The following is a 281,512-nucleotide window of genomic DNA, read 5'->3' on the forward strand; positions in this document are numbered from 1 at the left end:
CTGACCTTGAATCTATTTCGTAAAGAAACAGAATGCATTCATGAACTCTATACAATCTTCGGAAACACAAATGTCCAGATCCACTCTGAAGAATGCACGCGTTTATATGAGCTTTAACAATTCATCACGGAGGTAGAGATGAAATAGATGTAACATGCCGACCCTCGTGACAGAGGCACAGAGAGAGGAACGGGTTGGATCACAACTGGGTAAGCAGCTCTAGATACACGACAAATCCTGTGACCTCATCATTCCTGCAGTTTAGATTGGGTGGGGCTTTAGATTTTGAGCAATGCTCAGCCTTGGTTTTCATGCCATCATAGTCCCAGGTGGTTGTTTCAGGGTGCCGTGGAAATTATTCAGAACAGCATTTGATCAAACCATTTGAACCTGCAATCAGATGTGTCCCAGCTGTAATCTGTGCCTCCCTGGTCCCTGTGTGATAAGTGTGCATGAGAAGCAAATAGCCCGTCTTTGCAGCTTCAGTTGACTCCAAATGACCTCTGACCTCTGTGTGGTTCTTGCCCTGGTAACTGAGCATCGCTCGGGGGCTCACGTTTCTTCTACAGGCCCCACCTCCACATGCCTGACATATCCTTGGAGCGGCAACTGCACCAAGCAGGCCCTGCCAGTACCATCAGATCACGCCCTGAGCTGGGGCCGCTGAATTGAAACTGTATTTTACAGGAGGGACATGTTCTGATTCAAGCTGTCAGCAGACAAGGGCAGCAGTGTACAAGAACACAAATACACCAGGCTCACAGTCCCAAGAGCAGGACCAGGTGCTGACAAATTGCTGTTTATTTCAGTACACAAAGCATTCCTGTGAGTCAATTTAAAATAAAGTGTATGAATTGAATAGAAAAAAAAAAAAAAAAAGATTTTACTTCTTGCGTTCAAGTACAGAATTTCTCCAAAACTAAAACAAGCCAAACAATAACACTGCAATACAAGACTGTATGATTGATGTGACAGGACCGGCTGTTTTTATTAGCTGTGTTGCTGCTTGCTTTATAGCCGGAGCCAAGGCAATTTTGTAGATCGCAAAATTATGAGGAGGATTGTTTTTTTTTAATCATCTCCTTTACAGGGCCAGGTACAAACTATCCCCAAAACAGGATGAGCAGTTTGTGTCAGCTTCTCTGTGAAAACAATTCTAGAGATTGCGGGTGTCTTTATCTGTGTTCTCCCTGACACACAATCAGTGTTCAAAGCTATTAAGAGCTCCTGAGATCCAAATGCTGGCTCGCTTTCATCCCTGTGTCTCTATACTGGAGGGCCAGCTGACGCAGCTTTTGATAGAATTAAAAAAGTCCTTGCAGTAATACTAAGAGATTGATATGGCAGGAAGAGTAGATCTGTTTTTATTTAGCCAGTTCACAGTGTTGCTTTTCAGCAGCAGGTTCTGACCTTTAAGAGATGTTTTCATGTAGGTTAACATCAATCAGCCTTTACATTTTACACAATATGTCCCCAGCAGCCTTTCCCCCTGAAGTGGCAGCATTGCTTCCCGATGAAGGATTTTCTGCATGCTGGAAATGGCACCAGATGCTGACAGATTGTAAGGGATTGCAGTCGCTTCATCAGCCCAGTACATTTATTCAACAGAAAGAGACAGGCCTTTGAAGTGAATGTCAAAGTGCACCAATCAGCTTTCAGCTCCATTTCCTTACTGACACACACTTGACAGTTAACTGTGTTGCTGTGGCCAGTGGGAGTCTCATCAAGAGATATTGATCTTCTTAACTTGCAGCTTTATCACTTACTAGCTTCTCAATGGATTGATCGATTGTATTGGGCTTCAAGATTATTGGTAATCATTTGATTAGTTTACTTGCATACAGTATGTGTGAAATGTCAATTTCTGAATAAGTAACATTTCTAATCAGTGCAACTTGTAATATTATAAAAACTATTTTCAATGTACTGTATTTATACATTTGTTGTGTGCAATTTCAAATGCCACCTCATTTATGCAGCTAGAGTAACTAAATAATAAAACATTTAAATAGCAAGGGGCCACACTAATCTAGGGCTTTACACAATGTTTTGTGAAATGAAATCTTGTAATGTTAAATGATAAATAACAGGAACTGCACTGAAATACCTTAGTGGCCCTACATTAACTTTCTGTGTTGTTTAATGCCAGTTTTTCTATAGCGTACATCTAATGATACAAAGACAGAGACAGTACCAGGGGAGAGTTGAAGAATAAGAAGTAATCAAGCTGTTATTGAACAAATAAACACTGTTTAAAGAAGAATTGCTACACCTGTATTTCAGTATTTTTTGTAGGTTCTTTCCAGAGAATCTTAAAATAGAACACGCTCTTATCACGTTGAAAGAGAAAAGGCGCAGAGGAGACAGGTAATGGAAAGTGATTACTTACCAGTTATACTGCAGTTTGAAATTATTTCATATCACTTCCATCGTGAGCACAAAACAAGATGATCAGCTCAGATAATTTATCAGCTCAGAGTGAGCCTGACCTGGGAAATAATGGGAGGGTTGGTGATTTTTTAAACTTCAATTTTGATGGTAATTGTGCAGTTTTACCATGCAGCTTTAACATGACCAGCTGGTTGTTACATTAATACGTTCTTTATTTAAAATATATTTTTCTGCCAAGCTGATAGAAATTCCAGGGTCGTCCGCTACAGACACTGTGAGTCATTTGGCTATTGACTTTAAAGCAGAGCGACTCATACAGAAGCTAACAATTCAGGGGGAGAGAATAAGACAAGAGTGAGCTTTTCACAAGATACACTCCAGACACGTTCAGAAGCCTTCTGCTCTAATCCACCGACGGGCTGCGATGCACTGGGCTATCAGATCATGGTTCTCTGCTTTGCCTTTGGTAAAAGATAAACTCGCGCATTAAACCACATTACAGAAACATCTGATCCCAATTCAGTTGACTATTTAACACAGGAGAGAAGCGCTAATCACATACTGTTGCAGTACTGAGGAGTCAGTGTTTCTATACTGCAGATGTCACACTGAGGGTTTAGTAAACTGGAAGTAACAAACTGCTCTATAATATACACATGTAAACGTTTATTACTGCTTTTAAATGCATAGAACAATTACATCTAAAAAATAGGAGGAAGGGCTGGAAGAAATGGCTATTCACATCCAAATTCTTTAGAGATAAGCTTCGGACTCAGTACAGAGACAGTCTGTGTTTGTGAAGAGTCTGTAACCAAGGAAACAAACAACATCAAAAAAGAATTACACGCATATGCATATATCATTCTGTAGCTTGTTTATGTATTCATTAAATCTGAATGCCTGACGGATGCAATAAGGTTCTGGAATCTCAATCAGACTGACATGGAGTTCTCATTACCAGCGGGCCTCAATACGAAGATCAGGCCCAACTGCGTGAGCAGCATTCTGAAGAGAAACAGATTTTCCACCGAAGAGACTTTGTCGTGGCAGTGCAGGGGCATTTCAATTACTATGGCAGCAGCTGCAAATCCAAGAACATCTTTATACAAACATCGAGACAGTTGTACTCGCGTGTGTAAAAAGATCTGAGATCAGTCCTCTAAAACACTGCAGGAAGTGCTATTAAAAATAAAATGTGCTTTGTCTTTTGGGTTCTGTGCCACATCATGGATCGTTACTGCTGTGTTTCCTGTTTGACAATGAGAGCAATAATCCTTACACTATCACCAGTGCACTAGAGCAGACATTTTGAAAAGAGCTTTGAAACAGATTTGAAAGTTATAAGTGAAAAAAGTTGTCAGGATGTTAACAATGAAAAGATAAATGACAGGTACATTATTTAAACAGTTATAGCAACATGTGGGGACGGGTAATGCTGTATTTTTCAGAACCCCGCTATTTACTCTTTAAACTTATATGTCTTTCTTTACTGTTCTATGCAGTTTGCAATCATTCTAAGTGGTGTTGCTCCAGTTTCCTAGAGCATCCCCGTTATCCTCTGTAGTGTCTTCATCTTGCTTTGAAATGGCTTGTTAGTCTATGTGTGTGTGTTTCCAGTGCTTCAGACTGCTGCCACTACTGTTAAGCTAGTTGTTGTCTTAATGCACCTCAGAGTACTGATCATTCCTGCCACAGGGTGTGCTTTTATCTAGTTTTGCCTCTCTGGGGGTTGTTTCCTTGTGCTTATTACTAGATTACTGCGTATACTGGAGACAGGGAGACAGTATCCATGGAAACCCAACCTGAGCACCACCTGATGGCCTTTTACATCCTAATTGCCTCATTCTCAGTTCCCAGAGTAGGGCCAGAGCACTCTGTATATTATAAAATAAGCCATTCCATAATAATGGCTATAAATATGACTTACAGCAGGGTGGCTGACGGGTCTTAATTAGCGAGCAGTGGCGGGCAGGATTCCATAGCCAAAGACCTTTAAACTATTGTGATGACCAGTATAACACTGAACATGACAATTTAATCTGATAAGTTTCAATTTTCATTTGTCTATGCAGATGTTAAACTAGAATAGATTGTGGAACGATGGCTGTCACCCCAGATGCAACCTCTCTTCATTGTTCTGACAAAAAGCCATACAAGGGTACCCCATCAAAACCAAACCGCTCGCACTGAATGCAATTCTGAGAATCAGAGCCGCAGAGCACGTGACCTGCTGGCTTTCGCTCTTGAAATGAATTGCTTGGTGCATTCTGCAGAGATCTGTAAAAAGCTTCGCATTTCATGGATTGTGCTTGTAGATAAGATGGCAGCTGTACTGTTGGTTTAACAATCCCTTTGCGTTCCCGTAACACTGTGCTGCACTGGTGCTGGACACTGACATATTGTACAGGGGGCGGCTCCAATGGGGTTTTCAGCATCACAACACGTTTAACACGTGATTTCTTCAATTGCCTTCATTCAAACCATCATCTTGTACTCTATGCATGGAATGGTGTCTTAGTTTGAATGATTGTTTCATTTTTTTTTTTTTTGATGTGTTGGTTACACAGTATGAAATTCATAGACCTAAAATATATGTATCTGCAATTCGTCGCCACACAATATTCGAAGTTAGCTGTAAATAACTTGGGTGTGCTGCATACCCCTTTTTATTAACATATTATAGAAATATATACATATGTACATTTGAGCATTAAAACATAGTATTCTTAATCAGAGAGACTTTCAAAACACCTCTAAGCAAAATGCTCCCTGCAAATCACTGAGCAGGGAACAAAAATGACCAAAATAAATAAGCGGGTCTGGTGAGGTTGTTTCACAGCCTCTCGAAGCCTGCTTGTGCACTTGATTCATTTTCCTTGGCTTACAGTAAGTAACATATAGGAGTCTTTCTTATCAGTCCCTTCCCGAAGAAAGCCATTAGAAAAATGATGCCATCTCAAAGTGCCTATTCAGCTTGCAGAAAAGGGAAAGTCAGCTGAAATGGGGATGCTTCAAAAGAGCCATACTGTGGGGCTTAACAAGCCTTAAGTGGCTGAAGAGCCATCAACTTGACAGCCCTGCTCTGGAGGTTAGGACAACCCCACCATGCATTTTAAAAGCTTTGTGACAGTGGAGAAAGGTAATAACCTATTCCCTGCGGCTGGCTTGCCATGCATTACCATGTAATCTCATCTCAATAGACTTCACCTAAAGAAGCATTTAGTTTTGTGATCTACTGCATCAGGACAGGGTCACCTGTAGCTAGAGGCATGGTCTACTTCAACCTATACAGATTACATAGCTTTGCATTTCTGTGTCTGAGCTTTCCAAAGGTCCCTACTGTGCTCTTTAAAGGAGTCGTTTGAGGCTTTTCAAGAGGATGGATCCCTGACACCTTGGGTGATGTGCGTGCTGCTGGCTCTTATAGATAACATTCTTATCCTACCAGTGACGCCAGAGCCAGCAGCCTTTGACGTGCGCAGCATGAAGTTTATGCTGCTTGCCTTATAATGGAGCAGGAGAAAGCCAGTAAGTGATGCCTTGCACTTTGATGACCCCGATACCTCTGGAGAGATGTGTGTGTGTGTGTGTGTGTGAGGTGATGATAGCTGCTTCTTACATATGAACCCTACAGGTAACTGTTACTATTTTCGGATAATTTGCCTTCGCGCTGTGCTGTATGTTCGAGGTTCCCTTTCTGTGCAGTAATAAGGATTCATCCGAACTATCTATTTAATTTAGCTCTTCATAGAACTCATACTCCCAATATGTGCTTCAAAGGAAGTAAAGATGTTTCTTAAGTCTTAGCAACAAGCAAGAGAGCTCCCCATTGAGAACACAGTCCTGCCCATCAAACATTGCCCTCTCTTAGGCAGACTGCCAAATGCATGCTATTGTGTCAGATTTGAGGTTTGGACTAATATCCACTGAGTGCTGTTTTTATGAAGCTCTAAACTGAAGTGGCACCATGCAGCCCACCCTGACAACATTGTTTATCAATTCACAGTGGATACATTTCAGGTGTTAAGAGCTTTTGGGCTTGTTTCCAAATCATGATTTCTGTTAATAGCGCCAGACAGAGCAGACGGAGAGTGAGGCTACAGGTGGAAGTGAATGCCATTGGGAGCCTTTTTGTAGTGAAGCTGCAGGTGGAAGTGAATGCCATTGGGAGCCTTTTTGTAGTGAAGCTGCAGGTGGAAGTGAATGCCATTGGGAGCCTTTTTGTAGTGAAGCTGCAGGTGCAAGTGAATGCCATTGGGAGCCTTTTTGTAGTGAAGCTGCAGGTGGAAGTGAATGCCATTGGGAGCCTTTTTGTAGTGAAGCTGCAGGTGCAAGTGAATGCCATTGGGAGCCTTTTTGTAGTGAAGCTGCAGGTGGAAGTGAATGCCATTGGGAGCCTTTTTGTAGTGAAGCTGCAGGTGGAAGTGAATGCCATTGGGAGCCTTTTTGTAGTGAAGCTGCAGGTGGAAGTGAATGCCATTGGGAGCCTTTTTGTAGTGAAGCTGCAGGTGCAAGTGAATGCCATTGGGAGCCTTTTTGTAGTGAAGCTGCAGGTGGAAGTGAATGCCATTGGGAGCCTTTTTGTAGTGAAGCTGCAGGTGGAAGTGAATGCCATTGGGAGCCTTTTTGTAGTGAAGCTGCAGGTGGAAGTGAATGCCATTGGGAGCCTTTTTGTAGTGAAGCTGCAGGTGGAAGTGAATGCCATTGGGAGCCTTTTTGTAGTGAAGCTGCAGGTGCAAGTGAATGCCATTGGGAGCCTTTTTGTAGTGAAGCTGCAGGTGGAAGTGAATGCCATTGGGAGCCTTTTTGTAGTGAAGCTGCAGGTGGAAGTGAATGCCATTGGGAGCCTTTTTGTAGTGAAGCTGCAGGTGGAAGTGAATGCCATTGGGAGCCTTTTTGTAGTGAAGCTGCAGGTGGAAGTGAATTCCATTGGGAGCCTTTTTGTAGTGAAGCTGCAGGTGGAAGTGAATGCCATTGGGAGCCTTTTTGTAGTGAAGCTGCAGGTGGAAGTGAATTCCATTGGGAGCCTTTTTGTAGTGAAGCTGCAGGTGGAAGTGAATGCCATTGGGAGCCTTTTTGTAGTGAAGCTGGTTCCTTAGCTTTTCAACCGGCTAATCAGACCTCCCTCGGTGTTGACATTTCAGAGGAGTCTGTTATTAATCAAGCCATTACCCTTATTAACCATGTCGCTCTATAGCATATAAACAATGTCATTAGTTTAGAGGTTCCTATCAGTCTTGTATCGCCTCAGTTGATGAGAGGCGCCTCATATTTTACATGTTCTGAGACAGCCTGCACACACACTAGAGTGAGCAATCAGTCTCTCTGCTGAAGAAGTGAATTGCATGCTGGCATTGACAGCATCAGGTGACCACACTTCACAGCAGGAAGCAGACAGTAATCAAATGAAACTGGTGGTGAAAAGAACGGCAGGTTTAAAAGACAAGCCTTTAACTAGCCTATTAACTAGCCTGCAGTGCCTGCTGTGGACTGACACTTTCATGCCTTTAACCTCCAACTCCTGACAGTTCAGTTCACAGTATCTGTGTGGTTTCCATCATGACAGGTGATGTAGGCAAGTCCAGTCCTGGAGTGTGAGTCCATTTCAGGTTTTATAGATATAGTAAATCATTAAAGGCTTTTGGACCTGGTCAGGGGTTTAACTGGTTCAATTCAATTATTAAGGATGTGATTGGAATGAAAACCGGGTTTGCTAACAAGCCTCATCAGATGGGTTTAATTACTAGGGTCTGACAATGAGCATGCACAATGAAATGCAATCTTAAAGGGGTGTTCAAGCCTGTAACTCCACATGCCTCTGCCTGAAAGCTTTTAGAAATTCACAATCGGAGCCCTTGTGCAGTGCTTGTCTTCACACAGCACAGGTAGTTACAGCAATTAGTGCCAGAGTAGGGATTATTCCATTGTGTGCCTCTCAGCAGGAAGTTATTGTTCTCGAAGAAGCAATCCACTGCAGCACAAGTAATTAGGATCCCCTTTATAGCTGCTGGTTTATGATGATTGTCACCCTGTCACTTTGCTGCACTCTATTAAACTCTTTTTTTTATACTAAGTTAACTTTGTCTTTAAAGAAGCAGGCACTGCTACCCACATTTACAGGTGTAGACAGTCAATAACAAATGTGCACAGAACAGCCATACAAGTGATGCTACTATCATGTACGGTAAATGTATTTTTCTTTATGAAGTTATTAATTGCAAGCTTTACAGGGTCAGCAGGTTTCAATAACAAAACAAAGAAGATATTTGCAATGATCCAGTTTGCTCGGACGTGTCATGTTGAACCTGCCCAGAGCACATGACTTCAGATGTAACACAAACAGTATATGCATTCGTCAGGGGAATAAGTGAGATAAGACCAAATTAGTAGTTTTATTGGAAATTATTTTTTCAGAGAGGTCTATATTAGTGTCAGCGCCAATCGCTATCTCAGTTTTAAATGCAGGTATTAGCCAGGCTTTATTCAGCTGCTTCAGAGTGAATCAATGGGATATATCAGCATCCTTAATGAGCATAGTGGCAAGACTCCAGAATCCATTCAAGTACAGCTGCTCTGTATTTCAATATGAATCCATTATTGTTAATGTCAATACAATACAGATGATCTGGAGTAAAGAGCATTGTGAACCTAGCTCTTAACCTGTCAGAGTTGAGATCGTAAATGCACAGAAGCCTTGCAGATTCAGGAAAGGGTATAGCTGCCAGCCTGTATACCTTCATCAATCGCTACCATTCCCCCTCTTAATCTTCACTCCTGTCCAATTAAAACAGCTCTGTAAGTCGCTCAGCATGCAGTTACAGGTGATCTTCTGAAGCATTCCTGAAGTGAACTGCGAGGTGTGAAATAAGCATACATCGCCCTGCTCATTCTGCCCTTTACCGGAGCTTCAGGTAAATGAGCCTCCACTTTACTTTATCCTGTTGGAGAAGCCAGAGGGAAAATATAATTTCAACATGCTTCTTAGTGTTCTGACAGTGAGGTTTCAATTAATAATAAAGACAGCGGGCTGTGGATCAGGGTTTAGATAGCTTCAATCGAATCAGATACTATTACCCTGGCACTGTACTTTGTGCTCTGCTGTGTAGTATAGGAGTCTTCACTGCCTCAGTCAAGTGACACCTTAGGTTCTTAAAACACATCAGGGTTGTGTCCAAGGAGCTGAGCGTACTGTTTGTGAAAAAAGGAGCTCCCCTTGAGTCCTGTTTTTTTTTTTGCTTTAGTTTAAGATAGATAGATGTAGCGTCTAGGTTTGGATGCCCTTCTGTTTTACCTAACAAGGACATGAATATGCCATCGTGCTTGTAATGAAAGCATGGGATTACTTGCTAATGTCTAAATACTTCAGCTGGAAGACTGAGCTATAATACACAGCTGTCTTTTTAACAAGATGAGAGAACTCACACAGGTCAGGCTCCTCTGTGCTGGGTCTTTCAAATGCAACAGTATTCCTGTTCTTTAGACAAGTCTGCATTCCTTTTGCAGAACTGAATAATTCTGTTCTCTCTCTCCCTCACTCTCGCTCAAGAATTTGAGCAAATCAGGCTGACAGCAAATGAAGAATCCACCAGCAGAAAAAAATGCATGACAACTGAATTACAAAAATAGATACAAGGATAACACTTGATATGAAGTGTCTCTGTTTGCTGTGTATTTACAGAGTAGTTACATAGTAAATACATGTGTGCTTACACATAATTACAATGTTATTATGCATAGTTACAATGGACTTAACATGCAAGGTATTTCAAATTATAATAAAAATGTTTATTAAAAAATGCAAAAGACATTACTTTTTGCATCTCTAACATGAAAACCCAACAAAAAATAAAAAAAGTGCAGCATATTAAAAAAAATTCCTCTATCAGAATCACAACCTATTTAAAGGCGCTGTTGTCTGTATGTTTTATTATTTCAATAATAATATATAAGCATTCATATCCCCTATGCCACAGTCCCAGATCTGTTCAGTTCTACCAAGCTACACACTGAGTAACTGCCTGCCTGCAAAAGAATAATTATAGGATAACAACTAACAGTCTGCATCTTAAAGAGTTCATTCAAGCATGTCACAAAAGTGGAAGAACCTAACCATTCAAATCTGCAGCTGAATACCAGGCTGGTTAATTAGAACCCCCCCACACATCATTCTGCCTTGTTCAAACAATTCAGACATCTTCGGCTTTTCTGTTCCAGGGAACCCTACTTAGCAGAGGTATTGCCTGTCTCAGCTGTGCACTGACAGCTATATAGTTTCAAAACCACAGGCATGATAAGTGGTTGCTGGTTTTTCTATATTTGATTCTGAATCGTGTTCAGAGACAGCAGTGAAGTAAGAACAGATGATGACAGGCATGACCAGCCTTGTTCAAGGCTTTCAGGAGCTTAGTTTTTTTTTTTTTGCATCAGTTTCACGTTTAAAATGAGAGGAAATGAAAATGCATTTTTAAGGGAATCTCGCCCAGTTCTCTTTTTCAATTCACACTCATTTGAATTTTCTGACCCTGGCATCTCTGTGACGAGGATAGATTTCATGAGTGCTGCTTCTAACGTTTTTATTGCAACGCAAGAGAGGATGGTTCTGAGAGAGCAACACAAATAATCGATGAGGGAGGAAAGACATCAACACAGAGGTCTGATGAACTATTTATCTGAAAGGAGAATAACAACAACCTGCTCTTTTTACAAAACTAAAACCAAACAGCAGAGGAAGTCTCCAGTGTTTTTTTCTTTCTCATGGTGTTCCATTGCCACAGAGTTGATTAAAGCTGGGAGATTGAGCAGACCTGCAATTGAAAGTATGGGAGGAACAAAGACTAGGAGACCCTGAGGATCTCAGTAACCATACTTGTGAATCAACTAGAGTCTTTAGTGTTTGAGTCTGAGGGTGAGGATTAGCTCTAATTCATGTCAACAATAGCCACTTGAAACTTTCCTTGTCTATCATAGAATCTGGGGTTTTAGTGAAAAAAAAGATAATCTCCCCTTTGCTGCAAAGGGTTGTTAAAAGGCAATTTTCTTAAACAAAGAGGCTTCTTGAAAACCCAAACAGATACATGTCCCTTATCTTGCAGGAAGGCTTGCAAATTGAATTTTCTTTGAGCAGCTTTATGGTCTGTAAGAGAGCTGTAATCTCCTCAATGCAATCTTCCTGCAGCCAATCAGTGTGACATATTACCTCCACCCAGCCCCCCCACCCACCCAACGAAACAAACACACACACACACACACACACACACACACACACACACACACACACACACACCACACACACACACAGTCATTGCTGTACTATGTTACTTTACACTGTGCCTGGATCTCAACTGAATGTGAAAAACAATGAGAGAGAAGAGACAATCATTTTTACAAATCAGTGTGCTTGTTTAGGTAATTTGATCTCAGTCCGACTAAGGCTCCTCATCTCCAGCTGTTTCCTCAATGATTTCTGATGACAGTTTATATTGTTTATTTTTAACAAAATTTAAGATGCAACTTATTTTTTTTTTCAGTTCTTGTTGGTTGTTGCAAAGATCATTTTTACTTTAGACTCTGGTGTCAATATGTAATACCCATTTGAAAGTGTTATAATAAATGTTCTGCGGGTATAGCATGCTGAGGCAGACAAATGTTTCAGGGAAGAATAGCATTGGCAGAAGCAGTTTTTTGCTTCTTTTTGTAACGAATCCCAGAGGGAGAGTATACGAGAGACTTGTAAGTGTGATTTTTCTGCAGTCAAAATGGCTTGATCTTATTTCACTGAGAGATTACAGACCTGTAATAAACCACAAGGACTGGGATTGCTTTTCCTTTTAAATTAGCAAAATCACATTTCAAAACACACACACAGCACCATTTTATTTGATCAATAATAAGGTACACTTTGGGCGACATCAAATCGGCCCATACAGGTATACATTCACAAACATATTACAAAACTGTACCAGTACACTTTCGACATTATTTCAGTGTGCAAATACATTGACAAGCAAATAACAAACAGAATGAGCTTTGAACATTCCTCTATCAAAACCCAGCAACGCACTGAGCACGTAAACATTATTGAAGAGTCATATCGAAACTTCACGGAGCAAAACCTGTCATATTACCATGAGCTTTAAACAGAAAACAACAGAAACGCCACAGCCCCTAAACCACACAACGAGGGATTTCAATCCTTACATATTTAGCATCTGTGACATTTTACTCTATCCACTTAAACAGTTTGTTTAATTATTAGGAAAATTGTATTTTTCCATTTGTTTGAAATGATATCTGGAAAAAAAAGTTACATTTTTTATTTTTTATTTTTATGTAGCAAACCTTTACAAAAACGTACAGCGTTATCACCAGGAATGTCAGCATTGTACAACTCAATATTTCACAGTACCATTAAAAAGAGTAAAACCAGCTTACAGTTATGTGTGTAGGTAGAATCACTTGCTGTCAAAGGTGACCATGTCAACCTGTTACAGCACACAATGACACTGTAGTAGGGACCATCAGACAATAACAGATATATACATGTGTTATAAAGGTTGTTATAAACACTGTTACACAGTTAATATTAATAAAAATAACAGGGTACAGCAATACATAGTCATAAAAACATGTAACTAAAGCTTCCCACTGGTGTTGTGTCACAAGTGTTATTTACAGTATAATCGTAAATCTCGAAAAACTACTCACTTCTAAATCTTTTGTAGTCATTTTTGTATTACTTTAGTATAAATACATGTTAATCTGGATTCATATGTTGTTTTTTTCTGACTTTATGTGAACGACAAGACACACATTTGCCCGTTTTCCCATTGGAAATAGTGATATTTTGAAATATCACTGTCCTGGTCACAAAAGCAAAGTTTGTGGGGAATAATAGCCATGTTCTATACTTTTGAGGCATAAGCAATTAGGAAATAACACTTACTACCCAGGAACAAAAAAAAAAAAATTGTTACATGGTGTAATTGACTACTGTGACAATTAGGTGACCTGAGCCAAAGACAACTAACAGGGAGTTACCCTCGCACAAGGTATTTTAAAGCAAACACATGTGGTGTATGAAGGCATTTTTCAATGTGTTTTTAGATTATATTTTGGACTGGATCACTTTGGCTGCTTGAAATTCATGCCGCCATGATAAGTGACTTTCCTAAGGTCTTGTTGGCATTTACAAGGACTCTACCTGTGGGATAATAACCACTCTAATCAGAACCCGATTGGCTGAGACAGTCAGTATATATTGGATTTGGCTGAATGCTACAGCATGTCTGTCCATTGAAGTTTCACAGGTTGTGACTACACCTTATGTTGTGTAATGCTTAAAGAATAAATAGAATAACTAAGTTTGAAATATGGAATCTGGTCTCTAAGGTCCATTTGATTTACAAATCAAATAAAGAGATGCCAGTGGAACAATTCCCAGGTGCACCTGTAGAAGACTGATTGTTGATATTGTGCATGTGATTGGTGGAATTTGAAAATGATTTTATGTTTCTTTTACAGTGAGCATTCAAATCTAATTGCACAGAAAGATACTGTAACAGAAAACAGTCTTGCTGCCTGCAGAGTTTCAATGATGATGCTGTGCCTCTGTCACATATTACTTCAAACGTTGTTTTAACATGAATCACATTAACCCTTTTCCTCCACAGCACACAAGAACAACAACAAGATGCCTGACATCAACATTTTAGAAGGTTGATTTGGTCCAGGGTTCATCAGTGACAGCTCAGCCTCCTAGAGCTCACTGGACAACTGGGTGAGACGGGCCATCATTGTGTTCTAAAAGCTCTCCTGCTAGCTGTTGGGTGGAGCATTGTGGAGTTTTAGAGATGCCTTGGAGACATCTGTAAGCATGTTGGACAGCCCGATGTTCTCGTACTCCTCCTGCTCAGCCTTGCACCAGCACTGACGCAGCATGGTGTTGAGGTCCTTCTGGAAGTTCTTGTTGAGAAAGCCATAGAAGATGGGGTTGATGCAGGTGGACAGCATGGCTGCCAGGTGGCAGAGCGTGAAGACCAGGTTGTGGTGGCAGTTGAGGAGGACCTCGTGGTTCCAGTCGAAGATGATGTTAAAGATGTTGAGGGGGAGCCAGCAGACAGCGAAGGCCACCACAATAGAGACGAGCATCATGTTGATGCGCTTGCTCTCGCTCACCCTGGTCTCGTTCTCGCGCAGGCGGTCCACCATCCCACCCCGCCGACGCAGGCACACGAAGATCTTCAGGTAGCACACAAAGATAAAGCACAGAGGGGCGAAGTACTGGACCACCAGCAGGCAGGTGGTGAAGCCCAGGCGGTCCCCCTCGGAGGGCCAGTCGTCCATGCAGGCGTATTTATTCCTGTAGAAGCTGGAGTGGGCGGTGAGGTTCTTGAAGGGTTCATCAGTCAGGTGGTGGAAGATCAGGAAGGGAATGGACAGGACGGCAGAGGCTATCCAGATCAGAATGATCCCCCAGTAGGCGTGGGAGATGTTGGGCTTCCACCCCCTGGGGTTGACGATCAGCTGGTACCGCTCAATGGCGATCAGGACCAGGGAGAAGATGGACACGGAGACGGACATGCACTGGACGAAGGAGCTCACCTTGCACATGGGCTCCCCGAACACCCAGTGGTCCATCAGTGTGTAGACCACAGTGAAGGGGATGCACATTATGCAGATGAACACGTCCGACAAGGAGAGGTTAGCGATCAAGATGTTGGTTACGTTGTGTGTCTCCTTCTGCCTTTGGATGATGATGACTAGGCACAGGTTCCCAAAGAGGCCCACGATAGTCACTACACTGTAGGCCATCACCAGCACCAACAGGATGTACAGAGAAGGCTGGCAGTCATAGTCAGAGAAGTGGGGCCTCCAGCTGCTGCTATTGAAGCTGTCTATTGCCGTCCAATTGAGGAGACTCTCGTTGGTGTCGTGTGTGATGTCACCCATTTTAAAGAGTCATATAACAGGATTGTCAGCCACCAGCGTTCTGAGCAGATAGCAGAACCTAATCCTTCAACAATGCAGTCTGGACATCCTTGTTATTTCATGATATCAGAATGAATTACCTGCCTTATCTCTCTGATAAACTGACATCCTCTTATTCCTGTGTGGCGCCTCAGAAAGCAGGCGGTCTTTCCCTTCCCTCGAGGTCAGGTTACCTGCAACAGAACATTATCAATAAAACAAAGCAAGCAAAAATGACTGGCATTTCTTAAACCATGTTTTTCAAATCTCAATTACTGCTTTCAACGGGGGGGTCGGGGGGGAATAAAAAAAAAATGACCTTGTTCTTTCAGTGTATTGTTCCCAAGCATTTCAAGGATATATAGATATCAATTCTGCAATGTTCAGTTCAGCTTCACATAACAGGCTGTGAGGGCTCCGTCTGTTCTGCTCGAAGACTGAAGGCTCAATAAAATGAACATGATGTCATGAATCTCATTGAACTGCAGCCTCGGTGTGTGATGACAGGGAGCAAGCATTAAGGAAAACTGAACAACATCACATTTAAATCAGGTGTGGTGCCGTTTCATTCTGGGACTGAGTATAACTGCATGACTATATGAGATGTTTAGCAGTATCAGTGCATGGTTCAGGGTATATTTATTGACACGGTTTGGCTGTGAGTGGTTATCTGTGCTCTGATTGTCTGAAACGACCCTTGTGTAAAACAAAATGAAAGGTGGTGACACCTTGAGGAAAACATGCCCTCCAGATTCGACAAAAAGCTAGCGACAAAGACAACGTGTCTGAATAAAGTATGCATTTCACAAAAGAGCCCCTTCATTGCAAACGGGGAATGTGGGCCCCCTAGAGTTAAGAAATGTAACTGCACATAGCTGTGTTGCCGCCTAATTAAATCAAAGCATTAAGCCTCGTTACAGAAGGACAACCTTTCCTTGAAGATGGCCAGCGCTGCAGGTCAATGAACAGGTGATATTTAGTAGCTCATTTCAAATTCTTTTTTTTTTACATTTTTTTTTTAATCTAATTAGATTGAAGTACCTCGACAAGCTCTAGTGTTACAATTTGCAGCTCTCATTGTGTATATACACTTCCCCAAGAACTGAAGGCTTTGCCCGGCAGTATAATTATATCCATTTATCATTTGTCTTCATGCATCAAACCTCTGGAGTGCAGAGTCCTGCTGAAAATTCTAGCAGTTCAGAATTTTGCTAGCCTTGGACCAGGCTGTAGAATCTTTCAAGGTTTCACATTTCTATGGTGGCTTCTCTTATAAAAGTCTACCGCAGTAAATATGGTAATTTTGTCCGGTAATTCTGTCCAGTAATTTTTCAGTTTCTCCATTGCTTTTACTAAGCATTTAGCATGGGTTACCATACCTCTGTGGGCTTTACAATGCCTACCCAAGCATTCTACAATGATTTATCACATTTTTATGACAGTAAACTTTTATAAGGATTAACCCAGTCCTCAAAGAATCAAAAACCATCAATCAGCTGGCATTGTGGGAAGATAGAATCCGGACTGTCGGCAGACGGACACTGGGTTACTTTCTCACATATATGTCATCTGTTAACAAAAAGAGAGGCCACCCATCTCCATCAGTCTCCACCTGTCTCCACTAATCTCCCAGCTACCAAAATAGATCTCAAAATAGACCTGAGCTGTTAGTAACCCCAGCCACAGAGAAAGACAGAGATAAGGTGCAGGTATTGGAAGAGACTCCAGACACAGAAAGACAGAGATAATGTGCAGGTATTGGAAGAGACTCCAGACACAGAGAAAGACAGAGATGATGTGCAGGTACTGGAAGAGACTCCAGACACAGAGGAAGACAGAGATGAGATGCAGGTATTGGAAGAGACTCCAGACACAGAAAGACAGAGATAATGTGCAGGTATTGGAAGAGACTCCAGACACAGAGAAAGACAGAGATGATGTGCAGGTACTGGAAGAGACTCCAGACACAGAGAAAGACAGAGATGATGTGCAGATATTGGAAGAGACAGGCAACTGACAGTGACTGGAGGGAAACACAGTATAAAATCAGATGCATCTACAGTCCTAAGCACTACCAAATACAATGGACACAGAGATAACTGGAATGAAAACGAACTTAGCAGTTTATTAAGTATTTGAGATTCCTCCTGGCTTGATGTAAGGTGCACTGATGTAAAGGTCTAATATTTTCCAGATTTTGTATTTTTTTTTTTTTTTTTTTTGGAAAACTGCATGATACTTTTTCCCCATATTAAAACTCCTTCTTAACATCTGAATTAAAAAGGCACATTACACTGTGAAAGCGATCTTACCTTTCTTTTTATAATACCAGACACGAGGGAGCTGTAGTTTACTCTTTGCAAACTGTTGATCTTTCTGGTGTGTTGTCAGTTCCTCAGGTGGAGTCCTGTGCACAGAAGAGGAGAGAGAGGGAGAGGTTAGGACAGCTGATCTTCCTGGTATGCTGTCTGTTCCTCAGGTGGAGTCCTGTGCACAGAAGAGGAGAGAAAGGGAGGGAGAGGGCTGGGTGGTCTGATTGACAGCAAATGAACATGCTTTCCTGGCTGCTCAGAGCCTGTGGATGATAAAGATGCAGTTTGCAACAAGCAGGCAGCGGTGATGGGATCTGCACCAATGAAGAGGCAGCAGGGCGGGGCCACATAGCTCCGCCCTGAAGGGTAGATGGTAAGGAAGGGATGAACGAGTGATAGACAGACAGCAGGCAGTCTGAATCACAAAAACACTGACAATGCAAGAGAAAGGGAAGGACACAAAGAAAAGAATTCATTGTTAACTGCAGAACATCTTAACCCTTTAACTATCTGTACATGTTTACCTTTTAGTGACATTCTTTTTTAAATAATAAAAAACATTAAAATCGACATTTCTTTGTATAGGAATACTCAAAGAAACTTATACAATTCAATACGTAGCAGTTCACAATAACAGAAACAGATACAATTATTATTATTATTATTATTATTATTATTATTATTATTATTATTATTATTATTATTATTTATTTTTATCTCAACGCAAACATTACGGGAAAATGCTTCTGATCTTAACAGACAACTGGAAATTCCAGAACAAATATTGGGAAATGTACGCGTTTTATTGGGTACCCCGACCCTAGACAATTTTCCCATTGTAAAGGCATAGTAAAGTGTAAAAAAGCAGAGCGAAAGCAAGGCAAAGCACAGGTAAGCATTGTAAAACCCAGACAGGCGTGGTAGAGCATATTACATAGGAAATACATGGCAAAGCATGCTGAACTACTATAAATGCATATTATAACCACGGGGAAATTCATGGGAGAGCTGCAGAAAAATGCAAAATATGGTGGTAATCTTTCATAAGGTATGCACTGCTGCATTTTCCGATGACAGACCCAGACAGACAAGCATAGTACATAGACACACCAACAATACCTACACGTGCAGCGTGTAGTCCTAAATCTGGAAGTACCGGCACGCTACTGGGTGACAGAGCAAGCGAAAATTGTCACCCTGGACTACATATCATAGATCAGCCTAGTATGACAAACTGCCGTCGCTGCCGTCGCTCATTAGGGAGTCTTAACTGTTGTACGTTACGTAATGCAGAATATGTACGTTATTGAATAAAGACTTTGAGAAGGTATATTGTAACGGTTAAATCATTCAGTCATTCTATTGTGGTTTAACCTTTTGCACATGTATTAAGTCGCTTCTCTTATTATTTGCACTGCTGTTCTAGGAAAACAAACAAACAAACAAAAAAAACATATTACCAAAAAATAGACCGCAATATGCTAGCACTGCCACTAGAGGTTGCTGTAGCTCGTTACAAACATTAAAATATATATAATGCATATATATATATATGGATTACAAATGTTTAATGAATACAATTTACACATTCTTCATCTGACAGTGAGACTTGTGAACGCAGAATAGGACGACAGCTTGTATCCTGGCATTGAGACTCACAGCTCTGCGTTGCATGTTAATGAATACTGCTTCTTCCATGGCCTTGGGCACGTTAGGTATTAATAACTTCACCTCTCTGCTATCAGTTCCAATCAGTTTCTGGGCAACAGAAAAGTACACATTTGTGGACATTATCTTCACTGTAAACAAAATAGTTATAGTTAATCATCTAGAGATTCAATTTAATTTAGTGTTTCTCTGCATTGCCACAACCTGTCCCAGGTGTAGATAGGGTTGCCACCTGGTCCCATAGTTCCGGAACACTGTGAGACAGAACACAGAGGACACAACCGGAAATCAAGGACAGAGGGGAGGATTCACTTCTGCACACATCATCACCCTCATACTCTTAGTAGCGGCTGGAGAGAGTAGTTACCTTGACTGAAACATCTGTACATGGAACTACCACTACACCAGGTGGTGAAAGTGTGAATGACACACTTGCTCACAGATCCTGAATCAATTATTACAGAATGTGTGCTTAAGGTGATCCTTTGGTTAAAAGCTGGCATCAATATACTGACCCTCACCATTTAAATTGCACATAGCAATTGTGCGGAATAAAGCTATTTTCATTTTTAGTTTCAAGAGAATTGCAACAGTGCAGCTGTAATTACATGGATTAGAGAGACTGCTACAAGGTGGTGTGAAACCTCTTTATTTAGCTGCAGAAAATAGTTTTTACATACGCCACTGTTTATGCAGCTGAATGACTTTAATGAATTATTTTGCAAGCTGCAATCAGTGTAATCTTGGTATTATCAGTTCACTGCTCTCTGTCAAGGGCACGCTGTCTGTAGAGCGGATTTCACTATTTACAGCACAGCTAAACACACATTCAGCAGTCAGTGACCCCAGTGAAACGCACTTTCACAGCGCGAATAAGAACAACACACTTCTACACACACCCCTTATTGGCATGGATTAAATATTTGTACACTTTAGTAGTAATAGCACCAATAAAAACAGTTTATAACAGGCTAACAACCCACAATCATTCTGTCCACAGCATCTATTTTTATGCTTGTATTATATTATGGCTTATATAGAGGTTCCATTCAGCTTTATTTGACAAACAGTAGAATTATCTAGTTCAGTGTTGGCCACATATATAGCCAAAATAATAGCTGGTGTTATAGGTTCCCATCGGCCGAGTGCTACATTTCTTTGATAGCTACAGTTATGACTAGAATGTAAGCCATTAGCTCGACAATGTATCCAGTTGTTCAGGTCAGAAGCAGACTGTTCATGATATACAGTTCTGCTTCTAACCCATCCTTGTTTTAAAAAGCCACATGTTTCCCCAAGACCTTTTCTTCCAGATACCGTACTATCAATAACATGCTTGCCTTTGCACTTACAGAGAGACACAATGCATGAGAACAAAATGCTGTGCTCTGGAGTCTGCACTGCTTCTTCCCCGGGATTCATTAGAGCTGGAGATCCTTGAGAAATAATAATGAAGCTGGTCTCCATTCAGAACCATTTCAAATATAATGCCATTTCCACCTGATACATCTCTCTCCTATGAAGGCATTTCAGACGGCTAGATCAATATAAAAGTATCCGTGGCTTGAATGAACCGTAAATGGTGAGTAAGTGTCATCTGCAGTTGACAAGCATGCATTCTCCTCCTGTCACATGGCAGTATTGCTTTTGAAAGGGAAACCGTTAATGGTCGGTTTATCACATTACACAAGATACAAAGAAGCCCATCAGCTGTTTCCCGTACTGTGATGCTTATCGTGTGTTTAGAGCATTTTTGCACCCCTATGAACCTGGCTGCCCTGCTGACTCTTGCTTCTCTATTGGCAGTCTTGTGGCAGCTGTCCCTGACTGCATGTCCCTCTGCAGCAGACTGTAATGGCTACTATGCATGAGTCAGATTGCTGAAGGGGGCTCACATTCCACTGGGGCAAAACATCAGTGGATCATCTTGTGCTGGATTAGCAGCCCCTATCAGCTGACATGCCAGTGTTTTACAAAATGTTTGTCATAACATACACACAAGGAGGTTAACAACATGATATGTTATAGGGATCTCTCCAGCTCGCTACAGTCTTCTGAACCACGAAGCAGAGGGGAGCAAATCCAGGTTAGCTCTTACCAGCTGAAGCTCGCATGCACATTCTGTGAAAGGCTACTGCATAGATCAGAAGCATTCCTTTTCATTAAAAACCCACATAAAGATACCTGCTTTTGACAGGGCTTACAACTCTGTAATTTAAGAAGTTATATAAATGTCTGTTCAGTGCAAGGGGCGCTGTTGATATCTCAAGTTTTGATTTCCATTTCCCACAAAGTGAGGAAGGGATTTTTTTTTTTTTTTGAAGCCGGCTCAGCTAGTTCATGAGTTTGACCCGTTTCGAAGTGTGAGCAGGTGTTAACCTTGCTGCTGCTTTCAATGCAAAGAGGACCCTGGGGTTATCCACAAGGCAAAGAAGACTTCATTTCAACTGTTCATCCCAACAGCCAGAGGGTGGAGTAGTATCTGCTGATCTACTGAACTAACACATTCTTGCACAATCTTATATCCACTTGCCGTGCCACACACCCACACCCACACCCACACACATAAGCCCCATATAAAGTTCACTGCAAAAGCAATAACATAAAGTTCACTGCACCACTTATTCCTACACGGATAAAGAAGTTACACACACGCACACACAAAAAAATGTGATGTTGGAGTCTCTTTGCTGACCTGGACTGGAAGGCTCAAGGCTACCTGCTAACCTGTGTTCTTCATTTCCAGTGCTCAAGCATTGCAATCCAGGTTTATGTTATATAACCCAGTACAGAATCAGCAGGATCTATGAAATAATTTAGAAATACCTGGACCGAAATCATCTGTGTGTGCATGCTGAATAATAATAATAATAATAATAATAATAATAATAATAATAATAATAATAATAATAATAATAATGCATCCTATATGTGGTGCATTCATTTTTTTTATTTTTTTTTATTTTCATGTGATAATAATTTGCATGTAATGAGTCACAGGGTCAGTCTGAGCTGCCCCACTTGTTTTCAAAGATTGCCCTTCGATTGTAAACAAGCCTGATCATTGGTACCTGTGAGGGAGGAGGGGTGGGCACAGGTGTGACTATAAAGAGCCTGGATGATCCTCGTTCACCACTCTTCTAGTATCGAAGCCTTCAGAGAAGACAGTTGCACAGCATTGCCATAATGAAAGCTACCATGTGTCTTGTTTTGTCGGTCGTCCTCTTTCTCTGCTTCACCAGTGAGTAATGATTCAGTTTGTATTATTATTATTATTATTACTGTTTTGCAGCTGTGCTGTGTTAAAGCTGCGATACAGGACAATGCCTTGTAGAGGGTTGTGCATGGAGTGTGTCTGGAGCTGCTGCAGAGTTTGTGTTGTTGTCTGATTGTGGTGTTGCTCTGTCTTTCAGCTCTGGGGAGCGGAAGTGCTATTTCTGAAGGAGGTGAAATGGTAAGGATTGGATTTGAATTTATTAAATTACTTTGTCTCGTGTAATTTGAATTCTGGCTGTCTATCTAACTCTGCGTTAACTTCTATTTTCTAAGCCTGATTGCAAGATTTACAACCTGCCTCGCTGCCCACGGAACTTGGACCCAGTCTGTGGCACTGATGGCATTGAGTATGCCAACGAATGTAGTATGTGCCTGGCAATCTTGTAAGTATTCCTGGCTGGACTGTAACTGTGTTTCCACTGCACCGGAACCTGGTCTGGACACAGTCCTTGAACAGGCTGTTCCAGCACAGGGCATGATGAAGTCTGCTGTTCAAGGAGCAGTTTGACTTTCTAGCTAGTGATGCAAGACTTTACTGTGATGCAGAAACAGAGCTTTTTAAATCTGTCACTGATGTCGTTTTTTATTTATAATGCATTGATACTGCCTGAGAGGTGCCTGTTGAAGATCAATGGCACACAGAGGTAACCAAAAGCTGACACAAATGAGACTTCAGTTGTGTGGGAGCTGAAATGTCATGGTTGCTCTTGGTTAGAGTACTTTGCACATTGTTTATTTACAATGTCTTTTCGCTTTTTTTAGGAAGGGAAAACAAAATATCCGAATCGCCTCTCGTGGCTCGTGTAATCCGTGGGTTTGAGCATTGGGCTGCAGCTGCAACAAACCAAAAATGAAGACACACCAATAACCGCTGTCCTGTGATTGCCCCCCCCCCCATTTTGTAATGTTATATTAAAAAGGTGTGTCGAATATTTCATATGGACAAGTGCCTTATTCAAATAAATTACCAAAAGTATTGATTTGCAGTGTCTCATTTGGGTGGGTGTATTGTTACAAATTGTTGATTTTTGACGGGCTTTAACATGTGTCTAAAGTACTACTATGCAAATATTCAGCATATTATTGAATATATTATATATATATCATTAATATGAACGATAGTGTGAAACCGATGCGTGAGGCATGCTAATGGTATTAGCTTACCAAAAAGAAGTCTGCTGATTTAAAGGAGGTTGGCATTCCTTGTGAGAAACCTCTGGCCAAGAACTTTCAGTTTAACGAGGCATTGGTACTGCACTCTTCGAATAAACACATCCGTACCCTGCTACATTCTCACTGACCCCTCGCACAGCACTGTTGCCTACACTTACCCTCAGCCTCTTTCTTCAGCATCCTGTGCAGGGGGCATTGACCAGCATTTAAGAATAGCTTTATAAAGGGCACGGTTCTAACGATGTCAGGGGAGAAGGCATCTACACACTTCGCAAGAATGATTCTGTGGTTCAAAGAAGTGAAACAACTCGTCCGTAGCAAAATCTGATCGTTTAAATCCATCATGTTCGTGAATAGTGTTACCAACACGGATTTCTTCCGTTGATTGCTCTGTAATACAGTGATGGAAATAAGACTCCTACTGCACAGCAGTTTCACCCATTCTAGGTTTTACTACGTGCTTGATTAGCCACAGTGTGTAAATAATAAGCTCAGGCCTGTCTTGTTAAACTCACAGTAAAACCAGGAATGGATCAAACTGCCATGCAGTGAGAGTCTTATTTCTATCCCTATAATCTATCTATCTATCTATCAGTTCCTATGATAAGTAGTTAAGAATGAAATTGTTTCCAGTCGGCTATCTCTTCTTTGCCGATAGAAAACATGGGAGGTGTTCTGAACCTTTTAATACAAAGAGTTTCAAGTGTTTTAATGAGCCATGAGATTTTTAATGGGGGCTCTGCTTTGTGCCTGTATATCTTTTGTTTAAAACTCCCCCAGGGAACCCCCTAGTGAGCGAGTTCCTTCAACAGGGGTCCTGTGTGAATTCCCTCGCCATGGCTGAAACATTTCATGTCCTTTGGGGGTTCCCGCGTAGACCCAATGTTAACTGCGGGACAATGCGACGTCATTGAGTTTTTGAACCCAGAGGGATCATTGAGCTGTATACTGGTGTGGGCTTAAAGGTTCTCCAAAGCTGTTTCCCGCGGTCCCTCCCCCTCCCTCTTCCCTCACCCCTCACACGCAAAAGCCCCATAAATTTCACTGCACTACTTATTCCAACACTGATAAAGAAATTGCACACACACACAAAAGTTCTGCCTGTTTATAAATGCGTTTTTTGTGTGTGTTTTTTTTTTTTTTTTTAAGTTATTTTTTGGTGATGTTGGAGTCTCTTTGCTGACCTGGACTGGAAGGCTCAAGGCTACCTGCTAACCTGTGTTCTTCATTTCCAGTGCTCAAGCATTGCAATCCAGGTTTATGTTATATAACCCAGTACAGAATCAGCAGGATCTATGAAATAATTTAGAAATACCTGGACCGAAATCATCTGTGTGTGCATGCTGAATAATAATAATAATAATAATAATAATAATAATAATAATAATTGTATTCTATACGCAGTTCATTCATTTTTGCACGTCAGTACTTAAATATATGACGTCCTTGGCTACAACTTTCAACAGCAACTCAGGATATTGCAACACATTCGTAGAATAATACTGTGTTTGTAACGAGTCACAGGGGCGGGTTACTCCCGTGTGTGTTTTCAAAGACAGATTACCGCGGGCCTGATCATTGGTACCCATAAGAGAGGAGGGACGGGCAGGGGTGCGAATATAAACAACCCAGATGATCCAAGTTCAACATTCTTCTTGTACTGAAGCGTTTAGAGAAGACAGACGGGTAACGACTCAGTAGCACAGCACTGCCAGAATGAAAGCGGCCGCGTTTCTTGTGGTTTTGTCCGTCATGCTCTTTCTCTGCTTCACCAGTGAGTAGTTTAGTTTGTAGCGTTGCTGTTAGTTGCAGTATTGTATAGTGGATGTATGCGTGGGGGGCAGACACATGGCAAATTACATTTAATAGAGAAAAGTGTAAAGTACTGCACGCAGGAAATAAAAATGTACATTATAAATATCATATGGGAGATACTGAAATTGGAGAAGGAATCTATGAAAAAGACCTAGGAGTTTTTGTTGACTCAGAAATGTCTTCATCTAGACAATGTGGGGAAGCTATAAAAAAGGCTAACAAGATGCTCGGATACATTGTGAAAAGTGTTGAATTTAAATGAAGGGAAGTAATATTAAAACTGTACAATGCACTAGTAAGCCCTCATCTTGAATATTGTGTTCAGTTCTGGTCACCTCGCTATAAAAAAGATATTGCTGCCCTAGAAAGAGTGCAAAGAAGAGCGACCAGAATTATTCCAGGCTTAAAAGGCATGTCATATGCAGACAGGCTAAAAGATTTGAATCTGTTCAGTCTTGAGCAAAGAAGGCTACGCAGTGACCTAATTCAAGCGTTCAAAATTCTAAAAGGTATTGACAGTGTCGACCCAAGGGACTTTTTCGACCTGAAAAAAGAAACAAGGGCCAGGGGTCACAAATGGAGATTAGACAAAGGGGCATTCAGAACAGAAAATAGGAGGCACTTTTTTACACAGAGAATCGTGAGGTTCTGGAATCAACTCCCCAGTAATGTTGTTGAAGCTGACACCCTGGGGTCCTTCAAGAAGCTGCTTGATGAGATTCTGGGATCAATAAGCTACTAACAACCAAACGAGCAAGATGGGCTGAATGGCCTCCTCTCGTTTGTAAACTTTCTTATGTTCTTATGTTCTTATGAGTGCCCGAATGTCTGTGGAATGGATGTCCCTGTTTATTTCACAATATCAAGGGTCTAATAGTAGAGTGCCGTGTGTGTTAGTTATATATGCCTATCGTACACAATATATTTTGGTTTGTCCATGTCCGTGAACACTGTAATTCATTGCTAAACAAACTGAGTTATGATTTGTCTTCGCTTTTCTAAGCCAAAGGCTTATGAACGTGCAAAGAGACCTGCACATCTGTTGGATTCTTTACTTGTAACACAAAATGCTCTCTGTTTTCACTTTGCACAGCATACTGTCTACATAGTGTCGCGTTTTAACTTTATTAAATGTGTAGGTTCTGCTGCAGGTACACAAGTTCTAATTTTTGGTGCTTTAGCCCAAGTCTTCTACTCTAAGAATTCAGTTGATACCTGTTAATAAAAATGAGTCACTACATTAATTCCATAGAAAAACCCTGTAAATTAAAATCAGTGTTACTATTAACACGATTCTCAGTTGTGATTGAAATACATGAAAGGCTTTAACAGGTGTCTTTTGAATTGTTGAAGGAGAGTAGAAAATGAAAAGCTCTAGTTATAATTTAATTGGTGAACTTTGTGCAGCATGCATGATAGTCCTGGCAAGACAGCAAGTCTCCACTGGTAAACATAAAATGATCTTCACTCAACTGAGTTCCTAACCTAAAAGCCTTTTGTACAGACTGAAATACACTGTATGTAAAATTATGCAGGTTCAGCTAGTTAAAATAACATTGGAATTGCAATTAATTACACATTAACAATTGCAATGTGTGTTGAGCCCCGGTCTGCTGTACCAGGGAATGGCGAGGGTAGTGCGTTGCGTGTCTGGAGCTGCAAGGGTTGTGCGGCGCGTGTCTGGAGCTGCAAGGGTTGTGCATGTAGTGTCTGGAGCTGCTGCAGAGTTTGTGTTGTTGTCTGATTTGTGGTGTTGCTCTTTCTTTCAGCTCTGGTGAGTGGGGGCCCTATTTCTAAAAGGGGTGACCTGGTAAGGATTGGATTTCAATTTTGTGTTTGTTTGTTTTCTGCTTGTTTAACCCCCGGTTAACTGTAACGTCTGTTTCCCCAGCCTGCTTGCCAGAACTATCTCCTGCCTGGCTGCACCCGGGAATTTAACCCCGTCTGTACCACTAAGGGTGTCACGTATAGCAATGAGTGCATGCTGTGCCTGGCAATCTTGTAAGTATTCCTGTCTGTACTGTAGCTGTGTTTCCACTGCACCGGGTCCTGGTCTGGATACAGTCCTTGAGCAGGCTGTTCCAGCACAGGGCATGATGAAGTCTGCTGTTCAAGGAGCAGTTTGACTTTCTAGCTAGTGATGCAAGACTTTACTGTGATGCAGAAACAGAGCTTTTTAAATCTGTCACTGATGTCGTTTTTTATTTATAATGCATTGATACTGCCTGAGAGGTGCCTGTTGAAGATCAATGGCACACAGAGGTAACCAAAAGCTGACATGAATGAGACTGCCATAATCTTGGTTAGTGTACTTTGCACACTTTATTGACTTTTTTTTTTACTATAAAAGGGATGGAGAAGAGAAAGAAGAAATCAGAATCTGGAAACGTACACAGTGTTGAGTGTCGGGTTGCAGCTGCAACAAATACAAGAATAAAACGCATCTGTGACCACTGGTGTCCCGCCCCCTCCCCCTCTTAATGGCATATTGAAATTGTGTATCTTTTGAATGTATTTAATGTGGACAAGTGTAATTAAATAAAATAAGCAGAAGTGTTGATTTTAAATATTTGCAGTGTCTCTGTGGGGGCCTGTGGTGCAGTTCTGTATGGGGAATGCCGTTTCTTGATTGACTGGCTTGGAAAGTAAATGGTATTCATGCTATCGGCCGCTAAGTATTGGCACAGGTTTAAAATATATGTGTATATGTATGATAGCAGATGAGACGTTAATTTTCATGTGCATGCTGTCATCCAAGAGCTTGCGTAAAGTGTATTCAATCTCTAGCAATGCTCTCAATAACAAGTGGTTTACTTTGCTGTTACATTATTTTTTTAACTATAAATTAGGTGACATTGTACTGGAATGGCTGTGAAGTGAGCATGCCTGTACATTTGCAAATTGAAGCAGGTGCTGTTGAAAGAACAGCCAGGGTTACAATTGCATCTGGCAAACTCATGTTGCAGAGGACCTGGAGCAGGACTGACTAGGGCAGACTGCCCTCTAGTGGATATTATTGGTATCACACCCTGACAGCACCACATTCTCCGTTTATACAAGCAGCAGCTGGAACGATGGAATACTGGTGGAAAAGTGAATAGTCAAGATCGAATATGGTGAACCAAAGCCCATTACAGTACCCTGAAACACAAACAGGAAATAAAGCTGCTGAAATTAACTACATGCACCTGGGGAATCTTAGCACACTCCTCGTTTGTAAATCAAATATCAAAACATGCAGGTGTCTCTCTGTCAATCTGTGTCTCACACTAACATCTTTATATGTCTCTTGAGATCACAAGACATTGTGCTGCAGACTGTAAACCAGCTATTTTAATATACTTTCACAGCTATACCTTATGTGCTTACCGAATTACATCTTGATCTTGTGCAATTTTCATCAAAGTATTCATCGGCATGTCTTCCTCTGTAGTGTTCTGTGTCCATGCTGTTGATGTGCGACCGGGTCATCCACTCTCATGCCACGCTGATAACTGTAATATGGAATGTGCAATGGCAGCAGGCTTGTATGTTAATGCAGTGATTGGTCAGTAAGGAGAAGGTGCTTGAAGCGGTTGTTTGTTTCCTGGGAGAGTTAGAATTCGCAGTCAGAGGAATAATCTGTATTTCTAAAGAAATGTTGTTGAAAACTCTGCCCACAGTGAACAACAGGAATGCTAGTATGCTAGAGAATGTCTGTAAGGTGTGTTCCTTTAAATGTTCATCTCAACCCCCCTCAGAAAACATGTCAAAAATCACCTGCACTTCAATGTCAGACAAAAATAAATGAACTGCAGTATGCGGTACTTGTATCTATGAATGTGTTTGTGATGTAATTTACTACATATACTCTGTCAATACAAAACACATCCCTCATATTAGATCACATACAACAGCAGAGTAAGAACAGAAGCTGCATGAAGCTGAATGAACAATACTGTAGCTCGACTGGTAGATACACACCCATAGAAACTGGGACAATACAAACAGCAATTAACAATAACAGCAATGTCTTTATTTAAAATGGGACCTTAATCCCATAAAAGCATTTCAATAATAAAACTCTTCTTTTTAAAATTATTATTGTGATTAATATTCAGCAAGAGAAAATGAAAGAGTAAAAGGTTACATTTTGTATTGACTTTAAACACACTGGCAGAAGCATTTCCCAAATCTAATGAGCAATAGCCAGACATCCCAATATCATTTTTGTCTCTCTCTCTCTCTCTCTCTCTCCTCTCTCTGGCAGGATTGCTTCTCTCTCTCTCTCTCTCTCTCTCTCTCTTCCTCTATATAATATATATATATATATATATATATATATATATATATATATATTATATATATATATATATATATATATATATTGTAACCAAACCACTCAAAATCTTTCATTCTCACTCTTTTATATTGTTAGGTTTACATTATCATTTTTATCCTATATACCATATTTATCTAGTGGCAGGATTGCTTCAGTTTGCTCTGTTCCAGACAGGAATAGATGTCTGCCTTGGTGCAATATCTTTGGCACAAACAGAAAACCAAGAGCTCTGCCTTGCTGCCTGGCACACAGGGGTAAGCTCTAGACAGGCAAAGCAAAATTCAACCTTGTATTGATTGCATATTATATTCTTGCAGCCTGTCAGTTTGTGTTCTACAACACTGCCACAGGTTGGACAAGCTCGCATGGAAGGGCAGTTCTTAATGTTGGTTCCGGGTAAGCTAATCAGAGGGCAGTTCTTAATGTTGGTTCCGGGTAAGCTAATCAGAGGGCAGTTCTTAATGTTGGTTCCGGGTAAGCTAATCAGAGGGCAGTTCTTAATGTTGGTTCCGGGTAAGCTAATCAGAGGGCAGTTCTTAATGTTGGTTCCGGGTAAGCTAATCAGAGGGCAGTTCTTAATGTTGGTTCCGGGTAAGCTAATCAGAGGGCAGTTCTTAATGTTGGTTCCGGGTAAGCTAATCAGAGGGCAGTTCTCCAGTGCTTGAAGTTGCTCATTGGCACATCGGTCAGAGCGCGGGCCAAGTCCTTTCCACTCGTTCATGCACTGCCAGCAGAACTCGTATGCTTTTGCTTTCTTAGCTGTGCAGATGGTGCAGTGAACATTCAAATTACCAAGGTCCCTCCGCTCCACATACGTCTTGCACCCTGGGCACTGGACATGAAAAGATTATAAAAGAGAATACAAGTAAAATATATAAACACGAGATGAAATTTGATCAAGCTGCAGTTTAAGGATCCGTAAAAAAAAAAAAAAACACTTATAAACATGTTATTGAAGATGTTAAAGATGAGAGACAAGAAAAAAAAAACTGCTTTACAACAATATGACTAAATACCCAGGGGGAAGTTTCATGTTGATTATACTGAAGGTGTTGATATTGTCACTTATAACACTGTTGCAGGGTATTTATAACAACAATATTTTTTAATGTTTACAATACATTTACAAATGTAATATTATGTATCCTTTGTAGAGATTTATGATGTGTTAGCTGCTACTGTACATCTTACAATATTGTACACCTTGTCTATAAATTATCATCCATAAAGGTCCATATGGCAAGTATGTACAACTGTCTATTTACTGATATGTAAGATGAGGCTCAGATCCCTAGAGACACACAGCCACATTCCCTGTGCTTAAAGAAAATCTAAAACCTTTTATTTCCAGATATTTATAAAAGCTGAAAACAAAAGCAGAATAGAGAGTTGTTTTCGCCTGTCTTGGAAAAATCGAAATTTCTGTCTGCATGTTTAAGACGATAAAAATTACCGTTTTAAATTCGCAGTATTTTGCAGCGGCTAAACTGGCAACCTTTTCCTCAAAATTCTGCTGCTCTTCATCAGTTAGCACTGCCAGCCTCCGGACCTCTTGATAAGGCCACAGTTTTTCACAACTCTTTGTGCTGCCATCCTTTAATGCAGGGCACATGCATGTGTACTGTCCCTGCAGTTCCGCAAGAAACTTTACAGTTAGGGTATGCTTCACTTAAGAATGCTAAATATAAGCCATTACACAGGTGACAATAAATCACTGTTTCGCTTCTGCATTTCACTTTATTATCAAAGACTTTACTCCAGGGTGCAATGTGCACATTTCCACAGTTGTTATGTAATTGAAATGATCATGGTTATCTACAGCAGGATAGTTAATATGCCCCAAACAGCTTTCAGAAACTTTAAACATGCAAATTCAATAAGCAAACCCCCAAAAGACAGCCATGTTGGTTAGGATGCCATGCAAATCATTCTTTTCCATTTTCAAGTCAATACAGCAAATAATCCCAGAGGAGCAGCAAAACCCAATGCATCAGACACCGATCAGGTGACAAATAATCCCAGAGGAGCAGCAAAACCCAATGCATCAGACACCGATCAGGTGACAAATAATCCCAGAGGAGCAGCAAAACCCAATGCATCAGACACCGATCAGGTGACAAATAATCCCAGAGGAGCAGCAAAACCCAATGCACCAGACACCGATCAGGTGACAAATAATCCCAGAGGAGCAGCAAAACCCAATGCATCAGACACCGATCAGGTGACAAATAATCCCAGAGGAGCAGCAAAACCCAATGCATCAGACACCGATCAGGTGACAAATAATCCCAGAGGAGCAGCAAAACCCAATGCATCAGACACCGATCAGGTGACAAATAATCCCAGAGGAGCAGCAAAACCCAATGCATCAGACACCGATCAGGTGACAAATAATCCCAGAGGAGCAGCAAAACCCAATGCTTCAGACACCGATCAGGTGACAAATAATCCCAGAGGAGCAGCAAAACCCAATGCATCAGACACCGATCAGGTGACAAATAATCCCAGAGGAGCAGCAAAACCCAATGCATCAGACACCGATCAGGTGACAAATAATCCCAGAGGAGCAGCAAAACCCAATGCATCAGACACCGATCAGGTGACAAATAATCCCAGAGAAGCAGCAAAACCCAATGCATCAGACACCGATCAGGTGACAAATAATCCCAGAGGAACAGCAAAACCCAATGCTTCAGATAGTAATCAGGTGGATGCTGCTACACCTTGGTTATTTCAGAACACCTGGAAATACACTGTACTATAGGAGACAGAAACCTTACCTGGTCCAGCAAACTTCTGCACCAAAGAGTCAATGAAATTGGATCTACAGCATGACCACAGGACATCTCTGCCCTTAATGTGTCTGGATCATCATCACCAGCTACAAACAAACAACATATAAAACATTCATAAATATTGTAACGACCCGTGCCCTCGGAAGATAAAGCCGAAGACGGGGACCCTTTTCCAGGTGCAACAAATAAACCAATTTATTGTTTAAGTTACCTGTTAGGGCCGAGACCACGCCTCAGAAACACTCAATTACTTAATTGCTGTACCGTCTAAAATTAAGAGATTTTGATTGGTGAAATATTGTACCGGTTGTTCAAGCACAAAAAACGAACAAAGAAAAACGCTCCAGTTTCCCGACATTGCAACCGCATAAATACATTTCTTTACGTCAAAATGTAAGACATGCAAGTACAATATAGAATACATGTAATACTTACGTTATCGAATAATAATAATAATAATAATAATAATAATAATAATAATAATAATAATAATAATAATAATAATACAGTAAATAGTTACTTACATCATCCTTCCTCTTTACGAACTTGGGGGCAGTGTCTGGTGGATCATAAGGCTTGTTTGCTTCTGTTGACATCTTGCGCTGCTGGTTCAGCTCGTTTGAGCTGGGCTCCTTACAGACTCTAGTTTTCAGTAAGATGAAAACGCAAAACAAGTCTATGCAAAGGTTGGGGGATTTTTTCTGTATCTGGTAAGGAAAGGGATTCTGTTGAACTAAAGTGAAACTCTTCCGTAAGAGCCTACATCTAACTGGCTAACACATCTGTTATCGCTTTATTTTTTTGCTGTCGTATCTTCGGTTTCTATTCTGCTGATGTTTTATAAACTTTAGGGGACAGTGATCCAGTCCAATATACAGCTGATTCCATCTCAAAGTTCAGTTGCAGACAGCCACCACAATAGAGAAGACCTGTCAGATCTATATGATTGGGATAGAAGTTAAAAAAATGACGGTTGATGTCGGGAAGTCGGAGGATGCGCTCAATAATATGACGGTACTGGTGTTTAAGAAGCTGCTTCTCCAAAAACTTCCAGGTTCACGTATGTACACGTATTGCATCTCTTCCAGTGATGTCTTTGCTCTTTGTCGGTGCAGCATGGAGTGTTATTAGAGTGACTGAGCTTGTGTTTTTATAACACTGAGCTCACATTGCTGTTAAACCTTACAGCATATACAATCATATAAACCATTGTAGTTTATTTCAAAATCTAGACACCGCTATGTAAATGCATGGATTACAATGTTGTGTGTTGTGGATTTTACAGTCCTCTCGTGAAGAATCAAGAATAAGCATTCATATGTTTTAATGTAATGTGCAGGTTAATTCAATTGTGACAGCAGCTGAATCAATATAGGAAGGGAAATTTACAGCTGTGTCTTCGACTGCAGCTAGCAGTGAAAATGAACATTAAGTTCATATCTTCATATCGGATGTTTGCTTTTTTTCATAGAAAGTGCCGAGGACTTACGGCTATTATCTGGCAGCAAGCAACTAGAAGATGCCGACAAGTTTTCTGCTCACGAGATCAAGGACAAATCTACCGTTCTCATGGTCCTGAGCTTGCCAGGTGGGCTGGTGAAGCGAATCGTGGGAAGAACATTGAAGATGAAGGTCCAATGAAGAGTTCCTGTTTCAGATTCGACATTTATCACTTATTTTAATCATTGAAACAGCGAGTTAAATATGTGAAATACACTGCTGTGAGAAAGAAAACACACTTTCAGTTCTTTTATTTGATATTGTACAACTCATTAATAGAATACAATAAAAGTTAATGATCATCCTTAAATGTTGTTAATTGTTTTCTTTCTACTTTTCTTTGTAAATAGATAGATTACAGTGTATACAAATATATAACTAGGTTCTCAAACATGGTACAGGGAACACTGGCCTTGTTAACTCAGTACATTAAAAGCATTTGTTTTAATTTAGCAAAATACACTTTGTATAGTGTAGTACCTTTATTTTAGCACAGTATAACTCTTAACACGAGGATACACACACACACGCATGCACGCAGGCACACAAACACATACCCCCCCCAGTGTTGTTTTCAGTCTGCTCTTGAAACACTAGAAAATGCAGCAAATTAGAACTTTTCAATATTGTTTTGACCTTGGTCAAAGCTGTCTTTTAGGTTATTTGTCAAAAATAATTGCCACCCTTTACATGTTAATATCAAACTGGAAATATCTGCAGCTGACTATCATTACTTCCTGCTTTCATTCTGCTGATATTCATTTCAATTGAATCTTTAGGATAAAAGCCCTTGACATTAGCCTCTCATTTAAGAAGAACAGACAATTTCCTGTAACAGGTGACAAGTTTGTGTTGGTGCAGTCACATACAAAAACTTATTATGGGTGGTGACTTTCTACAAATGCCAAAAATGTTTCCTCCCAAATGAAAACAATTCTGCCCCAGTAGAAACTTTATTTAGTGGCTTGTCTGTGTTGAGATCAGCCTGTTTGTCCTCCTCAAAATATGTCAATGTTTGACATGGTTTACAACCATGTGTTCTCCAGTTTACAATAAATGCTGTACCAGGTCACACCCAAATGCTTATCAGATACAGACTGATCACGAACATTCACAGACAGACAGATACACAGCCTCCCTTTTCTGAGATTATAATACTTTTTATGACTTGTGCTAAAGTTGGTTCTTGCAGGCTCCCCCCCCCTTCCATTCACTGTTTAAAAGTGGACCTTCAAGTTCCTCAATGATTGCTGAATAGATCTGGATTGGCAGATGTCCCGTTCAATTGAGATTTCTGCAAGGCCATTTAGTTGTTCAAGGCTCATATCTGATCGAAGCTAAGTCTTGATTAGTTTCAGTTTTGAGAAGCTGCTGTGCTCAGCTGTAGCTACACTAACCGGCAAAGTTGTAAGTTGTAGTTGATCTGTTATCAGTAGAAAACAGAACAAAAATGGAAAAGCTGCTGATGTTTCTAACAATGTGGTAACAGATTATGTGCACACATGCAGCTTGATTTTTAAAAGGGGCAAAATAAGAGAGAGGCCTGGATCTAAAAATGATTTAAAACCTGATTTGGTCACTGAAGAATTAGCTTTCCAATAATTTATATAAATCACATTGTGTATCCACTTTTAAAAAACATTGAAAAAAAGTGATTAGGTTTCATTAATCAGGCTTTAAAAATCACCAGCGACACACATACCTGATTATTACAAACAATTCATTCAGCACACAAAAAACTCAAAGTGTATTATTCTGCAGGTTGCATGAAAAGATAACTCATCAGTGGTGATCCTAACACACTTACAAACTTAAATACAATAATGAAGGTTTTAGAGACATTGATAAAAGTCATTCAAAATGATCTAGACAAGACTCAGAACTGGGCAGACAGCTGGCAAATGACATTTAATAGAGAAAAGTGCAAGGTACTGCACGCAGGAAATAAAAATGTGCATTATAAATATCATATGGGAGATACTGAAATTGAAGAAGAAATCTACGAAAAAGACCTAGGAGTTTTTGCTGACTCAGAAATGTCTTCATCTAGACAGTGTGGGGAAGCTATAAAAAAGGCCAACAAGATGCTCGGATACATTATGAAAAGTGTTGAATTTAAATCAAGGGAAGTAATGTTAAAACTGTACCATGCATTAGTAAGACCTCATCTAGAATATTGTATTCCGTTCTGGTCACCTCGCTACTAAAAGGATATTGCTGCTCTAGAAAGAGTGCAAAGAAGAGCGACCAGAATTATTCTGGGTTTAAAAGGCATGTCATATGCAGACAGGCTAAAAGAATTGAATCTGTTCAGTCTTGAACAAAGAAGACTACGCGGCGACCTGATTCAAGCATTCAAAATTCTAAAAGGTATTGACAGTGTCGACCCAAGGGACTTTTTCAACCTGAAAAAAGAAACAAGGACCAGGGGTCACAAATGGAGATTAGACATTCAGGGTCATTCAGAACAGGGGCATTCAGAACAGAAAATAGGAGGCACTTTTTTACATAGAGAATCGTGAGGGTCTGGAATCAACTCCCCAGTAATGTTATTGAAGCTGACACCCTGGGATCCTTCAAGAAGCTGCTTGATGAGATTCTGGGATCAATAAGCTACTAACAACCAAACGAGCAAGATGGGCTGAATGGCCTCCTCTCGTTTGTAAACTTTCTTATATTCTTATGATAAGCAGTATGGGCTCCTTAATGTTAATTTAGAACTAATGCAAATCACGTTCTGTGAAACCAGTGTATGATTTAATATAAAATAATACTGTTGTTTTTTTTTTTTTGTTTGTTTTTTTTTTTTTTTGCATATTTCAAAACCTATGGTGTGGTGCATGTCAATATATAAAACTAAAATGTAAATCATATTTTTGAATTAATAGTTGTAACACATTACATGGTATCGTACAGTATCACAAGTACGATTCAAGTATAACCCATTGACAAACAGTCTTGCTGTTCACTTCCTTGGTTATTTATGATGTCTGTTTCATGTAAGTTACTCCTAGCCATTTACTTGATCAGCTATAACCAGTTAATACACAAAGGAGAAAAAAGAACGCCCAGACTGAATTAGATGCTACTGTTGCTTTCCTTTCTTTTTCACACCCCACCCATCATTGTGTATTACAGATTCTCGACTCAGTGCTCTCATGGTCATGCGCGAATATGGGTAATGGGATTCCAGTGGGCGGTAGAAATAGCCCTACTTTGCTTAGAGACCTTGATCCCCCGTGCTGTGTGCATTGCTCCAGGACCAAGTAACGAGACGTCTTTTAAAAAAAGGTTTTTATGTGACGTGATGTTAGTTTGCAAAATTGCGAAAAAGCACTGTACTCGTTTCATTGGTAAACGTTGCATATAATTACCCAAAGCGAAAGGAATAGGGAGTCATTTTGAAATGACTTTTTGTAAAACGAAAGCAAAAATAAACCGAACAAATCAAAACCAGTTTCCACTTTTTAGACTTTTACGTTTGTGATGTTTTAATTTTACCTTAGTAATAGTGACGTGACTATAATAATAATAATAATAATAATAATAATAATAATAATAATAATAATAATAATAATAATAATAAATAATAATAATAATAATAATAAACGTTACTGGACTGTTCTTTTTTTTTTTTTAATCGTATTGAATCGCAGGACTCTCTGGTTTTCTTCCCTTCCTGGCTCTGGGAAACATTATGAGTAAATTGAAAAAGTTCGCATCGATTCCAGGGAACAGCAAAATGGATACAGGTAACGTGCAATCTATCGCTATAACCCTCCTACTGCAGTACAAAGCCTGCCCAAGACTCTACGTTACGTTATACGCTAAATGGTACACTGTAATTCAAAATGCACCACGTTTTGCACAGGGTATAAAAAGGGATATACCATATCGGAAAATGTTTTGGGCTGAGTAGTAGTAAAATAAACACATATTCTGGGGTCTCAGCTAAGTGCTTTCAAGAGAAAGACAAGACCCGACCCAGAATTGTATTTTACACAGCAGCTCAAATGTTTTCTTCAGTGTGAAGGACAGTGTTTCCCAAAGGTCCTGTCTTCTTATTAAATGATCACGACACCACCCATGAGCTCTTTGGAACAAGTTTTCTGTTTTCTTTATGGCAGGTTATTGCGGGTTAATAAACCAAGGTGCTACCTGTTACCTGAACACAGTGCTGCAGACTTTCTTCATGACCCCCGAGTTCAGAGACGCTGTACACAAGTACAGGTAGGCAGACGCAGTGCTACTACAGTGACCTTTACAGTGCAGATCATTCACACCAAGGTAGTGAAACTCAGGAGGTGGAGATTACAAATGATGTGCAACCAGAATCTAGAATTACCCTCATGTGCCATAAGGGGGCACTGTTAGGGATGCCTTCAAGCGTTATTGCATTTAAGTATTATATTTGGTAGCTAGCAAATTAGTTCCATTTACATGACCTTTTGTGCACACATTTGCTGTACAGGTGCAATTCCAGCTGCTATTTTGACAGAAATACATATTATAACAAACTTGTGTTTTCATTTTAAAAATATCTACAACCAACCAGCACCATCATGCTTTCCAGCCAATGGACCTGCTTTGACCCCAAACACTCTGCCCTGGTGAAATGACCTACAGCAGGAAGTGAAACATTAAACCAGGTTTCATGTTTTAAAATATCGTTTCACTAAATACTTTTAATTCTCATTTTCATGTTCTACAGAGAGCCTGATAAAGACAAGGAGAAAAATCTTTTGTTCCACCTAAAGAAGATGTTTCAGAATCTAGAGGATAAAAAATGTAAAGTTGAAACAACTGGGGTGACAAGAAGCCTGGGGATGATGGATAGCGATGGTAGGTAGCTAAGAGCACATTTGAAAGCTAACAGTGATGTATATTGTGTATTGTTATAATTGTGTGCCACTTTGTTTTCTTTTGAAAGTTTGGGTACAACAAGATGTAGCAGAATTTTTCAGAAAAATCCTTAACGAAGTCAGCAATGAGTCTCCAGTCTCTGAGGTAAATGCACATTTTAATATAATAGCTCCTTTTACAGGCTTGTGTGCAGAAAGTGTGGCTGTGCATTAAGTTATATGAGCAGCACGTGACAGAGTAGTACAGTATGCAGGGGAACTTGGGGCTGAATACTGAAGGATCTTCAGTCTTCCTTGAAAACAAGTGTTGCACTTGTTAGCACTTAGGGGCCAATGAATTATACAGTGCAACAAATTATACACCTTGCCTGTTTCATCAGTAGCAAATTGTACAACACTCCACAACAAGTGTTTTATTAAGGGTTAAACGCCCATACCGATGCAATGTTTCTCATGGTCTACAATCTCTTAAGCACATTCCACATGTATTCTTTCTTCTTTTTAAGAATTACCAGAGTACTGTAATCAATTCCACAAAGTGTCTGAAGTGTGAAACGGAAGCCTCAGATAACAATAGATATCTGGATATTTCATTGCCTCTGAACACCTCTGATCATTCTACATGCATCACGTACAGTCTGGTAAGTGCTCAATTATAGCTTCCCAAAGCCATTTCTTCTCTAAATGCTTGGTCTATGATTAAGGGCTAACTTGTCAAAACCAATGCATGAGTAAGTTGCCAGTGCAAAAAAAAAATTCTGTCTTAGTTGATAGTGGTTAAGTAAATAAGTAGAATGTTAAAACTAATTATTTTGAGTCTAATTATGTCGAAATGTTTAAACTAATGCCTCTTTTTGAGAAAATGGTTAAAATAAAGCAGAAACCATGCTGATTGATCATGCAAGATTGATTCCAGTACGAGCTTGTGACATGTATGTCATTTTATATTACAAGCATATTTGTTGCAAAAACTAAATCTGATGCAAAAAAAGAGAATAATTTGACTTTAATACCATGTCCTTGGTAAACCTTGTTTAATCTGAATATTACCTTTCACTCCCTGGGCAGTCCTTACTCAATTCATATTCATTGCTGTCACTCCCTGGGCAGTCCTTACTCAATTCATATTCATTGCTGTCACTCCCTGGGCAGTCCTTACTCAATTCATATTCATTGCTGTCACTCCCTGGGCAGTCCTTACTCAATTCATATTCATTGCTGTCACTCCCTGGGCAGTCCTTACTCAATTCATATTCATTGCTGTCACTCCCTGGGCAGTCCTTACTCAATTCGTATTCATTGCTGTCACTCCCTGGGCAGTCCTTACTCAATTCATATTCATTGCTGTCACTCCCTGGGCAGTCCTTACTCAATTCGTATTCATTGCTGTCACTCCCTGGGCAGTCCTTACTCAATTCATATTCATTGCTGTCACTCCCTGGGCAGTCCTTACTCAATTCATATTCATTGCTGTCACTCCCTGGGCAGTCCTTACTCAATTCATATTCATTGCTGTCACTCCCTGGGCAGTCCTTACTCAATTCATATTCATTGCTGTCACTCCCTGGGCAGTCCTTACTCAATTCATATTCATTGCTGTCACTCCCTGGGCAGTCCTTACTCAATTCATATTCATTGCTGTCTTTGCAGGAGAATGGTCTCCGAGACTTTTTGAAAAGCGAGCTTTTGGAAGGAGATAATCAGAGCTATTGTGACAAATGTAAGATGAAAACGGACACTGAAACTGTAAGTCTGGTATTTTATTGGAGGTGGGAGTCAGAAAGATGCTTTACTCAACGTTCTTTTAAATTAGGTGCTGGAACTTTAAAAAACAAACAAACAAACAAACAAAAAAATTATAGACTGTGCTAATAGCTTTCTATAAAGATATTTGTTGAGACACTGCAAAACACTGGTACATTAATTACACACAGTTACACTGTAGAAACCATTCACTAAATATTTGCTACATGTGCTTAGCACACTTTGCTGTGATTGTGAGGATTGGTTGCCAACATTATGTCATTCTGTTGAAGATATGAAAGTATGGGCATTCTAGTACGCTGAGCCTATAAACCTATAATATCCATAAACACACACCTATATGAAGAGTCATGTATCTTCATATCATTATAATCACACAGCTATGTGAAGAGTCATGTATCTTCATATCATTATAATCACACAGCTATGTGAAGAGTCATGTATCTTCATATCCCTATACAGGTGCACCTACAGTGTGTGAAGAGTCATGTATCTTCATGTCATTATACAGGTGCACCTACAGTGTGTGAAGAGTCGTGTATCTTCATATCCCTATACAGGTGCACCTACAGTGTGTGAAGAGTCGTGTATCTTCTTCATTGTTGTGATCAACTTTTTTTTTTCAGAGATACTATTTTCAGAGCTTGCCACGAATATTGACACTGCACCTGAAGAGGTTTCAGTTTGACTATTATCACATGAGATTCATGAAGATCCAGGGTCCTGTGGAGATTCCACTGGAATTACAATTTCAGAAGGTTTTCTTTATCAATTATTTACCTACATGATACAAAACACCCAGAAAGCTGAATCCCTGTATTTAAATAAGAATAAACCTCAATTGTTGTTGTTTCCTTTACTCAGGCACCAACTGCAAATACTGAATGGTGTTTCAGCGCTACAATACAACAGGTATGATCTGTACACACACCTTCTCATTGCACCACTACAGTACCACAGGTATGATCTGTACACACACCTTCTCATTGCACCACTACAGTACCACAGGTATGATCTGTACACACACCTTCTCATTGCACCACTACAGTACCACAGGTATGATCTGTACACACACCTTCTCATTGCACCACTACAGTACCACAGGTATGATCTGTACACACACCTTCTCATTGCACCACTACAGTACCACAGGTATGATCTGTACACACACCTTCTCATTGCACCACTACAGTACCACAGGTATGATCTCAACAACAAATTTAGAAATTTAATATGATCTCGACAACATGATTACTGTCTCAACAACATGATTACTATCTAATACAACATGATTACTATCTCAACAACATGATTACTATCTCAACAACACGATTACTATCTCAACAACACGATTACTATCTCAGACAGCATGATTACTATCTCAAACAGCATGATTACTATATCATACAGCATGCAGAAGTCTGCAGAAGGTTGTGGAGCCTAACAAAATAAGTTTAATTGAAATGTCATATAAATTGACTGGTTTATTTTACTATTGCCACATTGTTCCAGCTCTTATATGTTCTAAAAGTAAGCAGAATAGTTGTGTGTAGTTTTTTTTCTTTCCTTTACAGAGTACACCTCAAGAAAAGTTGTATGAATCCAATAAAATAAAGAAAGAAATGGCACCAGCTGACATCCAGAAAGTAAGACGATGAAAGATTAATGTTATTCTTGCCCAGTGTTCCAGTAATTGTATAATACAATGTAGCACTGTAGTGGCCCATCATTCATATCCTCCTTCCCTTATGGGCTTTGATTACGTGACTTTCCAACTGCATTGATCAGGCTTACATTTCAAATATCTATAGGAGCATCGAGAACTGGAGAGCAGCTCCTCAACTCAGGTGAAAGCACCTGAACACAGACTTGTAAAAAAAACATGTAGTTTTGAAGGCCCTAGATCGCAAAGATTGTAAAAACGGGCAGAAAGGAATGTAAAAGCCGCTTACTTCTCCATGCCCTTCAAAACATATCTGTAAAGAACAGCCGACCAAACAGCATCTTTTTCTTTCCATAGTACATGTTAAAGATGAAGCGGTCACAACAAGTAGGTCACAACAACAGCGTGACTCCCCTAAAGAAACATGGCAAGAAATCTTGTAGTACAGCTATCGATATCAGGAAGAAAGTAAGGACATCAAATATCTATTCCTAGCTATGTATTCCTTCTTTCCCAAAATGTCGTTTGATTATGTGACCTTTCAACTCTTACATGTAGTATTCAGTACAAGATAAAATACATGGTATCCATACCCTTCGAAACATATCCTGAAAGAGTAGTTGACTTGACTTTCTTTTTCTTTACGCAGTTGTCATTGAAACTGAAGATGCAGTCACGACAAAAGCTTAATAAACACAAAGAAAAGATGCAAGAAATTGCAATAGCTACCAGTAAAAGTCAGGTAGTGAGAACATACAAGATGTATATTATTTATGTCCAGTGTAATAGGAATTTTACAGCACTTGGTACTGTAGAGGTTGTGGACTATGTTGCTGGAGGTCATCATTCATGTCCTTCCCCATGTCAATTGATTTATTTCCAGCTCCTTACAGAGAGTACATGTGGTATACAGTACAGGGCTGGCATGAATGTGCTTGATTGAGGATGATTGTGGCCACAATGTATTCACTATGAAAAGCTGTAAAGCAGTTTGCTTACGGCCACAAGTCGGATTCTTTACTGTTTTTCTCTTTCAGGATTGTCTCAGATATGAGCTGTTTGCAATATGCGACCATTCAGGAGGGTACAGAGGTGGGCATTACACTGCTCGAATCAAATCATTTGAGAATGGCAAGTGGTACACTTTCAACGATTCATTTGTTGATGAGGCAAGTGTTTTTGATTTTACATTATTTCTTGAATAATTATTTTATCAGTGTGAATTACAATGCACCTATAAATTACAAGTAGCTGCAGAGTAAAATGCTCCTCAGAGAGCATATCTCAAGAATAAGTATATTTTTTACTGTATTAGATATTCACAAGTAGTTTGGTGTCTATAAATGAGCAATGTGCACAATACCAATGTATTGATTCCAATATTCAAAGGTTACACACACATAGCTTAAACATTAATCGTTAGACACAACACTGCAGCACCTAGTTCTAAACAGAAATCAGTGTTCTGTGAGAAAGCTCAGGTATGGTGATGGTCTGTCATCAGGAGGGGATTCAGGTAGCTATTCTCACTCGCACTAATGAGTGCTTATCTTATACATCTTGCCTAAATGTGTGTGTGTGTGTGTGTGTGTGTGTGTGTGTGTGAAGCTGAACTGTGTGAACTCTGCTGACACTCACTGTTTAAACGCGGTGTGAGTCACAATGTTGTTTCAGACACAGCACATACATCTCTTCTACACAAGGTCCAATGTACCCCACTTTATCAGTTCCTTGTTCCTCTGTATCCTGGTTTGGTTGAGTTGGGAAACATCCTCCCACCTTGCAGCTGAGCTTGGGCACAGTATTCTTGTTTGAACTCTCAATATGTGTTAACCCTTCTGCGGCAGGCTGGCGAGTGGATAGAGGCCCAGAGACAGACTGCAGTTCAAAAAAATAACTATTTTATTATAAATAAACACAAAAGTGAAAGGGCACAAGGGCCAAAACAAAGCAATTTAAACACAAAGAAAGACAAAAAGCAAAACTTACAAAAATAACAATTTCCAGGCTGGGCAATGCCTTCACTGGATTCAAACTTTCCAAACAACCCAAAAAAAACCAACCTGCTTCCTCAGCTCCCTCTCTCCAAATGAGAAGCAGAGGCCTCCTTTTATATCAGGTGGCTGGGCGCTGATTGATCGTTGATCAACCTAATCAACTAATCAACCCCAGCCACCTGAACATAATAAACCCAGGCAGGTAGGGGAAGTTAACCCCATCCCTGCCAATTTAAAGGGCAGAGCTTTGCTCTGCCACACCTTCGTTGACCCTACATCTTGGGTATAGTACGTCTTCAGCACATCTGAGCAACCAGAACTCAAACTGCACAAGATCGTGTCTCACAAACAATAAGAAATGCCATCAATGCCACCTAGATACCCAATGGAGTAAAAGCATTACAGAAATAGAGTTACTGAGTGCTGTGGGACTTTAATCATTCCGACACTAATTGTATGTGTTTCAGTACCTCATGGAACAAGCCACAGGCTTTAGACAAAGTGTGACGGAAGGAAAGGTGCCCTGTATAAGGTAATGACGAGAATACTGTTTCTAAATTTACATTACTGTCCCCAAGAATTAGCCATGTCGTAAACATACCAGTACACCTGTAAATGTGTTAAGGGTGTTGTCTTGTGTACAAACAAGGTAATACAATTCTCGACATACTGTAGAATTGTACAACTTGTGCTTACTAGATGGACTGACCAATGCTAGATGATGCCAGTCTAACCTGCTGTTTAATGGTTATTCTGGACTGACCAGTGCTAGATGATTCAAGTCTAACCTGCTGTTTAATGGTTATTCTGGACTGACCAGTGCTAGATGATTCAAGTCTAACCTGCTGTTTAATGGTTATTCTGCAGCTCCTCAACAGCCTCCCTGCTTATGTACAGAATGAGTGAAACCAGTAAACCAGGTACTGTATAGAAATCCAACAAAACATTATTGTATAAAAGAATAACTGTTGTGTGTTTGATGGAACTATTTAAATAAGAGAGAAAGATGTCAACAAGGAGGCTCACATTAACTTTCATTACAAGACTGGCTTGTTTGGCAACAGTGTCATGTATGATTATCACACGCATGCCGCATTTATTTTGCATGTTCACGAAGCATTAATACTTGAATGCCATACCTGTCACGACATGCATCTAGACTGAATTAACTTGAACTGGGTTCATATAATGCATCAATGTTGTTGGCTGAAAACTTTGTAAACAGTGGCAAATACAATTATGTTCAATGTTGTATTTAATGTGTATTTTTGTGAAGCATTAAAATTTGAATGCCATACCTACTCATTGACAAAACTGTACATTGTGTTAATGAATTTAGTCGATGAATGGGAACCAGAGGGATCCAAGCAGCACAGAAACCCTGAATGGGAACCAGAGGGATCCAAGCAGTACAGAAACCCTGAATGGAAACCAGAGGGATCCAAGCAGCAGAGAAACCCTGAATGGGAACCAGAGGGTCCCAAGCAGCACAGAAACCCTGAATGGAAACCAGAGGGATCCAAGCAGCAGAGAAACCCTGAATGGGAACCAGAGGGACTCAAGCAGCACAGAAACCCTGAATGGAAACCAGAGGGATCCAAACAGCACAGAGACCCTGAATGGAAACCAGAGGGATCCAAGCAGCACAGAAACCCTGAATGGGAACCAGAGGGATCCAAGCAGCACAGAAACCCTGAATGGAAACCAGAGGGATCCAAACAGCACAGAAACCCTGAATGGGAACCAGAGGGATCCAAGCAGCACAGAAACCCTGAATGGAAACCAGAGGGATCCAAGCAGCACAGAAACCCTGAATGGAAACCAGAGGGATCCAAGCAGTACAGAAACCCTGAATGGAAATCAGAGGGATCCAAGCAGCACAGAAACCCTGAATGGAAACCAGAGGGACCCAAGCAGCACAGAAACCCTGATTGGAAACCAGAGGGATCCAAGCAGCACAGAAACCCTGATTGGAAACCAGAGGGATCCAAGCAGTACAGAAACCCTGAATGGAAATCAGAGGGATCCAAGCAGCACAGAAACCCTGAATGGAAACCAGAGGGATCCAAGCAGCAGAGAAACCCTGAATGGGAACCAGAGGGATCCAAACAGCACAGAAACCCTGAATGGAAACCAGAGGGACCCAAGCAGCACAGAAACCCTGAATGGAAACCAGAGGGACCCAAGCAGCACAGAAACCCTGAATGGAAACCAGAGGGACCCAAGCAGCACAGAAACCCTGAATGGAAACCAGAGGGACCCAAGCAGCACAGAAACCCTGAATGGAAACCAGAGGGATCCAAGCAGTACAGAAACCCTGAATGGAAAACAGAGGGATCCAAACAGCACAGAAACCCTGAATGGAAACCAGAGGGACCCAAGCAGCACAGAAACCCTGAATGGGAACCAGAGGGATCCAAGCAGCAGAGAAACCCTGAATGGAAACCAGAGGGATCCAAACAGCACAGAAACCCTGAATGGAAACCAGAGGGATCCAAGCAGCAGAGAAACCCTGAATGGGAACCAGAGGGACCCAAGTAGCACAGAAACCCTGAATGGGAACCAGAGGGATCCAAGCAGCACAGAAACCCTGAATGGAAACCAGAGGGATCCAAGCAGCACAGAAACCCTGAATGGAAATCAGAGGGATCCAAGCAGCACAGAAGCCCTGAATGGAAATCAGAGGGATCCAAGCAGCACAGAAGCCCTGAATGGAAACCAGAGGGATCCAAGCAGCACAGAAACCCTGAATGGAAACCAGAGGGACCCAAGCAGCACAGAAACCCTGAATGGAAACCAGAGGGATCCAAGCAGCACATAACCCAGAGGGATCCAAGCAGCACAGAAACCCTGAATGGGAACCAGAGGGATCCAAGCAGCACAGAAACCCTGAAGAAGGCTTTCCAGATGAGGTACTGTTCAACTAGCTGGCAGTTTTTATAGGCCCGGATATCCTGCTGATGGAGTGGAGACTGAATTCATGCTGTGCATTGAAGTCCTCTGTAACAGTTGCATTATGTTAACACTTCTGTTTAATAAACAGCTGACTGGTTTATTGACTCGGCTGGTGTAAGTTACATCTCGTTTTATGTCTGTAGTCTTTATGACAGTTCTACATATCAGTACACCCGTAGGTGACTGCGCACTGAAATCTTTTTTCTCTTACAAATTGAAACAAAAACTATTTACACATTAATTTAAAAGCGTGGAGAATCACCCCCTTGTGTGTTTATGGATGGCTTAGCATTTATTGCTCACCGTTTTCTGTGAGAAGAAGCTTCCATCTTCAGCTGTGCTGTGATTGGCTAAATGATAGAGAAACATTCTGACTGCCATCATTAATCTTCAGCCATTAAATTTCCCTCCAATGATTGTGTAAGTTATAAGAGTTTGCTTTTATGTAGCTTTAAATTCAGCTTCATATTATAGCTGGAGCAAATAATAATAATACAATCTACACTCTAAATCCCACAGTACATTTGAGGTTCATAAGAGGTCAGGGTTATCCATGCAAGCATTCCTCCAATTCGGTCCTTGCCCAGTTGCCAATGTTGTCTTGACAGCGAGAAGAGGCTGCTGCTGGTCTTCAGTCCTCATCATGGGTAATTGGGCAGCAGAGTTCTGGCAACGATCGCTGCAGGGCTGGCTGGTGGACTTACTGGGGGATGCAGCTGCATGTTATGGCTGGCCCAGCAGCCAGAAAAACCATCTACATGTAAATAATTGCCGCCAGAGACTGTGGAACTGTTTGCCACTGTTTGTTCTCTTTCTGTAAATAGTTACATTGTGCTTGTTGTCCCTCGTTTTGTATGCGTCTGAGTGTCATGTGAAAGTTTGGTGGCTGTTGGTGCTGTGTAGTGAGTGGACTGCGCCCCCTCAACCCACTGTGTCAAGCCTTTTCTCTCTCCTGTGTTGCCTTATAAAGAGTAAAATTTCATGAGAAACTGTTCCTTGGCTTCTTATTAACCTGACAGGATCAGAGGTGGGATGTCCCGGCCATTCTGGGGAAGAAAACGGCCCTTGCTCTGGGCGACAAAGGAGGGGAGGCGGTTCTGTGACTGCGGGAGGCCCTCTACAAAGTACCAGTCTTGGCCTTACCCTGTGGGGATCAGGACAGAGAGAAGGTGGTGGCATACTATCATCGAGCTCACAGCAAGGCCAAGAGGAACTACTGCTGGCTGTAGTCACAGGTGTTATTGAAAGATATTGGTATCAGCAAATAGTTATTTTCCTCGTCTTTAAGAAATAGGCACAGGAGTTTAATGAGTGAGTGGTATACGAAAGATCACTAAGGGTTGAGTTTATTTGCAATAAAAGGAACAAATATCACATCAAGATCTTCTGCATTGCTTGTCAATGGTTGTAATTTGGGATACTACTGCAGGGGTAAAATGACAATAAATACCCCACACCCAGTACTGTCCTAAATGTGAGTATCATTCCACTGGCTTGGAAAATAGTAACTGATAAAAATACTACTTTTTCTGAGAAACCACAACCAAGCAGAACTTTTAAATTTCAGCCTGCCAAGGGTAATACTATTGCATTACTGACTGTACAATTATAGACATTTTATATATTATACATCTTTACCATACTTTCTTTAAGGCTTAAGAACATGTGATGAATGTATTCACTGTGTAACTTTTTCAACATGTTATATTTTCTGTATTCCTTTTTCTGTAAAAACATAATTTATTATATTTTTTAAAAGTTACATAAAACTCACCTGCCCACTCACACACATACTTGAGAAAATCCTCAATGTTACAATTGAAAATGTTTTTATTTTTATTTTATTGATTTTTAATTTTTTTATACAAAAACAGACGAACTAGGTGACATTGATGTATACTGTACTGGAAAGCAGTAATGCGTGTGCGGTGAGCATGCATGTACATATTCAAATAGAAGCAGATGCCGCTGACATGACAGCCAGGGTTTAGCCACAGACGTGCCCTTCTCCAGTGCGAGTCAGGGCTGGGAGAGGTGGGGCTGGAGCTGCCTGAGCCTCCCCTACAGTCAGCAACACAGAGCACTGGCGCTTCACCAGAGGAGAACACCTCGAGGTCTAGCTGCTGTATCACCAAGGAAAAATCACACACTAAGCAAGGGGGTAAATCTTCACAACAACGTTATGATTTGAAACCAGTACTGTGACATTGTTACTTGGTATAAACAGAGGTCAGTGAAGTTCACAGGGGCAGTCAGAGCCAGCACATGAAATGATCAGAGCAGTAGATTAATAGCACCCTGATGATAAACCAGCAAGACGTGTAACTGGTTTGAAAACCATCAACGACGCAATGACGAGAAGATGAGACTGACATGCCCACCTCTGGCTTACCTTGGCATTTCCAATTCAAAGCAAAAAGATGAAAAATGGGGCAAAAGCCAACAGAGGCAATGTTTCCACAAGTGCACAACACCACAGCAGACCCTTCCCATTCCATACACGATGCGGGCGTGTTTGTCTTTCATATTGCAATGGCCAGTGATGTCACAATAGCAGCTTCATGAGCTTCGGATTGTGAGCTCCCCACATCTGCTGTGGCTCGTACTGGCATTGTGTGACACGTTCCCACAGCATGGAGACCTCAAAGACGAAGGACTTCCACAACATTTCATGAATTGAAGAAACCCTACAACCTCTTTACCATTACAAAATCCCACGGGTGCTCAAATACAATGCAGTGCCAACAAGGGGAGAGTGTAGAAGCAGTGCACTACGCTGTCTCTTCTAGAGAAGTAGTGAATGGAACATAGAAGTTATTTTTCTTATTCCACTTCAATGCCAAAAAAGCATTTTATATATATATATTATCTTGGAACATTTTCTGCAAAGCTTGGGTTGTCTAGCTTTGCATATTGAAAAAAAAAAAAAAAAAAAAACATTTTTATTAATTTTTTTATTTATTTACTTTTTTAAAGATTTTATTTCAATTGCTAGTATGACACCCTGAAAACTCTAACAGTGTCCTGTAGAATTAGTTTGGTCGTTTTTAGACCCTTGGTAGCCTGTCCTGTTGTGTGCTGTGCTCTTCTGCCCTGCTGTCATAGAAAAAGCGCCAGCAAGTCCTCAAGCCCTGTTTTTTACAGGGCAGGGCAGTACTGCATTGTGTCTTTTCAGGAAGTTTCTTCATCAGGAAAGTCATGTAAAGCGATTTCACAGTTACATTTCAATTAGCCAAACAATTCTGTTTTACCCCCTGGTCCTATTTAGAGGTGTTACTGTACAGACCTTTCTCAGTTTATCTGAATGTGTTTATTTTTCCAGCTAGGTAGTAGTAGTGTCCTGAGAGAGTGGGGTTTTTTTTAAGCATGGTTGACTCTTTGAATAGCAGTGGAAATAAGCATGCTAATAAACACCCAGTAAGCTCACTGAAAATCCAATTATACAAAAACATGTATTTACAAACATACCCAAGTAGAAAAGAAAGGAAATGAGCAGATAGATACCAATCTTTTCTATAAGCCTTGTACCAGCTGTGGAAATCTTGCTGCACTGGTGGACGGCCCTCAAAGCAGCCATATCGTGGACAAACATGTGCCTGTTTGTCAAGCTGGGTAAGGCTGACCTCTAGTGCACATTCTTGGGATTACACTCTGGGAGTATGATCGCATTCTCGCCATTCAAACAATTCCAGCTGCCAGCTGCCAGCTGACGGTGAAATTCAGTGAATACTGAACAGACTACTTTTGACATCTAATGCATTTCAGCTACAACTGACTTATAGCATTACAATGCACAGAATATTTGTTTTAGTCTGTGTGTGTGTGTGTGTGTGTGTGTGTGTATATATATATATATATATATATATATATATATATATATATATATATATATATATATAATATGAATCAGTTGGACGTGACAGCTTGTCATATCTATTGTCAATAGTGCAAAAGCTTCCCCTGATAAGGCACCAAGAAGTTCTAATCTGTCTCACACACCAGTACGGACATACAGGTTCTGGCTCCACCACTTTACAGGGACTGTCATGTCATCTGCAGCGCTTTCAGTTTGACCGCTTCGCTCTCACAATCCTTGGTGCAAGCTATTCCAGCAAGTGTGTGTTTATTTAAACTGGGGAAAAAAAAGGTCTAGCAATCGATGCCGAGTTGCAGAAATCAAATAAATAATCCCTGCACTGGGAAGGAGGGGGTCAACATGGAGCCTGAGGGACTTTATTACACACATCTGCAACTTTACTGTTGTCACCGTCATTCAAGAAAGGAACACGATCAGACACAAGCTCATTAGAACCCTCTAGTGGAACACTTCTTTTACACACCAATAAAAAGATTGCTTCAACAGGGACCCACTAAAAACTGTAAACGTCGCTGTGCCAGCTTAACCTTGCAAAGGGAGAACGGGATGGCGAGCAGCTCTCAGTTACTTTACTGCTTCGTTTAAAGGGTCTACTTGTAACAATATCGTCTTGTTTCACAGACCCCAATTAGCACTAATATTGCACTATTTTACCTAAATTAACAATAGCAACTCAAAGACTAGTGCAATGAAAGCCTGTGAAAGCAGCTGCATAAGTGTGGTGGACACGTTCCACCAGATAACCACTGATTCAGATGAAGTTCTACCTCATTTATCCAGACTGGAATAAAAACGTAACTGTGACATGAAGACAGAGGGTCAGCAACAGTGGACTAGTGCTGCTCCAGGTATAGATAATAAACCGGACCCCTACCTCTGGGGTGGTATAATACAGATTTGTTACATTAAACAGGATTAAAAACTGCAGTACAAAAGCTGATTGTCTCATTGACAGGTTTCACTCCTTCAATTAGAAACAATGCTGTTTTTTTTCTGATAAAAAGATGAGCCATTTAGATTTACATGCTGCAAACTGCATACTGTACACTTCCAACTGCATTGCATTAAACTGCTCCTTTAATTAACCCCTTTAGAAAATGGATGTTCTCCACAAACACGCTCAGTAGCTGAACAGTATAATTGCAATTCTCTTGATTTGCACTGAGAAGTGGTTACACTGATTCAAACACATTCCCCTGTGCTTCCCATTACCTATGGAAGTGTAGTGTGTTACAATACCAGTATACAGCATGAAAAGTGTGTTCTCTTATAGATGAGGCCTGTATATATATATATATATATATATATATATATATATACACACACACACACACACACACACACACACACACACACACACACACACACACACACACACACACACACACTCGTCATGGGAATGCAGAACAGAGGTTCAGTTCCATCCTGCATCACAGTCAAGGCACTGGGGATCCATTTTCACTCCTACAGTACAGCAGGATGAGGCTGTGTGACTCCCATTCCTCCCGGGACAGAGCGAAAGCGAAAGAAGGGCAACGGGAAGCCGATGACGAGGCTGAGCTCCCGGGGAAATTTCTAAAATTCACGGCCTGTAAATCTTAATGACGTCTTTGATTGGCCGCCGGCAGATGGGGCAGCAGGCGTTGATCTGCTTCTTCAGTTTGAGGCCGCAGGCGTTGCAGAGGCACATGTGCCCGCAGGTGTAGATGACTGTGTCCACCTCCTGGTCGAAGCACACGGTGCATTCTCCGTTCTTGCTTCTGGGGGGCAGCTCTGGGGGGGAGAAAGCTGGGGAGAGTGGGGGGCTCAGGGGGGAGCTTGGCGCCGTCACTGGAACACAAGAAGATACACGAGGTTACCCTCCACTCAGTTACGTGTGCGCACATGAACATTTTATTTTTTTAGAAGGAGACTACCCCAGTAAAAAAGAACATTTTACACCCTCACATAAAAAAAATACCCTGATTACATGATTCAGTACTGAGATTGATGATACAGTAATGAGATTGATGAGCTGCCATAGCTAATACAGTCAATATTGTTTTTATCTACTGGTTTAATGGTGAGTGAAGGGACGCTCGAAGTCCAGAGATGAGGTCTGACGTACCCAGGGATGATTCGGAGGTTGAGAACGAGCGGGTGACGCTGAAGGCCAGGTCTGAGTCGCTGTCATTGGGGGTCCCTCCAGGGGAGCCTGACGGGGATCCGTTTGAGGAGCTGGACTGCATGGACCCTGCAGAGCGGAGAGAGGAGGAGTCAGGGGCAGGGTCAGAACACCATCTCACAGTGCAGACTAGACCTCTACTGCACAGACAGGAGACATTGTAACAGCTAAAATGGTTACTGTCTCATCCAGCGCTAAACACAATTCAGAAGTTAGTGTAAAGATCTCAATACAGGTTGGTTACTGATGTTCTAGAAAGGGAGCATGTGATCAATAGAGAATATATTAGGTGGGTATAGAGGATTCTCAAACTCTGCAGAGGGAAAGGAAGAACCTTCTTATAACCAGACTGTGGTGGATCTACTAAACCAAGTGTACTTCCAAGACTGTTTCACATGGGGGCTATTGAAAGAGATAGTGAGGATCTCCTGAGATAGGGTGAAGATCTGGGGGTTTGGAAGGGAGAACCTGGAAGGGAAGGGCTGAGGTACATACCCAGAATCCGCAGGCGGTTGACGGCTCCGTGGAGACTGAAGAAGGCCCAGAGAACCTGGGAACTGTCGACACAGAGCAACCTGCCCCGGGAGACCCCGTTCACCCCATGATGGACCTCTCCACTGGGCAGCAATGAGAAACTGAGCACATCCCCGGGGCTGGGCACAGGGAAGCCTTTGTACACCACCCAGTACTCCTTGCGGTCCAGCAGGAACTCTGGGTCTGTTGGCAGCTCACTCGTCCGCAGGGTCCCGGGGTTGCAGGATGTCACCCCGAACAAGAACGCCCCAAAATAGGGCAGCCCCAAGTGGCCCACTTCTACAAACAGGGTCTCCCCGATGTGTAGGGGCCGGTCGGTGAACAGTAGAGTCCGGCTGCTGTCCAACCAGTGGATGCATGCGGCTGTACGATCGGCAGACAGGCTGACGTCCGAGCCCCGCACTGGGTGGAAGTGCAGGTCAGTGTCCAACACAGGTGGCAGGCCCCGCAGGCCCCGGGATGAGGAGGAGGAGGAGGAGGAGCAGCAGGGGGGGAGCTGGTGGCAGTTACCCAGCTGCAGGGTGGCGATCTTGGCAGCGGCAGCTTGGTTTGTCTCAAGCTGGTTGTTACTGTAGTTGGCCGAGTCGTGGTTGCTCTGGGGGAGGTAGGCGCTGAGTCTGGCTGCGCTGAGCCGGCTGGAACCCACGCTCTCCGCAAACATGCTCTCTGGGGAGGGCAAGAGGAACATGGGGTATCTGTTTAACATACTGTATCATCACTTACTGTAGCTAGCTCTGACTGAACTCATACACTAGATCCTTTTTTTTCCACCTCTTATAATATTGTATGAACCTGTCGAGTTCATTGTGATTTCATTTTTCTTTAAGTAAAAATGTTAACCCTTGTTGCTGAGCTGTTCTGGGGTTTCAACACTTCCGTGTTAGGTTTTGCAGGCTGGCTGCAGGGTTACAAAATGTTCTGAATGACCGAAGTCCCCACCAGTGCTTTCCGTGGGGTGCTGAAATTCCACAGCAGCGCAGGAACAGTTACGGACAAGCAGCAGGCATTACCAAACATGGCCAGGGCTTCTGACAGACAGAGGATAAACAGAAATCCAGGAACCCAGCATAGGGCCCCCAACTCTAAAGATAACGCTGTATGGCGCAGCACTGAGAGCCTAGTGGGACGTACAGGCTGGTCCCTTCAGCACTAACAAGATAGCAACCAAGGCACCTCTCTTAGCTTCTCCAGAGCGCTAATCACACTTCACTTGTGTTTCTATTCATGGCTCCCCATCCAAGTGAGACTGAAAGAATCTACCCTTAAAACCCCCCTCACTCACCCAGCAGCGTGACCTCCTGCGTGATCCCGTAGATGTCTATGATCGCCCACAGGGGTCCCCCGACACTGACTCCGCAGTGGAAGAGGAGAGGGTCCCCCTCGTTTATGCTGTAGAAGATGCGACCATGCCTGTCAGCCCAGAAGGCCAGCACAGTGTCCCTCACGGCCAGCCTCTCCGGCAGAGCCTTGGCCCAGAATCCGGGCCGGGTCACCAGGTCGGGACAGGCATACTTGGGGATGTCAGCGGGGTTCAGCTCTCCGGGGTCCATGCTGGTGAATCCGAAACGCAGCGCCCCGCTCCAGCCATTGTGCACCCCAGAGAGCCGTAGCCGCACCTTCTCATACAGCCACACGGGCCGCTGGCTGAAGGCGATCCCGTTGCAGAAGCTGTTCTTGCGTGTGGCCCTGCGCAGCTGAGAGTCCAGCCGGATGTTCTTGCCCTTGGTCTGGGGGTGGAAGCGAGGGGGCTCCAGGCTGAGCCCAGCGTGGGGTGCAGATGTTCTGGGCAGAGTGTAGTAGTGTCTGCTGGGCACCGAGCGGCTCTGAGGGTTCACTACTGAAAAGAAAAGGGCAGGCTTTGGGCAAGATATTACTGAGAGAATCTGCAGTGCAGTGCAATAGTTATTATTACAGTGTTAAGTGACAGATTTACTATGCTTTTACACCAATGTAAAAGTGTGACAGTAACTTCAAGACCCATTCACAGCAGTGTGTTGTTGTGTTAGGCCCAGCAGCCAGTGCAGGGAATGCTTGCAGCAGTATTCTCTTCCCCAGAGGCCCTGCCTGTTCTCCTGCTGGTCCTTGGATTGAAGATGTTTATACAAGGCCATCCTCCGAACAGCACATTCACAAGCCAGTTGCGTAAGCAGCGCACATTCCTATAAATTTACAATAGCATTTCACAAGTAAAGGAACTGTACATGCCGGCGGGCATCGCAGGCACAAAGATCCTTCAGTGGAACATCTGTTCTCCTAAAACCTCCAAGGATACAAACAGAAACCCTGGGGAGGTGTGGAGGGTGTGGGGCTCCCACTTCCTGACCCGACTGCTCTGCCAAAATTCTATATATATAAAAAGTATGAGTTCAACAAACAGTTTTAGTTAGATGCAGACTCCCCCAAATTAGCTCTGGTACTGTAGACAAGAGGGGGAGGGAGAGGGGTAGTGGAGGGGGAGGGGGGAGGGTATGGGTGAGGTATTGTATTAATTGTTTGTTTATAGATCTTGCACTGATCCTGATTACATTAAGGTTAACAATGTTTTTCACATGCTTGCTTCTGTGAGCGGATTATTTCAGCATGCTTTGGTTTTTTGTTCTAATAAATATTAAACATCCAGAGGGAATTTTTTTTTTTTTACTGTGATTCTCATAAAAAGAGCACAACAGGCTTGATTAGCAAGAATAACACAGACACTGCACTACAAAAAACACCAAGACCACCGTCCTTTTATACATAACGATTTCATTGAGAGTTTAAACCGCAAACCACCATTTACACAAAAGGAAGCGATCCCTGCCGGGGATGCTCTCCAGATGTATCCGAATAGGAACCTTCCTTCCAAACTCTCAAAGATAAACCATGGTCTTGGCTCAGGTGTGCATGCTACTGTGGGAACTTCCCAGAAAGATCTCCCCCCTCCAGAAGAAAAACAAAGCGATAGAGGCTGGCACGAGATGACAAGATGTACAAGAGGATCTTTAGAAGAATCTTCCGGACTCAAGCCATGGACCTTGCTGACGAGAAACAAACAGGACGTTTACATTGGGGAAAGCAGTTTGTTCAAAAGGGAAGCCACTTTTCCTTTTGCAAAAACACAAAGCACACCTCATTGTTTTCATGACAATGCAAAACCTGCAACGTATCTATTGTTGTTACAACATGGATGCAGGCAGTGGCAGCAGTGTACAACTACAAATAAAAGCATGAATACAATATTTAAACAAATAGGGAGGCGCTATGAGAAAAGCATCTGCTTTGTTAAGATTAAAATCTCTCTCTTAAGAGCAGGGGTGACGAGCTCCCTTTATCTCTACTAACTACAAGCCATGTGTTTTATATCACAAAGGCTGTAATTGGGGTTTGAGAGAGAATTTATCTGACAAATAAAGAGTCAGAGAGATGTACCAACTAGCTTCCAGAGATTGGAACAAAGCCAGGCATGAAAATACACTGTGATGAGATGAGGAACCGAAGCCACAAGAGAGAATAAATCTGCCCAACCTGCTGTAAAGTTTATTAAGCCCTGTGAGTAATAAATCACTGTTTATGAAGCATGGAATGAGAGTCACTGGCCTTCAACTGCACTGCACATTGGGAGGTCTCGGACTCGACTTGGTGGACGCTGGTCAAACTAAAAGACGCAGTACGGGGGGGATTTGCAGAATTAAAAGCAAAAATTACAACCATACAGCGGCCAATCAAACCCTACCTGTATTGACTCTTTGCAATACCACTTTAAGATTTGAATGGCTACACGCCTTCACCGTATCTAGTCTATAGCCAACAGATACATGTACTAAAGCAACAGTAATCTCCGTTGTTTGTATTTAAGGTGTTATTGGGAACAGAAGCTTGCCAACCAGTCAGCTCATATACTGCATGTATGTATATGATGCAGAAGGAATGAGAAGTTCCATGAATTCTGCAAAGAGAATTTTAAGGAGTCAGAATTGTATTAATATTCCTTAAACATAATAAGATACAGTGCTGCACTGCATTTCATTCTTTACTTAACAGTCTTTGAAAGAGGTCAATGAGATCCTTCATATGCACAGAGAGAACAGGACCTCTGTTTACGCTCTCCCTTAAAGAGGCTGGAGCTCAGGGGGAGGAGTCACTAGCACCAGATTCTTCACAGGGGTCCCACACCCACAAACAAACCTTTTTGGACAGGTGATCTAGATGCAGAGAGGTACATTCTACTGGTCTGTCGAACTGTTGGTGTTGCTGGATCTGACCAGGCTTCAAGGAGGCGAGGCTGCAGTTGCCTTGTTGCTGGATCTGACCAGGCTTCAAGGAAGTGATGCTGCAGTTGCCTTGTTGCTGGATCTGACCAGGCTTCAAGGAGATGAGGCTGCAGTTGCCCTCTGATGTTGAACCAGGCTGTTCTGTCCTCTCTTGCATGCATGGATTTACCTGCCTGCATAAACTGTGCAAAGGTTTAAATCTCAGTATCTCTCTCGCTCGCTTTCTCTCTCTCCTCTCTCTCTCTCTCTCTCTCTCTCTCTCTCTCTCTCTCTCTCTCTCTCTCTCTCTCTCTCTCTCTCTCTCTCTCTCTCTCTCTCTCTATATATATATATATATATATATCCAAGCAATATATATATAAGATATATATCATATATACCAATAGGTTAGAAGTGGCTTCAATATCTTTCATTTCTTACTGTATTTTATTTTTTGTTCGGTTGAATCCACTTCACAAGGCAGATTGTCTAAATTTCAAAGATAATGCGTACATCTCTCTCAGGTCAGACACCCATGGGTTCCCGTGCCGCTATCCACAAACTCTGCACCACCCTTGCTTATTTTAATATCACCTCTTGATTTATAATAAGGCTATACCCAGAAAAGCACAGTTATCCTGCTCTGAGAAACTATCGATAGACTTCCTTTCCCACAGAGACTGGGTCCCCCTGCTCCAGCACACTCTCAGTGCTGTGAGAGCTCCTGTTCCCACACTGGCTGGGCCCCCTGCTCCAGCACACTCTCAGTGCTCTGAGAGCTCCCGTTCCCACAGAGGCTGGGTCCCCTGCTCCAGCACACTCTCAGTGCTGTGAGAGCTCCCGTTCCCACAAAGGCTGGGGCCCCCTGCTCCAGCACACCCTCAGTGCTGTGAGAGCTCCTGTTCCCACACTGGCGAAGGCCCCCTGCTCCAGCACACTCTCAGTGCTGTGAGAGCTCCCGTTCCCACAGAGGCTGGGTCCCCTGCTCCAGCACACTCTCAGTGCTGTGAGAGCTCCCGTTCCCACAGAGGCTGGGTCCCCTGCTCCAGCACACTCTCAGTGCTCTGAGAGCTCCCGTTCCCACAGAGACTGGGTCTCCCTGCTCCAGCACACTCTCAGTGCTGTGAGAGCTCCCGTTCCCACAGAGGCTGGGTCCCCTGCTCCAGCACACTCTCAGTGCTCTGAGAGCTCCCGTTCCCACAGAGGCTGGGTCCCCTGCTCCAGCACACTCTCAGTGCTCTGAGAGCTCCCGTTCCCACAAAGGCTGGGTCCCCTGCTCCAGCACACTCTCAGTGCTCTGAGAGCTCCCGTTCCCACAGAGGCTGGGTCCCCTGCTCCAGCACACTCTCAGTGCTCTGAGAGCTCCCGTTCCCACAGAGGCTGGGTCCCCTGCTCCAGCACACTCTCAGTGCTCTGAGAGCTCCTGTTCCCACACTGGCTGGGCCCCCTGCTCCAGCACACTCTCAGTGCTGTGAGAGCTCCCGTTCCCACAGAGGCTGGGTCCCCTGCTCCAGCACACTCTCAGTGCTGTGAGAGCTCCCGTTCCCACAGAGGCTGGGTCCCCTGCTCCAGCACACTCTCAGTGCTCTGAGAGCTCCCGTTCCCACAGAGACTGGGTCTCCCTGCTCCAGCACACTCTCAGTGCTGTGAGAGCTCCTGTTCCCACACTGGCAAAGGCCCCCTGCTCCAGCACACTCTCAGTGCTCTGAGAGCTCCCGTTCCCACAGAGGCTGGGTCCCCTGCTCCAGCACACTCTCAGTGCTGTGAGAGCTCCCGTTCCCACAGAGGCTGGGTCCCCTGCTCCAGCACACTCTCAGTGCTCTGAGAGCTCCCGTTCCCACAGAGACTGGGTCTCCCTGCTCCAGCACACTCTCAGTGCTGTGAGAGCTCCTGTTCCCACACTGGCTGAAGGCCCCCTGCTCCAGCACACTCTCAGTGCTCTGAGAGCTCCCGTTCCCACAGAGGCTGGGTCCCCTGCTCCAGCACACTCTCAGTGCTCTGAGAGCTCCCGTTCCCACAGAGGCTGGGTCCCCTGCTCCAGCACACTCTCAGTGCTCTGAGAGCTCCCGTTCCCACAGAGGCTGGGTCCCCTGCTCCAGCACACTCTCAGTGCTCTGAGAGCTCCCGTTCCCACAGAGGCTGGGTCCCCTGCTCCAGCACACTCTCAGTGCTCTGAGAGCTCCCGTTCCCACAGAGGCTGGGTCCCCTGCTCCAGCACACTCTCAGTGCTCTGAGAGCTCCCGTTCCCACAGAGGCTGGGTCCCCTGCTCCAGCACACTCTCAGTGCTCTGAGAGCTCCCGTTCCCACAGAGGCTGGGTCCCCTGCTCCAGCACACTCTCAGTGCTCTGAGAGCTCCCGTTCCCACAGAGGCTGGGTCCCCTGCTCCAGCACACTCTCAGTGCTCTGAGAGCTCCCGTTCCCACAGAGGCTGGGTCCCCTGCTCCAGCACACTCTGCTGTTCTCTAGTGCAGATCCTTGGAGAGTGTTTCAGCTTACAGTAAACTAGGCAGGACTAAGCTCCAGGAAGTGCAGTGAGTGCCCTCAGCCAGCTCTTTAACAGACCCTGCCCAGAGGATTATTTTATTTTGAGCTACTTGAGAAACAAATTCTGTAATAAGAACCGTTACGAACACGCTCGTCTTTATCACTGAATACAAGCTGTGTTTGTTCGAATTTCTGTCTCAGCACTATCTACCACAGACGTGCCAGTCACTCGGCTCTAACTACTAGACCACACTGCCTCCCAGTCACTCAACTCTAACCACTAGACCACACTGCCTCCCAGTCACTCAACTCTAATCACCAGATTAACCACAAATCCAGTCTTCTTTACCAACTAGCCCATATTGATGCATTCCCTCCATCTTTAGGCCACACTGGTGCCTTGTCCTGAGCTCTTACAACTAAGCCAGGCAGTATGGTAACACAAAGCAATGCGACACCTGGAAGAATCACTTCTTTATCAAGGACTATTAAAGCTATAAAAGATACTATTATTGTATCAGCTGTACTCACACAAAAGGCATCTGATACAGTAAAACTCATCTGAGCTCAAATACATTCTGGAAAACAGTGCACCGTTATTAATATGTGGTTTACCACCAGCTCTTAAAAGAAAACAACCAAAGTATTATGGAATTTATTGTGCTGAAGAGGAATCATTACTGCAGTCACTTTTTCCAGTAACGTCACTGTCTGAGGCCAAACACACAATTGCTCTGCAGCCTTAAAAATGTCATTCAAACCTGAGGCTGCAATAAGCGCGCTTAGCATTTGCAAAGAAAACCTTGTTATCTTTTAGCAGAGGGCCCTCACAGCATGCTAAGAGTCCACCATGCTCCCAGCTTGGAATCGGATGCCCACAGATGAATTCCTTGGAAAGGCTGAAACGGATTTAATAAGATGAAGCCCTGAAACCATTTATAGGGAAGCCTATTCTATAATCATTAGAGGCTGTGGTGAGAGGTTTTTTCATGTCTGATAGAGAACAGATGTCCATAATAACACCAGCTCCATCAAAAAGCAAGGCTATAAAAAACTATTAGTGGTGTTTTATTCAAATCAGATGTGCGCTTTATTACAAAATGTGGGATTTCTTTATTGTCCATGGGAAATCTGAACCCAGATCCAGGAATGTAGGAACCGCTGTTTGGATGCAGGGCATCTTTGTTGATGTTGTTTGTGAGAAGCTGTTTATCCAACACAAGACCTTCTGCACTGCACAGCAGCCCAGCACTTTCTCTAACCACTGAGCTACTCAAACCCACTGCCTTCCACACAGCAGCCCAGTGCTGTAAAAACTGAGCTACTCAAACCCACTGCCTTCCACACAGCAGCCCAGTGCTGTAAAAACTGAGCTACTCAAACCCATTGCCTTCCACACAGCAGCCCAGTGCTGTAAAAACTGAGCTACTCAAACCCATTGTCTTCCACACAGCAGCCCAGCGCTGTAAAAACTGAACTACTCAAACCCACTGCCTTCACACTGCAGCCCAGCACTTTCTCTAACCACTGAGCTACTCAAACCCACTGCCTTCCATATTCCATTTCAATATGTGTGTTTTTAAATTTTATATATATAAAAAATTTAAAAACACACATATTGTGTATATGATTAGTGGTTTCTAGTCACAGAATAAATAAGCAATAGTATAATGTGACAAAGACAAAAAGTATAAAGACAGCAATGAAATCAAATAGAAATCATTCAACGTTTTTTTTTAAATCTCTGCTGTACTGTACATGGTTTATTAAAACCTTCGTAGGGAAGCATTTTTGGAGACCTGTGTTAAGGGTTAAATGGAACGCAATATCTAAATGTTCTGCTAACTTCATATGTATTGACTCCTGATCAGTAATATCACCCCACTTCGCCATTGCAAATCCTCGATTAGTGTCCTGAACGGAAAGGAAAGCATCTGCTGAGGACATGTACATCATAACAAGCCAAACAGAGGAGCAGAATAGGGTGGAGCAGTGCATGTCTAGGTATTTATATATCACAGTGATGCAATTACATGCTAAACGAGAAGCCCCTCTGGATTGAAAAGCTCTGTTCCTAGAGTTTTCTGGCAGTAACGTGAAAGGGGTCTCCTCAGAGACTGTAGTCAGGTTTTCCACCTCCTTCAGTTAAGCAGGGAGCAATGCCAGCCCGTTCCACCCACGTCTTTCTATATCAGGTCTGTCAGCGCTAAACGATGACCAAACAGAGCTCAAAAACAGAGTGCTAGAAAGCAACACACAGGGTCAGCACTTGATTGCAGAAGTGTCTATGTAATAGTGCTTGAGTATTTCACAGTACAATGCATGGACAGGTATAGCGCAACTCTAGTTACTCTGCCAGTATTTGCATTAGTTTCCTGCAGGTATACAATATCAATTTTAACATCTAAAAAGCTGTCATAAACAGAAAGATTAAATTGACTGGCATCAAGGTAGACAAAATACATCTTACATTTAAATAGCTGAGAACTATGACGCCCAGGCGCAGTGAAAAACTCTTCAATCACACACAAGGGAATAGTCAGGAGACAAGAATCTGTTCATCTGTTGACACAACCATGGTAACACCATATACAATGTTGCTTGTGGTCTTTTTGCACAACAAATCACAGACAGCTTACTTTGTTGCAAATACAGAAATGCTTTTTTATGTTTACATGTCAGGGGGTGCTAAAAAGTATTTTTCGCAGTGCTTATGTTATAAAAGTACACTGCGTGAAAAAAATAAATAAATCTCTCCACCAGTAAACTGGTAAATTATACAAGCTTTTCCCAGGGCATGTTGTTGACATTCGATAGAGCTGCGGCACCATCCTAATGCATGCAGCCTGTAAACATCTAACAGAATGAAATATACATTTACAGAATAGAAGGTCGTCACTCATCTATGTTCCTTTCTAAGCTCCTTATAACATAGTGAATATGTAAAGACCAGGCCAATTCAGGAACCATGCACAGGAACCTGATCTAATAAACACACGGGTGAGCCAATGCAATGCAGTGATGAACCAATCAGCCACTGCAGACAGTCCCTGATACAACAACACCAGTGCCAGGGTGTAGACCCAATTAAACAATACTCTCGTACACAGTGGTATACAAACACCAGGTTAACGGAAGCATGACTTTGTATTGCTTCTCTGTAACAGATGCTATACGGGTTGACATTCTTCATAAAGGACAGTGAGGATGGGGAAGCATAAATATTACACAGCAATATCTGTTGTGGAGGGGCCTCTTCAGTTTTGTCTGCGTTGCCATGGCTCCCCAGATACATGTGTTGTGTTTTATTTATGTGCGCTTCTTCTTGGACACTAAGAGGAACGCTCAGCCATCTCTCCCGGATTCAGAATGCCCCACCCCCCGGGCCTGACAGCAGTCAAGCACAACCACAGGAGCAACCACCTCCCTGAACCCCAATCTGTGCGCGTGCTTCAGCAGAGACAAAAACCGGACATGCTGATCTGTTTCAGCCTGTGGGAGTACGGTCAGAGCAGAATATTGCTGCTGCAGTACAGTGTGCCTTGACAGCAGGACAGAGGGACTTTACGACTAGGAGCAGCACAGCACTCCTAGAGTCTGAGCAATACATGACACTTTAGCCTGCAGAGTGTGGGCCAGATTTACTACTCACCCATCAAGCCTGGACCTTTTTTTTTTTTAGTGAAGAGAATTCCAAACTGCTAAACTATCTAGAAACATGCAGAAGGTTCCTGTGGGAACCTCCAGGGATATTTATTATCTTTTGCTTTTAAAAGAAATAACAGGTGTTGACTGTGCATGGTGATAAATGTTCTGTGAACCTAAGCCTGAGTGTCTGTTTCCACAGCAGCTGCTTCGAGTGGCCAAGTTACAATCACGCTTTAATATGATGAGTATTAACAAGGAGCAACACTTTATCACATCTACAGAGACCAATGTAAAGCTTCAGTTCCTGTGAACTTTATAGCCCTGGAACGGAAATAAGCAGTCTGATCCATTCCTGGTTTTACTAAGAGTTTAATAAGGCACTTGTTACCTTTACACACCGTGGCTAATCAAGCTTGTTGTAAAACCTGGAATGGGGAAAACTGCTATGGAATAGGACTCTCATTTCCATCCATATAGTTGAACATGCTTATAAAAAATATATTCCTTTAACCAGTTGTTATTATGAAAAGCTGTCTAATATTATTCATAACGTCGTTTATAACATGTCTACAGATTAATTATTGATTGGTTATAACTGACCCCAGTTTTTTTGTAGATGCTTTGTGCGTTTCTTTTTTCTGCTTTTATTTTGTTGTACACACACAAAGAGACACCTTTAGAATTGATTTCTCTGAGCACAAGTGGGTGGGCCAAGGATGAGCAATGCCTAACCTGAACTGTTTTGCCCTTCTATTCTGGGAAATACGGACATAAAACGATTCATAGAACACCGCTGTACAGCTCCATTGTTCTGAATACATAATGCACAGCATTGGAGACCACTGTTACAATAGCTTTGAAAACATGTAGATTCTTTGTGCATGCCTCCTATTTTCAGACACACTGATGTATCATTGCTTTTTCCCTAAAAGAAAACTAAATGCAAACAAGAAACGGATGGTTTAATGCTTGATGAGGCCACCTAGTCGGGTATTATTTAGCATGTAGGTCTGGTAGAAATAGATACTTTCCTGTCAGTTCCACTACAGTCTGACAACACAGCCCCAGCCACAGCGAAATTCCTGCAGTAAACAACATTGTGTCATTGCACATCGAGGGTGCTGGTCCGCGATTCATTTAGAGCATTGTGCAATGCCCATATTTTCACAAGGTTGTTTTAAAACTGCGCATTTCTGAATCTCAAAGATAAAACGTGTTTTGCATTCACCTGACCACGCTTCTGCATACACGCCACGCTGAGTGACGTGCCTGCACAGTACAGTAGAGTAATTCACGTTGTTGGACACAGCGGGGATGGAAGCAGTCGGACGGCAGCTGGAACAGTGGCTACGGGCTATCAGTGATGGCAGGACAGTTGTCAAGCCGAAGTTCCAGTTCATTGAAACAGGTCATTGCGGTGAGCGAGTGTTTCCAGCTTGCAGTGCGTGACTTTTAGCAGAGCTTTCACTAGAAACAAAGAAATAAAATAATAAAAAATAACACGTTTAAACCGCAATAGCTCGCAGCGAAACACGTGGGCTGGCTGCTACTCAGTACTGTGTCAGTGCAAATGCAACATTTTGAAATTCCGTTTGACTTCATTTAGTTTCTTAACTCATAATCTTAGCCACTAACGTTAACTTTTATAGGACAAAAACATTTAACATAACGCATCCGGTCATGTTTTTAATATTATTATTTTTTTGATGGTGATGATGATGATGATGATGATGATGATGATGATGATGATGATGATGATGATAATAATAATAATAATAATAATAATAATAATAATAATAATAATAATAATAATAATACATGTGTAGGCCTATTACTTTTGTAATAGTATTACTCAGTTTGTAATTGCAAGCCATGGAATGACAATGTAGTTATATTCTGCGTAGTTAAATGATCCGGATTATTTACCTGTATGCACATGATTTCGCATCTTTTGTATTGATTTATTGAATGGAGTGGAAAGCTCAACCCACGCGTTGTCTTTCACAAGAGATCGACTGCCCTGCGCAGCCCCTGCTATTTCCAACAAATGTCAAACTGACGACAGGCAGGCAGCCGGGGGTCCGAACAAGCAACGGGTCACACACACACACACACACACACACACACACACACACACACACACACATCGCACCGGCCAGCTAAGCCTAGCATCGCTACCTACTAATCCTGTGAGGGACAACTTTCCATTCAGCGAGAAACTGCAGTATCTTTTGTGAAGGTACAAACGAAACAAGTAAAATGTAGGCTGCTGAAAACTAGAAACTAGTAGTAATAATGATAGCCGACTATGGTAGCATAATTACTACAATAATAATAATAATAATAATAATAATAATAATAATAATAATAATAATAATAATAATAATAATAATAACATTATTATGATCAAATTGCTTAGTTATTTGTTTTTTTGATTTTTGTTTATTTTTAAACCGCAAGGCTTGGACTCGAAATTCAGCAGTGATTTCTGACGGTCGAAATTCAGTAGTGATTTCTGACGGTCGAAATTCAGCAGTGATTTCTGGAGTTTTCCTTTGGTCAATGAAGCAATCGGGTTAAATCGGTGATCGTGGTAGGTCTGGAATCTATCTACTCGACAGCTCCCCAAGGAGTTAAAAGCGTACCAGACTGGTCATCACTAGTATAATACCAACTGCCAACTGGCAACAGAGAATAGCAATGTTACCGGGGTAACCAGTCTATACTTATTAGTAGAATGTGACGTATATATATATATATATATATATATATATATATATATATATATATATATATATATATATATATATATATATATACACACCCTCCACACAAAGTAAGCACACACACACACACACACACACACACACACACACACACACACACACACACACAAGTATTTATCTTTTTCATCAGGGTAATCAATGGTGTACCACGCGAGACCTGTTGTGCATTAGTGATCCATTATGTCTTCCCTCCACATTCTTCTGAAATCACCAAGAAATGTGGAAATGTCACGAAAAGTAGCTGTCAATATCCAGATCAAAATGAAAACAATGAAATTAAATACATGGGTTTCATTACAAAAATAACATCTCCGCCACCTCAAATGAAAGCTCCTGTTTAGCCGTCTAGCTTGCATCTGATTATATCAGTTATCTCGGCTTTGCCAGTAATATCTGCTAATCAATATCAGTTTAAGATTGGGGTTAGGGTTTCTTGGTTTCAAGGTAATAACATAACAATTATAGGTTAGGGTAGGCTACTAAAATACAATAATACCGTTAACACGGGTTGTATAAACAGTAAAGAATCGTGCAAAATGTACTGCTGTGTATTTCCTATTACGTGTGTTTGCACAGCAGTAGTGTAACTAACGCATACACCCTCGCTATTTACACGCAGCAGGGGTGTAAATAGGCACAACCAACTTTAAATGTAATGACAAAAAAGAAAAAGAAAAAGAGGCGGCATAGCCAATACAAGGATTGGGATATTACATGAACGCTTATTACATAAGTAAACGAGTTAACCAGGGGAACTGAATGCACAATAAACCAGTTAACTGATAGATCACCTACAAGCAAGCCTAGCCCTGGTTATTATGAGTTTCTATCTCCCTTAAGAACCGTCTCCTCAGCTCACTCCCGTATTAAACCGTCATTTATACCGTACGAATGAACTCAATCTGCTTGTCACCCCTGCCTGTACCCGCTCGATAGCCTTGTACTCCTCACACGGGACAGAAACCCTTCTGAGAAAGCATGCAAAGATTAGGCAGAAAGTGTGAGGTACGCCTGAACACATGTTAATATTGCAAACCCTGTCCCCACTTTATATATATATATATATATATATATATATATATATATATATATATATATATATATATATATATATATATATAATCTGAAACGACAACGACAGCCACACAACATAAAGCAGGAATAAAAAGCCCATACCTAACAGAGGTTTGTGTGCTGTATTCCCCATTATATTCTTTGCTCAGATGAGAACAAGTGGATTCCAATTAGAAAGCCCTGTCTTGCTTTCATTTATTTAGTCGCTCCAGAGTTCTGAGGAGGATGCATTACTGTAGCCTATACACAGTGATTTGTATATTGGTTTCCAATGCGACCTGGTTTATTAGCGCGCAGGTCTGAACCTCCGCACTCGCTTACTGCTCATCTCGTCTACTGTAAGCGGCTCGCTGTCAGAGAGCTTCACTTATTGCTCCCCCCTCCCCCCTCCTCCCTCTCTCTCTCTCTCTCTCTCTCTCTCTCTCTCTCTCTCTCTCTCTCTCTCTCTCTCTCTCTCTCTCTCTCTCTCTCTTTAAAGCTACAGCGCCAGTTGCACACTGGTCAGCATGGATTGCAACTGGTTAACTTGAGTTGAGATGGGCTTCTCGAGCTCCATATACTGTATACTACCCTACCTCAAGACCACGTCTACACATGTTCACAGTACGGTATGCTTTTTTGTTTGTCTGTTGCAAACACAACTGGAGCGACATGCAGTAGTTATTACTGTACATTTATGTGTGTCATTAATTCCTCAGTCACGTCAAACTGAAACTTGCCATTGACAGTCACTGATACACGCCTCAGGACTGACAATGTTATTGCAACAATAATAACAGAACACTTTTATTCACAATCACAAATAACTGACTCAGCACACTGTATATTTCATAACTCTGACCAGATAACAGTAATGGAGGGATATTTTGCTTTCAGATTCTTCTGCATTAATATGATGACTCATACTCCCACAGACACTGTCACATTGTTTAAGAAGAGCGACCACAATTATCCATGGTTTAAAAGGCATGGCATATGCAGGCAGGCTAAAAGAATCTGAATCTGTTCAGTCTTGAACAAAGAAGACGATGCGGCGACCTGATTCAAGCATTCGGAATTTTAAAAGGTATTGACCCAAGGGACTTGTGGGCTGGATAGCCTCCTCTCGTTTGTAAACTTTGTTACGTTCTTATGTTCTTATACTTATACTGTCACCCCCCTCCCCCGCCGCCCCCCACACACTTCAGACCTTCCGTGCTGTATTGTGAAGTTGCTCCAATGCGGGTGCACTGAAAAGGTTAGTATGAATGCGGTTTTTTTTGGCGACCCCTTGTGGACACCAACAGCAATCGCGCTAAAGTTTTCAATTTGCATTTCACCATTTCAAGCGCTTTCAAATTAGGATATTGTGGGTTGACAAGAAGTCCTTTAGGGTCAAATTAGCTACCTGTCTGTACAAAGAGGAGGGGAATCTTCTGCATTCAACATGAGAGAACAAACCCCAATGGGGATCTGTTAGCCACGCAGACTCTTGTTCAGTTGTAGATGACACATCTTTCCAGTCCAGGCTAGCAGTCTGTGCATCGGTCATCCTGCATGAAAATCAACTGGTGTGAAAGTGCATTGAAGTGGCACAGAACACTGGAATACTGAGCGTGTTCTTCTTTCATTTAAACCCCCAGTATATCCCTGTTGATGTGCAAACACACTCAGTCAGACGGACCAGTCCCTAGACAGATCAGTCCCTTCTAAATTCTGGCTTTATTTTGTCAGCGTCCTGTGTATCTGAGCTTTAGTAGCTTGCGTGGGACTGAGTATTTACCAGACAGTTTTCAGTGTTTTTCCCCACGTGAAGGTATGCAGTAAAACTGAATTTGGTGCTCTTCTGTTTCAAAGCAGACTGAAGGTCGATTTTTAACAGATTATGTATTTCATACGTCGTTATCAAAAGCTGGAACAAGAAATACATTCCCCTGTCAAGCAAGAGAAATGAGGTCTGGTTTACGCCAAATGCAATTTGCACAATTATATATATATATATATATATATATATATATATATATATATATACTATATATATATATAATATATAGATATATATATCTATATATATATAATATATATATATATAATTTGTGAATGAAAAAAAACACAAAAAAAAACCTTAGGCATACATTTGAATCTATGACCCTTATGAAATGTTTTGCAACATCAACAGTTTGATTTTTACTTTCATGGTACAAATTGCATTTTGGTGTAAAGACCTTGGTAAATCAGACATTAGTTTGAAGACCCCTTATAAAAGGTTTCCTCTGTATTTGATCATAGTATGTTTTAGCATTGCTTTTACCATTGTTATACTTTGCATTTACCTCAGTTTAACATGGTTTGCCAAATTTATTGATATGCTTTACCATACCTTGCTATTATTTACCATGCTTACCTATGCTTTACCATGTTTTATTACACTTTGCTATGCTTTAAATATGGGACAGTTCTATAAGGGCTATAATGAAAAGCCTTTCTTTGCAGCAAGTATTAGCTGGGGCAGAAGCCCTTTGGAACACAGAGTAACCCAATGGCAAGCTGGCACAAAAGGCTGAACTCTTAAACTGAGTGTAATTTTAATGCATGTTAGTGTTAATCTGAACATAAGTGATCAGCGCTTTGGGAAGACTTGTGCTGAAAGGTGCTGTTTAAGCGCAATGCTCCTGCTGTTTGTAGGACCCTGCAGCTTTAAATTCAGACAGATGACTGTGGAGCAGCGTCTGCAGCTTTGCAACTGTATGGCACAGTGTGGAGTGGATTACAAGACAGCGGTAATCATCTAAAGTTTGTCTTGGCCACTACGTGTGCGAGTGGCGAGGCTGCTAGCGTACAACCCAAAACCAGCAAGGGAGGGATGAATGGCGGCAATCAGCTCCCGGCCGCAGCAGATGTTACTTGTTCACAACACAGTGTCTGTTCCTCATATAGGAATCTGATTCCTAAGATGGTAGTTGTTATGAGAATGGAAAATAGGCCAGATTGATCTTTGGGGACACATTTCAGCAGGGCACATCTCTGACATGGTAGACAGACTTTTTTTTTTTTGCCAAACTTTACTTCTTTTTGTCCTATAAATGCTGCATACGAGACACATCAGGCACCCATTCTCCTCTTACATATTCCAGACTCCAAAAAGTTCTTCCCCCTGTCAACATTTTTGCACACAGCACTTCTGCAATCTGTGATTAACCATGGTTTTTACAATGCTTTACCATCATCACTGATTTACTGTTCTTGCCTGTGCACTGCCATGCTTTCACTAATATTTTACAAATCTTTAATGGGGATAAAAAAAATCCAAGAAAACTTACTTGTATGTACATTGCAATACCCAGCACAATACAAAAAACAGACCTCCAAGTTACTCAGCTCTAACCACTATTCCACACTGCCTCCCAGCCCCTCAGCTCTAACCACTATTCCACACTGCCTCCCAGCCCCTCTGCTCTAACCACTATTCCACACTGCCTCCCAGCCCCTCAGCTCTAACCACTATTCCACACTGCCTCCCAGCCCCCCAGCTCTAACCACTATTCTACACTGCCTCCCAGCCCCTCAGCTGTAAGCACTATTCCACACTGCCTCCCAGCCCCCCAGCTCTAAGTACTATTCCACACTGCCTCCCAGCCCCTCAGCTCTAACCACTATTCCACACTGCCTCCCAGCCCCTCAGCTCTAACCACTATTCCACACTGCCTCCCAGCCCCTCAGTTCTAAGCACTTTTCCACACTGCCCCCCAAGCCCCTCAGCTCTAACCACTATTCCACACTGCCTCCCAGTCCCAGCCTGTTTAATACTGAGCCCACCTAACGAAATCAAGGCCTTGATGTGTGCAGAGCACTGGGCGTACTGGGACTCAGACTCAGCTCGGAAATCCTCCCCTCCCCGCAGCCTTGACCACAGGGATCCTCTCAATCTGTTTCCTGCCTGTCCGAGCAAACTTGGCAATGGATATGGTAACTGCTGCGGGGCTGGGAGGCAGTGTGGAATAGTGGTTAGAGCTGAGGGGCTGGGAGGCAGTGTGGAATAGTGGTTAGAGCTGGGGGGCTGGGAGGCAGTGTGGAATAGTGGTTAGAGCTGAGGGGCTGGGAGGCAGTGTGGAATAGTGGTTAGAGCTGAGGGGCTGGGAGGCAGTGTGGAATAGTGGTTAGAGCTGAGGGGCTGGGAGGCAGTGTGGAATAGTGGTTAGAGCTGGGGGGCTGGGAGGCAGTGTGGAATAGTGGTTAGAGCTGAGGGGCTGGGAGGCAGTGTGGAATAGTGGTTAGAGCTGAGGGGCTGGGAGGCAGTGTGGAATAGTGGTTAGAGCTGAGGGGCTGGGAGGCAGTGTGGAATAGTGGTTAGAGCTGAGAGGCTGGGAGTCTGGGTGTGGTGGAATAGTGGTTAGAGCTGAGGGGCTGGGAGGCAGTGTGGAATAGTGGTTAGAGCTGAGAGGCTGGGAGGCAGTGTGGAATAGTGGTTAGAGCTGAGGGGCTGGGAGGCAGTGTGGAATAGTGGTTAGAGCTGAGGGGCTGGGAGGCAGTGTGGAATAGTGGTTAGAGCTGAGGGGCTGGGAGGCAGTGTGGAATAGTGGTTAGAGCTGAGAGGCTGGGAGGCAGTGTGGAATAGTGGTTAGAGCTGAGAGGCTGGGAGGCAGTGTAGAATAGTGGTTAGAGCTGAGAGGCTGGGAGGCTGCGTGGTTACACACAGTACATTATGTTATGTTATAAATGTATGTTATAAACTCACTGCAGCACAAGCTGAACAACAACAAGGAAAGGAGGCTGCACAAGTATTTGACATGATATACAGTACTGAGAAAATGTGAATTCAGGAAGTTGTAGCATATCCTGAACATGAGTCATAGCCACAGCTGCAACACTTAAACATCTAGACTTTGCTTTATTTTTGCAAACTACAATTGAATTTCTACATTAAAGGATATCTTGATAAGAGGTGCACAATGTTTTCAGATTCACTAAGAAATGTCAAAGAGCCTCTTAACATTTTAGGCAGATGATGTCTCTTGAAAAGATGTCTTTTTTGTTAATGAAATCAGTTGTAGTGTTTCTGTGCAACTCTAGTAACTACTTACTACTAAGGTGTATAATGTGTAGAGTCAAACTGTTTGGTAACACGGTTTTATTTTCTTTTTTGTGAAAAGTGATGCAATGCCTAGTGACCGAACCCTATCCTCTAGAGATTTCTCATCCACCAACACCCAGAGCAATATCGAGGATCAGCTCCCTAACTAAACCACAGCTGCTTGTGTGGGGACAGTCACAATGTCATTTGTACCTTGTGCACATGCTGGCCCCAAGCTCCATATCAGAGGTGAGTGGAGTGGATTGAGCTTGGATCCCTGGCTCCGCCTGTCTGGGACGGAGGGTCCTTTGTGGAGAGTGGCATTCTCACTCAGAGGGGCTACCCTGTGTTAATATCTTCAAAGAAATCATTTTTGAAAAGCCTTGAAGACCTCAGGGAGAAGGAATGTGCTGAGGGAAAGTGAGGGTGTCTGTAATAGCCTGCCCCACACGGCTCCCCTTCTGATAATGGTATCTCTGTTCGGGATGTCAGTGGCTGAGAAACAGGAAGACAGCAGGCATCATTCCAGGAACTGAAGCTAAGTGGTACACTGCAGAGTTGCTGACACCTTTCGGCTGCTGATATGGGCCGCTCTTCAGGAACATGCTGCCGTCGCGATGGGGCACCTCAAGCTTCTTAACGAGACACACAGTAGAAAACTGCACTCTGTTCGTTTAGCTCCACCACCACCCTGCCTGTGCTATTGAGGATTAAAAAAAAAATGTATTTAACACCTTCAGATTTGGCACCCAACTCAGAACGTCCCAAAAAGGTGATTTTTGCCTGGGTTTATCCTACAACCAGGGTGTGGAAAATGGACTAATGCCGTTAGTGCTATATAATCCCATTACAGGGTTAAAGGTGTCGTTCACATGACACCCAACGCCGGCTCTCTGAGAGTATCAAAATACTCTATTATACAAAGTTGGCTCCCTGAGACGTCTACGGCCAGCATAGAAAAAAAACAACAACTTTGAAATGAAAACAATGCTTATTAGTCAGCCATGAATCTCTGAATAACTTCATTCAGTAACCGAATAGCCTGTGGCCTTGCCTCTGAGTAAGCTCTTCTATACAGAAGAAGTAACTTGTCTGTGATAGTGTGTTTGAAAACGATCTCGAAATGCTCCGATAATGAAATGCATGTTAAGTGTGACCCCCCTGCCCTCCTTGATAAACTCCATTCAACAGCATAAAGAACGGCACCATTATTTATTATTTCTAACTGCTTCATTGTTATCATATTACTGCGTACTAATTCATGATACTTTTTCTTTTTTTTACTTGAGATACTTTGTTGTTTGGAACTGAAACATGCATTGGATTCTGTGGTGTAATCAGTGGCAGTTCTTAATACCACAGCCTCTCTTTTTCTGCAAAAGCATAGAACACAATAATATGATCCTCTATTTAAACCAAATGTGGAGAGAATGAGAGAACTGTGGACTGCAGATTTTTAAACATCCCACCTAGACATTAGGGAGTAATTCAGTGACGAAATATGTACGATTGGTCCTCTGCAGGTGGCTTTGTGGCAAGATGGAAATATTAGCAATGCAAAAACAAAAGAAAAAAAGAAAGATGCATTACAATCTCTACATTAAAACGGACAAAACAATGCTCTGTGATGCAATTCTTGGTTGCTGACTCAATTAAGCTCATTTGTAATTGTCAAGAAAGCATTATGTGGAAGTGTTAGTTGTGGATATAAAGCAGCAGTTTGTATGCTGATGAACATGCAGGAAACCACTGTGGTTCTGTGTACTGTGGTTCTGTTGTCTGTGTACTGTGTTCTGTGTACTGTGGTTCTGTGTACTGTGGTTCTGTTGTCTGTGTACTGTGTTCTGTGGTTCTGTGTTCTGTGGTCAATGCACTGTGATTCTGGAGCCAGTGTGGCACCACTGATTCTGCATTAAAAGATCCACAGAAACAAGTCACCATTGGGGAAATCCAGGCCGTTGTATTGTACAGCAATGATGCTTCATCTGTTAGACCCTCAGCTGTAAGTGTGAAGGGCTGTGCTGTCTTCTGTTTACGTATTATAGTGTCTTTTGGTTTTTTTAACAAATACTTTAATACATTGTTAGATCTTTCGACAAAGATTTTAATCCAGAAAGTTCCATCATTCAGCTTCGAAGCAGGTGTTGTGATGTGGCTGTTCATCCTGCTGTGTTCATGTGTTTTACAGCACTGGCTGTACACAATGTGTTTTTAACAGTCCCAGATGGGTGGTGACTCAGTGCGCTGCTGAGTTATGTATCCATGTAGAATGAGCTCTCAAAACCTGGACAGGCTCTTATAAACAACCGTGCTATCTCAAAATTTGTACAGCGCTCCAAACCTTCCATTTTTTTGGCTGTGGAAATATTATTCCTTAGCGACGCTGCCAAAAAGAGCTGACACTAGACTGGCTGTTTTGTGTTTAACCAAGCCTTCTCCCCCTGTGACAGCCCCAAAACGAATGAGTCTTAAAAAGGGAATCTTCACAATGAAGACCTTCACATTCTCATCAGTCACAGAGGAATACTTTTCACTTTCCCGGCCCGTGTAAGAATGACGCATCTTTACGTTCTCTCGTTGGAGACCGCTATCGTTTCAACTGAGGCTCCACCACCTGGACCCATCCCGTCTTCCTTTTAAAGACAAGACGATTTGAAAAAAAAAGTGTTACTTTGCAGCTGACGATGCTTTCAGCGTGAGCTCATCTAACCCTAAAATTCACAATAAATTCAGATGAAGACTGGCTGGGATTTAAAATGAATGGTGTTTTGAAGCCCCCTTTTTTTAAAAAATACAGAGAAAGATGATTTCCTTTAAGAGGTCAGAGTGTCGATATTAGTTTTTTGCTGTTTTTTTCCAAATTGGTTTTCAATGTTAAAGCCCACTGATATTTTTTAATTAAAGTTTGTCCCTAGCCGTGAATATATTTTCTGCCTGGCTTCCCAACTGTATTTTGTACAAACTGATACAAGTATCAGCACACCCCTAGCGTCCAGCATTAACAAAATTCAAACCAGAATTCAATTGCTATAGACAGCTCCTTGAAATGATTGACTTCATCTAGTTTGGTATAGGAGCATTTATATTTAATTAATTCAAAAACTCAATCGTAAAACCAAAAATAAACCTGCTGGTGAAGGCGCTTCCAAAACGTTTGTCTACTTTACAGTTTTACCCCTTGTTTGAGCTACTTTTTTTATTATTATTCACGTAATTAGCTATTTACTCTCGGCTCTCTTTCTACAATAAATATGCCTGAGCTTGGTTTTGTAGCTTGACTCTTGTTGTACATGTGAAATGGCTTTGCTTTGATATTAAACAGGATTGTCTGGTTTGGACAGATCCCTTGTGTGATGTTGGCAGGACTAGTCTGATCCCCTGTGCGCACTGGAGCTGCACCGGGCCCCCTGAGAGCCACACTACGACTTGATGTCTGATTTTCTTTTATCTCCAATCAATCCATTCATAACGTGCTGATTTCAAAACAAAACAATCTGTCTCCCTCATGTTTCCAATTGAGTAGCAATCAATGGCAATTAACTGCTGACTGGAAGGTTATTTTCCTCGCTGACATTTTTACTGAGGCTGTAAACTGACTTTTCATTGTCTATCATTTACTATCAATGCATAAAGACTGTGTAGCAGATTTTTTTTTTTTTACATGAAAGGGAGAACAGTTATCTGGTCAGTTAAAATGCTAATCAATGAGATGGCCAAATGGATCATATCAAATGTGGTTATACATAGAGAGAAACGCAAGTTAGAAATGGATGAAAACAGGGGCTGGGATTGGATTCTAACCACAAAGAACACAGGGGCCCAGGCTCGGGTGTGAGTACGGTTTAAGAACCAGACAGCGAGGGGAGGCCTATAAGAAGAGGACGAGGGTCACCTATTTCAGGGATTCAATTGAGTTGTGAAGCTTACGGCCGCTGTACACCAAACATAGGCAAGAGATTGATCCAGAAGAAACCGTAAATCAAGCTGAAGCACAAACTGAAATGGGGAGTAAAACAGTTTTTGCAACACCTTAATCTGCAGAGCAGTCTGCCTTGTATGGCCTGGATGTTAGCTTCAAGTGCCATGATAAATCAGGACGCGAGAGGGACCGGAATAAAGCCGAGAGATGGGATTGGAGCCCGTCAGGGTCATGGGAGGTTCGAAGAATGCATGGGTATTAAAAAAAAAAAAAAGTTACTGCGCTTGTTAAAAATATAATTGGTAGTTAACCGAAAATGTAGAGATCTGCTTTGGGTTTGCCCTTATGTGGATCAGGGTTGGCCACTGATTCCCCCGCTGGAGGTAGGAATGTGTGTTCATGTTAACTAGCTTAATTAGCTACAAATTTAACATTTAGAAATGTTCACCAGGCTGCTAGCATATACAATGTCTACAAATTAACTTAACATGCATTCTGGGCTATAATTAGGCATCCATTTGTGTTACGGACCGCCCATCACCTCTGTGATGTCATCATTTCCAGGCCTGCTGATTGGAAGGTTTGTCTTAGCATGTGTGGCTGCACAGGCTCCTGCTGTAACGGGTGATCAGTGGGTTGCAAAGCAATCACTTTTTTAATATGTCCAAAATCAGGTGAAGGAATTGTTGCATGTGCATTTGTGTGATTATAAGCACAAGGTTTATTTAATGTGTAGTTTATTTACTATTATATAAGAGTCATTCTATGCAGATATATATATATATTATATATATATATATATATATATATATATATATATTATATATATATATATTACACATTACATAAAAATGTCATTCCAGGATAATTATATGCATATATATATAAATATAGATATCTATATTAAAATCAAATTGTCATATAGTCACTTGTCAAAACATATCTGTTATTGTTTATTTTTAATGTAAGGTGCCTCTCTGATAGTATAGTTTGTAAACATGTAAATGGCTATATTAAAAAGATATTGTAATTTTTTAGACAGTATGGCAGTGAAACAGTTTTTTTTTTCCCTAGACAATAAATTGGAATACGAAAGAATGATAGAAAACAGCTGCGCACCCACTGTAAAGCCAGAAATCCAGTATTGGTGTCAAGTACAGAGGTCCTGGCCCTGAGAGTTTTGTCCATGTTTACAGAAGCTCACAAGCTCAAAGGTGAAAGCTGGCAGAATAGGAAACAGAAAGAAAGGGATCAATTCAAGAACCCCCCCACCTATCTGAGGGTGTGTCCGTCATGCTGGAAATAGCGCTGTCCCAAGAGTACCCTAGCCCCTCCCCTGTCTCGTGAGGGGTTGAAGTGGGCTTGGGGAGGCACAGGATTGCTAATTTTAGCACAAAACAAAACGGTTTTGTTTCAGTGGTTTCAATGCTGTTTGTGCTTACAGGAAGCAAAGGCAGTAAAGACCTTGGGTGAGAACTAATCATACCGGCAGCATTCCGATGGCTGTCTCATGCTTCAGGAAACATGTATGAGGGATTGACTGATAATTCAATTACTTTAGTGTGTCTTAGAAAAACATTGGGCTAGGCAATTCAGAAAGTGTAAGCATGTGAAAGTAAGATAAAAAAAAAAAAAAAAATATATATATATATATATATATATATATATATATATATATATATATATATATATAGAGAGAGAGAGAGAGAGAGAGAGAGAGAGAGAGAGAGAGAGAGAGAGAGAGAGAGAGAGAGAGAGAGAGAGAGAGAGAGAGATGGGCTTCAGTGAGTTGCAGGAAAAGAATTTCATCTAGGGTTTCTGTGAAGTCACAAGTTCCGAGATCAAAGGTCGAGTTTACAAACTGTCACAGAAACCCGAGATGGAATTGTTTTCCTGTAACAGACCCATCTATTCTTTTTTTTGTAATACATGGATATCCCTGTGATGCTAATATTAAAGAAGACGAGGTTCAGCAGTACAGTTTGTTTTTTAAACATCGCGTTTCGGGGCTGTACACACGTTCTATGTTGTTATCCGTTTCTCCAGTTTCTCTGAGATACGAATGTACCAGCTTTACATCATGTTTAACTTATTCTCATTTTGTTGATCATTAATGAACATTTCTGTACTGTGGGTGTTGTCGACTGATTGAAAATGAGACATTTTGTGTTTGAATTGAAAGTGATTGTCTCGAGGAGTCGAATGGGTCAAAGTTCAAGTATATTTTGCTCTAGAGGAATTATCACTTTGTGACATCACTACTGTGGTATTATGCCTTTTTTGTTTTTAATATGCCTCAGGATGCAAATTTAGCCTTCATCCATATATATATACACACACACACACGCACGCACGCACGCACGCACACACACACACACACACACACACACACACACACACACACACACACACACACACACACACACACACACTCACAGTTCCAATTCCCTACCTTATTTAGGAATGTGCTGTTTCATTTAGGAAGTTATTCAGTGAATACAGTGCAGGGGTGCCCAGTGTAACAGCCTCAGCGATACTCAGCATGCACACGTTCTCCTTTTAGTCTGGTTGATATCATGGTAGGTGGGCTGATTTCCAAAGGTTTTTTTTTTTTTTTTTTTTTTTTTACACAAAAGTGTAAATGACTCAATTTTTCAAAAAAGGAAATAAACAGCCTGACTCATAATAAACTGTCCTGTTTCTGGAGAAATGAAAAAATAGCAATTTCCTATTGGAAAGCCGAACAAGGCGTTCTACTTTAGGGTATTCCTACAGGCCGTACCCCCTTCAGTTCTTGTTGTTGGGTTTAGTTTTTCTTCTAGAAATAATATAGTTTTTGATCTTCTGATACTGTCTGTGCACACACAGCATAGGCCACTGGCTCGGGTTTGAGTTGCTGCCGTGTTCTTTTCAATAGGGTTTCACACATCAGCACCAAACACCTAGTATAGACGAAGACTTGCAGTGCAAACCTAGGCATACCAGAAAAAGACATTGTAGCTCATCAAAGACTTTCTGGTAATGGCATAATGAACGCATTCACGCATGAATGAACACCTCTCACAATCCTCTGGTGGGAGAGTAAGGAGGTATGAATGCATTACTTATCCACGCGATTAACATCATTTGTAACAAAGAAGTGTGGGATGAATATGGGTCATTAAATCCACATAAACAAACAGGGCTAAATTCAAAATGAATTAATTCAAACTCAGAGATATTCTACTAGTTTCTTTTAGTATTTCAACATACCTGTTTTAATGTACCTGTTAAACCTAGAGAGGAATTGCCATTCCTTTTAATTTAACCTGCAGTACCATTCGAAACTCTATCTGAACAGCCTCTATGTACTACTGTTGACAAGTGATAATGCAATCCCTAGTTGCTCAGAGACAGGTTCAGGCTTGTCAACGAGAATGGCAGCTAAGCTAGTTATGGTGAAATCCAGCACTGCACAAGAAGCTGGGTTAAAAACAAAAGAACCGTCTTGGTCTAGTGCAACAGGACGAAAGCTGGGCATCGCAAGCGAGCCTCTTAACCACAATGCGAAAGAGCCGGGCTCATCTGCATTTCATGGTTTTAGAGCTTTTAACCTCCTCTCATCTCAGCGACTGGATCCTTAATGGCAGCGCATCACACAACACTGTCTGTTGTATTTGCAGTAGACTGAAATGTTGACATATAAAAGTGTCTTGTTCAATAAACTCAGAAGGGTCCTGAGAGCACTGTAGATGAAGCGTTTCTACACTGGAAAGCTCAGGATTACACACTGTAAGATTAACAACAAACCTAAGCCCCACAGGGAACATCAAGACTTGAATATGATTGCAACCAGATTTGATTAAAGAATGTTTCTTGAGGTTTTGTGCTATAGAAATATGATTTGGTTTATTTTTCTTTCCCTGGGATCCCTATTTTTGTATTTGCTCTGGCTTCCTGTGTTTCTGCAAGCAGTCTGTATGCAGGGCGTGGGATAGGAGTGACTCTGAGAAACTTATTACAGGAACCCCAGTGTCAATCCATCAACACTGTATTTACACAGCTCCCAACAAGGGATTACCTCAACACCCCTTCATACTGGACCGTGTAACAAGCCCCTATTCTCAGAAGAGACGACAAGTCCTATGGGACTCTTTTAATCATCACATTTTATTGGAGATCAATTTTTTATTCATTGAAAAAGGTCTCGTATTCATTAGTTTTTTTTTTCTTGTTTAAATATGTTTAAAGCGAGAGCTAGGCTGCAGGGTGGATGGTTGTGCTTTTTGAGTAGCTCAGTGGTTAGAGTGCTGGCTTTGAGAGTGGAAGGCAGTGGGTTTGAATAGCTCACTGGTTAGAGTGCGGACTGCAGTGTGGGAGGCAGTGGGTTTGAGTGGCTCAGTGCTTAGAGTGCTGGGCTGCAGTGTGGATAGTAGTGGCTTTGAGTAGCTCACTGCATGGTCGACGTAAGCCTCTGACAACAGAAGGTCACAGAAACAGGCAACTGGAACAGGGAAAGCATTTCAGATTCAGACCAGCTAGCCAAGAGATTCAGAGATAAGCTGCAAGAACTAAGTAATATAAAACTAATCCTGGCAAATTGTCTAAATCCGTGACCACTGGGGAAAATGTTAAATACAGAGTGCTGTAAGAAAACAGTTTGGCTAATTTGTAAACACTGCAGACTGCAGAGAAGCAAAGGGTCAGAGCGGGAATCAATTGCTCCAGAGTCATTCAGAGCAGTGCAATGTAGAACCTCCAGTACATGCTCATTACCTTCCATTATCATTAGCATTGGAAGCACCGCAAGCTAAAAGACAGCGGCACAACTCATTCTCTCAAATTAGCACACCCAGAATCTTGCTTCATGTCACAATTTAACACACAGCGCTGGAATAACTTCACAGTCAGCCAACAGGCTTCATTTTTTGTTGACAGAAAGCAGAATACAGCAAGAATTTTAAAGCAAACATCCCGAACAGAATAACACCATACAGCACGGCTTCATTAACACAGTTTATGTTTTGCTGTGGAGAAGTGTCCATAGATTAAAAGTCACACATAAATACTGTCCACTTGAATAATGGTTTAAATTAGGATAGTGGATCTGTTTGAATAAGTTGGCCCGTGAATGCACTATTAAGAAAATAAATACTATAAATTACTTTTTTCTCTTTCCTGTACTTTACTGCTGATCTATAAAAGATGATAAAGATGTTAAAAGATCCATAACAGTTGTAGGGCAGTGGTGGTCAGATTAATTGCAGTAAAATGAACACTGATACCAGTATGAACAGTACATCACAGCCCATACGTATGGGGAGTGAGATGATTGGCTCTCTGAATACGCTGGTCGAATGAATCTGATGGGTGTTGCATCTGGAATCTGCTAAATCGTGCAAATCGACTGCACTGATGAATGGAGGCATGCTTGGACAGCATGGGCACTTCCCATCTCCCGCCACCTTCACTGATGGAGGCATGCTTGGAGAGCATGGGCACTTCCCATCTCCCGCCACCTTCACTGATGGAGGCATGCTTGGAGAGCATGGGCACTTCCCATCTCCCGCCATCTTCATTGATGGAGGCATGCTTGGAGAGCATGGGCACTTCCCATCTCCCGCCATCTTCATTGATGGAGGCATGCTTGGACAGCATGGGCACTTCCCATCTCCCACCATCTTCATTGATGGAAGCATGCTTGGAGAGCATGGGCACTTCCCATCTCCCGCCATCTTCATTGATGGAGGCATGCTTGGAGAGCATGGGCACTTCCCATCTCCCGCCACCTTCACTGATGGAGGCATGCTTGGACAGCATGGGCACTTCCCATCTCCCGCCATCTTCATTGATGGAGGCATGCTTGGAGAGCATGGGCACTTCCCATCTCCCGCCATCTTCATTAATGGAGGCATGCTTGGAGAGCATGGGCAGTTCCCATCTCCCGCCACCTTCACTGATGGAGACATGCTTGGAGAGCATGGGCACTTCCCATCTCTCGCCATCTTCACTGATGGAGGCATGCTTGGAGAGCACGGGCACTTCCCATCTCCCGCCATCTTCATTGATGGAGGCATACTTGGTAAAAAAAATAACAACTGATCTACTGTCAGCATCATATGTAGGATAAAACCAGACCAATTTCATGTCTGCCCCCGGCATGCTCTTAAACATACCTTCAGACAGCTCCTACAGCACATCTATTATTGAAGTTCAGCATAGGAAAGTGCAATAAAGTCTAGTGAAAGAAGTGTTAAGCATTGTAAAGAATAATAAGCCAGGGTAAACTTTTATAAGAGATAACCTGCAATACAATAAAATATCGCTTGCCTTGTGAAATGCCAGTCGCTTGAACACTGGAGTGACTGAAAGGGTTTCAGCCGATGGCATTTTTTTGGGTAACTCCACGTGACCTTCCCTGCAGTGGAGAGACACCATCCAACCCGTTTGAAGCAGTCAGGCTCTGGAGTCATGCTGCTGCCTCAGTGCACTGGCACATGGCGAAAAAATGTGCAGAAAAATTATACATCTTACATATAAGAACTCTTACAACCGCCGATGATCTGTGAAAGGAAAAGTCTGTCACATGAACCCTGCCTCCTCTTTATGAGTCACTGCCACCCCCTTCATCCGCAGTTTACCATCTCCATAATCTGGTACTTCCAGAAAGGGCATCACTACCTTTACAAAGAAACGCAGGTAGACAGACATTTCAGCATGTGTGAGTCACTTCATCGCACTGTGGTCATGGTAACGGTACCAGCCAAAACACTGAAGTTTTACATTTCAAATGTATGATCGACATTATAAACGTTCAGAGCACAGGAAGCAAAACCAGATTTGTCGTGCACTTGCTTTGTACCGAATGCATTTTACAAGAAATAAACTTGATACTTCAACACATGTTTAAATAGTCAACAGCTATTTCTAAAACTCTATGGCAGAAACGCAGCTACAACTAAACTGCGGCTCCAATTCTGTGTTGGAAAGTCAAATCTCTGCTAATGAAATGCCTGGTTAAGTAGGACACTGTAAATGTCACTGGCTTCTCCTCTCTCTCCTGCGCTGAACACACAGAATAATTGCCATTCTGGTCTCCTCATTAATGCTTATTGTTTTTCCAAACGTATGACATTTGCAGCAATAAACATTTTTTTATTTTATTTTATTTAACATATTGCAATGATTTGCAGGGAAATTTGATGTTTTAACCCTTAATGACTGGCCCATATGTACTGCTACACATCACTTAACATCAATTAATATGGTGACAATGAGATTCTTGCCTGCAAAAAATATTGTTGCATCCCACCTGGTCAATGTTAAATAAATACCACAAGTAAATCCAGTGTAAACAGACTGTAAATCAGACCATTATTTCATGCAGTGTGGACAGTGCCAGGCTGATACAGACGGTTATAATGAAATAAAGTTGTGGATTTTAAAGTTTTCTGCCAATCCACTTTCTCTTCAAAATTAAATTGCCCCTACATTTGCTTTTAATTGGAGTCATTTTAAAGGAAGTCTGTCGAAAATGTGTTGGGCAGATTTTTCAGATTACCACAACCCCAAAAAACCCATACATCCCTTAATGAAGGCTAAAACAAACTAAATGATTCAGCTGTTGCTATGGTATAATAATTAAAAACTTATTTAATCTTCCCCATGAATAAAACATGAAAGTAGCGTAAGGATTTTGTGACGCTGATCCCCGACAGGATTGGATTTTTCAAGAAACACAGAGTTTGCATGGTAAATGTACCATGCATATAGTACATCTTTTCTAACAGTATCTGTTTATCTGTTATAATCTACACAAACTGACAATGGGATTTCATAAACTCCCCAGTGGCCAATCACATTATTTGCCTTTGTCAACCAACTTCCTTTTGGCCGTATCCCCCAATCGTGAACAAGCTGCCCTCCTATCCTGCTGCAGCTTGTGTGCTGTCCAGAAAGACCTATCTCTCAATATGCCGGATGTTATTTCACACTCTCAACTCGAGGATTTCTAATTAAATCAGCAGAGCTTCCCCCTGCCCGCGGGTCACTGTGCGCTACCTGATCAAGAAAGGTGATCCCCAGCCTGTGCTGGCGAGGGCCTGACCCTGCTTTGAATACTCTTCTTCCTGCTGCCTGATCGCTGTCTGCCCTCCTGCTCAGTGTAACAGGGTGAAGGCTGGGTATGAACCCTCGACCTCACTGCTGCCTGTTCGCTGTCTGCCCTCCTGCTCAGTGTAACAGGGTGGAGGCTGGGTGTGAACCCTCGACCTCACTGCTGCCTGATCGCTGCCTGTTTTCCTGCTTGTTTTGCTTTTTTTGTTCAAAACAATTTTTTGCAGACAAACTGCACTTTTTTGTGTTTTCAGGGCAATTTCACAGACTAATATTAAACAGGAAATTGATACATACTTCCATCTTGGGCGTGTCAAATGACAGAAAGTAGCTTGACAAAATAAGAACTAAATTCTTAAATTCATCCAAAGACATATTAATAAAATAATAAGGCGATTTCCGTCATACCAATGGCATTTCCAGTGACCCATCCTAGCCAAGGCAAATACATTGTGTGCCCACATTTCACAAGAGCACAATAGAAATGATGCATCATTCATTGCATGTGCTGCAGCCAGGCATCCCGTGTTGAGCAGTGCATTATCGTTTCATTAAAGATGCATTGTCACTCTAGATGCCAGAAACATGCGTCAGCATGCAGCAAAGCAAATCCTTGGGAAGTTGCTCAAATCAAAATGTATAGATGCTTCCATAGCTGTAAAGCAGGTTGTTAGATAGAATGAGCAGAAACAGCCTTCATGCTGCAGGAAGTAATGCTGGTGTCTCAGTAGGGAGAACCTGAGCTAATACTTCAGATGAACGCACATGCTAATGAAGACACTTCAGCAGGGCTCTTTGATTACTAAAAAAAAAAAAAAAGATCTCATTCACCCCCCAACCCCCTTGAATAGGAACAGGAGGACATTCCCGAGAACAAAGTAAACTGCGTCACGGTGCCGCTAGGAAATGTCTTGCACAGTAAATGACTCAGCGACACTTTACAGTGTTTGTGAAAGCAGGGCTTCAGTTATCACTAGTGGTTAAGTGTTTTTTTTTTTTTTTTGTCATGTGGACCAATGTGAAATCACAGCAGGTCAGATACCACCTGAATGTAACCCCCTTAGTCCCCTGTCCAGATTCAAGTCCCAGTCAGAAGGCAATCAGTATCCAAGAATTCCCAGTGCATCTCCCAGGTTCTCGAAAGCCACAGTAAGATTGCAGTGCCCTGTTGTTGGTCCTTCATTACCATTTAAGGTAGAGCATGACTTCTGATTGCTATTAAGGGTTTAAAAGAAGAGTCTTGATAACTGCAGACCACCTTAAATGTGCAGCAATGCTGTCTGTACAGCTCTGCAAGCTGATAGTGCCGGACATTCCTGAGCCTGCCTTGTAGCTGTCAGCTACCGGTATCAATGCTAATTAATGATGCTCTTAAACCACCTCTGTACCCTATGCTTCCTATGTATTATCACCTTGCCATTGACAGGACAGTGCTGTTAACTGCAGGCGTCATCTGGAAGCAGAAAGAGTCACACGATATATCAGCTATATTCAGTCTTAGATAAAGGTCAAGGTTGCCAGTACATTTTGGTCAGCCAAGGTGTTTATATCCAGTGAAAATATGATTTCAAATTGGGTAAAAAGAACTAGGGGTTAAAATAACAGGCCTAGCTGCACAAAAATACCCAGCATTTGAAAGCTCCTTCTAAATGGTTACCACAATATTTTTTGCAAGGTTTCCCCCATGTTTTTCCCATTGGAATACTATGCATTTCCCATTGTTTACCCTGGCTTGCTATGCCTATTATATACTTTACCATACTTTGCTATTCTTTACACTGCTTACCTATGCTTTAGCATGCTTTCACTATGCTTTATTACACTTCCGGGCGGGAGGGTTATCATCTGACAATCTGTATTGTGTGTTTAAGTTGTTGCTGCTTTGCTGGGAATGCAGGTTGACAAGTGTAAAAGCCTCCACTCCTCTGCCCAGGGCTGGTTAAGCACAGCTGGACTGTCACGCCTCTCTTTACTTGCTTGTTTCTGCTGAAAACTCCCAAGCAGTTGTAAAAGGTTATGAATAATATCCTCAAGCTTCCTCATAGCTCTGGAATCAAAACAGAAAAAAAAAAACAAAAACAAAAAAACACAACAGATATCACCTACAGAGAGAGAGAGCGCTGATTTGAGCACTTTCACATCATCATGTGGGTGGTTAGGAGAAGCAGGTTCAAATGTACAGAAATAAAAATCTGTCAAAGTGCGTGTGAAGAGGTGGCCGTGTGTTCGTCACCCCTTTTATTACATTCTTCCATGCACACACACACACACAGGAGTCACCGACTCATCATGAAAACAACAGAAACAGAGAGAAAGCTGTAGTCATGCTCGGCCTTGATTGTGACAGCGTGGAAAGGTGGTCCTGGGGGCAAGACCTTTTGTTGTCGTGAGTGATCTCCCAGTTTCAATTTGTGAATCAACTGCATGGGCCAACAGAGGAACTGAGTTTACAACTCAAGCTTCCTGTCTTCCTGTGGTTGGAGGGTACCATCCTGGGGTTGGAGCCAACCCCTGTCACCACGACAACGCTGGCAGTGACATTTCTCAGGTCACACAGGCAGGGTATGGGTCTGACAATGTATCTATTGGGTGGGACGCTAATGGCATTTTCAGTTTTCATTTATTGGCTCAAAATGATTCCAACCCCAACCCCCCCTCCCCACACACAGACTGTCTCCTTTTAGTATAATGCCTGACCACTCCTCTTTCTTTCCCATGATAGAACTGAGAAATGTAAAATGCCAGATGGGGAATTTAGTGATTTAAAGAATGCTGTTATTTAGATCAGACAACGTTGTTTTAGATCCATTGAATAAAACGGCATGACTTGCAAGGAAATTTGCAGAACAAACAAATGTTTTGGCTTTGGGTTTCTCATACGTTTTACCCCAGCAGCACAAACGACTGGCTGGATCAAGCCTGTTACTGCAAAGCAGACCTACAAGAGAGCCTGTTCTACTCTGAGCAGATGTGGCACATCAGCGCTGCTTCCCCCAGCTGGCCCATTGTTTGCTCGATTCCTCCTCATCACAAACGGAAGCCAAGAGAAACAGGCAACGAGACCCAGTGCTTCAGGAAACTTGGTTTTGATTGAAAAAACACGGCTTCTTGTTTTCCTTGTTTTTTTTTCTTCCTTGGATGAGTTCCTTTGGCTTCCACAGTGGGTTTCAGAGATCAGTTCATTAACTAGCTGGCTGTTCTGTGATTATCCTACAACAAAGGCTTCAGACTGTTAGGGGTTCTGGAAGCAGACCATGGGCATGCATGGGGATGAAGTGGATCTGCTTCAACTACAATCAGGACTGAACTGCAGGAGTAGCAGTACAGCATCTCTGAGTTGAGTACAAGAGTCCGTCACTGAGTGGGAGACACCCAGGGGGTGGCGTTTCAGGTGCAGCGACAGGAGCACACCTACTGCATCACCTGTTTGAAGTGTGTCCTGCCATGGCCTGTTCTCTAGTCTTCTCTACATTCACAAACAATAAAATCCATCTAGAAAATCTATCTGTAACATATATTTAGACAAACTCAAAGAAAGAAACTAGTAAAATTCTTTGATAGAGGTTTCCATCTGGAAGAATTTGTCACAAACCAGAAGAGTACTGTAAAAGAGCTCAGTACACAGGGACATTCTGTTGCTCCTAGTAATTCCATTTGCTTCTGATTAAACTCCACAAAGCAATACAGACCCCAGGGAGGCAGGTGAAATGGAAAGGCCGCTTGTACCTGACGAATCAGTTGCTTCTGCCACTTTGTTAGATATATTTTCATTGTGAGTTTACAGCCTCTGTACGCTATACGACAGTAGTGTGAAATGAATTGCCAAGCATACATGTAAAGGAAATTCAGCTTCTCTTATTGTGAAATGAACACGCTTCTTAATGGGATAGTTTAGGTTCATGTAATACCAGCAGGCAAAAATACACCTTAAAGGAAATCACCCTGAAAACCAGGGTACTTGCAACTCCCCCCACAGGATCTAATGCATATGAACTTGTACAGTTAAAGCTTACATCCTGTACTTTCTTTTTTTTTGTTAAAGGACTGTCCAAAATAAACAGCTTGTTAATTTAGCAAACCACTTGAAGAGCGCAGTAAACTGCACACCCTCCAGATGGCCTCTGAGTCCGAGTGTGGTTTATTTATGGGCTTCCAGTTTCCAGATAATCGCAGGATGCTGGGATGGCCTGCATTTCTGCTCTTAGCGTGACTCTCAATAGAAGGCTTGTACTAGCGGGCGGAGGTTGAGTTTATTCGCTGTTTCCTCGAAATAGTCAGATCACCAAGTAATGTTTATGTAAACTCTTTTTGTTGTTGTTGTTGTTTTTAATAATAAATACAATGGGAAACTTATCATAATGCAGCTCTGTAAGAACAGAGTACAGTTAAACTGAAATCTGACTGCTGCTACGCACTCTGCAAGCCAGCACTCTCACCACTGAGCTACTCAATCACACTACCTTCCACGCTGCAGCCCAGTTCTCTAACCACTGAGCTCCTCAAACCCACTGCGTTCCACACTGCAGCCCTGCACTCTCACCACTGAGCTCCTCAAACCCACTGCCTTCCACACTGCAGCCCAGCACTCTAACCACTGAGCTCCTCAAACCCACTGCCTTCCACACTGCAGCCCAGCACTCTAACCACTGAGCTCCTCAAACCCACTGCCTTCCACACTGCAGCCCAGCACTCTCACCACTGAGCTCCTCAAACCCACTGCCTTCCACACTGCAGCCCAGCGCTTCTCACCACTGAGCACTCTAACCACTGAGCTCCTCAAACCCACTGCCTTCCACACTGCAGCCCAGCACTCTCACCACTGAGCTACTCAAACCCACTGCTTTCCACACTGCAGCCCAGCACTCTAACCACTGAGCTACTCAATCACACTGCCTTCCACACTGCAGCCCAGCACTCTAACCACTGAGCTACTCAAACCCACTGCCTTCCACACTGCAGCCCAGCACTCTAACCACTGAGCTACTCAAACCCACTGCCTTCCACACTGCAGCCCAGCACTCTAACCACTGAGCTACTCAAACACACTGCCTTCCACACTGCAGCCCAGCACTCTAACCACTGAGCTACTCAAACCCACTGCCTTCCACACTGCAGCCCAGCACTCTAACCACTGAGCTCCTCAAACCCACTGCCTTCCACACTGCAGCCCAGCACTCTCACCACTGAGCTCCTCAAACCCACTGCCTTCCACACTGCAGCCCAGCACTCTAACCCTGAGCACTCAAACACCTGTCTGATGCCCACCGCTCCAACCACTTGAGCGCCTCAAACCCACTGCCTTCCACACTGCAGAGACCGCACTCTCACCACTGACTACTCCAATTCCAACTGAGCTTCCACACTGCGCAGCCCAGCCTCTGCCCAGCACTCTAACCACTGAGCTACTCAAACCCACTGCCTTCCACACTGCAGCCCAGCACTCTCACCACTGAGCTACTCAAACCCACTGCCTTCCACACTGCAGCCCAGCACTCTCACCACTGAGCTACTCAAACCCACTGCCTTCCACACTGCAGCCCAGCACTCTCACCACTGAGCTACTCAAACACACTGCCTTCCACACTGCAGCCCAGCACTCTAACCACTGAGCTACTCAAACCCACTGCCTTCCACACTGCAGCCCAGCACTCTCACCACTGAGCTACTCAAACACACTGCCTTCCACACTGCAGCCCAGCACTCTCACCACTGAGCTACTCAAACACACTGCCTTCCACACTGCAGCCCAGCACTCTAACCACTGAGCTACTCAAACCCACTGCCTTCCACACTGCAGCCCAGCACTCTAACCACTGAGCTACTCAAACCCACTGCCTTCCACACTTCTCAAACCCACTGCCTTCCACACTGCAGCCCAGCACTCTCTAACCACTGAGCTACTCAAACCCACTGCCTTCCACACTGCAGCCCAGCACTCTCTAACCACTGAGCTCCTCAAACCCACTGCCTTCCGCACTGCAGCCCAGCACTCTCACCACTGAGCTACTCAAACCCACTGCCTTCCACACTGCAGCCCAGCACTCTCACCACTGAGCTACTCAAACCCACTGCCTTCCACACTGCAGCCCAGCACTCTAACCACTGAGCTACTCAAACACACTGCCTTCCACACTGCAGCCCAGCACTCTAACCACTGAGCTACTCAAACACACTGCCTTCCACACTGCAGCCCAGCACTCTAACCACTGAGCCACACTGCAGCCCAGCACTCTCACCACTGAGCTACTCAAACCCACTGCCTTCCGCACTGCAGCCCAGCACTCTCACCACTGAGCTACTCAAACACACTGCCTTCCACACTGCAGCCCAGCACTCTCACCACTGAGCTCCTCAAACACACTGCCTTCCACACTGCAGCCCAGCACTCACTGAGCTACTCAAACCCACTGACTCTCACCACTGAGCTACTCAAACCCACTGCCTTCCACACTGCAGCCCAGCACTCTAACCACTGAGCTCCTCAAACCCACCACACTGCCCTTCCGCACTGAGCACTGCCTTCCCACTGCAGCCCAGCACTCTCACCACTGAGCTCCTCAAACCCATTGCCTTCCAGCACTGCAGCCCAAACCCATTGCCTTCTGCACTGCAGCCCAGCACCTTCTCTCACCACTGAGCTCCTCAAACCCACTGCCTTCCGCACTGCAGCCTCTTGTTTGAAGACAGCAGCCAAACTGAATATTTGTGGTAAATATTAAAAACAAAGCTGCCTTGAAGCAAATTCAGCTTCATCCTCGCCACAGAATTCAAATTTACGATTCTGTCTGGAAAATCGGTCCCCAAGCTCCACATTTCTGGGGTTTGCAAACCCTTCCTTGTGGCTGCCGAATCTGAACACTAAATTACTCATTTAAGTTTTTATCAAAATATTTGGAATAAACAGAATCCTAAATCTCACTGGACTAGGACGATGGGGCTCTGGGCCTGGGATGAAAACCAAAATGAATATTTATGGGTTTTTTTTTAAAAAAAAATCCAGTTCTTCTTTCTTTCTTTCTTTTTTTCTTTCTTTCTTTCTTTCTTTCTTTCTTTCTTTCTTTCTTTCTTTCTTTCTTTCTTTCTGTCATTTTAAATGTGTGTTTTACAACCTCCCCTCCCTGGGTTTCTCCCTGTTTATTAACATTTAAAAAAGTCACATTGAAATACAGCATTGTTAATAGTCCCTGGGGTGACAATACAGTTCTAGTCACACTGACCTGCAGCTGCACTGTAAAGTGCAGTTCTTCAACGTGGGCCAGGGCAGCCTAGTGGTTGCAGACGGGTACAGCAGGTAAACTAGACTAAGTGCATATATCTATAGATAGATAGATAGCTAGATAGACAGATATATGTAACATCTCATCTTATGATGCAGCAAGAGCAGGTGAAAGCCCACACTATCAGCTCATTATATTGTTGCTACTGAGGTATTATTACCTGAACTGTGACACTGAACACCAAGGGGCACCCTGGGGTCCTTCACAAAGCTTCCTCTCCCTGGGAGTAATGTAAGGACCCTGCCAGTTAGCTGGGAGAGGAATGGCAAGGTTGAGCTATTAACAAACCCGACTGCCTGACTGAATGACTGACTTACTGCAAAGAGAGGCGGAGGCGTACAGAGCAGCACTGCAGACTGACAGACACTTTACTGTTTCATCTGGTCGTTGGAAGGGTTTATTAGGAGAAGCTGTGGAGCACTATCTACAGGTGTAGGAGTCTCAGGGAGCACTGTATCACTGTCACTGAGGCACTATAACCCTGCCCTGGGATTCCCTGCACCTGGAACCCCTACCTAATACAATGACTGTGTTACAGGTGGCTGTGTCCCTTCCACAGCACGACACAGCGTTTCAGTAGCAACGTGCCTCAAAAAAATATATCTTCAGAATTATTTAAACCAAAGTATAAGCCTGGGTCGAGGGAAACTAAAATCCAAAATCCTGTAGTGTGAAAATCACCAAGCAGGGTTAAAGATGAGTGTGCTATCCACTCGCTGACAGGAGCTGGTGAGCAGACCACAGCCTTCGAAGCGAGATGGAAATGTTTTTTGCTATTATTAGCAGCTGCCACATAACTGGTCTGAAGTGATGAGGTTCAGGATAGGAGTCAGAGCACCGCTCTCCTCAAGTGCAGTAAGAAATTGCACAGTCTTGAAGTGGCCGGCAAGATGCAGAATTATCACCCCGCTCCGGGAGGCATGCCTGCCCACACCGTGACCCTCGGAGCCACTCAAGTTACCTGCCACCGTTACACTGGAATCATACAGCAAGCATTAAGAGGGCATTTTATATTCACAATGCTTTAATCCTAATCATAAAACCTTCACTGTTTAAATTGCAATCACAAGAATTGTCACCTTATCAGCAATAAGATAACAAACTCTCTCTCTCTCTCTCTCTCTCTCTCTCTCTCTCTCTCTCTCTCTCTCTCTCAGGAAGCTATGAGCAACTTCTATAAGCTCTGTTTGAAATTAGAAAGCACGGCAGAAAAATTTAAAAAAGGGGGATTTCCTTTTAATTCTTACAATGGAATTACAGGAAATACCCCCACCTGTGGTATTTTCATCATGGGCTCACTCTTCAATACCCTTCCGAACTGTGTCCAAAAATATTTCTACAAGTTTTGCACTTAAACCCACCGCAGATACATAATTACATTAAATGTCAGTGCAAAGGTGATAAAGGTGGCATTGCTTAATTACCTCTAAAGGTAGCACTGCTAATTCTTTTTTTTTTTATCTACAGCAATTCTTCCTGTGTAACTAAGTCACAACAGGCAGAATTTTAGAATAGGAAAGCAATTGATTTTAAACTAACAATCCTGCCCTGGCTCTGATCTAGCATGACCATTTTAAATCACCTCTTTGTTGACACAGGACGCTACTGTACTTTGTAAATGAAGTGACAGGAAGGTGATAGTAGCTAATTTGCGCTGAAAAAAGGGAGACAATATATGAACATTTGCAAACAAGAGGAGGCCATTCAGTCTATCAATGCTCGTTCAGTTTCTAGCTAGCTGACGGACCTCAAAACTTTGTCAAGTCAGGTCTTAAAGGACCCCAATGATTCAGCATCAGCAACATGGCTAGGTAACCAGTTCCATACTTCTGACCCTGTCTGTGTAAAGAAGTTTCTCCTGCCCTCTGTCCCAAGTCGTATCTCCACGTCATTTCCCAAATAAGAATGTAAGAATGGAGCCCTGGTTTGTAGTCACGTTCTCAAGTGCCTCCTAACATTCAGATGCTAAAATACAAACCCCTTGGACATTAGCGCAATGTGAAAGTGAATAGCTGAGTACCTCCCATGAAGAAAGAAATCCCAATCGAACCGTCCCAGACAGCAGTGTGTGACGACTGGACTCAGCGCTCAATCAAACATCATTCCCAGGTCTAGCAGGTTAACCCAGCTCCTGCATTCCTGTTACCTGCTCTTGGGGTGTTCCCCGACACCGGTAGACAGTCCCAGTCCCACACAGCATCCCCGCGGATCAGCCTGTCATCCATCCCTGTGCTTGAGAATGGGGTTAGATAGGTCTAGGTGGGGTAAAAGTTCTCTCTTGTACCTCTCTGGAGCTCTGCTCTGTCTTGTCAATGCTGACCGGGCTCCCACTGTCTGTCTGCGTGAGGATAGCCTGCTAGGTGGTTATGTGATCACAGCAATGTTCTTATCACCGCGGGCAGGTAATTATAGGAGGAGCTCCTATTCCTGCAGGAGGGAGCGGAGAGCCTGTTTCCATGGAAGAGCAGCTGGGATGTGTGCAGCACCCAGACCGGCTTGGGTTTCCAAATGCCCTCCCGAGATGCGACCAGATCTGTCGTCATCTTCTAACTTCCAGCTCTTGCAGTCAATGTATTTTACATGTGTACTGTATTCACCTGTGTGCTTTGTTGCTGATACTGAATCAGTGAGGTCCTTTAAGACCCAATGAGTTACATGGATCGATGGGCGAATGGCCACATCCGGTTTGCACAATTTAAATACAAAAAAAATGAACCAAATCTAGAGCTGAAGCAACATGATGTCTAGAATCTGCCTGTTGCAACAGTGTGCTTTGCAAAGAACTGTCCTAATTAATGTGCCTTTCATAGGCACAAATCAATCGCTTTGTGAGAGCCAGCTAATGCCACGAAGTACTAGTATAGAGAAATCAGTACTGGGGATGTGAGAGCCAGCTAATGCCACGCAGTACTAGTATAGAGAACTCAGTACTGGGGATGTGAGAGCCAGCTAATGCCACGCAGTACTAGTATAGAGAACTCAGTACTGGGGATGTGAGAGCTATCAAATTCAGTACAGGATATGAGAGAGGACCCAGTGATCAGTGAAGCAGAACAAAAGAAACAATAGCACATTCTTCTCCAGAGAAGCAGATTAAACTGCTAATAATGTTCAGTGCAGCACATTCTGGATGGACTAAAGAGCTATGAGTGAGTTGAATAGCAATTAGAAGACAATTAGCCAGATCGTGATGTCACAATCATTTCTCTTTCACTGCAACACCTGCTGGATCCTGGATTATCCCCTGGCCCACATCTTCCACAGTCTCGATGGTTAATTATACCCCAGAGCTCACTGAAGCTGTAGTGAGGGGGTGGAAGATTAGCTGACAAGCTTTAGGGGGATCTCACCCTTTAAAAACACATCTGCAAAAATGAAACTATGATAAAGCAGGCATGTTTTGGCCACTGTTGAACTATTTACATATTAAGATGTGCTTAGTTGGGGGCTCTGTTACAGTGAGGAACAGTAAAGAGGGGTACAGATTGAGTGAGAGTTGCGGGCTCTGTTACAGTTATCTTAGTGAGGGATAGAGGGTTAGGATTAGGGTTATCTTACAGTGAGAGATACAGGGTTAGGGTTATCTTTCAGTGAGGTATAAAGGGTTAAGGTTAGGGTTATCTTACAGTGATATATAGAGGGTTAGGGTTAGGGTTATCTTATCTTACAGTGATAAATAGAGGGTTAGGGTTAGGGTTAGGGTTATCTTACAGTGATATATAGAGGGTTAGAGTTAGGGTTAGGGTTATCTTACAGTGATATATAGAGGGTTAGGGTTATGTTACAGTGATATATAGAGGGTTAGGGTTAGGGTTAGAGTTAGGGTTAGAGTTATCTTACAGTGATATATAGAGGGTTAGGGTTAGAGTTATCTGACAGTGATATATAGAGGTTAGGGTGATTTTACAGTGAGGTATAGAGGGGTACACACAGTGCTCTTAAACAATGACCTGTATCTGCAGACAGTCTTGCTTTTTCCTGTTTGGAGTCTGTCAAGGTAAACATGTGCCCTAGACATGGCACAGGCAAGTTTAAATCACTGCCAGCTGTGAAGTGCCCACTTTCCAGAGCTGTTATCAACCTGGCATGATAACGGCGTACATCGAGGAATCAGCATCTCCGCGGGATGAGTGTTTCAATGCTGTGCTCCATTCCAACAGCTCTAAAAGGGTTGCTATCAGCAGTGTTGTAAATGACACATGTATTTCATAGGAACAGTTTACACGAGTTATAAACACATACAACATCTGTACTTAAATCAATGTTGTAAAAGAAACACTTTCCCTTTAATTCTGATGCAGGGACCCTCCCCTCGAAATTAAGATGTCAGTAGGAACTGTTTAAGTCTATGCTACCCTTAAGTGTATAATATATAACATAAAATTTATAATAAACAATATAATATATAATATATATTTTAGCCCAGGTGCACAGAATTTCAGCGTTTAAGAGTTCAAATGGACTGTCTGGACTCCACATTGTGAACCCTCTCCTGAAAATCTCACCTGCCCATCAGGAATCTGGAAGAGCCCCTGTGCAAATAGCACACCCACAGTGAAAGCCGTCACTCAGCAGAACGCTGGCCTGCCCGTCCACTACTGGGTACCAGCTCCACAGGAAGCCGTGGGAACGCATTGAAGGGGAATTCTTCAGCTCCCAGTGAGTTACAAGCCGTTACTGATCCAAACCAGAGCCACTGCACAGTCCATGTTGCACTGCCCAGCGACTTTACAACCAATCGGTGGAGCTTGGGCACTGTCTACAGGGGCTTTTTTTGCAATGTAACTAGACCAGTGCTCAATAGTGCTGCTGGCACATGCCATGGATGAGGACAAGGCTGTTGGCATACGGAAGTGCGCCACCTTTCACAGTCGCATATGGTCAAGTCCCTTGATGTTTTGTGATTTGAACTGGTCAGCAGTGCAAATACTCTTTTAAAAAGGTGTTCTCCCCCCCAGAGCTTTCTGCTCCCACTCCTCCTCCACGCATGCATCTATATTAATGACCCAGATCACATGCGCTCACAGATTACTCAGAAAGCTCAGTGACTGCTGAGTTTCAAAGCAATCTATTGATGTTCCGAGCTACCTTGTGCTTGCAGTAGAGACTGATATCTGCCCTAGGCTGAACACAGAGTTCTGACTGACACCTGCCCCCAGCTGAACACAGAGCTCCGCTGTGCGGCTGCCATTCGCTCCATCAACAGCCTTGTCTCTTGTTAATGTCACAGGAGCCCCCAGGCCACTGTGAGCAGCTTGCTTTATACACACAGTGCACACGGCCAGGCCTGCCAGCGCTCTGCAGGGCCACTCCCGAACACATGGCAGGTCACAGGACCTTATCAACTAGGGCTCCAAACAGCCTACTCTGTCTGTCTGTGTCGGTCTGCCTGTCTGGGTCTGTTTCTCTGGTCTGGCCAGTATAGGTTATTGATGGATAGATCCCGCTTGCTAACTCACTACCTGTGGTCAGTGTTTGGGTTTATTGAAAGGTCTATAGCAGTGGTGTCCAATCACGGTCCTGGAAGGCCATTCCACTCCAGGTTTAACAGGCTCAATTCTATAATGAACTATTTCAGGGTCTGGATGGAGAATTCATTTGCTTGATTAAACAGTTTAGAAAATGGTTGTATCAAAGACCAGGAGTAGAGGGGTCAACTTTGGCCACCTCTGGTCTATAGCAAGCAAGGAGTTTATCATGTTAAGTGTGATAGACAGACAACGATCAGAGCATAGGGGTCAACATTTCGAAAGAGGTAAAGGCAGCCGATCTTAAACTCAAACCTTCTCTAGGGCGCACCTCGGTCCTCATATCAGTGATGAGGAATGCGTGCAGGCAGCTCTTGGAAACTGAGGTTGCAAGGAAGACTTGCAAAAACAGGAAACAAGATTGTATAAGATAAGGCAGAGTGGGGATCCCCTGAGCAGTAGGGAGATTCCTCACTGAAGAGTTGAGAGAGAGGGCACACTCTTGGAAAAGCTGCTGCACAGGGATATTAGTTTACCCTCCGGTGCTGAAGCCCATGATTTAAGACTATCCTACTCAAAGAGACAGGCCATTTGTGAGCAGCAGGGTTCATCTGCTAGTGATGGCCTGACACTGGCGATGCTGAGATTACAATAAGAGGGGCAGCAAACCTCTGTACTGGCAGGGAGAGTTTTACCGGCTCTCTGGCTGGCGGGTTCAGTTTAAATGGCCACAAGCACAGACTGCGCTCACTGAATACCAAGTGTACTGGTAACACAAGACAAAGCCAGGAATGAATAATAGAACCTGGTTTAAATGTTTAACGGCAGCGAGCAGCTGGGCAGCATGTCAGGACAATGCCATCAGAACAAGCCTCATAAAACATTTACTGCACCTGCATGCACCGCTACATCACTGAAGAAAGAGGTAACCCCCGTGTGTCAGGCAGCTACAGTCGAACAGGGCTTCCCTGCACACTGTGGGTCTAACCAAGACATCCAGGGGTGAACTATTAGAGAGTCTTCTAGCTGTTTGTGAAAGACAACTGCACACTGAACCTTCATTTCTGGTTCTTCTTTAAATAAATGCTCAGTTTATTTGAAGACCTTCCACAGTGTACCTAATTACAACAACTGGGCCTGAAGGAAGAATGCATGGCCTTCCTCTTACAATGCTGGAATGATTGAAGACAGGTCACATGTCGTTTGTGTGAAGAAGACTGTTTAGTGGACCCTATATGCATCATTTAGCTAGGGTCAGAGGCAGACTCTCATCACCCCGACAACCATGACAACAAAGCAACAGAGGTTCTCTGGGGTCAGGGCTATGAATAGCAGGGGGAAGATTATAGGACAATTAATGGGATGACAGTGGGGCTAGAAATATGACAGGGCGAGGACAGGGCTAGGACAGGGCTCACTGAGTGAGAGAGACAGATTCATTGGATATATTCATAGATTGAGAGATTAATAGCAGGTGCATACATTCACATAGATAGATATAGATAGATGCACTGATATGCAGATTCAGATAGATAGATAGAGAAGTGTCCCTATATCTATCTATAGCTATAACTCTAGACAGATATAGGCATCCCAGACTGTTCTATAGATAGATAGATAGATAGACAGATAGAGAGATAGAAATAGATATATAAACCCATACAGATATATGCATAGATTCAATATTTAAATACATGTTAATTAAGAGTAAAAAAAAACATCTAAGACAGCAGTAAATACAGAACAGCAAGATGTGGGTTTATAGCGTCATGTGTTGACCTTACAATTATTACAATGCCTTAGTGGAAAACAGGGTCTCAAGCCCCATAAAATCCATGTTGTAATATCCTTTATGCTAGACTGTAAGATTATGATTTGTCCCTGGAATCAAACCAGCTGCTCGGATTTCTGGATCTATTTTGAGTTTTGAATTTCATTCCCGTTTTGTTTTTAGAAAAGCTTGTTGAACTGTGATGTCGTTACCAGCTTCATCAAGGCTTTAAGAGATTCTAAAACTGTGTGACTGGAAACTGTGGAGAAATGCAACCCACAATGAACAACAAGAAACTCTTAGATTAGTATTACATTAATATAATCATTTGAGGAAATTCAAATGAAGAAAGTTTGGGCATGGCAATTTTGTCAATAAACACTAAAAAGATAAAAATATAAATTTAAAAATAGTAAAACTCGAGCATCATACAGTATTTCCCATATGACATGCATAATTCAAAGCATGTCTCTCTGATAGCAAATCCAGCAACAGCCGGTAGAGGCCACCTCTCTTTATAAACGATGATGTCATTACACTCTACTCATGTCATCACACGCCTTTCAGAACCCTGAGCTGAGCATTCTGGAACAACCGAGTGCAGAGGAAATCAGGTTAAAAATATAATAAGAAAATACAACAAAAAATGTACAATATTGTTTAAAAATCTATTTTAAACAAATCTCATTTAGAAATTCCTTATCTTTTGCTCAGCCGCTGTCCCCCCCGTCCCCCGTCCCCTTTAATAAACTTCCGAGATCCCAAGATAAGAATCTTAAGGCCATGGAATTCAGCTAACTGTTGACGCAAGTAGATGGATGAAAGTGGAATTTTCAGACTTTAAACTACTTTATTGCTTCAACATTATTATAATGCTGTTGCTGGACTCTTTGAAGAGTGGAACATGTCTGGAAAGAGTCCCCTACAACCAGCTGCTTAAAGAGTTATAGATATACTGAAACTACTTTAGAAGGAATTGACTGCTAGTTGAAACATGTGTTGAATATCATATTTCTGCATGTCCTACAGAGAGCTTTATGGATGCTTGAAAAGTTGGCAGAAAAGGTTGCCTGGGTTTCATGTGCTTAAGACGTGCGCTCTCTTATTTTACAGAAAGGATTCTGTCTTGACAGTGGGTCCGAGCAGCACTTGCTTTGCCTGTTGTATAATATGCAGAAAAGCTAGCAGACCAATGTCCAGCTAAAGCAGGGTAACCTGGGGGTCAGCACCCCCTTGTAAAATCGCTGCCTGAATAATAACAAGCAGCTGCTGGGCGACACTGCCTCCCTCACCAGGGTTTTCTCAAAAATAGACTGGGTGTAAACAGAATTCCAGAGATAAAAGAGAAAGAGAGCAGTGAAGAGCCTGCAGAATCAGAGCTCTGCCATCTGCTGGACATCCATAGCACTTCAGGCTAATTCACTAATCTATAGGCTAGTAGAGTAGGTAAAACTCATGTCAGGTGTGCAGACGTTTCTGGGCTTGTGCCTTCACCATGACCAGCACTGAATATTTCCTCTGTCCTCTCTCCTTTGATTTTTTTGGATAATATTAAAATTGTACCTTTTTTTAACAATAGTTTATAGTGAGTGAAATGACAATTGGACTTTGTTTGTTTGTTTTAATCGTTTTTGATCATTAAAAGAAGTTTGATTGGGAAACAAAGTTAGGAAAACCTTTGCAAGACTGGCCTCAGATTCAGAGGCCAGATTCCCAAATGAAAAGCAACAGTAGTCTGAAATCAGGTGGCAATGGTGTAACGTCAGAAGGAATCGAATTGAAGTACAGTCCCTCATAGTAGGAGCGCTTTGTTTAAAGCTTGTTATCTATTCAGACAAGCTGTTCTGTTACTCCCCATCCTTTAACCCAGTCCTTTAACCCCACTGCAAGCTTAACCCATTGAACACAGCTGCTCTGAATCTGACATGGTTTAATGCGTTGCTCATACACACAGCTGCCTCTTACTTACCAAGTCATTTGGTGGCAGTGGTGGGATAATAGTTCCTTCTCCGCTGCCTATCTATTCTGAGAAAGAGATTTGTACATTTTTTCCTTCTATCCTTGTCTAACTGCATTCCTTACCTCCCATGACTCCCAGCCATCTCTGCCCTTTACTTCCTTTAATCACTAATGCATCCCTGGGAAAATATGCTCACAGATGAGAGTTCACAGAGTAGGATTCTGCCAAACTCTCTCTCTTCCCATAAATGAAGGCAAAGGGGTCTCAGTTCAATTAGCAACAAATTCCCAGGCTCAACTAGGGGCAGTCTTCTCAGGGTCAAGCTCTCTGACTCCACTATTTTGGGAATATTTCACAGACAACAACACTGACCTATTTTTGTAAAAAAAATCTCATAACAGAATAGCATTGTATGCTATAAATATTTACATTTTGGCCTCAAAGTGTGAAGCACAAATTTCTAACTCCATAGCTAAATCTGAATCTGGAGTAAAAGGAAGTGTTTTGCTCTTGCGTTCGGTGCAAGTATACGGTTTTGAGTCCCTGACAAGGGCAGTGCCAGTAACATACGCTGTGACTGGACATTGATGCTCTCTGAATGTGCATGTCAACTTCATCCCTGAATTTTATACAAAAAAAAAAAAACTTTCAAAAACATGTCTTACCCTTTCAGCTAGAACTATTTCAGGCAAAGCCTTGACTGTAAAGGCAACTTCAAAGATGTATTTCGAACTTCCTTGTCTCACCCCCTGCTATGCCTCAGTAGACTCTTTGAGTTCTGGCTCCTGCGCATCACAGCTACTCATCCGCTCTACACAAAGTGCTGTACTGTCTACTTTGTGTTTAACTGCACTGATAAGACTTGGCCAGCACTGCTATACAAATGCATCATGCTTTTTTAAAAATGGTTTCTTTAAGTGCTTGTTGTAAACTATTATCAATATAACACAGCAAACACTTAGATACTGCCCCCCATTCATTTACATTACTTTTTAGCTTTTATAAGCTACAGAAACAGTAGCATGGAAAGCCTCCTGAATCTCCCTGGGTCAGGAAGGAAAAGGCTACTGATCAACTGATCACACTAAATCAGCAACTGTGGGCTCAATTCATGCAACACCTGCATGGTAACAGGCAAGCCCATTGAAAACCCTTCTCATCATGCTGCGGTCCACTGTATCACCAACCAGCACAGCCACTCGAGCCAGGATTTAAAACAGTACCCATCTCTGGAGACACCTGCACCCTGACTGCCTCCATTCTTCAGCAGCACAGACGGGCTGGAAGAAAAAAGCCGTTCAGCTGGAAGCGACCGCTCAGTGTCTTGTTGCTAAGCAGTGGATGCACTGTGCTGGATAATTGCTGCTTAAGCAGCTGAAGACTTCATAACATCACCCGCTAGACTAAACTAACATGAAACAGACAGACGTGTAAATCTACTGCAAACTGCGGTGAATGACTGCAGCACAGCCTGGGAGTCTCATCTGTGCATCAGGCAGCACTCTCTCCCCAGAGCACCGCCGGTTCATATGATCTAATAAAAAGTCTAATAAAAACTGCATCATACAGCACGGCTTACAATGCATTCAGTTACTCGAATGTGCGTATTGTTCCTGATGAAACACTGTATTATATTTCATTGTATTGCAATTCTGGCAATCTGCTGTACTGTCAGATCAGCAATAAGATCATGAGGCATTTCTGCAGACTGATGGAGCAATGAGAGATCGGCGTGACAGTTTTCTGGAGACAGTAAAGGCACTTCTTGCGTGGTCCGAATGTGTGTTTATGCACATTTGTATTTCACTACTCAAACAAAGGGATTAATACAGAATTGAGACAGATTGTTTTACACTGAGTTTAGAAACAACATTTGAGAACGGAACATGCCGTGGTCTGTAGTAAGCAGTAAATATGTGAGGATCCGTTTGATAAGGTCAGATCACAAAAGGGTGAAACGTGTTGTTATGACAAATCCACCACATTGTCTTGTTTTTACTCACTTTGAAGGTGAAAAACACCAGGGGCTAGTTCAAGCTGCCAGCAGCCTTATTATATACACTAGTATTACCCTGCTTCTAAATAGATGGTACCCCATAGGGTTTAATAAGCAAATTCAAATGCATCTCAACGCACAGAGCAAACTCAATTCAATCAGCTTGGCTCAAAGCTGGCTTCTCCTGTCAATTCATTATCCACAGGGCTTGATTGGGTGAAGGATACACACAGAACAGACACAGGGCATCATCCTAATTAGAGGCAATTAGCTGCAATGTAGAAAATGGATTATTCCACCTCCCTGGAGATGTGCCAGTGAGATAGGCTGAGACCTGGTAAACTCATTCATAGTAAAGCCCTCTTTGTGAGCAGCCTGCTATCGAGTGCTGAAGGACGGACCACTCTGTCTCTGCTTGTTACTGGTTTAGTGGATATAACGGTTCACTGAAATATGCACGTTGTACCTGATTTGATGTGCATAGCTTGCTTGAATTCAAATGTCATCTCCGTGCTAAGAAATACTATTTTATATTTTTGTGCACAGGTATTTTTTTTTTTGGTAGAAATGCAGGTTTAGTTTTGAAAAGTAGACCCCAGTGGCACAGTGAAGTGGTTAAGTGTGACTAAGCCTCACAACACTCAGAGCACTTTACTTGCAGCATTATCTAACGAGCGTTTGAAATCTGGCAGATGCTCTACCTGCTGGATACATGACAGTCTGATCCAGCTGAGGGATTCCAGGGGTCTGGGAAAATGGGATATGCTGAGATACTGATTATGACAGAAGCTTAGAGTACTGGGCTGCGGGGTGGAAAGCACTGGGTTTGAGTAGCTCAGTGGTGAGAGTGCTGGGCTGCTGTGTGGAAAGCATGGGGTTTGAGTAGCTCAGTGGTGAGAGTGCTGGGCTGCAGTGTGGAAAGCACTGGGTTTGAGTAGCTCAGTGGTGAGAGTGCTGGGCTGCAGTGTGGAAAGCACTGGGTTTGAGTAGCTCAGTGGTGAGAGTGCTGGGCTTCAGTGTGGAAGGCAGTGTGTTTGAGTAGCTCAGTGGTGAGAGTGCTGGGCTGCAGTGTGGAAAGCACTGGGTTTGAGTAGCTCAGTGGTGAGAGTGCTGGGCTGCAGGGTGGAAAGCACTGGGTTTGAGTAGTTCAGTGATTAGAGTACTGGGCTACAGTGTGGAAAGCACTGGGTTTGAGTAGCTCAGTGGTGAGAGTGCTGGGCTGCAGTGTGGAAGGCACTGGGTTTGAGTAGCTCAGTGGTTAGAGTGCTGGGCTGCAGTGTGGAAGTCAGTAGGTTTGAGTAGCTCAGTGCTGTGATGCGGTGTAGAAGATAGAGGGTTTGAGTAGCAGAGTGCTGGGCTGCAGGGTGGGAGGCAGTGGGTTTGAGTAGCTCAGTGGTTAGAGTGCTGGGCTGCAGTGTAGAAGGTAGAGGGTTTGAGTAGCAGAGTGCTGGGCTGCAGGGTGGGAGGCAGTGGGTTTGAGTAGCTCAGTGGTTAGAGTGCTGGGCTGCAGTGTAGAAGGTAGAGGGTTTGAGTAGCAGAGTGCAGGGCTGCAGGTTGGGAGGCAGTGGGTTTTTGTAGCTCAGTTGATTGCAGGGTTAACATTTTACTGGTTGAAACAGTGCAAAAGACACAACAACCTTTTATAACTGGATATGAATCTCCAATCAGTACTTGACTGTTATGGATAGGGTTGTATTACATAACAGATTGCATAGTTAATTAGGCTAATTGTATTACAGAGCTCTTTAAATGATGATTATACAATACATGCAGTCGGTATTCATGCTTCACTTCCCCGTACACGTTGTTCAGAATCGCTCCAGGACCAGTTCCCTAAGCAGAACAGCCGCCCGTGTGCTGGCAGGAAGGGAAACACAGCCTGCTACATTAACAAGGTTTCAAACTCACCTGCGTCACTGCCAATGACCGCCAGACTCTGAGCACCTTTGAATCGGTAAGACGTCTTGGGACAGGGCGGGCTGCTGAACGGGCTGGATTCGCCGTTTCCCATTTTTAATTTTTCGTTTTGAAAAACAAACAAAAAAAAATCAAAATAAAAAAAAAACAAACTTGCAACATAAACGACAAGAAACCCGAGTCGTATAAAACACTGAACGACAACAAGCGATCCAGCGTAGTTGTGTCTGCTTTTTGTTCTGTGCGGATTCAACGCCCAAATGTTATGATTTAAAAAAAGGACAAATATGTAACAGAAACTCCCGCCTGGGTTTTGTTTAAAAGATAAAAACAACAACACGTGGATATATTTGTATCTGCCGTGTCCAATAGCGGCCAGCGGGGAACCTGAGCACCCCCGCTGAGGGAGAGGTTTGGCACCGTTGCTTTAAAGCGTGCCAGCTTGCTATGTATTCATACAGAAGCATTACAAATCGTGTGTGCACACAAACAAGCATAGCGTGTTTTAAAACCTTCCCATTTATTATTATTATTATTATTATTATTATTATTATTATTATTATTATTATTTGTTTTACTAAGCGTGTAATATATACCATGTGGCATAATACTGTACCAGTATGTTGCACTTTGACACAGACAATATGACATGCTTAGGAATATAAAAAACAGTATTTCCTTGTACAGTACTTATTGTATCAGCCTGCTTGATAGTTATTGTCTGGAAACCGAAGCACGCACACCAGCTTCTTGAAGAGCTAACGGTAAAAACGATTTTTGTAAAAAGTTTAGCAACCGTTAACAATCAACACGAACACCAGCGCACAAGGGCAGCTTGCCCAAGCGGGCTTGCAGCAGCTGGAAGAATTGGGCTCTTCAAATCTGGAAGCTAATTCTGGGACTTATTTAGCTGCTGACATCAACGTGGCTTTATTTAGGAATTAACTGCCCAAGTTGTAAGAGCTTTTAACAAAGATTGTTTTCCTGCTTTTTAAATATATTATATTTTTGTATTTTGTCGTTTTAAAGTATAGTGTAATAGCCCCCCCCCCCAATGAGGTGAAGGATTTGAAAAGGGGTATAGGGCGTGGATTCACTATTATACTGTGCGTATTTAACGCGGCATCATTACAAGCGTGTGTTCCCTAGACTTCCACAGTGGTTACTGTGAGAGAACTCCGCTCAGTGTCTCAGATAGCGCTCAGTGCCCCCTCTGGTTGAAGCGTGTAATATCTGCCAGACCTTAAATCAAGGTTTCAGACTGGTGTGTGCTGTAAGTACGATACAAGTCATGTCATTTTCACAGCTTGCACTAGAGGGGGCCACAGCAATGTGCAGAGATCAGGTATTAATTACCTTGTTAACTGTCTCTACCCGCTGTTCACCAAATATCCAGGAGTGGGCGCTCTCGTACTTCTCCTGCCTGCACTGAGTGGCTTCAGCGGAAGGCTGTGCAGTTGCAGCATAGTGAAATGTAGATCATGCCATTGGCATCATAATGAGAAACATCACAGCGTGAGTGAGCTCAGATTGCTTCACAACACGTCCCAAGATTGTTGCGACTGTTGAACAGAAGCAGAGGGTGCAGAGATGCGTGGGATTCTGGTCATTGAGGACAGGCTAACCACACAGCCGCTACAGGACTCTGATAATTTGACACACATTTCTCAGTACTGTAATTAGATGGTGTTCAGGTACATTCTGTTTGGTAGTTATTGGCATAGGCATCGCTAATTCTTACTAATATAAAGACACAAGGTAAAAAGCTTGCTGAAGGCATTGTATCAGTGTTCATTTGGGATTCAGGAGCAGTGGTTTGTAGATAGCTACATATATAGATAGATAGCTAAGATGCCACTATAGCAGGGGTGGAAATAAGACTCTTATTGCATAGCAGTCTAACCCATTCCAGGTTCTACTACAAGCTTGATAAGCCACTTGTAGTCTCTTCAGTGTGAAGTGTAGGTCTGAGCTTGTGGATCGTGCAGAGGAACATGCTAAAGGCTTTATTATTTCGACAATATTATGTTTTCTTTTCTTTTTTTTTTTTTTTTTTTTTGGTTTTACCTTTAGGGAACTCTGAGCAAGTCACAAATAATGAAGTGTACTAGATTGTGTCCCGTCTGCCCTGTTTCTGTCCCAGCTCTCAGACCCTTCTCACCTGGTTCCTCGTTCCCCGGTGGTCAGTGACCCTGCTAGGCTGCCTCAGCTCATTCTGTGTTGGTCACGCGCCCTGTTCACCATGGCTGCTGCTCTGTGTTTTGTTCTAGTCGTTGCGAGGCTCTTGCATGAGTAACGTTGGCTTCTTCCTGCGTCAGAGGAGCCAGAGTTTGTTCCCAGTGAGGAATTAGAAACACGCCGCTCTCAGCCCGAGGCACATCCAAACGGCTGGGGCCTCAGATCCACAGTTTATTTATAAATCCCGAAACCCCAGAGCTCTATTAAAAGCACTGCCTCGATCTGTACTTGTGAATAGGGTTACTCTTAGATCTACACTACAAAGTTCCTTAAATTGAATTTGCTGGCTGTCTGATCCCCAGTAATGACTTATCTGTCCAGTATTGAATTTGATGGATCACATTTGTGTTTATCTGAAGTCTTAAGAGGGCTATGCATGCTATTAGCTATTGCTGTTCTTCTGTTAATATTGGTGTTTTAAAAATGATGATGTGCTTTTCAACATACTGTGAATGTACGTCGTCCGGCCAAAAAATGATTGTTTCTGAATAGTCGCACACTCCTCTCGCACAGCTAATATAAACCCTGTGGATGATGTAGCGACCACATAAATGTACCTTGCAGACAAACGAATATTCTAATGCTACACCTTTTCTGTAATAGGTAGGATTTAAAAAAAAAAAAAAAAAAACGTGGTAAACTTTTAACAATATATATATTTAAAATAACACACTGTTGCTCTTCTGTAGTCACATTTCTACTCCTTGAAGTAACGTTTCACTCTTTCTTTATGCACATAGAAACTACAGGAGTGGACAGGTCCTGGGAAATCTCCCATAACTTTATATAAACTTTCCTAAATATTTTGAGGGAGCAGCTATATTCAGCAGCACAGACAAGCTTTTAAGTGCAATGTCTGGAAGCAATTTGCATCACACTTAATCCCTGCTGTTCTTTGCCCAAGGCAAATTCCATTTTCCATACCAAATAAAGAAAGGATGTGCTAGGAAAGAAGTAGAGTGCTGCTCCTCCAACGCAGTGCAAATACACCTCATTGCATTTTCATGCCTGGCCCTGGCACATCACGATTCCTGTCAAAGCAGCGGCTTGATTACTCATTTTCATTTAAGAGTTGTATCAAAGGCAGTGTCGGTACCCATGTGTTATACAGTGTGTACTTTGATCCAATGTCCCTTTTGTTGGTTTCTTTATAATATATCCAAATTGACCAAAAAACATTTTGTGCTTTCAAAACTTTCAAACTCTAACACCTACTCACCGACATTAAAAGTGGGGGTGCTAGTCAGTCACGTTCAAGCAGACATGTACAGACGTGTATGTGTACAGAATGTGCGTGTTGGGCAGGAGGTATGTGCTGCTGTATGTTCTAGGCTTGCGTGCTGAAGTGTGTCTGGTTTGATCGCGGCCACTTCAGGGTGAAATCAGTCAAGGTCTTGTTTGAGAGTCCTGGCCAAGCCAGACGCATTTCCTTAACGTTGCACAGATGGAACTCTCAAACAATGAAGAGCCTGAATTCTTCTAGAGTGTAGTAACAATCAGATATAAATCTGTGCTGAGGAGCTTCCAAGACCTTGTTTAATCTCTCCGTTGTGACATCATCACGTTTCCAAGCCCTTTCACAGTGGCATGTTCAACCACCACAGAATCTTGCAGATTATTGTGAGTCAACAGCAAGCTCGCTGAAGTTCAGTCAAGTTCATTGAATGCGTAACTTGTAAACCTTTAATTACTATATAAAGTCACTTTGGTTTTAATCCAGGTTACGCCCTAACGTTTCTTAATTGGGTTAATTGCACACGAGCGTTTTCGGCTCAACCAGCTGGTAAAAGCATTACAGCACAAACCTTTTCCTTAGCAGTGATATTCTATACAGTACTACAGCAAAACTACACTCGCTATATAAATGAGGTAGGGTGGTCAGGTGACCTGATATCAGTTCAGTACATTCAGTGGGTCCTATTCACAAAGCATTTAACCCAGTGCTAACTGCATGCGTGAGCTCTAGGCACACATGCTGGTTTATATGTTTTGATGGATTGATGTTTTGGATTTTTGTTTTTATGATGGTCTGCGACCAATGCAAATTGTGAATGTATTGATTTAAAAATGCGTCTGGGTTTTCTTGATAAAGGGGTTCCCCCGAAACACTGAGTGCAGCTATGCTTTGAATTTGCTTTTAATAGATCCAGGCTCAGAATCGTTTGCTGTGTCAGTCAAACACTCTCCTGGTTTTGTAGCAGTTTATGCTTTGGGGTAAAAAGCAAACAAACATAAAATACTAGCAAGAAACAGTCAGGTGCCTGTAGATGCCATGAAATGAACCTCATGGTTTATAAATTTGAAGCTTTGGAACATCAATCTTTTTAGCAAAAAAAATAAAAGCTAGGATTGGGAGAAATGCTTTTTGACTTCGAAATGTATTAAACTGCTCCTGATAATGTGTGTGATTTCTATAGAATTCAATAGAATATGTTTTATCTGAAACATCCTGGGTTTATCTTGATGGCATGTGTTTCCCCAGAGGAATTTGGAGAAGTGTCTGCTGTGTTTTGATTCGTCTTTACAACAAGAGCTTTTCATTCATTTTTAATCGCCTGTGTGCACGTCAGGCTCGGGTTTCTGCAGCCCACTAATCCCACCTGAGCACGAGACAGGTTATTCATCTCAAGAGCTTGGCGTGGAGAAAAAGAAAGAAAGAAAGAAAGAACGCTCATTGCATGCATCCTCACCAGCAAGCAGGCACAAACATCCATACAGTTCATTCCTGTCTGTCACGCGGTTCTTGTGTTTGTTCTGCCCACATACATTACATGATGTTTCTATGGTTACTTTGTGGGGTAGCGCAGCAGAGCTGTATAAACATCTTTATAATGTGTGCATGTGAACTGACAGCATTTTTTTCTAATTACCAGTACATTTGTACAGTACAGTAATTACAACAGTCCAATACAATATCTTACAATTTCATTCAGAACTAAAAAACACAGAGAGAAAATTCAATGGCAAACGTTTCCCCTGTTCATTGAAGATGTTTAAGTGAAAATGTGTCATTGAATTGACTAAGTTTCTTTAGTATCTTACCATCTGAGCTGCAGTTCAAGGTAAAGCAAACTGCCTGTCCTCTGACTGTTATGTATCATACACTATATAGCAACGTGGCAGCAAAGCAGCACACAAAATACCGACACTTCAAGGCATGAAATCCAATTGATTTAGAAGAAGAAAAAAGTTCATGGCATTGGGGTTCTCGTTACACTGCTGGAGGCATTAGCTTCACGATGCTGACTGAGAGTTTAAGAGTGGTACCTTGCAGGATTATGGATGACGCATTTAGGGATCTCCCACTGAGGAGAAGGCAAACATAGATTAACTTGCAGATTATACAAACACTAAGGGGCCCACAGCAACCCCAAATACAACAGAGCGACAGCTGGCAAAGAGGGGACTCCCCCAGAGCCACACTGCCACATGTACAGCATACTGCAGACTGTGTGAAACAAGGATTCCTCTGTACATCTCTCTCTCTCTCTCTCTCTCTCTCTCTCTCTCTCTCTCTCTCTCTCTCTCTCTCTCTCTCTCTCTCTCTCTCTCTCTCTCTCTCTCTCCACACATCCAGTAGAAATAGTATGTGGAAATGTTTGCCATTGAATTTACTAAGTTTCTTTTATTAATTCTGAATTTCGAACAGGTCAAAGAGAGTTATTAAAAATGTATACATCAGTGTTGAAGCATGACTGTCTTCCGAGCTGCTCTGAGTTGCAGTTCCCTTGCCCAAACTACACACAACTTATTAACTTCTGTTACAACATGCTCTGGGTCAAAGTGCTTCTGAACTGCCCCTCCTGCCTTCCAGTAACTTGGATTGACTGTCTCCTCTCTACTAGCTACACAATATCATAAACTCGAGGTGACTGACGCACGGCTAGTCTGGTCAGAGGTGGCGGCTGCTCTGATTTTGGCTCCATTCCCCCGCTGAGTTGCTGCTCCTGATTAGGCTGGCATTAGCACAGGATAAGGTGCTGAGAGGGGCTGACGTGGCGGGCATGCATGGGGAGGAGGAACCCTTCAGTTAGAACCTGTGCCAATCCCTGGGCACACTGCAGATAACTTGATTGTAACAAAGAGAAAAGGAGTGTGTTTGTGTGAGCCTGTGGTTCTGTATAATAAACGTTTCCACTGTATTTTTGCACTGTAATTTTTTTCAGTTTTTCCCATGCTTTTCCTAAGGTTATACTATGCATTTACCATAGCGTGCTGGTGTTTGCCATGTTTACAGTGTCTGCCTATGCTTTATTACACTTTTGCTATGCTTTTACTATGGGACACTTTTATAAGGGTTAGTATATGAGGTATTGAGTGTTTCTACCAAAGCAGAAGAATACAAGCGTTTATAGAGTTCTACAGTAACATTTTTCTGCCATGATTTTGTCATCACAATCAAACCGACTTACTAGTTCTACAGCCTGAGTTTGCAGCTCTGGTTAAAATCTTACTTCAGCTGCTAAAACTGTACTGTCATTGCAAATGGGACTGTTTGTATACGATTCTGTTTTAAAGGACATCACAGAGAAATAAATAATAGTATTTAATAAACAATTCATAAACAAAATACATTTTGCTAAAAATGCTGAATGAAAACCATGTAATTGTATTACATATGCGCTGTCTGGAACTGGAACAGTGACTTTTGCCACTCTTGAACTTTCATGACTTTGTCCATGGCATGAAATCGATGGAAAACAAAACTCTGGGCTGTAACCTTGCACAGTAGGATATAAATGGTGCAATGTCTCTTTTTTGAGTGTGCTGTCCTCACGCAGAGTGTGCCGGGATGCTGTCCTCACGCAGAGTGTGCCGGGATGTTATGCTCACACAGAATGTGCTGGGATGTTATCCTCACACAGTGTGCGTGCCTGTGTTTGTTAGGCTCCCTGGGTTGGCTTCCTCTTTGACTGGGAAAGGGACAGATAAAGCTGCAGAGCATTGTGTTCCAGGAGGAAGGCAGGTTGGTTAGTGGTGGCTGGAAACCACGCCTGGAGCCAGTCTCTCTAAACTTCCTGTCTGAAGAAACATTGAAACTGCAGCAGGAAGCCTTCAGGCTGCTACCACAAAGCCTGGAGGGAAGCAAGCACTGCATCGCTACGGCAACAGGGGGTTTTCACAAGACCATCAAGATTATGTCACCTAGCAACTTGTAACCAGGGCTTTACATGCCTGTTGAGCTAACCATATCTCTGAACTTGAATTTTCCTTTTTCCCCCCGAGAGAGCAAAATATAAGCTGGCTGTAGGATCAGCTATCACAGGACAACGACATGATTTTGAGTTTTATGATCAGATGAAATTCTTTTCCACCCCAACAGTTTACTAAGAAAGGAAAACATGGGTAACAATGTCAGTATAGGGTTAGCTGATAACTGATGGACTTTGCATGGCACCAAAAAAACAAACTTTAAGTTTTATCAGTTGTTTAAATTGTGTGCTGCTGTGAACGCTGAGTCTGCAACCTTCAAACAAACATAGCTGATTTAGTGGCTCACTAGCTTACTTAAATTCAGTGTATTTCACAATCTTCTGATCTTCTGATTGGGCTGTTCTGTAACTCTCTCTGGATGGCCAGCTTATTAGTGGTCTGCTGTATTCTGGTCAGTGTGAGAGAATTAGGGAGACCGATGCTGCACTATTCTCCCTCACAAACATGCTCTCTGTCCATTCAAGGACTTCTCTGTTACAGCCTTTTCACAAGGGATAATGAGGAGAATAGATGTGAAACGCTCGCAGGATCTTTTGCATTTGAATGCCGGGTGAAAGCCTCTTCAGCGGTCCTGCTTTTCTCAAGCGGCTGGCAGCTGTCCCTGTTGTCTCCACTCTCCGTTCATTGTCATTTGCAAGATAATTAGCCCTTTAATGTCTGCTGCAGCAGATACACATCTACACATATACAGGACTCAATATCAACTGCAAACCCGTCTCTCATCTTATGCTTCTTTTTTCAATTTTTCAATAACCTCACCTTGAATCTTAGCAACCAAGAACAAGCACTTACACCTCTGTATTGCATATAATACAGGTCTGTGACACTAGCAGCAACTGAAGTTAGCACATCGAAGTTAGCAAGTAGATTGCCAGCATGAGATTACCTGTAATGAAGAGTACAGCACCTGAACAGGGGTCTCCAGTTTCCAGTGAGCTATAGGAGCCTCTATCTGGGATTATTCACTTCTATTCTTTTCAATCACATTTAAAAACAAGTTCTGAGTAAAGCGCGCTATTTAAAAGCAAACTGTATTGTATTGTATTCTTTATTGATTAACCATGGCTGTGTTGGTGGTTTCAATAACTGGGAACATATTTTGTAACAATCACTTTTACATCAATATCTTCTCTATAGCACAATGACAGTTCCATTTATAGCCTGTTGCCATGTCATGTGTTTTTCACGTTCTCATCAGCACATTTCCAATAGAAGAACCTTGGGATCATGTGACTCGGGCTCTATCTTTATCTTCTAGTTTGTGCAACAGGTGCAAGTTTGGAGAGGAAGTGTCTCAGACATGGTAAGACATGGTATGTCTCTATCTCTTAAAGTCTTCAATGAAATGATAGCTTGTAAGGAGGAGAGGACACCTCTGGGCTAGGCAATGCTCAGGCAGGTGTGAGGCAGGCTGGCAACTGGAACTCGTTTAAAGGTCTCTGTTCATGAAGCTTGTGTAACAGGAGAGCCAGCAACAGAAACAAGTGCTTACAAAAACAAGCTGAAGTAACCATGACACAATAAATCAATAACAGAAGAATGAAGGAACACATTGTACACTATATATATATATATATATATATATATATATATATACTGTACTTACTCTATAGGCTTTAATCCCCTGTTGAAGTCTTGCGTAAGCATTGTACACCATTCTGTGTTACTCTTACAATTCCCATAGTTACTCTTCCCATAGTAAAAGCAGAGCAAAGTGTAGTAAAGCCCAGTAAAAGTTACACAAAGCATAAAAACAATAAAGTCATTTGCTAATCTCTGCACTGTAAATTCAGTCATTAAAACATTAACAGTTGTCTGTCTCCTAAACCTGCTGTTTGAAGCCAGCCACACAGCTTTCTGTTTGCAGGAGCACCCCTTTGTTTCAGAAATGCCAGCATTCTACAGGGATTTAAATACAATTGAAAATGGAAGTCACTCAAGTCAAAGTGCTTGAAGAAGTATTCTCACCAATGCCAAATTCATGATTTATACAAAGCTGCAAGACATTGCTGAAGGGATCTATCAGTTTAATACAGTATCTCTCTGAGAAATCACATGAAACCTTCATTCAAAAAAAGCCATTTAGTGTAGAAAAAAAACTAATCATATATCGTTCTGTCTGAAGTAATAGGAGAATACGTTGTATAAGTGAACAGATTTGTCTGGGCATGTATAATTTGCATGAATTCAGGCGGAGTGATTTGAAAGGGGCTTTGAAAGCTAATCATTTCAGTTTTGTGGAACTCCTGTGTCGATATGACTCGTTCACACTGGAAATAACCACTGCTCTCAACCCTTGTGTATAGATATCTCTTGTCTGTTTACAATGGGCCAGAGAATGAAGGACAGCCATTGTGTTCCACTGTCCCCTAGGATTCCCTCACAGCTCTGTTGATTCATCTTTCTCACTTATGATTGGCTGTTCAGAGTTATGGATGGTGAGGGCTGAATAAATACAAAACACTGTTCACACATCCTTGTTTCTGTTCACAAGCCCTTCAGCGGCAAACACACTTATCTACAGCCTGTCCAACAACGGTGATTGTGACTGCGATGGCGTTTGTGATTGGTGGATCTGTATAGCAGTAATTACATACCAACTGCATACCCATGACTGCAAGAGAAACCTGACCAATGACAGCTAAGTTCAGACCATGGGCCTCATTGCACCTGTTACCTGAGCCAGATTTCTAATTAGGTCTTCTATGGCCCTTTGTTTAAAAAGATCAATACAGCCCTTATAAAAAGTAACATGGCATAACCATGGGAAAAGCATCGGACAATTGCAACATTTTACAAGGGAGCTCAGCAGATTAGTTTTGCATTTTTCACTTTGAAGATGGAGCAACAACAGACTTTATTCTTAACCAGTAATGTGTTCTATAAAAGGGAAGTTATAATCCAGCCGCGTTTGTTTAAGGGACAGAACAACGCTTCTAATTTAAGAAGTTATTCACAAACATTTTTAAAACACTGTTTATTTCTTGTTTTCATAAAAAAGGTGTCAATTTAACATATCAAAACAACATGTATACAAAATAAACGCACACACACATTTATTTATATATATATATATATATATATATATATTATATATATAGTATATATTATATATATATAATATATATATATATATATATATATATATATATATTACTTTGGTTCATAAATATATAATAAAATAATCACAGATACAACAAACAGCCCGTTCAGAACCCCCCCATTGTAGTGCTCTTGGGGGGGTCGTTCAGAGAGCTGTAACACAGTACCGGGTAACTGAGGTATTTTCATTTTTCCTGCAGACAAAAATATTGGAAAGGTGAGAGTTGCTTTGAAGGCAACTCGTTGTATTACATTGTATTTTATTTATTTTTTAAATGCGACAGTCTCAACAGGGCTTGCTGGCCCCGTGATCAGAGCATTCAGAGAGAGGCGTGTGGTGAGAGCTTTAACATGCATCCTTCAGTTCAGGGTAGGATCAGGAGCTGCAGGTTACTGTCACGTGAACCACTTGAAGTGAATGATTCACAAGCAGACACAGTCCCTTTAAATAACGATACAAAGCACATCGGAAATGCGGGATGACCACTGGGAAAGAGACAGCAGTATGCATTATATTTTAACCCAGATTTGCCTACATACAGGTCACTTGGAATTACAATTAACGGGTTAAAACCTGGTTTGCGACAAGAAAATTACCTGATAATAATAATAAAAAAAAACACAATTGGGTTTAAAAACAGAGAGATTCTGATACTACGATCTCAGCCAAGGGGACTGCTTGTGCTAGCTTAACAAAAGAGCAGCGATTGTCATTCAGATACTGGGACTTATCCGAGTTCTGGATTCACAGCTGGCTTCCTCTAAAAGACTAAAGTTCCTTGGAGTCGCTTACATCAGTCCTCTTAGGCGCCTTTCCAAGATGCCTGATTGTTTCTCTCTATAGGGTGGATAGACACAATACTGTCATTTCAGGTTACTGCACTTCTTTGGTAGGAAATTGGGGAGGGGGGATGGGGGGGGTGTCAGTCTTTTTTTTCTGCCCTTTGAAACAGTTTTAGTGCTTTACGAAACAGAACAGAGGACGGGGTGTGTGAATTCAGAGAGCCTTCTTAACCCACAGCTTAGGCACAGAATCGACAACTCTTGGCTCTCAACCCCCTGTCCCTTTCTGCATTTGTCTTAGCGGAACCACTTTAGGTCTTTTGCTCCAACCATATTCAAACCTGTCTCCCTAGACGAGTGATCCACTGGAGGCGGGGGGTGGGCAGGGTTCTCAAACCACAGACTCACAGGAGAAGGTCTGCTAGATCCAACACTGGACTCTCTTCCAGTGCCACGCGATCGCATCTCCCAGCTGGAAGTCTTTATAAGTCAGTCTGGTTCAGCAGCTGGGGGAAGTGGCGATGGGGCTGTGCAGGAAAGAGAGCGGGCTGGAGGCTCGGTGGACCGGGAAGTTGAACACTGTGCCCGTCTTCCCTCTAGCAGGACTGCTCACCTCGGCAGAGCAGGAGGAGGGTGCCAGGATCTGGGACTCGAACTGCAGCAGCTGGCCCATGAAGCTGAAGTTGGGGGAGATGATGCTGCGTCGCTGCTTGACGAACTCAAAGGCCTCGTCCAGCTTCACCCGCCTGGTCCTCATGAGGTACGCCAGGCAGATGGTAGCAGAGCGGGAGATGCCAGCCTGGCAGTGCACAAAGACACGACCTCCTTGGTTCTTCACAGAGTCTGACAGAGAAAGAGAAGGAGAATACTGGCTTAGCACAGGACCACGTGGGGGTGGGGGGGGGGGGGGTGACATTGGGAACACCGCACTCAAAGAGGCACGTCCAAGATTAGTCTTAGTTTCAAGAAACATACATTGTTTGGCCAGTCAAACATTTATCAGCACACATTGTTTTAGGAGAAAATAGTGCCATGTGTGTTCTTTTCAGATTGGTAAATGAGAACTCTTTAAAAGAAAAGGACGACTGATTAAGAAACAGGAAGAGGAGTTAAACAGTGAAAACAAATGATGGGGCGCATTCCCTTGAGGATAGCTTGAACAAAGCCTGCCCATCACGAGCCCAGGAGACTTCACAAAAGAGACAACCTGCCTCCTGCTGAGAGGCTCCATCTGCAAGGAAGGCCAGCAGAGGGCGAGAGAAAGGGCCTTTTGTTCCACACTAACAATGGGGGCCCTGAGCTTTCAAACACCAGCACATCCGCCCAGCCACACTGCTCAGAGGCTGTCAGGGTCAAGGCCCTGTGGTTAACATAAGAGGGCTTGCCCCCGATTCGGGGGGGGGGGGGGGGGGGGGGGGGGGGGGGGGGGGGGGGGGGGGGGGGTGACACCAGCCTACATGATCACTCTGGAGGCAGGCTGGCAGATTTGGAGGGAAAGATACTTTTTTGTTCAAATAAAGCACCCCAGGGGACGAGAGTTTGTTGCATTCAGCAACGACAACTTGAAAAAAAAAAGAGATGGGCTTTGCAATTGCAACATTTAAGTTAGGAACATATAAGATTTAAAAAGCGGCCATTGACAGTGAATGCAATAGACACGGTTGTAGGCACAAAGTGACAATCAGTTTGATTTTTTAACGTATCTTTGTTTTTTGCCTTTCCCTTTCTCACACATATTAAAAAAATAAACAGGACTCGCTTTGGCAGGCTGTATCAGACTAGATTTGACTCAACTTTTTTTTAACGTTCACGTCAATTCAAAACAGAAAAAGCAGAAGTCTCTGAGTGCCTGTTTTGAGGAAGCGAGAGTGCATAGTGGAGAGCGGATAGTGGCTATGCTCACCGATAAACTCGATGGCTTCGTTGAACCAGGAGCTGATGTCTGCCTTGTGGTTGTCCTCCACTGGGATGCTCTTGTACTGGTAATGGCTCTCGAAGTGGTTGGGGCAGTTGGCGGAGACGTTGATGAGGGAGGTGATCCCCAGAGCGTCCAGCATGTCCTTTCTGGAGGCGTGGTAGGCGCTGCCCAGATAAAGGAAGGGCAGGATTTCCACGGGGCCACCCTGTGCAGCAATGAACACAAAGAATAAAGATTCGGTCTGGGAGAACTGGAACTAGTGTACTGATAACTTGACATGAGCTGACCAGGTCTCCCTTGAAAAAGAGATTTCAATCTCAATAGGACTTTCCTGGTTAAATAAAATACAAACAATAAAACACACACACACACACACACACACACACACACACACACACACATATTTGATTGTAATCCCAAAGGTGTTTTTGGAAGCCACAAAAAATAACTTAGCTCTTTGGTGTAAAATGAACTCACAACCCAACCATGACAAAAAACAAAACAAAAAAAGAGGAAGAGAGTGTCAGAGGAAAAGCCCTATGAGGTCATTTTACTAAGAGTTTGTTTTTAGAGTTTACTTGATCAAATGTATTCTCCCTTCTTTATTCTAGGAGCGCCGACCCACCTGATCGTAGAGCGGTGTGCCGCAGGGCGTGCAGCCGGAGTCGGCGCTGCCGGGCTGGGAGCTGGCGCTTAGCGGCAGGCACAGATCTTGCGGAGGGGAAGGCTTGGTACATAGCTCGGGAAACTCAGAGGAAAACATCTCAAATCCACCTGAAATTACATAGAACAGAAATAAATAAATACAAAAACGACACTCGGAAGTTAGTAACAGTAAGTAACTTTATAACAGTAATCGAAACACAGCCCGCTTAGGACTACAAAACTGTTTAATTGTCTATAAGTAAAACAGCACTTATTCTGACGCTTCATGTGTGTTGTTCTATTATTGTTGTATTCGGGTTTCTGCCATTCCAGAATGTTTTAATACAGCACATGTATTACATATTATGCTTAAAATAATATCAGGGCTTCCCCTCTTACCTCTGAGCAAAAACACCCTCGTCCCGCAGGGGTCTCGGCACAGGGCACAGACAGCCAGCGCCAGGGTGCTCTCCTTCTTCACCTGATCAAAATCCAAACTTCTATCGTCCAGGAACACCACCGCCTGGTACTCTCCTGCCATGAGCCGGCTGCGGGTCTCTTCGTTGGTAACAATGTGCTCCAACCCGAGCCCCCCTCTGGCTCTCCGCCGCACGATGGTGCTGAAACGCACATTAGCAGAGCCCGGGATGTGAGCGGTATTGAAGGCGAAGAATGACCGACAGTCCAGCACCAGGCAGCCCAGCCCGTCCCCCTCCAGCAGGCTTCGGAAAGAGTTGCAGTCGATGCTGGGCACTTCCATTATAACCATACTAGTATACTTTCCAAACGACAAAAAAAAAAAAAAAAAAAAAAAGCGCAAAGCGAGTAGTTTAAATTTCTTTGTTCGACCTTTAAAAAGCAGGTCAGAAGTATTGCTGTTTTAAGAATTTAAATAAATGTAAATAAATAAATAAATACTTTTTAAAAATGTCCTTTTCCTTTGAATAGCAGTCTACAATATACGGCTGCCTATAATAAGATATTTTTTCTTGTTCTTCTGTTGTAGTAAATCCGTTTTCTGCTTTATGCTCGTTGTATCCTGCCTGACTCTCGTTCTGCTCTTTTATAGCAAGCACAGTGTGGTTTCATGTGAATGAGAAGGCTGGTGACGCCTCCTGACTGTTCTGTCCCAATTTTCATTCACGTCATCATGTAACAAGACGGGCCAGATATCTGAGCACTGAATAAACTGATGTCAGCTGCCAGCTATGGGAGCATTTCCAAGTTTACAAACGGCGTTGTCTAAGTGTCTGTGGAGATCTGTAGATGTATTTAAACCTGTTGGTAAAACACACGAGAGGCAGAATGGCACTGTATAATTTTATGAGCAAGGTTACTGGGAGACAGTGTGGCTTAGTGGTTAGAGCTGAGGGACTGGGAGGCAGAATGACCCATTTGTATGAGATGAGGGGGCTATGAAGGAGTAAAGGCTTGAGGTGTGGAACGAGGGGATGTCATTTAGACTATATGGAGAGAGTAATTCATATTAAAAGTGAAACAAGTTGTGATCTACAAGAAAAAAAAGGTGATAAATGTTATCATCTTGAAACTATGATGCTATCGGCAGTAAATGAGCAAAACAAATGATGTGTTTACAGTTACCAATAAAACTAGTCATAAAACAAACAGAAAAAGGATCTTTAAATGTATGAGTTAAAGATTTGTGTAGGGGTTCAGTCTCTGTATAGGAGTTAAAGATTTGTGTAGGGGTTCAGTCTGTATAGGAGTTAAAGATTTGTGTAGGGGTTCAGTCTCTGTATAGGAGTTAAAGATTTGTGTAGGGGTTCAGTCTCTATAGGAGTTAAAGATTTGTGTAGGGGTTCAGTCTCTGTATAGGAGTTAAAGATTTGTGTAGGGGTTCAGTCTCTGTATAGGAGTTAAAGATTTGTGTAGGGGTTCAGTCTCTGTATAGGAGTTAAAGATTTGTGTAGGGGTTCAGTCTCTATAGGAGTTAAAGATTTGTGTAGGGGTTCAGTCTCTATACAGGCTCTCTGTTCAGTAAGCCTGGTCTTATTCAATCAATGAACAGACCTCAAACTCCAGCACCGCACACTTCTGTATTTCATGCAGTCATTGCTGTTTATGCGGTGGCCACTCAATACAACATGTTAAAAATACTGTAAAACCGACAGCTGGTCTAACAGGTGTTTCAGCACAGGGACAAGGATTCCTGGGGACATTGTCAGAGACAGGTGGTCTTTTTATACAAATGGTCTTATATACAGGTTTGTCTGAATCACAGTTTATTGTAATGTTTTAAAAAAATGTGCACACATGCTGTAAATCAGGAGCTTCAACAGCAACCTTGGCAGGTTTGAACAAATTCAATGATGTTATTGTTTGTTTTTGTGTCCTTTTTTATATATATATACATATATATCAAGCAACTGTTAATGCCGGCAATAAAAGTTTATGCTTTGTTTTGAACAGCGAGTTATACAGCGCGTTCACTTCCGGGCAAATAGCAAAGCAATAAAAAAATAGTCATAAATCGAAATCATTAGGACTGGTAAATTTCCACAGAGGGAGGGAAGTCGAGGCAGGTGGCAGTGACCAGGTTAGAAATATCCGTACATGGTTTGTTTACTGTACCAGGAGTCAGGCCTCTGTTCAGGACCTGTTCATCAGGATTTCAGGCAGCTGCTTACGCCATGTTAACAGTATGACAACAGGTCGTTTTGTACCATTTCAATTTTTCAGTCTGTCCTGTAGACTCCTGGCCTACTCCTCATGGTACCAACCAGAGGGACACTAATGAAAAACAGCTCCTTACAGTGCAGCACCCCCCTGCAGGTTGAAAAGAAAACGATTTATGAGTTCACCAGAAAAACAAAGCCCTCCACACTTATCACTTTTAGAAAGAAACACACGCATACATGGATCACTGTGGAAGCCTACATCAGTAAAGGCTGTGGAATTTTTCCAATGCTGCAATGGAAAAATACAACTGTGTTCAGATTGCTCCCAGTGGTTATTATATTGAGCAGGTTGCAGGGGGGGGGGGAGTTTACTGTGTACAGTTTTCAATTTCTATATGTTAATTCTTCTTGTATCAATGCAGACTACACAGGTTGACAGTGTCTGTGCTGCTTAATTTCTAAACAGAATCAAGTAACACTAGGCCACTCTTACGTTTATTTTGAAGCCTTTATTTAGTGCATCTAAATCTGTTTCCTTGTAAACAAACGTATCGATCTGTGTTGTGTTTCCTACTCAAAGGTCACTCCCCTGACGGCTTGTTTATAGTTTGTTGACATGATGTCAACAGCAAGCTCATAATGTTGGCCAATCCGTCAACTGTGTATGTCAGCCTCTTAATAAATACATCACAACAATCATTTCGACATACGCTGGAAAATGAAGAAGTCTTTTGTACTTATTTATTTAATGAGTCACCCGCATGTGCTAAAAAAAATAGATGCTAATAAAACTGTCCAGAGTGTTATGAATCAGGCCTGGGGTATGCACAAGGCAAGTGACAAAGTATGCCACAGTGTAGTTTCATTTTCCATTTTTTTTTTTTACCAGGACTGAAATTTTAGACTAATCAGTCTTAAAAAGTTTACAACGCTCATTTCTCTCTGTAATTGTGTACGTTGCTCTGCTATTCCTGTTCACTGTGTTTTATAATGGTTACCATGGTTTTCACTCTGCTTTACCAGTACATCATTTACGTGGAGAAAAAAAAAAAGCTTTTGAGAAAAACTTGTTTATTTGCAGGGGTGGAAATAAGGCTCCCATTGCATAGCAGTTTTACCCATTCCTGTGTTTTCCTAGGAGTTTAATAAGACACGCCTGAGCTTGTTACCTATACACTGTGGCTAATCAACCTCGTATTAAAAGCTGGAATGGGTGACATTTCTATGTAATAGGAGCCCTGTTGCCTTCCCTGCATTTGTCATAGAAACCCTGCATTTGTCAGCTAAAGGTGTCTTTTAGCATTTCTAAAAAGGAAGCACACCCCCTCATACAGGTTGTTACACACTATAGAGCTGATCATTGCTTTGTCAAAGTGCACAGTGAATACTATGGGGCTAAAGCATGATTTATGACAGTACAATTAGTCAGGTACTTCACACCTAACTGCAGCAGAAACTGAGAGCTAACTGTCACTAAATCATTGCGACCAAACTGTGTGCCTTGCTTAATATCCCACAATCACATTGCATGCTACACCAATCTCCATGGTAACTGTTTACAGCACTCTTCCACAGCTGCATTCGCTGTGCTTCCCTAGTTCTCTAAAAGCAGTTTCAGAACTTTGAACCACAGCAGCCTGAAAGATCGTTACCTTCATCAAAACAAAAACAAACTCTGGAATAGAAGGGGATCTCCTTGTACCGTTTTCTGTTACACTGGTATTTCTACAGGAAACATCTATTTAGCATATACTATGACAGCATATTATCGCCTCTGCTAATCTCGATTTAAATACTACAACGGATCGATCAAATTACCCTTACTGATTAAAACTGACCTGATAAACAGAGGACTAGGGGGTCCAGGGCAGGTTTAAACTGGCTGTGTTTCTCTGGTATTGTCAGCCTCTAAAGGTGCGAAGTGAAGGTGAGGGGCTGGGGGTCAGACCTGTTTAACATGGAGAGCGTTGCTGGTGTGCTGGTAGCCCCAGGGGTCCTCAGGGGGGGAGCTCCAATGCAAGAGTGTGAGTAATACCCTTTACTTGAGTATCTAACAATTTTTCTTATTTTAATAGATTTCCGACCTACATATAAAAGTGGATCAGTATAGATATCTGTATTATACAGTGTACACTACAATAACATAAATGAGCAGCATCGATTATGGTCCACAGAGAGAATGTAGGCCAACGTGCCAGCAGTGGATTTCTGTGCTGTGAATAACAAGGCCCATGACAGTTTCACCGTTTCAGAAACGAGGGAAGAAAAAGAGGGTGTGTATTTGTACCCAACCGAAAAAAACAAACAAACCATGGGCCTGGAGAAAAGACAGTCATTTCCAACAAGAAGAATGAGTCACGGAGCTGAGTAACAACAGAAACGAAGAGGAGGAGCGAATACACGTTATGGTTAAAGATTACAGGCAGATCTTCAGATAGAATGAATCACATCCAGAAAAACACCAAAGAGAGGCAAAAGCATCAAAAGAAGCAGGGAAATCCTAAATACAACTCGACAGCTACTGCAAAGGTTTGAGCCCTTTGTTTTGCATTGCTCTGAATTATTTTTAATGCAATTAAAAACCAGTCTGTATGCAGTGGTCAGAGACCACAAGGGTATCCCTGGCCATTGCTCAAGTCTTATTGCTAATATAATGTCCTCAAGCCATGTGAGTTGTTCTTATTTTGATTTATTTTTGAGGCAATGACAAAGATTGCTGTGGCCCTAAGATTCAGTCACTCAAAAAGCTTTACAACAGCAGTCAATTAGACAGCCGTTTCGATGGGCGCATAAAAGGGTTTTTTTTAGTATTACTCAGTATCGTATGATTGAGTGTTTACAGTTATGGTTGGAGAACTAACAGATTTCAACAATAGTTATATAAACAGTTAAAATAGAATCTAAAAACACATTTAAAATTGTGATCATTAAAGGGTTAAAAGACTTTTTTTGCTTTGCTGATCGCACACCTTATAACATCCAGCTATGTTATTCACACTGAAACAATGTTATGGGTTGTGTCTTGCCTTGGATTGGTTTGTTTAGTTTGATCCTTCCTTCTGGCTTGCTATATGATCCTGGGATAAGCTATGAGTCATATAGACAAGTATGTCAGAACAGTTGAGAATACTCACAAAAATGACTGCAATCCGACAGCATCAGAGAACTTTGATGAGGGTATTATTTTCGAGATCTTTACAGAATATTCCAAAACATTATCTGGAAAATTCTAGGATACGTAAAATACACACAACCTATAGTAGTTCTAAATAAGTGTTCTAGAATAGCACTAGATTACCACTAAAACCGACATTGCCTTAATCAAAACTAGTCCAAGATCAGTGTTAATGTAGATCTGTGAAAGCAGTATAGTTAGGATATGGATCAAAGCATTGTGTATAAAGACCTTGAGAAAGATTCACATTTTTCCCAGTGCTTCTTATTCTACTTTGGAGTGCTTGATATTATGGGTGAAGCAGAAATTACAGGCATGTTCTGTGTGTGACAAAAGTAAATAATAATACAAACTATTAAAAAACATGAAATGTGTTTGCTTTGTTTACTATTACTATAGCAATATATACACACACACACACACACACACACACACAACTCGGTGGAAGGTAGATTGCTTTGCAAGGACCAGAGTTTAGTTTTATATGTAATTATTAACTGACATCTACAATAAACCAAACACATACTGTCATTTGGTAGGGCGAAGGGTAATGTCTCCTGATATGTTTTCTACACTCATCCTGCTCTGAACTCTGTATTTCAACTCCTGGGAAATACCTGAGCTGGGGTATGAAGGGTGGTGCTGCCCCACCCTGGAATCTGAGCTAACACCACAGTGGAAATCCCAGGCAGCTCCCTCAGGGCTATCCCTGCCACAGTGTGTACTGTACACACTGCCTGCAGATTTTCACTGTTTGCGATGGTCTGTGATGCAGACATGTGCGTAGTGCAAGAGGTTTGTGGTTTTAACCTATTTCTAAATAATTACACAAACCTGCACTTAACCTCCACCACAGCTGGCTCAGACAGACTCTGAAAGCTTTTATCCTAAGAGAGTACGTTTGAATGGCTTTAGTTGACTGTTCTTGGTTTATTTTCTCCAAAGAAAAGATTTTAAAGACAATTGCAGTAAATCTAAGAACAAATGTAAGTAAATGAAAAGGAAAATATTTAAATAGCATCAGTGATATTCACAGTTGTTTTATCACAGCCTGATTTTAAGCTGGGTGGCTGAAGATCCCAGGTTCAAATATAGAAATCAATGAGTCAGTCGAGGCAGAGAAGTCATAAATTATGGAAAGCTCTGTAATGCTGGGTAGTTGGAGTGTGACTTTTCTACAGCTTCCTCAAACTGTAAAGGAAGTGAAAGCCCTGTGCCTCCTGGAGGAGTCCTCTCTGAAGACTCAAGGAGCTGGAACTGTTATTCAGTTGTGAAGATAAGAGAAAGATATTAAAAACCGAGCCAGGGGGATGCCCGATGTATTTCAGTATCGGTTTGAGTAGCACGCCTTCTATCCTTCAGAGCCGCAGTACTGTACAGAACCCCAAGGAGGGGTGTGTGGGAAAACGATCTCATAGCATGGACGAAAAATTACATTTGTCATCAAGAAACTAGACAAAAACTGCTTATGAATTGTGTTCAACTACAACATCATTTTTGATAAATCAAACACACTCAGATATACTTTAATGATCTCATATATTTTCTAAAGTTATATTAATAGGCTGGTGTTTTCTCCACCCACTGGAGTGATTTATATTTATATATATATATATATATATAAAGGTATATACTGAGGCTGTAAACTGTCAGTTAGTGTGGCAGAAAAAAATGTCAGAGCCCCGGATGAGAGGAACATGTGTTTCCAATCCGTTTTTAAAGCACAGTGCGGATGCTAATTGTCATTGATTGGTATTCAGTTGTAAAGGTGAGGGAAGGACAGCTTTTCTTGTTTTTAAATCAACACATTAATGAATAGATTTATTTGAATACATGCTGACTTCAATACTTCTAAAAAGCAATTATGAGTATCAGTATCAGCACACCCCTAATTTTATATATATATACACACACACACACACACACTCACTCACACATAGTCTATTGTATTGTATTTGAATATGATGCAGTTAATCTATAGAATATATAACCGCTATTTGGCATAGTGTAGGTTCACACTTGCAGATGACCCTGTCCCTCCAGGTGTCTCTGGTGACTATCTGCTCCTAGTTTGAATATTTAAAACACTGGGGTGAAATGGTGTTTTCTGAGAACCCACAGTATCAGCTAACTCACAGCTCATTTCATCAGAAGGGGACAACCCCACTGCTTCCTGTTCTGACAATGACCTAACCAGCAACTTCCACCTACACACTGCTGCCTTGGTGCTCAAGAAAGTGTTATCAAAAATAGCCCCTATCACAGCGATAGTGGAGCACTCAGTCATCACTTCACATGTGCCCTGCATAAACCCCAGTTACCACAGCTGCCAATTCTGCTGAGAGGCTCTTTGAGAAAAAGACAGACCTTAATGAATGATTCAAACAAAGAAAGGGCAACATGATGTGGGAATGAAACAGATACATATACAACCGAACAATTTCCATGATGTCAAGAAAGGTATAAAGATTATACACAGAAATCCTGCACTTTGAAACTGACCGTCTAACCCAACCCAGCACTTGAAAGCAGTGTAATAAAGCACAGTGAAAGCATGGTTAAACATAGGTATGCATGGTAAAGAATAGCGAGGTATGGTAGAGTGCATGCAGAAACATGGCAAACCAGGGCAACCTATAAACAGCCTCCATTCCTAATGTGCGTGTAACTCTGAGGTCTGAGAGACATGATGGGTCCTTCAGGGGGGAGGAGATGAGAGCAGCAACACAGGACCACACGGGTGAGTTTCAACACGTAGAGCGAGCATAACATTCAGTAAAACACTGTACTACCTTCCAAAACACTATAGTTTCCTTTAATACACCATAGTATGTATTGCAGTGTACTACAGGAAATATTTTTTGTATAGTTCCTTGTTAAAGCAGAACCACCAAGACCAATATTGTGCAAATGAGAAACACTGGACTCGCGTCAGTGCTGCTTGAGAAACAGCAGATACATTAACAGTAAAGATGTCAATGGTAGATGAAAGAGTTTAACTCCCCCCCTGTAATAACCACACACAGCATTACAGATATTACATCAGCAGGCATTTCACTTCCCATTAATTCTAAACTAACTCATCAAAATACTCAGAGGGATTTCAACCAGGCAGAGATGAAGAGAGGGCACCAGTGTAACACAAAATACTCAGAGGGATTTCAACCAGGCAGAGATGAAGAGAGGGCACCAGTGTAACACAAAATACTCAGAGGGATTTCAACCAGGCAGAGATGAAGAGAGGGCCCCACTGTAACAGGCTAAGAAACCCAGTAGTGGCAGAGCAGGTTTTTGATGCCAGGGTTCGGTTGTCCCTGAGGGTTGAGATTTACTTCAGTCTTGCCAGAATTATGGGACATGCAGCCTTGGGATTAGACAGGTGCTTTCCAGTGGGTTTGAGTAGCTCATTTCTGGGTGCTAGGCTACAGTGGAGTCCTGCCCCTTGACTAGAAGAAACAGGGCATCTAATATGATAGTGTTCCTCTTGCTGTGTCTCTCGATAGAACAAGCTTTATATATAAATAAATAAAGAAGAAAATAAGTTGTCAAAAAAGCAATCGATAAAGCACACTTTTTGAGCACCACAACATAACAGAAAATGTAAATAACAATACAACCAACAAAGAATACTGCAGTAATTGTAGCTGAAAAGCAGTGTTTTGCACAGTCACTTATGCATGCAGTAGTACTGTAGTCGCAGGGATATTTTCAGCAGGCTACAACTGCATAGTTTCTTCTTCCAGAACACTGTAGCACTTCAGTGTGTTTGAGTGGAACACAAGGAGCACACATCTACGCCAGCATGGGATACAAACAGAAATAAAAAAATAAATAAAAAAAAGTTATCCCAACCTTTAGGAGGAGCGGAAGTAGAATCACAGCCCTGCAGTTCCAGCAGCCAATGGAGTTCTGCAAAGCGTCCTAAGCTGACGTCACCCCCGGTGTGCTCTGCCGGCAGGATTGAAGAGAGAATTAGAGTTGCGGTCACTTTAATTTCGCAGCCCGAGTGACTTTATTTTTGTCCGATTGTCACAAATACAACAAACGCCATGGCTTTCGATGTGAGGAGGTGAGTAGTATGCGTGGTGCTAGGCCAGTCCAGTCGGTCCGGTGCATTGATTTGGCTATGCAGGCTTCAGTCTGTGTATTTCCAAACGAACTTAAAAACAATTTCAATTCAATTTTTTTTTTTTTTTTTATTATTATTTTTAATATTAATATTAAATAATTCTGTTATCCGTTTTGTAGTTGGCACTTACAATACGTCGCTGCTGTCCACGCCGTGATAACACAGTCCAGTCAGTATTTCACTGATGATGTGTCTGGTAAAGTGGTCACATTGCAGTGTTGCCCAAAGATGGTCGGTTGTGTGGTTGAAAACGCGTTCATTTTGCAAAAAAAAAAAAAAAAAAGAAATCATTTTTTGTTGTATTTGTTTCTAGCTCTTAAATTGTTACCTCTGGTTTTGTATTTGCTGGTGAAGTGCTGTGTTTTTTAGTCCAGGCCTCTGTGCAGGTCCAGTTACGTTTGTAGTTGTTCTAAACCTTACATTTTTTAAACAAGAACAGTTTCCATATCCACTTTGCCACGGCCTCCTTTATGCGTTGTGGAGTTCACATTGAGAACATCTGTTCTGTGGTTGAAATCCAAACTAGTAGGTAGTAGTGAAACTCTTAACAGTTGTCCCCTCTTTGCATTTTCTGGTGTTTCTGAAAGGGGGGTTTGGTGCTTCACAGTTCAAGGAGCTTTGTGGTAACATCTACTTTGCAATTCCAGTATCATTTCCTGAGAAGCCAGCTGGCTGTTGGTAAATCTCACTGCTATCTCTCAGACCCTCACCCTGGCCAGAGTTAGCTGTATTGACTCCTCCGAGGAACTGGCTGAGCAGGAATGGGAATAAGACTCCTGTTGCAGGGCACTTTGACCCATTCCAGGTTTTACTACTGTACCAGCTAGCCACAGTGTGTTGGTAACAAGCTCAGGGGTGTTCTGTTAAATCAGGAATGGATCAAAGTGCTGTGCAATGGGAGTCTTATTTCCATCCCTGAGGCAGAGAGCTGTGTGATACATCTGGGGTTTTCATACACTAGAATCAGTAATGCCTTGGATTTTACTGGTATCAATAAATCGCAGCCCTGCTTCAGAGCAGATAGGTGGTGTTTTAATATGTAGTAAATGGACAGTTTCTTCTCTTCATGCAGAAGCAGGGATGGATGTAAGACTGCCATTGCATAGCAGTTTGGTCCATTCCTGGTTTTGCAGTACTAGGAGTTTTACAGGAACAACCTGAGCTTGTTGCCTATGCTCTGTGGCTAATCAAGCTCGGACTGCTGTGTAATAGGGGTCTTATTTCTGCCCCTGAAACCTTGCCTGATTGTCAAACGAGTAGTCTACTTCTCCTGGTGTCTGGAGTGAAGCTTGTTTAATCAAAGCCTTATGATTATTAGTGTGCATTAGAATTGGTCAGTGCCCACTGCTAGTACACAGTCCTCTGCTAGGAACGCTGTACTGCTGGATACACTGAGCTCCAGGATCCTTATAGGAAGCAGGCAGTGCCACGTGTTCACTATTCTAGAATCTACAGCACAGGTGAGGGCTGGGCAACCTTTATTTCCTGGAAAGAGGTTGTACAGTAGGTTGCAGAGCATGCTACCTGCCCTTATACCCAGTGTGAAGTGTGCCTAGAACAGTAAGCACCTGTGCACTCACGCTCTATTAGTGAATCCGGTGGGCGGGAGAGGAAGGAATGCTGCCTGAATACAGTAGAACCTGGTGCTGCCTGCTGGAAGTCTGATTGGTAGAACAAGGGACATCATCATCCATCATCTTAGATCCCAGGCGCTGGGGAATCTGGAGCAAGCCATTGCAGTCTAGTTCCTTCGTACAGATACTGTGTCTGAGTCACACACTACATTAAAACAGCACTGGCACTAGATCACAGAAGTCAACTGTGGGGAAACTCCAAGTCGCATATCAAAAAAGTACTTTTATAGGTTAAAAAAGCATTAAAAAAAAAAAAAAAAAAAAACCTCAATGCCTTTCAGCTTAGTATTGCCTTCATCAGGGCCCAAGGCAGACAAAGGACAGGTATTCATTTCAATAACAAGCAAATTAGCAATCAGTTAGTTAAAGAGACAGGATTAATTAGAGAGAGTCAGTGAATTGTTACTATGTATGTATGTGTGTGTGTGTATGTATGTATGTGTGTGTGTGTGTGTGTATATATATATATATATATATATATATATATATATATATATATATACACACACACACACACACACACACACACACACACACACACACACACACATATATATATATATATATATATATATATATATATATATATATATATATATATATATATATATATTATTAGAAAGAGTTAAGTGAGCTCTCCTCCTCCCTGCTGTGTGCAGACTGGGTATATTGGAAGCTGGGAAGGGTGTGTGCATGTGGGGAGTCTCGCTGGCTGCTCCCCTTTTTGTACACAACTGGCAAATGATGCTAATTACAGCAACATCCTCCGTCTGGAACAACCCAAAGACAATGCTGTCAGTTACTGAGAGTGGATAACAGTATGCGGCCCTGAGGGGAAGAAGAATGCTGTAGGAATACATGCGCTGTCTCCTGTAGGAGTGATAAGAATTGTTGAAACTGGTTGATTTCATACTACAGTACTTTGTCTGTGCAGGGGCTAAACACATTGGCAAATGGAAAGGAAAGCACATGGTCTTGTGACACCTCCTCCTGTCACTCCCACAGTGCATCTTGTCCTCCCTGAAAACCACAACAAACAAAGAGACCACATTTCTGTTAAGCAGCTGAAGTGCAGTGGAGCACCGTGCCAGGTGGAAACGGGTCCCTGTGGTTCCTATGGGAGCAGTGCAATCAGAACACTAGCTTAAGCCTATTGCAGTACAGCACGTACAGAGCAGTGTACCTTTCAAAGGAGACCGACTTTACGCTACAGGAAAGACAAACACGCTATTTAAACACGCTTCACGGCTCGTTTCCAAAGGAATACGTTTACAAAGAAAGCTTTGCTTTAGGGGCAACCTCGCGATCCCTGGCAGTGAATTTACTTTGGAAATACACTTTAACATTCATTAAAGGGAATTGCAACTATAACCTGTAAACTACTGTATCCAACACTATAGGTCATTGTTGCTTTTTTGAGCTGGGGTGGACATGTTGTGTGGGTAGTGTGTGTGTTCTGTGAGGTTTAAAATGCTGGCTTTCAGATGCAGTAGCAGTTTTGGACCATCCAAGCTGTGTATCACTGTTACTGTAGGACTGCTTGATGCAATGTCTAATTTAAGCTCTGGTTTGATAAGCTTCCAATAAAATGTGTGATAGCTTCTGTGCTGACCTTTTTTCGATCCCAGATTCTTTCTGTACTGAGGTGCTGTAAAGTGGTTCTGCTTAGCACAACTATTCTGCTCCACTTTTTTTTTTTTTTTTTTGTTATATGTGCAGTATTACCAACGTAGGGATTGAAAATAAAACGTCCTGTGCAGAAATTCTGTACACATCTACAGCAGAACCTGTTGCACAAGTACTAGTCCTGCAGTGCAACTCCCTGAAATGAGCAATAGTGCTTGTTGAATTGATGGTTTGCAGAATGGCTGTCTGTGTGTTCTTGGTAACACTCCAAGCAGCAGGATCAATGTTCAAGCTGACTCTCCCACGTGGCCCTCGCATGTGGAAGAAGGGTGTAGCTGTTTTTCTTCCCAGTTTTCTTCTGTTCTGTAGTAACTTTCTCCTCCCCAGAATTTTTTCTGCACATGTTCCAAAGCACGCACTTCACCCTTGGAGCTAACTGCAGTACAGCGAGTGCCTGTGGAATTCACACACCCATACCCACACACCAATTCACACGTACTGCACAGCTTAGCTTCCTAACTTAACATACTACATTAAAAAGGAAAGAGTGCACATGCTGTTCTGTCATATATAGAATTACCATTTCCTGTACACTTAAGGGACACTTAATATTTTTTTAAAAATGTAATAGATATTTAAATTGGTGTGGTGCCTTTTTAAGACTAAGCCAGCTCTAGCAGAAAAGGTAATGCTCAGACGGGATGAGCTGATTTCAAGCACTACAGTACTGCACGTTCATTCTTTATCATTATAATTCATTTTTTAAAGAAACACACAAGCGTAAAAGCATACACCTGCCATATATCACTTGCTATTATAGTGCAGTAGCAAGGATGGAAACAAGACTCCCATTGCATAGCAGTTTGATCCATTCCTGGTTTTAATAAGTGTTTAAAGTGTTACGGTACACTTTGGCTAATCAAGCTTGTAGTAAAACCTGGAACGGGTGAAGTTGCTATGCAATGGGGGTCTTATTTCCGTCCCTGAGGAGGCTCAAGGTAATTGCTGTAGGCTCATAATGACGCTGTAAGAATGGAGTCACAGTGTTAGCTGATGATAGGAGCGCATGTGAATGGTGTGCAGATTGTTTTTAGCACTGAGGTAATAGCCTACAGGATTAAAAGTGACATTTTGAGGTTTGGATTGTTTATGTATGTAGGCTGCAGAGAACAGCATCGCCATGGATACAAGGCTCTTGATTAGAAATAGTTGAAGCTAATAGATGTGGGGATGGGGTGCAAGGTGACCTTGTGCTTCGTGCAGTGGGGCTGGGGCACAGCATGGCCCACTGGTTTGTTTGTTTTTGTAGCAGGAAACAGTAGTTCGATTTTGTTGACTTGTAAACTAGTTTTTGTGGGCTAGATCCTCGGTACCTTTCAGACATGTTGTTCCAGCCCGTCCTGTACGCTTTGCTCGGCTCAGGACTGGGAGGCAGCGAGGGCATTCATAAACTGGCTCCTGTCTGTGGAGTACTTTGCTGAAACAGACCAGGGACTCGGTAGCGGTGCCAATCTGTATTAATAATAATAATAATAATAATAATAATAATAATATTGTTATGTACAGCGCTTTGATGTGTTTCATTGAGGAAATAGGCATTACATAGCTATGAGAACATACCCAGGACAGTAAAGGGTTAAACTAGACTTTACAAATGTTTCCAGTGCCTAACAGATTGCTACTTTTAAGAACTTTTTTTTTTAAGAAAGGCTATGACCTTGTTTCAATAACACGTCTCCATCTGTAAACATTCCAATGCAGTGAATAGTGGTGCCCCTCCCCCTGCTCTCTTTTTTAGTACATACAGTTCACACTCCAGAGCACAGTTTGTCCTAAATGGGAGAAAAAAATCCTTCTTTCCTTTCTTTAGAACTGCCTGACAGCAGCTCTGTACTTTTGTATTTCCTGTGTTTTTTTTTTTTTTAATTTTTTTTAAGCTTTATTTGGCTGTGAGGTGCTTGATTCAGTTTCCTTATAAAATATCCAGTTTCCTCATCAGGGTGGAGTTTTTATATTTCTAAATAAGCAAAACCAGTGTTTTTAGGAACCTGAAGTACTGTACAGTACCTTGGGAAGCCCATGCCATGCAGCCAGCGCTTCACTAAACTGACTCGTTAACTGCTTCTGTGTGTGATCTCAAGGCATGGTGAATGGTTGTTTTTTGGTAGGTAGGGTGGCACTGATTCAGTCTGCCACGTAAGCAGGGCGTTATTTTTTATTTATTTATTTTTGGACGTTGACGTGTTCCTTTGTGTTACAGCCTGTAACTCCTGTACGTGTTTGGTGTGGCTTGCAAGTTGGAGCTGGTATAGTAGATGATGCCACTAGGACTCCGATCCACACTTCCCTGCTGGCTGGGTTTGTATGTGATAACCACAGGAGAATGCAGCCAGTGGCTGCTGCCTCAGTGTTCTATGGGTTTGATGTAGCGTGTTCATTCATTTTGCTATTTCCAGGTAAACATTGTATGAGACGCGCATTTAAAGCCACGTCGTTCAACATTCTCTTCTGTTAAAGCTGCCCCCCAGCTAGTAATACATCATGTTCTGCCAGTTCACAAAGTAAGAAGTTAGGAAACATTCCGTTCCCTCTGGTTTGAGACAATGGACTGTACAGTTTCAGTCTGCTGTGTTGTGGTGTACCTGCGCAGCATCGCCTCTATAGTACTGTGTGTGTTTGACAGGCCCCTGGTACTGTGTGTGATGACTAGGCCCCTGGTACTGTGTGGGTTGACTAGGCCCCTGGTACTGTGTGGGTTGACTAGGCCCCTGGTACTGTGTGGGTTGACTAGGCCCCTGGTACTGTGTGGGTTGACTAGGCCCCTGGTACTGTGTGGGTTGACTAGGCCCCTGGTACTGTGTGGGTTGACTAGGCCCCTGGTACTGTGTGGGTTGACTAGGCCCCTGGTACTGTGTGGGTTGACTAGGCCCCTGGTACTGTGTGGGTTGACTAGGCCCCTGGTACTGTGTGGGTTGACTAGGCCCCTGGTACTGTGTGGGTTGACTAGGCCCCTGGTACTGTGTGGGTTGACTAGGCCCCTGGTACTGTGTGGGTTGACTAGGCCCCTGGTACTGTGTGGGTTGACTAGGCCCCTGGTACTGTGTGGGTTGACTAGGCCCCTGGTACTGTGTGGTTGATTAGGCCCCTGGTACTGTGTTTCAGGATCCTTCTAACTGTTCCTCTGGTCTGCTGTGAGAACAGTGTTATCCAGCGAAGGGGCTGTGTTTGTGATCGAGAGCGGCGGGGTATGTACCAGGACAGGAAGTCTCACATTCCTCTCACGCTTGGGATTATGTCAGAGTGGATCATTTAACAGTGGAAGGATTTGAAGGGGGGGGGGAGGGTGCACGTGTTTCTTTTTTTTTTTTTCTACTTTTTGGACTACAAGCCAAAAAAGGACAGGGATTTGCGGAATTTAAATACCTTGGAGCCAGCGCAGCAATGGTGCATACAGTACTCGGGACAAATTACTTGCATTCATAACGTAAAAACCCCAAATCAGACTTCAAGGTAAAACAGAAAGAAACTAAGTCAAGTAGACAAATCTTTCAACTAGTACACCGAAGAAAGCACTAGATGAAATGTTTGTATAGTTGAATTCATTTCCTCTAGTTTTAGCTTTCAGATTACTTGCAATAAGGTAAAAAAAAAAAAACAATTTACCTGTACAGGACAATGAAGTGTACTTCACAGGTCTTGATTTAGATACCTACTTTGTTTAATTTGAGAAGTGTAAGTTTAACAGGCGGGTACTAAGCAATGTGACAGAGTAACAGACAGTAATACAGATTTACGGTATGATCTGATGAGGCTGGATTCAGGCACACAGCCAGACCCCAGCTCCTGGATGGGAAGGTGCCAGGCAACACGTACCACAGGGCAGCAGTGATGCTGCTGAGCTGCATGGGAACGGTCTGTGCTTTCACACAGTCAGCAGCACACTCTGTTTACTCTCTCGTCTCCCTGCTTCTTGTTCCTACAGGCTTGACATCTACAGGAAGGTGCCTAAAGACCTGACCCAGCCAACCTACACTGGAGCCTTCAGTGAGTACTGCAGTGCCCCACACTTTCATAATGATCACCAGCGCTGTCATTACCCTGTGCCTTAACAACGAGCACCTGTGTAAACAGTGAATCCTCCGCTCTGCAGCCCTGTCACCCTATTATAATGGTCAGTGAAGCATTGTCATGTCCACTGCACCATCACTAAAGACAAACAATAGGATTGCAAAACCAAGCGCTCATCTGCCCCCTGGTATTGATTACTAAGTGAGCGATGATGTCATAGTAGTAGTTGCTCGGTTGGTTTAGTCAGCTCAGCAGATTTTATGTCATGCATTGGAATAGGATTTCATAATGTTATTCAACTAGTTGCACCTTGGATTGTGTGTGAGTCATAGTCACCTTGGGTATGAGATGACTATTGGTGTCTGCACCTCCTGAGATAGGAGTGGCTTGTAGATTAATAGTCTGCTCATGCTACAGTAATACTCACATGCCACAGAAACAGCCCCTCCCATAGGCTAACCCAGATATTGCAAGAAAAGTCACACACCTCAGTGGAATGTAAATCCTTTCATCTGTAATCATCAGAAACCTGGATTAGGAAAGGTGTCTGGGACTCGCACATCAATAGGAATCAGAGTTGATGTTCGCACTGGACAGCTCCAAACCTTTTGGCGTGAACGTTCTAGCACGACAATACCACTGCATGCTTCTGTGCTGCTCTTTGGGGTATCTGAGCTGGTTTGAAGGGCTTTTAAACGTCCTGAATACAGTTCATTTAATATTCTTCTTTGTGCACATTTTTAAATTCTTCTCTTACAAAGTGTCCAACGTAAAGACGGTTCAACATATATTTAATTTCCACTGTAGCCTTGATGATGGCAGTCTCTTTGCCCTGATTTGATGAAAGTGGTTGTGTCTGGTGACCTACTTTTCCTTCAATACCTGAACCACTTTGATGTTTTCAAGGACTCTATACATGGGCATTTGTTGTGAGAGTCTGTCTGTCTTGATGACCTGCTTTTGCACTTGAGCAGACACCTGCAACTTACTGTAGTGGTTTGTTCTGCAGATGAGCGGCACTCCAGTCTCCATTTAATACACAAAGCGCATTGCAGATCACTTTACAGTGTCAGCGTCTTCTGCATTCACAGGTGCTCTGTTCTCCACCCTGTTCTCTTTATCTCCAAGCAGCACTGTGTTTAGAAGATGAGCCGACCTCGCGGTTCATTGCGTTTACTGATTGGTTCAGTCTCTTATTCAGAGAGCCATGGTGCAGCGGTGGTTGCATTACCTCACATTTTGGGGAGGCCTATTTCCTAGTAAAACAAAATGGATTGCATTCCTGAATTGTCACATGTGCTGCTGGAGACATGACTCGCTGTGTAAATCAGCAGCCCAGTAATACAATAGTGTTGTAAAAGGACCATGAGGAAGTGGTTCAGTGAGATAGATTGGACTGAGACTGCCTCTTGCCTCATGTGCTAATGACACAAGCTCACTCGGAGCATATGTTATAATCGTTAAAAAAAAAAAAAAAAAAAAAAAAAAAAAAAAAAAAGGATGCTTGCATTGTTGCATAATAACATTGGAATTTGTGACTGGTCTCATTGTGGGCTCCTCAGTTTTGAACTTTGAAAACATAATTTGCTTATAATATACCGAACATCAAAAGAAACTTATCACTATTATAACACTATTATTCATCCTTGACCATGACATACTTGAGTGATTGTGACTGAATAATATGCACTTAATGACTTAATTAGTGGGACAGTTTATTGGACACTGGATATGGAGTGATTTCAGCTGTTGAATTTCAAGCTTAAATAAAAGTAATAAAGAAAATCGCAGAAAAATAACAATATGCCACGCCTGTCAAGAGAGCAGCGCCTTCGTGCGATCGGCATGTTGGAGACTGGACTAAGGCAGCGTACTGTGGCTCACCATCTTGGGTGTTCACAGCCAGCAATTTCAAACCTGGTGAGACGGTATAACCAGACACACGCTGTCAACGACAGGCCACGAACTGGAAGATCAAAAGTCATAACACCGGCTCACGATCGACAGATCGTTTTGCAGCTCCTTTGTGTGTCAGTTGTTAATCAGCACAGTAAAAAGTCACTGCACCTGCTCTGAAACAGAGTTTGTCATTGTTCGATCACATCTAGTGAATTTTATCCAAATGTAAGTATGTTTCTTTTGATGCTCAAATATAAGTGATAATTTTTTTTTTGATTCTTGGTATATAATTGTATTTTTTTTTTTCCCTGCACAGTTTCCATTTGCTGTTGCCTTTTCATGCTTTTTCTCTTCCTGTCCGAGCTCACTGGGTTTATAGCCACAGAACTGTGAGTATGTCTGTCTTTTTATTTTAACCTGCCTGTTTTCTTTTAATATGGCTGTGTTGTAACAAATGCTTCACACTGATTGGCCCGTGAGCCCTGTCCTTTAAATATTTATACACCCATTCTCCACTGGTCAGGGCTTTCCTCCTGAGGCTGGCCCTCTGTTTTCAGAGCAGTGCCCGGGGTCTTGCTTGAAACCTCTCTTTATGGGTTATGGAAACTTCCCGGGTCTTCAGCCTGAATTCAGACCCCTGGCCAGCCTTCAATCCTGGACACCTCACCAGTGAAGATCTGAAACAGAGCCAGGATGTTAATCACACAGTGAAATTCCAACTTGATAGGGTTCTAGCACACAAGCGGCTGATGAACTAACCTTTTGTTACAACGGGAAATCGAGTTGCTTAATATTTGGTATTAACACAATGGAGGGGGGAAACAAGTGAATGAATGAATAATTGCCACCTCATGCACTAGTTCTTTCAAACTGTCTCGACCCTAAAGACAGACTTCCTTCAGATAACCAGTTTTTCCCTGTTTGAGATTTCTGTAATGGCGAGGATGTGAGTGACGGAAAGCGTGCCTCTTTCTCACCGCAAGCTTACATTACAGTGTCATTACACATGAGCTTATCCTTTTATACTTTGTAATTCTTTGGAGTATTTTTAACTGGTATCTACCTGTTCTGTTAATTTTCTCTACAACTATATTGTGACGATAACTTACTCTAATTTTGTTAACCGATAAAGTGAAGTCTAAAGGTAACTACTAATTCTACAAATGCAGTCCTTAAGATGCATTTGTGATGCCTCAATATAAAATATAAAACTGAAGCCTACAGATGATATATTTCTTGGTGTTTGACTGTCATGAAAATAGGAGATGGCAGTTTGAAGCCAAAACAAAGGATTACATTTTTTTTTTCTGTGAAGAAAAATCGATTTAGAATGTAGCAAATGACGTCAATACATTGTGTTCAGATTTTTTAGTTTCAAAGAAAAATGTATTCGGTACTGGGTTGAGTACAGATGTGTCAAATACAGGAATGCTTTATTTCCTTAACCTGTTGAACTGGCCACATTCATCAGTTGTGTTCATTAAAACATTTCCAGTCATGTGCTTGTGCGCTCAGAGTGTCTCAAGCTGTGCAAAGTGTTTCGCGTGCCGGTCATTTTTTAGAAGACTTTCTATTCTGTTTGCAGAGTAAATGAACTTTATGTGGATGACCCAGATAAGGACAGTGGAGGGAAGATCGATGTGAGTTTAAACATCAGTTTGCCCAACTTGAACTGTGATCGTGAGTATATCCATACATATATACATAGCTTATATCCATACATATGTACATTGCTGATATTAACTCTTGGAATGTGCTTGTTTTTGTTACTGTTTCATGTACAGTATGAGTAGGACTTGAATTTTCAGTTTTTATTTTCCAAATCTGTACCTCCCTTTTAAATGTTAATTAGTTGTTGTTAAGCTTTCTTTGCATCTTAATAAAGAGAACACAGCTAATTAAAGACTGGGTTGAAGATTATTTTATTCTTTGCTGCAAATCAAGGAGTTTTTAAGTGATGGTCTTGATGTCAGTGTACACTCCGTGCTGCGTGTTTTATGCTGAAAAGAAAATCTTTCGGGATAACCTGAGTGGGGAAAATAACAAAAGGACAAGGGTAAACTAGGCGAATGCAGGAGTGAAATGCAAGTGGGATCAGGGATGAGCAGTTAACATCATTTTTCACGTCTGTTTGATATAAGAATAAGCTAAATGACTCCGGATCAGTCTCGATATGAAGGTTAAAAACGAGTGACACTGTTTTGTAACGAACGAGTTTAATTAGGAAACAGAATCGACTCAATGAGCTTAAAGGGACATCAAAAATAAAACCAGAAAACTTCAAGCCCTAAATATCAAGGTCTAGTGTCAGTTTTCTTTTTATTAAAAGGATACTCCCATCTGTTCTAAGGTGTATCAGTGAGAGTAACAGGAGTCAAAGTTCTGAATCCAGATTTCCTTTGTAGTTGATGTCCTCAATGCTTTGGCTCTCCGGTATGTTGGTCTGGCACAGAGATGTTCTGTTTTTGTAAGTTATTTGCTCTCTGAAGTGTCTGGCAGAGCTCTGCACTGCTGTCTCCGTTTACCCAACTGGCTTGGAGACCAACTGTGTCCCTGAGCAGAAATTCGTAATCGCTCATTTCTAATGCATTACATAGGCTAGCAAATATTCATTGTGACAAATCGAGGTGTGCAAGTCTGAACACACCCATGCCTGCTGTAAGAACATGAACCAGCCAACACACTCGCCTCACTGACATTTTCACATACAGCTGGAGTCATTTCCTGTTGGCACATTTGTTTGAAACTATCTTAACTGAGAGAGATTGTACTGCACAATTTAAGTTCTTGTTCCTTTTTTTTTTTTTAAGAACTTCTTGGAAATTTAAGAAACCGGAAAAATGTTGAAAGATTATTTGCTTACAGCTCCGCTTGAGTTTGCATGCTGTCACAGTGAGACGTTCACTCGGGCGATACCATGATTGATAAAAGTGACACGTTTATTAAAGTCCACCTACTGCACCAAAATCTGCCCCTTTAGTAAGTAACCAAACGTTATGAATGAATTCCAGTAATATCCACGGCTGTGTTTGTACAGTCTCTCTGTGCTTGAGAGAGTCCCGGGGCTGTGATTCTGGGAGCACTGGTTTAAGTTTCAAACCCTTTACTGCTGCCTCCACACTGTCGGTTTGAGATCTTATTGGATCGCAGGGTAGGGAGCTGGGTAACTCTCCCATGCCCCAGCAGTCTTGTCCGGGACGGTCCTACAGCTACCTGCTTGCTTGTAAACTCTTGGTTTAGGTTGCCTCAGTGTTGTGGATAATTTCCGCAGCCCGTCTATGTTGTTACAGGATTATTTGCATGGTGCTGCTGTTTACACAGATTTCCTACGTTTCCTATGCATGCTATTGTTGTTGCTCAAGTAGGGAATGAATGTGGGCTTGTGGATTATTATTATTATTATTTATCATACGCTCTGAGCCTTTTTGAAGGTTGTTCCAAAAGCCTCAGTATTCTTTTATATATGTTACTGGGTAACCTTTTCTTTAAGATTGCTTGTACTTCTGAATTTCCTCTACAATGGGAAAGTCAGAGGTCTTGCACAGCCTCAGTCTCAGCTGTGGGATTCAGTGGAGATGGAAGGACAGCTGTGCTCCGCTGGCATGCTTTCCTGTGCAAGCTCCTCCATAGTAGAGCTAAATTGAAGTGTTCCCTTGTGAGCGCTCAGCGATCTGTCATTGGGGTGCCGGAAATGGCAGTGTGCAGGAGTACGACTGGGTACGCATTGGGGATTGTTCTCTTGGCCCCGTTGAGTACGGGCAATTGAGAGGGTGTGTTGCAGAGAAATGTCCAGTGTTCTGGATGAAAGAGAGCATGTTGAAATCCAAGAGCAATAAGAAACTCTTCTGTGTACTTTCACATCCTGGTATAAACTGAAACACAGAGAACTCTGTACAGGGAGTTCAGAAACAGACATTTCAACATACAGTAAAGGAGGAGAATCTGGTAAGGCTAAAACATTAAGTACCAATAAATCATGAAAGGGGAACTTTGGGGTAATAGACCAATACAATCTGGTTGCTCTGAGATCCTGCCTGTTGCCAGTGTTCTGTTATGAACTTGCTGGTTTGACCATCAGATCCCCCAGTACACTATTCTCTGAAATGCATGTATCTGTTGAAAAGGGCTTCTTTAATCTGAATTGAGGTTGATTGCTTATAGATCTACCTCATTTCTATTTGCTGTAGTGATTTTGCTGCCCTGATTCCCAGTGCTGATTGGTTCTTGTGTTGTTGGTGTGCTGGCTCCCAGTCTTTGAATTTGCTGGCTGTATTGAGCATTGCTGTACAGTGAGCTCTGTCCTCACAGCACCTCTGTGTTTTTTGTCGCCAGTCGTTGGGTTAGATATTCAGGATGAGATGGGCAGACACGAGGTGGGTCACATCGACAACTCCATGAAGATCCCTCTGAACAACGGCTATGGCTGCAGGTTCGAAGGGAAGTTCACTGTAAACAAGGTGAGACGATGACTCTGAGGCAATGCAGGTCCGAACCCAGCCGCCAGCCCAGAACCTGAATCGGATACAAAGTAAAGCTCGGTCCTTCAGCCACTTGCCCAGTATACTGCACTGTGTTTATCGATTACTAGTTTCCAAGTCTTTAATACTTTAACCCCCTTATCCTCTGTTGCTTTGTTTTTCCTCAGGTATTTTAACTCTTTCAGCACTAGGCAACTAGATAACCAATAATGTTTTACAGCATGTTTTAAAAACCCTTATTGACATTAATCTTAGCGTACCTAAGGTAACATTACAGTAGATACAGTAATACAAGACTTGAGCAAATCGGGGTCTGTGAAACCAGACATTGGCGTATTTCTACTGAAGAATTACAATCGATAATTATCGATAGATCTATAGCTATGCCTGTTTATTTACTGGTCAGCTATTTTGCAGTTCTCGTTACTACAATACTAGAGCGGTTATCTTTGTTTTTTTCCCTAGGTACCGGGTAACTTCCACGTATCGACCCACAGTGCCACGGCTCAGCCACAGAGCCCTGACATGACCCACATCATTCACAAACTCACCTTTGGAGAGAAACTGCAGGTGAGGTAATCTCTGTTCACACTCGCCACACAGGGGACCGTTTACCTGTAGGGTTTGCATATATAAATTAATCTGCAGTTAGTATCACAGGCCGTGATGGGCAGTGATCTAACCTAATGTTACTGTGGGTAAAGCAGCCTGTGGTTAGTGCTATCCTTGGTTTGTGAAACCAGCCCCCTATAATGGCTTCATGTTTTCAAGTTCAGTTTTATTGTTCATGGAATCAATGAAGGAATCTGTACAGTGGCACACAACCCCTCGTGGTTTTTATTATTTATCGGTCTATTCCGGTTTTTTATTTAAACTTTTTTTATTGTACCATTTCTATTGTATTATCCCATATTTGGATTTTCATTTGGGACAAAAAAAAACCCCCACCTCTCTTCATTGCAGTGTGTGTTTGTATTGCAGGTGCACACTATTCATGGAGCCTTCAATGCCTTGGCGGGATCCGACAGACTGGCATCCAACCGTACGTACAACTCAAGCCTTGTTCAGAATCTCACCCTGTTAAAGGAGCTCTTTACTGGTGATGCATCCCTGCAGTTCTCTCATTCAGAATCTCACCCTGTTACAGGAGCTCTTTACTGGTGATGCATCCCTGCAGTTCTCTCATTCAGAATCTCACCCTGTTACAGGAGCTCTTTACTGGTGATGCATCCCTGCAGTTCTCTCATTCAGAATCTCACCCTGTTACAGGAGCTCTTTACTGGTGATGCATCCCTGCTGTTCTTTCATTCAGAATCTCACCCTGTTAAAGGAGCTCTTTACTGGTGATGCATCCCTGCAGTTCTCTCATTCAGAATCTCACCCTGTTACAGGAGCTCTTTACTGGTGATGCATCCCTGCTGTTCTTTCATTCAGAATCTCACCCTGTTACAGGAGCTCTTTACTGGTGATGCATCCCTGCAGTTCTCTCATTCAGAATCTCACCCTGTTACAGGAGCTCTTTACTGGTGATGCATCCCTGCAGTTCTCTCATTCAGAATCTCACCCTGTTAAAGGAGCTCTTTACTGGTGATGCATCCCTGCAGTTCTTTCATTCAGAATCTCACCCTGTTAAAGGAGCTCTTTACTGGTGATGCATCCCTGCTGTTCTTTCATTCAGAATCTCACCCTGTTACAGGAGCTCTTTACTGGTGATGCATCCCTGCTGTTCTTTCATTCAGAATCTCACCCTGTTAAAGGAGCTCTTTACTGGTGATGCATCCCTGCAGTTCTCTCATTCAATCTCACCCTGTTACAGGAGCTCTCTACTGATGATGCATCCCTGCAGTTCTCTCATTCAGAATCTCCCCCTGTTACAGGAGCTCTTTACTGGTGATGCATCCCTGCAGTTCTCTCGTTCAGCAGCAGCCACCTATTAAAACACTGTAACACATCTGTTAATTGTAAATTTTGACATGCGGCCGCCCCATTGATTAATGTATGTTTCTTCAGTACTCTTTTACACTAGAGTGTCTGTAGCCAGTACAGTAAGGGGTGAGGCGGAGGAGGAGTGTAATGTCTCTGACTTGATTCTGTCAAGTCCTCCATAATCACAAGACAGCCTCTGCTGAAATCACCTTCTTTAATTCACTGCATTGTCCAGAGCTCTGGGCAGGGTGGTATCTGTTATGTGATCCCGCTGATGTCTGTACATAATATTAGGGAACAATACTACAAATAGTTAACTGTTTAACACTGATCAAATGCTGGATGAAGCCTGCTGGTTTTTAAAATGTAGAAAAAGTAGTGGATGCCATCTATTGGTCAGATCTTGCAATGCCTTTAATAAAAAATAAATCACAGCGAATAAAAATGAAAGAACTGGACAGATGAAAAGGAGGCAGTTTGCTTCTCATAAATGTTGTCATTAGTAAATCTGAATCTTCACTCTAGTAGGATCTTGTCTTATTCCCTCCCCTTCCCCGCCCAAAAGATGCAGCAACGACTCTGAGGTTATGGACAGGCAGACAGTGTAGTTTGTCCAGCCTGAGTTTTATGCTTTTTGAAGAGTAAAACCGGATTATTCTGTTGGCAGCTCCTGCTGTAAGAGATGCCTTCTCATGTTTGAACCTTGGATCAATCTTCCCTCTCTCTCTCTGCAGCACTTGCGTCCCACGACTACATCTTAAAGATAGTGCCCACTGTGTATGAAGACATGGCCGGCAAACACAGGTTCTCCTATCAGTACACTGTGGCCAATAAGGTAAGAATGCATTGTGTTCACATTGTGTAAATGCAAACTTCTCTGAAAGCAGTGGCTGAAAAGTATAAAGTTATGTTCTCTCCGGCAGGAATACGTGGCTTACAGTCACACAGGCCGCATCATCCCGGCTATCTGGTTCCGCTATGACCTGAGCCCCATCACTGTGAAGTACACAGAGAGACGGCAGCCCCTGTACCGCTTCATCACCACGGTGAGTAGAGTACCAATCAGCTGCACATGAACCAGGTCCTGCGTTCACATTGATACTGGATTCTCTTTACTCATTGGAGTGTCTGGCTCTCTGTACTGTTTAGATTGCTCTTTGTTGTGCTGGCTCTCCTCTTTGCTGTGTTGAGTTTGCTGGCTCTCAGGACTGCAGTACTGAATCCTCTTTGCTATCATGAGTTTGCTGGCTCTTAGATCTGTAGTACTGAATCCTCTTTGCTGTGTTGAGTTTGCTAGCTCTCGGATCCCTGAGGCTGACTTGTGGAATTTGCATGGTCCATTTTTTCTGTCTCTGACACAGTATTGCTTACCGGAAGGTTTCAGTTTACTTTCTGCATAACGTTGACTCAGGTTTTGCAGCCCGATCCCAGCTGTCAGGTGACTGATCGCTTCTGACTTGTCATTAACCCCCCCCCCCCCCTCCGGCTGTGCCTCTCTGACTCCATGGTGACCCGGGGAGAGTTCTCTTGCGTCTGAAAGCACCGTGTGGCAGCTCTCTATTGGGAGCCTTATAATAATATTGATTGGCCCTTGGGAGGCCACTGCATTGCCATTAAATCTTTATCTGGAAACAGGAGTTTGTGAGCCTCTAACCTTACAGGGTAGCTTTTTAATAATTATTTAGCAGTCCTTAGTAATTACTTCATTGTGTGTGTGTGTGTGTGTGTGTGTGTGTGTGCTCTTTCTGCAGATCTGTGCCATCATTGGAGGCACCTTCACTGTGGCTGGCATCATCGACTCCTGCATCTTCACTGCCTCCGAGGCCTGGAAGAAGATCCAGCTCGGGAAAATGTCCTGAGCATGCAGCGCTGGTTGCACTTGTCCTGCAGGGGGCAGGAGAGGCCCACAAACTCATCGTGGCGAGATTCATTTTTATTATTTATGCGTCGTGGGGACCGAAAAGCACCAGTTTCCAAAACACGTACAATTCGATTTTCTGTTCCCAATGCAAAAAAAAAAAAAAAAGATTAATAGGAGTGTTTTTGTTTAGTTTTTTAAAGTTCATTGTATCTCGTCTCTTCAGTGTGTTGCAATATCAGTCTCTCAGTTTGCAGAAGTAGGTCCCAGCTCACCCTCAGCTCACTTGCAGAAGCCACTTTGAACAGGTTAAGAGCTCCGGGAAAGAAGACAACAGCAGAACTATCCAACAGAGTGCCTCTATGTGTGGAGATCAGGAGCGAGCTGCATGTACAGGGCTTGGACAAAGCATTGGAAACACCTTGCGATATGTAGCACACCCATAAAGTATTGATTGTGTATGCCGTTCAGAAAAAAATCAATTCGGCTTCAAATCTCACCCCCAGCTTCCCAGAAAGAAATCCTGGAAAATGGCCATGTGTTTCCTCCAAAGCAGTTGAAATAGTCCCTCATGTTAAACCAGGTCTGTCCTGGGAGTCCAGAGTATGTGTTTTCTAATTTTCAGTCCAACCCCTGTAATGTCCTGCAGCATGGAGGATTCATGGCATTCCCAGCAGAAATGCTGCTAATGCTGTTTCCACATACCTTGAACAAAAGTATTTGGGTGTCAACTAATCCTGTTCCAATTATAGCTTGACATTAAATTGTTTTTCGATTGTTTGGACTTGGTATCCATGGAGGTGCAAATGGAAAAAGTCATGAACTTTGTTTCTTTTTGTGGAAGGGGGTGCGGTCATACCATGTACTGCTGGGTGAACCTTTTTCTCTGAGGTTTGTACCATAAATAAATCTAATGTACTCCACTGTGTTGCTCTGTGCTGGCTCACTCAGCTGCAATCTGACTTCACTGTCTTGATGCCTGGAGTTTTTCTGTTTAAATGTGTGGTTATATTTGTGAGGGGAGGGGGTAGGGGGAAAAAAGAATCATTTTGAACTGGGGCGATTGTGTGTTCTTTTATTCAAGTTCTGTTTACCCACGCTCACCTTTGGTGAATGTTGTTTTCTGTGCCGCGTCTGATTTTGGTGCAAGTTTGACACTAGCAATCAAGGCAATTGTGATTGTGCCATTTCACAAAATTCCTGCTCTGTTTTTCAAGGGAAGTCTGTCTGACACACTGTACCTCTGTACAGTGTACCTCTGTGCAAGTGATAATTAGTGATAGCTTTTATTTTTGTTTTGTTTTAAGAATACCCAAATTCAGCAAAAGGTGTAGCAAAACAAACTGGAGCTCTTACAAAATGACCTGTCCTGTTCATTGCTGGGAATGTTGGACTGAAACCCACACGCGAGTCTGTTTACAATCCATCCCTCTAGCAGGAGCACACAATGCAACTTCATTTCTGGTGTGTCCTAAGTCATTTACCAGTTTTACAGATTTGTTTTCTTTCCTCCACGTCGTATCTTCTCCTGCGATGTTTAAAAGACAACCTCAATGTGTTTTAGATGATATAAAATACTGGGAATTTCACTCAGGAGGATTTAGTTCTGCTGGGAGGATTGAGGATTGAACATTAAACAACAGAACCAACTTCCACACTTTTACACTTCAGTCTTCAATGAGTTGCATTCAGTGTATTTTACCACTGCAATAAAGATGCTAAATACAGTATATCAATTTGAAGTCTTACACCCATCTATAACTACCTCCAGTAAAAAAGATAGGCTCGCAGTCAACCAATGTTTCAACTAGTGCCTTTAAACTTTTAATGTTTGCTGTTTGCAAACACTGCATACGAAGTCATCGTCAAACTGAAAACTGTTCTGTGGAATATAGAAAACTGCATCGTTCTGCACTGTACCCAATAAAGACTTGGCTATGTCATCTGTTTTCTGTCAAGATTCAGAAAAAACTACTGCAAAAAATAAAGAACTGAGTGGGTGTACTGCTTCAAACTGCAAGTATTACCTTGGACATACAGCTCTGTGGAGACTCGGAAGGACAGCTGGGAGATGTTCCTAGCCGTCTGTTTTTCAGGATGAGTTCAAGGACACTTCTGTTTCTATTTCTAGTGTTTTTATAGGTGTTATATAAACTGAACCAAAAATATACCCCCAAAAAGATTTGTGTATGTATGTGTATGTATATTATATATATATATATATATATATATATATATATATATATATATATATATATATATATATATATATATATATATATATATCTATTAGTGTTACATTATTTCACATAAAAAAATTATGTCTTTCTGTGTTGTAAAGTTAGAACATTTTAAACATTTAATAAAATCAAGGGATTCATAATACATGCTGACTGAGATCTTTTTATTAGCAGATTGTTAGAGACAGGGGACTCATGGCAGTTGGGTCTAGTAGTTCAAGCTAAGGATTGATAAATGACTGCAGTCTCCCATTTTTGTCATTGCCTCGTCCACCTTGTGACCCGGCTGGCAGAGAGGACAATTGATTCAAATTCTTTGAAATAAAACAACCCTGAGGCACCCAAGCAGAGTCAAGGGGCTTGGGCTCCATCTGGTGATCAGATTTAAATATTACAAGGGAAATTACAACAGTCATAAAAAAATTCACAAACGAGGGGAGACACATCTAAGCTCATCCGATTCCTAGTAGCTGATTGATCTCAGAACTTTGTCACTTAGAGTCTTAAAGGATCCAAGTGATTCCACCTCAACAACATGACCAGATAGCCCATTCGATCCACTCACCACTCTGTACAAGTGTCTCCTTCCCTCTGTCCTAAGCAAGGTATAGAGAACTGAGTGCAGCCTCTGTGCTGTCCACACTTTAGGAGCATTACTGCAGTCCTGTGCAGCACCTTTACAATGACTACCACCTAGTGAAAACAACTAGAGGGGCACGTGCTGGAGAAAATTCCATAGAAGAGCGAGGACATAATACCAAAATAAATACATCTGCGATATAAAAAGTAAGAAACCGATATATATTGCTTTATTATTATTTTTTACTTTTGTACACAAAAAAAAACAAAACAAAACAAAAAAAACCAAAACATAAAGAAAGCTTACTCTGGGTAAAATACTGTCTACTAGTAAAATGATTGATTGAGATGGTAAGTGTGCCACCCGGTGGCTGGAAAGCATATTGTTTTTGCAGAGCGTTTAGTTCAGAGAGGGGCTTTGGGTTTAATATGTGACCCCCGCCCTCCCTTGGCCCTTGTGTCTCTTGCTCCCTCTAGAGGCTGGAGGCAGCAATGCAGCCTGGCTCAGAGTCCCCCCCTCCTCCTGCTGCCGTGGAGAAGAAGTCCCCCAGCGTGCCCTGGGAAAGCTGGCCGTACTCGTTGTTGTAGAAGGTCTGTCCGGACTGCTGGCTCTGGAAGGGCGGTCGATACCGGCTCGTCTGCTCTGTGGAGCCAGCGGGCCCCTCTGTGCTTCTGCTCACCTGCTGACTAATGAGTGCAAGAGAAACACAGCGTGAGCAGAAAACTGTACACACAGGGGGCGGAGTCTCAGGCCCTGCAACATGAGCTGTACACACGGGGATCTGGGATTTACCTTGCTTATCTTTGCTTTACTTTCAATGTGCTTTCTCAAAAACACATATTTTGACAAGGGCATTGACAAAGGCTTTGCTGCACTTTGCTATGCTTTTACTAAAATGTGCTGCAGTCTGAAGCACAGGTCTTCATGCACTCATCTGTGCTGCACACAGCAAGTGTGCAGAAATAACTGCAAAGCTGTGTTTGGGCTCCTACCTGAGTGCCAGGGCTCCTCTGTGTTTGTGCTCGATTCTCTGAAACTCCTCGGAGGGCAGCACCATCCCGCTGTCCGTCTGGTTATCCTGCACACACACACAGAAACGCATGCTCAGCATGGTTTTAATCTCAAACAGCATCAGCTCCAGCAATGAAGGGTAAACCAGTACTGTACTTGTAATTAGGATGTGGGGGGTTGTACTCACATGGTGTGCCTTGTGAGAGGTCTGCTCCAGCGGGTACTCCTCGAAGGTCTTGACCCGCCCCTGGCACCTCAGAGGAGTCCCCCTGCTCCCACCAAATGACACGCAGTTGTAGTATCTGAGGAGACAGAGGGACAGAGGAGTCACGATACACACTGTGCAGCAAAAGCCCTGGCTACCAACTCAGCACAATGCGAATATGAATCCGTTCAACGTGGCTTTATGTGTGTATCCGTCTTAATTATTTGAACTCATGTTTTTGACTATACTTTATCTTCTACTAACTAATCTATCTGTATGGAAAACACACACATGTAGTGAAACCTGACACAGCTCTCGTCAAAGAGACTGAATTTCTGGGGCTGCTTAAGACAGAGGGGTTCATTGCCCGGTGAATAAGCAATTTCCAATATATTTTTTGTTGTTGCTAATCCTGCAGTTATACCGTTATTCCCCACAGCGCCCCCTACCTGCCAGGCATCACATCGCAGTGCAGCCTCAGTTCACTCTCCTCCTCTTGGGAGGAGGGCCGGGAGGAGGCCTGGGAGAAGCCGTCGTCCTCCGAGCTCTGAGACGTGTTGAGAGGGATGTAGTCCTTCCCTTCCTGGAGAGAGACAGGATTCATACAGCTTCACAGTGGTATGGCCTGTATCACATACATCCAGCTTTGTCTATGGATCCATTTTTCTTGAGTCAAGGATGGATATTTCTATATTGTTCTGTTCTTCCTCTGCCCTCTCCCCTTTATCTGCCCACTTCTCCTTTCCCTACTCGCTCTCCTCACTCTGCCCTATCCTCAGTCCTTTCGCTCTGTCCACTCCTTTGTCACTTTCCCCCAGTGTTCTCTCCCCTCTCTCCTCTCTCCCTGTGCTCTCTCACCTGGAGCATGTTCTCCTGCAGCAGGTCTCCGAGGATCTCCACCAGCACTGAGAAGGTGGGTCTCTCCCTGGGCTCGCCCTGCCAGCAGGCCAGCATGATCCGATATCTGCAGAGAGAGAGAGAGAGAGAGTCTGGGAGTCTGGAACACACTTTGATTGCGCCAGGAGGTCCCATTGAAACTAACATGTGTTTTACAAGAATCCTGCAGTCCAGGACCACGTCATAGAAACACATCATGACAGCTCTAACCAGGGACAGGTTACACCATCTCAGCGTTAGTCACAGATAGATATCTGTAGATTTTTGCAGAGCTGAGTCTCTTACATTTCGGGAGAGGTGTTCTCCGGCGCTCGCATCCGCGTCCCATCTTTGAGCCTCTGACAGAACTCCTCATCAATCTGCACCCCTGGGTATGGGGAGGCACCTGAGAGAGAATACATCGCAGTGCAAAGTTACTGCAAACTTAACAAGTTCTTCCATAGTTACAAACTCTCAAGCGCAATAAGGTATTTTTAAAATATATTCTTATTGACAGAAGTAGCTACTGCGTCTGTCTGTCTGTCTGTATCTATGTGCATTAGGGGAAATGGGGCTGATAATGCACTTTCTTACCCAATGAGAATATCTCCCACAGCAGGACCCCGAAGGACCACACGTCGCTCTGCGTCGTGTACACCTTGTCAAAAATACTCTCTGGAGCCATCCACTTCAGGGGCAGGCGAGCCTACAGCAGGGAAACAAAAACACATATGTACCGTGCTGAACTGCGTTTGACTCTAAAGTTCTATTGTAAGGTATTCTCTGGTGGCCCCTCTCCCATGCCTGCTGTGCTATGGGGGGGGGGGAGTTGGGCTCTACTCACATTCCCCTTTCGCACGTAGTCGGGGTCCTTGTAAATATCCCGGGCCAGTCCGAAATCACAGATCTTCACTACGTTGTTCTCGGACAGCAGGATATTGCGGGCAGCCAGGTCCCTGTGAATGCACTGAGGGAGAGAGGCAGAGAGAGACAAGAGTGGATTAGGATATCATCATGGTATCTGAATGATTGAGGATGCGCTGAGGCTCCTGACGCTGTGGGTCAGCGTGTCGAGGGGGAGGATGCGCTGAGACTCCTGACTCTGTGGGTCAGCATGTCAAGGAGGAGGGTGTGCTGAGGCTCCTGACGCTGTGGGTCAGCGTGTCGAGGAGGAGGATGCGCTGAGGCTCCTGACGCTGTGGGTCAGCGTGTCGAGGGGGAGGATGCGCTGAGGCTCCTGACGCTGTGGGTCAGCGTGTCGAGGGGGAGGATGCGCTGAGGCTCCTGACGCTGTGGGTCAGCGTGTCGAGGAGGAGGATGCGCTGAGGCTCCTGACGCTGTGGGTCAGCGTGTCGAGGGGGAGGATGCGCTGAGGCTCCTGACTCTGTGGGTCAGCGTGTCGAGGGGGAGGATGCGCTGAGGCTCCTGACGCTGTGGGTCAGCGTGTCGAGGGGGAGGATGCGCTGAGGCTCCTGACTCTGTGGGTCAGCGTGTCGAGGGGGAGGATGCGCTGAGGCTCCTGACGCTGTGGGTCAGCGTGTCGAGGGGGAGGATGCGCTGAGGCTCCTGACGCTGTGGGTCAGCGTGTCGAGGGGGAGGATGCGCTGAGGCTCCTGACGCTGTGGGTCAGCGTGTCGAGGGGGAGGATGCGCTGAGGCTCCTGACGCTGTGGGTCAGCGTGTCGAGGGGGAGGATGCGCTGAGGCTCCTGACGCTGTGGGTCAGCGTGTCGAGGAGGAGGATGCGCTGAGGCTCCTGACGCTGTGGGTCAGCGTGTCGAGGGGGAGGATGCGCTAAGGCTCCTGACGCTGTGGGTCAGCTTGTCGAGGGGGAGGATGCGCTGAGGCTCCTGACGCTGTGGGTCAGCGTGTCGAGGAGGAGGATGCGCTGAGGTCCTGGTGCTGTGGGTCAATGTGTCATGCTGATAGCAGTCCAGCCGCTTTCCTTACCTTGCGGGAGGCCAGGAACTCCATGCCTCGCGCCACTTGGAAGCTGTAACAGATCAGATCCTCCACGGTCAACGGGGTCTTCCAGAGGTCTTCCACTGCGGGGAGAGGAGAGTGAGAGAGGGAAAAGGGGTTAGGCTGCATTGAGGCTCCACATTCCATGCACTGGTCATCTGTAGGGATTAGGGCACTTTTTCTGGATGTTTTATCATTTTTTATAAGCCCAAAAAAGGGCTATTGATTCCAAAACAGGGCTAATTTAACTTGTTCATTATTTAAAGAATGCTTTTAATTGACATAAAAAAGCATTTTGATATTAAATATTGATAATGTTATATCACTCATAGAAACATACTGCCCTGTGCTGGGGTCTGGTGTGGGGGGTCCATATCTGTAGCCTTACCTTTTTGGAGGCTGGGTCTAAAGTTCTGGTTCTGGTTGGCGATGATACGGGCCATGACAGAGCTCTCGCTGGGCCCGGCCCGGCTGCTACTCTCCACCATCACAGCCTCCATCATGGAGCGCACCTGACTGCGCATCTTTGGGGAGCGGTCCTGCCAAGAGAGCAGCAGAAACACAAAGACTGAGCCCCAGCTTCCCTACACAGTCCTGCCCTGGACTGCAGACACCACCCTCTGAAGTGGAACACTGTAATCTCCAATAGTGTAAAAGGGGGTGTAAACTGCTGGACTGCATGGTAAACTTTTCTAAGGGTCTTTATGAGGCTGGCTGTGACCCGTGTCTATAAGGACATCGAAATGAAAAGAGCTGAAGAGGATTGAGAATTGAAATGCATACTCTGATTAAACCCATGGATTTGTAGCGGCTCAGTCGGGCAGCAGGGTGGCGCTCTTACCCTGTAAGGCAGGAATCCCTCCCTCTTGGCGCGCAGGTAGTTGGACAGATTCCCATACTTGCAGTACTCCACTATCACCATCAGGGGGCCTGGGAGAGACACACAACAGCATTACTCAGTAGACAGACAGTGTTGTACAATATGTGTACGGTGCTATACACAACACATGAATTATATTATAATGTTGCTGCATGTATGTCTTATACATTGAGGAAGCTTTTTTGTTATAAAGGAATCCTGTTTATTAAAGGAAATTCTGATTTCCTGGGCCTGTCCTGGTTTATAACAATCTGTCCATGGCTGGTCCAGTTAGTCCTGGTATGCAATAGCCTCGCCTGGGCCCGTCCTGGTCCCTCTGAGAGTACCGTTGGATTTGGTGCAGGCTCCCAGCAGGTTCACAACGTTCAGATGGTTCCCGATATGAATGAGAATCTTCAGCTCTGACATCAGTGCTTTGTGCTCACTGGCTGTGGCTCCCTCTGCAACATAGAAGACAGACAGTCAGGTTCCTCCTTGCAACAACATGGAATGTGGTGACACTGCAGACTGGGAGGCACCTCCCCACAGTCCCTCTCTGCTCTTACCTTTCAGCATCTTGACCGCGACCGTGTTGAGGCTGTTCATTTTGTTGATCCCGAAAGCAGAGGCCTCCACCACCTTCCCGAAGGCCCCGTGCCCAAGAACCTTCCCTGCAGCAAGAAGTAAAGGCAGTCAGACTGAGTGCACACTCTCGACATGCATGCTCATTAGGGTCAGTGCAAATGACTGCATAAGTTGTAACATTATTCTAATGCATTGCATTTTGTACACAGACACAGTTAAGTAAACTCCCTCCCCCTCTAAGGCAAGCACACATTTGATTATCGTGTTTATAAAGACTTTCACTGAATCAGATGTAGTGTATTATTCTAAACTCTAGAGGGGTACGGAAATCACCAAGTTATTTTAAAACAATGTTTTTATGTCTGAAATTCATGTTGAAACTTTATGGGGACATACGTCCTGATAAGCTGAGCTTTGACAAGTTTTCCTAACTTGTGGGGACTTTATGACCTGGTAAGCTCTATAGAGAAGCCCATCCAGAGACACACAGCAGGGAGACAGACACACAGACAGAGAGAAAGACACACACGTACATAGAGACAGACACACACACACAGAGACAGACATGCAGACAGTGAGACAGACAAACACAGAGACAGACACACACACACACATAGAGAAGCAAACACACAGAGAGAGACAGACAGACACAGACAGACAGACAGACACACACACACACAGAGACAGGCACACACAGAGAGACAGACACAGACAGACAGACAGACAAACAGACACACACACACACACAGACAGATGCAGAGAGACAGATAGACAGGGCCTCACCGAGCCGCAGCCTGTCCCGAGGGAGCTCCCACTGGGTAGAGTCATAGGGCAGATACTCGCACTGCTCATCCAGGGGCACCTCCCCGGGGTCCATGATGATCGACAGGTAGCCCGTCTTGATGTCTGCCGGGTTAGCCTGCAAAGAGAGGAGGGGGATAGGAGCTTTAATCCACACAGTCTCCGATAGATTGGAGAGTAATCCCACGCTTGTTGTAACACTGAAGTCTACATGGGGTTACACTGGTAAAATACTACCATGGTATAATACAGTAGTGTAGTGTAGTGTGGTGTAGTGTAGTGTAGTGGAGGTGAATGATGCAGTAGTGTAGTGGAGGTGTATAATGCAGTAGTGTGGTGTAGTGGAGGTGTATAATGCAGTAGTGTAGTGGAGGTGTATAATGCAGTAGTGTAGTGGAGGTGTATAATGCAGTAGTGTAGTGGAGGTGTATAATGCAGTAGTGTAGTGGAGGTGTATAATGCAGTAGTGTAGTGGAGGTGTATAATGCAGTAGTGTAGTGGAGGTGTATAATGCAGTAGTGTAGTGGAGGTGTATAATGCAGTAGTGTAGTGGAGGTGTATAATGCAGTAGTGTAGTATAATGCAGTAGTGTAGTGGAGGTGTATAATGCAGTAGTGAGGTGTATAATGGAGGTGTATAATGCAGTAGTGTAGTGGAGGTGTATAATGCAGTAGTGTAGTGGAGGTGTATAATGCAGTAGTGTAGTGGAGGTGTATAATGCAGTAGTGTGGTGTAGTGGAGGTGTATAATGCAGTAGTGTAGTGGAGGTGTATAATGCAGTAGTGTAGTGGAGGTGTATAATGCAGTAGTGTAGTGGAGGTGTATAATGCAGTAGTGTGGTGTAGTGGAGGTGTATAATGCAGTAGTGTAGTGGAGGTGTATAATGCAGTAGTGTAGTGGAGGTGTATAATGCAGTAGTGTGGTGTAGTGGAGGTGTATAATGCAGTAGTGTAGTGGAGGTGTATAATGCAGTAGTGTAGTGGAGGTGTATAATGCAGTAGTGTGGTGTAGTGGAGGTGTATAATGCAGTAGTGTAGTGGAGGTGTATAATGCAGTAGTGTAGTGGTGGAGGTGTATAATGCAGTAGTGTAGTGGAGGTGTATAATGCAGTAGTGTAGTGGAGGTGTATAATGCAGTAGTGTAGTGGAGGTGTATAATGCAGTAGTGTAGTGGAGGTGTATAATGCAGTAGTGTAGTGGAGGTGTATAATGCAGTAGTGTAGTGGAGGTGTATAATGCAGTAGTGTAGTGTAGTGGAGGTGTATAATGCAGTAGTGTAGTGGAGGTGTATAATGCAGTAGTGTAGTGTAGTGGAGGTGTATAATGCAGTAGTGTAGTGGAGGTGTATAATGCAGTAGTGTAGTGTAGTGGAGGTGTATAATGCAGTAGTGTAGTGGAGGTGTATAATGCAGTAGTGTAGTGGAGGTGTATAATGCAGTAGTGTAGTGGAGGTGTATAATGCAGTAGTGTAGTGGAGGTGTATAATGCAGTAGTGTAGTGGAGGTGTATAATGCAGTAGTGTAGTGGAGGTGTATAATGCAGTAGTGTAGTGGAGGTGTATAATGCAGTAGTGTGGTGTAGTGGAGGTGTATAATGCAGTAGTGTAGTGGAGGTGTATAATGCAGTAGTGTAGTGGAGGTGTATAATGCAGTAGTGTAGTGGAGGTGTATAATGCAGTAGTGTAGTGGAGGTGTATAATGCAGTAGTGTAGTGGAGGTGTATAATGCAGTAGTGTAGTGGAGGTGTATAATGCAGTAGTGTAGTGGAGGTGTATAATGCAGTAGTGTAGTGGAGGTGTATAATGCAGTAGTGTGGTGTAGTGGAGGTGTATAATGCAGTAGTGTAGTGGAGGTGTATAATGCAGTAGTGTAGTGGAGGTGTATAATGCAGTAGTGTAGTGGAGGTGTATAATGCAGTAGTGTAGTGGAGGTGTATAATGCAGTAGTGTAGTGGAGGTGTATAATGCAGTAGTGTAGTGGAGGTGTATAATGCAGTAGTGTAGTGGAGGTGTATAATGCAGTAGTGTAGTGGAGGTGTATAATGCAGTAGTGTAGTGGAGGTGTATAATGCAGTAGTGTAGTGGAGGTGTATAATGCAGTAGTGTAGTGGAGGTGTATAATGCAGTAGTGTAGTGGAGGTGTATAATGCAGTAGTGTAGTGGAGGTGTATAATGCAGTAGTGTAGTGGAGGTGTATAATGCAGTAGTGTAGTGGAGGTGTATAATGCAGTAGTGTAGTGGAGGTGTATAATGCAGTAGTGTAGTGGAGGTGTATAATGCAGTAGTGTAGTGGAGGTGTATAATGCAGTAGTGTAGTGGAGGTGTATAATGCAGTAGTGTGGTGTAGTGGAGGTGTATAATGCAGTAGTGTAGTGGAGGTGTATAATGCAGTAGTGTAGTGGAGGTGTATAATGCAGTAGTGTAGTGGAGGTGTATAATGCAGTAGTGTAGTGGAGGTGTATAATGCAGTAGTGTAGTGTAGTGGAGGTGTATAATGCAGTAGTGTAGTGGAGGTGTATAATGCAGTAGTGTAGTGGAGGTGTATAATGCAGTAGTGTGGTGTAGTGGAGGTGTATAATGCAGTAGTGTAGTGGAGGTGTATAATGCAGTAGTGTAGTGGAGGTGTATAATGCAGTAGTGTGGTGTAGTGGAGGTGTATAATGCAGTAGTGTAGTGGAGGTGTATAATGCAGTAGTGTAGTGGAGGTGTATAATGCAGTAGTGTGGTGTAGTGGAGGTGTATAATGCAGTAGTGTAGTGGAGGTGTATAATGCAGTAGTGTAGTGGAGGTGTATAATGCAGTAGTGTAGTGGAGGTGTATAATGCAGTAGTGTAGTGGAGGTGTATAATGCAATAGTGTAGTGGAGGTGTATAATGCAGTAGTGTAGTAGAGGTGTATAATGCAGCAGTTTAGGTCAGTGCACAGTAGTTACCCGCTTGGCGTTACAGAAGATGAGGATGAGCAGGATCCAGAAGAAGACGGCAATGATTCCGGTCCCGATCAGGATCACGATCTCCACATTGGTCCGGTCGTCTGAGCCTGCGGGGTAGGAGGGAGTACAGAGAGCTGACTGAGAGGCACACAATACAAAATACAGAGAGCTGACTGAGAGGCACACAATACAAAATACAGAGAGCTGACTGAGAGGCACACAATACAAAATACAGAGAGCTGACTGAGAGGCACACAATACAAAATACAGAGAGCTGACTGAGAGGCACACAATACAAAATACAGAGAGCTGACTGAGAGGCACACAATACAAAATACAGAGAGCTGACTGAGAGGCACACAATACAAAATACAGAGAGCTGACTGAGAGGCACACAATACAAAATACAGAGAGTTGACTGAGAGTCACACAATACAAAATACAGAGAGCTGACTGAGAGGCACACAATACAAAATACAGAGAGCTGACTGAGAGGCACACAATACAAAATACAGAGAGCTGACTGAGAGGCACACAATACAAAATACAGAGAGCTGACTGAGAGGCACACAATACAAAATACAGAGAGCTGACTGAGAGGCACACAATACAAAATACAGAGAGCTGACTGAGAGGCACACAATACAAAATACAGAGAGCTGACTGAGAGGCACACAATACAAAATACAGAGAGCTGACTGAGAGGCACACAATACAAAATACAGAGAGTTGACTGAGAGGCACACAATACAAAATACAGAGAGCTGACTGAGATGCACATAATACAAGATAACCTCTTCTGGCTGAGTGGAAACATCACAAGCATATTGCAAAAAACAAACAGGACATTTGCATCTGACTTCAGCCTGCACTTCATTTATTCACACTGTCATTACACCAATCAGCCACAAGATGGAGTCAAGCAACGCCTTTTTGAAGCATCGACTGTGACCGGCAACATGAGACTTACCCTGCATCAGCATTGCATGAGTTTCACTAAATATTCTTAGACAACCTTACTGACTAGTAGATGCTATTTTAATTTTATTTTCTAGAGATCTAGGGCTTGTGAAGGTGGTTGTGTTCTTGACTATTTTCCTGTTTAAATAAATGTGTGACAGTGTGTGTGTGTGTGTGTGTGTGTGTGTGTGTGTGTGAGTGCATGCTTTTGTATGTGTGTGTTTAGTGGTTCTCTTACCCTCGACAGAGATGGTTGCTGACATGCGCACGCAGCCCTTCTCGTTACAGGCATTGCAGGTGTACAGGCCGGCGTCCTCCTCACGCACCCTCTGGATACTCAGGGTCTGGTTGGAGTCCTGGAGCACGATCCCTGCACACATCCAGACAGCCATCAGTCTGGAGATCATAACTAGCACAGCCCTCGTTCCAAACAGCACAATACAGCATTCTGAACAGCACAGCATTCTGAACAGCACTGGATTCTGAACAGCACAGCATTCTGAACAGCACTGGATTCTGAGCAGCACTGCATTCTGAACAGCACAGCATTCTGAGCAGCACAGCACATTCTGAACAGCACAGCATTCTGAACAGCACTGGATTCTGAACAGCACTGGATTCTGAACAGCACAGCATTCTGAACAGCACAGCATTCTGAACAGCACTGGATTCTGAACAGCACAGCATTCTGAACAGCACTGGATTCTGACCAGCACAGCATTCTGAGCAGCACTGGATTCTGAACAGCACTGGATTCTGAACAGCACAGCATTCTGAACAGCACTGGATTCTGAACAGCACTGGATTCTGAACAGCACAGCATTCTGAGCAGCACAGCATTCTGACCAGCACAGCATTCTGAACAGCACAGCATTCTGAACAGCACTGAACAGCACATTCTGAACAGCACAGCATTCTGATTCTGAACAGCACAGCATTCTGAACAGCATTCTGAACAGCACATTCTGAACAGCAGCATTCACAGCACATTCTGAACAGCACAGCATTCTGAAGCAGCATTCACAGCACATTCTGAACAGCACAGCATTCTGAACAGCACTGGATTCTGAACAGCACAGCATTCTGAACAGCACAGCATTCTGAACAGCACAGCATTCTGAACAGCACAGCATTCTGAACAGCACAGCATTCTGAACAGCACAGCATTCTGAACAGCACTGGATTCTGAACAGCACAGCATTCTGACCAGCACAGCATTCTGAGCAGCACTGGATTCTGAGCAGCACAGCATTCTGACCAGCACAGCATTCTGAACAGCACAGCATTCTGAACAGCACTGGATTCTGAACAGCACAGCATTCTGAACAGCACTGCATTCTGAACAGCACTGGATTCTGAACAGCACTGGATTCTGAACAGCACAGCATTCTGACCAGCACTGGATTCTGAACAGCACAGCATTCCCAACCGAACCATCACTCCACACAACATTCCAAAGAGCACAGCATTCCAAACCGTGCCATCATCCCAAACAACCACTATATTCTCCAAACACTTTCCAAACTCCATTTACAGTGCATTCCAGTCATAGCTTCATGCCCAGCTCACTACAAGGTTGCTTGACATCAATGTATACATCTCCCAACCACTGCAATCATTTTACACAAATGAGCTGTTACCTATTATTAGAGAATAGAGGAGAGGCTGGAAGAATAATTGATTTGATGACAGGCCATTCTTCCACAGACAGTACACCACTGAGCTAGAACTGAAGTTTTAAAACTGGTGGTCACATGGCAGGGTCTGGAATCACTGATTAGATGCTTTAAAACATTTTTCAAGGTCAAGCACTTCCTGCCCCAGCATGCAAATGAATCTGGCCAGTAATTGATTAGCATGTATATAACACTGCTGTAAGCAAACTAAGTGGGACACGTTTATTGCGTGTTCTGAATTCACAAATAAACCAGCTGCGTCAATAGTGTGCTATTTGGGCGTGCCACAATCAATTGCGTTCATTCACAAGTTGCAGGAAATTGTGCCTGCGCACTTCGAATGTGAACATCGCCAGCTTTCATTCCTGTTCTTGGCCTGGCGTTGGGGTCACTCTTCCTGTTTACACCACACAGTGACGGAAACAGTGTACAGGGGGCACTTGGAATTTGCTCTGTGTGTGAGGGCTCTGAGAACTGCAAAGCGAAGCAGCCTTCACCTGACATTTTGTAGAGAGGCTTCTCGTCTTTGAACCAGGAGATCTGGGGCGAGGGGGTGCCCTCCACCTCGCACTTCATCAGCATGGACTCGCTCACGTTCACCGTCTGATTGGTCAGGTTCTGCCGGAGCCGCGGAGCTTCCTGGGCTGGGAGGGGGAGATCGCAAAGAGTTTAAATCTACAGGAGAATCTGTTCTCATACCGATAATCAGACACTAACCCACTGTAGCTGCCCCTGCTCTTCCCCTGACCCTAGGTACAGTAGCATCGTCCTTCTAAAGCCACTTCATTGTCACGGCTTCAACTGCATGCAATTCAAACCAAGAAAAGCCACTAAGCTACACTGCTTCCCACCCCTTAGCTCGAATCACGAAATCAATAGAAACGCACAACTTGCAAACACTTTGATCAAGTAGTCCCTTGCACTGTGCATAGTACTGTCCCCTGTCCATGTTTTCCCTGGATCTCCCAGAATTCAATATGCATTCCCAGGACACTAAATGCCAGTACCATAAATCAGTATACATTATTACAGCAAAAGATACATATAGTTAATACTATAATAGTAATGATAGCAACGTTTCCCTCTTGGGTGATATATGATTTCTAGAGAGAGTTTACACTTTGAACAGCCCCTCTTCCGCTCTGTGCCTCCGAGGTTGTGACCTCGTGCAGTAAATGCAGCCCGCAGGCCCTACCTTGCACGGTGATGTACTTGCGGTGACAGTGCTTCTCTCTGCTCCTGCGGTTCTGCACCTCGCACACGTAGTCTCCCTCCTCGTGCAGCAGGATGTGGGGGATGGTGAGCTCAAGGACCCAGTTGTTGGAGGCAGGTTCGAAGGAGAGCTCCCCGTCTAAGGGGTCTGCGTACAGGTGCACGCTCTTGCAGTCCAGAACCAGGGGGCTGCCGTTGTCGTCCCGCAGCGTGCGGGGGTCCAGCCGGTACCACTGCAGGTTCTCGTAAGTGTAGTTGTCAGCACTGCACCGCAGGCTCACCAGCTCCCGCTCCACTGGCTCCTCCGAGGGATGCAGCTCGATCCCGAAGCCTTCCGGGATAGCTACCGGGGAGAGAGGGGAATACGGGAATATGTAAATGCATGCTTTGATAAATTCAGTAACTTGATATGCATTCGTTCATGGCTATCCTACAGCTCTCCCACTCCTCAGTGTGTCTCTTAGAGGTCAAGGCTGGATGATTCAGTTGGTAGAAATTTGTGTTTGAACATGTAACCTGATTAACAGATACTGAAGCAGTGTGTGGTCAACTTAAACATGTTTCCCCCTTTTTTCTTTTATTCTTTTATTTCTCATGGCTCTTTATGAAGCCTCTGTTCATCGATACAGTTCTTTCAGCCAGAAAGATCAGCCAGCTCTGCATTAAACAATACCGTTTCTTGTTTTGAAAATGCCTCATATCAGCAGGTTATTTATATCCATTAACACACTGGAATTGATTTTTTGGTCTGACTGATCAAGCAAACATCATGATTAATGCGTTGTATGGTAGTTTTACTGGCACCTATCGTATACTTTAGCAACCACAAGTACTCAATCAGTGAATACTAAGAAGAACTACATTATGTTAACCAAGAACACACTGTGGACGCCATTTGGAGATTTGTAGGTGAGGTGGTGGATTTATGGCAAGTTTCTACAGGAGTTAGAAGCCCACAGCTGGTTAGATAAGAAACATTTACACCAGTGGCAGTTATTAACTCTACAGCTAGGCTGTTGTTAGTGATCATGTTAGTCCCAAAAAAACAGAGAATGAGAGAATGTTCCTGCATACACCCCCACTGTATTACACACACACACACACACACACACACACACACACACACACACACACACACACACACACACATACACACACACACACACACACACACACACACACACACACGCACACACACACGCACACACACACACACACACACACACACACACACACACACACACACACACACACACACACACACACGCACACACACACACAGACACGCACACACTCAGACACACGCGCGCACACACTCACACACACACACTGACACGCACACACTCACACACTGACACACACACACACACACACACACACACACACACACACACACACACACACACACACACACACACACACACACACACACATCATTATGAGGGCTCTTAAAGCACAGGCCGGGTGCTGTGAGGGAACCTACTGGTCACGTAGAAGTAGATGAGCCTCTCGTCTCGCCCCACTTTGTTGGCGACGGAGCACTTGTACACCACTGAGACATTGGCACTCACTATAACCAGCTTGCTCACAGTCTGTCAGGGAGGAAGCACAGTGAATGCTGCAGGCTCTTTATTTTACATGCATGTGTACTTACACATCATTACAATGTTATTATGCAGACTTACAATGGACTTTTTATGGTTTTTTCCTGGTTCTGAAGCACAGATCATGCAGCACTGCATTTCAAAATGTTCCACAACCTCAATTAATGACAAAAACACATTTTATGCTGTTCCTATGGAAACATTTTTTAAAATTTTGTAAGAGAGGCTTTAAAATGGATTTCAAAGCACTGGTTACATCTCTTTTAAAACAACAGCACTTGTTAGAACATATGTACACATCTGATAGACAATAAAACAACAAATTACTCTTTAAGGGGAGTTCAGAGTATGCTTGGGGGAACCAAACTTTTTCAATGCAGACAAACCCAATGTGTCAGTACTCTATAGTGCCCTGTCTTCCATACATAGCCTCCGCAGGAAATGACCTCACAGGTGTGTCTGAAAACAGGAAGTGAGTGCTCTCACCCAGCGTGTTTACCCCCGCTATCTCCAGGAAGTGTGGCGTGGAAGAGAGTTTGAAATATTTCTCTAGTGGAAATGCTCCCTGTCAGTGGGGAAGTGACAGACATATGTTCTACCCCTGACCTGAGGTACAGAGCCAACCCCGCCCCCCCTGCTTGGGACCCCCGGGGCGCTCCCCTGTTCCCCTGCTCCCGAGGGGACAAGGGGACCCCGCTCCCCTGTTTCCCCTGGGCCCTGGGACAAGGGGACGAGGGGTTCGAGGGGGCGAGGGGCTCCCCCAACTCCCCTGGGGGCGGAGCTCCCCCACTCCGAGGGCTCCCCCGAGGGGGCTGAGGGGACGAGGGGGCGCTCCCCTGCTCCCCGAGGGGACGAGGGGGTGAGGAGACGAGGGACGAGGGGACGAGGGGACGAGGGGCGAAGGGACGGGGGACGAGTTGGGGACGAGGGGGAGGGGGCTCCCCTGTTCCCCCACTCCTCTGCTCCCCTGCTCCCCTGCTCCACTCTCACACCCACTTTGTTCCTGCCATCCACGATCTCCGTCCAGGTGTCGAGGCTCTCGATCTTATTCACTCCATTCTCCGTCTCCACGTCCTGCCAGTTCTGACACTCTGGCACCCGGTCCCTTGGCCGGCGCTTGATGGCTCCTCGACGGCCCCTGAAGCACAGAGCAGGCAGTGAATACGGAGGCAGCGCTGTGAAGTGCACAGGGACGGGCTGTTATCCCGCACCTTGACATTGAACACAGTGCCTCCGGACAGGAACGCTGCCCTTACAAACTACTGCGTTATTGCACAGATGCACTTATTGGAAAAAGAATATTAAACAAGAGGCTTGTCAATTCCTTCTGGATATTCACTGCCTCTATTCTCACCCTGCTCTGAATAATACAGATTCCTGGCGTGGCCTTCTATACAATACACAAGGGATGGAAGTAAGACTTTGATTGCATAGCGTTTTTTTTTTATGGAACACAGAGGTATTTGTTGTAAAAGTATTTATGTAAATAATCCTTTTGAAAGCAAATATTAGTGTTTTTTTTATATACTTCATTAAACAAATACAATGCCTGCCTGTTCCCCTTTATTAAAAACAAGATACAAGACTCCATGTGCCCTCCTAGCATATTTGAATACATGAATACATAATGCCGGTGTGCGTCTTCGTACCATGGTTAGTTTTGTTTATTTTGGCCATTAGAGCATACAAACACAGTAGGGAACAAGAACACGTCTCCATTTACTTCATTTACTTTATATGCTTACAAATTCCTGGTACGACTGAATCACCACAGTCTTCCTGGTGCCGCCCCCCCACCCCACACTGTTATTGAGAAGTCTGCTTGGCTGACTGGTTGACTCAGTGCTATCATTCATTTAAAAGGTGATAGCCTTGTATTGCTGTCCAACTCTCACTCTGAACCAGAGCTAGAAAATGCTAGAATTTGGCAAACAGGTCAGGAAGCAGGCTGTCCTGGGGGGTTGTCTGCACTGTCAGCGCTGACAGGCCCAGGCTCTCTTCCTCCCAGGCCCAAGGATGCCACTGTGCCATCCTCCCTGGCTTCCTGTTGTTAGGACAGATCCACGCTCGCTTCGCTCTCATTGTCCCAACACTAAAAATACCTCAGCTGCTATCTCATCTGACAGCCACAATGACTGGAGCTGAGGGCTTCCACAAGCCTTGCTTTGCTATAGACCATGAACGGCAGACTACAGAAAGACAACACTGACCCAGGAAGCCTGAACTGAACTCTGAATGAACCACGACAAAGATGGAGAGGCCGGGACCAACCCACCACAAAATACAGACTGTCCACCCTGATTGCTGAAAAGACATGCTTGTCTACAGGTGTGTGTGTGTGTGTGTGTGTGTGTGTGTGTTAGTGGTGTATACATTGCAGCAGTTGATTGATTGATTGATTTACAGCTAACTGTTTTAACATGATAACCGCAGTGCAAACAACACAGCCAATCTACAGAGATGATGATGCTTCAATAACATTTGCTGCACATTGTGTTTAAGATACACAAATTAAAACTTGTCAACGCCTCTCAGGCTCTGGTGGATCCCTATATTCCCTGTAGAACCCCCTTCCTGTCTGACTATAAAGCAGGTGTGCGTGAGCACCCTGCCCAGCTCGCGGTACGTACAGGCTCTGCGTGCTGTTCAGTCCGCAGGGGCCCCACGGTCTCCACTGCCAGGTGACGGAGCTCGGAGCTGGGACCCCATAGGCGGTGCAGGTCAGGGTCTGCCGGCTGCCCCGGGGGTAGATGTTGGTGGGAGAGGCAACCTCCTTCTCATGGATCCTCGGTGGCACTGCAGAGATACGAGAGACGCACTCAGGAAAGAGAGAGAGACATGCTGGCACAGCACCCAGTGCAAACCCAGGTTACTGTCTGATAAGAGCAATGCAGCTTTTACTGTCATGCTTTGAACCTATTTCCACTGACTATAAAAGAAAGGACTCCAAGCCTCTTTGTCTGTTACCGTTGATGACAAGGTAGAGGCTGAGCCCCCTTTCCAGGCAGGCAGCGCTGTTTCTCAGGACCACGGTGTAGTTTCCTGCATCCAGCTGTGACACCTCGCGGATCTCCAACACATAGTGCCACTGCTTCATCCTGTTGAACTCTGGGCTCTTGGTAATTACCTTGCCATCCTTGTACCTGAAACACTCAAGCACACATGGGCAGTTATGCCACAGTTTGCACAAGCTGACAAGCCTGTTTACATGACCTAGTTTCATATAGTTTTAACTTGAAGTTATGAATGATTTATAGAAAAAAAATCAATCATCCCTATGATAAACTTCCCCATGCATCTTTAATTTAAAGCAGGTACAGTAAAAAAGCAGGTACAGTAAAACGGATTGATGGTCACTGCTGCTAGATTTGTATCTGCTCTGCTGGTATTGTTTACACAGATGTAAGCACTAATATGCACAGTATGTGTGTGATAGATGCTGTGTAACGTATGAGACTTGAAAAGCTCATTGAGCCAACAGCATGCTTGTCTCAATTGCCGTCAGCCCCTCATCTTTCACAGGCATGAATGAATCCCAGGCAGCTCACCATTGTATTTCAGGTAACGGGTAAGCAGACACTTTGACAGGGAGTTTAACAATCCTTTGTCCAGCTGTGGCCTCTACCACAGGTCCGCTCACGTACTCCATGCTGATGAACAGCTTTTCTGAAACACAGGAGGCAGCAACACTCTTAAAGCACAGCTCCCTGACCCAGGGGGTTTGCACAGCGTTCCTGATGCTGTGCAGTCCGAACATATTTCAAATGAGGAAGATGCTGGATTTGATCTCTGATTTCTACAGCTGGCTATGATAATGTGTTGATTAGCTTGCACTGTCTTGCTAGTTAGGAACGGTGTCCCTGTCAACAGGTCAGCATTGAATACCAGAGTGATGGGATCACTCATTGCTTTAGCTGGACTCAGAGTACTGTAATCAGAGATGCATGTTTTCTTTTTTAATATATAAATGATTATACAGTACATTTTAAATGTAATGTTGCTTTATGAAACTGAACTGTGATAAAATTACAGCCCATACATTTAAAAGCCAGAAAATGTTAATCAAGTTTTTGGCTTAAAGGAAACGTAGTCAGTTATTGTTACAAAGTATTCATCATGGAATACGAATAACGTGATGGTGTTAGGGACTGTAGTTTTGTGGCAGTGGAAGCTTTGCTTATGGTCCCCTGAAGGTCTCACCATGTACGATGACCTGCGTGGAGGCCTGGAAGCTCTTCTCCCCATTGCTGGCAGTGCAGGTGTACGTTCCCACGTCAGTCAGATTCACACTGGGAATGAAGAACATGCTGGAGACCTCCGTCTGCTGATCCAGGGAATTCCTCTCGGAACGGATACTCACTGTGCGGTTAGCCTAGCCCAGACAGAGAGAGAGCGTGAGAGAGGGAAGAGGGTGTGAGAGAGAGGGAGGGTGTGAGAGAGGGAAGACGGTGTGAGAGAGAGGGAGGGTGTAAGAGAGAGAGGGGGTAGAGTGTGTGAGAGAGGGAAGAGGGTGTGAGAGAGAGGGAGGGTGTGAGAGAGGGGGAGGGTGTGAGAGAGAGGGGGAGGGTGTGAGAGAGAGGGAGGGTGTGAGAGAGAGGGAGGGTGTGAGAGAGAGGGAAGAGGGTGTGAGAGAGAGGGAGGGTGAGAGAAGGAAGAGGGTGTGAGAGAGAGAGAGAGAAGGTGGGTGTGAGAGAGAGGGAGGGTCGTGAGAGAGTGAGGGTGTGAGAGAGGGAGGGTGTGAGAGAGAAAGAGGGGGAGAGTGTGTGAGAGAGAGGGAGGGTGTGAGAGAGGGGGAGGGTGTGAGAGAGAGGGAAGAGGGTGTGAGAGAGAGAGAAGGTGGGTGTGAGAGAGAGGGAGGGCGTGAGAGAGTGAGGGTGTGAGAGAGGGAGGGTGTGAGAGAGAAAGAGGGGGAGAGTGTGTGAGAGATAGAGAGGGTGTGAGAGAGAGGGAAGAGGGTGTGTGAGAGAGGGAGGGTGTGAGAGAGAGAGTGAGGGAGGGTGTGAGAGAGAGGGAGGGTGTGAGAGAGAATACTACAAGGCATCGATACAGAGGTTCAACAAGGAACCCTAATAAATAATAATACAAAAAAAGCATTTAAGAAAACTGTTCGTGGCTACATCAGCGAATACAGTGTACTGTTTGATTGTATTGAATAGGCACTTCCATAATTGATGGTGTTTGCACTGAATGAATCGTGATCGACGCTGTCTGCTCCCCACACTGAAATTGAACTGGAGCACAGGAGGCAAAGCAGCCCAATCAGCCAGCCACTGGAACATGTTTCACTGCTTTACTAAAAATGATCACATACCTGTTTGCCAGGATAGGCCCACTGAAACTCCACGCCCGTGTTAAACTCCACCAACGCCGTGCAGTTCAGGACAAGCCCCTCCCCCACCGCAAGTTCCACCCACTCAGCAGGAAACAGCTTGAAATCATAAATATGGCTTCCTGCGGGAAACAGGAAAGAGAGTGACAGTTTGCACATTTTACAGTGAATGTGTTCCCGGCACATTCTCCAACAAAGCAGCTGCAGACGTTGAGAGCTGCTCGTGGTTTCAAATCAAACACAAGGGTCAATAAATGCTTCCTTCACATTCCATAGGCATGATATATTACTGATGAACACTGACCAGTGTGACCACATGGCTTCACCTGGAGAGTGTGGGGTTCTTTTTGCAGGACTACGTATAACAGAATGCATTGCACCTGCAGCCATATGGTCACCCCACTTACTTTAGGAATAGTTACCTAAGGTAAAAGCCTAGGAAAACTGCAAAAAGACTGTGATAAACTTTTATAAGGATGGCAGCACTATAAGAAGCAGTGACATGGTAAGTTTTACACCACAAGCATGGCCAATACAAATCTTCAGCTTGCTTAGCTGGCACTGCAACGAGTTGGGAGTATGTCTTAAGCACTCAAACTAAAGATAAAGTGAATATGCAGAAGCTTGTACTACCTGAAATGTGGGAGAAGAAGAAGGCGGAGCGAAACTGGACCTTGTTGATCTCAGTGTGGCAGATCACCCCCGAGAGACCGGAGTTGCTGAGGACCATCTCCCTGGGGACAGACATGCCTCTCTTGTTGTTCCACGACATCAACTTTCTGTCCAGTGGGACAAAATGACTGTTCTCATACTGTCAAAGGAAAGCAGCACAGAGACAGGGTTCAGATTGGCACGCTCTATCTCAAGGCAAAGCTCTTGACTTAGTTTCTTATATCTTGACCTATGAAATAAATCAGTGACCAGGGGGATTAGATGTTCTACTGGATATTGTGCTGCACACAGCAAGACTATGGCTGAAAAGCGCTGAAACCCGCAGAGATACCCACGCGGAGGAGAGTGACGTTCAGGTCTGGGACAGACACCCGGCACGGCACCTCGATATGTGTCCTCTTGGTGATAATGAGGACCCCCGGCTGGCTGTGCTCTCCTTTAATGAAGGGCTGAAGCAGATCTGAAAACAGGAAAATTGCACATTCAAAATAGGAAATGCATAGAAACGGCAAGATTTAACTCTCAGGAGTTTAGCAAATCAAAATCCAAAGCTAATGCATTTGCAAGTCGGAATGGAGTAGAATCTAATGGAACGTGGAAGTAGATCTGCATGCAATTTTATTAGCAATTACATACAAGCATACAGTTTCACAATCCATGTGTTATTGTATTCATTTCACATCACAGGGCTGGTTCAAACGATCGAAGAACCATCTCTTACAATGAGAAAGTGACACTGTGGAGTGGAGTTCTGTGAGCAGTTCCAGTGTGAGAGGGCAGCAAAAGTCAAAGCTTTCCTTCCAATAGTGCTCCCTGCTGCTGGTGTTTTTAAATATTTTGAAATGGTTCAGCACTGCTTTCCCAACATGTCTGAGGAATCAGCAATCCTCCAGACCTCAAGGCACCTGACAGGGACAGATTTACTGCCAGGTTTGAATTGCTGATGAATCTTTTCAGGCCCGTCTCATCTTTTCAGTACCCATCACATGCCCGCTGTACAGAAACCCCACATTAAAACACAACAGATCACTTCCATGAGGAGTCCGGTCACATTTCCCTTGCTTTCCCACAAACACACGCCGCTTAGCAGCAGCCCGCGCTGAGTCAGCCACACAAACGCAGCCTCTTGTCACAGCCGTGCTGCTGGGAGTTCACTCAGAAACCTTGGAACCTTTAAGTCATTCCTGTCCCAGGAGCCCATTGTTGCCTTTTAAATGCAGTCATTCTTCCAGGTTTATTTTTGATAACTATTTAATTACACTAACGGGAAACATAAGCTGGTTTAATAAAAAAAAAAGGTACAAAAAAACAACTTTGAAATACTGATCTGTGCAGAAATCTATGCCAAAAACAAAACGAGATATGACCTCAGAGCACTCACAGCACTACACTGACTACTAGCGCAGTTTGCCTTCAGTTTTAAAAGCCTACACTCTACCATGAGTGGCACATGTAACTGCATAACAGATGGTGAGATTTATTAAGCCCATACATTATGCTTCATATGAAACACTTACAGTACAACTTATTTCTTAGTAGATTCTGATACAGTGGTTTAGTATTTCCATCAGTCACGGCCGTCGTTTCTCAGTTAGAACAGCGAACTTGTTGTATCTTTACACTCCAGAGGTTCAGGGGACAAGCACACTGGCTCTGCACATGGTCACACAGCAATCTAATATTACAAAGTACACTAATCCAATGATGACCGAATTAAGGGAACGTGTTTCTCAGGCCGACCGGACCATACACAGCTTTAATTTACCCCTGTTCTGAACGAGAAACAGCCCGTTTCCGAGGGGTCATGGGGAATATGTAGCCCCCTAAACTGGAACCACATGCAAACCATCCTCTCGGAGTGCCGGGGCCATTTGGACGTATTCATTCTGCTTGGTTTCTGTGATTTCAGCTGTTTCCGATCACCCCCTGGAAAGATCTATGGAAACTGTTTTGGCACCTTGTCAAAGGAGATTAGCAGGGAAGGGGCTTCACAGAGAAGCGGCATGCTTATGTCCTAGCTTGCCAACCCCCTCCACAGGCAGAGAGGTTCAGGGGTCCAGTGCTGAGCTCCTCCGCAAAGCTACTGCCTGAACTGGGCATGAACCCTGGAGAAAATTACAGAATCAGACCTGTGTTCAAAAAGGTTCTGAACAGACACATGACACTGCCCGGCACAGCCACCCTGCTGTCTAACAGCCTGGCATACATTGTCCAGCACAGCCCTCTTGCTGTCTAACAGCCTGGCATACACTGCCCAGCACAGCCATCCTGCTGTCTAACAGCCTGGCATACACTGCCCAGCACAGCCATCCTGCTGTCTAACAGCCTGGCGTGAAACACAGCTGCAGTGAAAGTGTGCCTGCCCTGTAATTCAGATCAGTAGCAGTAAAAGTGTGCCTGCACTGTTACTCAGGTCAATAGCAGTGAAAGTGCCTTTCTTGTAAAATGAAATTACAATGCAGCGATGTTCAACTACACAGTACAGTGCAGGTGTGGTAATGGATAATGTCGATTTCAATTTGCAGTATATATATATATATATATATATATATATATATATATATATATAATATATATATATATATATATATATATATATATATATAAAACTAAGCTATTAGTTTGTACAAATATTCTGCACACTTGTATTAAGCAGGGCATGTAAGAACGGTGGATAAGAAGTTCTGTTGTGGACAGTCAAATGAATTAGGCAGAAATAAAACAGAGGAATCGAAAAGCTTTGCTCAGTTAAAAGATCATACCGAGCTCTCTGAGGAGAGTGGACACAGGTCTATTAAAAGTTTTTAACAGATGTCAGAATATAAATACTTTACAGAATGAGCTAATTTTACATTAACTTACATTTTTCATACTTGTTTTTACTAAACAAAAGTAGCACCCCACCCCAATTTCTTATACTATAGATGAGGAGTCAGTGAATGCTGTAATCAATTGAGCAAAATGACAAAACAAAAAATGTACCCCAGTTTATTTGCATCCACTTTTTGTTATTTACGGATGATCAATTTTTAAAAAATGTCAATTTCTTTTACTGGCCGTCAGTAAGTTACGGATGGTTGGCAACTCTGTTCAACTGGTCATCACGGTACACGATGGCAGTTAAACTGCCCCTCTTCTCTGCCCCAGCATTCTTCACTACGAAGCACAACGATGGGGAGGGAGCTCCAGGCTAAAGGGCTGCCCGGTCTAGTCTATCCTGCACTGCCTTTCAAACTGAATTCCATAGGCGTAAGAACAAATCCTACAGCTGGCAGCTGTTTTCAAAAGACATTTATTTTATTTTTATTTTTTTTTCTAAGACAGAGTGGCAGGCATTTTCATAAAGTTGGATTTTGGATTTCAATATATTGCATATTTTTTCTGGCATGTATTTAAGCCAGTTGCAAAAATAATAATAATAAAAAATTATCTTGCTGTGACTGGTATCAAAAGACAAAGCCTTCGGGCACACTTCTAACTAAAACCTTGAATGCAAGTGTTTCCAGTCGTGAAGGTCATGGCTGGCCACAGGGGGAGCAGCGACCAGTTCTGCAGCTACCTGATGATCAAACACACATGCCAGCGACAGGCCAGATGACCCCAGTCTTCCAGGGCTACAAACAGACAAGCATTACTGTATGTGCCAGGTAGGTCTTAATATTCAAATCTGCATTGCTTTCAGACTTTACTGTATTGATTACTGTATTGATGCCAGATTTTATCAGATTTACCAGTCTGGAATGCTTTTTGTTATTTTTTTCTTGAATTGGGATGTGTCAATGAACTGTAATGAGCACCGCGCTGACCTCTGATGGGACGTCCCGTGTGGCGTGGAGTTTTGAACAAGCTTCTCTCTTGCGTCATCGGGTTTCAGGATGTGCCTCATTCAGTCCCTGGCAGTGCCAGGCTGCTTATTTGTTTGTTTAAAGGATTCAATTGGAAAGATGCAGCGGGGGTAAAGTCTCAGTTGTACAGGGTCTCAGCAGGCACAAGGCAGCATGACAAGCCCTCATATTCTAAATGACAGCTCAGGTGACATCATACACTGTAGCAGTGCCTACAACACTGAGATGGAATTAACATTATTTAGTCTTCTGCTATATGATCCACTTAATATGGTTAAACCCATAGAATTACAGCCTGTGCAATAACTGCTGTACAGTGCAGATGTCCTGTGTAATAAAACACAGCAAACACTTAATAAATCATGTCATCTTATATCTTATATCTGGCTGCTCAAACTGGGAGAAATTATTTCTGTGTCTCACCTCTGACGAAGACATACGTGCTGGCAGCAGTGGTGCCGTCGATAACCGCCTTGATGTCCTGGTAGAAGCAGCGGTAGTACCCGGTGTCGTTGGCGAGGGCTCCAGTCAGCACCAGGGTTTTGCAGTATGGTTTCCCTGGCTTGCCCTGGCACTCCCGGGTGGACAGCGAGTGCTGGCTCCCTGGCAGCTCTGTGGGGGACAGCTGGTCTTGACGATCCTTCTCTTCCTGTTTGCTGAGGCCCCGTTTACCGGGCCAGGCCCAATCCAGAGAGTGCTGTCCCCTGGGCAAGGCAACAGCACGGGTCATTCCATTGTATCGACAGCACAGCAGAAAACAAAGCACAGGGCCACCGAGACTACAATGAACTTTACATGCTCTTGTTTGGAATAATTACGAAACATCAGAAACAGTCACTACATTTAGGAAATTAGTTTTGATCCCTATTCTAGAACATAAGTAACTTTATACATTCCCAAATGTACAAAAGTATGACACACACGTATTTTAAGTGATGGACAGTGACGTGTTGTCAACATACTGCCAAAAAAATACTACTGCGCAGCCAAAGATCATACTGGTTCTCTATACCTTCACAATATGTAATTACTTTAGGATTTTTGGCAGTGACAGCTCTGTGGCTGAAGTGCAACTCCTGTTGCTTTGCTGGTTGAGTTGTTTTCCCATAAGCATCGGAGTTCAATTGGACACACCATTCCTCAGGTGTAGTGGTGGCATGCAGGCTCATGTTACAGTAAAACCCGGAATTTTATTGTGGTTCTGAGTTTGGACAGCAGTCCAGCTTACCTGCATGTAATGTTCAGTGTGTCATTGGAGTTAATCACAAGCTCGTCTTCTGGGCTGTCAAGAGTGGGTGGAGTCATAGAATACCCAAGCACCTGACCTGAGAAGGGGAGAGACCACGGACATCACATGACTTTACTTTATTGATTCATTGAAGTAGTGCTTGTGGATTTGAGTTCTCATGAAAAAATCCTGACGTTCATCACGATCAGTTTCTCCAACAGAAACTGTGAATTGTGCCAAAATGATTGCACAGACCTTACTGCACACTTTCAAACAAGTTACTCACAGGACTTCAAAAAGACCACTGCGCTTTGTGTGAAAATGTTGCAGTTCACTATAATTTTACTACGGTTATCGGTACTTACCTTTGATTTACTATGCCTGTCTGTCTACTATGTCTTACTACACTTGCTATGCTTTTACCCTGCTTTTACTGTGCTTTTACTATACTGCAGTAAACTTTTATAAGGGTTACATCAAAGTTATTCCAGATCTAGAAAGCTAGTGCATTCACTCATAGTCCATCTCGCCCCAATGGGAGAGACCAGGTGTAACTGCCGATGGAAGTGTTTGGAAGGGGGTGGAGAGACGGCACAGTGGACATGACAGATACAGTGCAGGGATGGGTTTGGTGTCTATGGAAGGAGTGGAGCTGACAGCAATGATACCCTGTACTATGCCTTAGCCACATCTGACCGCAAAGCAGCCCTAACCTTCAGACTACTCAACACTCAGCATGGCTCTCCAACCCCGCTCAGCTCCCATCACTGACGCCATACATTTTGTGCAATCCCAGCCAGCCAGGTGCATCCTGCTCCCTCTGTGTACAATGGAAAGAGCTGCAGCCTCTGTAAATATTTAGAGCTGAACTTTACACCCCCGTTTATAAACCTCTCAGCAATGTGGAGGGCAGCTTTCACTACGAACTTGCTTGCAGGGCAATCAAAGACCTTTACTTTGTTTTTTTTTTACCTCCTTCTTCCAATTCACCAAAAAGCACATTTCTGATTTTAGCTTAAACTGAAACTTCAAACAAAATCTATATGCATAATTGTAAAACTGGGAGGATCACTCTCCTATTCATTTCAAAGTGCTGTGTGACATTGTGAGATATCGCCATGGTTCTCTTGTAAACATATTTTCGTTAGTTGTTATTAATTTAAATGAGCGCATAGCCATTGCATATCACAATATGACGCTCCAGGGTGTGTGGTGTTGTGGGATGTTGCTACTTCTCAGCTTTTTCCTTTGCCTCAAAACTGTGCCTGTGCCACGGAGACACACCTTGGAGTACCATAATGCTTAACACATGCATATTTCATAAATATGAAATGAATTTAATTCATATATTTTAATTCATTTAAAGAGATGTGCCTCTCCCTGTCACACAGCTTAGCATAACACTACATACAGTGCAACAATATTTTGATTGTGCAGTATGGAGGAGCGGGGCTCCTAATGAGAGATAAAGCAGCCCCAGGATCCTTGCATTACAGAGCCTAATCAGCCCGTGGCCATTCAAATAAACACGGCTGGACTGTGGGACAGTGAGAAAGGAAATTCTCATCAGGATGGCTCACACCTCCTCTATTTCTGGAACAGCACGCTTCCGACCCCCTTCCTAACACAGAGAAACAATTAGGAAAACGTTCCCTCGGCAAAGCTGCCCATTCGGAGCAGCCATGTCCTTTTAATATATATGAAGATACAAGTTGTATTCTTTTCAATATCCTACAGCATACACATCTATTCCCACCTGCCATTCCTGTGACAGAGCTCTGGCACTGTTAATAAATCATAGCAGAGACAGGGCACATCGGCACTGAATTAACTCCCTGCTAAAACTGAAACATCTTTAGAAAGCACAGAGTCTCTGAAAGAATGCTGTGGAGTTTCTTGTTTGGCAAGGTTAAACGTGAGAGTTGATATGGCAGTAGCAGCAGCGTGTTGATTGATGCGTTTAACAGTGCAATCAAGCTCGCATTCTGGATTTCATTAAACTAATGCCACAGCCATTACAGTAAATCCTGTGTAAAGTAATCTGAGGAGCTAATCCTAATTGAACTCATCTGCTGCTGTACAGTATTCTCCATTAAAAACAGTTTTAATTATGTTCTTTTGAAATGTATAGGGCAGTAATTCTGCCATGTTTTTTTAAAAGATGCTTTATCAACCAGCTCTGGGCTTTACAATGCTTCGCTATGCTTTGTCATGTTTTCACTATGCTTCATAACACATTGCTATGATTTTACTATGGGTAGCTGTTACAGGGGATTCGCACACCTGGAGGTTTGAAGCATATTGCCTATTGAACCAGAGATGAAAAAGCAGCAGCAATGTTGAAGACCTTTTATTGGATCAACACAGAGTTTTCAAGTCCACATGGGTCCCTTCATCATGTAAAAGCCAATTTGTGGAGAAATACTATAGCTGAAGTGTATGAGTTGTGTATGAGTTTTTTGATAAAATACCTACAAGGCTAAGTTCCCAATGGGCTTTACTTTAAACTGTAATAAACATGACTCTTTACAGAAAGCAGCAATGTACTCAATAAGGTTACCATCAAGCCAGACGTGAACACATCAGACGTCTGATTTAGGGGCTTGCAAGCCGTCTTCAGCTGTTAGTTATTAATTTTAGATTTTAAATAACAACATGGAGTAAAGAGTTTAAAGAATATAGGACCTGGCTTTCAAACTCAGTAACTTCTTTGGCTATCGACTAGCCTTGATAAATCTCACAAGCATGTAACAACAGTAGATAAACCCACAGGAATGATGACAATTCAAATGTTGGATCTCAAACAATGTGGTGCTGAAAACAAACACAAGCTGTAGAAGAACATTCACAGCAGCAACTGACCAGAGCAACATGAAAGCCGGGAGGAGAAACAGACCAAGGTAATGCTGTCAGGAGCGGATTACTGACGGTTGATACAGAACATTTTAAAGATGCTGGCTTATGTTACCTGTTATGAGCATTCTTGGCTCACTGTTGAATGAACATGTGGTGTAGCAGCTTCTGTTTGAATCAATGTTTCTTGTGGCTGTCAAGAGACCACCAGAACACAATCACACTTCTGGTCAACCTGCAAAGACTACTCTGCACCAGTGGTTAACAGTTTAAAACAAGCCAGAGAAGTCATTTCCCTTGACCTTTTTAAAGAGTATTTTTCACATTCACAAACCAATAAACTGAATTAATTGAACACACTGAACAACTAGCGTGAACCCTCTCCCTGATCACTACCTGGCACTTCAGCATCCACATCTACTTCATCTAAACTTCTGAAATACTGGCAATTGCGGGACAAAACTGAAAACCCCCATAACTGTCACTCACCGTGAGGCTTTCCACCAAAAATGAAGAAAAATAACAAAAACATTGATCCGCGAGGCTTTTTAGAGCAGATGCCCATTCTGTCTATTCATTCCATGTTTTCATAATGGCCCTCCACGAGGAATGAGAGATGTGTGTTTGTCTTTAGGGACCGCTGGCTCCGCAGTGAGAAACCTACTGTACTGGAAGCCATGCTCTTCCACTGAGAAAACACTCCTGAGAGCCCACATTCCGGCAGGTTGGCTCCGTTACCCAGTCCTGCAATCTGAGGAGCAACAGGAGGTCAAGAAGAGACTGACCCAGGGAGAGGCAGTCTCCTGGCCCATGGCTCTTAGCTTCTAGACCACACAGCCTCCCTCTGACTGCTGAGCCAACAGTAATATTGAACATGGTTAATTCTGGTTTACCAAGGAAACCCATAATAAAGTAATGGTTAAATAACTACCTGACATGAGCAGCACACTGTGCAGAGTTTTGATCTGGATGAGTTGGGAGACAGCATACCCTGGATCTTAGGGAGTTCAGGGAGGAAACTGGCCTGCATCTCAGGGAGTTCAGGGATGAAACTGTCCCTTCGTGTTACAGTACTGAGGGAGATGAGGCTCAATGATCTAACCACTGGGCTACTCAAACTCACTAATGTTTACAAAGAGGTCAAGCACTTTAACCACTGACTTTCTTAAACCAGGAATATATTACACTGGTCCCCTGTGATGAAGTTAGCATTGCTGGTATTATACTCCTCTTATGAATGTACAGTAGTAGCAAAGAACACAGACCAATACGCTGTCAGTTCAGAGATACACCTCTATGTCCTGGGATCCATATAGACAGTTTTATCAGGGTTATCAGATTTTATTGAGCAGCAGGCAGGCTGTGCAGTTACCAGAGATCTCTCCATCACAATCTTTGTTTAATCTTTGCTTGGCACCATCGAGTCTCTGTAACACTGATAAGGAGGCTACACTGAACATCAAGTTAGTCAATGTAAACTCATTGGATACAGTGCATATATTACGGTTGTATACAGTGTTAATGTCACATAGCCAAGCAAATTAAGCATGCTTTTGAATCCTTAAGTTAAACTGTCAGTGTCTTTGTTACTGCACAAACCGCACTTTGGAGTAAATACCTTCAGAAATGTGACCCAAGTTGGTCTACAGGACCGAAGATCCATCTGAGACTTTTTAATTAGTAAGAAGGCTGTGTGACTTGAGCCAGTATGCAGCTCTTTCCCTAGCAACCACTACACTGCTTTTATTTTGTAAAGCCCAAACTACCAGTTGCTATGGAAGGAAGTGCTGATTATGCCTCTTATAGATGCTGGAGATCTCACTAAGCATATGACAGATGTCATTAACAATTAAAACAATTATTTCTGAGGTCCTTTGGGGCTACAAAGATTGTTCAAGAAATTGATGTTTTTCAAAATGAATGGACACGATCCAATAATTTCTTTAATTTTCTATTTTTCCGAGGTAAGCTAAAACATGACATGCAATCATTTCCAATGAAGTCCTACTATGTACTTTAATTCAGTCACACATGAATGCAGAGCCTTCAAATTGAGAAATCCACCATTTCGGAGATACTGTCGCTCCTGGGGGTTCAATATAAAAGAGAAGCTTGGAGATACTGTCGCTCCTGGGGGTTCAGTATAAAAGAGAAGCTTGGAGATACTGTCACTCCTGGGGGTTCAATTGAGAGTACCAGGCTATGCTCTGGTGTAAATGCACCAGGATAGCTTTAGCTTGGGTGTTGCTTTGTTTTGCATAATTGTTCATTTTGTTTATAATAAAGGTGCCCTACCAAGCGCTTACACAGCAAGTGCAATCTCCCGCCTCTGTGTCTGCTGTTCCTGCTGCTAGCCTGCTTCACTCGAGGCTTCCTCCCCACAGATACTATACGAACACCACGCTGCAGTTTTACAAGGAGGCAGCACTCACAGAGCCATTAGCCAGCAATTACAAGTGGATTTAGAACTGGTCCTGATAGAGTGGCTGACTAGTTACTACAATGGATTACCAGTGAGGACTATTTAATACAACTGTTATACCATGTGTACATTATGTATATATATAACATTGCAGTACCATTCCACTAACGGTTCATGGAATAGATTTAACTTCTGTTTCGTTTTAGCTTCTGCTCATATATTTTATACATGTTCATCTCTTCCATACACAGAAATTTGTCGTTAACATTCAGGAATGGCTATGACCATTAAAATTCCTGTCATACATAGATCTTTTCCACATGCATTTCAGCAATTAAGGGCAGATTGAAATGCCATATGTTGCATTAGTGTTTGGCCATCTGGCTGGCACGCTGTGGAAGGCGAGGGATGTGGGTGACAGAGATGACTGGCAGTCTGGCAGAACGAGACCCCCGACAACCTGGCAGGGAGCGGCACATTTGGGGTGAGATGTAAAAACGATTTGGGAGTGAAACACACTGAGAAACAGGCCCCTTTTCCAGAGCTGCTTTATAAACACGTCTATCTGAACAATTCCTAGCATGTGTTCTACGCAAATCTAATTAAGGTTGATTAACAAGAAATGTCATTTGAATTTTGCTGATTCCATAGACCTTGGCATCTAATCCATTCAAATTCAATAGCATTCAGAATTAATTAATGAAACACCTTGACCTACAATAACAGAGTCCCTCATTACTGACATATTTCTGAGAGAATGCAGAGACATCCTAATTGTACTGATCAAAGCTTTTTTTTTCTTTTTTTTTTTTGCATCTTTGAAATTCCCATTTCTGAAATTAGATCTTTCTTTATAAATCTTACCTGCAGCTACTGATCCCAATAACTTTTGCCAAAGTCAACATTTCCTTAAGATCACATCACTACTCATACAAAGAGACGGGTGGCTTGATGACTCCCAGATCTATTCCCTTCTGCTACCAGAGGGACTGTTGGCAGCCCTGCTCCACTAAACCATGCCAGTCTACAATGAATGCATCTTCTCAGCATGCACAGTGAGATAGAGCTGTCAAACTCTTTTTGTGTATGTCACACAAGTTCTCATGTTCTGCGATAACAAGCCATTCTTTGGCAAACAGCTCCAAGAAAACACGCTCCAGATGAATCAGAATCAAGCAGACACGTCTTGGCTAGTGCCCTCTTCAGTACGCTGAAGTATAAACACGAGTTGCAAATGCTTTTAGACACCTAATTCGAAGACTACTGTAAAGAAATGAGTCTCTTGGCCTTTCTAAGAAGCAGACGTGCAATTTGTCTTTCTACTTGACTTAAGCTTAAGCCGTCAATGCCCCTGGCACTGCCCTAAGTGTCTCTGCAGTGCGTTCAAAACTCAAGGTGCTTACATGTCCTGGAGCTTGTGTGTTAAAACTCAGTTCTGTGTGTGGAAGCTCTGGCATTAAAGGGTCTACAAAGCATGAACACATGTCTGATTAGACCCATCATTGTTCAGTTGTACCAAACTTTGATTGACTTCATACGTTTGGCAGGAGAAAACTCCATCTGTTAACACTGACTGAAAGCAAAGCCCACTGTTACAATGTCTTACTCCCAGCTTCCTCTGACAACATACCAATCATGTGCTTGGATCTATATGTCAAAAACCTGAAGGGGTTCCAGCTTGCAATTTTGGTCAATTACCTTCAGCCTCATGGGCTTTTCTCACTGAGCAATGCATTACATCATGCAATTGCTTGGGGTCTTTCAGAATGACGTTGCAGAGTTAGTTATAATTAACCTGTACATGTAAATATTATTCATTAATGGCAAAGTGAAGTTTGATATAATGGCTTAACTCTGCTCTGTTGCTATTCTAACAGAATGAATGAATCACTTTCTTCTGCTGAGATATGTTCAGATCAGCAAGGGTCTGGGACTTTAAGGAGCCTTGCTGAAAGGTCTCATGTGAACTGGCAGTTTTATTTTAGTGAGCGATTAACATCATGCCGAGGGTTCCCAGCTTCTGCAGTTCTGAAGTCAGTTCCTACTCTTAACTTGCAAGGATACTGAAGTTGGTGAGGGAGTGATTCGTTTCAAGCTTATAGGATGAGATAACAGAGAACTCTGTTTACAGTCAAGGTTGAATTATGGATTAATATTGTGCCAACCGGCTCTCTCTCTGTTAAAAAGGTTGAGAGCTGGCACTACAGACATTGCATGGCTAAGGGATTGACATGGCATTACATTAGGAGACAGTCTCACTGAAGCTGGACACAAATGGGTTAAAGTACCTTGAAAATGAAATGAAATCAGAGCGGAATTCTGAGCCGGAATTCCCGCTCCAGAGGTTGGATCAGGAGACGCTCTCAGGTTCATTCCCAACACCCCTGAGGTCATCACGGAACAGGTTAACCCCCTGCTTAACCTCTGTGGATGGAGTGTTTGTAGCTCGGTGTGCATGGAAATACATACTCCTTCATCTAATCGCAATGTTGGTGGTGGACGCGATAACACTTGATGATTGGAACCAAAAAAGCACGCACTTTGTTTTGAGTACGACGGTGAGGGGTTCTATGGTTTGCCTCGATTTTTCCTCTTTTTCTTGGCAGGGAGAAGTGAAGTAATATGGGGAGGTGGCTTTTTAAACACTGCAACTGGGGATGGTGGCTCATTAAGGACAGTGGGAAACAAGTACATAAAAATGTGTTATATCACAATCACAAGATATATTATCTTGGGATGTCAACATTTTAAACCATTACATCGAGATCACAAAATTAATTTGCTCAGGATCTAGACGTAACATGTTTTTATATTTATTTTATCTATGTCCTCAACGAGCCACCATAAAAAAGAGAGTCAGACTTTTTTCTGGAGTCGAGGGGGCCAGTTACAATGTTAATTAATGGGGATGCTCGTTAGAGAGAGCAATTCGCTTTTAATTTGTACAGCGAAATTCATAAAACAACTCTTTAGGATCAACAAAATAAAATTACAAAATAGTGATAAAAAGATTACGATCTTCAGGTGCAGAAAATGCTTGTGTAAATAAATGTGATCTGCAGTCTGGGACATAATGATGCTGGTTTTGCATATAAGGATTTTAGTGTCTTGAGTGTCTTTGAGTGTCTTGAGTGTCATTGAGTGTCTTGAGTATATTTGAGTGTCTTTGAGTGTCTTGAGTGTCCTTGAGTGTCTTTGAGTGTCTTTGAGTGTCTTGAGTGTCTTGAGTGTCTTTGAGTGTCTTGAGTGTCCTTGAGTGTCTTGAGTGTCTTTGAGTGTCTTTGAGTGTCTTGAGTGTCTTTGAGTGTCTTTGAGTGTCTGAGTGTCTTGAGTGTCTGAGTGTCTTGAGTGTCTTTGAGTGTCTTGAGTGTCTTGAGTGTCTTGGAGTGTCTTGGAGTGTCTTTCATCCACAGTATAATTTCTCAGACTAAGCTACATTGTGCAGTTATACTAAAATCATCGAGTTGTTTTTTTAATAAAGCAGCCAATCAGACCTGCCAGTAATGCCCGTGTTATTGAATTTGGGAAACTACATATCAGCAGGTGCTTACACTTCTAGCAGGGGAGAGGAAGTTTAATAGATTTGTAGATTTGTACAATTTAAAACTGATTGTAGCCATTACTGAATTACTTCTATTACCGCAGGCTGAATGCATGTTCGAACACAACAGCGTGCCTCATCTAATTTCATTTCCCCCAAACCTGCAGGCCCCTGTCCCATGGGTGGGTGAGGTTTCTTCCTGAATCGTGGGATTGAGGAGCGGTCCTGAATCTTCTCATCACAATCAGCAGGGGCCCAGTCTCTGGCCTGAACGCTGAAAAAGCATCACTTCACTAGTGGATGCCAAGGACAAATATATTTTATTTTTTTATGAATTACAGATTTTCAGTTCCCAGAACAAACACACAGAAAGTTCTACCTTCGGCCAAAGCTGTGATCTTCGCAAGACCCACATAATGCCGCCCCGAGGGGGGGGGGGGGGGGGTGGACCGGTTGTATCGCAAAATAAATATAGAAAAAAAAATGTAATACCAGAACTGTTGATGGAAATCTAAGGAATGCAAGAAGTCATACAAATAGAAAAAGCAAAGAGAAAAAAAAGGTTTAATAGTTTTGTCTCTTGGCAAGAGCCCTGCACTGCATCGGCTAGAAATAAAGGTACCCCCTCCGATCTCAAAAGGCCTCTGGGAAATGCAGTTTTAGAGATCGGTCTTACTGGAACAGATAAACAAACCCACTGATATTATGCTTACCTGATGGAGGGATCAAGGGGGATATCTTGTTGCTGACAAAACACTGACAAAGGAAACAAAGTCAGAGTCTCTGTATAAAACAATTTGAATTTCTAAACGCATTGCAATACTGAACCGGGTACTGAAGACTGAGTAGGCTTGAAGAAATAAAAAGATTTGCAACACAGGCTACATTGTATGAGATACAGAGACACATTGTTAACATCAATTAATAACTTATATAGCAGGAATTAATGTTAAAGAGATTGCATGGGGTAGACATGTAACTGCAACATTACAACCCAGCACTGAGCTACTCAAACCCACTGCCTTCCACAATGCAGCCCAGCACTCTCACCACTGAGCTACTCAAACCCACTGCCTTCCACACTGCAGCCCAGCACTCTAACCACTGAGCTACTCAAACACACTGCCTTCCACACTGCAGCCCAGCACTCTCACCACTGAGCTACTGAAACACACTGCCTTCCACACTGCAGCCCAGCACTCTAACCACTGAGCTACTCAAACACACTGCCTTCCACACTGCAGCCCAGCACACTCACCACTGAGCTACTCAATAACACTGCCTTCCACACTGCAGCCCAGCACTCTCACCACTGAGCTACTCAAACACATTGCCTTCCACACTGCAGCCCAGCGCTCTAACCACTGAGCTACTCAAACCCACTGCCTTCCGTACTGTAGCCCAGCACTCTCACCACTGAGCTACTCAAACCCACTGCCTTCCACACTGCAGCCCAGCGCTCTAACCACTGAGCTACTCAAACACACTGCCTTCCACACTGCAGCCCTGCACTCTAACCACTGAGCTACCAATGTTCTGGCTTTTATTTGTGCTCATGGTAAAAACAAATGACCAGCTCCTCAAGATGGGTTACAGTATCAATGCCTCACACTATGTGTTGTGTTCTCGACGACATAAATGAATGCAGCTCAATGCCGAGCATTTAAAAGGGAAAGGGGCTCATTTCTATCTATTGCTTTCTCTAGGCTGGCTTCCTGGTGTCCTGGTAAGATTCGCTCTCTTTCCTTTCCTTCCCTCACAATGACTGACATGACATGAGTTTGTGGAGCTCTTTATTCTGTGCAGTGCTATATCCCACAGGTGTATCCTCACAGACAGACTGACAGGCATGCATAGACAGTAAGTAATAGGGCCAGGAGCAGTGCATATGGCATTTCATAGATGGACATTGCCACTGCTTGAGCTGTTCCAGAGAGAACAAAAAAAACCTTTCAAAGTAATTACCAAAAAAACCTTTCTCATATTGGATGTCTATGTTGTCATTTCATTCAGTCCCTCCACAACACACTGTGGGGTTTCTTTTTACTTTCCATAAATTGTGATGACCCATTGTTCTCAGAGGAAAATCATCCCACCTGTACACACACACACACCCCTAAACAAACACACACACACACACACACACACACACACACACACACACACACACACACAAACACACACACTGACACACACACACACACACACACACACACACACACACACACACACACACACACACACACACACACACACACACACACCCCTAACACACACACACACACACACACACACACACACACACACACACACACACACACACACACACACACACACACACACACACACACACACACACACACACACACACACTGACACACACACACACAAGCAGACACATTTTTAAATAGTTCTGTATCCGGCCTGGAGCTGGAGGGCAGCCAGGCCACGGAACAGATCTCCTCCCAGATTTGTGGAGTCAGCAGCCTTTGGGATCCCTGGAGGAGGCTGCCGGGCACTTGAGTAGGGGGATGAACTGTGCACACAGACAAAGTAGGCCGGCTTCCCGGGAATCTCTGAAGGACCTTGTTTGCTGTATTGTTTTGGCAAGGACAGAGCTCCAAGAGCGACTGGGTTATTTACTGAATGTCTATTTGCCTCTCGTGAGTTTCCTTTTTCCTGTCTCTAGATCTGTGCTCGGTGAGGATGTCTCAGTGACCATCTGTACTGACTTCCTACTCACAGCTCCCATTCCAATTATCCCTTCCTGTCCCCTGCTCACGGCCCACAGGCATCTCGATTCGGGAAACTAACAAAAAATAAGTGTTTTCATTTACAATCAGCTTGTTTTTGATGTCTCGTCATTTATTTAGAAATTATTTCCGCAGCAGGACAGCTCATCTGAGCTGCAACATCCCAATTCCTGCCATCACAGTGCTGCATTTTCCCTGTTTCTAGGCCGAGGCGCAAGGAGGTAACGGAAGGACTTCACTTGTTGTCAGTCACTTTGCTGGGTTTTTCTTCTATCCCAGTCCTGAGTGTCAACCATTGAGCTACGTTGCAGTGCAATGTTAATAATGTCACATGCCTTTCACCCCTGAGCTGATAAAACCTTCTATATGTATTCCTTACTGTAAATAATAATTACAGCCAAACTTTCTTATAAGACCTCTATAGATAGACAGTCTTTATACAGGTGGTTTAACTGGGGAAACATGCACAGGGGATTCCTGACAGGTGTCACTATTACACAGGTGCTCTGTAATACAGTATTCACAGTAACTGGCGTGTTTAACAGGCTGCTCCAGCCACAAAGAAGGCCATTGAGAAACTGAGTTCTTGACACTCGTCCCTGTGCTGCGTGGAGCTCGCTTTATCAGCGGGAGGCAGGCTGATCACGGTAAGTGCTGAGCGTTTTGTCAAGGGAGCTAAATAAAACCGTCAGCGTGGAGCGGAGCAGGCGTGGGGGGTAGGGGGGAAACGGGACACTTCCACATGGCTTGCCAACAGCCGCTTTCCCATGAACCCCCACTGACCTTCCCTACCAGGACCAGGAGAACCGCAGCTCAGGAAAATCAAACACAGTTAACACATTCAGCGCCGGCACTGCCTCATACACATAGATATACACACACACACACACACACACACACACACACACACACACACACACACACACACACACACACACACACACACACACACACACTCACACGCACACACAAATACCCCCCCCCCCCACACACACACACAAATAAACACACACACACAATAAACACACACCCATATTTGTGTGTGGTGTGTCACACACAACACGTGTGTGTGTTGACTCACACAGTGTGTACAAATTAAGGATGAAGGCATATTAGTTCTTAAAAACGTGTTTTATAAAGTGGGACGTCCCCTGCAGGGGTCGGTTTTTCAGGAGTTACTTCCTCAATTGTGGAAACACCCCTGTCAAATGTTGTTTACAACACATGTGATAGTAATACATTATACCCCCCCACCTCCACACACCCCCCCCCCCCCCCACACTCACACACAATATTCCAAAATGAAAAACATCTCAGTTTACTTAACCATGTGATTGCTGTCTCTTGACAAACCAAGCACAGTGGCCCTTAATCAGCCTTGACACAAACAAACAAGCAAACTTATTTGAAAAAGCCCTGTCCGGATGTAAAAAGTACGCATTTAAAGCAAGCTGAAAAGGAATTTTTTTTTTTAGCAATCCACTTATAGAGGACAAGCATTTTCATTAAGGCTTAGGAACAAATGTATTTACTTTGGACCCAGATCTCTGAGGAGCTCTGGAGCCAAGCTGATTACACTTATGAGCAGCCTCCTAGGTCAACACTTCCAAAGAATATCTGCCTCTCCAGTACCATCAAGGAAACTTCAAACCAGCCTGTAGTAACACTTGTACGAAGTGTTAATGTGCTGGGCTTCAGGGTGGAGGGGTAGAGTAGAGCAGTGAGCAGCACTGTAGTGCTAGGCTACAGTGGGGAGTGTCCTTACAGGGGAAAAACAATCTAAATAAAAATCAAATTTTTCATTACAGCAAACACAAAGTTAGAAAAACAGACAAGTTTACAAGCAGCTTTCCAGCTACTTTGGAAAGAGGATTGGCAACCTGCTTTTTCGCGTAAGAGAAAACAATGAACAAACAATTTGAGCTCAGGCTTCTGTGTCGTAACGAGCGAATCTTCATATTCGCAGAGTGCGCAGCAAATAAAAGCAGAAGAATAGCCCTCAGGAAGAGGGAATCGCAGTTACAGGAACTGAACTGAAATGAAGTGGAGCTGCTGCTGCTGCTGTTGCTGCAGAGGTTGACCTCAGAGAAGCTTTGAAGACACAAGAAGGGTGCGCAGCACTGCACGCGTCGTGAAAAACTTTTTTTTTTTGGTGTACAAACATGTGTGACACTGTTGTACATGTGACCTGGAAATTGGGATTATATATATATATATATTATATATATATATATATATATAAGTGGGGGGAGTGACCTCTACCTGTATGGTATTGTATTTATGTTTCCAACGCAATATATAAAAAAAATACAAGTATCATTAAAAAAATAATGATATGACTTTAGGTAAAGACCTATTCAGCCCACACGACAATAGCTGTCCTGTGCTGAAAGAGTACACTGCTCAGGGCCCTGCCTTACGATCCTCCTGAGAAGGTGTAAAAAGCAGCAGTGCTGAATGACGGCTCTCCCAGCAAGCTCAGCCCCTCACCTGAGGTTTACTTAACCAGCAGCAACCTGCTTGTTCAAAACTCCTCACATATGGTACTGCTGAACTGAGAGCACTCCATGCTTCACTTCCCCTTCTCAAATTAAAGTCAAGTTGTATGAAAACAGAGACAGAGTACAAATTCTCTGCGGTCTGGGGGTCAATTTCTCTGTTGATTATTGGAACGGAGATTGGAGGGCAATGAACAGTCGAACTCTGTAATATGCAGGTTGGAAACTGAGCTTAAATACAGACAGGGGAACATTCACAGCGACTCAGACAAAGGGGAGCTGGCGTCTCGATGCAGGTTTCTTTCGTTACCTGACTTCAGCAGATCACACCAGCACCAGTTTCAAGCTGGTCAGTAAGATATCTACACGGCAGTAAATTTGCTAAAGCATGAATGTCTTTATTCATTTTTGAAGGTCCCCTACAATGCAATCATTAAGCATCTGTAAGTTTTAATAAAGCACTTACAAATGAAACCCAGGCTGTGCGGGTTGAGTTGTGTGGTTTGTGACCTAGCAACACAGTTCAATTAAATCCTTCTTTACATCTGAGATTCCCAGAAGAATCTTTCTTACATGAAATCTTTTTAATCTTTTTCCTTTACAATCAGAGAATTTTCATTTACTAATGCAAACGTCACCCAAAATAAACGAAAAAAAAAGCAAGAAAGACAGATTTACTGTTTGCATACAGATACCGTATAATTCATTTCTATACCTTGCTAAATTACTAAAATATTATCAAACTGACGGCAATGCTGCATATCTGTGCAAAATTCCAGACATGCAGTAAATTAAGTCAGCCATGGATATTTATTGCCTGTGTTTGATTAGCACTGGTATGTATCTGTCTTGCACATACCTTACACTGCCAGCATATTCAATTTATATGTTTTTAATGTCAGAAGGCACTATAGGGTTCTTTATTAGGAACGAGGCTGTTTGCCAACTGCACTCCAGCAATCCTGAATCCTTCTCAATTATGCGTGGCTGGTGCAATATGAAGGGAAACAGTAGGAGACTTGTGTGCCTTTATCAAATAGCTTTGCAGTTTTATTGAGTTCGTTTTGGGCCTGATTTGGTTCAAAATATTACCAGATCCAAGAAAAGCGACCGACCACCCAACACAGGCTTAAAAGAAACCTGTCCAGAATCCAGAATCCAGAACCTAGAATCCAGAATCCAGAATCCAGAATCCAGTACAGCATGCCATTGACTGCTTGATTGTGCAGCTGTCGCATTTCTAAAAATTATGCTGATGGTGTTGTGTTAGGAAATTAATTATTGACCCAGTTGGGCACCAAAGTCATTTTTCCCCTAACGCTCTAAAAAGTCTCAGGGTTCCCCATTAATTGGTTACACTCAAACTAAACTTGCCAGAAATGTGATGTTTCAGTGGCAGGAAGCCAGGCATTATGAGGTGGTCTGGTCATTCCTAAAAGCTTCCATTATGTGGTTGAACATTCTTAAAGTCTTACAGTAAGTCTCGGCCCGGCCCTGACAACAATGGCTTTACCTGCCGCTCTTGTGAGGGCACAAAGAGCCCCACAGTCCTGCAGCAAGCGGGTTTCCATTCGCTGAAGGCAGTTTAAATGCAGCTAGGCACAGACTGTACATGTGCTCTGTCTTATTAGCAGCTGGTCTTGTTAGTGCCGTCATGCTGTTTGCTACTGATGTGATGCTTTGGTGTGCAACAAACTCAAGTAGTCAAACTCAGGCATACTACTATGACTGTTATTGCTGCTACAAAGAGAAGAAGAAGAAGAAGAAGAAGAAGAAGAAGAAGAAGAAGAAGAAGAAGAAGAAGAAGAAGAAATAAGTCTAAATACCATGTTCTCATAGAAAATGAGGTGTGTGCTTGATGCAGCTCCCCACATAACTCATTCTGACAGCAAGGAGAAAAAGAAACAGTTTCAACAAGCCTGTTATTACTACACTGAAGCCTCCTCGATTGCACTTGGCTGTGTGAGGATAACTTGGCAGGAGAAATGTGCTTCCAATGTGCCATGGGTGTCGAGAGAGTCGCTGGGTGATAAATGAAGGGAAGTCTTATGGGGGATTTGAGTTACTTTTCAAGTGCAATTGATAGCTTTTGAATAAGGAAATTAACAGCAGGGTAAGTTGTGCCCCTCTATCCCATTGGGAAGACCCACCTACTTACTGTTCCCAAACAGTCCAGTTATTTTGTAACGCTCTAAGATTTACCATGCAGTCACAGCATGCTGAACATGACCTGCTGGGATCATTGCCTGGTGTTGTGGTTGTGTCTGATGGTCACCATTTTGGAGAGACATAACATTCGGAGAGGAACAGGATGTTTTTGATGAAAACGGAAAAGCACAGGAAAACTTCAGGTTACCATCTTGCAGGACATGTACATACTAATAACGGCAATGTAAAATACACTGGCCAATGTCATTCCTGTCTACCAGCGATAACAGAACATTTGCAACAATTCATGTTTGGAAATTGTGCCCCTGTACTGGAGACCTGTTGGAATTCAGAGCCTAGATCTTGTAGAGGTTTGTCAGACACACTGGATTATGCTCACTGAGCAGTAAATTTGCAAATACTAATTAAATGAAGTTTGATATACATGAAACTGTTCTAGGCTGGTTTCAAATCGGGCAAATTCTTTACCTTTAAACCTTGGCTGAAAACATTCTTATTTCAGTTGCATATGCTGCCAAAAAAATTAGCAGAAATGTTAAAAGCTACTGTTGTTCATTTATGAGAAAGAAAGGTGTACATTTAATGAAATTAGGGTTTGATCATTTTAAGAAAAACATAATAGAGCAGCCCTGTAGCTTGAAGGATTGTGGACTGGGCTGGAGGCCAGGAGACATTGCCAGCTCTGTCACTTCACCTATTACAGGCATTGTTATACATACGCAGAAGCCCTGCTTGGATAGAACAGTGCCTATCTTGGGAGATTGATTACTCACGCCACACTAGATGCATTGACTAAAAACCCAACAAACGTGAGCTTAAAAAAACACTTGCAGTACGATATTGGCAGCTAATTGTGAATACGGACTGCCTCTTTATTAAGCTGGCACTCCACACTGCAGAAAGCAGTACCATCAAAGGAATCTTTAATGCACTTGAAAGCATGTGACTCATGTGAGTAGTTTTTTGAGATTTACGATTATACTGTATTTACAGTATAATTGTAAATCTCGTGAAAAACTACTCACTTCTAAATCTTTTGTAGTCATTTTTGTATTACTTTAGTCATAAATACATGTTAATTTGGATTCATATTTTTGTTTTTTTCTGACTTTATGTGAACAAAAAAAGACACACATTTCACATCCATGAGATTTTTCACCATTGGAAATAGTGATATTTTGAAATATCACTGTCCTGGTCACATCAAAAGTAAAAGATTGTGTGGGGAATCAATAGCCATTTTTCTATACTTTAATGAGATTGCATAAGCAAGTTAGGAAATAACACATTACAGTGTACCCATTGTGAACACATCACAGTGTAATGAGATTGTGTAATCACATCACAGTGTAATGAGAGTGTAATGATAATCACATCACAGTGTAATGAGATTGTCTGATCACATCACAGTGTAATGAGATTGTGTAATCACATCACAGTGTAATGAGATTGTGTGATCACATCACAGTGTAATGAGATTGTGTAATCACATCACAGTGTAATGAGATTGTCTGATCACATCACAGTGTAATGAGATTCTATAATCACGTCACAGTGTAATGAGATTGTCTGACAACATCACAGTGTAATGAGATTGTAGACCACATTTGCGCAACTATTATTAACAAGGCAGCAGGATATATGTGTATATATTGATTTTAAGCACCTCTACTGTTCTCACTGTGATTTAATGCATTAGACTACCGTATTCCGTAAAGCACCGCACTACACTCATTTAATATTTAATTGGGTCTGTAATTGATTGCCCATGTGCCCTTGCTTTCTATTGGTTAGGTATACTGGGGGTTACTCTACACCACACAGGAGCTGATCTTGGTGAACATGCTCTGTAACTAAGATCAGTGACAATGCCTTCTGTGGGCTTCATTGCACTGCTCATTAGAGCTGCTTCTGGACTAGTGCACTCACTGGAAACAGAGCCCCATGTGAGATTACACTATCAGGGTAACAGGTTTACATATCAGTGTTTTAATTCAACTACACATCCAAACCCAAACTATTAGGAATTCTAAAAATAACAGATTCTAAGCTCTTCTTATGCTTCATATTGTAAAACTCCCTTATTTCAGTGTGTCGTGTGCTTATTTTCTCTCTAGACAGCCTAATGACTGCTATGTATGCTGTGCTTCTAAAACATACCAGCAGCTGAGACTGAGAACATCTGTCACATGTAATATAGTGATGATTGGAAAAGAAAATCCAAAAGATACTCAACTGAAAAAAAGTATTTCTGAAACCCAAGAGAGATTCAATTGCAAACCAGCAATATCCTTCAAAATGAGCCGTGTGGCTTCAAAAGCTTTCAAGTTGAATTGCAGACCAAGCACACAACTCACACAGCAGCTGGGAAAGAATCCCTGCCTTCACAATCTTGGGAAAGTGCAACACACCCAGTTTCCAGAAACTCTGTCCCTGTATTCACAACTTCCAGGGACATAGAGAAATGTGTCTTTAACTGGATCACACATTGAATTGGGAAGATATTTCTTTTTATTAGATAACATCACATTAGAAATACTCTTAAAATAAACATTTGAAATGATAGACTACAGATCAGCTCTTATTGAACTGGTATATAATTGTTTAAACATTAAAAAGTTGAATGTAGTTTAAGACTTCATTTTGTAATGGTTCCAAATCGAAATCCCCCAGATTCAATAAAGAATTCAGATCTCAAAATCCTGTTCTAAATCAAGCTGGAAGATTTCTGCAATTGTGGCTTTCCAGCAAAGACACATACACCTCATTACCACTCATACAGTTTATCACCTAGACCTTATGACCACCATATATAGAGCATAGATTGGGCTGGAACCATTTCTGAAACTAGGCTAAAGACTTTTGAAAAGGCATCCAGTGTTCATTATTACAGACTCCCGCATTTAAAGTGCTGGGATGTTCTTCCATATGAAACGCATTGTAATGAAGATGATATAAAGTAATGATACACTCATTGTCATGAACAGAAAACAATTATATTTAAACCACTGTTTGGTACTAATGGAGGGTTTTCTTATCTGATACACAGCAGTGGTGTAAATAATGCACCATTCGTATTGGCACAAACCAGTCGAGTAAATAGACACGACCAAAAAACAACGCTGGCCAATGAATTAGCAACAAGCGACCGAGACTTGTAGTAGAGTGTTGGGCTACTACACACAACTAATGCGTCGACTGACTGGTTGAAAACGAGTACAGTATAGCTGCGGTAGCAATCTGATCATGCCACGCTGCGTAGAATGGGACCTTGTAATTCATATCTGCCCAGGGCGCAGTGATCCACACGGGTACCTAACAAGTGCAATTTGAGTTCAGCCGCATCTGGTAATAATAATAATAATAATAATAATAATAATAAATAATAATAATAATAATAATAATAATAATAATAATAATAATAATAACAGTGTAACCTTCATCCCTACCTGATATGCAAGTGATCACAATCCAAATACGGAAGAAACACGTAAAATCTCTCTTCATTTCCAGATTTCCAGTCCTCGGATGTTAAAATCTAACGGATTAAAAAATAAATAAACCCAGGCGTTTCTTTTTAAAATAAAAAGAAGAAAGGAAAAACCAAAAAAAAAAAAAAAAAAAAAAAAAACTCACTTTTTGGGGATTTGTGTGAAACTCAGATGAGTTTCAATGCGTGAGTCGCTTGCGGTCAAACCAGCGAGTTGGTAAAGAGCCCGAACTCACACACTCACACTGACACACAGAGGATGTGTGAATTGTCAACGAAAAGAAAACTGCTTTTCCTGTTAAAAGGAAATGTTTTTTTTTTAAAGAGCAGAATGAATTTACATAGATTTCCTTTCCCTCTTTTTACAGCTAGTGACTAAAGGGAATAAAGGTTTTGCCTATTATATACACCCAAGGCGAAAAGAAGAGACCCCCCCTTCTCTCAACGGCTAAAAAAGCGGCCAGCCTCCGCCGTAATACAATGCCAATACAAATCGAGAAAGACAAGGGTTTTACAGTGAATAATAATAATAAATAATAATAATAATAATAATAATAATAATAATAATAATAATATAAATAATAATAATGAGCTGGTATCTGGCAAGCACAATTGAAGGTGTTGGGTCTATAACCTAGGAATCTGGAGCACACTGGAGGCTGTGATCAAGTGAGCTATTTGAGAGAGAGAGAGAAAAAAAAGAGAGACAAAACGTTATTCCAGAGTAAAGAAATCAAATATGTTGAGAAAAAAAAACCAAAAAACAATGTAAAAGTAATAAATATCTACATTGTGTACCTCACAGGACCATAAAGAAAAAGAAAACAAAAAATAAATCTATAATCTTCGTCCAAATCCTCGTATGTAACATTTTTTTGTTTGTTTTGTTTTTCATTACAAAAATTTGAATAGTTTGATTGCAGGTAGACATCAAAATGAAGTTGACCTAAAGCACAGGAAATGTTTAGGTTCCAGGGAACAGCAGCATTGTGTTCCTATGTGCTTGGGTGTGCCCCCCACCTTTGAAATGGTTCTCAACCCTGAACCTTTAGCCACTAACAAACTGTCTCAGCAGTTTAGGGTGTTACTCAAAGGTCAAGGTTCAGGAGAAGGAGACTGTAAAGTGACTGCTCATCTTACTTTTTTAGCTGGGTCTGTACAGTGTAAACCAGACTGTATCATTTCAACTCCAGGGTTTATTTGATCAGATCACACCCCACCAGATAAGACAGATCTGTTTTTTTTTTTACCATTGGCAGTAAGAGTTTACCCACCTGGTCTGCATCAGATGCTTATTTCAGGGGCTGGACTTAACTAAGGGTAAGCTGGAGTGGTGGGTGATCCCGCAGTGCTGCAGAGTCAAACCTGCTTCTCAAACACTTGTGCAAAGAGCAGAGAGAAGCCCTCTCTGCAAGGGTTACCAGCTCACTGAATGAAAAACAATCCCAGCATGACTGTCTGAACCATCCCTGACCCCAGACAGAACGAGTCTGCAGCGCTGCTACTAGCACACAAAGCAAACAGACAGGGGCTGGGTGTGAGGTGTTGCTTCTTGCAGCCTTCTCTTGCCAGGGCCCCCTTAAAACGAGATGCATATCTCAAGGGCTATCTATCCTGGTTAAATAAATACTTTTGAATTTGAAAATGTTCAGCTCTAATAATACTGCATTGATGATAGGGAGCATCTGTATTCCATTCAAAACTCGTTTTAATTTTTAATTACTGACAGAGTGGCTGCAATCTGGCTCCCAGTTCTTCTAAACAACGTTCATGTCTTGCAAAACCATGTTGAGAGATACATTAATTGAGCCAGCCCTCCATTATAAACTTCAAAAACGCTAGGAATGAGAACCATGTGTGACATACAGAAGAATACTGAGCAAGTCCTTTGTGAATTACGTCCACTTTGAATTCATGTTAAAAAAAAACCCAAAAGGGTTCTGGTGGTCAAAACCCATTGTAAAGAGTTTTCATTGTTTGTTTTTTTTTGTCTGAGCGGATATATTGAAAGCATAGCTTGGCATCGTTCACAATCAGGGACATTTCTTTTATCGACAATTCCAAAAGTGCTGTGTTTGCTTGTGTGTGTGTGTTTTTTTTCCAAGAAAGCTCTACCTTTGTTAATGTTTATTTTGGCTCTGTACAATCAAGGAAAAGCAACGCTGTAACCATCAGACCCCCTTCCTTTTTCTAAACGCTTACCACTGTATTTTTTGCACTGTATTTTTGTAGTTTTACCATGCTTTTCCTATAAGGAGTATTGTGCATTTGCCATCATCTTTGTTTCAAAGTAAAAATGTCTCATTAATGTAAAGATCAGCTGCACCATCATAAAAAAGCAGCAAAGGTACCTAATCTGATAAATAGAAATATTTAAAAACAAAAATAGAAACAAATATATAAATTGCATAGTCATTATCTATATTTCCTATATCAAGTTTGATATTCATGACACTGTTTCAGATTGTTGTTACCTTTTTTATTCAACACCACACAGAGTTTATCAAAACAAGTCTTCAAAGTAAGTTCAAAGATTTGTGAACATGCCTCGATATCTGTTAGCAGCACAAATAACAAGTGGTTTGCAATTACCAGGCATAGCAAAGTTCATGAGAGGGGAAAGCAGCCGTCTCCTGAAATGATAATGACTCTACAAATCACTGTGGAGCAGAAACACTTCATTCAGTTTTGTAAGAGTGTCCCTCTTGGGCACTGGTCTGAATGGGGTCTGTAATGTGTTTCCTGACCTCTCTGGTCCTGGCGGATGGAATAAGGGAACTTCAAGGCTCTGTCCTTGGGCAAGCATGTCGGGGACACATGAAAAGGAAATGAGAGGCTTTTAAGCGCCAGAGAGGTGAAAAAAAGAACTTGCATCCTCTTTCGCAAGACCAATCGACGAGTGGATGTTCCAAATTTTGTACAAAATTTCAACCCTGTTCCAGCAGGGCTTACTTACCCTGGTTCCCAGTCAGGGTTGGGCTGAGAGAGCGGAAACTATCTGGCTAGTGGACAGCAGGGCGGCTTTCAGTGTGAGATTGAAGGATCCAAAGAGCCCACAGTAAAATGAAGAACCCCACAGTCAATCTCAACTCTCTAGCACTGCCTGCTTGTGATTCCTCATGCGTGTCCACTATATCTGGAACAGTCTATGTAAGATATTGCACAAACCGCTGTACAATATTGCAAACCATCTTTATTTTGCACACAATTTGCTCTGGTACCCTGATAAGGGTTTTCCACTGTATTTTTCCACTGTATTTTTGCATTTTTATAGTACCATGTTTTTCCCATGGTTACACTCTGCATTTACCATAGTTAACCCCTGTTTACTATGCTTATTAATATGCGTTACTTGCAATTCTTTACAATGCTTCCCTATGCTTTGCCATGCTTTCACTGTTCTTTATTACACTTGCTATGGTTTTACTATGGGAGATTTTTACAAGGATGGGTCTGTTGCAAACACTTCATTGCTGTTGCTTGGTTTTATTTAGGTGACTGGATCAAAAACATAGTTTCTTGAACTCTAGAGGCCTACTTTCAGGCTCCCAGTGATGTCATATGTTCTTCCTCAAGCAGAATGTTCTGGATTCAGTAAAGATAGTACACCACGACACTTGGATTTATGAGCGGCTTCCTCAGGTTCGAAACCAGGGGGTAAATTTATGGAGATGTTTCTGTTCCTTCCAGGAGGGTTGACGACAGTAGGTTGGTGTCAAACCGGAGTTGCATCCTGCAGTTTGGAGTATAGTTAAATAAGTCTGCAGGAGATTTTGATCCAGTTATTTAAAATGTCATAACAAATTCCTAAAACACACAGATTTCATTGAGCAGTACATTATTGCACATTATACTGGTGTCTATTCACACGATTTATGATTACTTAGTGGTCAATGCCATCTAGTGGCAGTTAATTTGTTTATTTTTTGTTACGTGGGGCAATGATTAATCTGTAATCCAGTCCCTGGAAAGAAAAAGCAGGTTTATTTTGTATAAAGTCTGGATAGTGGATACATAAATTTTAAAGATCTAAATAGTGGCGCCAACTTTTGACTCCGTAATAATCGTGGTGTTTAACACAGGCTCAGATTACTGAATCGCATTTTAAGAGGGGTAGCCTATTAGGGTTACGAGTTTTACAGCAGTCTGGTTAAAATCCGATGCTGTTAGATTATTAAAATGGACAAATAAAAATAGTGCAGATAACATCTGTCGAAACTCCAGCTCTCCTATTGTATTTGTGAAGGACCAGATTGAGATTTCAAATGACACAGCGTGTCACTTTAATGACTGGATTCCATAAGTTATCACAGTGGGAGGGGAGGGGTGCATTAATCGCTGTAGGGATCATGACAGCCAGTTTAATTTAAAAAAAAAAGAAGAAAAAAAGATGTTATACTCTTTTGCAATGATTGTGTTGTGCGTTATTACAGTTTAAGGGACATAAATGCAAAGTAATGGGGGGGGGGGGGTATAATTACAGCGATTTTTAGTTTTAACCTTACTAAAGCAAATAAGTCATCTCTTTCACTACAAATAGGACCCAATGCTCCCACCATGCTAAAGAGGATCTTAGCAATGCTTCATTCACTTTGGGTGCTTCCACAGCCTGTTTCAGCTCTGCCAGCTCCCTCAGTCTGTTCCGGATTAACTTTGTCATTTCTGCCTGTGTCTTCTCCTGACACTTCATTAGAGACGAGCTGGAACTGGTGGTGCTGCCACCGTGTCGTACTTGGTCATTGTGTTTCTGTTGCGAGTAACGACGCTGATGCGTTTACTGCAGGGTAACACACTGCGGTTTGAGGTAGAAGTTTTTCACTCAAATTCTGAAAGAGACTCAGTGAGACAAACAAGGTCGAATCGAACAAAGTTTATTAGTCAAAGTTTGCAAACCTGAGAATACGCTCAACACACACTGTGTTAGGAAGCTCCGAGCAAGTGTTCTGACTTCGCAGAGTCAGTATGCATAATATATACCTTGTAACCTGCAGTTATTGCGAGCCAATCACAGAAGCTTAACTCAATATTCGCGGATAGCAACAGCTTGGAAGATTAAGATGAGACCAATCATATGCAACAATAACAACTTATCTAAATTGCAAACATTCTGAAATTATACCTATTCTGACTGAGCCGGTGACATTTCTGTGAACTGTCACCGATGAAGCTTTGCTGCTAAATAAAGAGAACTTCAGAGAACTTCTTCTTTCGAGCTGGTAGTCAGTATCTTTCCATCCCTTATATGGGCCGCTTACCCTGCAGCGAGAAAGAGGAAGTATGTACAGCAACAACTACCAGTACATGATACATTATTATTATATCATACCTAAATCTTATAACCCGTAATAGCATTTAAACCTGAGCATGCAAACCCTAACCCAATCATAGCAGTAGCAACATTGTCATTTCCCACCACAGGTTATAATGGCACCGCAATGGTGTTTCGCAGGGTGTAGCTGATATCATCACACAGAGTTCAACACGTATTCCTCCCAACCCTTTGTGCATCTGCTCTGTCTCTAATGCCACAGTGTTGTGCCTGTTCTTGCCTTTGCACAAATTGCAAATCCGCTTGTGTCCAGTAGTGCCACGCCCACTTCAGCAGTCACGTGGTGCTCCCTGCAGGGTCTCTGGGATGTTCTGTCTCGGGTGGGCCTGCTGGAGCCGCTTGAAAGCTGGTTTTCCAGGGGCAGGCAGCAGGTGTGTTTCGCAGTAGGAGGCCTGGCACACTAAACAGGATTTTAAAGCTTTGTAATTCCTTTCACTGCAGTAAATCACACGCGACGCCTCCAGGTGCCAGCATTGCTGTCTTTCTTTTTAGATTTCTCTTTTTAATGACACCAGTGATTTTAGTCAGTATGCTATCTTTCCTGCAGAGAAATTCAATACCCTGATATACATGCATATCCAATAGTGCGTGCTGGCAGTGCTCTCATTCGATTCATTCCTAGCTGTGTAATTACAATGCAGGTATTGTATAACTATAGGTGTTGGTACAGTCTATTTAAAATCTGATTCATTCCAATTAAAAGTTACATTTCAGAAAAGTCTTTTAAACTGCCCCCTCCTGAGCAGCCCGGAGCAATAGATCACACATTCCAGCTGTGATCTGACAAAAATGAGGACTTGCTGAGAATTCTCGCTCTGAGCGGCCCAGTTAATCAACGCACCCACTGTGCATGTCATTTTACATTATGACATCACAAATCTGTTCCCTTGGAAACCAGCATGTTTGCTTGCTGCACAGAGTTGCATTTGCAGGTAAGTATAGTAAGATCAGCTGTGGCAAAGGATCAGCTGAATTTGTATATAAAACACAGCAGCTTCCGAGATCACAAAGTTCTCCTCTTCCCTTTGTGGTCTCCAAAGCACTTGTATTTTATTGACATATTCCTTCTATATACATGAAAATGTACAAACAGGTGAGTATTATCGCTACTTAGCTATTATAGGATTTTATATTTTAAAAAATCACATTTTAAACACTAAACAAACACTAAAACAGTTGCCAATAATCAGGAGTACATTATTTATACCACGATGGGGATGGCTGAGATCAACCATACTCATGAATGAAAAAAATAAATTAGCAAAAAACTAAAACTAGGATATGAAACATAGACCAGAGTAAATGGACCCAAAGGAGCTTGTATAATTGAACCAATAGCTGTTCCTTATCGTCTTAATCATGGTCATGTGTTTTCATGAACAAGCTTCGCTGTAACAGCCTGCAAACATCTGATTCTGAGTTACAAAGAAAATGGTGCACGTGGCTTCTACCATGCTAGTGTTTTTTTTGCATAAACACAATCCAATTTTTTTTTAAATTCTCTTCCCCAGGAAAAAGAGACACTCCTATCTGAGCTTGCAAACAAGGACAGAAGCATGAAGGCTGATTTGAAACAGCTCCAGGAAGACTTAGCCCGGCGAGAAGAGGATTTTGCTTTGGAGAAGCAAAGCATTGAGTGTTTGAAGGTTCGGAGGTTAGGGTACCAGGACCTGAACCATTGGCAGATTGAAGGTGTGGGCACAGCATGGGAGGAGGAATACTGTGGGAGGAGACCACCCAGACCAATCCCCTGGCTCACTTGGCAAAGTTCATTCCATAACAACAGACACGAGGACCCGTCCATCTCGATCATGGGATCCAACTCAGCAAGACCGGATGCCCATCTTTCATACACAAGGACCCTTCACAGCACTGGCTTGGACCAGATGAGCTGGCAGCCCTCAACCCGTCAGAAAGACCTGTTTGAGCCCTGGGGCTCTCACTGCTTTATGAACCAGGACCCTGACACAGACCACATAGTACCAGTCTCTAAAAACTCTTGTTCCACTAAGGACTCTGACAGAGCTGAAAAGGTTAGTGACTGTATTTATGTACTGCTTACCCATAGTCTTTTACTGTGTTCATTTTTGGGCAGTGTCCAAAATACAATAATAAACTGCTCACATTTTAGAGGAACTTAATATTGAAAAGCATTCTTTTAAGGAAAGTGAAACATGCTTTCTTCATTATTATTTCTAAGAGAAGCGTCAATCAAACAGTACAGAAGAGAAGCAAATACTAATGCCGTTTTATTAATAAAACAATATCTCTGTCAGTGTCTGGCTTTAAAGAACACTAATGTTTAATGCATTCAATATCAAAGGAAGAACGACGACAGAATTGGTCTTTGGAGCATTATCGGAATGCAGACAGGAATACTTTGCTGTCAGTAATACAGCACCTGGAAGCACAGCAACACCCCAAGGGTTTCCTGACAAGCGGCCGGGGAGATTTGAAGAAGCAGGAGTATGAGCTTTGCCAGCAAGGTAAAAAGAATTTGAAGTTCCCTAATATAAATAGCATAAATACTACCACTAGGAGGGGATGATACCTGAAGATTCAGTTCTTTGCCTACCCATTAAGTTGCAAGACTTTTCTCAGCGGAGATGACATGCACCTGCATAGATTGACTCAATTATTTATATAACTTGTGTAAAAAATATATTGCAGTGTTTGCATCACCTGTCTTCTTAGTGCACTTCCTCAATAACAGAGTCCAGCAGGAGCAGGCGGTCACAGACAATCTGCTGAACTCTTTGAGAGCCGAGCAGCAGAGAGCAAGGCAGTATTGTGCAAGCCTCATGCGGGAGCGAGCCACAGTCAGGGCTCTGAAACAGGGGCTGTCAAGAGTGACACCGGAGCAGGCGTTGCATACAGAGAACAGGGACCTGAGGTAAGTAGGAAGAACAGCAGTTCTGGACCATGTTCTGCAAAAAGTACATGTCCTGCACTGAGCATCATCAGGCAGTGATTTGCAGGAGCTTCCGAAGAGGCAGTGCAGAATTTAGGAAAGCCCATGTTGTGGGTTCACAGTACTGTTCATCTGCAATGCGCTATTTATATTTCTGTCCAGGCATACCTTCTCACTTTGATCATTTGTACTGCTGTCCTCCACTATCCACTAGCAGCTGTAGAATGGTTGGATAAATGGTAACCCTCTTATTGCAGAAGTAGCCTGGAGAACAAGGAAGCTGCTTTCCACTTAGCCTTAAAGGACCTAGAGGAAGATAAACATAGAGATCAGAGGATTCAGCAACAGGAGCTTAATACAGTCTTGAGGCAAGAGCAAACAGGAAGGGCACTTGAGGTATTTAAACTCAAAGTCAAATTTCTCTAGTGAGCCCTAGGCTAAGCCCTAAACCATTCTGAATCCTGAGCTGAACCTGTGACAGGCTTTCTATATAAAATAAAAACCTGGTGAGGTGTCTTTTAGGTAGGCCTTTTTACTGTCAAGACATTAGGATTTTTAAGGATTGAACATCTTAAATTTGAAACCTGGATTAACTGATCATATATGGACTGCATTTGTGCAGCTAGATTAACTTGTATTGAAAGCATCTGCTGTGGATTTTACTGGCTTTGAAGAGCTGAGCAAATGGTCATAAATACAGATTCACTGTAGTAAGGTTTGCAATGTGATCTTAAAATACTTGGTTATATAAGACTGACTGATCTAATGCAGAAAACATTGCTTCTCATTGACGAAACAGCAGAGTGGTCTGGAAGAGGAGCAGGTACAGAGCAACGACCTCGGTATAGTGGAGGGCAAGCCACCGTGTGATCGCTGCAAGGAGAGGGAGGTGGACAGGCTCTGGGAAGCACAGAGGCTCCTGGAGTTCGAGAGAGCTCGTTGCTCTAAGCTGAGCAACACAGTTAGACACCAGCGTCAGCTCTTCAAAGACTTCATCCGGGAAGTGAAGGAGGAGATCGTACCTCGCCATGAAACAATTGTCGCGACCCACCAGGCTCTGATCTTGGAGCTGCAGACTGACCTGAAGAAGGAAAAGAGTAGCATGGAAGAGCTGGTGACCAAGGTCGATGGGGCTGAGCGGAAGGCTCAGCTGTTCAGGCAGCAGCTCAAGACGGAAGTCCAGCTGAGCTGGGAGGAGGCTCAGAGAGAGAGGGTGGCCAGAGCTCAGGTCTCTGCTGCTCTGGAGACCCTGCGGGGTCAGGCACAGGAGCTGACACAAGCACTGGAGAGAGAGAGGCAGCAAGGAGCCAGGCTGCGCGAGGAGGTAGAGAAGCTCCAAGATAAACCAGCAAACACAAAGGAGAAGGTCAGGGAAGACAGGGAGAAACAAGGGAGGACAGATCTGCATGAACTGGAGGAATCAGAGCACAGCAGTGATGGGCAGTGAAAAACCGGTAAGGAAAACCAACCGTTAAAATCAGCCTTGTGAAATTGTGACAAAGGGACAGTATGTGGTTTAATAGGTCAGAAATAATGTGCTCCAAATCATAAGACATGTTACACAATTACACATTGCTGAGTAAGGAGCAAGGATTCTGACAGATAAGAGAAAGACTCAGGTGACACAAGACAGGACTGTAGCCGATCAGTCCCATTTCTTCTTCAGGCAAGCAACTGAGTGATCTGGAACTCATTGCAGGAGTGTTTATAAGCAGTGGTGCAGCCCTAGATCTGAAGGTACCAGAACTGAAATATAGATTTTTTTAAACAAGAATCCTTATACAAATTTACACGTATAATTGGTCATGCATTTATCTAATTTCCACAACTATTTCCAAAGTGTCTTTCTCTATTTTTACAGAATGCTGTATTTTATGTGTTTGTGTGTCAGTGGCAGAACAATGTCTGAGCTGCCTATAGGAAACAGTAGCGGAACTGTGTTCTGGCTTGACTACAGCACTGTTTAGAAGGGTCTTCATGAGGATGGTCAAATTGAGCAGGAATGCTATCCAAAATTAATGTAGATAATAAACAAAAAAATAACCACCCCTGTGCATATCACATATGAAATAAAATGGAAGCCTGTTTTTAAAGAAAGAAGTGCCTGGTACTGAAGTATTGCCCATGTGCTAATTAAACCTTACCCAGTTTGTTTGATCTGTTTGTAGGTTCAATCGCAGGATTGTTGCAAGGGGATTGCTCCAACATAAAAACACTTTGAGTGCAGTGTCAAATGTAATAAACTGGAGTTCCAAGGCTACTGTTACAGCAGGATGGGTTTTTATTCCTTTTTTACAAAGATGAACATTTTTCATTCATTGGAGATCTTTCCAGCTCTGGGTAGATTTCTGGCAAACATTTAGGATTTGTTTTAATATCGTAAACTAGAACGTATTATAATTTTTAACTGCCTATTTATAGTTTCTGTATTTTAAAATTGTGTATTCATGATCATTTATTTTGATTGCATTGGATTTACTTTATAATCTGTCTATATCTATGTCTACCAACAACTTCAAAAACATACAGCCCTACACACTAGAGTTGTACATCTCCGGCTGTGCTTCAGGACTACTGTACCGGGCTGGATTTGGGTCTGACATCAGAGGTTTCCACTGGGAACAAAACCCAAGTATTTGTCTGGACTGAAAGTGTCACAAAACTACAGAGAAAACAAAGTCATGACTATTTCTCAGAACATGCCAGTTTGCCCTCACAGCAGGTTGGTGACAGGAGCAATGATGAATGTGTAAAGAACATGCACAGTCAATTTCCAACCCTGCAAAACATGCTTTATTTACGTTAGGTTACAGGTAAACAGTTTGACAGTTTCTCAAATAACACAATGTTAACCCACGTTCAAATTTCAAATGTATTTTACATTAACCAGGACAGAACCCTTGAGACAGATCTCACATTTCAAGGGGGCCCTGACAAGAGAAGGTGGCAAGAAATAGCATTAAAAAAAATCAACAGATTTTATATATTGGCCCGAATGTTGACAAACTCCATGGCTTTCCATTGTTCCCTAAGGCAGACAGCTAGGACAGCTCTCAACAGCGAGGGGGTAAGAATGACCCATCTGCAAAACAATACAGATAGTCGAGTGTATATATAAAAAATAATACATTTACAGATGCAAAAGCATATGAACAAATTCAAAGAAAAATTGTACGTTCACAGATCACATACATATACAACAGGCTCCGGGAACACGACCCCAAGTGCCATGTGTGAGCAGGTTTTAAAGGCTGAGGTGACAGAGGCGCATCGGCTCAGCATTCCTGCCCCCGTCATTGAAGCAGGTGCTGAAGAAAGGAAAGACCTTCCCACTAAAGCTGCCAAAGAAGGTGAAGAGCAGCATCATATCCTCAGCATTGTAGAAGGACACCCTCCCCTCCTCATAGTCCAGAAAAACACCAACCCTACAGGGGGCACTGTGGAGGCGCAGGGGGCTCCAGGGCCGAGTGCCTGCCCAGTACTCATTCCCATTGCGCAGCCGGAGGGTCCAGTAGCCATTTTCGGGGCACAGTTTCACCCTCGTTTTCCTATCAACAGATCCTAGAGCCACACCCAGGTCCCACTTGGTCTTTCTCCCCACCTCTACCTCCCAGTAGTGGCTCCCACAGGCGAATCCCTGTGCTGCCAGCACGTTCACACACTGGTCGAAGCGCTTGGGGTGGCTGCGGGCGAACAGCTTCTCGCTGCACTCTGCTACCGACCGTCGGTCTCGGGAGAGGATCAAGTTAGGATGGGCTGTTTCAGGGTCAAAGGTCAGCGGAGCTGGTGCTGTAGAACGCATTTTAAAACAAGAAGTAAAAATCAGCAGAGATGGACCAACGCCTCGCCTTTATCTGACTGCTGGGAAAATGTTTCCAGTCTGCCACTTACCAGGTTTGAGAAGCCTGGCCATCTTCTTCCAAACGATGTACTGCAAGGGGCCTGTGTACTTACTAACAATAAGGTGAGTGTTTACATTTGGTTCCTTTCCCACTGATGATCTACAAATAAAAACAACCCAAGATCTACAATAAAAATCCAACTTGCTGGTGCCGTCTGTTTCCCTCCTTCTGTAGCGAAATATCTGAATCATGTTTGCCTCCTCTATGAACTCTATTAGTACACCCTGTTGATTTCCCTATTGTTTTTGAAAACCCCTGTTATTCATTAAACCTTCACAACATTAACTCTGCTATCAATTATGCCCCCCACCACCCACCCACCAACTGCATCCAATAAATCCCAACACATACCTCAGGTTCATTTCTGGAGCCTGAAAGAAAACAGAAATAAAACATGCTTCTTATTAATGGTCTGCAAACAAATTACTAATAAGGGTTAAATGCAGGTTTACATTTGAACTTCTGAAACTAGCCTGTGGATTCCTAAAAGTACACAGAACCACAGGAAAAGCAGAAATGGGAGGCAATTCTTTCTGTACGACTGACTCAGTACAAAGCAATGTGCGAGGGCCAGTGCTGTGAACTAACCACAGGAATGTACTCAGTCTAACCGGAGCTCAAAAACAAAATGCTAGCAGGTCTGCATGATGCCAGAGGGAAGCCTAAGTCAGCAGGGCTTGTAGCTTGCACGGTTGTTCACCTCCACCACGACGCTGTGCTCCATGCTGTCCATGGCGCGCTGCAGGACCTTCATGCTCTCCTCCGCCTCCCTCACTGCTTCCCTCAGCTGCTGCAGGTGTGTGCCCAGCTGGCCCAGCAGCTCCGCCTCCTCTCGCTTCAGCTGCTCCAGCACGGACGCCTCCTCGTCCTGAATCATCTGATGCAGGAGCTGAAACTCGCCCTGGACCTTCCTCTGCAGCTGGGCACAGGAGCGCTGTGAACCAGGAGTCATGTCAGCAGTGGGCTCAATTCACTACACTCTCACTTCATTAAAGACTTGTCTTCATTCATTAAATGTGCTTTTCTTAGCCTTTATTGATTATGAACTTTCATTAATATATTTTTTAAAGCAAGCCAACAACCCCAACTCCACTCCAACAAAAAAAACACACAAAATAATATTTTCTAAACATGTATCTACTTGGTTTAGTTTGTTTTGTCTCTGCGATTAAGTGTTTCAAAAGTGACCATACATAGATTCGAACAAGGTACCTTTTTGCACATAATCAAGCATGTTGGGGTCTTCAAACACAAGTTCAGATTGACAGCTTTGCTAGTATAGCAAAAACCCAGTAACAGAATCACAGTTAACTGAGTAAACTGCATATTCAAATCAGAGAATGCATTCCCTTTGCTGTTACCAATACAAAATGTACTGCTTTATAAAACAAACCCTATTATTTGATCAAAATAAAAGGTATACAAACTTCCACTGTGTTTCGAAAGAAGGCCATGCACCTTGCTGCACAGAAAAGCACTGATTACCTGAATGCAGCCAATCTTCTCTTCATCACGCTGAATCATGCTCAGAAAGTCATCCCTCTTGGTATGGTGATCTCTCAGTGAATCTTTCATCTGTTTCTGTAAAGAACTCAACAGTATGAAAGGGTTTTTCTTATAGATTAGAAGGTATCCCTTTCTGTTTCAGAGTGACTTTGCACACCACTTCCTGTCTCAGCAATCAATCTTTTAAAAACTCAGAAGTATAGTGCTCACTGTGGCCTCAAGAGAGTCTAAACTCAAAGTACAGCTGACAGAGCAGAGTGTAACCATTAACCTGTTCCCCCTGTGAGCGCAAGACATTCCTAACTCATTTCAACACTGAGAAAGACATTTGAAATGTTTTTCCTAGCTCTCTACACATTTATTATAGTACTGCTATGTAGCTACAGAGGCATGGAGTGATGGAAGACCTCCAGAAAGGTAGGAAGCATAAGCAAGCTCACCTGCAGTTTTGTCACGTAGCCTTCAGCGCTTGTAGCCTTGACCCTCTCCACCACACCTGTCACCAGGTAGTTGGTCTGAAAGTGTTTGCTGGGGAACTCGTGCCTGCATTGAGGGCAGGACACCGGGCCCTGGACCCCCCTCCAGAACGTCACGATGCAGGCCTTGCAGAAGTGGTGCATGCAGCCCAGCATCACCGGCTCCGTAAACAGGTCATAGCAGATGGCACAGGTCAGCTCATCTTTCAGGCTGGTCTCTTTCCTGACTGCAGCCATGCCTCTCACCCAAGCAAGTGCTGTATCAACCTGCTGTCAGTGTATTACAGACCACGCCTTCAAGTGGGCTGAATATACCACCAATAGCAACTGATTAGAAGCCTGGATCCAGTCCCACCTCGTCTTCAACCTAAAAAAAAAAAGAGATCACATTGTCTTTTTTATGACTGCAATATTCAAGAATTTAAACAGAATATATATATATATATATATATATATATATATATATATATATATATATATATATATATACGATGAGTGATTGATTTTTTTTCTCGTTAACGCTACTTCATGACTAACAGGTAAAGATCACTTACGTTTGCTTGTCTCCCCAAAACTTTACAAGCGCCACCACAACCAGCGTCCTGTCAACTAAGTACACGCACTTCCTGAAAAACATTTTATCTCCCTGACTGAAAGCTGTTGCAGCGAATGAGCAAGGAGGCTTGTCAGCACTGCTCGTCAGCACTGGGCACAAAGCTGACTTTGCCTGTGCGTAGCACAGTTCAAGGTCGGTTTGCATAAGATATTTATTGTAGAAATAGCAAATAAAACGTCACATGATAGAGATTAAAAAAATAAATAAATCAGAACATGGATTGGGCAACTATGCTTGAGTCCAGTTCGCAAAACAATAAGGAAAATATGTTTTCTTTTTCAACATGACAAAAGCTTTTATTTGACGGTAAGTGTATAAAAATATCTCAAGCGTTGGAAAGAAATATTAAAAAATTGCATTTAACTGCTTTGAAATGCAGTTAATAATTAAAAAGTAATGTTGTGATTACTAGAGAAATTACAGGTTACCATAGCATACAGATTTTTATTTATTTATTGCTCCTTTGCAAAAAATCTAATAAAACTAGCGCCTCTGTCTGTGAAGCACTGCCATTTAAGAGTTCATTGTTGGCTTCTGCTCTTGTTTGTTACCCAAGCCATTGTCTCAGCCGCCGCTTTCTCAAGCTCTTTCAAGTTTATTCTAGGTCATTTCACCTAGAGCAGCTGGGAGACTTCATAATCTTGCTGTCCTTACGCTTAGAGAGTAATTGCAGCAGGCAGAGAAACCCTCGTATCTGACACACTGGAAGGCAGTTAAGTGTTAAGCCGGTTTACCTCTCGCCTGGATGTCGGAGAGCCAATTTAATTTCAGACTGTGCAAAAAACACAAAGGTCAGCGCATGAAACGCAGAAAGGAACGAGGTTTGTCAAGTTCTTAGATAACAAGGCGACACAGGCAGACCTAAAGCATGAATGGTCACAGTCCAATTAAAATACACAACTAGAGTCTGGAAAAAAATGAGACCGAACATTTAGCAGTGGTGGAAAACAGCATGGGGAGAAGGCACTAAGGTAGTGTTATGTAAACCATGTAAAAACGGTGTAACCGCAATCTAGTCAACTTTAATATATACTTTTTTGGTTTGTCATTGCAATCTTTTTTAAATCTTAGAACCTGAAATGGTTCACTGTTTTCCTAAATCTAGTAAACCTTTGTCATGCTGTGCCAGTCCGACCAAAGCTTTAACAGCACACTGTCTCATTCGATGTATTCAAATGCTTTCCCAAGAGCGCTCCGATAAAGTTAATTAGAATTGACTAGCTGTTTTGACTTTCCAGCCTTTTGCCCAATAAAGCCTGAAATATTGCACAGTTTAATTAACTCTGCAGAGATGTGCATGCCTGACAGACAGCAATCACTGTAGCCTGTGTGTTTGACAGCGTGACTTGCCACCATGCCTGGATGAACGTGAGCCAGAACTAACACTGCTAAACTAACAATCAGGCCCATTGCTGTTGTTTTCTGCATTTCTGCGTTATCTCATTGGTGAATGACTGGGTTTTACAATCTTTACCTGCAAACAGAGCTCGACAAAGCCAACAAATTCCCTTTCTGTTTGTGTCACAATAGATTAGCGTGAGACTGGTGCAACGTTTTATCAAGCCCGGGTGTTTTGCATGTTTATCTCGGACAGAAAGATCGGATTTATCTTCAGCATTATTCAATAGCTGTGCACAGTGCTTCCCCACCTGCAGGGAAAGTGCACAAAAGATTTCTTTCCTGAGCTTGTAATCAGATTCAGTGGCGATGCTGATGTTTTGCTCTGACTGTCACAGAAAGTCATGAAGGAGAGGCTGGACTGGGATGAGACTGATCATTATTTATAGAATTGCATCCTGTTCCAATCTACATGTTCTGTACTTTCTCAAAAGTAATAACTACAGAACTATTGAACTGCAGTTTTTAATTGCACTTTGCTGTCGTTTGTCAAAAAAGAAACGTTCACTCCATTTTAACGGTACGGATTGCTCAAGAAGAAGATGAGTCCAATCTCATTGGTCCAGAGAAGTCATTGAGCTCCCAATTAAAGCAATCAGCAGTAAACTGCTCAGACTGCAGAGGATCAAGCAGCTGTTTCTTGTTGAGATCATCACATTTGATGATGAATGGTAATGGCACAGGGTTTATGACTGGTAACAGTGGCTGCATCATTCTGGTTTATAACTAATGTATATGGACAAGAGGCTTCACCTGCCCTGAAAATGGGTTGTTTTATTATACTACATGCAAACCATTCAAATGCTGAAATAAAAAAAACAAAAGCTGAAATAAGGGGTCAACAGTAGTCCTGTATCGCGGGGTGCACAAGGGCGATGCACCTGACGCTCCCCCCCACACACTGGTGAGTGCCTGCAGGTTGAGGCCTCTGGCACACAATTAGCGCTGGCTCTGGTTTGAAACCTCCTCGTGTCACCGTGTATCACAGCCGACGCCACTCACTCAGGAGGCTGCAGCTGTGCTGTGGTCCTCAAGTCAGGTGCGTGGAAGGAAAGCTCAGTGACCCAGTTGCTTGAATATTGCGGGGCGGATAGAACTTACTGTGTCGTGAAAATCCGAGAAAGTGAGATCTGTTTCCTTACAAGCTGGTATAGACATTTGCACAGATGGCAGTGCTTTTCCTGATCCATCTCAGCACTACAAAATACATTTTTACACATTATTGGATTAAGATGAGACTGTCGCAAATACCTGTTTTTTTCTCTATACAAAAAACTTTGAAATGTTTAACTTCACCAAAAGCACACTGCAGAAGGAAGAGTAGGAGGAAAAATATGACAACTTTAACCCTTTGTGGACCTCACTCTGCACAGCATATGTGCTTTCAATATAACCTTAATTGTACAATAGATATTTCTTACTTGCAGGATACATTTTAAAAGCCTGGAAATTCAGGAAATGCAACGACGTGTGCCGAAATACACATACAAGCAATCATTTCAAATTAGCCAGGTCTAAAAAAGGAATGTGCTCCTTTAAAAGAAGAAGCAATCTCTAGAACTGTAGAGCTAGTTTCTAAATGCTGCTTTGGTTCTAATAGTATTTTACAGGAATCTCCTACAGTACATGGGTTGACAGCAAGCTTTCTAAATATGTACTCAATTATTTTCCAGTGTGCACTGCAGCCTAATCTATGTACAGGTGCAGGTGCCAGCAAATGCATGAGAAACTCAGCCTCACCCGACATCGCTGAGCAATGCAGAGACATATGACATGCTGTATCCAGTGTTCTGACCTGCCAAGGGAAAGTCACTTCAGCCAATCCCTCCAGATAGCATTCAGTAATTGCAGATAAATAAGTAATTCCATAAATCATAGCCATTTTGCACTGTTAGCTACATATGTATGAAATGTGCATATGAAACATGACTGGCTCTTAAACTGTACAAAGAAGAAGAAAACTCTAATTAGCTACACAAGTAAGCAGGTGTTCTCTCAATGAAGGTTTGGTAGATTACTGTATATCAGTGTTTCGGTCGCCTTGTATGTAAAGAGGTCCATACTGGATGGTAGACCTGCTGCTGCTGTTTGTTCTGCCTGCCTGCTAATGAATCTGTGCTTTGGGTTCAGAGAGCTGACTCTGTGGTCAGTTCTTACTGTGGGTTCCAGTCTGAGCAGAATTGTGAAACTGTCATACTTAGAACTTACAATTCTTATTGCTTGTTAGCGTGTTACCATACAAGAAACAAACAACCCATCTCATTTTGGTGATTATCAGTTGTTTATTGTAATTCATTTTGGAATAAGTTCGTTCCGGAAAAAAAAGTGCAAATAGTAGTTTGGAGTAAAAAAAGCTCCGAGATTTTCAAGTATTAATTGATCTGTTGTACATGTAAATTGTCAAGCCCTGAGCACTCCCTTGGGCTTCATTTATTTCATGTTTTTCAGTATTACGCAGTGACAGGCAATTCATCATCTCAGAGGCTTTTAAGCAATTACAATATAACAGCTTGCTATCGTTCAGCTAGCCCCAGCTCTTTACTGTGGACAGCGGGAGTCTAATTGAGCTTCACTCTGTGTTCATTTGTACATCCTGTAGCTATTTGAATTCTGAAATGTTTAGAATGCACTGATTATGAGTCACAATGCACTGCATCGCTCAGGATTCCCAGGGCACTTTGGGTTGTATTGGATTTTAAAACAGGAAAGAAAAGACAAAAAAAAAAAAAATTGAACTTATATCTCAGGTTTATCCAAGAAGACTTGCAGTGGACTGCCTGAATCAGATTCTGTGTTTATATATATAAAAACACAGAATCTATAGGTTCTGTAATGCGTTCTCAATTAGGAAACACATTCATTAACTAAATCCATAATTAAATAAACATTGTTCATGAACAGGAGTCTGAGCTGGTTGTGTTTGTGTGCAGTGACCCTGCTGTTTACCAGCGGCCGTCTCTGTCACTGGAGCCACTTGATTATTCCTGCTAAATGAACCAAAGGGGTCTACTCAGCTGGTGTGAGGACCGACGCTCTGAACACACACAGAAAGAGGAAGCACAGACAAGCAGCCCCTTGTTGTGAACATGCAGCTGGACAGCAAGGCTTTCAGACACTCAGAGTGGCTGCTGGTGCGGCTATTGAAACATCTTTTAATGATCCAAACAAGGTCAGATCTTAATACCACCGCCAGTATGTTTATAAAATGTTGTTCACATAACCTGTTTTCATTTGTTTGTATTAAGATTAATAAGTGAGTCAGTATATCACCCGTGGGTGAACGGACTCGATATGAAGTTAAATGGTGATGGTATTAGATGATTAATACAGACAGCTCTCTGTGCTGTAGAAAGGGTTTTGGATGGTTCAGTAAGGGTACAGAACAGAAATAGTGTGGTATGGACCGGTGGACACTGTAGCTTTGGAAACCAGAGTTATAATATAATTAAGTAATATTGCAATGGCAATGCTGGAGCACTATTGTAGAATGAATGTATACCTCTAATTAACTGAGCATATAATCAGAATATAGATGTCAGCAGATCATTTATAAAAGACTCTCAGATAGCTGTCTAAAATGACTGCCCATTAATACTGTAGCATCTGCTGAGGCTGCTTTTCAAAGCAATTTACTCCAAAGAGGAAACGTTTTCTTCAAACTGAGAAAAGCAAAAAATAGCAGAAATTGACTAAACTAGCAATCAACTCAGTGGGTGCGTGATTGCTTGCAGTTTAAATGGGTTAGGCTGTTTATTTCTTCTTTAATTTAACTGGAAAGGTTTTTTTTTTGACCTTTTAAAAACTAATTTGCACTTTAGAGTAAAATGTTGTCTGTTTTAGCTTTTCTTGCCAGTTTCCCTTCAGTCCCCTCTGTGTGTGTGCCCAGCCGACTGCATCAGAACACACATGCTCTACCCACTGCTCCCTCCACAGCCCATTACTGCACTGGGCACAGAGAGGCACCCTCTGCAGCGGAGCAGCTCAGTGATCTTCACTGGGAACCCTGAAGCAGAAGTGACAGCCCAGCCTCTGCAGATAATGAATACTCAGGCATGGAGCTGTGTCTTAATAAGAACGTGGTCTACATCAATCAGCTCTCCACATATAATATTCATAACCTTCAAGAACACACAGCTGAACTAATGGCAGACAGGACGTGTGTGTCCCCCTCTTTCAATGTATGTTTTATCTATATTTTTTTTTTATATGTTTTATGAAAAAAATTCTATATAAACTTTTTTTTTTTTAATGTGCCAGTATCCACTACAACACTTTTTAGATTGCATCTAATTTGTTTTCATTTATTTAATGTAATTTATAATAAAAATCATACTCATGTCACACATGTTGTAAAACAGTTTATAACACACTGTATACTATATTTATTATCATTTCCAAACGTTTCTGCCGAGGGATCACTATCCCACATAGTAGATATAATCCCCTTTGCAGCAAACATTACCAGCAAGGTCTTTCCTGACCTGCCTTCCCTCTGTTTCAGATTGGAATCCCTGTGTTCATCAATCCTTCACACACATGGAAATAAGACTCCCATCGTAGTAAAACCTGGGTTGAGTGAAACTTCTGTGTGATACAAGCCTTATTTCCATCCCTGTATCATGAATGTAGCTTTATATCCCCTGATGAAGCCTTGTCATCAAGCCAGCCCAGTCATAGCATTTATTTACCCCAGTATTGGACTGATTGCTTTGTCCTTGTTCGAGGAGACGCAGAGTGCCAACTGTGTAACTACTGTAATGGCAATACATTGTATAATCAATACTTTGTATAGTCTAGGTTTTCAATAAAGAGGCAGAATAAACTCAATCTACTTGCAGCTCTACTGTTAATGTTGGACAAATTGGAAAACAAATGTGTATTGTTATTCAATCAGCTGCAACAAACAAACACAGGGCAAGCGGGGCATGCCCTGTAATTCAATAAATTATTATTTGTCCCTCGTTACTGTCTCTATGGCAACTACAGCAGGAGAAACTTGGCCATGTGATTGCAGTGTGCAGTGTGCAGTGTGTCTATGTGGTAGAAATGGTGCCACCAGGCAGGTTCATGACAATATTGTGCTTAAGAGCTTGCAACACAGAATGGACCAGCTTCTTTCACATGTACTGGCCTTTCAAATCTCAAGTCACTGTAATCACTTGATCTAAAGGGTGTTTTACTGCTTTATAAAAGAGGTGCAATGTGTGGTTGAACCACAGCAAGAAAATGAAAAGGAAGTGTGTGATCTCTTTGATGAGGATTCTTAACCAGGATTAAGATATAAAGAAATCTCCAAAGCGATAAGTCTAAATAAGAAAGCCAAAGGCTTTGCACTTCTTTTAAAAGAGGCAGGCAAACAAAATGCACAAATACAGTACTTTTTAAAGTCGATCGGGGTGATGCAATGCTTATTGTTGCCACTAGGGGCAGCAACAGTGGTCTTCTCTACACACTTCCATAGCTGTAGGTTGAGAAAGTTATTGACCAAAATAATACTGCACACTAAAATAAATGGAGGTGCTCCATTCCAGTTTGTGATCTGCCCAGACCTTGACACAAGCGTGCCTGCGCAGAGAAAGAGACAGGATTGTCAATTTTGCACAAGCATAATGTTTTCACAAGGTAACTCCGTGCATTACAGTCAGCAGTCTGTGTCCTGTGACGTGGTATTATTAGTATTGAACAAGCTATTCTCCTGAAACCATTCGTACCTGAAGTGAACAGCAATCTCCTTCCCTACACACATCCTTTCACCTCATTCTCTTTTGTTCCTTGGGAAAGAACCCTTCTCTTTTTATATCACTATGTACAGGGCTCTACATGACATGGTACAAAAACAGCTCTCTAGGAAGGGATTCAAACCTCCTGCCAAAGTGTGATAGGACAAGTTTGCTGAGATGTGCGAATCCCGCTCAGTTGTGATTCTCTGGTGTTGTTCTTACTGTTTGTGAGGTGTGTGAGCAGTTTATCGAGGTCAATCCTGTGAAGTAGGGCACAACCTCATTAGTCCACAGATCCCAAAGAGACCTGTGCTGCCTTCCACTTGGCTGCCTTGGCTGGGAGCCTCCCAGCACCAGAATATCTTCTTCACTTGATAAGCAGCTCTGCTCATCCCGGAAGACTAATAATCTGCTCTGACTGGGAAAGTGATATTTCTGTAACTGATTGTGGATGTGGTAATCCCAGCGTAAGGATTAAAAAATGAAGGTGAACAAGGAATTAATTAACTACTTTATTACACCATAAAGATGACACCAGACCATGATTCAAATCTTAAAAATGTATTAGTCCCAAGTACCAAACATTACATTGTACATTGAACGCTATTTTTTAAATACTAGATGCGTCACTAGTTAAGAACAGAGATAAGGCAATTGATCAGATTACCTCAAGCTCTTGAGAGAGCTTCAGACACAACACCGATGGTCCCTATGATCTGGAGGTATTGGGACATTATCCATTGTGTTGCCTCTATGCCTGGTATTTATACTCTAGCTGGCCCAGAGACTAAGTGATTATATTTTGTTTCAGTTATCTTACTAATAATAATAGAAATTACTTATTCAGCTGTTACTCCATTCGGATGCAACCAACCACAAGCTACTCTATTTAACAAGGTTACTGTGGTCCATTGTTTACCAGATTTCTCCTTCCCCAACCAGTCCTGCACAGACCTTATCATTCAACATCCTAAGCCTAAGGCAAAGTAGTTTCCATAGCAACTCTACTTCTGAAAAAGTCACTTTCAGCAAACTGGTTTTAGCATTACCAACACATTTTCTTTCATAAGATTACCAATACATTTTCACTCTCCATCTATCTATCTATCTATCTATCTATCTATCTATCTATCTATCTATCTATCTATCTATCTATTATATTATTATATTATTATTATTATTATTATTATTATTATTATTATTATTATTATTATTATTATTATTAGTAGTAGTAGTAGTATTTTACAGAGGGACAAACACATTGCTTTTAACAAATGGACATGTCATTCATTTTCATTCTCCCACAAGGTTTCTTAAAAGAAACGGTTCTTTTCTGTTTTTAAAAAAGTTGGTCCTGCTCACCTAATAGGAAGTGTTTCCATGCGCTGTGCAAAATGAAAGAATGTAACAATTAGCAAGCCTGTGACAGATGGATTTGAAAAGGTTATTGTATGTAAAAGGAGATACTGCGTGGAGCACTTTATCTCAGCTGCACCTCCGAGCTGTGACGTGACTTTTTACATTCCTAGATAAGTACTTCGCATTTAAACCACTTTGACTATGCAAGGTTTTAGCACATGGAACTGGTGCGTCCCATAGAGTAGCACTTTTACAATAAGGTAAGTGCTCTTTATAAAAAAAATAACATCAATACTTTAAACAGACAGTAGAGAGGGTTAAAGTGTTGCTTTAAACTAGCCACTAGAAATGATTGTATAACTGCTACACTTGAGTATGCTAAACCTGATTACCCAAAACTCCAGATTACACAATAGGTTAGATTCGTGACAGTTTTGGCTTTATTCCATCCAAATAATCAGGCATAAAAAACTCAAGCATTCATTTAGGGTCTGGACAATTCAAGAACGGTTTCTTGCTGGTTTAGACAATAAAGATGCAGAGCGATCAGGAGAGCGGTTCACAGGTGCAAACGCTGTACAGGCTTTCTTTAAGTGGAACTGTGAAGAGGCTGATTAGGCTGATGGTCCCTTCTTTTCTTGTTTTCATGGTTTAGGTTGGTTCAGTTGTAGGTCAGCCACCTTGTAATTGACAAGCTTTCTGATACGCTATCTTTGTTGAGGTTGCTGCCTTCATCACTGCATTGTGATACACTGCATGGAGGTGAATTGTCTTGCAGGTTTCATTCTGAAAGAAAGCGACTGCTTGCCTTCCCCTCCACTGTTTCCCGGAATAGCAAAGGTTTTATTTTTAATCTTAAGGTTACAAAGGGACAGGTATCCTCATCTTTCAATGCAGGAGTCTTTTTGTTTTCTTACAATAATCTTTTCTGCTTTCATTAAGCCAGGTAATCTGAGTCTCAGAAGAAGAATTACATGCAGGAGGCTTTAGGAATTGACAATTGGGAAACGTTTTGCAAGTTATCTGGTGTAAAATGCAAATACACTGAGATTCTTTTTAATCTTGTGTCTGAAATGCCTCACCTAGTTCCACACTCCCCCTTTCCATTTGATTTGTTTAAAGCCACAATTCCTCAGAAATGTGGACTTTTCTTCTACTCTCCTTTGTTACTTCTCTCTCTCTCTCTCTCTCTCTCTCTCTCTCTCTCTCTCTCTCTCTCTCTCTCTCTCTCGCTCCATCTTTGTCTTGAACAAAACAAGGTCTTGATTGACAGGCTACAGCCTCCCGTTTTTTCCCATGTGTTTGCTAACAGAATTTGCTGGAGAAAAGGATTTCACTTTAATTTTCTGTTCTGTCATGTTTATTAAAATATTGTACTGTACGGTGGGCATGACATGGCAAAAATAATGACCATCTCTGCAGTCAAACAAGGTCTGTAGACAGCAGCAGGCAGGGAAGGTGATAAGAAGTGCAGGCAGTAGTGAGGACTGGGAGGCAGGCAACAGGCTTAAGGTTAAAGCTATGGGACTGGGAAGAGTGGCCTATTGCTTAACATTGAGTGGTAGAGAGGCAGGCTGCCCGAATGGTTACAGCTTGCTCTATTTAGAGCTGTAGTCAGGGGTGCAGGTTCCATTCTTGATGATCAGAGACCACATGTGTTCTCTCTACACACACACACACACACACACACACACACACACACACACACACACACACACAACTGGAAAAGCAGCATATTTTTTCACAACTGTGCAAATTCATATTTTTCATGAGTTCTGCATCTCCTGTTGACACAAGGTGTTTAACCACATGGTGCTGATCTCATCAATCTCATTATTATCCTGCTCTTGTTTAAATCTTTACACCATCACAGAATATATCAGAAAACGCATATGATAAACTGGATGACCACATAGTCCAGTATACAGACATCCAAAGAAACAAAATGACTTCAGTGATAACGGAGCGCACATTGAAACCACGAACTGGAGAACAGCTACTGCAATACCACTGAGATGTGAGGAGAGGTAAGCACAGGTTCCTTAACCAGCCACCTTCAGCACAAGAACATGGAAAGCATGGACAATGCATTGTGCACCGGGATGGCTTGTTTTGAAATCCTCATTGAAATTCAGAGCACTGAGTTAATAGTCATGACCGATACAATAATATCTAATACTGCATGAAGGGAAATCTGGGAAATCTGACTCATTAAGCTGCTGTGCAGTCTGATGGTAGGTCATTGCCAGATGTCCCTGTCAGATGACCTTGTGGAGATGTTGGCTTCTTCTCGGAAGCATGGCCATGCCGCTGTAAAATTGGATATGAGGTCCTGATAAAACGTCAGGGTCCCTTTGAAAAGCTACAGCAACATGAGCAATAACAACCTCTGAAAAATAACACCTGCAGCACTGTCTGCACAGGGCTTCCACAAGCCAGCCACTGACCGCATGACAAACGTGTAATAAACCCCTCACCGGGACTGCCTGCAGGTTATTGTTACTCTTTCTGCATAAAACGCCTTAGAAATTAAAAAGGAGTCATGAAATCTAACCAGTGCTGTCGCAGTGGAAGAACTAAACAGGTCTTGGACAATTAAAGCCCTTGGTAAGTCCATTCTCTAATGTATTGTGCCAGATGCATGCAGGATGCATGCAGTTTGCTGAATAGTATTGCATTTGTTTTATCGTCACTGCTACCAAGTACTACTAATAGAACATATGTTGAATGATGTTCTTACTTCATATGACATTAAAAAACAAATCCATTACCATTGCAGGCAGTGATTAAAGCTTCCCTTTATTTAAAATTGAAAAGCAGTCAATCTATAAGTACATATGCTGGAGGGATTGTTTACCAGTATGCTGTTTCCAGTCATAAATCAGATATTTGTGCTGAGGCATGGGTGTGAGGTTTTATTATAACAAAACTCTACGTGAAAGCCTTGGGAGAACTGAAAACAGAGAACTTTAGAATATCAATATTTAAGCTCGGCTCACCGCTACCACCGCTGCACTGTCCTCTGAATCGTGTGCCGTCAGCCGACCGCTTCTTTTCACACTGCAGGCCCACCATGCAGCCACCTCGGAGCTGCAGCGTCGGAGCACAACACGTCATTCATGAGTGTGTTCTGAATGAAAATGTCAGCATGCCTTCCCATTCACAAGTTATAATACACAGATACAATGCACACTTGTTTTTATTGCTGCAAGTCATTTTGTGATGGTCGGTTTTTCAGACTTGTTTTTCATTATGTGATAAGGGTGCTGGTATTGACTGGCATTCTGGCTGTTTCCCCTTATCACACCTCTGCACCTGTTAGCTGTGTCGGCCAGTCCCAACTGCATTAGCACTGCTTTTCTGTTGTGGTTTATTTGGCATAACTGCACTTACTGACTGCATAATCAATTCCAGATGGTCCACTTGGAAACCATGCTCTTTGGTCAATAGCAGGCATCACTTATTTCTATCGAGCAAGTGTACATCCAAATATACATCCATCCATTGGAAGTAACAATCAGAAATACTTCTTTTAATTTAAGAAACTGTAATAAAAAAAACACTCTGGATAATGCAACTTTAGGTAAGTTTGTAAACATTATGATGTACAAATTGAACAAATTGTACTGCCGCTGCTTAATAAGTTTAAGACCTGTGGTTAATGCAGACTTTTCATTCTGATTAGCTATTATTATACATACCTTTTTAAATGTATTTATTTAGTAAAACAAAATAATAATAATAATAATAATAATAATAATAATAATAATAATAATAATAATAATAATAATAATAATATGGCATATGGCATGCCCTCAATCTATTTTTCTATGTGTATGATTTCTCTAATGGATATGCACAATGTTTGCTGCAGGAGGAAGAGATCTTGGAAATGGCATGTCTGCTTCTTGTTTTAGCTCGTGTGATTGAACAAGTCAATTCATTCTAACTGCTCTGGATCTCTGTGTGAAGACTCGAAGACATATATACACACACATACACACACATTCATCTTTCGTTCTCTCCTACAGTGATTAAAATAGCAATCTGTGGCTAGGCAGGTCCTCCTCCATATATTCATGTAGCTAATTAATTTGTTAATTTTGAATAGACTTGCTGATTGATCTGGCATCGTGCATTTTAAAAAGTATTTCTCATCAGCTTTCAGGAATTTCCATTGGCAATTTTTGATTGTGCCAGGAAAATCAAAGCCTGGAAATCAAAATGACATACAGAAGGTTCACCCTCTCATACTAATATTCTGAATCTGGCCACATACAGTACTTGTACACTTGTGTGCCTCACATACTAAAACCATGTATACTTCATTGTTGTTGTTCTGTAAGTAGATATATTTTATTTGTACACGTTTTCTTCATTCTTTCTCATCTGGATCCTTTATTCTATATAATGGAACCAATGTGAAACCAAATGGTTTTAAAAAGAACCACAAATGGAACCTTCAGTTGGAGTTTGATTGGATCAAATGGTTCTATTTATAATCTAGAACCTTTGACTGTTCTTTATAACAAGTTAATGTATAGATCCCCTTCACTATAGAGGTCTAGCAGAAGCTCCAATGGAACCATATGGTTCTAGAATGCTTGCACACTATATACAATATATAGATTAGCATCAGAAGCATCGTCAGTGTATAGAAATGGGTTTAATCTTAACTGCTACCAATAAAATAAACAGTTTCACACATAATATATTCTGAACATTGTACCCTCCTGGAAATAGCATTCCATAGCAGATGGCCCATGAAAAGCAGTCAGAATGTATGATCCTGGTACATTCTTGAGATTTCGTTTTCTCTTGCACTAATGGAGCCAGCAGCTGCCAATATTGTGCATTCAATGATCGTTTGTTTGCTTGACCATTTTTTGTTTTCATAAACCCCAAGTGTGGTACTCAAATTCAACAGCACCTCAGAGGGCAGGGCTGGGCAGGGCTGGGCAGGGCTGGGCAGGGCAGGGCAGGGCAGGGCAGGGCAGGGCAGGGCAGGGCTGGGCTGGGCTGGGCGGAGAATGCACGCTTTACCGTTTTGTAGAAAAAAAGGGCTCAGTCAATTTATCGACCAGCTTGATGAAGGCACCTGTCCAAGAAAATGGCTTAGAATCTTTAAAAGTAAAAGATTTTAAAATATCTTAGGCATAAAATAAATAAATAAATAAATGATTCGCATTATTCACAATGTAATATATTGTTTCCTGGTGAGTTGTTTTGTTATGTCTTTTAAATGATCTATTGATATGTGTTGTTGCACAGTGGAGATAATGCATAACACATAAGGATGGGATACTGAACAGCCACTTACACAACAGTGTGAGTTTAGTGAGCAACACAAAAGAGGCGTTGCATGAAAACGCCTCTGATCCGCTGAGGGCTGCAGAATCCTCTCCGCGGCGAACGCGCGCCCAGAGCGCAGATTGGACTCTCCGGTTCTGCCCCGTCCACATCCGCTCTGGCGGCTCAGGTTCCCCGCAGTCTCACTGGGTTTAATCCTGCACTTGTGCTCGTTGACGAGGAGGAGGGTGCTGGGCTTGTGTTACAACACTGCTAGATAGTGACCACACGCACATTTCCAGTAAGCGCGCTTTTGGAAGTAACAATCAGAAATACTTCTTTTAATTTAAGAAACTGTAATAAAAAAAACACTCTGGATAATGCAACTTTAGGTAAGTTTGTAAACATTATGATGTACAAATTGAACAAATTGTACTGCCGCTGCTTAATAAGTTTAAGACCTGTGGTTAATGCAGACTTTTCATTCTGATTAGCTATTATTATACATACCTTTTTAAATGTATTTATTTAGTAAAACAAAATAATAATAATAATAATAATAATAATAATAATAATAATAATAATAATAATAATAATAATAATAATAATAATAATATGGCATATGGCATGCCCTCAATCTATTTTTCTATGTGTATGATTTCTCTAATGGATATGCACAATGTTTGCTGCAGGAGGAAGAGATCTTGGAAATGGCATGTCTGCTTCTTGTTTTAGCTCGTGTGATTGAACAAGTCAATTCATTCTAACTGCTCTGGATCTCTGTGTGAAGACTCGAATATGGGGATCGTGTTGCTTGATGTTTTAACCTTGTAACCTTGTAATTTTTTTGCATTTATTTTGGCATTTCTATCTAATGTTTATATTGGTAATCATTTTTGCTCGTCACACTATTAAAGGGATTACATAAGTTATATCTCAAAGCGTGTGTGGCTGTTTTAATATATTATTGCATTATAATTGGTTATAAACCATCTCCTTTATTTATTATGTAGTCATCTGCAACAGTTAATTTTTACAGACCTCGTTTTCTTATTTTTAGTTAATAATTAAAAGGTATATGTATGGAAAAGGAATTGACCCAGTTCCGTGTCGTTTCCTATCAATACGAGCCTGCTGTCCATGGTGCTGAAGTCCAATAGGCGCTTGTTCTGCAGAATGAAATCAGTATCGATTATATACTAATACAGGCACATTACAAACACGGCGTGTGCACTTTATTTGACAAACTGGGTCAGTGCCTACGGTGTACCATGTTACGTTTTCTCTTTATCCTATGTTTTATAACCCATATATTTATCTTAAAAGGTTAATGGAAAGTGATAGACCAAAAGATTCAATGAACACCTTGCTGTGACAGCAGAGCTAATAGAATCAGTACAAAAACATTATTACTATAGGAGCAAACTCTCTATCAATGATTGATTTCCTGTTTGTTTCTGTGCCTTTCTGATTCCAGATAGCTGCGAGTCAGATCCACAAGACCTGCTCAAGAGAGTTTCAGGTTGCTAATTGTCTCCATAAACCGCTGCAGACATCAGACCACTCTGCTGAGTCCTACTAGTGTCAGACAGGACAACACCCAGGTACCTGTCTCCTCAAACACACACAGTTCATTACTGGAACTCTACAGGGCATTGTTTCCAATGCAGGCAAAGCACCTTGCCCACAGTATATGTATAAATATACGAATGTAGAACCCATGGGTCCAGGAATCAATAACTAAGTCTTGAAAGGTCTTGTTGAGGCAATGACCTTTTAAAATGGAGCAATTGCTTCCTCTCCCATGCAGGGACTCTCCAGGCAGCCTGGCATTGCAGCTCCCTGGCTCAGCTGGTCACAGCATCCATGGCAAGTTATTGTCCAAGAGCCCCATTACTGCACCTGTGAAGCACTCACAACTTAGTTATGCTTAGGTATCCAATTCATGGGGTCTATTCAACTGATTTAAATATCATCATCACTTAAACCATTCAAAAAGCATGAACCCTCCTGGCTTTTTAAATATTTCTACTGACAGAAACACCCTAAAGCTGGTGACATGCACTGTTAGATTTTGTTTTGATGGTCTAATCAGTGAAGGTATTTAAATAACTTACCAGACTACAATGCTGTCTCCCACCATCTCTATCCACTATAGCACTGCACTCCAGTGCTTACATTCAATAACCAGTCTACACCGACCCAACAGACCTCCGCTTTTACCGTTGAACTACACTGCTTCTCAGACTCGAAGAACAACAAGCCATTCATCAACCCAGGAGAGATAATAATGACACTTTAATTGACTCATTTGGATGCTGTGCAGTGCGGGCCAGATAAGAGCTCATTTCATGCAAGCCACATGTTTGTGTACCTGCAGAACTCTTCTGTGCATTCAAAATAAGGCACAAGGAGTGCTCTCCTCGGCGCTAAACAGAACTACTTTATTGCAGGAGACGGTGTTGTGCTGTGCTTGGCTATTGGGTTCCTATATTGGGCAGATTGACATTGCTTTAACCCTTCAGCCTAGGACTAGTTGTTGATGTTTGTGTGCACTGTCCCCTTTTTGAATGTGCAGACTTTGTGGAAACTGTTCTTTTCTATATGCAGGCAGGTGCCTGGGGTGCTGGCTGGCACATTCTAGAATAGTTTTTTTTTTTTGCTTCACTCTTCTGCTACAGATCATTTACTGTTCCAGTGGTTTTTTAAAGTGTCTCTCTCTTGTCTCTAGTTAAGTGACATTTAATACTGGTAAACCAAATGTTGCCATGGCAACTATGAGTTAGAGCAGTGGTAATGGCCTCTCCCTCTCTCTCTCTCTCTTTCTCTCTGTCTTCATTTGTAATGCAAACACAATCCTATGAGTTGTGAGGAAAAGTGTCTTCGCAGGTTTTTTTTAAATGCTTTTTTATTCTTTTTTTTTTTAAAGCATTTGTCTGGTCTGCTGGATGCAGGATAATCCAAAAGTTCTGCTTCCACATATTGTAGATCACTTTTCTCAAACATGTATTATTATATGTTTGGCTCAGTATTATACTGTATTTTTTTAATAGCAGCCAAATTGAAAGTGGTGTATAAACAATTTGATTTCTAAAGTATGAAATGTGGACCACAGTAAACAGTAAACATTTCTCCCTGTTTTGCATTATCCCATTATCTCACGAAATTTGATGCCATGTCACATACAAAAGCACTTATGCCAATGGTCATTAATAGTCATGTTTTTCAATGTGGTCAACAAGATTGACTACAGTACCATTAGAATTGACTGCAGTAACATTAAGGATGTAGTATAAAGCTATACAAATAAAGAATGACACCAACACAACTTCACAACCAACCTAACCAACTGTTTCTGATTCCGCTTAGGGACTTGGCTGTCCCGGCTGGAAGTGATTTCCAGCATGGGCCCCTCTGATCCATCCAACAGCTCTGAGGAGACAGAGATCAGCAGCGCAGTGTCTACGACATGGCACAACAGGGACCTGGCCAGTGGTGGCACGGGCTTCCGCATCGCAGACATCACCAAGCTCCTGGGCATGCAGATCACCCTCATTGCAGCCTACTCACTCATCATCCTGCTGGGTCTCATTGGCAACTCCTTAGTGATTTACATGATCCTCAAGTACAAGAACATGCGGACAGTCACCAACTACTTCATTGCCAACCTGGCCCTGGCAGACCTCATGGTGAACAGCCTCTGCCTGCCCTTCACGCTGGTGTACACCCTGCTGGACGAGTGGAAGTTCGGAGCTGTTATGTGCCACCTGGTACCCTATTCCCAGGCTCTGAGTGTGCACGTCTCCACCCTGACACTCACAGTCATCGCCCTGGAGAGGCACCGCTGCATCGTTTTCCACCTGGGCCAACGCATCTCTGTACGGAACAGCTTTGTCGTCATCGCTCTTACCTGGCTGGTGGCGGCCATCCTGGCTGGACCCTTGGCCATCTTCCGAGAGTACAGGTATGAGGAAATCCCCTCCATCAACCTGAGGATTGCGGTGTGCTCTGAGAAGTGGCCTCACGGGAACAACCGTGACGGCACCATCTACAGCCTCTCCATGCTCCTCCTGCAGTATGTCTTGCCTCTGGGCATCATCAGCTATGCCTATGTGCGCATCTGGATCAAGCTGAAGAGCCATGTGAGCCCCTGTAGTCGCAGCGACAGCAACTACCGCCGGAGAAAGACTACTGAGATGCTGGTGATGATGGTGGTGGTCTTCGGGGTGTGCTGGCTGCCCTTCCACGTGTTCCAGCTGGCCAGTGACCTGGACCTGGTCATGAGGTTTGAGGAGTACAAGCTCCTCTACACAGTGTTCCATGTGATCGCCATGTGCTCCACCTTCGCCAACCCGCTGCTCTACGGCTGGATGAATAAGAACTACCGCAACGGCTTCCTCATGTTCTTCCGCTGCGAGGACAAGCCCGAGGCCATCCACCTGGAGTGCTCGATGCGGACCAGGTTCAACACCTTCCGGACCGTGACGCTGAACGGCAGTCACAAGTGGGGCGCTAGCAATGGCCAGCCTCCCACAGCTGTTTAGGCTTTGTAAAGGTGAGGGAGCAGTGGCTTAAAACCTGCTTCCAGGTAACCGGGACACCTAGTTTGAGGCAACTTTGCTGTGTCAAATCCCTAGTCTCCCTTGGTCTGCCATTCAACTGCCAGAAACCTTAGTCTTTCTGATAAAAAAAAATGCTAGAAGCATCTTCATCTCATCATCATAATCATCTCATTTTCAAAGGACGTTGATTTGAAGAGTGCTGCACAATGCTGATTTGGTTCTGTGTTGCAGTTTTATTTGATGTGCCATTTGTTTTTTTCATTCATTGATTTCCCTTCTACTCTTTCTACTTCCATCACACTGGCCCTTGGTATTCTATTTATCCCATTTGTTTATTTTAATCAAATGTCTATTTTAGTCTTTCTTTCTTCTTCCTTGACCATTAGCAGTGATGAACTGAGACAGTGCTAGGCCATGGGTACCAGAAAAGATCCACCTGACTCGAACACTGTGCCTTCAATTGTTTCTGGAAATCTATGCTGCCCATCTTTTATTGATTTAGGTAGTTGTGTGAGTTTGGTTATTTGTCATTCTGCTCGCCTTTGATCCCTGCCTAGCTCTGATCTTCTTCCAAGTATGTGTTAACCTTTCCTGGGGGTGATGTTCCTGAAGCATGCATGTGGGACAGAGACAAGCCTATGCCATGGTGCATCTGTTTCCACGGCCAGGCACCAGAGAATCTCATCTAGTCCATTCATCCTTTGGCTGGTTCTTCTGACGGGATGGTTTCTCACTTTACTCATTGACTAACAGAAGAGCCGGAGAATATTCTGAAAGAAAACAAACAAAATGAAATGGACCAGAGAAAAACAAAAAGGACCACAAACATACAAGTTGTTTCATGCTCAGACAAATGACTTCAAAGTGTGACAGCACCGTTCTCAGATTCATTTTCATAGTGCCAAAGTAGGGGTCAACTCCTAGTTCAAAATAATTATATGAACATTTGATGTTTCTGTATTTTTAATAAAGGATATGAATTGGAACAGTGCTCCAGGTTCATACAGCAACACCACACCCTTTCTGTTCTAAAATATGTGCAGAGTGAGTAAACCATGCTTTGAAACATGCCTTGTATTGTATATATGTTCCAGTGCATGGAAAGAACTTATAAATGTCAATAAATGTGAAAATACCGGTGCCACTAATTCTGCTTTGATTTATTTAAGTTTACTAGCATGTGTTGAAAACTATTCCACAGAGAATTGTGGGAGTCTGGAAACATCCCCACAGTAATGTTGTTGAGGCTGACACCCTGGGATCCTTCAAGAAGCTGTTGATGAGAATCTGGTATTAATAAGCTACTAACAAGCAAACGTTTGTTCTTATGTTCTTATGTAAAGCAGGGCTTCGTTGCCAGTTTCGCCACAAGAAGGTGCCAGTTCCCAACAACTTCGTGCCGCTCTATTTTAATGTGGTGTTTATGGTATCTTCAAGGGTTACCGGAACTGTCCTCTCATTCGACCTTTTTCTTTTTCCTGGTTCAAGGCTGGAGTTTCTTCGCACAGCAGAACCTGTTTACAAACTTCATTCATGGTGTAGGTAAGCAGGTGAGCAAGTCATTATCAAAAGTACAAGATGGGGAGGATATACGAGTCATATAAACAGGATACGCATGAAACAGGACTAAAAGTGTAGCGCAATGATAACACGTGCTGCCTGGGATGTGTGACCTACAGCGAGGCTGCCTTTCATTCTGCGCTTGTATCTGTGCATGCAAAGGCAATGTTTGACAACAGAGAACTTTATAATAATAATAATATTCATTTAAAACTACCGCGATGGTGTGATCACAGCGGCTGGGGGTGTTAGTGGAGACGGCGCTAGAGGCTTTTGAGATCGGAGAGGTTATCTTTGGTGTTAAAATGGTGAACGCATCACCCCTCAAACAGGAATGTCGTGTGTTGTGTACAAACAATGATATTACTTGTCATGTCCATCGTGCAAAACAGGTAGGCGTGGCTGCAATGTGACAGAATTCTTTCGTGAAAGGTTTGTGCTGCTGATCACGTTACTCTAATGCAGAGGGAGAAGTGAATATGTCATTCATAAAAGACAGTTTGGGGAGATCGGTTCGACGGGAATTCGGGTGCGGTCTATCACAGAAATGCAAGACTATTAGCTAAAACAGGGACTCTTAATTCTGATTACATCATTCATGTAATTTATCCAATTAACAAAACAATAAAGACAAATAGTTTAGTTGCGTAGGAAACATGATTTTATGTCATGTGTTTGTCTTGCAATGAGTGTCTGTCTCTGTGTATTGAATGTAGCCTGAACATTTTTCTGTGAGTTTAGCCAAATCATGCACCTACGTTTTTGCTGTTGTTTATGTATTAAGCCCTTCTTTCTATTAATTATTATGATTTTTGTTCGCTATCTCTAGTTCTTAAGGAGCCTCTCCTGCGACGTTAAAACCCTGCTTTCTCGTGATTGGTGGAGTCCGCTGTCCAGGGAGCAATGGTGAAGTATTTTCTGGGACTGAGTGTTCTGAAGAGCTCCTGGGACCAGGTGTTTGTGGCGTTCTGGCAGCGCTATCCAAACCCTTACAGGTACAGTCAGCTCAGCATTCCTGTGTGCCACAGCAGAGTATCTATTGACTGCTTGTTCACACAGAACTCCACTTCAGCACATGGGTAACTGCATATCAATGAAATATTTATGCTACTCCGAATAAAGCGTTACCCTTTTTTTTTTTTGAATAACATTCGTGAAACTCAAAAAAATATATATATTATAAAAATGTTGTTTTTTTTTTTTTTTTTTTTTTTTTTTTTAGATAAGTGCTTTAAACACGTCTGCTCTCCTCCCCTTTGCAGTAAGCATGTCCTCACAGAGGATATCCTCTTCAGGGAAGTCACCCCAGATAACCGACTCATTTCCAGGAGGCTGCTGACCAAGACCAATCACGCACCCCGCTGGACTGAGAAGTACCTCCCCTCCAACATGGCACGCTCTGCCTACGTCATCGAGGACTCCATCGTGGACCCCCAGAGCAGGACCCTCACCACCTTTACCTGGAACATTAGCCACGCGCGCTTCATGGTCAGCACACCTGCCCTGTTCATATCCACTGGACCGGCAGAGATTACTTTACCTTATCTGTCAACTAGTCCTGTTTTATACTTGTCTAGGGAGTCCGTTGTACTAAGTGCACAGTGCTGCATGAACTTCCGCTGTTGTAGTGTGTGTTTCTGATTAAATGCAACCATTCTTTTAACAGACATTTCAGAAATGTGCCTGTTCGTTGTACTGTGTAAAAGTGTGGGCAGTTCATACAGTAACGCCTGTGTCCCTGACTGTTGCAGGCGGTGGAGGAGCGCTGTGTTTATGGAGTGAACCCTGACAATAACAGCTGGACTGAGATCAAGAGAGAGGCCTGGATTTCATCCAACTTGTTTGGCCTCTCCAGAGCTGTTCAGGTGAGCGGGGCACAGTGCAGAAACACAAACGTTGCCGAGCAAGTGCTGCTCCACTAACTACGCATGACCTGCTTTTCACAATACTGGCAGTCCACTGCATGAGCATTTTAAAGGCTGTATCTTGGGGGTAAACCAGTTTGATTCTCCCATCAGTCTTGTTTAAGTCACTCAAAGGTTACAGCACTTAATGATTTGGAACTTGCCTTGGTCAAGACCAGCCAGCTCATCAGGCTAATCTATAGATGACAGGATAGTACAGCAAACAGAAAGGTGGAGTGTGTTGGGTTTTTTTTTTTCACACCTTCCTGAGTCGCAGGTTATTTTAATTTTGTTGCCTCTTTTCTTTTTGCATAGGAATTTGGCCTAGCCAGGTTTAAGAGCAGCGTTACAAAGACCATGAAGGGGTTTGAATTCATCTTGGCAAAAATGCAAGGTAAGGAAGTGCTGGTAATAGAGAGGAACAATGTGCAATCTCCAGATGCGTGGCTCTGTTCACAAGAGTGCTTCAGCTGCATCACTGAAGTAGCAGTGTGTTTTACTGAAGGCTTGTTTTCTGTGCAGGGGGTATTCCTTCGAGGACACTGGTGGAAACAGCTAAAGAAGCAACAGACAAAGTAAAGGAGACAGCTCTGGCAGCTACAGAGAAAGCCAAGGACCTGGCCTCCCAGGCCCAGAAAAAGCAGCAGTATGTCTGAGCTGCAAGCTTACAGATTTACCACTTGGGGGCAGCACCCCCGTTCTCTTCGGCAGCTGAGTGGAGATTTTAGGGCTTGTTAGACAGCGGTCCTGTGACGCCACCTTCAATCCCCAGGCAGTGTTGCAGCTACAGAAGGCTTGTTTCCCTGCCTCAGTCTATCTAAAGCAACGTTTGTTGCTTCTGACTGAAATCGTAACAGACAATAAAAAGTGGCAGCACGCTGTTTGAAAATCAAATTGTGAAACGCCTTCATTTCCCAAACCACCAAGATTCAATATTATGTTTTAATCGTTTTATTTATACAGAACTTAGAAAGTCTGAATCGTTTCCTATGTGGCTTTGAACCCATTTGTCTGCAAGCATCCTCCCTAATCACTGGTAAACAGAGGTGTGTGCGTCTGTGTGTGTGTGCGCGCACATGCTTCTGTCTGTGTTAGCTGAGTCCTGTGTCTGACATTACTTTCATTGTTTACTGTTTTTCCTCATTTGTATTTTTATTTTATAGAATTGTAAATTCTTTGCTTCAAATAGTTGATGAACAAAACCAATGAAAAATCCAGTTGAACTGAGATTAAGACCATGTTCGTCCCAAAATAAATGATATGATGAGAACTGGGTGGTGAGCTTTTCTTCACATACGTCTTGAACTAATGAAACCCCCTGCTTTAACACGCTTACTAAAGGTAGCGTGAGGTGTTGGACAAGAAATCCACATGCGTGGACAGGGTGGTACAGACAGTCCTATTGCCTGCAAAGTATTTTACATCTATCTGAACAGCAAAACAAAAAAACTAAGATAAAAGTCTTAATAAATATACAAAAATATTTATTATCGTACAAAATCATACAAGTATAAACAATGCTACATGAGATTACTTCTACTGGGAGAGGAAATAATAAACTGCCCAACTCTGATCCAGTATTGAGTCTTTCCCATCATGCCTTCAGCTTCCACAGCAAGCCCTTACCGGCTCCAGAGCCCAGAGGCTGGGGTACTGCCCGGCCCGGCACATAACACAATCTGCAGTGTTTATTTGAAACACATTGCCTTTCATCTGCTGTAGTCTCGTTAAGACTTTAACACCAGTAGATTATTTTGTTGTATTTACTTGCCGAGAGCTTACTTTAGTGTCAGGATGATACTTAGGACAATGTCGTTAAGAGCGAGTTTCTGGACTTCTGCAAACAAGCATTGCTGTGCCTGATCATCGTTAAGGTTCGGTGAGCACAGCTGTTTTGTTATTTTCTGTGAAAAGAAGGAAACAGGACAGCAAGTTCTAGAAATGTCGAACGTGCTTGAGTTGCTTCTTCTCTTAACCAACCTTGCATTTACAACCAAGCGGCGAAGGTGTGATTCCACGTAAGCAGTCCAGAAACCTCCATTGCTTTAAACAATAAACCAATTCACAAGAGAGAACCAAGGTTCTGGGGCACAGCATTCTAGGACAATACATTGGAAGTGAGATTACAACCGACACCTGACAATCCAGACTTAACATCATAACTGTGTTTGATTATTTTCAATGCATCTCATTTTTTTTATATTTTAAGCATGCTGTACAACGACACGGTCATCCCTAGAGGGCACTGTCACATAAGGAATGACAGACTTGGTTTCTCCTAGAGGGGAGATACTGCATCTGGGAAAGCACTCAATGTGGATCTGTACTAACACTAGTAAAGCTACTTACAAGACTTTCTACCACTTGGCTGTTTAGCAATAGCCAAATTACCCCCCCCCCCCCCCAAAAAAAAACAAAAAAAACCCAGCTTAAATTAAAACAATGAAACGCGGGGTTCCTAAGTGCTTCTAGGTGGATAAGGGCTCCTTGCACATTCTGAAACAGCAGTTGCTCTAATGAGGCACGCTTGCTGAACCTCACTGAGGCTTGTCTGTGCTGAACACTGAGCAGCACCTGCTTATCCAGACCACTGATACAACAGGTCCCAACACGAGGATGGGTGTCAGCTCTACATAATCACGAGAAACATCTACACAATAACATACTGAATGGAACGCTGAAGTGCTCCGTCAACCCGCCCACCTTCAAACTCACTCATAAATATAAAGTGTACAAAATAACATTTTACCTCAATGGAAATGAAAGAAAGAAGGCAGTTTAGTGCTGTGTGTGAGGTGAGGTACCAGGCTTTCTTTCTGAACAGCGGCAGTCCAGCTGGTATTTATGGTTATGGGCAGAGCAGTAGGACAGCTTGCTCAATTCAAAGTCACAATTAACTTTTACTTTTTCAGTGCCTGACAGACTTAAAATAGGCGTCCAGGTGCCTAACTGGCTTGCCTGGCACAGACAGCCCAAGAGCCGCTGTTCAGATATACTCTGGTCAGCCCATCACCCCAGCTTGGTGGTCAGACCGCCAGCCTGCAGTACGGAGGGAGGGCAGTGGGTCCAGAGACTCTGGCACACTCACACTGCCAGTAGAACACAGTGCGAATCTCAGAGTGGAGCCACGATCAGTACGGCAGTATCGCAGCCTGTGCAAACAGTCAGCTCTGGACAGTAGAAAGCCACATCAGCGCCTTCTTCTATATAACAGACTGTAGGCCGTATTCACAAAGCACTTGTCACCGTCCATTTAAACCTGCATTTTTGTTTTTCTAAACAGTTGATGTTACAAAGCTTTACATTTCTTTAAAGAGCTGCTGGCTGCACTTGTACTCTAGCTGCGTTTAGGTTTTTAACAGAAGAAATGGTGCAAACGTATCACGATGATGTTTTGTGAACACGGCCCTTTACAGCTTACAATTCCCTTCGCACCAAGTTACAATGAAAAAAAAAAAAAAACACAATTTCATCACCATTCACAAATATAATTTTCCAAAGCTGCTAACAACCCAACCCAGTTTGGCACCCTGGACTTGTCACAAGGGTTAAGGTGAGATTTTAGTATTACATCAAATTTCAAAATGAATCTAAAATACACTAACTACCCTTTAGCTTCCCTTTTGTTAACTCTTTTGCATCTGTTACTCTGAGCAGAAAGGCACCAAGCTTTGATGGGAAATTAAGTTCTGCAAAACAGTCCATCCCTGGGGCAAAGGGAATAACGAATATTGAAGAATTGCACACTGGAGTTCTATGGAGAACAGTCGACTGAGTATCATTTAACAATTTATCCTGTCAGAATTACTCATATACTGTTTATCAGATCCCTTGCCATGGAATTTGTTTTCAGGTGTGTGTGACTGTAGGGATGGAAAGAAGACTCCTGTTGCATAGGAGGTTCACTCATTCCAGGTTAATTAGCCCCAGTGTATAAGTACCAAGCTCTTATTAAACTGTTAAGCAACAGGAGTTTGATTTCCATGTCTGGTGTGTGTTGGTTTTTTTTGTACATGCCCTTGTCCTATTGACAGGAAGCGCAGTTGTGATAATGTATTAGTCTCCAGTGATTCCTGCAGGTCTTTGCATGTTGCCTGCTTGGATTGCATCTATAAAATGAATGCAAACCTGTCACAGAAGGTCCTGTGCTGTAGCCGGGTTTCAGTAAGTGCTTCTCTAATTGTTTCACTGCCGAAACAAAAAAAACTTTTTTGTTTTTTCTTTCTTCTGACCAGCAGATGGTGTTGGTGTCATAGCCAGACCAGTCCTGGGCTGGAGTAGCTGTGATCTCCTTCGCGCTGTGTAACTCCCAGGCTCTCCGTCTCCACACACACGAACACTGTGCTCTCCACATCAATCTCCATGTCCTCTACAAAGACAAGCACAAGCATCCAATGCGTGTTTAGAAATAATATTGCAGCTACGCTTTGTACAGCAGTGTGTACTAAATTAGACCGTTCAGTTGCTATGGGGTTCCCACATTATAAAATGAATGCACTTGATTCCCAACCTGAACTGCTTTAAAAAAATCAAACTGCCCACCCATATTACAAATCAAACTGCCTACCAACATTACAAATCATATTACAACGCTATTCTGAAATAGGACTGTGTGTATTAAAACCTTTCAGTTCTTGTGTGCCTGTGCGTGTGTGTGTGTCAGTACCTTGGTCAGAGTCGGACCTCTCCGAAGACAGTGCTGATCCCAGGCTGTCGTTCCTTGTTCTGTGTGTGTGTGTGTGTGTGTCAGTACCTTGGTCAGAGTCGGACCTCTCCGAAGACAGTGCTGATCCCAGGCTGTCGTTCCTCGTTCTCTCTGTCCCCCCCAGCAGCTGTTCCAGCCTCCCGCGCAGCCCACTCTGCTCCCAGCGCAGACGGTCCTTCATACGTTCAGCACGCTTGTCCTGCTCCTGCAGCTTCTGAAACACAAACACACTGTACTCACCTGGCAACCAGTCTTTGAACCCAATGCAATAACCTGAAACTCCCCAGTCCAATCCTCTAACCCCTGAGCTACTCAAACACACTGCAGCCCAGCGCTCTAACCCCTGAGCTACTCAAACACACTGCAGCCCAGCGCTCTAACCCCTGAGCTACTCAAACACACTGCAGCCCAGCGCTCTAACCCCTGAGCTACTCAGACTGCAGCCCAGCGCTCTAACCCCTGAGCTACTCAAACACACTGCAGCCCAGCACTCTAAGCTCTGCTCTGCTCAGAGCCTCACCTTGATGTGCAGGCGAGCCCGGCGCAGCAGGTTCAGAGTCGTGTTTCTCGAGGACTCTGCGCTCAGAGGGACCTGCTGTTTCAGCTGCTCCAGGCAGTGGCGAAGCTGGGCTCGTCTGGAAGGTGAAGAGCAACCGTTTTGAGCACAAACTTCATCTTGATAACAGTATTTGTTTTCTGCATCACAGTGTTGCCATTCACATCAATGGAGAATTAAAAGTAGTCTTGATGGGACTATGCATTGATGAACACATTAAAACAGCTCCACAGTTTTGACTTCCACTTCCATGCATTACATTTTTTTTAGGGTTGGGGGGCAGGGGGGGGGTTCCAGTGCCAGGGTGCTTACCTGTGCTTCTCCAGCTCATTGTGCACTGTCCTGCAAAAAAAAAAAAAAAAAAGCAAAAAAACCGTTCAGTCAAGGTACTGAAATGATTATCAGAGCACTTTTTTTTTTTTAATTTAAGAATTTGCTTATTTTAGGTTAGTGCAATTGATATATATTATAATCGTTTTTATAAAAAAAATATCCAAATGCAATATATATATATATATATATATATGTGATTTGTTTTGTTTTATTGTAATAAACAACGCTATGTTTTATTGTAATAAAAAACGCTATGTTTGCATAATGCTTCAGATGCTGGATTATAAAACACTCCTAGTTGTAAGGAACCGTTCAGAGGCACTGTGAACAAAAACAACAAGCCCTGTATACAACCCGTGCAGTCAGTACCACTCGCTTTCTGAGAATACAGAATCGCCATATAATATTAACTGTACTAAACAGAAATCATTAACACGTGTGCCAGTATATATTTTTAAGAAAGACAAATATTACTGCGTTTCAATTTCAATATTATATTTGCAATCTGTCCATAAGCACCGAGCTATCTTCTAACGGTACCTGATGCTGTCCGGGTTCTTCCGGGGTTTCTGCTTGCTTCGCTGATCCGCAGCACTCTTATTGTAAAACGGCGATGCAGATGCATACCCGTGCTCTGCTTCTAATGAAAACAACATGAAAAGGATCGGGGCTGAATGATGAGGCTTGCAACAGCTTCGAACTAAATTACAATTACTGCCTGTAAAGCGGCGACGATTTCAACCTTGTGTTTTAAATAACACTTATATTTTATGTTTATATCTTTTTTTTTTTAAAGTGCCAGACACAATAACTGACAGGTTTTGGCGCCACGATCAGATTTTCAAAACTCACTCACCAACCCCACCCGATCACGCGAAATGTATTTGTTCAGTAATATCAGCTGTGCGCTGTGCATAGATCGCCCTGTGCAATTAAAGTTAACACGATTAATTCATGCAACCCTGCGAGCGAAAAGCACAGCAGTTTTAAGCAGCGTGCTGTTGGCGCCTTTGTGTACCTAAACTACATTGTATACATTAGTACTGTACACCGCAAATATTCAGGTCACCAGGAACTGGACCGCAAATGATCAGAATACATCGCAACAGATATATTTAATAAACTGGTGTATTTTGCATGCATATGATCAACGTGCTTCTACATGTTTTAAAAATAACGCTAGATCGGATCACGTCACCAAAACTGTTGCGTTGTTTTCCGCCCACGGGCAAGAAGAAACTACAATACCTACCCCGTTCTCTCCTCTCAAGATACTCCGCTGCTTGCAACAGGACCTGGATGTTGCACGAGTTCATTTCCACTGTGTTTACAGAGTATATAAAACACACAAGTGTAAATAACTACCCCGCTACAGACTGTCCAACGCCTGGCTCAAATTCGCGTCACCACAAGTCTGACAATACTGGGAGAGTGACCACGCCCATTAGAACGTTAAACCAGGTCCGGCCACGCCTTTGCAACGTTGCGGTTTACAGAAACACTAAAAATACTAACCAATAATGCATTGTGAATTGAATGATCTTTTTAAAAAGTAGGTATTTATTGACTCGGTTGCTGTTATACCACGACGCTGTGAATGAAACGATAACAAACGTATTTTTGCCACACTCAACATGGCAGCTCGTCTCTCGACGGGAAGTGCTGTTGTTTCGTGATTGGAGCGTTTGAGACAAATAACAAAACGTGCGTCATTCACTGGGTCAGCACTAAATGCGAACAAGCGGGAAAATCAAGGGTTGAAAACTCAAAGACGCAAAAAAAAATTCTACTGGTAATCGCGTTATAATCGGCAGCGTAGATTATATTAATAATACACACTTACCCCGGGGGCGTGCGTTATATTTAAAAGTTAATTAAGCGCAATCTTGTGCGGGCAAACAAAAATTGCTGGAATCGTTATCATGAAAAAGCTGATGTCCAAGATTGCCGATATGAAGTTTCTGTGAATGCAATATGCAAGTGTGACACAAAACCCTTGCCTTGGAGGCAGTGACCAACTTGCCACTGCTTCATTATTTCATTATGAAAATGATCCCTACAGTACTTACTACTGGGCTGGTTAACACAACAGAAATGCCTTTAAATCCCAAAGTCTATGCAGATAGAGTACTGTACACTTGATGATGTCACTTTGGACCTGGCTGGCTGTGTTAGAGTACAGCGCAGCCTTTGTGATTCTCGAATGTTTGAAGAAAAGCGCTTTCAGATGCTCCTCAGTGTTTCACACGCAGTAGGTGAATCCTCTCCTTGCATTAAACACCCTGCTTGTTTTCTGTTTGCCGTTGCTCTTGGGCTGGGTGCATTACGTCGTTCGTTTGAAAACGCTCACCTGAGTTTCCCCATCAGCCGTTGTGAGGAACACTTCACAGGAGACAACAGTACAGTACACGTGTCGTATTGCACTGTTCAATGTAATGAGTGTGTTCTATTGCACTGTTCAATGTAATGAGTGTGTTCTATTGCACTGTTCAGTGTTGATGAGTGCGTTCTATTGCACTGTTCAATGTAATGAGTGTGTTCTATTGCACTGTTCAATGTAATGAGTGTGTTCTATTGCACTGTTCAATGTAATGAGTGTGTTCTATTGCACTGTTCAATGTAATGAGTGTGTTCTATTGCACTGTTCAATGTAATGAGTGTGTTCTATTGCACTGTTCAATGTAATGAGTGTGTTCTATTGCACTGTTCAATGTAATGAGTGTGTTCTATTGCACTGTTCAATGTAATGAGTGTGTTCTATTGCACTGTTCAATGTAATGAGTGTGTTCTATTGCACTGTTCAATGTAATGAGTGTGTTCTATTGCACTGTTCAATGTAATGAGTGTGTTCTATTGCACTGTTCAGTGTTGATGAGTGCGTTCTATTGCACTGGTCAGTGTTGATGAGTGCGTTCTATTGCACTGTTCAATGTAATGAGTGTGTTCTATTGCACTGTTCAATGTAATGAGTGTGTTCTATTGCACTGTTCAATGTAATGAGTGTGTTCTATTGCACTGTTCAGTGTTGATGAGTGCGTTCTATTGCACTGTTCAATGTAATGAGTGTGTTCTATTGCACTGGTCAGTGTTGATGAGTGCGTTCTATTGCACTGTTCAATGTTAATGAGTTTGTGGTTCAGTATTACTGGGGTCTTGGAAATAATGGAGGTACTAGATTTACTGCATTTTTATTTTGTGAAATGATTATTTGTGAAAGGTTACAGACAGTGGCCACTGGTCTCTGCAAGCACACCGTATTCCTGACCTGAACACCTCCTGAAGCACACTGACAGTTGTGCAGGATGGTGAAGTGGACAATACTACAACCACCAGATCACCGGATCAATCCCACAATCACCGTGAATTATCCCCCTGTGCCACCTAGCCCCTTCTCATTATGGCATATTGTTTGTGTTGAATTACTTGCTGCTTGTGAAAAGGTTGCTGCAGGTGAAAGCAGATGCAATACAACAATCTGGGCTGCCCTCTAGTGTTCAACATTTAAACAACAAAAGTTTTCTACAGTAGCGTTACTTACAATATAAAACAGCTTTGTTCTTTTATCTTACACGAGTATATTCATTTTCAGGGTAAAAAAAAAAAAAGTAAAAACGGGCTTGGATTTCAGCAGCGGACTGCTTCAGTACTGTTTGTGTTTAAGCCCAGTTTAAATGGTTTGGTTTATCAGAATGTTCGCTTTCTTTTCTTCATTAAAGCTGCGTGGTTTCCCCACCGATGTGGGACGTGAAGCAGTGGCTGCAGACCCGGACTGCTCTCATCTGTCCGAAGCGAGGGATAGAGGTCTCGTGGGGTGAACAACGGGCACAGAAGATCTGAAACACAAGAGAGAGACGTGTGGGGTTACATCAGAAGCCCTTCCCTTCAGTTGGGGTCTTAGGATGTCAGGGGAGTCTGGCAGTCCATTGCTTTCCACTGTAGATATAATGGAGAATTTTGTTTTTTTAATGCTTGAATTCTCAATGGAACTTATACAAAGATCATGCAAGAGAAAGCAATACATAAATGCCATGAGATCTGAAATAAATAACACACATTCTACTGTGCACAACATGTTATTTCTGCTGCTTGTTTAATAAGTAATTTGATAGGGTACTTTTTACTGATTATACTTTTGTTTTTCAGATGATCCAAAATGAAATATTATTTGAATATTCATTAACATTTTGAAAGAATAGTGGAACATGAAAAGCCCATGTTTGTCCCAGCACTCATTGTATTCACAGCTTCTTGGTGCGTACACGCCAGCCTACCTGGCCGCAGCTCCTGCAGTGGTGTCGTCTCCGCAGGAAGGTGAACAGAGTCTCGCAGGCTGAGCAGCGATTGCAGGAGCTGTCTGGCACCCACACAGGAGGACCTACAACACAAGGCATACAAAACGCACCATTAGACTCATCTCCCCATTCTCCTGGAGAGTCTGAGGCCAGGGAGGGAGGGAACACAAATTACAACAACCCCACTGAACGATTCTCTGCCTGCAGCTAATAATAAAACCCTTCAGGGTATTCAGACCCAGACAGTGTCAGTCAACGCAACAACAACCAAATCCCAGGTCTGCGGTTATCCCCAGGGAATATTGGAACATAACAACCCAAACAATTATAGCGTTATAGTCTGATAGAAAAATGTTTGTCCAAACACTGCCCGTTTGCTCCAGAGTAAATGCAAGCACCAGCTGTCCCCACAGGCTGGTTCAGAACGAGTCGCCTCGGTCGTTTACCTGCAGCGTTGCTGTCATCAGGGTCCTCACACAACTTGCACTCCTGCTGCCTGGAAACTGAGCTGTCCTTCTCCTCCACCTCCACTATGGTTGGGAGAGAAGAAGCAATGCGTGTCTGTTAAAAAACCACACCACTGTGCAGCAGGTACTCAGGCTCACTAACAAGACAATAATAACTTTCTGATATAGCTTTGAGCAGCGGACAGGCACACTCACACTCGATCTCAGCGCTGTCGGCGCATGGGTCAGCGCTGGACGCAGTCACCTCGAACACGGACTTCAAAATTGTCCGCATGTCACTGGCAAAGTTCGTCTGAAGCTGGTCCGCGACCCCTGCAGGAGAGAGAGAAATGTTACCCTTTAATGTTATATTTACATTTTTAACAGTCAAATCCAGTCAGGTTCTGTTGCCCAGAAGCCTGCAGACGCCCATTACCTGAGATGCACACGAAGAGCCTGTGGATCATGTCCCTGCTGCTACAGTAACGTGCCCGCAGCTGGGCGCACTCAGCAGCACGTCTGTTCTTAACAAGGTCGCGATAGCTTTCCTGCCCACTCCGCATCCTGGGGTGGGGGAAACAGTAGTTAGGGTACACTACCTCCCAGTCCTTAAGCTTTTACCAATGGGCCACACAGTCCCCCAGCATTAACCACTAACACAGACTTCTTCTAAGTCACTGGCTCTAATTACAAAGGCCAGCTCTCAGCTAAGACTTGCTAGATCTTTAAATTTCCTCAAGTCTGCCTAAGACACTTATTTTGATCCACCTTAAACATTGCATGCATTGTTGCAGACTCGTGGATTGGTCTCATTACCTGCTGCTGTCTCTGGATGGATATCTGGACTCTGCAGTTTGAAGCTGCTGTCCAGGAACCCCGCTGTGTGTCGTCACAAGGGGCCTGCTGTCTCTCTCCCTGCCTTCTGCTTCTGTCCTGGCAGGAGCTCTATTGTAAACAGTCGCAGAGCAAGAACGATAGAACCTGTCCCTGTCTGAGCCGGGCAATTCACTGACACTCCTGATCCTCTCCCCAGTGCCCAGAGCCGTGCGACAGTCCTCCGCAGGATGCCTGTGCTCTGCTGTTGCTTGCAGCTGTTGGTGCCCTGACTGGTGGAATACTGAGGTCTGAAATGGAAAAGAGCCTCTAGAGAATCCCCGATCCCATCCGCCGGGGGCAGCTGGGTGCGGAGGGCTGTTTTGTGGGATAACATGTTCCCGGGCTGCCTCCTGGGTGGGATAAAAGGGAGAGAAAGCAGCATCCTCTCTGTGCTGTGAGGAGGAAGCTGCAGTAGAGGAGGCAGTATAAAGGTCCCGTAGTGGTTCGGGGGCCCCGTGTGCCCAGTGAGCCTCCAGCTTCCCAGGCTCACCTGGGTCATAGTCAGCAGGAGGGAGCTCGTTGGGGTAAGGGCTCCCTCCACTGCCAGTAGAGGGGGGTGGGCGCTCCTGCTGGCAGAGGAAGCCACCAGACTCAGCCATGCACAGGTTCACCTCCAGGATGTCGAGCTCCTCATCAGTGAGGATGCACAGTAGGTCCCTGAACAAGGAGGGAATGAAACAGATTGAAATCAGCAGGGACGGAATTATTAAATGCATTGGATGTTCAGTTTGTTTTTAAGAATGTCTGAGTGCTTCAAAGCAAGGGAAACGTTCTGATCCCCCCCGACCCCTACCTGATTTTCTGCAGCAGAGTGTAGAAGGGACTGAATAGACTGGACATGCTGTCGGGCCCGTGCTGGAGATTCAGGGGACCGTCTGGGAAGATGAGCAGCCCGCTTCATTCAGGGAACAGACAGCGATTAGAAGCACAGCAAATTAAACCTCAGTTCAGTTGAAGCTACTGTAGATTTAGGGCTTCAGATTTTTCAGTGTTTCTATTCCTTTAAGAATTCAATTGATACCTGGCAAGCCATTTGTGTATCTCCTACACAACTGACAAACATGTGGACAGTAAAATTGATTTAATTTCCTTTTTTTGTTCTGTGGAAACTAAATGGGCTTTTAAATTGGCCAAGCCTTAATTTTTTATTAACAAGCAGAACACAACAAACGAGATCGTGTTAATAAGTGACCAATCTTTACTAACGCTATAAATGAAAAATAAAGTACTTTATGCTGGTCATACTTCATTACAATCATTACAGGCGATTGTACTTTCATTAACAAAAAGGAGTCACTTCTGCTTTGAAATGAAAAAGTAAGGCTTCATATTTTAAAAGAAAGAAAGAAAAAAACCTGTAACCAAATTTTACTATTAACGCTTTCCTCAGTTGTGATTGAGATGCACGAAAGGCTTAACAGGTATCAGTTGAATTCTTAAAAGGGAGTAGAAAAGTTGGGGGGAGTGTAAAATATGCTACTTAATTATAATCCATTGGGTTCAGATGCACCATCTTCTACATACAAAGCTAATTCTACAGCAGCCAGATGAGAAAGCAGGTGGCCAGCGAGGACCGGCAGACTTACCAGATGATAGCAAGTCGAGGGATTGTGAACATCAGCAACGGGTCACAGCCATCAATCAGCTCCTGTGACACATATCCCAGCTTGAGCGCTCTGCAGCCAGAAAGGAGGGGAGCAGATCAGATTGACAGGCAACGCACTGCATCACACTGACATACTGTACATGTACCTGCGGTGTGCGCTTCAAGGGCCAGGAGAAATGCGTCGACTTACGCAGTATGTGAGAACTCCTTGGATGAAGAGAACTGTTCCATTCCAAGCTTTCATAATTAACTATGGGGCTCCATTCAAAAATAAATACATGACTGTTTTTTTGACAGTTGTACAAACAATCATTTAAGTAAATAGTGCTTTAAAATCAGCTAACACACCCTCTCCTAAACAGTTAAAAAAACAGTGTTAATGAACTGAAAACCTGATTTCACTGATAAACAATCCCTAAGGTTTAGTGGCACAAGGTGTGTGTATTCTCCTGGGCACTTTGGTGATAGAGCTGTTCTGCCAACACTAACACTTTGCAGTCTTCTTCCCAATCAAAAAAAGGGTGCAACAAAAGAGATCAACTGTACACATTAACCGATACATTGAGATCCTTTTGATTGATCTGAACAGCGCTGGAACTAGTTACCACGTCTGATATAATCAAATGTGTGCATCAACATGATAATCCCACACCTCTAGTGTATTTCTGTGCGTAACATTATGAAAAATGTAGGGGTGGTGAATCAATGAACGGCAACAAGCAGACCGATCCAGCCAGCCAGCCCCTCACCTGTCCACAGTCTCACAGAACAAGACCACAATCTCCTGCTGCTTCTGCATCTCCTCTGCTGACTTCACAGGGATCACCATGGAAATGTACCTGGGAAACACAAAAACACATTCCTAGTTTAGACCTTTACAGTAGCAGGCCCCCCCCCCATGATTAATAAAAAAAGTCTGTGTGTCACGTCATATGTTCCAATGGAACCAAACAAATCATTCATGATTGCAGGCACAGGCATGAAAAAAGTGTGTAATAAACCTGAGAAAGCTTCTCCCGAGGCAAAAACCACATCCACAGGGTGTGGAACTGTTAGGAGAACAAGCAGGTGAGTAAAAGCTGGGAATAGGAGTTGACTTGGGCAGTAAGGGCCCAAGTAACTTCTAGCAGGGAAAAGGATTTTACAAATGCATGAAATGAACAACACGCATATTGATCAGTTTTATAGCCGATTCATTCTTGATGAAATGTAAATTTAATTTAAAAAAAAAAATGTAAAAACCTTGCTTTGTTATTGCATGGATTTGTATTTCCCTTCTTAAAAGGGGAGGTGGGCTGTATAGTACCTGAGCTCAAACTCTGAGAAGACGCGGTCGTACTGGAGCAGGGCCTCCCTGACCAGTGGCGGGTAGCTGTGGGAATTACTCAGGCTGTGCTCCCTCAGCAGCAGCCTCAACTCCTCCAGGCAGTGCAGCAGATCCTCAGCTAGGGGGCGTAGTAGAACACCCTCCGACTCCCGCACCTCCAGGAAAGAGCCCGCAGACAAGCACTGCGAACCCAAGAGGGGATGTTGCGGTAACGGACCATTTTCTGTTATTAACATGCTTCTTGTGACTGACTGATTGCTTAGAACCATTTCTTTATTTCTGTTTACAGATTTTGGTCAGGTCTAGTATACGGTCAGAACCAGGTTGCAGTGAAGAGGGCATGTTTTTCCCAGCCGCCCTGTTGGCCCCTCACCTCGGCAGCGAACCACAGCTGCACCCCCAGGTTGTCGTGAAGGATCTCATCTGGAAACTTGATGTGATAATCGCGGCTCTGCCTCTCAGCTGCGATACACTCCTCCATCACTAGCTCGATAGTCCTCAACATACGGTCCTAGAGGGAGCCACAAGCAGCATGTATTAGGGGATTGTTGGAATTGCAGGATTGTTTCAACACAAATCACACCTGATCATTCATAAACAAAACAAAAACAAGTTTACTATTAGTTCTATGTATCTGATTTGCCTACATGCAAAACCATACACAGGCACTCTCAATACAATAGGGAATCACTTCACATGAAGCCACTGCGTATTTCAATATAAAAGTACCAACAAACAACAATTAAAACCTGGACATCTACTATCATTTGGGGCACTGTGAGATAAACCAATAAGTTTCTCAAATCGAATGCAAATTCCTTGATTTAGCTGACCTTTTCATGAATTTACCCTTCTTTGACGAGATGGATATTCTTAAAAGTACCCAGGGTGCATAATGGATTTTGCATTCCGAGCTTTTTTTAGATTATATTTTTGGTACTGCATGTTGGCACCGCCACTGCTGACAACTCCATTGTCCCTTCATCTGTTGGCTTACTGACAGATTCCAAGTTTATCAAGTCTTGCATCTAGGCTGGCTGTTTGGAATTATAGATACACATGTTACTGTGATGCCTTTAACTGAAATGACCTGCACAAATTCATTATTGATTTGATGAGCTGAGCTGTGTAATAAATTAAGTGTTGTGTAAAAGCTTTGAAGAACTCGTAAGTCTTAATGTGTAAGCGGTCAGTTAAAATGAATCACATTTTTAGAGAAAATGAGAAGCTTTTTTTTTTTTTTTTTTTTTTTTTTAATGCTGCTTGTCAGCTTGTTCTGTTTTGGGAGCCCCTGTTGTCATCTATCCCCTCAGAGGTTCCTGTCAGTGGTGTTTCTTCCCAGGTGTTCATCCAGAACTCTGACAGGTGTGCCGTTGCTTACCTGACTGACTCTCAGCTGGTTGAGCAGCACCAGGTATTTCTGCAGGCTCTTCCTGAGGTCCACTCCGTTCAGCTCCGCTGTGACCCTCGTCACCTCCTCGTCCGCATGGTAGAACTGAGCCAGCGGCCGCTGGTCCGACTTCTTCGGGGGCAAAACAAGCAGAAAAGTTAACTGGACCTGGCTACTGCCAATCAATCAATCAGTCAGGATAAAAGATTCTCCCATGTTGTCAAATCATTCACATCCAGGACGTGAACTCCTAATGGAAATCGCTTTGCGATGGTGGTCCACCAAGGCGCTATATAAAATAAAGATTGACTGATAGTTCTCTAAAAGCAGTTTTTTTTTTTTAAGGTATCCAAAGTTTGCCAGAGGAATAATTTGCCAATTTGCAAGGAAATTTCAACATTATTTTACCAGCGCAGGATTTTTCCAATCAATCAGGCGTCAGCAGACGGGGGGGATTGTAAAATGGAGTACCTTTTCCTTGCTTATGATAGTAACTTTAACAGAGTGCGAGACGGAGACTGTCTCACCACCAGAGGATATGTTGCGTTTGCAAGAGCTCATTCTGTCATGCTGAACAAGCTCAGACTCATCCTCAATGTGTGGGCATCTCTTTTGTTTTCGTCAGCAGTTGTTGGACTGGCTGGGTTGGAATGTGATTACACAGGTGCTGACCTATCCCTGCGGTTGTGAGATCAAAGGAGAATGTTTAAGGGGATTCTTTCTTACCCAGTCTAGTGCTTGTGTCGTTATCTACAAAACATGAGGCCACAGACAGGTAGTCCCCATGACCACAGAGGAGTAATGAGCAAAAACATGCTGTGACCTCTCATTGGCATCGCATTTTGCTGTTGATCTTTTGTGTTTTCCAGTCTTTTTTCACAATGACTCCCTTTATTTTTAAGTTTAGTTCCTCTGCTGCACTGACAATAACAACATCTGGAAAACAAAGATCAACTACAAAACACTACTTGAACTGAGAGATGCTGTGTCTGCTAGCGAGAGGGATGGAAAGGACTTCAAGCCTTGGGGGTTACTCCCTTATAGGAGCTGGTTAGACTGGGTGGCAGCATGGTTTCGTGGGGTTATTACTCCCTTATAGGAGCTGGTTAGACTGAGTGGCAGCATGGTTTCATGGTTAGAGGGCAGGGAGGCAAGCAGGTCCAGTAGTATCCTAATCATGTCACGGACATATGCTGTAATGTACAATGACTTTTCTTTGAATAAAATCTTAATGAAAAAAAAAAAATCTAATCTCAAAACCTGCTGCTCTTGATTCCCAGTATGCGTGAAACCACCATTCCTGTCAGTTTGGAACTATGTGAAACATATATGTCAACATGACCTAAGGGAACCCACTATATTTACCAATCTGTATCAGGGCAAAGGCACATTTTCTGAACGGAATCTAAACATTTTAAAAGTTATTTGAATAACCTGCATCTAGAAACAGGTATAAATCCAGCTGCATGTCAACAACTCTGACAGGTCATAGTGACGGCACACTGGGCCATATTTTCAAAGTGTTTACTAAAGACTTTAATTAGCTCTTGTTTTTATTTATTTAAAAAGGTAAAAACGCCGATTCATTTTATGAAACTAGAACCAAAATTACCAAATAATATAACCTGTGTTGTCATCAGCACTCTCAATACGTTTATGCTTTTGAAACTAACTTCCTTTCTTCTCAATTCACAAAACAGCATTAAAGAATGGAGGAAGGGCATTGAGAATACAGGCATTATGTAGATGTGGGTTTCTTTTCATAGCCAGGAATATATGCCATGAAGCAGCTCCACCTGCGCAGGCTCAGTGTCCACCAGCACCTTTAACTGAACGCTAATGTTTGACACTGGACTGGAAATGGAAGTCAGGACTCCCTGCTTATTAAATAAATACAAGCTTCCACCGTGATCCCTCTTCACGTTAAAAAAGGATTCCAGGGTAACTATTGACTAAATTATTTCAAAATGTACCTTTATGGACACACTCTTCTTCATCGCAAAACAGGCCTTGCTAACATTGTGCCTTCCAGACTGACGTGATATTTTCAATACCCATTCAAGTCAATGCCCATTTGAAACACGCAAAAAACCTATTTTTAAAACTCTTTGTGGAACCTGTGCCTGGAGGATTCCCACCCCACCCCACATGTAATCGCTGTTGCTTCTGTGCAACTTGACCTCTGACCTCTGTCAGAATTCTGTCTCTACTGATTGGATCCTTGCTTGATGTGCTGCTTACTAGACTGGCTAACTAGGGGACTGAAAGTGAAACCACACATTATACCAAAGATCAAAGAATCAACTAAGCATGAGGTCAACAAACCTTGCTTGCACATGGGTTATGCAGATTTAATGAAGTGGCCTTTTTAATGTAAAATCTAGACCAAGCTCACAGTAATGTGCAACACATCCAGGTTTCAAATCATGACGGCTACTTTTTCCGCTACAATTGTCAAACTTGTTTTTTGCATGCCTGACATGGCCTAGTGCCCAGTGGACCCACAACAGAGGCCAAGTTACTCATTTACCCTTTTTGTCCGATAACAATTACTCCAAAAATACACCTGGGACTATGTAAAGGAAAGTGGCCACCAAGCCCAGCCTTTCACGACTTTAACCAAGAACTCAGAGAGTAAGGCAAACAGAAGGTTTCAGAATTGTAGTGCTGTTAGGTTAACCCTGCAGTGTTTGACCACAATTAGGTCCATTTCACAATAAAATACAGGCTGGTTCCATAAACTCTCTTTAGTTTCCCCATACTCGCCCCTCTTTGCATTCTACTTTTTCAGAAAGCAGAAGGATTTGCTTACATCCTCCAACGGCAGTTATATCTTCTTCCTTCTTTTGAAGCCTGCTTGCCTCAAGGCTTATCCAAACAGGCTGCTCCTGCTACCACTCGCAGGAGGTTTTGCATTTCACCGTCATGCAAAAGACAAAACCAAAATTAAAACTAGCTGCACCATGACTCGTTACATATTTCACAAGGGTGCTGAAGAAATATCATGTATGTTGGTGTTTTTGCTGTCGAAAGCTATACTGGATATCAGCATGGTCTTCGAAGGTACGCCTAACATGCATGACCATGTGATAGCATTACTATGACCAAAGACCACAACGACTGGCCAGCATGAAGTGGTCAGTCAACAGACATCACAGGTCGGCTGATCACCTGGACCAGAGACCAAGCTCAAGCAGGTGGAGATCTCTTTTACTTGCATGGTCCTGCCTATCCTTGGGAGGAGTCAGCAGCAATTCAATTTGATGTGATTAAATAAAACTGAGCCTGCAACTCTGCTTTAGACTGCTGTAAGAGGAAAAATCAGTCACATGATACTGGATACCGTGATGCTGTGGGGCTCAAACTGAATCACGTCTCGTTATGACTCAACCAGACTGGAAATCACACCCAAAGAGGCGGATAAGAGTTACAACATAACACACTTCAGCCAGCAAACCTATCAGGAACTTCGGCAGAACTGAACAAGGTATTTGACCCTCTTCTTCAGACACAGTCTGAAGACACTTTTAACTACACCAGGTTCTTTCAATGGATCCATCCCAGCAGCACATTGTGTGTGTGTGTGGGTTCATCCAAACTGGTTCTCTCCAAACAAAGAGTCATACAAACCAAGCACAACACTGTAGTTTCAAGACTGTAATACTGGGTCCTTTTCACAGTGCCAAGGGTCTGGGTTTTATTTACCTAGGTATAACTGGAAAGTGGAGTAACTCTCAATAGGTACAATTTGACTATCTACAATAAGCTACTTTTTTGTGTTTGCTTTTTTTTTTCAATTCAAATAACGCATTCTCCACATGGACTGTTTGGTTGACTGAGCTTGGGAATAAGGGACCTCTCTACAAACACTCCCACCGCCACATCAGTTAATTCTAGTGTCCTACCTTCGGTCTGTAGAGCCATCTCCTCATTAGAGCAGGCAGCATTCCTCTCGGAGTCTGGGCCAAAACGAAAGTTACGTGCGTCCTTCCGAACTCTTTTCTTTACGCAGTTTTTATTGTTTTTGTACCTGGCCTTTTAGATCCATTTCTTATTAGTTCACACCCAGTGCTTCTTTATATAGCTGTTCCGTGTTGTGTTACCTCCTTGTTTGTTATTCTCGTAACGTTAATTGTTTTCTGCAACTGTCTAAGCTAATAGTTTAGCTGTAATCTTTAGTCTTGTCTTGTCTTGTCTTTGGCCGGTAGCTGGGCGACTTGCTCTCTGCGAGTTGAGTATAACGTTGTAGTTTCTCTCGGGTTTCGTTTTTGTTCCCTTGTCTTTCAGTCCTGTTCCCGAATCGTTTTCGGACTCCGCTGATTTGTAACCTATAAAAAGCTGTGCATAACTTTGGTGGTGTTTTGTATTTCTACACCCGAGTCTCATTCAGTCAAAAAAAAATAACGCAGCTAATTTGCCGCGTTTACTTCCAGCGTTTGAAGAGTAAATCAATGAAAGGGTTTCACAGCTTGTCTTCTGCTCTTCCGTATCCAGTCTCCTCGCTAGTTTGTGGCAACGCTCCAGTTATGCAAATCGCTTAAAAAGTTTCCTCTTTTAAAGAGTTCAGTTCCTGTCACCTGAGAATACTTAGGTATAACACCCCTACTGTGTCCCGCTGAGTGCCTATACACAAAACCGCTGTATAATTCTGCTATTTTCTATCTTACATGTGTAATTTCCCTTCTTTCCGGTTCCACTTCGATCACGCGCTTTCAAATCCGTATCCCTTTAAGAAAATGTATACTGTATTTTTGTTCTGCTCTTTGCTCTCCACTGCCCCGATTGCATTTTAGGTTCACGCTTTTTCAAACAGTGACCGAGCGCAGTACTCTGGCACACCTACATGGATGGACTCGGTAATGCAAGATCAGTGCGGTGCAGGAACCCACAACACAGTGATACAGCACTGTGTATATACACACTGCCACAGTGCAATTCTGATTACAAAAAAGAAAAACCTGTAGCGGGTAGAATTTTAACAAGCGCTCCAGTTAGAATTGGAAAACACTAGTGTATGCGGTGCAATCAAAGCTTGAAATTGCATGTTAAGCGTATCTCCGTTAATGCAATTAAACAACGTAACTTTACGGGGCAAAACATTAATTCATTTTGCAAAACAGCAGGAAAAAAAAGCTGACTTTTGAAAAATAGAAAAAAGTTGCTGAATTTACTCAGCTAGACATCTTGGTAAGTTGGTGTTTATTTGGAACGCGTTTCTTTTCCCCGCGTTTGTTGTCGCGCTCAGCACTGTGCTGTATAAATTAACGTCTCTCGCACAAGATCTTGGCTTGACTTCAGCTAGAGACGCCATGCACTTGTAATATCAACCACGTTAACAGGCGGGTAACTACCACAAGCACAGCACGGTGCAGCTTTCTCTTCGGAGGACCTGGCCACACACATGCTCACGTTGCGCTAAGTTGATCGCTGGTGGAACCACGCCCCCTCCGTAGGGCCACCCCTGCGCCACAACTAATGATGGCGGCCTATCGACTTCCCTTCCCAGAAAAGCGAACTGACGCCGTTTTGCCAGCACTCAGGTGACCTCTGAACTCTCGGGTTTTGCCAGGAGTCCGCCATATTGACTGTTGTGTCTTTAGCCCGAGAAGCCAGGCAAGGCTGCTGGAACTGAAAAGTGTGTGTTTTTCCCCCAAGGATAAACTGGTACAAACTAGGCTGAAGGGTTTCAGAGAGACTTGGAGTATGGCTAGGAAAAAAAACAAGCAAGTGGGAGCCGTCAACAAGGAGCCGATAGCAGGGCAAGAGAGCCTCGTTAAGACTAGCACCCTCTCTCCCGGCGATGCAGCTGGCGGTGGCGAAGGAGTGGACCGGCTGCCCAAGACCAATCAGGCAATATATTCACTTTCTATTCAATAATATCGTGTTTAAAGGCGCCAGTGGGTCAGACACCTCGCCGTGTGGAGCATTGTTACACAGGATTGAACATCATGGGGCGGTTCATGTTGGGGGTGGGGGGGAAGAAGTATCGTTTTGTCAATGCAAATACAATGCAGGTGAACTGTGCAGTCAATGGTGTAAATAATACAGTAACCCGGCTCCCGGTTTATTGGGCGGTGCATGGATTTTGTACATGTGTATTAAGGTGCAGTGTTTATTGATTGAACGAGCTTGCAGTTTTTAATCTCGGCGAGCACTAGCTCGTACGAGGTAGAAGGACCAGCGCCTTCGGGTTCAGAGCTCGGCGAGATGTGGGTGTTGATGGGTGAGACAGACAGACAGGCAGGCCGGCCACACAAGAGCATGGAGGTTTTTATGGGCACATATTGAGTTGTAATAGGGTTTTCGAGTCAAGTTTGAGTCGGTTTAGACAGCGAGAATCAGTAAATCAATAGTGCATTTGAAAAAAGAAAAACATATTTACCAACATATTACAGGATGAGGACAAGTCTGCATTTTACTGCTTGGTCTATATTTGCACTATAAATATAACTGCCCGTATAGCCATATAAGAATAAAGCCCATAACACTAGTATTAGGTGTATATAAGTACAGTTGTTTACGCGATTGCCTGCTATGTAAGTGTGCTCAATGCGTTGAAAGGATACATCTCTGTCACAAATGTTTTGCAGGGTTGGGTTAATGCTGTTTGAACCACAGCTGGGGTGTTTGGGTGCTCTGGCAGGGCTATGGAAAGCGGTTAGACAGGCAAATAAATGGCAACATCTCTGTTGACTTTGGATCGGATGTTTTCACTTTAATTGGGTGACTGCAGCAGGGATGGAAACGAGACTCCCGTTGCATAGCAATTTGATCCGGGAGTTTAATGAGACACACCTACACTTGTTACCTATATACTGTAGCTAATGAAGCTCATAGTAAAAACCGAAATGGATAAAACTGCTATGCAATTGGAATCTCATTTCCATCCCTTCTGCACTCACATTCGTTTTAGGGGACAGTCTAAAGCATCCAGCTGTATTTTGAACGAATTGCTTTAAGAAAAGTTATATTTCTGAAGGAATTGATAGGTACTGTAACCCAGAAGCAATAATATATATCTTTTGTTAAGCGTTCCTGGACAGTTCCTTGTAATCTGGCTTGTGTTTTCACACATGGCCTTCTGTGGTTAATAGACTGAACAGATGCATTTAAAAAGTTCCTGCTGTTTAGGTCCTCCAAAACACCAACATTTGTGGTGGTAAAATGTGTTTAAAATGATTGCAACATTTAGGATACTGTTACTGTGGCACTGACATTCTTAAAACAAAACAAAACAAGAAAAACAGATTTCAAAATAATACACCCAAGCAGAGGATTGATCAGCTAAGTTCCAGCCTGGTTCACTTCTGAAAACAATTCAGACTGTGGGATTATCACCACCATGCCTTTGCTGATTCCAGTTTCCACATGCACAGGTTTGGAGAAAGTTCTTAAAGGTTTTTGATACTTTTTTTTTTTTTTTCCCACGCTGCTTGGAAAACTCAATTGAGAAATTGGACGGGAGCAACTTAAAACACGCTAGTCTTCTGCCATGGGGACCAGTTCCAAACCAGCCAGGAGACTGAATTCATTTCTGGGGACCAATGCCCTACAGGCGTCACAAAAATCAGAAAACAGTTGGTTGTGAGTACAGCCAGCAGGAGGGAGGAGGGGGTCTCCAGAAGCACCATGCTGAGCTGGGAAGCCCTGCTTGATAGAGGTGCAGATGAGGGCCTGAGGTGTTTAAGGAAGACCTCTTGTTACGCTAATTGTGATATTTGCGTGGCGGCTGGATGTCTTCCCTAAGCTGTGGCTTTGAAGTAGTAAGAGCTGAGAAGCTGTCTTGATACCCCCCCTTGTGGGGTGATGTGCCGCACTTCCAATTAGGATCTGCATGCTCATAGGGTGTTAGTTTCAAGCCGTGGCAGAGTTATTGAAGGCACTTTGGTATTTTGAAAACATCCGCTTGGATGACGTTGTTTTGCATGCACTGCATTTTGTTTTACAATGCAGCTTATGACATTTTGAAGAGAGAAGTCAACACAACCTGATGCTTTGAGAGGGATAGGCTGATCATACTATCAGTGATTTAACTTTCTGTAGGAAATATTAAAATGATTGTACTTGAATGCAAATCATCATTATCACACAATGGTTATATTGTAGGCATTTGAATATTTAGATGCACTATACCTGTGTGTTTCTAAACAGAAATACATTTAATTATTATGTAATTGTAGTTATGCACAGCTAATTTGCAGTTGAACTTTATACAGAAAGGCACAAGGCACTGAATGAATAGGTAAGTGGTGCTGATAAATGTTGTTTAGTGCTTTGTGTGCAGAACCCTTGTTTGCAGAAAATAAACATTGCGCATTATTTCTCTTGCTTTCATCAAAAGTGCATGAGTCAATTTTGTATTTTTGCTGTATTTTTAAAAAAACAAATGCCTCTTGATTTGCTGTCTCCTGAGTGCTCTAGAGACGAATTCTATCGAAAGAGCACTTACTCAGTGAGGGCTGAGTAAATATTTGGATGAGTAGGATTTTATACAAACGGAGCACAGTGCTGTGGTAGTTGACTAGTAGTGAACTAATCCATTGCAGTGTTTAGGCTCCACAGCCTGTTGTCATCGTGAATCCACGGAGACGCTGATCACACCTAGACTGCGTTGGGCCCAGACCTTACGCTCGAGTCTCAGGACTGCACAGGCAACCAAGAACTTACTTTACAAGTTCTCTTCATTTGTCAGTGTGAGATGTGGGCTTGAGTGTAATGAGAATATATTTCCAACACAAAACCTCTTCTGTAACCATGACACCGTTGAGAGACAAATATGGAAGTTACAGTCATTTTTTAAAGATAGGCATCACACTTCCTGTTTATACAGCAACCTGAATTTTGATGTTTTTGCTACTTCTGCACCCAGCTGCTGTTCAACACCTCTAACTACCAACCATTCTGCATAATTACATTGCTCTCCTCGTTAACTGTACATAAATTTGAATACTTCTGCACATTACTTCTTTGCTTAATAGGAATCAAGAGTTGACACATTCTGAGTAGTGTTTGTAGTTTTTTTTCTTTCTTTTTCTTTGCTGGTATCAAAAGCGTTGAATGTCTTTGTGTTTTTTGCATACCAGTTAAGTAAGACAGCATCTACCTGCTGCTTTGCTGCTGCTAGGGGACTCGGGGAGGCGAAAGGGATTCAGATTTGTTTTGTTTGTCTTGGCTGAGATGGCGAACATTTCAAACTGTATCTGGTTCTGTCCCTTTGCAGCCGCTGCCCATCGGCGCAGCCTCTGCCCAGTCCATGCACACCTGCTGCCTGCTGTGCCACCGCGAGCGCCAGGAGTGGGGCACGAGCCCCGCCAACGGGCTGCCTGGCTCGGGAGTGGTGCCAGCGCTCTCGCAGGCCCTGTTGGGAGAGGAGCAAGCTGGCAGGAAGGTGCCGGATGCCATGCCGTCGCTGTCTCAGAGCCTGCTGGGAGAGGTGCCCCTGTGGATCTGCCAGAGCTGCCGGAAGAGTGTGGAAGATGAGGAGAGAAGGGCAGCGCAGGAGCAGGCTCTTGCAGTGAGTCCTGTCCAAAACATTGCAGTCATGTACCGTACTATATACTCCAGTGTGCTGCAGGAACTGGCTTTTGAATTGTGTTGGTGTCTTATACAGTGATCCAATATGTTTGAACCTTTTACTTAACTTTTCCATATACTATATACCACATGGTTATATTGTATTCACCTTTTGCACTCAGCTTTGTATTTCCGTTATTTTGTTTTGCTGTATTGTTACGTCACATATCTCAAGCATTGACTGATATACACACTTTGTATTTGCACAGTTAATCTGGCCCCACATGGTTTATTTGCTTGCACGTTAATCCAAGTTTTATCTAAACCTGTGCTAGTGCAATCCCATTCCACGCAGTTCAAAGGTCCGCTGGTGACCCGCTCCCTTCTCCTCCTGTGCAGGTGTCCCTTTCACACTCCTCCTGCAAGACACAGAGCTGTGGGAACGGATATCCGGATCACGGCAGCTCTGTGGACTGGGACCCCAGCTCCTTCCTGTCTGCCCACAAGCTCTCGGGGCTGTGGAACTCAGCACACACGAATGGGGGAGTGCACTGTAACCACACCGCTGCCTCACACACACAGCAGGGTGAGTACAGAGCGCATAAACATCACAAACTGTCCAGGCCCTGTTGTAGAGGTCGATGGTGTTAGTCTGTGATGTCTCAAGCTACAGTGTCTGTGTTTCAGGCGGTATGGCGGGACCAACCTGCCACGAAAAAAGACCTTCACACGAGGCTCCAGGCAAAGCTGCAAAGCCTGCTGGGACCAAGGTGTGTCCTTACAGTCACCCAGCGTCCCAGAATTCCAGTGGGGCGGCCCCCGGCTCTCCCCTCTCTACCTCCTCTGATCTGTGCAAGACCACCCCCAAGCACTTCAAGACCATGTGCCGGAGACCCACGCCTCCAGGTGAGCGTGGTTTAACTGTGACTCGCCAAGCCTGGCTGATCCAGGATAGCGCTGCTGTTGCTTTCCATCGGGGCCCTACTTATTTTATTATTATGGGTTCTGGCCCCTTGCAGGTTAGGCTTCTGAAGGCTGAATATTCAGAACCGCTTTCTTCAAACTTAATGAAGCTTTGCATGGACGTTTATTTGATAATACAGGTGCTATCTTGTGTGCTTTTTGATAAAACTGCACTGACAGTTGCTGTAATATTATATTTGACATCCTGTCGAACTTCTTGATGATACCTGCTTTTAACAGGTGTTTATTAAAAAAAACTTTCTTTGATATACTATTAATCTATTCTAATGTACTGTTATTTAAACACAAATGGAATTGACAATTGATCGCTAGTTGGCTTGCAGCAGTATGGTATTAGATAGATGTTTCTCCTCTCTTTCTCTCTATTTATCTGTCTATAGATGTACATATACTATTCATTTAGTTGGTCTTTAAGCTAACCTGTTGCTCTTCTCTCCCAGGCGAAGCCTTCCACTCATCGGAGCACCATCAGCACTCGGACCTAGCAGTGCCGCCCAACAGTCCCACGGGGCTCTCTTCACAGCATTCCTCTCTGCTGCCGCCCAGACAGGCGCCCAGCCAGCATGTGCATGCGACCTCATCTGGCTCGGGGTCGGCCACACATGCTCCTTTATACCCTCTGGTACCAAACCTTCACGTGCCAGTATCCAAGGTAGCGGCTGGGCCGGACAGCCCCGCCTCTTTACACAAGCCGGGGGCGTGCAAGAACGCTCACGTTCCATCGGCCAACACACCACACGCCAAAATGGCAGCACCCCCTACTGGATGCAGTCATCCCTGCAATGGGCACAGCAGTGGTACCGGTGCATCTCCCAGCGTGGCACATCTACCCTCTGGAGGCTGCAGGTCAGTGGATGTATTTGAATTATTTTGTATTTAATACTCCTCCTATTTAAAACTGGGTGTCTGCAGCTTATCACTGCTTTTGAGGATACACAACAATAAGAAAATTATTTCTAAACTGTCTGTGTACAGTCACATCAGTTCGTTTACTGCAAGCAAGGACAATGTTCAAAAGAAGATACTGTAGCAGTCTAGATCATGGGCGGCCAAATTTGGCACTTCCGCTTTTGCTGTTTGTTCCAAATCCCCCCCCCCCCTGGTCTAGATCCTTGATTCCAAACTAAACCACAGAAGCAGTAGTAATACACACTTGCTGCTGAACCCCCTTTCCCCCCCTCCTCGGTAATGGCAGCGTGCCTCTCTGCAGGGACCAGGCATGCAAAGGGCACAAGCCGGCGAACGGGATGGCCTGCCACCCACCCTGTGAGCTGGAGGACGGGCTCTGCGAGGACGAGGACAGCAGCTCCGAGAGAAGCTCCTGTGCATCGTCCTCCACCAATCAGAAGGACGGGAAGTACTGCGACTGCTGCTACTGCGAGTTTTTCGGACACAATGCGGTAAGACAGGGCGTCGTTTTACAGCAAATCCGTTCATTTTCATTAGGATCGCGAGGAGGAGGAGGAGGATGATGGTGATTACATGCATTACTGTCCTTTTAAATTTCTAAATGTGGAGCCAATCACAAAAGCTGTCACAAGAAGCCCACCGTCACTGTTTATAAATGTATTTGTATTTAAAACTGTATGTGTATAGCATTTAATTCTATAGAGAAAAGACTGAAGTAACATTGGTAGAATGCGAAAAAGACTGTATGCTTACTACTACATAAATACTAAGGCTGATTTGAGATGCCATAGCCTCACCTCTTGGGGGATGTCTCTGTAGCCCCCTGCTGCCCCAACGAGCCGGAACTACGCCGAGATCCGAGAGAAACTGCGCTCGCGGCTCACCCGGCGCAAAGAGGAGGTGCCGCAGCAGCCGGACTCGGACCCGGCCGAGCTCAGTGCCATCGACCACAGAGACGTCAATGAGCTGCTGGACTTCATCAACAGCAATGAGCCCAAACCCGTCAACAGTGCCAAGGCTGCCAAGCGTGCCCGCCACAAACAGAAGAAGAAGGTACGCAAATAGCAATAGAAACAGTTCCCCCTACTGATTCTTGTTTAAAAAAATTGCTCCTTTACACAAAATGTTACATTTTTTAGCTTTCCCGTGACTTTCTTCTTGGATTTTCAAAATTGTAATTTACAGTTGTGTATTTCCACTATTAACAAGCAGTATGAATGAAGTATTTGTACTGTTATCAATAATTTTTTCTGTCACTTGGTTACATGATAACATTATCAGTTAAAAACACCCATTCATAGATTCCAGTAGAAAATGTTTCATCTGGAGCCTTTTTTCTATTCAATTTGATAGTTGTGTTATACCTTGGTGTAGTGTTAAAGAGGTGTGTCCCTGTCTCTGCTCTCTTCCCCAGGAGATGGAGAAGGTTCAGCAGTGCAGTGTGGAGCCCCCGAGGCCTGACCGGTGCTCCTCTCCCCCAGGGCAGCAGGCAGTGGGGGCTGTGATGGGGGAGAGCGGCCGGCTGCTGGAGTGGCCTCAGCTGGAGCTGGAGCGGGTGAACACCTTCCTGACGAGCCGGCTGGAGGAGATCAAGAACACCATCAAGGACTCAATCCGCGCCTCCTTCAGCATGTACGACCTCAACCTGGACGTCAACGACTTCCCCAAGAAAGCCGCCACCCTGGAGAGCAACCGCCTGCTGTCGCACCTCAACGGCACCTCCGAGCTGCAGCAGATTGACTTGGACCTGTCTCCGCTGACCCTGGGCAGTCTGAAGAACCACCTGGTGAACGGCAGGGAGGAGCTAGGCTCAGCGGACAGCTCCGCAGCCAACGCCACGCCCAGCCTGTCTAAACTGATCCAGGTGCGCTCGTCGGAGAGGAATGGGAGTGCCAACACCGGCACCTCCCCGGCACAACCACTGGGCACCGCCACCAAGGAGGATTGCCCAGACCCCAAGGATACAGCAGCTGCAGGAGCTGGCAATGGCAAGCTGAGGAAAGGCAAGAAGCAGCAGCAGCAGCAGTCCAAGACCCCCAAGCCTGAACCCCAGAAAACAAAGGAGACGCAATTCAGGGTATCGGGGTCCGGAAGTAGCTCCAAAGCGACCTCAAAACTATCGGCCCAATCCCTGCCTGTGGTGGTGGAGCCCCACAAGAGCCAGGTGGTCCAAAGCAGGAGGCCTGAAGAAAGCAAGGGGAACCGGCAGGGTCAGAACGGGGTTATTGATGCAGGCAGCTGCAGGCAGCTAGAGAGGAACAGCGGAGGGCCCCAGGATATGAGAAGTGGCCCCAGAATGGAGCTTGAACCCGAGACAAGGGCCCACACCCCCGCATCTACAGGCTACCAGCAGCCCAAGGGAAAGAGCAAAAAGAACAAGAACAAGGCGGACAAGTCCAGCAGTTCCGTCGGTAAGACGATCTCCACTCTGTGTACTGTGTGCCCTGGTGTAATTGCTTATACCTGTGTGTGTCTCTCCAAGGCTTCTACTTGCATATCACTGTCAAATATTGGTGTCTGTAGAAGAGTGTCTGCAGCTCGATCTGCAAGTAAAGGTTACATGTTACCCTTCCTGGAAACTTCTGCAACAAAGAGGCTTAGTTGAAACAGCTGCTGATCGCAAACCCACCATTCCTCAGGAGCGTTTTTCTCCAGAAGGTTTTTTTTTTTTAGGTACCTGTTTGCAGGACGATTTTGGTGGCAACCACTAGATGGCAACATAGTCTGAGCTATAGATAGTGTGTGTCCCCGGGCTCAGCCTTCCCCATCCCTGCCATTGTCAGCTGAGTGTCGCTCTTTTTTCTTTTTCTTTTCCCCACAGATGATGTGTTTCTCCCCAAAGATCTGGATGGGACTGAAATGGATGAAATTGACCGGGAGGTGGAATACTTCAAGAGGTAGCTTCTGTTTTTCGTAGTAGTGGAGCTCAGGGCTGGTCCTGGTTGAAATGAATAAGTCAGACTTGAATTGAAATTTTAAAAATGTTGAAACTTGGTAGCACTGATCAGTAGCCCCATCCACTCACAGCATGACCTCTGCGTTTCCTTCTCACTAGGTTTTGTCTGGATTCTGCCAAACAAACACGACAGAAAGTGGCGGTGAACTGGTCCAACTTCAGCCTGAAGAAGGTTCCTTCAAATGCAGCTCAGTGAGGTGGAGGTTTGGCGAGCAGAGAGAGCCCAGGATTCGCACCCTCCACAGTATCCCAACATGACAGTCTGATTGAAGACAGATCTGCCGCCGGCACTTACTGCACAGTGGACAAGAGCAGCTCCAACCCTCCTCTTCCTCCTCCTCCTCCTGTAGAAACATGCAACCCAGCTGCTTCAGCTCCTAATCACTTGAGTTACTCCACTACCCCCTAACCCCAGGGTTTTATCAGTTCATATTCAAACTCGAGCGACGCTTCCTGTCAGTGCAGGCTGCTCCTCGGTCAGGACTGGATTGACTGACCGGCACTAGATGCCTGCTTCTACTGTTGTATTGTCCTACCTGTCTAGGAGTTTGTAGCACAGGGATGCAGGGTCTTAGTGCACTAGGTGTAGCAGGGCCGTCGTTCTAAAGCAAATGCAAGGGTATGTTTTCAGAAAGGCATGAAATCCTTTTCATAGTATCCACCTGACATGAAACCGAGCCTCTGCAAGTTGTTTCTTGATTGCTTCTATACCTTTGCAAATGTTTTATTCCTTTCAGAAAACGTGTTGTGCGCTTTCTTAAAAAAAAAAAAGAGCCTGTACTGTGTTTTTTTTTTTTAATTAAACTTTTTTTTTTTTGTTTTTATTTTATTAAAAAAAAAAGAGTTTTTTATTGCCGGTGTCGGCACTTTTACGAATCGGAAAGCAAAATGTGCTGATTCTAATTCAGCATTCAGGCTGGGAAAATAATTAATATCCATGGTTATTAAAAAGAAAAATAATAATATTGTTGAAAAGGCAGTAAAAACTGTGATAATGATGATATGACCCTTTTTTAAAAAAATGAATTAATAAATAAATATAAGATAAGACCCTTTCCTCGCCTGTAACCATAAACAGTATTTGTGTTGCTGGTATTGTCTATTAAAGATTAGTCTCTAAAAGTCAGCGCCATCTGCTGGTTACATTGAGGTACTTCAAACCCTTTGTTGAGCCAGACGGAACAAAGTTCTTAAGGGTCTCCGTATTTAGAAACTTGTATACAAATATAAGTGGAAATGGCTATTTGTGCCAGACTGTTAGTGATCAAGTTTCTATTAATTAGTGTTGTGCACATTTTTTTTTTATATAGTTTGCTTTTGTTGTGCTTGTCCATTGCACAATCTCACAATCAAACATGGCAAACCAAAAATGTGACATTATTCACAACACTAATTTAAAAACTTAGAAATAATAATAATAATAATAATAATAATAATAATAATAATATAATAATAATAATAATAATAATAATAATAAAACAAAAGTACATTTAAATCATTGCGGAACAAAACATGGAATAATTTTTATTCTAAACAATTTCAGAATTGAGAATTAAAACTTTTTTTTTTTTTCCTGATCTGATTAGTGGAATTTAAGCCTATAATATGCATTGTTGCTGTACAGCCCACTCAATTACAGTGTTCTGGGCTCTTGTCTGAGTGTGCTGTACAACCCTGTAATCGTCTCATATTTCAGTTTTGTACTTAAGTACAGGGATGCAACTAAATGTTTCCAATGCAACCCACAGTAGCCTCATGAACTTTTGTACGAAGCTTCAATGCACTTGCTGTGCTGTATCCTCCCGTACAGGAGCGTCCAGCCCTCCTTTCTAGCACAGCTGTGTAGATTTAGCACTGACAGTACTCTCCTTTTACCGTACTGCTTTCATCCAGTGTTTCTTACTGGGGGACCGAATCCCTGCAATGTCATGTGGGGTAACAAGACTCGCAGATGTGCTGCTGCTGCAGCCACTGCTCCTTTCTCTGTTGTAGCTGGGTGCTCTCTCTGGGCCACTGGCTAGGTTATATGGGGTATTTCACAATGTTTTCTGATTCTGACATGAATTTTTTTTATTTTTTTTATTTTGTGTGTGTTTCATATCTTACAAGATCTCTGGTGCTGTCCAGGTTATATTAAACTACGAGACAATATCTTACAAGTTTGGAATGTAGATTTATACTGTACCATTAAGGGCCAAGTGTATGTTGGCATCTCCTTGTTTTTTTTATTATTATTCACTTTTGATACTGTGAAAGAATCTTTCATTCCGAAAGATTTTAAAAATACAGTTTTGACTAAAGAAAAACGTGTGTTGTGTTGCTTTTTGTGTGTGTGTGTGTGCTGAAAGCATGCTACCCAAACGTTCTTGCTGGTGATGTGTGGTTCAGAACACGGGAAAAGCAGGAATGAATACAGCACAATGGGTACAAAGAAGTCCCAGTATTGTGCTTATATATCCAAGGTATACTATTCTGCTGTTTATATTGGGGTAGAGCCAAAGTCCCAATTCACTGCAAGTCGGGCTTCTTAGAAAGAGGTAACATTTACAGGAGTACTGACAGCTTCCATCATAAATCCACACATTTCTCTCACAAACTTTCAGCAAACTTCCAGTAACCGGCTTTCATCACGACTTGATAAAGGTTTTCCTAGAGACGAGTGAAAATGTTGGTGTGACGCACATGTGAAGACTCTCATACTCATACAGCTCTCATACTCCCAGCATATACTCTGTCATACTGTCCACTGACTTGCGCTGAAGAACGTCCGCTTCGGGTTTCATCCCGATTGTGTAAACGGCTCTCGAGATCTGTGTAAAACAAAGGAAGCGCAGGCTTCTGCACTACATCCCCAGGGAGTGGTAATGGGAAATGCAAAAGCACTTTCTGTACACCTGGGCGTATCTGCTGAATGCATTTACACTAGGGATGGTGAGTGAACACGGGGGGGAGAGTGACACACATGCATTCCTCAGCGAGAGATTACAAGCAGAGAGAGTGAACCCTAATCATCGATTCAGCCTGGGTGCAGAGGGAATGGCTCGCTATTTTTTTTTTTCAATGCTTTAAGTAAATCCCTCGAACTGCATATTTATTTCAAAACGAAGTTGAGAATCAGGTTGAGACTATTGCATACTGTAAAAGTGAGTAAAGGTACTCAATAATTCACTTCACCTGCATTTCAAAACAACCCTCCCCCACCTCCGTCTGAGAAATAAATGAACAGTCATTTGGTTTAGGAGAGCACCCAGTTGCACTTTCAACACCACATCTCAGTGAAACACCCCTTGAGATGCACACTTCATATTGCACTGGGGTTTTATATAACAGCTGGTAACTGTACCTTTTCAAAACACTCAACCAATGAAACACATCAGTATCATCCATTCAATCCAAAAATATATTTTCGTGCTAAAATGAATCAATCGCACATAACATGTAACAGCCGTACCCAGAACACACAAATACATCTCAGTACTATACCTAGAGTATTGAGTATTAGTGATACAGTAGCTCTACCACTGCACGCGTATGGCCTGGCTTGATCTCCGCCGCTGCTGCAGGAACTGCGGAGAATCTCGCGTTTTTGTTCTATTCAGTATAACGTTCTTGAGCTTTTAGGACCTCTCCGGCCACCGTAGTACAAGCAGCGCATTCCCACAGCAACGTGAGACTGACGCGCACAACGCACTTTCTGCTGTGCAAGGAAAGTAAATAACATTGTATACACACAGGCTGAGCACAGAGAAGACGTTTCTGTTTGCGTTGTGTACCCGGAGTCCTGTTCGGTCGATCTGAATCAGACATGGAGGCGGAGAGCAGAGAGAGGAAGGCGAGTTTGCTGCGCGGTGTTGTTTATGTGGTATTGAGTACATTGTTGTAACTTCAAATCGAGTTTCCTGCAGAGTGAGTCTTTCAAAGTTACCGATTACAGTTACAGATTAATCAAATGTACAGGGTAACCATTTATCGAGCAGCGGAGAATATTATAATTTTTACATATTCCACAACTGGCATGCACCTGGAATCTTATTTCCACCCGTGCTTCATGTGCTTGAGTTGGCACTGAACTAGCTAATCGTACAGTTTGTGTAGTTGGCACTGAACTAGCTAATCGTACAGTTTGTGTAGTTGGCACTGAACTAGCTAATCGTACGGTTTGTGTAGTTGGCACTGAACTAGCTAATCGTAAAGTTTGTTTCTGTGTGTTTTGTTTTTACAGAGGGCCCACATTGAGGATGAGGAGGAGCAGGGATCGGTGGAGTCCGAGGAGGAGGATAAAGATTATGTCCCTTATGTCCCTGTGAAGCTGAGAAAACAGCAAATGGTAAACTGATGTCTGAACACCTCTGTGTGGCCTCTGGTACAGCTGCATTGTCTGTTTCATACAGAGCATGCTTCCTGGTCAAGCACTCTCTGTCCTCCCAGGGGCACATAGTAGTCTTTTTCACTTGTGTCGAGAAATGTAGCCCACATTTAAAAACAACTAAAATATCCAAATGGAGAACACATTGGGTATTGTGTTTTAATTGATATGGAAACACACTGGGTCTCATGTTTTCATTGTAGGCATTGCTAAATTGTGTGTTGGTGTTAAATTGCAGAATGTGAACTGTGATAGGGAAGTATAAGTTGCTACTTCCCCCCCCTGTGGGCATTCCTTGTTAAAGATTGCGCTGGTTTTGATGGCTGTGAGTAACGCTGCCCGTGGCTGTGTGTTTGTGCGTGTGTTCAGTTGCAGAAGCTGCTGCGTCTGCGAGGAAAGGGCTTGACGGACGAGGAGATGAGAGACAGTGGCAGTGAGCACAGGGACGATGAGGAGGGCTTGGGACCTCGCTCCAACGTCAGCCTGCTGGATCAGCACCAGCACCTGAAAGAGAAGGCAGAAGGTATGGGCCAGCAAGGACCTGCTGTTTACTCTGGGCTTACTCAGCATGACGGAGAAAGCTTCATTGCTCTAATACAACCCCTGTGTTTTCACAGGACTAGGGTCACCGTTTAAAGAAACAATTTATGTTCAGTTAAACAGCTCATCTTAAAGCCATCTTTAGATCAGATGTGACCAAAGATGCCTAGAATTTGACAATGCATGTGCCAGATTTCTTCCTGGTTAGATTAGTAAACAAACAGCCCACTGCTAATCTGTTCTTCTTAATCTTTAAGCTCGTAAGGAATCTGCTAAAGAGAAGCAGCTGAAGGAGGAGGAGAAGATTCTGGAGAGTGTTGCCGAGGGAAGAGGTGAGTGCCTCAACTGGGCTCCTGAGATCAATTCATTATAACTAATATCAGTCACATGTCAGCTATGTTTTACAACAGCTGTCAAGTTTTCAGACGTTGGTGTCCTGCAGGTCAGGTGTGATCTGGTCAGTGTGAGTGCTTGGTTATAGACGAGTCACAATCACAGATTCTAAATATTCATCCTGTGATAATAGAAGGGGTGCCACTAAAAGGGTAAGGTGTGAGAAAAAGGGAGGAATGATTTTACCCTCAAGATCACTGATACTGATGTATATGTTTTTTTATTTTTTTTAGCTTTAATGTCTGTGAAAGAGATGGCTAAAGGCATTACTTATGAAGATCCAATAAAAACAAGGTTAGTGTTCTACTGTGTAGGCCCTCTTAAATTATAGGAGCATTTGGGCTATTCCAAAGAGTCCTTAATGTTGCTGCAACATGCGTAATGGGCTATCTGAAGTTTAGTGATGTCACAATGTTCTGTTGCCACCTTATTCCTGCAGCTGGAAGGCTCCTCGGTTTATCCTGAGCATGCCGCCAGCTCGTAACGAACGCGTAAGGAAGAAGTACCACATCCTGGTCGATGGGGATGGCATCCCACCACCTATCAAGAGCTTCAGAGAGATGAAGCTGCCTGCAGGTACAGCCGTGCCCGTCCGCTTGGGGGGCATCCCGTACCAGAACTTCATGAGCTATGTTATGGTAAAATGCCTCAAATTAAAGTGAATGAAGATCCTGGTGGTAGTATAGACCAAGGGTGAGGTGGGGTTGTGGCTACTTGTAATCTGTCTCACAGTTCATTTTCACTTTGTCTTTTGGCAGCAATTTTAAGAGGCTTAAAAAAGAAAGGGATTATTCATCCAACACCAATTCAGATCCAGGGAATCCCTACAGTGTAAGTTGTGGTGTTTTACTGGCATATCTTAAACTCTTCAGTACATTAAATAGAACTTTTTCCAGTTTTTCTTCAATACAAGAGAACTAGTCACTAGGTGGCATAGTGAGTGCAAGTGTATCCTTTTATTTGTATTATTTACTTGGCTCCTGCTGCGGCTTCTTCAATGTTCAGCAGTAGATGTGGGTTGACCCTGTGTCTGTGTGCTGTGCTAGTTTGTCAGGCAGAGATATGATTGGAATCGCCTTTACCGGCTCTGGAAAGACTCTGGTGTTCACGCTGCCGCTCATCATGTTCTCCTTCGAGCAGGAGAAGAGGCTTCCGTTCTCCAAGAGAGAGGGACCGTATGGACTCATCATTTGCCCCTCGGTAAGTTCTGCTACGCCCCTGTCTGCTGGAAGAAAGAGAGCGTTGCGAGGAACTGAACCCAAACCCAGCACCAGCATGCCATTACGTGTAGTATGCTTTCTTTCCTGAATCAGCCCTTAAAGATATTGTTCTGACATTCTGTGAAGCACCCTTTCTGTTGTAATACAACTTCAGCATTAACATAAACTAATTGCGTGACCCAAAACAGCTGCATGAACTATATTGGCAAATGGGAATATGCCTATTGGAGTCCCAGCCTTTCCTGGTTTTCCTGGGATCATTCCTCTGTTCTCCCCTGGCAGAGAGAGCTGGCCCGGCAGACCCATGGCATCATCGAGTACTATTCCCGGCTCCTGCAGGAGGAGGGGGCCCCTGAACTGCGCTGCGCCCTCTGCATTGGGGGCATGTCCGTGAAGGAGCAGATGGAAGTGGTCAGCCAGTAAGTGTGCATCGGTCTCCAGCGATGTGAGTCCTTGTTACCTGAGTGGGAGATACCTTGCTCTTGTTGAAGCCCCACTTCTTATTGTAATACGCTTCACCCATGCTGTTTTCCTACATTAGCAGTAACTTCAGTTCTTGTCATGAACAAGACCTAAAAGAATCTCAAGGAGACTTGGCTTGTGCCTTCGGCGGAGTAATCTTTTGAAGTGTGGATGAAATTGTTAAAGGCAGTGTTGAGGGATTGAGAGGGGTGTCCTTTTCCCTCGTCAGAGGGGTTCACATGATGGTGGCCACACCTGGGCGGCTGATGGACCTGTTGCAGAAGAAGATGGTGGGGCTGGATATCTGCCGCTACCTGGCACTGGACGAGGCAGACAGGATGATTGACATGGGCTTCGAGGAGGATATCAGGACCATCTTCTCCTACTTCAAGGTAACTCAGCTCTCATGAAAGGTGGCGGAGTGCAGGCAGAGGGCAGGCTGGCAATAGGGCAACTTCACAATGTTGTTTATAACACTACATATACAAAGAAGGAAATAAGTTGCATAGCAGTTTTACTACAAGCTTAGTTAGCCACAGAATATGTACTAACAGATGTGTCTTCTGAAACTCTTAATAAAACCAGAAGTGGATTAATTTCCATCTTACTTCCAGTATTATTTCCATCTCTGATATATTATTAAATAGTTTTACTGTCTCATGGAAATAAGTTATTTTTCCTGTCTGTTTTGAGTTATTTTTTTCTGGAACTCGTTACTGGTGTGCACTGTTTGAATAGTTCCTTGTGTAGCACTTAACCCTCAGTTGTTTCCAAGAATGGCAGTAATATGTCTGACACCCACAATAATGAAACTGTACAAGGATTAAAAGCTGATAGGGGGTTTGAGGAACTTGTTTTAGAAGAGGCTGTGTTCTGCTTGTTTGAGGAAGTGAAGATCATTTTGATACTGTGCACGCGTGATCATTTCTCTGCTGCTGTAAATAAATTCCATCTTTTGGATCGGTTGCCTTCTGGTCCAGAGAAGATCACGATGTCGCTGTTCTGATCCACAACCTCTTTCTAGCTCTGTGTAGAGTTGAGGGTGCTGGGCAGGGATGAACAGCAACACTGCTTCATTCCTGTAAACTCTTAGCTGCGAAGATCCTGTTGTAGTTTAAACATTAAAACACAAACAATCCCTCAGTTGTTTCTTGGTTTTGTAGCTCTGACGTACTGTACTGCACCTTGAGTTTGGAGGTCTGTATACATTACTGAGTTTTAAAGCTCTGAATGTAAGGCCTCAGTTTCCCTGATTGTACAATACTATCTTGTTTGATCACCCCCCCCCCCCCAGGGCCAGAGGCAGACTCTGCTCTTCAGTGCCACTATGCCAAAGAAGATCCAGAACTTTGCTAAAAGTGCCCTGGTGAAGCCCATCACGATCAACGTGGGCCGCGCGGGAGCAGCCAGCTTGGATGTGATACAGGTAGGGCTTCGAGCAGCACTGATACAGGGGGCTCTGTTCGTAGCCTTGTAACCTGGAACCCGTTCATAACTGTGTTCCGTCTTTCTTGTTTTAGGAAGTGGAATATGTGAAAGAAGAAGCAAAGATGGTTTATCTTCTGGAGTGTTTGCAGAAGACTCCACCTCCGGTACGTGGTTCAGTTAGGTTTGTTTTGAGTCTTATTATAATGTTTTGAAACTTTGTGTTGCTGCCGCTTTTTCATGTCATCTTGTTGGAACGTGGACATACAATGTTTAAAAGAAAATCACACAAGAAGATGATTAAAATGAAAAGAATTCAAGAAAACTTTAGACATCACTGACCCCCCCCCCCCCCCCCCCTCGAGCGGGGGTCGCCCCCCTGTTTATTCAGAGCATCAGTTTTGTTGCAGGAGGGAGTTGGTTTGGATACGAGCAGGGCTGCTGCTACTACCGATTCCATTGCCCGGTCCTAAGCATTTTTCCTTTGTTCACAGGTGCTGATGTTTGCAGAGAAGAAGGCAGATGTAGATGCCATTCATGAGTATCTCCTGCTTAAGGGGGTGGAGGCTGTGGCCATTCATGGAGGAAAAGGTAAGTGGAGCCTGTCCATCACTGCTGGAAAAGGTAGTGCTTATTTATTTATAATCTCTAAGTGGGGATATAGTGGAGAGGTGGGCACACTTCACAGTTTCATAGATCTACAGAACTGACTGATCTGTAGCTTGCTTCAGATGTACTGTATTGACAGTCTCGGAATCTCGATACACTTTTACATGTAAATACTGTATGATGCTTGTAGGTCTTTGGTCTGATTTTTGTATTTTCAGCCGTCTTACAAACATGAAAAATGATGGCTAATCTACTGGCGATTTTCAGCCTTGGTATGCAAAGTCAATATTTAGATCTGCTTTGTCAGTTTTAGGTGAATTCTGTAGCCCCTGTTTTTCTAACGCCCCTTGAAGCTGCCTCTCTCGTTATCTCTCTCTCGATCCTTCCATCTAAATTTTTAGATCTTAGTACATTTATATAAGCACATGCTGGAGCTTCTCTTGTGTGCTTTCAGATCAGGAGGAGAGAACCAAGGCCATCGAAGCCTTTAAGGAAGGAAAGAAGGATGTGCTGGTGGCCACTGACGTTGCGTCCAAAGGCTTGGATTTCCCAGCTATCCAGCACGTGGTGAACTATGACATGCCAGAGGAGATCGAGAATTACGGTACAAGCGTGCCCAGGCAGCGCTGGCGCAGATAAACCATAACGTTGCTGCTAGAGGTACAGCAGTTAATCAGTCACTGATCGCCATGGCTCTTATTGGAGGAGACTTAGTTGCATCACTGATGGGTTAATCGCAGTGGTGTCCAGTTTAGAACCTGTAGTATATATTGTATTACTAGCACATGTTTGTTTTCAGTTTCAGTTGAAGGCTGTCGTGATAATGCTGTTTTTTAACAATAGTTTTCTCTGCAGTCCACAGAATTGGGCGAACGGGTCGATCTGGAAAGACTGGGATTGCCACGACTTTCATCAACAAAGCCTGCGGTAAGAGCCCAGTTTCTCTGTATCTCTTGTAAATAGTCTATTGTAGAGGATACCAGAGAGACAGACTGGACCATAGTAACTCTGCTTTGCTTGCTATAAATTAATCAAACTTCTGCCTGTATGATTTATATTGGAATAACTTTTCCGTTTTTTCTTTATTAGAGAGTGGTATTCTAGGCCCCTAACATCTGGCCGTCTTTTCTAAGAGATAGTTGTCCACTTTATTTTAGCTTTTTAAGCCTTGACTTCAAGCTGATTGACATGCTGTTTGCAAATCTCCTGTATGTATGTGTTGTTCCTAGACGAGTCTGTGCTAATGGACCTGAAGGCTCTGCTGATTGAGGCGAAGCAGAAGGTCCCCCCTGTGTTGCAGGTGCTACAGAGTGAAGACGAGACCATGCTGGATATTGGGGGTAAGGGCTCTGAGCTGCTTATTGATCTATACTGGGGAGGGGTTTGAAGTGTGCACACTGCCACCCTTCCTTTCTCAAGTGTCAAGTCTCTTCTGCAGAGGAAACACAACATAGCTAACTGAATACACAGAGCACTATGAAACTGTCAGCACATTGCCAATAAAGAGAGGAAGTGAAATTTGAGGTAGTTGAATGTATGTGTTGCTTCCTAACATGGTGGTTCAGTGGTTAAAGACATGGGCTTGATACCAGAAGGTTCCCAGTCCCGGCTCACCACTGACTCACTTCCTATTCCTCATCCTTCGGATGAATCATAAAACTGAGGTCCTATTGTAAGTGACACTGCAGCAGCAGCTGTTGATGCATAGTTCACCCCTTGGTCTCTGTAAGTCGTTTGGATAAAAGCATCTGCTAAATGAGTAATTTGAAATAAATATTTTTTGGTTTTTTTTTTATTTCCAGGGGAGAGAGGCTGTACCTTCTGCGGAGGTTTGGGTCATCGTATCACAGACTGTCCCAAACTGGAAGCCATGCAGACCAAACAGGTCAGCAACATAGGACGCAAGGACTACCTAGCGCACAGCTCCATGGACTTCTAGTCCTGCCTATTGCCACGTGGACTGGACAGAACTGAGCTGGATTTTTAACATTTCAAATTAAAGGACAGAATGACTGTTGGGCTTCCAGCAGAGTGGACCTCTGGATTTCTGATCTGTACACTCTGCTCAGCTGTGCCCCACACTGTTACTGCCTCACACAGCAGCATCTACTGTAGTGTGGAGGGCGTGTCTTATTCCACCTCCCCGTGCAGGGGAACTCCAGTGTCTCACATTGTAACAGAGATGAAGAAACATTCTGTTTGTCATTGCCGGCTGGACTGGGGTTTGAGCAAAGGCATTTTAAAACCCATTTTATGCCTTTCTGTTTGCTACATCATTTAGGCAACATGGTTTGTAAATATTCTTTCACCTGATGGGCAGGTGAATTATGATTGTCCGTTTGTTTTCAATATGAGAAAACAAATTGATATACCTTCTTTTGTAAGATTATTCAACAGAAATGTATACTGTATACAGTATTTGTGAGTTGCTTTTTGTTAAAGTTGTACAATTTTTTGTTGAGAAATCTCTTTGTGGTTTTCACAAAAAAATAATAAAGGCATCTTTAATAAACAACTTTCAAGTTAATATCTGGATCTGCATTCTTCTTGATTCTTAATCCTGTCGAATAGGAGTCACTTGTATGTACAATCTGTAGTTTCCTCAAGTTAGGTTAGGGGTTACCATACCTGGGACCAGAGCAGCATCGCCATGTGTTTAGACCCTTGGGTAGTAAAACAAGCCATTTGTTCCCTAACTTCTTTTGAGAAAGCTTGATTGGGACAGCAGTGTGGTCTGACTGGTCAGTGTGATAGTGACCGCTTGACTCTCTAAGCTGAGTGAGACCAGTCAAATCCTTTCTGTGCACCTTCTGTACCACTGCATCTCATCTTTCATGGATGTGAATGAAGTGGTTCCTGAGAAGAAACAGTGGAATTTAAACAAAAGGAGAAGTGTTTGGAAGGCACACTGTCTCACAATATAGACATTCTCCAAGAATGCCCATTACATGGCAATTTTTTTTTTTCTACAGAACAAGCTAATGTTTGTGCCACTGTCAGACTAGAAATAGTTATAAATGGCAGGCAGCATTGTGTTATCTAAATGTTACAGATATACCCCATTTGCTTATATATGTAATGTTTTAGCATTGTAACTGTACAAGGAAGTGAGATGTAGATCTTGCCCTGTTTCAAAGCGGTTTTGTTTTTACTAGGATAAACAGCAGTGTTACTGCTGTGCTGTCTGACCCAGTTATGTATGTGAGGAGTTTTCAGTTCCCCTGCCATCACTTCAGATTTTCTTCATAGTCCTGCATCCTTTCCTGTACTTGTATTATATTACTAGTTCTTTGTGTACTGCAGTAATTGCAAATGAGTCATCTTGATAATCTCAGCTTGCCATCTTCAGTCAATCATGTCCCTATTAAATGTGGATTGGTATGGCTGTGATGACCTCCTTGTAATGACTGCTCTGAAATCTATTTATTGAGCAGTATTGCTTCTCTGTGCTCTGCACAGCAGACCCATGATTTCAATGAGCTTGTTGATTAATCAAGTATTTTTTTTCCTTTCAATTTGCATATGCAAGTGACCGCAGCTGCAGTTGTGATGCATGGTTCACCCCCTAGTCTCTGTAAGTCGCTTTGGATAAAAGCATCTGCTAAATGACCAATGAATGAATAAATTAATTGTAATAAATACAGATCACCTTGCAATCAGATGCAATATTTCTGGCACCCACAAGGTTAAAAAAAGACTGCAGACTTGCATCCCCTGTGTGTTTTTGCACTGAATGAGACCACATCGACAGAGTCGTGCGCAGCGGCAGCAGACTGAAGAAACGTGTGCGCTTGATCTTGTTTCTTTATGAGCTTCTCCTCTTCCATTGTTTTTTGGAGACGCTGAAGGAGAAGCGAGAGTTTCTAAGAGTTTTACGGCCCGTGAAATGTTTGAGAGCTTGTGAGCAGTTTTGAGTTGCGTGTAATAAAAGCAGGGAAGTAGCTGGTGATCAGAGGAAGCTGTGCCCCAGAGCGAGATCACATGCTGACACTGGCCAGACCTGCAGCAGCACACCATGGAGCACACGTCCAAGGAGGGGATGCTCTACTTACAAGGGATCAAGTTTGGCAAGGTGCGTTTTTAAATTAAGCTATAGCCATGCTAGGTTTTTTTTTTGTCTGTTTTATATGCACAAATGTTTTGTTTGACATGTGTTGGCGGTAAATAAGTGTTTTTGATAAACTAGTAACCTCTTATTTATTTCTAAATAAATGAATAAACAATAAGGAAACTGTTCTGGGATGCTGTTAAAACAGTACTTGTTTAGAGCTGTTTCCTGACTTTCAAATACATTATAATCCCAAAAATATCTAAATAATGAAGTAAGGTATGGTGTGAGCAGTGGGGTATATTGAATTGCGTGAGCTGTGTCTTAGTATTCATTATTATTTGAAGGTAATGTCTAATGTACCCCTTTGCGCAGGGCTTAGTTTCTCAATGATGTGGTGAGGGTGTATATCTAATGGCAGTGCTGATGCAGTAGTTCCACAGAATTCAGCTTGGAGACAGAGTACCAACAAGTACTGTAGTATTTATCACCACCATTGCGGTGGCGTTCATTTTGGGTCTCCGAAATTCCAACAGATGAGGAAACCAGTTTCTTTTGTTTGTGTGTGTGTGAATTGATAAATAGAAAGTGCATATTCCCCTTTTAAACTGTACTGTAGAAACTGCTGACAAGAGCAGGTTAATAAGAAATCAAGAACATAAGGTCCATATCTTAGCCTTACAGCAGCCGAATGAATCATACTGGTCTTAATACCCAGTAGAAATCTTCAACCTTCAACCTTGATAGCATGCTAGACTTGGTGCTCCACAGAAGATTGGTCATCTTTAACAGTAATCCAGAAGACAATGAATTTAGTGTATTGCTCTGGCCAAAAGTTTTGCATCACCCTATAAGAACTAAAGTCGAATGAACCCTGCTGAATAATGTTACGTTAACATAATGAATTACATGCCGCTGTGTGGTTTTCCATATACTTAATGAAAAACTGACTAAAATTAAACAATGTGACATTTAAAAACACTAAATACTGTACTACTGTTGTGGTTTCTGGTATACATTTGCAATATCATGATGTTAAATAAAATATACAAATTATGTCCATTAAAAAAAAAAGTATGTGATGCAAAACCTTTGGCCATAGCTGCAGTCTTTAAAGACAAGACTTTTGTTTGTCTCAGGGTAACATGGACAAAAGATGAAATCAAACATTACACAACATGTTTTTTCTTAATGAGTTTTCTGCAGCAGTTGAAGGGTTAAATGGTCTGTATAGAGGATCTGGGGCTGTGTGTGTCTCTGAAGAGGAAATGGCCTGAGCGCTGTGTGTTTGGCATGAAGAAACCTTTTTTCCTGTTGGCTGGTGTTGCGCGTTTTCCACTGTGTACACATCATCAGCTCAGTTCTGCATCATTCTCTTTACCAACCCTTTGTAATAGATGGATAGACCTAGATAATATTACTGTGCGTTATACAATTCTTCCAATACCCCTGAACGTAAAGTGATAATACTGTCGTTCAGACCCAATTATAGTATCATTGGGCTTATCGTTTAAACAGCAGCAGAACATGTGACTCATGCAGGGTGAGCCCACTTTCAGTCTAACCACCAAAAAAAACAACAAATCCAACATTCGTCTACTGCAGCACTACCAGTCAAAAACTAATGAGGCAAGGGCAATAAAAACCATACCCACCACACAGCTTGACAGTATTAGAGCGGACTTTATCTTTCAATCAAAAAAATATGAGCCCAGTATCATTAGAAGAGTCACGTGCAGCATAGATAGCCACTTAATAAAAAACATTTTAAAAATCCATACCCCAGTGTTCCTTGGACTGTTTTCCTTTGAAAGAGCCATTACTTCACATTGCTGCTTTTACCAGACTCTGATCCGTATATTACAAACAATATTGGCTGGTTTGGTGTGTGGAACCAGGGGTAATACCATCTGTAGGTTCTGGAGACAGACAGAGATTCTCTCTCGAGGTTCCACTGTCCCCAGAACCTGTCGATGGCATTACTCCCTGACAATGCACACTGAATCATCCATTATTCTATTTATAAACTGAATGAGCAAGTGTTTACAGAGCCACTGAGGATTCGATCAGCTGCAAACTGGACCCACTGTGTCTGCATCCAGCACGAAGTGTTAGGACACACAGATTCACGTTGATTATTGCCATGACTTGTTGTTTAACACATTAATATTTGATCCTGCCTGTTTCCCATGCCGGTATAACTTTGTGTATTCCATCACTTTCATGCATGGAGACCTCATATGGGGAAGGACAAAAGATGCCTCTCTTCTAGTCTTTATATAGGGACATATTGAAGATGCAAATGCATGATGAGGATGTCATTTTTTCCCCATATAAAGCAATGGGAAAAAAATGGAAAGCCATGTCAATGAAAATATATTCATTATGCTATTTTCAATATTTCATGCATGAAAGGGTTAATTAGCGACAGCAGTTAGTAGCTTCAGCACAGGAAGTGACTTTATATGAGGAAGTGGCCTCAACCTCCTGCATTGCTCTTTGAAATAAATACATTTTACAAATTGCATGAGCATAAAATTCAAGCAAAGAATCAAAGCATCTGTCATCAGAAGAAAAAGGTTAATAATAATAAATTAGCTTAATTTATTAAAGGTTAAATAATAATAATAATAATAATAATAATAATAATAATAATAATAATAATACTATGGGAAAATCACCCACTCAGTATTAAAGAAGTATTGAATGAATTGTTGAGATAATGAAACAATACATGCATGGTTTTTGTTAAGAATCTGGTGGATACCTGCCACAGCTACACCCACAAAAGAGTAAATATTAGTCATACAATGAAGCTTTGGACGCTGTTTTATTGCTGGTGATTGTGTGTGTGTGTGTGTGCAGAAAGTCTGGAAGAGGACCTGGCTGATGCTGTATCCTGCAAGCTCTTACGGGATTGGCCGCGTTGAGCTGTTGGACGTGCGGGATGGGGCAGGCGGGGGCGCCCCTGCACCCAACAAGCAGGGGGTGAAGAAGAACGACAAGAAGCTAATCCGCCTGACCGACTGCATCAGCGTGACCCCTGCCCCCGGAGAGACCTGCCCCAAGGACTGCGCTGCCTTCTACCTCAACACCACCCAGCGCACGTACGCACTGGCATCCGAGAACGCGCAGGACTGGGTGGGCAAGCTGTGCGAGCTGGCATTCCAGGTATGACTGGCTCCAGAGCGCTCTGCGCGTGGCTGGACACCAACATGTTTTGGCATTGTATTGGGGTCTATGAAGGTTAAACAAATATTGAGAGCTCACATGAGAACACTGTGCCCAAGCTCAGCTGCAGTGTGAGAGGATGTTTTTAAACTCAACCAACCCAGGACACAGAAGAACGAGGAACTGATAAAGTGGGGTACATTGGACCTTGTGCAGAAGAGATGTATGTGCTGTGTCTGAAACAACATTGTAACTGTGAAATTGATTAGATATTGTGAGAAAAATAGAGTGTCAACAGAGTTCACACAGTTAGGCAAGATATACAAGACAGGCACTCATTAATGCTAGTGAGAAAAGCTGCATGAATCCCCTCCTGATGACAGACCATCACCATACCTGAGCTTTCTCACAGAACACTGATTTCTGTTTAGAACTAGGTGCTGCAGTGTTGTGTCTAACGATTAATGTTTAAGCTATGTGTGTGTAACCTTTGAATATTGGAATCAATACATGGAGACTTCTGGTATTGTGCGCACTCATTTGCAGACAACAAATTAGTTTCCTTGCAATGGTGATCACATCATGAGTTTGCCATTAATGCGCTCTGTGGTGTGCATCTTAACAACATGCCAATAAGAGGAGTGCAAAAGTGGATTAAAGACTGAAGAAATGAGCGGTGAAGCAGGTTGTTTAAGGTCCAGTGCAATTTCACTTGTATGGTTATAGGGGTAAGGGGAGGACAATAGCGACCAGTGGGATCATACACCAAATGTTCCCGAGTGATTTAAAATTTTTGTTTTGCAGAGTAATGATTACCAGAAACCATTGTCAAGATCGTCAAGTACAGAGGTATCCATGGAGGAAAACGAGCTGTACTCGTCTTGGAAAGCAGGTAAAACAGTAACTACTTCTGCCATTAAAATAAGCTCTCCCAAATGCAAACCTAGATGCTTCAGTGCTGCAAAGTGCACTGCCATGGGCTTAAATGTGCATTTTAATACCAGCAGCGGCGTCAATGGTCTGTGGTTTCCCTGTCCACAGCTCAGGAGTTCCAGGTGACTGTTCAGGTCACTGAAGCGTCACTCAGGTGTGATCTGTATGGAGATTACATTCTAGCGGCTGGCAAGGAGGACATCACCCTGCTGGAGCCCCGAAGCAAACAGGTCCTCTACAACTGGCCCTATCGACTGCTGAGACGCTTCGGCCAGGACAAGGTAACTGCATGCAGCCACATGCTGGCCGTGGTTATTGCTCGGGGTTTCTGTTGGTTAAGTGATGTGTGTTTTTTTCTTTCACTTTTCCTAAATTCTAATTACTAAATCTTATGATGCATGTATTAGTATTAATGAGCATTGTTTTCTCTTGCTTGCTAAATATGTTGAGATCATGCATGTTAAGCATAAAAAATAAATAAAATAAATAAAAAAAACTGTCATGTTTTGTGACCAGATTTTTATTTGTTTTTTGTGGTCAGTGTTGTGTTCCTATTAAGGCGTGTTTGCCATGATTTAATTTTTTCATCTAATATCTCTTATTACAGTTATCAATGGTCTGCTCTCTTCCTTCTGTTAAATGATATTTTGTATTTTTGTTTGTATTTTATGCTTCAAATTGTAATATGCAAACAGCACAAAGACAATGCATGAGTTAAACATGAGCTACAGTTCAAACGCACTCAGCAAAGTAACCAGGATGCAACAGTTTATCTAGTATTTGCATATCCTGAATGAAGGTTTTATTAAGAGGCAACAAAATGGAAGAACACACCTTGAAACAACATTATTCTATTCAGGAATAGATGGATTGGCTGAGGCATAAACTGACAGTTTTGATGTTGTTGTTCCAGACAGCATTCACGTTTGAGGCGGGCCGACGGTGCAAGTCAGGGGAAGGGTATTTCATGTTCCTCTCCAAAAACGTGCCGGAGATCTTCAGAGCCATGGAGCAGGGCATTGGGCAGGAGAGCAAGAGGAGGAGTGCCTCTGAGCAGGATCATGAAACTACTCCCCAACACACAGCAGAGCACTGCCTCCCCGCCCAGGAACCCAACAATCCCAGGGCATCTCTGGCCCTCAATCAGGGGGGCAAAGTAATGAAAGAACAAACTCCAGAGCTCCCTCAGAGGAAGTCTATGAACATCAACAAACCAGCAAGGAACGCCTTACTCAAAGACAGAACCAAGATGAACCAAGCAGGGGAGTCTGGGACAATGTCTGCTACTGAGCCTCTCAACACAGTCTATGCCACCATACAGGATATTCAGTTGCATTCTGCAGAACCAAGCCAAAGCCCCATAAACTCAGACCAGATGAGAAGCTCGACATGTAACCACGACTCTCTCTTAGGCGCTTTCCAAAATGTGGAGAGTGAGGAAGGCAGGTCTGTTCAACTTCCCCCTGAAGATTTGCACCACTATGCCCAGGTCAAACCCACGACTGAAGAGCACCTGTCCGATTTCCCTCTCTATGACAATATGGACTTTGAGAAACCCTGGTCTGGTCACAGACTGGAGCACCTCGATGTGGAGTCTGAAGAGGACTCTCCCAGCCCCCAGGACTTCTACTCTCTGCTGAAATCAGAGGATCATGGGGAGAAGAGCAGGAAGAAGCAGGAAGAGAAGATCGTCTGTCCCACCAGCCCCAGGTCATGCATCGTCACGGAGACAAAGATCTCCGACTGCTTCAAGCAGAGGCTCACTAACCTCTTCTCCAAGGAGATGCCCAAGTTCACGCCCCCCGCACTTGTACCCAAAGACTTCGACAGCGCAGACAGACTGAACTTTTAATGTATAATGTGAACAGGTCTGTGTCTGTGTGTGTGTGTGTGTGTGTGTGTGTGCAGGACAGTGAACTCTTCTTGCTCTGAATGTGAGATAGAGGAATGACTAATGAATAAAATAATTTTGGACAGACATCACAATATAAAACAAATTCCAATGAATCACAAAAGCCAAATCAGATGAAAAAAAAAAAGCCAAAATATTTAAAACCCTTACTAGCCCAAGTAAAGCCATAATTGTCAATTAAAGCTTAAGTACCAGAGAAGTTTAAACGAGCCAAATCTGATTAATTCGAGTTTATCTTAAATCCAGATAGATCAGCATTTTTACTGATTAGTCAATGGGGGGGTTATTGACCTGGACAGTGAACTCTTAAGGTGAAAACTAAATAAATGGCACTAAATAAAATAAGGCCTCTAGAGACAACCTGCAGGTTCTGTATAGAACGCCTGTGGGTTTTGTTAATTTATGAAAGAGCCAATTCATGTACTGGTGTAACGTTTGCTGCATGGATATTCTCTATTAAGCCATAAAATGAATCAGATTATGTTTTAACTTAATCAAACACATTTATTTCAAATTCCATTTGTTTCCAAATTTATTAATTGGTAAAGTTTTTAAGTTATTGTTTTTAGTAATTATCGTTTTTTCATGGAAAATTAGCCATTATTGTTTTTATCAGTATTTATCGTTAAACGATATATATATATAATATAATATATAGATATAGATATATA

General features: G+C 42.9%; 17 protein-coding genes and 1 long non-coding RNA gene across 33 annotated transcripts; 10 read left to right on the forward strand and 8 right to left on the reverse strand.

The window, feature by feature from the left end:
- Positions 1 to 13,301: 13,301 nt before the first annotated feature.
- LOC121297007 (neuropeptide Y receptor type 6-like) lies at positions 13,302 to 17,914 on the reverse strand. Its single transcript, XM_041223011.1, has 2 exons — positions 17,670 to 17,914; positions 13,302 to 15,551 (listed from the first exon to the last, which is right to left on the reverse strand). Exon 2 carries the CDS (start codon positions 15,337 to 15,339, stop codon positions 14,206 to 14,208), a length of 1,134 nt encoding a protein of 377 aa, XP_041078945.1. The 5' UTR covers positions 15,340 to 15,551; positions 17,670 to 17,914; the 3' UTR covers positions 13,302 to 14,205.
- A 4,549-nt stretch (positions 17,915 to 22,463) lies between these two features.
- On the forward strand, positions 22,464 to 23,589 carry LOC121296810 (serine protease inhibitor Kazal-type 1-like). Its single transcript, XM_041222631.1, has 4 exons — positions 22,464 to 22,578; positions 22,751 to 22,791; positions 22,887 to 22,996; positions 23,376 to 23,589. The coding sequence occupies exons 1-4, from the start codon at positions 22,524 to 22,526 to the stop codon at positions 23,431 to 23,433; spliced, it is 264 nt and encodes an 87-aa protein (XP_041078565.1). The 5' UTR covers positions 22,464 to 22,523; the 3' UTR covers positions 23,434 to 23,589.
- Positions 23,590 to 25,426: 1,837 nt separating this feature from the next.
- On the forward strand, positions 25,427 to 28,168 carry LOC121296811 (trypsin inhibitor ClTI-1-like). The gene is made up of 4 exons (XM_041222632.1): positions 25,427 to 25,560; positions 27,371 to 27,411; positions 27,493 to 27,602; positions 27,952 to 28,168. Exons 1-4 carry the CDS (start codon positions 25,503 to 25,505, stop codon positions 28,001 to 28,003), a joined length of 261 nt encoding a protein of 86 aa, XP_041078566.1. The 5' UTR covers positions 25,427 to 25,502; the 3' UTR covers positions 28,004 to 28,168.
- A 1,900-nt stretch (positions 28,169 to 30,068) lies between these two features.
- On the reverse strand, positions 30,069 to 33,313 carry LOC121297487. The gene is made up of 4 exons (XM_041223837.1): positions 33,242 to 33,313; positions 32,703 to 32,855; positions 31,376 to 31,549; positions 30,069 to 30,754 (listed from the first exon to the last, which is right to left on the reverse strand). The coding sequence occupies exons 1-4, from the start codon at positions 33,311 to 33,313 to the stop codon at positions 30,074 to 30,076; spliced, it is 1,080 nt and encodes a 359-aa protein (XP_041079771.1). The 3' UTR covers positions 30,069 to 30,073.
- Positions 33,314 to 37,036: 3,723 nt separating this feature from the next.
- LOC121297083 (ubiquitin carboxyl-terminal hydrolase puf-like) lies at positions 37,037 to 48,697 on the forward strand. 2 transcript variants are annotated; one of them, XM_041223095.1, is made up of 15 exons: positions 37,037 to 37,508; positions 37,874 to 37,969; positions 38,345 to 38,447; positions 38,929 to 39,059; positions 39,148 to 39,224; positions 39,586 to 39,720; positions 40,730 to 40,825; positions 41,470 to 41,601; positions 41,708 to 41,755; positions 42,418 to 42,489; positions 42,864 to 42,974; positions 43,544 to 43,675; positions 44,971 to 45,035; positions 45,371 to 45,423; positions 45,843 to 48,697. In XM_041223095.1, the coding sequence occupies exons 2-15, from the start codon at positions 37,915 to 37,917 to the stop codon at positions 47,042 to 47,044; spliced, it is 2,412 nt and encodes an 803-aa protein (XP_041079029.1). In that variant the 5' UTR covers positions 37,037 to 37,508; positions 37,874 to 37,914; the 3' UTR covers positions 47,045 to 48,697. The 2 variants fall into 2 exon arrangements, with proteins under 2 accessions (XP_041079029.1, XP_041079030.1); XM_041223096.1 differs by lacking the exon at positions 42,864 to 42,974.
- Positions 48,698 to 48,787: 90 nt separating this feature from the next.
- Positions 48,788 to 106,067, reverse strand: LOC121297084 (E3 ubiquitin-protein ligase NEURL1B-like). 5 transcript variants are annotated; one of them, XM_041223098.1, is made up of 5 exons: positions 105,699 to 106,067; positions 55,316 to 55,867; positions 53,995 to 54,699; positions 53,443 to 53,568; positions 48,788 to 53,165 (listed from the first exon to the last, which is right to left on the reverse strand). In XM_041223098.1, exons 1-5 carry the CDS (start codon positions 105,799 to 105,801, stop codon positions 52,918 to 52,920), a joined length of 1,734 nt encoding a protein of 577 aa, XP_041079032.1. In that variant the 5' UTR covers positions 105,802 to 106,067; the 3' UTR covers positions 48,788 to 52,917. The 5 variants fall into 5 exon arrangements, with proteins under 5 accessions (XP_041079032.1, XP_041079031.1, XP_041079034.1 ...); XM_041223097.1 differs by having other exon boundaries at positions 55,316 to 55,870; XM_041223100.1 differs by lacking the exon at positions 105,699 to 106,067 and adding an exon at positions 68,358 to 68,583.
- Positions 106,068 to 116,632: 10,565 nt separating this feature from the next.
- On the reverse strand, positions 116,633 to 120,647 carry LOC121297145 (dual specificity protein phosphatase 1-B-like). Its single transcript, XM_041223221.1, has 4 exons — positions 120,007 to 120,647; positions 119,588 to 119,736; positions 118,948 to 119,167; positions 116,633 to 117,887 (listed from the first exon to the last, which is right to left on the reverse strand). Exons 1-4 carry the CDS (start codon positions 120,374 to 120,376, stop codon positions 117,544 to 117,546), a joined length of 1,083 nt encoding a protein of 360 aa, XP_041079155.1. The 5' UTR covers positions 120,377 to 120,647; the 3' UTR covers positions 116,633 to 117,543.
- An 8,679-nt stretch (positions 120,648 to 129,326) lies between these two features.
- LOC121296977 (endoplasmic reticulum-Golgi intermediate compartment protein 1) lies at positions 129,327 to 149,003 on the forward strand. 2 transcript variants are annotated; one of them, XM_041222962.1, is made up of 10 exons: positions 129,327 to 129,490; positions 136,793 to 136,854; positions 139,094 to 139,166; positions 140,363 to 140,457; positions 143,110 to 143,234; positions 143,721 to 143,825; positions 144,237 to 144,297; positions 145,916 to 146,016; positions 146,105 to 146,227; positions 146,933 to 149,003. In XM_041222962.1, the coding sequence occupies exons 1-10, from the start codon at positions 129,471 to 129,473 to the stop codon at positions 147,038 to 147,040; spliced, it is 873 nt and encodes a 290-aa protein (XP_041078896.1). In that variant the 5' UTR covers positions 129,327 to 129,470; the 3' UTR covers positions 147,041 to 149,003. The 2 variants fall into 2 exon arrangements, with proteins under 2 accessions (XP_041078896.1, XP_041078897.1); XM_041222963.1 differs by lacking the exons at positions 139,094 to 139,166; positions 140,363 to 140,457 and having other exon boundaries at positions 129,334 to 129,490.
- Positions 149,004 to 149,402: 399 nt separating this feature from the next.
- On the reverse strand, positions 149,403 to 195,713 carry LOC121297173 (vascular endothelial growth factor receptor 3-like). 2 transcript variants are annotated; one of them, XM_041223278.1, is made up of 31 exons: positions 195,484 to 195,713; positions 195,297 to 195,385; positions 175,612 to 175,708; positions 174,807 to 175,087; positions 170,874 to 170,998; positions 170,500 to 170,677; positions 169,849 to 169,988; positions 168,738 to 168,909; positions 168,086 to 168,203; positions 167,505 to 167,680; positions 167,168 to 167,333; positions 165,534 to 165,675; positions 164,417 to 164,525; positions 162,917 to 163,276; positions 162,219 to 162,365; positions 160,284 to 160,415; positions 159,086 to 159,192; positions 156,139 to 156,274; positions 155,337 to 155,441; positions 155,118 to 155,231; positions 154,753 to 154,841; positions 154,300 to 154,450; positions 153,900 to 153,994; positions 152,796 to 152,918; positions 152,546 to 152,657; positions 152,258 to 152,357; positions 151,934 to 152,039; positions 151,525 to 151,658; positions 151,058 to 151,172; positions 150,852 to 150,937; positions 149,403 to 150,545 (listed from the first exon to the last, which is right to left on the reverse strand). In XM_041223278.1, the coding sequence occupies exons 2-31, from the start codon at positions 195,352 to 195,354 to the stop codon at positions 150,332 to 150,334; spliced, it is 4,188 nt and encodes a 1,395-aa protein (XP_041079212.1). In that variant the 5' UTR covers positions 195,355 to 195,385; positions 195,484 to 195,713; the 3' UTR covers positions 149,403 to 150,331. The 2 variants fall into 2 exon arrangements, with proteins under 2 accessions (XP_041079212.1, XP_041079211.1); XM_041223277.1 differs by lacking the exon at positions 195,484 to 195,713 and having other exon boundaries at positions 195,297 to 195,447.
- Positions 195,714 to 205,882: 10,169 nt separating this feature from the next.
- Positions 205,883 to 210,104, reverse strand: LOC121297553 (zinc-binding protein A33-like). Its single transcript, XM_041223913.1, has 8 exons — positions 210,016 to 210,104; positions 209,426 to 209,828; positions 208,965 to 209,060; positions 208,180 to 208,413; positions 207,831 to 207,850; positions 207,469 to 207,578; positions 206,770 to 207,366; positions 205,883 to 206,659 (listed from the first exon to the last, which is right to left on the reverse strand). Exons 2-7 carry the CDS (start codon positions 209,696 to 209,698, stop codon positions 206,822 to 206,824), a joined length of 1,278 nt encoding a protein of 425 aa, XP_041079847.1. The 5' UTR covers positions 209,699 to 209,828; positions 210,016 to 210,104; the 3' UTR covers positions 205,883 to 206,659; positions 206,770 to 206,821.
- Positions 210,105 to 210,190: 86 nt separating this feature from the next.
- Positions 210,191 to 216,285, forward strand: LOC121297554. 3 transcript variants are annotated; one of them, XR_005947181.1, is made up of 4 exons: positions 210,195 to 210,383; positions 214,406 to 214,644; positions 215,329 to 215,653; positions 215,977 to 216,285. It is a non-coding gene; the product is annotated as an uncharacterized LOC121297554 (long non-coding RNA). The 3 variants fall into 3 exon arrangements; XR_005947180.1 differs by lacking the exon at positions 215,977 to 216,285 and having other exon boundaries at positions 210,191 to 210,383; positions 215,316 to 215,816; XR_005947179.1 differs by lacking the exon at positions 215,977 to 216,285 and having other exon boundaries at positions 215,329 to 215,816.
- A 10,962-nt stretch (positions 216,286 to 227,247) lies between these two features.
- On the forward strand, positions 227,248 to 228,390 carry LOC121297488 (neuropeptide Y receptor type 2-like). Its single transcript, XM_041223838.1, has one exon. It carries the CDS (start codon positions 227,248 to 227,250, stop codon positions 228,385 to 228,387), a length of 1,140 nt encoding a protein of 379 aa, XP_041079772.1. The 3' UTR covers positions 228,388 to 228,390.
- Positions 228,391 to 229,854: 1,464 nt separating this feature from the next.
- On the forward strand, positions 229,855 to 234,268 carry LOC121297368 (PRELI domain-containing protein 1, mitochondrial-like). Of its 2 annotated transcripts, none has more exons than XM_041223653.1 (6): positions 229,855 to 229,955; positions 230,795 to 230,960; positions 231,228 to 231,453; positions 231,717 to 231,830; positions 232,185 to 232,263; positions 232,392 to 234,268. In XM_041223653.1, exons 2-6 carry the CDS (start codon positions 230,869 to 230,871, stop codon positions 232,523 to 232,525), a joined length of 645 nt encoding a protein of 214 aa, XP_041079587.1. In that variant the 5' UTR covers positions 229,855 to 229,955; positions 230,795 to 230,868; the 3' UTR covers positions 232,526 to 234,268. The 2 variants fall into 2 exon arrangements, with proteins under 2 accessions (XP_041079587.1, XP_041079589.1); XM_041223655.1 differs by having other exon boundaries at positions 229,866 to 229,947.
- LOC121297369 (max dimerization protein 3-like) lies at positions 233,337 to 239,066 on the reverse strand. 2 transcript variants are annotated; one of them, XM_041223657.1, is made up of 6 exons: positions 238,716 to 239,066; positions 238,004 to 238,103; positions 237,443 to 237,472; positions 237,095 to 237,209; positions 236,623 to 236,785; positions 233,337 to 236,238 (listed from the first exon to the last, which is right to left on the reverse strand). In XM_041223657.1, the coding sequence occupies exons 1-6, from the start codon at positions 238,777 to 238,779 to the stop codon at positions 236,120 to 236,122; spliced, it is 591 nt and encodes a 196-aa protein (XP_041079591.1). In that variant the 5' UTR covers positions 238,780 to 239,066; the 3' UTR covers positions 233,337 to 236,119. The 2 variants fall into 2 exon arrangements, with proteins under 2 accessions (XP_041079591.1, XP_041079590.1); XM_041223656.1 differs by having other exon boundaries at positions 236,623 to 236,788; positions 238,716 to 239,060.
- Positions 239,067 to 240,635: 1,569 nt separating this feature from the next.
- Positions 240,636 to 252,135, reverse strand: LOC121296945 (lateral signaling target protein 2 homolog). Of its 2 annotated transcripts, none has more exons than XM_041222896.1 (13): positions 251,306 to 252,135; positions 247,392 to 247,532; positions 246,384 to 246,521; positions 245,990 to 246,192; positions 245,433 to 245,522; positions 244,664 to 244,753; positions 243,871 to 243,972; positions 243,018 to 243,734; positions 242,638 to 242,765; positions 242,418 to 242,534; positions 242,202 to 242,285; positions 241,735 to 241,838; positions 240,636 to 241,296 (listed from the first exon to the last, which is right to left on the reverse strand). In XM_041222896.1, exons 1-13 carry the CDS (start codon positions 251,345 to 251,347, stop codon positions 241,174 to 241,176), a joined length of 2,079 nt encoding a protein of 692 aa, XP_041078830.1. In that variant the 5' UTR covers positions 251,348 to 252,135; the 3' UTR covers positions 240,636 to 241,173. The 2 variants fall into 2 exon arrangements, with proteins under 2 accessions (XP_041078830.1, XP_041078831.1); XM_041222897.1 differs by lacking the exon at positions 251,306 to 252,135 and adding an exon at positions 247,809 to 247,895.
- Positions 248,431 to 264,062, forward strand: fam193b (family with sequence similarity 193 member B). 3 transcript variants are annotated; one of them, XM_041222894.1, is made up of 10 exons: positions 248,431 to 250,887; positions 256,621 to 256,914; positions 257,313 to 257,499; positions 257,601 to 257,819; positions 258,338 to 258,743; positions 259,108 to 259,297; positions 259,626 to 259,859; positions 260,221 to 261,217; positions 261,628 to 261,703; positions 261,862 to 264,062. In XM_041222894.1, exons 2-10 carry the CDS (start codon positions 256,654 to 256,656, stop codon positions 261,956 to 261,958), a joined length of 2,667 nt encoding a protein of 888 aa, XP_041078828.1. In that variant the 5' UTR covers positions 248,431 to 250,887; positions 256,621 to 256,653; the 3' UTR covers positions 261,959 to 264,062. The 3 variants fall into 3 exon arrangements, with proteins under 3 accessions (XP_041078828.1, XP_041078826.1, XP_041078827.1); XM_041222892.1 differs by lacking the exon at positions 248,431 to 250,887 and adding an exon at positions 252,973 to 253,250; XM_041222893.1 differs by lacking the exon at positions 248,431 to 250,887 and adding an exon at positions 252,973 to 253,250 and having other exon boundaries at positions 261,631 to 261,703.
- A 1,350-nt stretch (positions 264,063 to 265,412) lies between these two features.
- ddx41 (DEAD (Asp-Glu-Ala-Asp) box polypeptide 41) lies at positions 265,413 to 273,274 on the forward strand. Of its 2 annotated transcripts, none has more exons than XM_041224087.1 (17): positions 265,413 to 265,594; positions 265,985 to 266,089; positions 266,498 to 266,651; positions 266,926 to 267,000; positions 267,295 to 267,355; positions 267,501 to 267,637; positions 267,820 to 267,892; positions 268,108 to 268,261; positions 268,564 to 268,700; positions 268,973 to 269,135; positions 270,038 to 270,169; positions 270,264 to 270,335; positions 270,663 to 270,759; positions 271,232 to 271,381; positions 271,633 to 271,704; positions 272,007 to 272,117; positions 272,580 to 273,274. In XM_041224087.1, the coding sequence occupies exons 1-17, from the start codon at positions 265,568 to 265,570 to the stop codon at positions 272,714 to 272,716; spliced, it is 1,857 nt and encodes a 618-aa protein (XP_041080021.1). In that variant the 5' UTR covers positions 265,413 to 265,567; the 3' UTR covers positions 272,717 to 273,274. The 2 variants fall into 2 exon arrangements, with proteins under 2 accessions (XP_041080021.1, XP_041080022.1); XM_041224088.1 differs by having other exon boundaries at positions 265,585 to 265,668.
- A 1,471-nt stretch (positions 273,275 to 274,745) lies between these two features.
- Positions 274,746 to 281,311, forward strand: LOC121296969 (docking protein 3-like). The gene is made up of 5 exons (XM_041222945.1): positions 274,746 to 274,849; positions 277,691 to 277,996; positions 278,801 to 278,888; positions 279,038 to 279,210; positions 279,843 to 281,311. Exons 1-5 carry the CDS (start codon positions 274,793 to 274,795, stop codon positions 280,779 to 280,781), a joined length of 1,563 nt encoding a protein of 520 aa, XP_041078879.1. The 5' UTR covers positions 274,746 to 274,792; the 3' UTR covers positions 280,782 to 281,311.
- Positions 281,312 to 281,512: the final 201 nt, after the last annotated feature.

Source organism: Polyodon spathula, chromosome 22, assembly GCF_017654505.1.
Source record: "Polyodon spathula isolate WHYD16114869_AA chromosome 22, ASM1765450v1, whole genome shotgun sequence".
Lineage (NCBI taxonomy): Eukaryota > Metazoa > Chordata > Actinopteri > Acipenseriformes > Polyodontidae > Polyodon > Polyodon spathula.

Excerpts from the sequence above, each read along its gene's own strand:
- LOC121297084 (XM_041223097.1), bottom strand. The coding sequence starts at position 105,801 with ATGGGAAACGGCGAATCCAGCCCGTTCAGCAGCCCGCCCTGTCCCAAG. Across the intron at positions 53,569-53,994 it reads CAACCGCCTGCGGATTCTGG|GGTCCATGCAGTCCAGCTCC; the intron begins GTATGTACCTCA and ends TCCGCTCTGCAG. Across the intron at positions 53,166-53,442 it reads AACCTCCGAATCATCCCTGG|TGACGGCGCCAAGCTCCCCC; the intron begins GTACGTCAGACC and ends CTTGTGTTCCAG.
- LOC121297488 (XM_041223838.1), top strand. The coding sequence starts at position 227,248 with ATGGGCCCCTCTGATCCATCCAACAGCTCTGAGGAGACAGAGATCAGC.
- LOC121297553 (XM_041223913.1), bottom strand. The coding sequence starts at position 209,698 with ATGGCTGCAGTCAGGAAAGAGACCAGCCTGAAAGATGAGCTGACCTGT. Across the intron at positions 207,851-208,179 it reads AGCACAGCGTCGTGGTGGAG|GCTCCAGAAATGAACCTGAG; the intron begins GTGAACAACCGT and ends GTTTTCTTTCAG. Across the intron at positions 207,579-207,830 it reads GCTCCAGAAATGAACCTGAG|ATCATCAGTGGGAAAGGAAC; the intron begins GTATGTGTTGGG and ends TTTTATTTGTAG.
- LOC121296810 (XM_041222631.1), top strand. The coding sequence starts at position 22,524 with ATGAAAGCTACCATGTGTCTTGTTTTGTCGGTCGTCCTCTTTCTCTGC. Across the intron at positions 22,579-22,750 it reads CCTCTTTCTCTGCTTCACCA|CTCTGGGGAGCGGAAGTGCT; the intron begins GTGAGTAATGAT and ends TCTGTCTTTCAG. Across the intron at positions 22,792-22,886 it reads TTTCTGAAGGAGGTGAAATG|CCTGATTGCAAGATTTACAA; the intron begins GTAAGGATTGGA and ends CTATTTTCTAAG.
- LOC121296969 (XM_041222945.1), top strand. The coding sequence starts at position 274,793 with ATGGAGCACACGTCCAAGGAGGGGATGCTCTACTTACAAGGGATCAAG. Across the intron at positions 278,889-279,037 it reads GTACTCGTCTTGGAAAGCAG|CTCAGGAGTTCCAGGTGACT; the intron begins GTAAAACAGTAA and ends CCCTGTCCACAG. Across the intron at positions 279,211-279,842 it reads GACGCTTCGGCCAGGACAAG|ACAGCATTCACGTTTGAGGC; the intron begins GTAACTGCATGC and ends TTGTTGTTCCAG.
- fam193b (XM_041222892.1), top strand. The coding sequence starts at position 253,104 with ATGGCTAGGAAAAAAAACAAGCAAGTGGGAGCCGTCAACAAGGAGCCG. Across the intron at positions 259,860-260,220 it reads GCCACAAACAGAAGAAGAAG|GAGATGGAGAAGGTTCAGCA; the intron begins GTACGCAAATAG and ends TCTCTTCCCCAG. Across the intron at positions 261,704-261,861 it reads GAGGTGGAATACTTCAAGAG|GTTTTGTCTGGATTCTGCCA; the intron begins GTAGCTTCTGTT and ends CCTTCTCACTAG.
- LOC121297368 (XM_041223653.1), top strand. The coding sequence starts at position 230,869 with ATGGTGAAGTATTTTCTGGGACTGAGTGTTCTGAAGAGCTCCTGGGAC. Across the intron at positions 230,961-231,227 it reads CGCTATCCAAACCCTTACAG|TAAGCATGTCCTCACAGAGG; the intron begins GTACAGTCAGCT and ends TCCCCTTTGCAG. Across the intron at positions 232,264-232,391 it reads CATCTTGGCAAAAATGCAAG|GGGGTATTCCTTCGAGGACA; the intron begins GTAAGGAAGTGC and ends TTTTCTGTGCAG.
- LOC121296977 (XM_041222962.1), top strand. The coding sequence starts at position 129,471 with ATGGCTTTCGATGTGAGGAG. Across the intron at positions 143,826-144,236 it reads CCTTTGGAGAGAAACTGCAG|GTGCACACTATTCATGGAGC; the intron begins GTGAGGTAATCT and ends TTTGTATTGCAG. Across the intron at positions 146,017-146,104 it reads AGTACACTGTGGCCAATAAG|GAATACGTGGCTTACAGTCA; the intron begins GTAAGAATGCAT and ends TCTCTCCGGCAG.
- LOC121296945 (XM_041222896.1), bottom strand. The coding sequence starts at position 251,347 with ATGCTGCCTGCTCTAATGAGGAGATGGCTCTACAGACCGAAG. Across the intron at positions 247,533-251,305 it reads GATGGCTCTACAGACCGAAG|AAGTCGGACCAGCGGCCGCT; the intron begins GTAGGACACTAG and ends TTGCCCCCGAAG. Across the intron at positions 242,535-242,637 it reads GCTCTTCGTGTGCATCTCAG|GGGTCGCGGACCAGCTTCAG; the intron begins GTAATGGGCGTC and ends TCTCTCCTGCAG.
- LOC121296811 (XM_041222632.1), top strand. The coding sequence starts at position 25,503 with ATGAAAGCGGCCGCGTTTCTTGTGGTTTTGTCCGTCATGCTCTTTCTC. Across the intron at positions 25,561-27,370 it reads GCTCTTTCTCTGCTTCACCA|CTCTGGTGAGTGGGGGCCCT; the intron begins GTGAGTAGTTTA and ends TCTTTCTTTCAG. Across the intron at positions 27,603-27,951 it reads ATGCTGTGCCTGGCAATCTT|GGATGGAGAAGAGAAAGAAG; the intron begins GTAAGTATTCCT and ends TTACTATAAAAG.
- LOC121297173 (XM_041223278.1), bottom strand. The coding sequence starts at position 195,354 with ATGAAGAGAGATTTTACGTGTTTCTTCCGTATTTGGATTGTGATCACT. Across the intron at positions 175,709-195,296 it reads TGTGATCACTTGCATATCAG|GTCAGGTGCTTGGGTATTCT; the intron begins GTAGGGATGAAG and ends TCCCCTTCTCAG. Across the intron at positions 152,658-152,795 it reads ACTACGTGCGAAAGGGGAAT|GCTCGCCTGCCCCTGAAGTG; the intron begins GTGAGTAGAGCC and ends TCCCTGCTGTAG.
- LOC121297369 (XM_041223656.1), bottom strand. The coding sequence starts at position 238,779 with ATGAACTCGTGCAACATCCAGGTCCTGTTGCAAGCAGCGGAGTATCTT. Across the intron at positions 237,210-237,442 it reads AATGAGCTGGAGAAGCACAG|ACGAGCCCAGCTTCGCCACT; the intron begins GTAAGCACCCTG and ends TTCACCTTCCAG. Across the intron at positions 236,789-237,094 it reads GGGCTCGCCTGCACATCAAG|AAGCTGCAGGAGCAGGACAA; the intron begins GTGAGGCTCTGA and ends TTTGTGTTTCAG.
- LOC121297007 (XM_041223011.1), bottom strand. The coding sequence starts at position 15,339 with ATGGGTGACATCACACACGACACCAACGAGAGTCTCCTCAATTGGACG.
- LOC121297145 (XM_041223221.1), bottom strand. The coding sequence starts at position 120,376 with ATGGTTATAATGGAAGTGCCCAGCATCGACTGCAACTCTTTCCGAAGC. Across the intron at positions 119,168-119,587 it reads GCACACCGCTCTACGATCAG|GGTGGCCCCGTGGAAATCCT; the intron begins GTGGGTCGGCGC and ends ATTGCTGCACAG. Across the intron at positions 117,888-118,947 it reads CGAAGCCATCGAGTTTATCG|ACTCTGTGAAGAACCAAGGA; the intron begins GTGAGCATAGCC and ends TTTCTCTGTCAG.
- LOC121297487 (XM_041223837.1), bottom strand. The coding sequence starts at position 33,313 with ATGTCAACAGAAGCAAACAAGCCTTATGATCCACCAGACACTGCCCCC. Across the intron at positions 31,550-32,702 it reads GCAGAAGTTTGCTGGACCAG|GGACAGTACACATGCATGTG; the intron begins GTAAGGTTTCTG and ends GCGGAACTGCAG. Across the intron at positions 30,755-31,375 it reads AATACTGCGAATTTAAAACG|TGCCCAGGGTGCAAGACGTA; the intron begins GTAATTTTTATC and ends TTTCATGTCCAG.
- ddx41 (XM_041224087.1), top strand. The coding sequence starts at position 265,568 with ATGGAGGCGGAGAGCAGAGAGAGGAAG. Across the intron at positions 267,638-267,819 it reads AGAGATGAAGCTGCCTGCAG|CAATTTTAAGAGGCTTAAAA; the intron begins GTACAGCCGTGC and ends GTCTTTTGGCAG. Across the intron at positions 269,136-270,037 it reads CCATCTTCTCCTACTTCAAG|GGCCAGAGGCAGACTCTGCT; the intron begins GTAACTCAGCTC and ends CCCCCCCCCCAG.
- LOC121297083 (XM_041223095.1), top strand. The coding sequence starts at position 37,915 with ATGAGTAAATTGAAAAAGTTCGCATCGATTCCAGGGAACAGCAAAATG. Across the intron at positions 39,225-39,585 it reads ATGAGTCTCCAGTCTCTGAG|AATTACCAGAGTACTGTAAT; the intron begins GTAAATGCACAT and ends CTTCTTTTTAAG. Across the intron at positions 40,826-41,469 it reads TGAAAACGGACACTGAAACT|AGATACTATTTTCAGAGCTT; the intron begins GTAAGTCTGGTA and ends TTTTTTTTTCAG.